General features: G+C 46.4%; 5 protein-coding genes and 1 long non-coding RNA gene across 11 annotated transcripts; 4 read left to right on the plus strand and 2 right to left on the minus strand.

The window, feature by feature from the left end:
• Positions 1–11240: 11240 nt before the first annotated feature.
• On the plus strand, positions 11241–96376 carry RIC3 (RIC3 acetylcholine receptor chaperone). Of its 2 annotated transcripts, none has more exons than XM_051824364.3 (6): positions 11241–11498; positions 65302–65525; positions 66588–66663; positions 70993–71086; positions 74936–75084; positions 92862–96376. In XM_051824364.3, the coding sequence occupies exons 1-6, from the start codon at positions 11375–11377 to the stop codon at positions 93281–93283; spliced, it is 1089 nt and encodes a 362-aa protein (XP_051680324.2). In that variant the 5' UTR covers positions 11241–11374; the 3' UTR covers positions 93284–96376. The 2 variants fall into 2 exon arrangements, with proteins under 2 accessions (XP_051680324.2, XP_008263872.2); XM_008265650.5 differs by having other exon boundaries at positions 74939–75084.
• On the minus strand, positions 96189–191040 carry TUB (TUB bipartite transcription factor). Of its 5 annotated transcripts, none has more exons than XM_089329368.1 (12): positions 190767–191040; positions 109255–109306; positions 108650–108812; positions 105425–105568; positions 104331–104528; positions 103371–103492; positions 102822–103019; positions 102453–102565; positions 101636–101753; positions 100429–100527; positions 100072–100243; positions 96189–99683 (listed from the first exon to the last, which is right to left on the minus strand). In XM_089329368.1, exons 1-12 carry the CDS (start codon positions 190820–190822, stop codon positions 99550–99552), a joined length of 1569 nt encoding a protein of 522 aa, XP_089185494.1. In that variant the 5' UTR covers positions 190823–191040; the 3' UTR covers positions 96189–99549. The 5 variants fall into 5 exon arrangements, with proteins under 5 accessions (XP_089185494.1, XP_089185486.1, XP_008263873.1 ...); XM_089329360.1 differs by having other exon boundaries at positions 104331–104498; positions 190767–190866; XM_008265651.5 differs by lacking the exon at positions 190767–191040 and adding an exon at positions 117678–117930.
• A 16771-nt stretch (positions 191041–207811) lies between these two features.
• On the plus strand, positions 207812–211792 carry LOC149128413 (uncharacterized). The gene is made up of 2 exons (XR_016231691.1): positions 207812–208801; positions 209175–211792. It is a non-coding gene; the product is annotated as an uncharacterized LOC149128413 (long non-coding RNA).
• A 2388-nt stretch (positions 211793–214180) lies between these two features.
• Positions 214181–223762, minus strand: EIF3F (eukaryotic translation initiation factor 3 subunit F). Its single transcript, XM_008265642.5, has 8 exons — positions 223362–223762; positions 218295–218365; positions 217966–218045; positions 217394–217531; positions 215711–215802; positions 215137–215273; positions 214903–215016; positions 214181–214407 (listed from the first exon to the last, which is right to left on the minus strand). The coding sequence occupies exons 1-8, from the start codon at positions 223744–223746 to the stop codon at positions 214330–214332; spliced, it is 1095 nt and encodes a 364-aa protein (XP_008263864.1). The 5' UTR covers positions 223747–223762; the 3' UTR covers positions 214181–214329.
• A 21370-nt stretch (positions 223763–245132) lies between these two features.
• On the plus strand, positions 245133–249001 carry NLRP10 (NLR family pyrin domain containing 10). Its single transcript, XM_051824175.3, has 2 exons — positions 245133–245452; positions 246933–249001. Exons 1-2 carry the CDS (start codon positions 245164–245166, stop codon positions 248690–248692), a joined length of 2049 nt encoding a protein of 682 aa, XP_051680135.3. The 5' UTR covers positions 245133–245163; the 3' UTR covers positions 248693–249001.
• An 11333-nt stretch (positions 249002–260334) lies between these two features.
• OR10A3 (olfactory receptor family 10 subfamily A member 3) lies at positions 260335–261315 on the plus strand. Its single transcript, XM_002708790.6, has one exon. It carries the CDS (start codon positions 260335–260337, stop codon positions 261313–261315), a length of 981 nt encoding a protein of 326 aa, XP_002708836.5.
• The last annotated feature ends 26449 nt before the right edge of the window (positions 261316–287764 follow it).

Below are 287764 nucleotides of genomic sequence, written 5' to 3' on the forward strand. Positions count from 1 at the left end.
AACGCCCCGTGTGAACCCATCGCAGGTCCAGGGGAGCAGAGGGCTGCTGTCTAGGAAGAGAGGCAGCTTCATCTGTTGGAATAGAAGAGATTCCCCTCATCCTTTCTTCCACCCTTCTCACTAACTGAAACCCATATTCACCACTTAAAGGCTGAGTCATAAGAAGGAGAAAGGTTGGCCTTGCTCTGCCCAGCACCCAGAGAACTGGTAGACCCAACTTGCCTGGTTCTTCAGTTTTCACCAACTTGATCCCTCTACAGAAAGAAAACAGTCATTATCAAAAAGCCAATTGTCCTTCTTCCTCTTTACAGAACTTTCCACTAAAGATAAAGCAAATTTTAATTAGATTAAGTATCCAATTACTGTAATTACATTTTTTAAAAATTCACATCATGAAGATGACCCTTTTTAAAAGGGTTACAGGAATAATTAGTGTATTCATATTAACCAAAATGTACTGGATAATATTTATACCCAGAAGACAAAGTACATTACACACATTTACCTTTGGGGAAAGCTTGCAAATGTTTTGGCAGTGGCATGAATATTTATAGGCAAAAATGTGCTTTAGCAAGATTATGTGAGGAAGCATTTAAATGCTTACCAATTTTTACCCAGGGGTAAAGTATACAGAAAATGTAGTGCAAAGATTATGGATATGCAAAATGTGACTTAAGCAGGGAATTTCTATCAGTTTGCTTAATTAATTGGCGCCAAAGACTATTTCTCCTTATTCAAAGCAAAAAGGCCCAAGGTATCCAACTGTGACTTCTCACTACTCTGTCCTCCAGGGGCAAAGGCCATGAGGAGGGTAGGTAGGAAAAGCAATAAGGACATTCTCACCTCGGCCACGAGGAAGCCACTTCCTCATGCCCCTCACCTTTATCCACCGTGCCCCAGTGCACAGAGCTTGGGGATGAAGAAGAAAGGCTTCCTTCAAACCAAAGCTTTTCCTCCAAAACTGTCTTCCCTTTTCTGATTCCAATTTTCCTTCCTTGAAACTGCCTTTGAGCCACAGCCTCTGCTGCACACACAATTGCCTTCCAGGCTCCATCACATTTGCTAGCTCAGTGGGAAGGAGGCAGCACACTCTCCATTTCACAGATGAGAACACTGGGGCTCCAGAGCTTGGAACAGGTCCCAGAACCACACCACAGAACTGGCCCCTCCACTGCCACTGAACTCAGGCCTGTGTGACCTCTGCTCTGCCTGTCAGGAAGCTACATGTGGTCACCAAATCCTACAGGAACACCTCACCTCTGCTGCCACCTACACCCATCTCAGGCTGCCCTGTCTTGGCTATGTCCTCTCATGGATAACTCCCAAACCATAGTCAACAGGGGTGTGTCTGCTTGGGGAAACATTTACATATGTGCACGTAAATGTAGCCAGCTCACGTATGTGAGGCCAGGAAATAGTGCTCGTTGGCCTCTACATTGAGAACGTGAGATTCCCAAAGTAATTAACATGGAATGGAGAAGGGGTGCTCAAAGGACATCCACAGCTATCTGATGCTCATCACGTTCCCCTTACTCTTGATGGAAATGCTACCCCTCTTCTTAGCCCAGGTCCATCTCCTGCTTTCCTTCTGTGTCCTCTTCATTTGGGGCTTTGGTGTTACAGGCCTTGCTTCCATCCAATTGCCTTCGGGGAACTCGGGTCTCATTTCCCTGCTAACCACCCCAGTTTCCTGCCCACACTAAAGGCTATGACTCTCCATAATGCGGTTACTGTCCTTCCTATGGACACATTTGAAAGTTGTTTTCAGAGTGCAAGGTAAATCCTTGTAATCGTCTCTGAGATGGAAAAGCCTCTGGCATAGGAGAAATTAAATTTTAGTTATAGGCAAGGTCACTGTATTAGTTCGGTCTCTCCAGAAGAACAGAACCAACAGGATGTGACAGACTGCTGTAGAATTCCCTCTTGCTTAAGGGAATGCCAGTTTTTTGTTATATTTAGGCCTTCAACTGGTTTGATGGGCCCACCCACATTATGGAGGGTAATCTGCTTTACTCAGATTCCACTGATTCACATGTTCATCTCACACAAAAACATGCAGAATAACATTTGACCACATATCTACGAAACACAGCCCAGCCAAGTCAACGCATACATTAACCATCATAAATCACTTCTGGGGTGGAATTGGCAAATAGGGTAGAGTTGCCAATGCTGGACAGAAGTGCCGTTTTGAAATGAGACTCTTGGGGGTGACTCTTTAAGGAAACTCTGAGTGTTGACGTCCAGAGAGATGCTGGAGCAGTGGCAGAGTGTGTGTTTGTGAAACCAGCTGCCTCGTGCTTTAATAGACAGCCGCTGTGAAGCAGATCTGAGCTCAGCTGAGCTAAGGGAGAAGACAGCTCTGTCCTCCCAGGGGGCCCATCCAGGCGAAAAGATCTGACAAAGCCACGAGAAACAAGCATCTGGTGAGAAGACAGTCTCCACGGGTTGCAGTCCAGGTGAGCTTCCTGTTCATCTGATCCCTATATTTTAGAGATCATCTGTAGAAGGGGACGAGGGAAGGAAACGAGCTCAATAAATGCTCCTCCTGAGGAGGAATCAAAGCTCATACTGGTCCAGAGAGGAGAGAATGACCTGGGGCAGGAGGGCGACTTATCCAGGTCCTAAGAAGGCAGGCTGCTGAAGTGGGACTGAATATGGCAGCCAGAAGGCGGCGGTCAGGGTCCAGCTGGATAGGACCTGGGAGCCCATGGGCAGGGAGGTTGTGAGCTGGCTACTGTCTCCTCTGCTTCCTTCCTCCGTGGCCTTCTCCCTTTCCTCTCTATTTTCTCCTCACCGCCTTCTCTTCTGTTTCATTTTTAATTTCTCATTTTGACTCAGTCTTCCAGAATGTGTCCCTTGGAGGCTTTCCAGTCCTAGGGGATGCTTTGGGAGATGTCCTGTCTGTCCCAGAATGTGCTGCTTGGACGATGCTGTTAGTCTGCAGGGAGAGAACAGGTTATCCCCAGCTGTTTTTTTTTTTTTTAATTTTTTGACAGGCAGAGTGGACAGTGAGAGAGAGAGACAGAGAGAAAGGTCTTCCTTTTGGCGTTGGTTCACCCTCCAATGGCCGCAGCGGCCAGTGCGCTGCGGCCGGTGCATCGCGCTGATCCGATGGCAGGAGCCAGGTACTTATCCTGGTCTCCCATGGGGTGCAGGGCCCAAGCACTTGGGCCATCCTCCACTGCACTCCCTGGCCACAGCAGAGAGCTGGCCTGGAAGAGGGGCAACCGGGACAGAATCCGGCACCCCGACCGGGACTAGAACCCAGTGTGCTGGCACCGCAAGGCGGAGGATTAGCCTAGTGAGCTGCGGCGCCGGCCCCCCAGCTGTTTTTAAGATATAAAGAAGCTAGAGCGATTTCTCATGTCTCTTCACATTTCTAAACCTCCACCACATTCAGAGTCCCCATTTGTTCTCAGATGATAGCCTATGCAATATTTTTATTTTTATTTTTTACTTATTTGACAGATAGAGTTAGACAGTGTGAGAGAGAGAGACAGAGAGAAAGGTCTTCCTTCTGTTGGTTCACCCCCCAAATGGCCACCACGGCCGGCGCTGTGCCGATTCAAAGCCAGGGGTCAGGTGCTTCCTCCTGGTCTCCCATGCGGGCGCAGGACCCAAGCACTTGGGCATCCTCCACTGCCTTCCTGGGCCACAGCAGAGAGCTGGACTGGAAGAGGAGCAGCCAGGACTAGAACCTGACACCCATATGGGATGCCAGCGCCGCAGGCGGAGGATTAGCCAAGTGAGCCACGGCACCAGCCCCAGCCTATGCAATTCTTTAGCAAGATTGAGGCTATGAGAAATGGATCCTTTTAGTTTGTTGTTGCTACACCTTTTAGGGTGCCCCTGAACTCATGCCAGCTTATTTGCACCAACCTCATCTCTGCTACTGAGTTCTTAAGGCTGGCCCGAGAGTCTGGGCTTTTCTCCAACACTGGTCTATCTCCCTTGTTTCTTCTTTCTTTCTTTCTTTCTTTCTTTCTTTCTTTCTTTCTTTCTTTCTTTCTTTCTTTCTTTCTTTCTTTCTTCTTTTTTTTTTTTTTGGACAGGCAGAGTGGACAGTGAGAGAGAGAGACAGAGAGAAAGGTCTTCCTTTTGCGTTGGTTCACCCCACAATGACTGCTGCAGCCGGTGCACCACGCTGATCAGAAGCCAGGAGCCAGGTACTTCCTCCTGGTCTCCCATGTGGGTGCAGGGCCCAAGGACTTGGGCCATACTCCACTGCACTCCTGGGCCACAGCAGAGAGCTGGACTGGAAGAGGAGCACCCGGGACAGAATCCGGCACCCTGACCGGGACTGGAACCCGGTGTGCCAGCGCCGCAGGCAGAGGATTAGCCTAGTGAGCCGCGGCGCTGGCCAATCTCCCTTGCTTCTATATTTTTCCATCTGCCATAGTCTGATGTTTCTCCCCTCCATGTATAACTCTATTCCCTTAGAAAAGTATAGTGTGGGGAGCAATCCGGACTAGACTGAGTTACTGGAATTAAGACTTATTCTATGCATCTGCTCTCCCACTGTGGGGAGCAAACCGGACTAGACTGAGTTACTGGAATTAAGACTTATTCTATGCATCTGCTCTCCCACAATATGGCGCTGGGAGAGAAGTAAACAGCTTCCGCACAGCTGCCTCCAGTTCAACCAATAAACTGTAGGACTTGCTACTGATTGGAGGAGAGCAGCGTACTCGGCGTGTGGGCAGCCGAGTTGGGATTGGCGGAGGAGGACTATAAAGGAGGAGAGAGACGGCATTCACCGGGAACATCTATGGGGAACATCTAGCTGAAGGAACACCCGTGCAGCCCCCGAGAGACCCGGCCGGCGGTGTGCCGCTCCCCTGCGGAAGTGGGGAATGCGGCCAGGGGGAACTGCCCTTCCACGGAGGTGGAAGGGATAGTAGCCAACCCGGGAAGAACCAGCAGCAAACCCGGGGAGGGCCGAGCAGACGAAAGAACAGCGCAGGGTTCAGTGTTGCTCCTCCACGAAGAGGGGGAGCGACATAATGGTGCCGTGACTCGGATATGAAGCCTAGGCAGGGTCTTGTGTCGTTCCTCCACGAAGAGGGGGAGCGACATAATGGTGCCGTGACTCGGATATGAAGCCTAGGCAGGGTTCAGTGTCGCTCCTCCACGAAGACGGGGAGCGACATAATGGTGCCGTGACTCGGATAGGAAACCTAGAACGGATAGAAAACTTAGGACGGATAGCAAACTTAGGAGGGAAGAAACGGGAAGAAGTAGGAAAATACCGGAGAGAGAGACTAGAAGAGCCTAGGGGAAAGCCGGACGAGAAAGGTGCCGGAAGAAGCTATTGAAAGCCTAGGCATAAACTCGGATATGGACTGTGGGAAAAAAGTTAGGATTGAAAGCGAAAGTGAAAGCTTTCATAGACTCGGATGCGGACTATGGCGGGGAAGCTAGGAGATTGAAGGCGAAAGTGAAACCTGGAGGAGGCTTGGACTCGGATACGGACTGTGGGGAGAAGCCAGGAGAAATGAGAGGAATATTGTTGGAAGAAAACTTAGGGAAACACACCGGGTAGAGAAAAATGTTAGGGAGGATGAAGCCGCGAGTGCAGGCCAAGCCATCTTGGAATTCTTCAAGTCACCCTGGGGAGCAAGAGGCGAAGATCTGGAACCAGAGGCAGAGACGTGGGCCGCCAGGATTCGCCAGGTTAGTCCGGGGAACTTGGACTGAATGCCGGTGGTGGCGGAAACATTCGCGGAAGCCGCCGCGTGCAGAGAGAGCACGGGGCGTTGGCGCGAGGCCGTGGTGCGGGCGCGAAGTGCGTGGAGACCGCGGAGCGTGCGCGCAGAGCCGGGAACCCGCCGGCGGGGCGAGGCGCCGGGAAGCCTCGCAGAGCCGTGAAGCTGCCGCGGGGCGAGGTGCCGAGAAGCAGCCTCGGGGCGAGTGCCGCCGGGAAGCCGCAGGGATAAGAGAAACAGAAGTTTAGAAGTAAAAGTGAGAGAAATAGGAATGCTGGAAGATAGAAGTAAAATGGGAGAAATAGGAATGCCCGGAGATAGAGAAATAGAGAAATAGAAAGGCCTCCCCTCAACATGGCAACGAGAAAGTTTGGATTCGGTCTGCCTGATTAAGTGAGGCGATGAGCACGATGAGCACCTGCGGAGGCTAGCAGCTTATGCGCCGCAGGTCACCGAAGACAGGCACGAATTAACATCAGTAAGGCTTCCCCACAATACCGCAATTAGAAGGCTTGGATTCGGTCTGCCTGATTAAGGCGGTAAGCGCCAGCAAGCAGCTCGACCAGAGTATGAGCTGCAGGTCACCGAAGATAGGCACGAACCAACACTAATAAGTCTCCCCCACAATACGGCAATGAGAAGGCTTGGATTCGGTTTGCCTGATTGTTAGGTTTTGTAAGTCCCCTGCAGGCAGAGCAGAGCATGCGCTGCAGGGCACCGAACACAGGCACGCATCAGCGCCTAAAAACCTCCTCACAACATGGCGAAGAGAGGACCCGGATTCGGTTTTCCTGATTGATAGGACTTGTAAGAGCCTGTGGCAACTCTAGCAAGTAGAGCAGAGTGTGTGCCGCGGGACACCGAAGACAGGCGCGTATCAACGCCAAAAATAAAAAGAAAGGGGGATCTGTGGGGAGCAATCCGGACTAGACTGAGTTACTGGAATTAAGACTTATTCTATGCATCTGCTCTCCCACTGTGGGGAGCAAACCGGACTAGACTGAGTTACTGGAATTAAGACTTATTCTATGCATCTGCTCTCCCACAATATGGCGCTGGGAGAGAAGTAAACAGCTTCCGCACAGCTGCCTCCAGTTCAACCAATAAACTGTAGGACTTGCTACTGATTGGAGGAGAGCAGCGTACTCGGCGTGTGGGCAGCCGAGTTGGGATTGGCGGAGGAGGACTATAAAGGAGGAGAGAGACGGCATTCACCGGGAACATCTATGGGGAACATCTAGCTGAAGGAACACCCGTGCAGCCCCCGAGAGACCCGGCCGGCGGTGTGCCGCTCCCCTGCGGAAGTGGGGAATGCGGCCAGGGGGAACTGCCCTTCCACGGAGGTGGAAGGGATAGTAGCCAACCCGGGAAGAACCAGCAGCAAACCCGGGGAGGGCCGAGCAGACGAAAGAACAGCGCAGGGTCCTGTGTCGTTCCTCCACGAAGAGGGGGAGCGACATATAGTCCTCTCTCAACCCTCAAGTTATCATTATCCCTTTAGTCTTTTTTTAATTTATTATTTATTTATATTTATTTATTTTAAAGGCAGAGTTACAGAGAAGCAGAGAGAGAGAGAGAATCTTCCATCTGCTGGTTCACTCCCCGGATAGCCACAACGGCCTGAGCTGTGCTGATCCAAAGGCAGGAGCTTCTTCTGGGTCTTCCATGTGGGTGCAAGGGCCCAAGGACTTGGGCCATTTTCCACTGCTTTCCCAGGCCATAGCAGAGAGCTGGGTCGGAAATGGAGCAGCCGGGACTTGAACCCATGCTCATATGGCCACAGCGTTGGCCCCCTGTTGACTCTTCTTTTCATTCTAGCTCCACACCTGGTGGGGATGGGGCTGCACTTGCCATGCTTCCTTCCTCTTGGTTTGCTCCTTCTTTAGCCTATAGCCATCAGACTTCCCATGTCAGTTCTCCACAGGAGATTTTATTGGGAAAACCAGGCCTCATTTCAAGGATGAGACTCGAGTTTTTTCAAGAAGTCTTGAATGTTAGGACACTCCGGCTCGGTCCCACCAGCCACTAGAGAGAACAGCAATCACAGATTCTACCCCAGCTCCATGAGCTGCCTTGCAGCTCTGTCCTGCTGAGGAAGTTCCTGCCTCTCCCAGGCCCACACACTACCTGGCTACAGATAAATAGTTTGTACTATACCTTTGTGTTTCCACCTGTCTCTAGGCCACTCCAGGATGAAAGTAATCATCATCTGTGCCCATTCATCTTGGCCTTGGCCAAGCCCCAAGATCACCCATTTTCATAGGGCCACTCACCTCCATACTGCTTGGCATGTATCTCACTCTGACTCCATCTTCCACCTCCCTCCAACTTCTCAAACCTTCCCCTCTCTGGACTCAAGTTCTCTCGTTAGAAAAAGTCCTACATCCTCTACTTATTTGTTGTTTCTCTTAACTTTCCTGTTCTAAAGGAAACTAGGCTATTGCCTCTACTCTGGTTCCCTTGTATCTCTCCCCAAGTAAGATAATTTTATTCTCACAACACAAGAAATCTGGGGATGGAGTAATGTCCAACCTTTCCCCCCTTGCTACATCCAATTCATTTCTTCCTTTAAATTAATTAATTTATAAAGGCAGAGGCAGAGAGAGAGAGAGAGAGAGAGAGCAAGAGAGAGAGCTAGAAATATCTCCCATTTGGGACTCCAAGGAACTGGGGCAATAAATATCTGAGAAGCTACTTATGAAGGAAGGAGGTTTATTCTGGCTCACACATTGGGGAGTCACTTGGTTTACTCCCCAAATTCCTGTAACAGATGGGGCTGGGCTAGGCCAAAGCCAGCAGCCAGGAATTCAATTCAGGTCTTCACGTAGGTGGCAGGGAGCCAACTACCTCAGTTATCACCTGCTGCCTTCCTTGCAGGAAGCTGGAATTGGGACTGGAGCCAAGGCTCAGACCTAGCACTCTGATATGAGATGTGGGTATCGCAAGTGATGTCTTATCTGCTTCACAAATGCCTGCCACTCTTCCCTGTCCCCCTCCACCTTCTTCATTTAAAAACACATCTTCTTAGAAGGGCATGTCCTCTGGGTATGCATTGCATCCTGTGCTCCTATCACCTTCCAACCGTCCAGTTAACTCCTCATCCTTGCATGATTTAATACTGGGATCCCTATCTTTACTTCCACCCCATTTCTGTCTTCTGATGTGGGGATTGAACATAATGTTGTAAACTAGGTTCTTACTGTAGCCTTTTATTACTTTACATGAACGCACTTTAATGTCATCTTATCTTAGACTTCATTTACTAGTAATAGACTGGTCACTTCCACATCTGTTTCTGAGCCTCACACCTACAAAGCCAGCTGAACCCACTTGGATGTTTCATGGAACTGAAAAAATTTACCCACTCAGAATCTGAACTCATCTTTATCATAGACTGATTCTTTTCCTGTTCTCAAAATCTTGTTATACAGTACTTTATACTTTGTGTGTCTGTGTGGGTGCAAACTGTTGAAATCTTTACTTAGTATATATTAAGTTGATCTTCTATATATAAAGATAATTAAAAATGAATCTTAATGAAGAATAGGACGGGAGAGTGAGTAGGAGATGGGATGGTTTTTGGGTAGGGAGGGTGGTTATAGGTGGAAAAAACTCTATAATCCAAAAGTTGTACTTTCAAAATTTATATTTATTAAATAAAAGTGTTTTTTTTTTGACAGGTAGAATTATAGACAGTGAGAGAGAGAGAGACAGAGAGAAAGGTCTTCCTTCTGTTGGTTCAATCCCCAAATGGTCGCTACAGCTGGCACTGCGCTGATCCGAAGCCTGGAGCCAGGTGCTTCTTCCTGGTCTCTCATGCGGGTGCAGGGGCCCAAGCACTTGGGCCATCATCCACTGCCCTCCCAGGCCAAAGCAGAGAGCTGGACTGAAAGAGGAGCAGCTGGGACTAGAATCCGGCGCCCATATGGGATGCCGGCACCGCAGGCGGAGGATTAACCAAATGAGCCATGGCACCAGCCCCTAAATAAAAGTTTTCTAAAAAAAATCTTGTTATATAGAGTCAATGTCTATCCAGCCTCCCAGGTCAGAATTCTGGGAGTCATTCCAGATTTCTATATACTCTTGGAGGCCACATTTCATCAGTGACTTCCTCCCTAAGCTGCACCCATTGTCCATGACTCTAAAGCTTCTGATTCATCCTCTCCAAAGAATAAAACAGAATTAAGAAGGCAACTTTAATAGTAAGCATGCTTGGATTCAAATCATCACTTCCAATATATACTGTGAAATTGTTAGCAAATTACTTAAGCTTTCTGTTCCTGTTTTTTCAACTGTAAAAGGGCATACAGTAAAACAGATAAATTGAGTAATGATGTGTGAGATGTCTAGAACATGGTAAGTATCTTTTAGTTATGTTGTGATATTAATGATAATGATGGCTGAGTGAAACCAGGAGGGGCAACCACTTTAACTACATTAATTAAGGAAAACGACTTGAAGGATATGAGTTGTTTCTTAACCAGATTTTCAACCACCCTTTATTCAGCCCCACTCTGTACCACTGCCTAAAGGAACCCTGCTGTGGTTTGAACAGGATTTGACTCTGGAACTCATGCAGATGTTTACATCCCAAAGTTAGGGGTTTGTGGTGCTAGGAAGTTGGAAGATAATCCAATCTCCTAATTATCTAGGAGATGGGCTGAGTGGGAAGTCACTAGGGGTGTGCATGGGAGGTTGGGTGTCTGGGCCTGAGTTGGGCCCAGCTGCCCTCTTTGCTGCTTGGCTCACCATCTGATCCTTCCTCTGCACATTGCCATCCTCTGGCTGAATCAGTGGGGTCTGCCTGATTTTGGAATGTGAACCCCCAACGTGAGCCAGAATAAACCTCCTTCCTTCATAAGTAGCTCCTCTCAGGTATTTATTGCCCCAGTTTCTAAGGCGCTGTATTGTCTTGTTTAGATAGCTACTTGTTGCCCTACAGGGGAACCCATCAGTCACCAGGAAGTTTTAAGAGGTGGAGATGGCATCAGCAATTTTCCAGGCAGTGGTAACAGGATGATCTCCTGAAGACAAGGTTTATGCTGGGGCAACAGCAAATCACCCAGTTTAGATGGAGTGCTGCAAAGACCAGAAGGCGCCGGGGCTCGAAGTCACAGAATGGAGTCGATTGTTCTGAAGATAACAAAGTTATAGAATGGGAGTTAGTGAAAGGTCTTAAGTTGTGGAGAGAAAATTGGTCTCGTGATTTAGTATTATCACTTGTGGCTGCCGACAGAGACCAGATTCGAGGGGGCAGGAGCGGAAGCTGGAAGAAGGCGAGGTCATTGCGATAAAGAAGGAAATGGGTGGGGTGGGTGGTGAGCAGAGGCGGTCAGTGCGGATGGAGAGAAGGGTGCAGCCACTGGAGTGAGGGGGAGCGGAATGTATGGGACTCGGTGGCGGGCGGCTGACGGGAGTGAGAGGCCAGGCGGAGCTTCTAGTTAGTGACAACGCGAGGGCGAGGGTTCCAGTTCCAACGATTCGTCACCCCGCCGGGGGAGCGGGTCAGCTCGCTCGGCGGAGGCAGAGGCGCGGGCGCCTCGCGCACCTTGTCCCTCGCGCGACTCCGTCCGCGCAGCCCGCGGTTTGGTCGCGAGCGGCCGCCGCGCTAAGGTTCCGGTTCCGGCTCCGGCTGGAGTCTGCACCGTCGGCGACGGTGAGCAGCCATGGCGTACTCCACAGTGCAGAGAGTGGCCCTGGCCTCGGGTCTCGTCTTGGCTCTGTCGCTGTTGCTGCCCAAGGCGTTCCTGTCCCGTGGCAAGCGGCAGGAGCCGCCGCCGGCTCCCGAAGGTAAGAGCGGGCCTGCAGCTCTCGCTGTAGACGGATACCGAGAACGCTGGTTGAGGGAGGGCAGACTCTGGGCGTCCCTGGTCCCCACCAAGGTACCCGGCAGACCGGCCGAGGCGGCGGCCGAGGCGGCGGGTGGGAGGACCCGAGCCCCACTGTTCTCTTGGCATCCGCGGGCGGCGGTCCAGCTCCTCCCGGGACGGGGTCGCTCCGGGGGTTCTGCAGCAGGAAGGGTCAGGAATGCACACCTGCCTGGGCACCCTCTAGGTAGTCGCGCGCCCGCCCACCCTGTAGGCTGGCAGCCCCGTTCTTCCTCCCCTCACTGGCGTCACTCATCTTGTCAACCGTCTGTTCACGTGCCTTGAGCCAGTAGACCTCCAGCTGGCTTTCCCTCGTTAAGGTTTGCCAGTGCTTTCTGTTAATTTGGAGAAATGACGTCATTTGGAAGTGATGGTGTTAACTCGTGTACTTTCAGCTGGGTGTGGGGCGCTCAATGCTTTAGGCTCTTTTTCATGCCTTTAGAAACATTACCTGAAGACTTTAATAAGCCAAGTTTCAGTGACTGAGCTGACAACGAACAAATTACTGCGTACCTCTTAATTAAGCAAGTATTTGTCTTGGAGGTTGACCACCTGTCAATCCTTTGTTACTGGTGTGGTGCTGTTTAAAAGCCCAGCCCCTTGTCTGCATTCCTGGGCTTTTACAGAATGAAGGTAGAGGTATGGGTGTTGAAGGCTGGGAGAAGGAGCAGAACTATTCTCTGTAGGTCGGAAGTTTTACTGGTAACTTTCTCTTCTGAGTTGTTCCATTAACATCCTTGAGTCACGATTTTATGGGCTCTGAACGCTTCCACCATTGCTGAACCTGTTGACTGCTGGACAGCTCCCTGTGGACTGTGTAATCCATTGCCCTCTGATCTCTGCTCTGTAGTTCCATCCTCCCGAGCATCCTAGATTACATACACTATAAACGTGGAGCACCAAGCTTTAGGAGTGGAGAGCAGACTGGACAAACAATTCTCGTTACAGAATTGCTTTGTAATCTTTATGCTTGTTAACACTATCCACCTGGAAGAGACTTTGAAAACATCTTTGCACATTTGTCATTTCTGTCTTATTGAAAAAATCTAAAGGCTTTCTTTTGTCTGCCTTGGAAGGAATAAATTCATGATGCTCTTGTACAGTGAAGATTCTTCTAAAACAGGTTTTTTTTTTTTTTTTTTTTTTTTTTTTTTTTTTTACTGAGTTGAATTCCCCTTATAGTGAATTATCTTAAACAAGCACTATTGAATGTGAGTGTGAGGTGCTCCTATCAGTGTTGAGGAGGGTATAGAGAGGAGAATAGATGTGGCTTCTCCCCTGAGAACTCAGATGCTGGTATTTAATGTTCTCAACTTTTAGGATCTTTGTCCTTTCTGATCTTTATTCCTGAAGTATTCTTACATTAGCTTCTTTCTTTCTATTCAAGTTTCAGCATAAGTGTAACCTATTCAGAGAGACTTTCCCTAATGACCCTAGCTAAAATAACTTTCCATTCTGTCACTCCCATTCCATCTTGTTTTCTTCACTGAATCCCTGTATAGTACAAAAGATCTTCAAAATCTCCATGGAAATGTGTATTGTGCAACCATCTTGTTTTATTTTCTTCATTGAATCACTGTGTAATACAGGATATCTTCAAAAATTCATGGAAAATGTGCATCATGCAAAAACTATGCACGAATTGCAATTTTTTTGCCTCAAAGTAAACTTATTTAATACCATTTTCCATGAGTTTTTGAGGTACTCTAGTGTGAAATCTTCTTTTTTTTGGTCTTCATCGTTAAGAATGCAAGCTGCATCAGGATAGGAACCTTTGTCTTTTTTTGTAACCAGTATTTTTTAGTGCCTGACATAATAATATATACTTTTACATGAATAAATTTAACTTATGAAGCTACAATATTGTGAATTCTCTTTCCATATTACAAATTACTGAAGTAGTATAATCTAGGCAAAATCTTTCTTTTTAATGTTTATTTGTTTTCATCTACTCGAAAGGCAAAGTGACACACAAACACAGAGGACTTCCATCTGCTAGTTCACTCTTCCAAAAGCTCACAAGTAGGGCTGGGCCAGGCAAAAGCCAAGAGCCTAGAAACCCATTTGGGTCTCCTGTGTGGGTGTCAGGAGCCTAAGTACTTGAGCCATCCTGTGCTGCATCTCAGAGTGTGCATTAGCAGGAAGCTGGATCTGAGGCACAGTATCTGGGACTCAAACCAGCACTCCTGTATGGAATGTGGGCATACCAGGTAGTGGCTTAAACCCCGCTGTGCTGCAATGCCTGTCCCCAAATCCCACCTGAATGATATATATCAGGAACCAAACTTTGCTAACATTTTAAAAGTAGTGAATTTTAGTAATTTTTGGGTTACATGCCCCTTTCCGAATCTGATGAAAGCTTTATATTTTTCTCTGTAGAAAAATGTACATGCTATTTGTACATACATCCAAAATTTGAATTTCAATTTGGAGAATTCACAGAACCTAGAAATTCTGCTTTAAAAAAGGGACAGCCTGATTATTTGAAAAATTCTTAAAATTTAATCACTATAGCATCCAGTTTTATCCACTGAGGTATGTGAAGTGAGCACAGTCCCCTTTCCACATGATAGCATTTAAAAATGTTTTTCAATTGTATGAGTTCATGAGATACAGCAAGATACTTCAGTAAACACATACGTTGTGTACAGATCAAACCAGGGTAATTAACATTTCCTTCTTGTCACTTTGGAGCCTTCAAGTTCCTCTGTCTGTTCATAAAAATGATCATAGGTTATTTTTTTATTTTATTTATTTATTTTGGACAGGCAGAGTTAGAGAGAGACAGAGAGAAAGACCTTCCGTTGGTTTACTCCCCAAATAGCCGCCATGGCTGGCATGCTGCGCTGATCCAAAGCCAGGAGCCAGGTGCTTCCTCCTGGTCTCCCATACAGGTGTAGGGCCCAACCACTTGGACCATCCTCCACTGCCCTCCTGGGCCACAGCAGAGAGCTGGACTGAAAGAGGAGCAACCGGGCAGAATCTGGCACCCCAACTGGGACTAGAACCCAGGGTGCCGGCGCCGCAGGTGGAGGATTAGCCTAGTGAGCCACGGCGCTGGCCTCATAGGTTATTTTGAACCATAGTTACCCCACTGTGCTGTAGAACACTAGAAATTATTCTGTCTTACTTTTTTTTTAAAAGATTTATTTATTTATTTGAAAGAGATACAGAGATGCAGAGGGAGAGAGGGAGGGAAGAAGAGAGGGAGAGAGGGGGAGAGGAGAGAGGGGGAGAGGGGGAGAGAGAGAAATATGTCAATCTACCATCTGCTGGTTCATTCCCCAGATGGCTGCAATGGCTAGAGCTGAGCCAGTCCGAAAACAGGAGCCAGGAGTTTCTTCCAGGTGTCCCATGTGGGTACAGGGGCCTAAGGACTGGGTCCATCTTCTGCTTTCCCAGGCCATAGCAGAGTGCTGTATTAAAAGCAGAGCAGCCGGGACTCAAACTGGCACCCATATGGGATGCTGGCACTGCAGGCGGAGGCTCTACCCGCTACACCACAGCACCAGCCCCTGTCTTACTCTTTTGGTACCTGTTACCCAATCTCCCTTTGCCTTTGTCCCTTCCCAACCTCTAGGAATCACTATTTTATATCCAGATTGACTTTTTTTTTTTAACTTTATCTATACTTTATTTTTAAGATTTTATTTATTTTATTTGAGAGAATTACAGACAGTGAGAGGGAGAGACAGAGAGAAAGGTCTTTGTTCTGTTGGTTCACTCTCCAAATGGCCGGAGCTGCACCGATCTGAAAACTGGAGCCAGGTGCTTCTTCCGGGTCTCCCACGAGGGTGCAGGGACCCAAGCACTTGGGTCATCTTCCACTGCTTTCCCAGGCCATAGCAGAGAGCTGGACTGGAAGTGGAGCAGCCAGGACTAGAACCGGCACCCATATGGGGTGCCAGCGCTGCAAGTGGAGGATTAACCTCCTGTATCACAGTGCCAGCCCCCAGATTGACTTTGTTTTAACCTCTATGTATGAGACAGAACATGTAATAATTGTTTGTTTTCTAAGTCTGACTTGCTTCACTTAACATAATGTACTCTAGTTCCATCTATTTTGTTGTGATACCTTTCTTTTTATGGGTTAATACTCTGTTATGCATATATATATATATATATACACCACATTTTTGTTATCCAGTCATTCGTTGATGGGCATCTATATTGATTTTGTAGCTTATAGTGGATAGTGTATCAGTAAACATGGGAGTGCAGGTTCCTGTTTGATATGCTGATTTCATTTCCTTTGAATATATACTCAGAAGGGGGATAGCTAGATCATGTGGTAGACCTATTTTTATTTTTTTGAGAAAATTTCATACTGTTTTCCATACTGGCTGTTATTAATTTGCATTCTACCAACAGTATATAAGAGTTCTCTCCTCTCCACACTTCAATTTCTTTCTTCAATGCTTTATAATTTTCTTTGTAGAGCTCTTATATATGCTTAGTTAAATTTATTCCTAGATATTTTATTACTCTTGGTAGCTGTGTGAATAGGGCAGATTTTGATTTTTTTTTTTTTTACTGAATTTGTTATTAATGTATACAAATGCTATGGAATTTTGTGTGTTGATTTTGTGTCCTACAACTTTACTGAACTTGTTTATCAGTTCTAGTAATCTTTTGGTGGAGACTTGAGATTTGTCTGCATATTGAATCTTCTACATTATGGGATAATTTGACTTCCTATTTTTTAAAAAAATGTATTTATTTGAAAGGCAGAGTTAGAGAGGGGGGGAGAGAGAGCAAGTGAGAGATCAATCCTCCACCTACTGGTTCATTCCACAATTGTCCTCAAAAGCCTGGGCTGGACCAGGCTGAAGCTAGGAGCCTGGAACTTCATCTGGATTTCCCACGTGGATGGCAGGAACCCAAATATTTTGGCCATCTTCTGCTTCTTTTCCCAGACACATTAGAAGGAAGCTGCATTGGAAATGGAGCAGCCAGAACTTATACTGGGGCCTGTATGGGATGCCAGCATTGCAAATGGACGCTTAACCTGCTGTACCAGAATTTCAGCCTTGATTTCCTCTTTTTTATTTATTTATTTATTTATTTAGTATTTATTTATTTATTTTGGACAGGCAGAATGGACAGTGAGAGAGAGAAAGAGAAAGGTCTTCCTTTTCCATTGGTTCACCCCCCAGTGGCTGCTGGGGCTGGCGTGCTGTAGCCGGTGCACCGCACTGATCCGAAGCCAGGAGCCAGGTGCTTCTCCTGGTCTGCCATGTGGGTGCAGGGCCTAAGCACTTGGGCCATCCTCCTCTGCACTCCCAGGCCACAGCAGAGAGCTGGACTGGAAGAGGAGCACCCGGGACAGAATCTGGCACCCCGACAGGGACTAGAACCTGGGGTGCCGGCGCCACAGGCGGAGGATTAACCTATTGAGCCGCGGCGCCGGTCGATTTCCTCTTTTTTTAAAAAAATATTTATTTATTCAAAAGGCAGAATGATAGAGAGTGGGGGAGAGAAAGATCTTCCATCTACTTGTTCTCTCCCCAAGTGATCATTACAGCTAGGCTAGGCCAGGCTAGGCTGAAGCCAAGAACTCCATCCATTCTCCCACATGAGTGGCATAGATCCAAGTACTTGGGCTGTCATCCTATTGCTTTTGGTGTAGCTGGGACTTGAACCAGTACTCTGGTATGGGATGCTGGATCACAAATGGCTAGATCACAAATGGCAGCTTAGTCCACTGTGCCACAATGCCAGCCCCTCCTCTTGCCTTTATCTGTGTGACTTTTATTTCTTTATCCTGTCTAATTGCTGTAGCTAAGACTTGCAGTATAAGGTTGAGAGGGAAGAGTAAGCGTACTAGCTCCAGCTCCTAGAGGAAATGCTTTCTGAATTTCCCCATTGAGAGTGATGTTTGCTGCAGGTTTATCATATGAAGCCTTTATTGTGTTGAAGCATTATGTTTCTTTTTTCTTTTTTTGCTTTCAAGCTTTTATTTAATGAATATAAATTTCCAAAGTACAGCTTATGGATTACAATGGCTTCCCCCCCATAACGCCCCTCTCACCCGCAACCCTCCCCTTTCCCACTCCCTCTCCCTTTCTATTCACATCAAGATTCATTTTCGATTCTCTTTATATACAGATGATCAGTTTAGCATACATTAAGTAAATATTTCAACAGTTTGCTCCCACACAGAAACATAAAGTGAAAAATACTGTTTGAGTACTAGTTATAGCATTAAATCTCAATGTACAGCACACTAAGGACAGAGATCCTACATGAGGAGTAAGTGCACAGTGACTCCTGTTGTTGACTTAACAAATTGACACTCTTGTTTATGGCCTCAGTAATCAACCTAGGCTCTTGTCATGAGCTGCCAAGGCTATGGAAGCCCCCTGAGTTCACTGACTCTGATCATATTTAGACAAGGCCATGGTCAAAGTGAAAGTTCTCTCCTCCCTTCAGAGAAAGGTACCTCCTTCTTTGATGACCCATTCTTTCCACTGGGATCTCACTCGCAGAGATCTTGCATTTAGGTGTTTTTTTTTTTTTCCCCCAGAGTGTCTTGGCTTTCCATGCCTGAAATAGTTTCATGGGCTTTTCAGCCATATCCAAATGCCTTAAGGGCTGCTTCTGAGGCCAGAGTGCTGTTTAGGACATCTGCCATTCTATGGGTCTGCTATGTATCTCACTTCCCATGTTGGATCATTCTCTCCCTTTTTGATTCTATCAGCTAGTATTTGCAGACACTATTTTTGTTTATGTGATCCCTTTGGTTCTTAGTCCTATCATTATGATCAATTGTGAACAGAAATTGATCACTGGGACTAGTGAGATGGCATTGATACATGCCACCTTGATGGGATTGAATTGGAATCCCCTGGTATGTTTCTAACTCTACCGTTTGAGGTAAGTCAGCTTGAGCATGTCCTGAATTGCACATCTCTTCCCTCTCTTATTCCCACTCATATTTAACAGTGATCACTTTTCAGTTAAGTTTCAGCACTTAAGAAGAATTGTGTATTGATTATAGTATTCAACCAAAGGTATTAAGTAGAACAAACAAAAAAAATACTAAGAGGGATAACATATTTTTTTTTTTGTTTTGTTTTTTTTTTTTTGACAGGCAGAGTGGACAGTGAGAGAGAGAGACAGAGAGAAAGGTCTTCCTTTGCCGTTGGTTCACCCTCCAATGGCCGCCGCGGCCGGCGCGCTGCGGCCGGCGCACCGCGCTGATCCGATGGCAGGAGCCAGGAGCCAGGTGCTTTTCCTGGTCTCCCATGGGGTGCAGGGCCCAAGCACCTGGGCCATCCTCCACTGCACTCCCGGGCCACAGCAGAGGGCTGGCCTGGAAGAGGGGCAACCGGGACAGAATCCGGTGCCCCGACCGGGACTAGAACCCGGTGTGCCGGCGCCGCTAGGCGGAGGATTAGCCTAGTGAGCCGCGGCGCCGGCTAAGAGGGATAACATATTAAGTTGCTCATCAACAGTCAGGGTGAGGGCTGATCAAGTCACCATTTCTCATAGTGTTCATTTCACTTTAACAGGTTTCCTTTTTGGTGCTCAGTTGTCACCTATCAAGGAGAACAAGTGGTATTTGTCCCTTTGGGATTGGCTTATTACACTCAGCATGATGTTTTCCAAATTCCTAACAGGGATCACTTTTCAGTTAAAATTTAAACACCTAAGAATAATTGTGTGTTAATTACAGAGTTCAACCAATGGTACTAGAACAAAAATTACTAAAATGGATAAAGTATTACATTGTACATCAACTGTCAGGACAAGAGCTGATCAAGTCACTGCATTATGTTTCTACACTTAGTTTGTTCAGAGTTTTAATCATGAGTAAATAGCGGATTTTATTGTGTGCTTTTTCTGAGTCTATTTAGATGATCATGTGATTTTTATCATTCATTTTGTTGACATGATATGTGTTTGTATTGCATATGTTGAACCATCTCTGCATTGCTGGGATAAATCCCGTAACTCACAGTGAATTAATTTTTGACATAATGTTGGGATTTGATTTATTAGTATTTTGTTGAATTTTTCCAATTGTGTTCATTATGGAGATTAGTTTGTAGGTTTCTGATGTTCTTTTTTGGTTTTGTTATCAGAGTGATAGTGATCTTCTAGAATGAGTTTGGAAGGATTCCTTCCTTTTCATTATTTTGAAATAGTTTGAGAAGAATTGGTGTGTGTTCTTTGTTAAAAGTTTAGTAGAGCTCATCTGTGAAGTCATCCAATCCTGGGGTTTTCTTTGTTGGGAAACTTTCTTACTTCTTAAGTCTCTTTCATCATTATTGGTTTATTCAGATTTTCTATGTCTTTATGGTTCAGCTTTGGTAGATCATATGTACCCATTTAATCTACATTTTCCAGTTTGTTGGCATATAGTTCATATTAGTCCAAGGATCCTTTGTATTTTGTGCTATCAGTTGTAATATCTGCATTTTCATCTCTGATTTTGAGTCTTTTCTTTCTTTTTTTTTAATTAGGCTAGCTAAGTCTTTCAGGTTTGTTATCCTTTCAAAAAATCAACTCATTTATTTCATTTTATTTATTTCTACTTTGATCTTTGTTATTTCTTCTGCTAATTTGAGGTTTTGTTTTTTTTTTTTTTTTTTTTTTTTGCTTTTCTAATTCCTTGAGATGTATCAGGTCCTTTGCCTATTTCTTGACTAGGTTATTTTATGGTTGTTCAGTTTCTTGAGTTCTTTATAGATCCTGAAAGTTAATCCTTTATCAGTTGCATAATTTGCTAATATTTTCTCCCATTCTGTCAGTTGCCTCTTCACTTTGCTGAGAGTGTTTCTTTTGCAGCATAGAAGTCTGTCAGTTTGATGTAATCCCACTTGTTAATTTTGGGTTTGAATATCTGTGCTTCTGGGGTCCTTTCCAAGAAGTCTTTCCCTTTGCTAATGTGTTGTAGGGTTTCCCCAATGTTCTCTGGTAATTTGATGGTATCACGTTGTAGAATTAGGTCTCTGATTCATTTTGAGCGGATTTCTATATAAGGTGTATGGTAGAGGTCTTGTAGATTTAGGTCTCTGATCCATTTTGAGTGGATTTCTATATAAGGTGTATGGTAGAGGTCATGTTTTATACTTCTGTATGTGGAGATCCGGTTTTCCCAGCAGCATTTGTTGAAGGGACTGTCTTGGCTCCAGGGGTCGATTTTTCCTCCTTTGCCAAAGATAAATTGGTGGTAGATGCCTGGATTAATTTCTGGGGTTTCTGTTCTGCTCCATTGATTTACATGTCTGTTTTTATGCCAGTACCAGTCTGTTTTGATTATAACTGCCTTGTAGTGTATCTTGAAATCTGGTATTGTGATGCCTTCAGCTTTGTTTTTATTAAGATTGCTTTAGCTATTCAGGATCTCTTGTGTTTCCATATGAATTGTAGCATCATTTTTTCTAATCTGAGAGAATGTTGTTGGAGTTTTGATTGGGATCACATTGACTATATAAATTGCTTTTGGTAGTGTGGACATTTTGATGATGTTGATTCTTCCAATCCATGAACATGGAAGATTTTTCCATTTTTTTAATGTCATCGTCTTTTTTTTTTTTTTTAATGTTTTGTAGTTCTCATTGTAGAGATCTTTGACATCCTTGGTTAAATTTATTTCAAGGTACTTGAAGTTTTTTGTAGCTATTGTGAATGGGATTGGTCTTAGAAGTTCTTTCTCAGCTATAGCATTGTCTGTGTATACAAAGGCTATTGATTTTTGTGTGTTGGTTTTATATCCTGCCACTTTACCAAATTTTTCTGTGAGTTCCAATAGTCTTTTGGTGGAGTCTTTTGGATCCCCTATATATAGAATTATGTCATCTGCAAATAGGGATAGTTGTACTTTTTCCTTCCCAATTTGTATCCCTTTGATTTCCTTTTTTTTTTTTTTAAACCTAATAGCTCTGGCTAAACCTTCAAGAACTAAATTGAATAGTAGTGATGAGAGTGGGCATCCTTGTCTAGTTCTGGATCTTAGTGAGAATGCCTCCAGTTTTTTCCCCATTCAGTAGGATGCTGACTGTGGGTTTGTCATAAATTGCTTTGATTATGTTGAGGAGGGTTCCTTCTATACCCAGTTTGCATAAGGTTTTCATCATAAGAGGGTGTTGAATTGTGTCAAATGCTTTCTCTGCATTGATTGAGATAACCATATGGTTTTTGGTCTTCAGTTTGTTAATGTGGTATATTTATTGATTTTCAAATGTTGAGTAATCCTTGCATACCGGTGATAAATCCCACTTGGTCCAGGTAAATTATCTTTCTAATGTTTTGTTGGATTCGGTTGGCTAGTATTTTGAGGATTTTTGCATCTATGGTTTTCATGATGTTGGCCTATAGTTCACTTTTTCTGTTGTATGTTTTTCTGGTTTAGGAATTAAGATGATGCAGGTTTTATAGGAGTTTGGGAGGATTCCTCCCTTTCAATTGTTTTGAATGGCTTGAGGAGAATTGGAATTAGTTCTTTAAATGTCTGGTAGAATTCAGCAGTGAAGCCATCAGGACCTGGGTTTTTCTTTGTTGGAAGGGTCTTTGTTACTAATTCAGTCTCCTTCTTGGTTATTGGTCTGTTTAGGTGTTCTATGTCTTTGTGACTCAATTTAGGATTATTGTATGTGTCCAGGAATCTATCCATTTCTTCTAGGTTTGCCAATTTATTTGCTTTTTTTGTTGTTGTAATTCCTGATGATTCTTTTTATGTCTGTGGTGTCTCTTGTTACATTTCCTTTTTCATCTCTGATTTTATTGATTTGGGTCTTCTCCCTGTTTTTCTTGGTTAGTTGGGACAATGGTATGTCAATTTGATTTTTTTTTCCAAAAAATCAGCTCTCATTTCATTGATTTTTTTTGTATATTTTTGGTTTCAATTTTGGTTTCTTCCTTAACTTTAATTATTTATTTCCTCCTACTAATTTGGGGTTTGGTTTGTTTTTGTTTTTTTTTTCCCTAGGTCCTTGAGATGCATTGATAGTTCATTTATTTGGTGACTTTCTAGTTTCTTGATGTAGGCACTAATTGCTATATACTTCCCACTTTTTTTTTTAAAGACTTATTTATTTGTTTGAGAGGCAGAGTTATAGACAGAGAGAAAGAGACAGAGAGATATTCCATATACTGGTTCACTCCCCAAATGGGCACAATGGCTGGAGCAGAGCTGGTCTGAAGCCAGGAGCTTCCTCTGGGTCTCCCACATGGGTGCAGGGCCCCAAGCACTTGGGCCATCTTCCACTGCTTTCCCAAGCCATGACAGAGAGCTGCATCAAAAAAGGAGCAGCTGGGACTCAAACTAGTGCCCAAAAGGTGGAGACTTAACCTACTACGCCACAGCGCCCGCCCCTAAACTTCCCTCTTAACTTTGCTTTTACTGTATCCTATAAGTTTTTTTTTAAAAGATTTATTTATTTATTTGAAAGAGTTACACAGAGAGGGGAGAGGGAAAAGGAGGGCAGAAGGTAGGGGGTTGGAGGGAGGTCTTCATCTGCTGGTTCACTCTGCAGTTGGCCACAGTGGCCGGAGCTGCACCGATCTGAAGCCAGGATCTCCCACGCAGGTGCAGGGGTCCATGGACTTGGGCCATCTTCTACTGCTTTTCTAGGCCATAGTGGAGCTGGACTGGAAGTGGAGCAGCTGGGACTTGAACTGGTGCCCACATGGTATGCTGGCACTATAGGTGGTGGCTTTACCTTCTGTGCCACAGCAGCAGCCCCCATTCCATAAGTTTTGATGTGGTGGATTGTCAACTTCATTTGATTCCAGAAAGTTTTTGTTTTCTCTTTTGATTTCTTCTATGACTCACTGTTCATTTAGGAGCATGTTGTTCAGTCTCCACGTGTTTGTGTATGTTCTTGAGATTCTTGAGTTGTTGGTTTCAAGCTTCATTCCATTGTGGTCAGAGAAGGTGCATGGTATGATCTTTATTTTTTTGAATTTGCTGAGACTTACTTTATGGCCTAGTGTATAGTCTATCTTAGAGAAGGTTCCGTGCGCTGCTTAGAAGAATGTGTATTCTGCGGCCGGCACCGCGGCTCACTAGGCTAATCCTCCGCCTAGCGGCGCTGGCACACCAGGTTCTAGTCCCAGTCAGGGCGCCGGATTCTGTCCCGGTTGCCCCTCTTCCAGGCCAGCCCTCTGCTGTGGCCAGGGAGTGCAGTGGAGGATGGCCCAGGTGCTGGGGCCCTGCACCCCATGGGAGACCAGGAAAAGCACCTGGCTCCTGGCTCCTGCCATCGGATCAGCGCAGTGTGCCGGCCGCGGCGGCCATTGGAGGGTGAACCAACGGCAAAGGAAGACCTTTCTCTCTGTCTCTCTCTCACTGTCCACTCTGCCTGTCAAAAAAAAAAAAATAAATAAAAAAGAAGTAGAATGTGTATTCTGCAACTGTGGGGTGAAAAGTTCTGTAAATATCAGTTAGGTACATTATGGACCATAATGTTGATTAGCTCTGTTGTTTCTTTGTTAATTTTCTGTCTGCTTGATCTATACATTGATGAATGTGGGGTGTTGAAGTCCCCCCTTACTCTTGAATTGTAATCTATGTCTCTCTTTAGATCCTTTAACATTTTTTAATAGCCAGGTACCCTGTAATTGGATGCATATGCATTTATTTTAGTCATGTCTTCCTGTTACATTGATCCCTTAATCATTACATAGTGCCCTTCTTTGTCTTTTTTATCAATTTTTGTGTTAGTCTATTTTGTCTGATATTAGGATGGCTACCACTTCCCTTTTTTCTTTCCATTAGTATGGAATAACTTTTCCCATCCTTTTACTTTCAGTCTGCATGTATCTTTGTTGGTGAAGTGTATTTCTTATAGGCAGCAAATACATGGGTCTTGTTTTTTTAATCCATTCTGCCAGTCTGTATCTTTTAACTGGAGAGTTTAAGCCATTTACATTTGAGGTAACTATTGGTAAATAACTACTTGGCCCTACCATTTTTCTATTAATATTCCTGTTGTTTATTTTGGGTTTCTTTTGTACTTTACTGGGGGATTTTCTGTCTTCACATTCTTTCATGATGATATCTGTCTTTTTGTGTTTCTGTGTGTATCACATCTTTCAGCATCTTTTGTAAGGCTGGATGAGTGGTGACAAATTCTTTCAATTTTTGTTATGGAAGGTCTTTATTTCACCTTCATTCATAAATGAGAGCTTTGCAGGGTACAGTATTCTTGGTTGACAGTTTTTTTTCTCTTAAGATTTGTATTATATCTTGCCATTATCTTCTAGCCTGTAGGTTTCTGAAGAGAAAGTCAGCTGTGAATCTAATTGGAGGTCCTCTGAAAGTAATCTGGTATTTCTCTCATACACATTTTAGAATATTTTCTTTATGTTTTACTGTGGAGAGTTTGACTTCAGTGTGTCACATGAAGATCTTTTCTGGTTGTGTCTATTGGGAGTTCTATGTACTTCCTGTACTTGGATGTTCCTTTCTTTCTCCAGTTTAGGGAAGTTTTCTGTAATTATTTCACTAAGTAGACCTTCTAGTCTCTTTTGTCTTGCCACAGCTTTTGACACTCCTAAGATCTGTATGTTGGGTCATTTGATAGTATCCCATAGATCTCCAACACTATTTTTAAGGTTTCTATTTTTTTTTTTTTTTTGGTCTGACTGTAAAATTTCCAGAGATTTTTCTTTTAGCTTGGGTGTTATTTATTCTGCCTCACCAACTCTGTTGTTAAGTGTGGGGAGCAATCCGGACTGGACTGAGTTACTGGAATTAAGACTTATTCTATGCATCTGCTCTCCCACAATATGGCGCTGGGAGAGAAGTAAACAGCTTCTACACAGCTGCCTCCAGTTCAGCTAATAAACTGTAGGACTTGCTCCTGATTGGAGGAGAGCAGCGTACTCGGCGTGTGGGCAGCCGAGTTAGGATTGGCAGAGGAGGACTATAAAGGAGGAGAGAGACGGCATGCACCAGGAACATCTAAGGGGAACATCTGAGGGAACACCTGTGCAGCCCCCGAGAAAGCCGGCCGGTGGTGTGCCGCTCCCCTGCGGAAGTGGGGAATGTGGCCAGGGGGAACTGCCCTTCCACGGAGGTGGAAGGGATAGTAGCCAACCCGGGAAGAACCAGCAGCAAACCCGGGGAGGGCCGAGCAGACAGAAAGAACAGCGCAGGGTCCTGTGTCGTTCCTCCACGAAGACGGGGAGCGACATTAAGGCTTTCCACTGCATTTTTTATTTGATCTGAATTATTCATTTCTAGTATTTTATTTTGATTTCTCTTTAAAATCTTAATTTAATGGGGAAAATCTTCATATCATATGGTTTTCTTTAATTCATGCATTTGCTTCTTATTACTTTTTAGTAATCTTATGATTAATTTTTTAAAAAGATTTATTTTATTTATTTGAAAGAGTTAGAGACAGAGAGAGGTCTTCCATCTGCTGGTTCACTTCCCAGATGGCTGCAGTGGCTAGGGCTGCGCTGATCCAAAGCCAGGAGCCAGGAGCTTCTTCCAGGTCTCCCACGTGGGTGCAGGGGCCCAAGAATTTGGGCCATCTTCTGCTGCCTTCCCATACCATAGCAGAGAGCTGGATCGGAAGAGGAGCAGCTGGGACTAGAACCGGTGCCCACATGGGATGCTGGCACTTCAGGCCAGGGCTTTAACCTGCTGTGCCACAGCGCCAGCTCCACGATTAATTTTTTGAATTCCATTTCCAGCGTTTCCTCAATCTCTTCCTCTTCACATTCTAATATTGAAATGCTGTGTTCCTTTGTTGGGGGGCGGTGTCATAATGTCTTCCTTATTTTTGTTTCTCGAATTTCTGTATTTATTTTTAGGCATTTGTGAATTTTTTTTTCCTCTGATGATTTTTATCTGTGAGATTTTCCTCTGTGGCTTAGTGGAATTCACCTTCAGTGAATACCAAGAGGTGTGTGGGGTATGTGGCCAGAGAGCTCCGGCAGTGCTCCAGCATGGGGCAAGTATCCAGGATAATACCCAAACTGGGCATGGTAGCTCTCCTCCAGTAACTGGATGGAGAGAAATGGTCATCTCTGTTGGTGTAACCACCCCTTCTCCTCCAACCTGAGGAATGCCAAGGCATTAGTCCCCAGTATGTTCACCCTCATCCATACCACCATATGAACCAGACATATGATTTGTGCAGTCCTTCTTGTGAGCACAGTTCCTTCTGCTGTGAGCTGCTCTAGGCAACCAAGGAGCTCAGTGGTTGCTCAAAACCCAGCTATACCCTGCCTCCTTTAATGCAGTCACAGTGTTATCTCAGTCTCAACTCCCAGGGCTCTGCAGGTCAAGGAGTGCAAGTGGGGCCACTCTGCCTCGCGAGCCCATACTGTCCGAAGGGAGACTGAGGTGTGTGTTCCATCCTGCTGAATCGAGTCTGGTTCTCCCAAACAGATTCAAAGTCTGTAGGGGAACAAGAGTTTTTTTCCTCTGGTAAGATCTCTGGATCACAGGCATGTACAGTACCCACCAGCCACAGCCCCGCTTGCTTCACAATTGTGTTGGGCATGTAGGAGAGTCCCGTGGGTGGCACTTCCCTTCTGCAAGGATGGCTCCCCCTCCCCACCCATTGCCAGATGGGTGCAGCTAGTGCAGTGGAGACTCTTGAACTGCTGCGGTTGCCCCTGCTGAGTGGGTGGAGGGTGGCCCCAGTAGTTGCTGGGTGTGTGCACAAGAGCTGGAGCAGCTGCTACCTGCTTCTGTCCAAAAATGGTGCCAGCCTTCCCACCACTGGCTGCAGGTCACTATTGTAGGGGGAAGAAGGAGAGAGAGAGTGAGAGATACACTACTTTTTTTCCCCCACTCTGGATGAGCAGTTGCGCAGCTGCCCTGAGAGGTCTGGGCCAGATTCAGAAATGGTACAGTTCACTAAGCTCTCCCTCCAGCTCTATCAACAGCAGCATGGGCCCATGCAGTCCTAGCTCAGCTGGTTTGCCACAGTGGGTGCTTTTTCTCCCTGGTTTCAAGCTGCTGGGTTCTTTGTTTTGTTGCTCCTTTCTGCATCTTCCATGTCCGGGCTGTTTGTGCTGCTTTCGCGGGACCTCCCACTGCAGTTTCCCATGCATCTTTACCCTGAGAGTGCACTTTCTCCACTTTTTTAAAAAAATTTTATTGTTTATTTAGCTTATTCTAAATCAGACCACCCTGTCGCTATTCCGTCATCTTGGAACCCCCGACTTGGATGTTTTTAAAATTTGTTGCAGCCTACTATGTGGTATATCCCCAAGGTTGTTCCATATGCTGATGAAAAAAATATGTATTTTGCAGCTATTGGATGAAATTCTCTGTAAATGTATGTTAAATCTAGTTTACATTATAGTTTAATTCTGAGGGTTATTTTTTAAAAAAATATTTATTTATTTGAAATGCAAAGTTACAGAGAGAGGAGATACAAATGGCTGCAGTGACCAGGGCTGGGCTAGGCTGAAGCCAGGAGACTCCTTTGGGTCTCCCGTGTGGGTGCAGGGACCCAAGCACTCAGGCCATCTTTCACTGCTTTCCCAGGTACATAAGCAGGGAGCTAGACCAGAAGAGGAGCGACTGGGACACAAGTCGGCACCCATATGGGTTGCTGGCATTGAGGGGATGGCTTCACCCTCTGCACCACAGTGCTGTCCCCCTGAGGTTTCTTTGTCAATTTTTTTGTTTAGAGCATGTGTCTGCTGATGAAAATGAGGTGTTCAAGTATACCACTGTTATGGCATTGGAGTCTATTTCTCCCTTTGGGTATAATTATTTTTTTTCCTACAAAATTGAATGTGTTCCAGCATATTAAGTGCAGATACATTTAAAAGCATTGTGTTGAATCAATCCGCTTGGTCATTATATAGTTACTTTTTAAACAGGTTTTGTTACTTTTTAAACAGGTTTTATCAGATTTTTTTAAAAAAATTTTAGCTTTTTTAAAGTTTTATGTATTTATTTGAGAGGTAGAGTTAAAGATAGAGAGAGGGAAAGACAGGGAGAGAGATCTTCCATCTGCTGATTGACTCACCAAATGACCACAATGACCAGGGCTAGGCCAGGCTGAAGCCCTGATTCAGGAGCTTCTTCCAGGTCTCCCTTGTGGATGCAGAGGCTCAAGTGCTTGGGCCATCTTCTACTGCTTTCTCAGGCCACAGCAGAGAGTGGGACAAGAACCGTTGCCCACATGGTATGCTGGCACCCCAGGCGGAGGCTTAACCTGTGCCACAGTGCCAGCCCCATAAAGTTTATTTTGTGTGATATAAATTTAGCTACTCTTGCTTGCTTGTGGTTTCCCGTTGTATAGAGTAACTTCTTCCATCATTTCATTTTTAATTTGTGTGATTTCACTTGTAAAGTGAATTTCTTATAGGCAGCGTTTTGGTTGGATCTTGTTTACTTTGATCCATTCAACTAGTTTATAAGATTCATTTTTTTTTCTCTGAAAAGCAGAGTTGCAGAGAGAGGTGGGAAGATAGAGAGGAGAGAGTTTTTGATCCACTGGTCCACTCCCTGAATGGCTGCAACAGCCAGGATTTGGCCAAGCTGAAGCCAGGAGTCAGGAGTTTCCTCCGAGTCTACCTTGGCTGCCATCTTCTGCCTTCCCAGGCACCCCAGCAGGGAGCCAGATCAGAAGTGGAGCATCTAGGACTTGACCTGGAGCCATAGGGGATGCCGGCATTTCAGGCAGTAGCTTAACCCATTACACCATAATGCCAGCTCCAAGTTTGTATCTTTTATAAATAGGAATCTAGTCTATTTATATTTAAGGTTATTATTGATAAGCAGTGAATTAATCCTATCATTTAGAATATTTCTGTTTATTTTGAATATTCTCTGTTTATCTGTTATTGTTCATTTTTGTGGTTTGGTAATTTATTTTAAAGGTTTATTTGTTTATTTGAAAGAGTTACAGAGAAAGAAGGAGCAACAGAGAGAGAGATCTTCCATGTGCTGGTTCACTCCCCAAATGCCCACAATGACTGGGGCTAAGCGAGGCTGAAGCCAGGAGCTTCTTCCAGATCTCCCATGTGGGTACAGGGGCTCAGGATCCTGGACCATCTTCCACTGCTTTCCCAGGTGTATTAGCAGGGAACTGGATCAGAAGTGGAGAAGCCTGGACTCAAACTGGTGCCCATATAGGATACTGGTGCTGTAGGCCAAGGCTTAACCCACTGTGCCACAGCTCTGGCCCCTTGGTAATTGATTGATAAGAGTTGATTCTTTTTTGTTTGCCTTTTGTATATCTGCTGTTGTAGTGGGCTCTATACTTTCATATGTTTTCATGATGATAGTTATTTTTCTTCCACTTTTGTATGTAGGAAACCCCTAAATATCTTTTGTAAGGCTGGTCAAGTAATTTGCTTGTGTTGGAACCTCTTTATTTCTCCCTCATTTATTAAGGCTGGCTTTGCTGGGAATAGTATTTTTGGTTGATGTTTCTTTTTCTCTCAGAACTTGGAATATTTCATTCTGTTCCCTATTGGCCTGTAAAGTTTCTATTGAAAAATTTCTGCTTGTCTATTGGGGTTTTTAATACATGTGAATTGGTGCTTTTCTCTTACAGATTTTGGAATTCTCTCTTTGGATTATACTTTTGAGAGTTTTTGTTACAGTAAAGCTCTTTTCTGGTCTTTTCTGTCTGGGATCCTGTAGACTTTTTGTATTTGGATGTATCTATCTTAAGATTGGGGAGTTTTCAGCTATTAATTTCAGTTACTAATTGATTAAGGTGTTTGTTTTTTTTTTTTTTTTTGACAGGCAGAGTGGACAGTGAGAGAGACAGAGAGAAAGGTCTTCCTTTGCCGTTGGTTCACCCTCCAATGGCCGCTGCGGCCGGCGCGCTGCGGCCGGCGCACCGCGCTGATCCGATGGCAGGAGCCAGGAGCCAGGTGCTTTTCCTGGTCTCCCATGGGGTGCAGGGCCCAAGCACTTGGGCCATCCTCCACTGCACTCCCTGGCCACAGCAGAGAGCTGGCCTGGAAGAGGGGCAACCGGGACAGAATCCGGCGCCCCAACCGGGACTAGAACCCGGTGTGCCGGCGCCGCTAGGTGGAGGATTAGCCTAGTGAGCCGCGGCGCCAGCCCTGATTAAGTTTTTTGTACTTTTTTAGGAATTATCAGAATTCTGATATTTGATCATTTAATGGTGTGTTACAGATCTTGGAAGCTGTCCTCTAATTTTTTATTTTCTTTCTTTCCTCTGCCTTTTCTTGGTGATTTGGATAGCTGATAAACTCTGTCTTCAAGTTCAGATGTTCTTTCTTCTTCATTTAGTCTGTTGGGGCTTTTTTGATATATTGAGTTCTTCATTTCCAAGATTATTTTTGTTTTTTTTTAATCTCTGCAGAATTTTTCATTCATTATGCGTTGTTTTCCTGAATTCATTAAACTATTCTCTTGTATCTTGAATATCTTTATAATCATTCTTTTGGATTCTTTAATAGGCATTTCCTGAATCTTTTTTTAAAAAGATCTTTATATTAATTGAAAGGCGGAGAGATATTGAAAGACTTTCCATCTGCTGGTTCACTCCCCAAGTGGCCACAACAGCCAGGGCTGGGCCAGGCCAAAGCCAGGAGCCAGGAGCTGTACCTGGGTCCCTCACATGGGTGCAGGAGCCCCAGCACTTGGACTGCTGCTTTCCCAGGCACATTAGCAGGGACTGTACCAGAAGTGAAGTAACCAGGACTTGGACCAGTGCCATATGGGATGCTGGCACTGCAGGTAGCAGCTTACGTGCTGCACCACAGTGCCGGCCCCCCTCAGTCTCTTTAATTGGTCTGTTACAAAAACATCATTGTGTTCATTTGGAGATGTCATATAACCTTGCTTTTACATATTTATTGTGTCCCTGCATTGATATTGGTACATCTGGTGGATTAGTTGTATTATTATTATTTTTTTTGACAGGCAGAGTGGACAGTGAGAGAGAGACAGAGAGAAAGGTCTTCCTTTGCCGTTGGTTCACCCTCCAATGGCCGCTGCGGCTGGCGCGCTGCGACCGGCGCACCGCGCTGATCCGATGGCAGGAGCCAGGAGCCAGGTGCTTTTCCTGGTCTCCCATGGGGTGCAGGGCCCAAGCACCTGGGCCATCCTCCACTGCACTCCCTGGCCACAGCAGAGGGCTGGCCTGGAAGAGGGGCAACCGGGACAGAATCCAGCGCCCCGACCGGGACTAGAACCCGGTGTGCCGGTGCCACTAGGTGGAGGATTAGCCTAGTGAGCCGCGGCGCCGGCCCTAGTTGTATTATTTTTAAAGGGTGGCTTTCATGGTGAAGACTTTTTCCTAAAGATGTGTCTTTGGGTGTTAGCTTGGTATCCTATTTTGGCTTTAGTTCCAGTTGGGTGCTGTAATTGATGGCAGTGATGATGGAGATCTGGGATGTTTTCAGTCTCAGAGGGGATGTGTGGATCTGGCAGTGGCTCCAAGGGCAGGGGTGCAGGAGCACTGGTCTGTAGTACTGGTACAGTACTAGGTGCAAACAGTGACCTGAAGTAGCAAGAGCAGAGTTGTGGGAGGTCCAGACCACGTACTGGCCGGTACTAGGTCCTGGAAGCAGCTTGAGGCTGCAGGGATGGATCTGTAACCCCTTCAGCAACCTAGTGACCTAGCCTAGGGTCACAAGAGTGCTGCTGGCAGGCATTTTGTGTGAAGGTTCCATGGTCTCAGTGGTGGCCCATGGCCAGAATTGCATGAGCAGTGGCACATGGTCCCAATGGGGGCGATGTGGGTCAGAGTAAAAGTCCATGGCAACAGGGGTTAGTGCTGGAGTTGTAGAAGCATGGTCAGGAGTCCTGGCAAGGTCCCACAGGGCCCACAGTGGTGGAGCCAGGGCCATAAGAGCTTTTGCCAGATGGAAAGCCAAGACACTGTGGCAAAAAATATCCTACATGAAGGATCTTGATGGGTGAGACCCCAGTGGAAAGAAGTGTTCATCAAAGAAGGAGGTATTTTTCTCTGAAGGGAAGAGAGAACTTCCACTTTGTTTATGACCTTATCTAAATACTGATGGAATTTGTGGCTTCAAAAGGTTTCCATAGCCTAGGCAGCTCATGTCAAGAGCCTTGGGTGGTCACTGACATCATACATAAGAGTGTTAATTATTAAATTAACAATAAGGGTCACTGTGCGCTAACTTCCCATGCAGGACCTCTGTCCTCAAAGAGTTGTATTATAATTATGTCTAAGTGCTCCCAAAAGATGTATCATTCTTGAGTGCTCCTTTCTGAGTTCAGTGTTCCCCCTTGGGAACTCATCTTGCAGTGCAGCTCTTTATTTGTGGTTTTGGTTATTTTATGTGTAAGAGTCAAACACTGGGCACCTCTATATGACCATCTTGTGTGACAGCTTTGAGATAGCGTTTTTTCCCCAGATGTTACTTATTTGAAAGGCCGAATTTTGTGTGAGTGAGTGAGTGAGAAAAAGCTTCAATCTTCTGTTTTATTCTCCAAATGGCTACAAAGTCCAGGGCTGGGCCTGGCATAAGTCAGGAGCCTAAAACTCCATCCGTGTCTTCCATGTGGATGGCAGGGGTCCAAACACTCGAAGTCTGCAGCCGCTTTCCCAGGTGCATTAGCAGGGAGCTGGATCCAATGAAGTGTATCTGAGACTTGAACTGATACTCATATGGAATGCTGGCGTTATAGGTAGCAGCTTAACACACTGAGCCATAATGCGAGCCCAGTGTCACAATTTTCTCGATCTAATTCACATCCCATAAAGTTTTCCCAATTATAGTGTATAATTCAGCAGTTTTTAATGTAGTTAGAGTTGTGCAACTGCCATCACAGTTTTAGTTATTTCATCACCCTTTAAAGAAATCCCTGTATCATTACTGCCTAAATTGCCCCCTCTAGCCCTAGGCAACAATGTACTTTGTGTTTCTTTAGATTTGCCTATTTCGGACATTTTATATAAATGGAGTCATACAGTATGTGATATTTTATGACCAACTTATTTCACTTACTATAATGTTTTTAAAGTTCATCTGAATTGTAATATGTATCAGTAGTTCATTCCTTTCTGTGGATGAATAATATTCCATTGTGTAGATATATATGCATTTTATTTATCCATTCATCAGTTGATGGGCATTTGGATAGTTTTATCTGTTAGCTACTATGAATAAGAATGCTATTAAATTTTGTATACAAATTATTGTGTGAACTTACGTTTTCATTTTTCTTGGGTGCGTATGCTTGGATAATGTGTATATTCCATTGGAACAATGTTAGAGTATCTGGATTGTGTGGTCACTCTGGGTTTATCCTTGTGTGGCACTGTCAGACTGTTTTTCAAAGCAGCTGTACCATTTTACATTCTCTTGGGCGATGCATGTAAACTCTAGTTTCTCCATGTCTATCCGACACTTATTATCTGTCTTCTTTTTAAAATATTTACTCATCATAATAGCAGAGAGAGAAATAGAGAGAGTAAGAGAGAATGAGAATGAATATCTTCCATCTGCTGGTTCACTCTCCAGATGCCTGCAGCAGTCAGAGCTAAGCCAGGCCAAAGCTAGCATCCAGGAACTCCATGCGGGTCTCCCTCTTACAGGACAGGAATCTAAGTACTTAGACCATGATTCCATGCCTCCCAGGCACATTAGCAGAAAACTGGACCTGAAGCATAAAGTAGCCAGAACTCAACCTGCACTGTGATGTGGGAAGAGAACAGCTTAACCTGCTGCTCCACAATACTCACACCCTTCTGAGATTTTACTTGCATTTCCTTGATGGCTAATAACATTGAGCATCCTTTCATGAGTTTCTGTGTTTTGAATGCTTCTTGGGAGAAATGTCTAATCAGGTCCTTTACCCAATTTTAATTTTTAAAAGTCCATTATCAGATTATGATATGCAAATACTTTGTTCTGTTCAGTGGGTTGTCATCATTTTCTTGATATCCTTTGAAGAAGGAAAGTTTTAAATTTTAATGAAGTTTAATTTTTCTTTTGTTTCTCCTTTTAATGTCATATCTCAGATAAACCATTGCCAAATCCAAGATCATGAAGCTATATGCCTATATTTTCAAGTTTACAGTTTTTGTTTCTGAAATTCTTTTATCCTTTTGCATTAATTTTTGCATATAATGTGAGGTAGGAATCGGTTTCATATGGATACACAGATGCCTCAGCATCGTTTGTTGAAAAGACTATTTTCCTGATGCGTTGTTTTGGTCCTCTTGACTATAAATGTAAGACTTTAATTCTGGGCTTTCATTTCTATTTCCTTGATCTACACACTTACACCAGAACCACACTGTCTTGATTACTGTAGCTTTGTAGTGAGCTTTGAAATCATCATGTATAAGTGTTCCCACTTTATTCTTGTTTTTTCAAAATTGTTTTGGCTGTTCTGGGTGCTGTGACCCAGCATTTCAAAATGAGTTTTAGGATCATCTTGTGAGTTGTTACAAAAACAATAACAAAACAGTCAACTGGGATTTTTGATAAGTTTTATGTTGAATCAGTCTGAGAAGTATTATCCTCTTATCAGTATTGCACCTTTTGAATCTATGAATTGAAGATTTCTTTTATGTCTTTACTTGCTTTTAAAGAAGTTTGTCATTTTTGGTATGCAAGTCTTACTTTGTCAAATATATTCTCTAAGTATTATATTCTTTTGATACTGTTTTAAATTGAATTATTTTCATGTTATTCCTTGCTAGTAAAAGTACAATTGATTTTTGTATATTTATATTGTATCTTGCCACCTTTCTGAACTTGTTTATTCATTCTGACACATGATTGTGTTGCCTGCAGACAGAGATAGTCTCACTTCTCTTTCTCTCTCTTTGAATCCACATGCCTTCTATTTGTAACTGCTCTGCTGGACCCTCCAGTACAATGTTGACTAGAAGTGGTTGTTGGAGACCGGTGCCGTGGCTCACTTGGTTAATCCTCTGCCTGTGGTGCCAGCATCCCATTGCTCCTCTTCCAGTCCAGCTCTCTGCTGTGGCCCAGGAGGGCAGTGGAGGATGGCCCAAGTGGTTGGGCCCTGCACCTGCGTGGGAGACCAGGAAGAAGCACCTGGCTCCTGGCTTCGAATCAGTGCAGCGCTGGCTGTAGCAGCCATTTGGGGAGTGAACCAACGGAAGGAAGACCTTTGTCTCTCTCTCTCTCTCACTGTCTATATCTCTTACCTGTCAAATAAAAAAAAAATTTCAGTTATAGAAGTGGTTCTTGATCTTAAAAGGAAAACTTTCTTTTTTTAAGGAAATAATTGAGATTTAAAGATTTATTTATTTATTTGAAAGGCAGAATTACAGGCAGAAAATGAGACAGGCAGACACAGACAGACAGACACACCCATTTTCTACCTGCTGGTTCAGATGATGGTAGTGGCAGGGTTGAGCCAGGCCAAAGCCAGAGGCTGGAACTCCATCTGGGTCTTTCACATAGGAGGCAGGGGCCCAAGTACTTGGGCCATCTTCCACTTCCTTCCCAGGTACATTAGCGGGGAGCTGCTCAGAAGTGGAGCAGCTGAGATTTGCCTGGGCACTCATATGGGATGCTGGCATTGCAGACAGTGGCTTAACCTTTACCACAATGCTAGCCCTGGAGGAGGACTTTCATACCATTAAGTATAATGTTATGGGAGGGTGGGGGTTATATCATTTATCAGACTGATTCCTTTCTTTTCACAGTTTGTTGAGTACTTGTTTTTTTATCATTAGGGGGTTTTGAATTTTGTCAGAAAGCTTTTCTGCATCTGTTGAGAAGTCATTGTGGTTTTTGTCTTTGATTCTATTGATATGTCATATTACATTAATTGATTTTTAGGTATTAAGCCAACTTTATATTCCTTGGCTAAATTGAAGAGGCAGGCAACTCTTAAGTGTTTTCCCCCTGAATTATCCGTATAAAGAAGGGCTTTCTAGATATGGGAAACACTGAACAACCAAAAAAAAAAAAAAAAAAAAAAAACCAAAACTCTAGAACCTTGAAATAGCCTTACAGTATTGAGAGATGAGACCAGAGAGGTTGTCAGCGGACAAATTGTAAAGACTTTCTTGGGCATAGTTATGAGTTAGATTTTATTCTCAAGGCAGAGGAGGCCATCATACTTTGCAAGTAAAAAATTCCAGTGCAATTTTAGAAAGGAAACCCTAGTGGCAGTGTAGACGGCTGCACTGTGCTTTATTTTTTATTTTCTTAAAATTTTTTTATTGAAGTAGAGTGAACATACTTCATATCTTTTGTATATATGATTTAGGAGCATAGTGATACTTCCCACCCACCCTTCCCTCCTGCCCATGCTCCCACCCTCACTCACTCCTTCCTTTCTTATTCTTTTTACAATGACATGCTTTCAGGTTATTTAACCCTCTACTAAGGAAAGAATTCAACAAATAGACAAAAATACTGCTCCTCAACAGTAGAGACAAGAGCCGTGAATGATAATAAATTTTCCAAATGTCAATTTTGCTCATATACATGACATTTTTTGTATTCCATTAGTTACCACAGATCAGAGAAAACATATGGTATTTGTCTTTTGGGGACTGGCTTATTTCACTAAATATAATGGTTTCCAATTGCATCCTTTTTTTTTTTTTGCAGAAGACAGGGTTTCTTCTTTTTTATGGCTGAGTAGTTGAGTAGTATTCCATAGTGTTTATCTACCACTTTAGTCATCAGTTGATGGATATCTGAGTTGGTTGTATATCTTAGCTATTGTTAATTGAGCTGAAATAAACATGGGTATACAGATATGGCTTTCATTTGCTGATTTCATTTCATTGGGATAAATTGCCAGGAGTGTGATGGCTGGGTCATATGCTAGATCTATTTTCAGACTTCTGAGGAATCTCCATACTGTCTTCCACAATGGCTGTATTAGTTTGTATTTCTACCAACAGTGGATTAGTGTACCTTTTCCCCACATCCTCACTGGCATTTGTTATTCTTTAATTTTTGTGTGATAGCCATTCTGAGTGAGGTGACACGTCATTATCATTTTTATTTGCATTTCCCTGATACCTAGTGATCCTGAACATTTCTTCATGTATCTGAGGGCGTTTGGATTTCTTCTTTTGAAATGCCTGTTCAGTTTCTTTGCTTATTTCTTTTTTTTTTATTTTTTATTTATTTATTTATTTATTTTGACAGGCAGAGTGGACAGTGAGAGAGAGAGACAGAGAGAAAGGTCTTCCTTTTGCTGTTGGTTCACCCTCCAATGGCCGCCGCGGCTGGCGCACTGCGGCCGGTGCACCACACTGATCTGATGGCAGGAGCCAGGTACTATCCTGGTCTCCCATGGGGTGCAGGGCCCAAGCACTTGGGCCATCCTCCACTGCACTCCCTGGCCACAGCAGAGAGCTGGCCTGGAAGAGGGGCAACTGGAACAGAATCCGGCGGCCTGACCGGGACTAGAACCCGGTGTGCTGGTGCCGCAAGGTGGAGGATTAGCCTAGTGAGCCACGGCGCTGGCCTTTGCTTATTTCTTAACTGGATTGTTTGTTGTTGTTGTTGTTGTTGTTGAGTTTCTTTAGCTCATTATAGACCCAGAATATTAATCCTTTGTCAGTTGCATAGGCTGCAGATATTTCCTCCCATTTTGTCAGTTGCCTCTTCACATTGTTGAAGAGGCATTTCAGTGCAGAAGCTTCTTAGATTGATGGAATCCCATTTGTCCATTATTGCTTTTGTTGCCTGTGCTTCTGGGGTCTTTTCCAAGAAGTCTTGGCCTATGCCACTGTCTTGCAGAGTTTCTCCAATGTTCTCCTGTAGTAATTTGATGGTATCAGGTCATAGATTTAGATCCTAGATCCATTTTGTGTTGATTTTTGTTTAAGGTGTAAGGTAGAGGTCTTATTTCATACTTGTGCATGCAGAGATCTGGTTTTCCCAGCACCATTTGTTAAAGAACTGTTTTCTCTAGAGATTGATTTTTTTTAGCTCCTTTGTCAATGATTGGTTGGTTGTAGATGCATGGAGTGATTTCTGGGGTTTCTGTTTTGCTCCGTTGACCTACATACCTACTTTTGTGCCAGTATCAGGCAGTTTGGATTTTAACTTCCCTGTATTATGTCTTGAAATCTGGTATTACTATGCCCCTGGGTTTGTTTTTGTTGTTTAAGATCACTTTAGCTATTTGAGGTCTCTTGTATTTCTGAAAGAATTTTAGCATCATTTCTTCTAGATCTCAGAAGAATGTCATTGGTATTTTGATTGGGATCACATTGAATCTATAAATTGTTTTCAGTAGTATGGACAGTTTGATAATATTAATTCTTATAATCCATGGACATGGAAGATTTTTCCATTTTTTTTGTGTCTTCTATTTCTTTAATGTTTTGTTATTTTCATTGTAGAGATCCTTCACCTCCTTGGTTAAATTTATTCCAGGGTATTTAAGATTTTTGCAGCTATTGTGAATGGGATTGATCTTAAAAGTTCCTTCTCAGCCATGGCGTTGTTATGTATAAAAAGGCTACTGATTTTTGTTTGTTGATTTTATATCCTATGACTTTACCAAGCTCTTCTATGAGTTCCAGTAGTCTTTTAGTGGAGTCTTTTGGTTCCCCTATATATAGACTCATGTCATCTACAAACAAGGATAATTTGACTTCCTCCTTGCCAATTTGTATTCCTTTGATTTCTTTTTCTTGCCTAATGGCTCTGGCTAAAACTTCCAGGACTATATTGAATAGAAATGGTGAAAGTGGGCATCCTTGTCTGGTTCCGGATCTTAGTGGAAATGCTCCCAACTTTTCCCCATTCAATATGTTACTGGCTATGGGTTTGCCATATATTGGCTTGATTGTGTTGAGGAATGTTCCTTGTATACCCAATTTGCTTAATGTTTTTATCGTAAAAGGATGTTGTATTTTATCAGATGCTTTCTCTGCATCTATTGAGATAATCATATAGTTTTTATTCAGTTTGTTAATGTGATGTATCACATTTATTGATTTGCATATGTTGAACCGTCCCTGCAAACCAGGGATAAATCTCACTTGGTCCTGGTGAATGATCTTTCTGATGTGTTGTTGGATTCAATTAGCTAGTATTTTGTTGAGGATTTTTGTGTCTGTGTTCATCAGGGATATTGGTCTATAGTTCTTTCTGGTTTTGGAGTTAAGGTGATACTGGCCTCATAGAGTGTGGGAGTCTTCTCTCTCTCTATCAGTTGTTTTGAATAGTTTGAGAATACCCACCTGCCTATCCTCCATCTTGGTGTTTTCACTCAAGTGACATCTCCTGATACCTTCTCTGGTCATTCCACTAAAATCTTAACTCTTCCCCAACATACCCTATACTCTTTCCCTGCTTTATCCTTTCTCCTTAGTATTTATCACTATCTTGTTTATTTTTTCTTTTCCCTCTTAGAAATGAGGCCTTTTGAGGGCAGGGAATTATTTGCTTTGTTCAGAGTTGTATGTCTAGTTTTAGACCAAGCATGTAAATAGTAGACAGTAACAGTTTATTGAGGGGTTGGCTGGCTTTATGACAGAGTGGGTAAAGCCACTGTGTGTGAGTTCCAGCTGCTCCAATTCCGATCCCGTTCCCTGCTAATGCAGTGAGTAAAGGAGCAGAAGATGGCCTAAGTGCTTGGGCCCCTGCTTGCACATGGGAGACATGGAAGAAGCTCCTGGCTTGGATCTGTCCTGTCCTGGCCATTGCAGCCATTTGAGGAGGGAACCAGTGGATGGAAGATTCTTTCTTTCTCTGTCTTTCCTTCTCACTATATAACTATTCCTTTCAAATAAATAAAATAAATCTTTTTGAAAAAGTTTTTTGAACAAATGAATAAGTGAAATAATAAATACTGGATTACTGGATTCTAAGAATCATGGCTTTCTCCGTTGGCATATATATAGGCCACTACATCATCATCATCACATTCCTTGAGATTTTATAAATTATTACACATCCAAGTGGTAAACTATTTTGAGTTCAGTAAATTATATTCATGAAAAGTTTTGTGATAAATAGTGTGTGACACAGTGAAATATAAAGATATATATTCACTAGAAAGAAATGAGTCAATATTATAACAGTGATTATTTCTGGATCATGGTGGTTATTTAAATTTTTCTGTCCTTTCTCAGCTTTCCATGGGTATACTTTTTTTTTACAATAAAAAAAAAATTCTTTTTTCTCTCCTACATTCACTCTAAAAAAAAAAAAATTTTTAGTATCTACCCCGAGAGTTTCAACATATTTTGTAGTATGTAGAGTCTACCATCCACTGTGTACTTGCTGCAAACTGGAACAGCAGTTGTATCTACAATATTTCACAACTTTTCTTTTTACTAATATAACTAGAAAAGTTTTTCTTTAGTTACTTTACTTGAATGTTTTCCCAATCCTCTTGGTAGAAATTATTTAGTGAACAGACTTGTTCTCCTTGGGAATTTTTTTTTTCTTAAAATTGTGAATTCTTCATCCAACCCCAAATTCATCCCCCTTTGATGTACAGTGTAGAAACAAAGTAGAGGCTGAGAAGTTCTGTTTTCTCAGAATTGTGTTTTATCATCAGGCAAATTGCCTTTTTGCTGCAAACATCTCTTTGCTAGTCTTTTTGCAAATCTTAATTTATCTTTGACCTTGACCTCAGGTAGCTCTTTCATGTCTTGCCACTATTTTTTACTGACTGTATTTTTCATCATCATTTCTGTCCTTTTAGTAGTGCTACCTGTACTCCCCCCTACCCCTTTTCCTACCCGCTGCAGTATTTTTCAAATGCCCAAGCAGAAATATATTTTCAGAGCTTTAGGAATGGATTTTGACACTGCAGTTCCGGTTGCGTTTTGGGACACTCACATCACACTTCAGAGTGCCTTGGTGTCAGTCTGCTTTCCTCTGTTTCCCCTCTAGCTTCCTGCTAATGTGCAGACAATGACTGAAGTACTTGGATACCTGCATCCCAAGTCAGAGACCTGGATTGAGTTATGGGCTCCTGGCTTCAACCTCGCCCAATCCTGGCTGCTACAGGCTTTTGGAGAGTGAACCAGTAGATGTCTCTCAAAAAAAAAAGGGGGGGGGGGCAAAAAACAAAAAACTTCCCTCTTAGAGTCTCATGCCATGAAATTGTATGTCTTGGTTTTTAAAACTTCACCTTCCTGGGCCCTATGCCACACAACTCCTACTTCGTTGCCGCAAACACTAAGATGGCATGGTGTCCTTCTAAAGTTTTCCTTTTATTTCACCAATTAGTTCTTTTGTTCATGTTTGGTACCTGTGGAACATAAAAATGTCAATACCTTAGGGGCCAGCACTGTGGCGAAGTAGGCCCATATGAGCACCAGTTTGTGTCCTGGCTGCTCCTATTCCAATCTGGTTCTCTGCTATGGCCTGGGAAAGCAACATAAGATGGCCCAAGTGCTGGACCCCTGCACTGCATGAGAGACATGGAAAAAGCTCCTGGCTCCTGGCTCTGGCTTTGGATTGGCCCAACTCTGGCTGTTGCAGACATTTGGGGAATGAACCAATGGATGGAAGACTTCTCTCTCTGTCTCTCCCTCTCTCTGTCTGTAACTCTGCCTCTCAAATAAATAAGTAAAATCTTAAAAGTCGGCACTTTAGATAAAAAAAAAACTTATGATCTGTTCCAGCATTAGTTTAATAACTTAAAAAAAATTTGGAGGGTCAGCATTGTGGCATAGCAGGCTAAACCACTGCCTGTAACACTGGCATCCCATCTGAGCGTCTGCTCAAGACACAGCTGCTCTACTTCCAATCTAGCTTCCTACTAATGTGCCTGGGAAAGCAGTGGAAGATGGTTCAAGTCGTTGGGCCCCTCCATTCACGTGGGAGATTGGGAGGAAGCTCCTGAATCCTGGCTTTTTTCTGGCCTAGCCCTGGCCATTGCAGCCATTTGGGGAGTGAACCAGTGGGTGGAAGATCTCTCTCTATCTCTTCCTCTTTCTGTGTAACTCTGACTTTCAAATAAATAAATAAATATTTTAAAAACTGGTAGAGATCTTTTTCAAAAAAATAATTTTCATGTTATTTGAAAAAGAGGAGAAAGAATGAGACTCTTCCATCTGTTGGTTTACTCCCCAAATGCCCACAACAAGAAACCAAGAGCTAGAAACTAAATTTGGGTCTCCCAAAAGCTGTCAGGGACCCAAATATTTAAGCTATAATCTGCTACCTCCCAGGGTGCACATTAGCAGGAAGCCAGAATTGGAAATGGAGCTGGGACTGGAACCTAAGCACTCAGATTTAGGATGTGTGTCCCACATGGTGTCTCAACTGCTGTACCAAATGCTTGGCCCTGAATGTGACTCTCAATAGGTTCTGGGGTCGTCGAGGTCCTCCAAGACAATAGTGTGCTGCTCTGTGCAGGAATTGGCATCAGGAGAGTCCTGTGAACCACCTCTACTTGGCTGGGAACCCTTGATGCTCCCATAGTAATAATATAATCAGACATCTCTCCTAATGACCCTACCTACCAATGTTTTTCAGTGAACATCTCACTTTTTTTTTTTTTTTTAGCATGTCACTTTTGAATACTTATAAATAGGATTCCTTGCTAGCCTCTTCCTAATGGCCTCATGCCTCTGGAGTAGCTCAGACTGTTGTCACCATGGGCTCTCCAAAGGAGTCTTGTCCCAGTGCAGCTCAGTTTCTCTGAGGAATGAAGATACATGTGCATCGACATAAGACACATGCATATATAATTATCCTTTGTTATCTTAAATTAACTTCTTATATATGTTTGTATTAAGTACTCGAGTACAGTTGCATTGTTTTAGTTTCTTACCATTTCTTGTAAAAAATCAGATATTTATTCTGAAGGTTTGTTCAAATGAGAGGGAGATTAGCAGATTATTTTGATTTTAAAGATTCATTTTCCTGTTCAGATATTATGGAAATAAGCAGAAAATAATAGGGATTGACAGTTTAAGAGCCTATACATTAGGTAGTTTTTCAAGTTCAGGAACTTGTTGATGTGTGGCTCAGTCTTCCTGATTGCCATTTCCCATTTTAACCTTGCTGGTGACTGTGCTGGTCTTCAGATTCCAACGAAGGCTAACAGAATGTAATCCATCCAGACTGGATGATCAAAGAGAACAGCATGCAAGACCAGAACATGCCCTGTAGGGGATTCAAACAAATAAAGCACCAGGCCTTTATTCAAAAAGTTCTTAGTTTGTCGTCCAGCCCAAGACTACCAGACACAGCATACGTAGTTGAACAAATTGGATTTATTATTCATTGCAGCAAGAGAGTGTATACCATGGGGAACCTTGGGGCATTTTAGTAAGCCAGTGGTTTAAAAAAAATACCTTAAAGGTTTTGGGTCATTTGGTGATTTTGAGGGCGTTTTTAGGTTGTGCGGTTTTGCTCTAGATTGGATGCTGTCAAGAAGTGGAGCAAATTCTGACTGTGTCTCTCAATAGAGTTTACATAAAGTGAGGGCAGACTAGAGAAAGGCTCAGGCTGTAGTTGATGAGAAAACAGCAGTTACTTATGTTAATCCAGCACTGGGGGATATCTGGTGTTTTGTGGCTTGGACAGGGTTCATGTTTATCTGTGTTAGGACAGATTAAAAAGTGGTCTTGTTTTTGTCTTCATGCATAATGTTCATGGAATGGGTTAACCGGTGTTGGTGTTCTGGTGTTGCTTATGCTTCTGCAGGAGAACATCCAGATTGGACTGTCAGTGCCAAGTCACTTCACAGCAGGATCAGTGCCTAGCTGATGGTGGTTTTCCTTGTTCTTAGATATAATTTATAAGTTTTAGCACCAAATAAAACTGAGCAGTGGAAGATGTTACCTGTTTTGTTTTCCTGTCTGTTCAAGTAGAGGCTGTAAGATCTATAAATACCACTCTAAGGCCATGTATGGTAAGTGTACCTAAAGAGAATCAAGCAGTATGTTTTAAGGACTTGGAGGTGGTATGAGAAAATACTGAGAGAGGTCAGGGCACTGTTGGCCTGGGCTTTGAAGAGGATGGGCTGATTAGATATGTGGAGCTGGAAAGAAAAGCAAAACCACTGGGATATAAGCACAGGCCTAGAGGCAAGAAGGCACAAGGCAGGTTCAGAACATGGAGAGAGGCCTACTTTGGCTGTCAGTGGTATATGGTGGAAATGTATGAGAAGAGATACTTTCAGTTTAGATTATGTCATTCACTTGTTTAGTGATTCAGTTTGAATAGAGGGAATATCAGAATTTGTTAAACATCTGCTTTATGTGCTGGGTTCTGTGTATATTTAATCTTATCTAATATGTAATTCTTGTTACAACTCTAAGAAGTAGATATCATTATACCCATTTTACAGATGATAAAAATGCACGCTAGAAGTGTTAATTTAATAGTTGGAGGCACAGCAAGAATCTTAATTACAAATGGACTGAAAACATGATTCTCTGGGGCCGGTGCTGTGCTGTAGCTGGTTAAGCTGCAGCCTGCAGTGCCAGCATCCCATATGAGTGCCAGTTTGAGTCCTGGCTGCTCTGCTTCTGATCTAGCTCCCTGCTAATGTGCGTGGGAAATCAACAGAGGATGGCCCAAGTGCTTGCACCCCTGCACCCATGTGGGAGATGGGATGAAGCTCCTGGTTTTGGCCTGGCCCAGCCCTGGCTATTGGGTCCATTTATGGAGTAAACCAACAGATGGAAGACTCATTCTTTTTCTAGCGCATGCGCTCTCTCTCTCTCCCTCCTGCCTTTCAAATAAATAAAAAACAAATCTTAAAAAAATGATTTGCATTCTGTTTCACTCTGCTGCCTCCATTCTGTTATAACATAGCCTCCTGTCATCAGTGAGAAGCTTTTGACCAGAAAAATAACAACACCATTTAGAATTGTTCTTTAGGAAGATTACTCTGATAACAGTAGGCCACAAAGTGGATTTGGGAAGATGGGGCTCTTGGAGAAGGCTGGTACAGGAAAGGCAGAGCTGTTATGTGGGCTTCCACCTTCAGTAATGCTGAAGTAAATATGACCTCTTCAGAGTGCTCAGTGCATAGGGAGAAGCTTACACACTCGAATCTCAAGGAACTGGCCCTTTAAGGCCTTTCCTGAACTGCAGTAATCAGAAATACAAACACATCCAGTTCTTTATTGATTTACTTGCCCCATTAAGACCTTTCTTGAACTGAAGTAGTAAGAAATAAACACATGCAGTTCTTTGCTGATTTATTTGCCTGAAGAATGAAATGCTGGGGATAGTTCAATGTTGCTTTCAGAAAGCTCTTTTGGGGGTTGGCACTGTGCTTTATTGGATAAAGCCACTGCCTGCAGCTCCAGCATCCCATATGGGCATTGGTTCAAATTCTGGCTGCTGCACTTCTAATCCAGCTCCCTGCTGTGCCTGGGAAAGCAGCGGAGGATGGCTGCACCCACGTGGGAGATCAGATAAAGCTCCTGGGTCTGGCCTGGCTCAGCCCTGGCCGTTGTGGCCATTTGGGGAGTGACCCAGCATATGGAAGATTAGTCTGTCTGTCTGTCTCTCTCTCTTTCTGCCTTTTAAAAACACAAAAATTAAAAAAAGAAAGCTCTTGATAACAGTGCTAGAGTTTTTGTTTTAGCAGTAAGGATGATTAACCAGGGAAAGTAGCACTTAATGGTAGAATTCCTTCAGTTTTTAGTCAAGCTCAAACAGTATGCTAAGTGGAATTTTAATAGTTAACTAAGCATAAATATGGTGAAAGCTTTCATCAAACAATTAGGATTAGTCAAGTTCCATTTTATAGCATGCTTAAGTTCCTAGAGAGAGTCACACAGTTTTCTACATTGGAAAACCTACCGTGTTAATATTCTGATATCTTGATTCTGACCTTTATAGGTCCTGTTTATAATGCCGCTCTCAGGAAAAACCTTTGTGATAATGAAAAACTAACTGTAATCTAAATGTTAATCATTTGAAGAATGTGTGAGGAAATTTGATATGTCATGCAGCCAGATGTGATCTAAATGTTTGAGTAAACTAGAGCTGCACATAATAATGTGGATACATTTCTGGGCCAAAGTACTGATCCTTACCCCAAGACAAGGCAAAAAAGCGACATTGAAGAAGCATGCATACTGTATGCTACCATAATACACAGTTTTTTTTTTTTTAAATTGTGGTAACATAACAAAATTTACTTCTTAAACCATTTTTAGGTATGCAATTCAGTGGCATTAAGTACATTTACATGGTTATGCACTTATCACCACCATTCATTCATAATAAAAAGTTCTAAAACATTCAAGATCCCTGTATGTGCCGGCACTGAGGCTCAATAGGCTAATCCTCCACCTGCGGCGCTGGCACACCAGGTTCTAGTCCCGGTTGGGGTGCCGGATTTTGTCCTGGTCGCTCCTCTTCCTGTCCAGCTCTCTGCTGTGGCCCAGGAAGGCAGTGGAGGATGGCCCAAGTCTTTGGGCCCTGCACTTGCATGGGAGACCAGGAGAAGCACCTGGCTCCTGGCTTCGGGTCAGCGCGGTGTGCCGGCCGCAGCACGCCAGCCTCAGCGGCCATTAGGGGGTGAACCAATGGAAAAGGAAGACCTTTCTCTCTGTCTCTCTCTCTCTCTCACTGTCCACTCTGCCTGTCAAAAAAAAAAAAATCCCTGTATGTTGTTTATTTATGCATACTTATGCAGTAAAGTGTAAATGCATACATTCTAATAACAAATTAAGAGTTGTATCTATCTCAGGGTAGGAAGAGGGAAGAGTACAGAAAGAGCTTTGGTTATATCTGGGTGGTAGGTTTACAAATTTTCATGTATTATCTGTATTTTTGTATACATGGCATACTTCATAACTTAAAAATTTTCTGTTAACAATCATTTTAACTATAATTTTCCAAACACCTTATAGTCATTGACTTTTAAATTTAACTTTAATTTATTTTAATTTTCTTTGAAAGATATAGACACACACACAGAGATTTTCCATATGTTTGTTTACTTCCCAAATGACTGCAGTGGCAAGGGCTGGGCCAAGCTGAAGCCAGGAGCCTGGTCCTCCATTCAGTTCTTCATGGGAGGAAAGCACCCAAGCACTTGAGCCATCACCTGCTGCCTCCCAGCACTTGCACATTAGCATGAAGCTGGATCTGAAGCAGAGTAGACAGAACTCAAGCCAGACATTCTGGTATGGGATGTGGGCCAGCAGAGACCCAACCAGTGTGCCAGACGCACACTCTAATCATTGACTATTTAAGCGTTCTGGGGTATTCAGTTATGAGAAGTACCGTAGTATCAAAACCTAAGAGATGAGGTTGCTCCCTGTTGAAGACAGTTAATGTTATTAAGAAAAAATTCCCTTCTGAATTTAGCATTTTGACCCCAGCCTACCATCTCAACTGTGTACTTGGTCACAGATGGCAGAAGTTGTAGATCTGAAGCATAAAGTTGTGAGAGAATGAATGTACAAGGAAAAGAAATATAGAAGAAGATCAACTTTTAAAATGTGAAAATTTCATTTTAGGTTTCAAGTAATAAACATATAAAAAGGCATATATACTAATGGGATTTGGATATAAGAGACAAAATCTCGGGTGAAAAGTCAAAGCTGGAGCTATACACTTTGAAAATGGTAATAAATTCTTTGAGAATGAATGAGTATATCAAAAGAAAAAGGATAAAGAACAAGGGGTTGTGGGAGGAGTTTCAAGATGGCGGAATAGGGAGGGAGCACACCGATGGTCTGGGAAGGGAAGGTTCAAAGAGGGGTGAGAATTTGTAGTTTCAGGGAAAGGGAAGCTCTTCCGAAACGGGGGAGACAGGGTGGACCTGCGAGGAGGACGCGGACGCCTGAGGAGCAGGACACTACCAGGAGTGTGTACGCACCAGCGCTGGAAGCTGAGGTGAGACAGGGCGCTTGCCCAGCACCACTGTAGCAGCCGCCACTGCCTCTCCCCCAACCCACCCTGGATGGACACTGAGACATGCATAACTGAGTTGGGGAGGAAATAGAAAATGGAACAGAGTGAGTAGCACCTGCGGAAAGAGTGAGCGATTCAGGGGGTCTGATTGAGGGACTGAACAATCCAGGATCCCTCCCCCAAGTTGGAGCTGCAGCGGGTGGGAAGCAGCCATCTTGTTTGTTTACATTTGGGCTTAAAGGAGAACTGCCTCTGCCTCCGCACTAACCTTCAGAGGCGGAGCCCAAAGGTGGAGTGGAGCGACACGACACTCCTTGTGCAGGGGCGGGCGGCGAGGGAGGGCAGCTCAAAGCCCTGACACCAGTCTACTCAAGTTACCAGAAAAAAAAAATTGAATAGCGCCCGCAGGAAGAGGGCAGGATCCAGGGGGATGAACTGAGGGATCATTAACGCCAGGATCCTTAGGACCGCCCAACCCACAATCAGAGCTGCAGCGGGCAGAGTGCAGCCATCTTGTTTGTTTACATTCTGGCAGGAGGTGCAGTGAAAGAGAGTGGCTGACCAATGAACCCCAGGCACAGACACGTAAGGGTGAACATAGGAACAAGGAAACCGGCCCCCCAAGGGGCGGAGACTGGCACCTCAAAGCCCTGACACCAGCCCACTCAAGTTACAAAAACTAAGTAAATAAATAAATAAATAAATAAACTCTAGAAGGCAGAGCAGCCTGCTTACACTGGATATTGGTACAGACTCACAGCAGCCCATAGCAGAGGGAAATCAACCTGAAAAACCACCCAGATGGAATGCCAAAAAACAAAACAAAAACCCACAATAATATAGAAGAACATATAAACTCGCCAATGGAGCAGGCTAAACCAACCATAACAGAGGCTGAAGAAGAAGAATTTGAAACTATGCCAGAAAAAGAATTCAGAAAATTAATAATCAGAATACTTAGAAATAATGAGAAACAGTGTTGCGAGCTGAATGAAAAACAAGTCCAAGGAGTAGAGATCCTAAAGAGAAGCCAGAATGAAATACTGGAAATGAAAAACTCAATTGACCATATAAAAACCACTGTGGAATCCCTCGGAAATCGAACAGATGAAATAGAAGACTGAATATCAGAATTCGAAGACAAACTTCCAGAAATAATAGTCAGTTCAAACGCAGGAAGAAAAAATTAAAAAATTAAAAAATATGGTCGGAGACCTACAAGATTCAATCAAACGGTGTAATGTTCGGATAATAGGAGTCCCTGAGGGGGTGGAAAGAGAGAATGGATTGGAAGGTGTTTTCAATGAAATAATATCAGAAAACTTCAAACAAAGGCAGCTGGATAACAACAGGCAAATTCAGCAGATAGCCAGGACTCCCGAACAGGGTAGACCAGAAGAGAAATTCACTGCGACACATTGTGGCAACACTCAGCTCAGTGACACACAAAGAACAAATCCTAAAATGTGCCAGAGAAAAACGACAAATCACATTCAGGGTTAAGTTAATCAGACTCACCCCAGACTTCTCATCGCAAACACTACAGGCAAGGAGACAATGGCATGATATATTTCAAGTTTTAAAAGACAAACAATGACAACCTAGAAAAGCTATCATTTATGAATGAAGGGGAAATAAAGAACTTCCACGACAAACAGAAACTGAAAGAATTTGTATCCACGTGTCCAACCCTACAACACTTGCTCAAAGACGTGCTGCACACAGAAATACAAAAACAAGAACTTCACTGCAAAAAAAAAAGCAAATGTAGAGTAACCTACAAAGTTCAAAATACATAAACAGCTCATTTCAGGAAACATGAATGGGAAAAGACAGTACTTAACAGTAATCACACTGAATGTGAATGGTCTTAATTCTACTACCAAAAGACATAGACTAGCTGATTGGATCAAGAAAGAGAATCCATCTATATGTTGCCTTCAGGAGACACACCTTATCAGCAAAGATGCACGCAGACTGAAAGTGAAATGATGGAAAAAGATACTCCAAGCTAACAGAAATCAAAAAAGAGCTGGTATCAGACAAAATAGACTGATACCAGACAAAATAGACTTTAACATAAAAACTATTAAAAGAGACAGAGAAGGGCACTATATAATGATTAAAGGATCTGTCCAACAGGAAGACATTACTATTATAAATGTATACGCACCTAATTACAGGGCGCCTGGCTACCTGAAAGAATTACTAAAGGATTTAAAGGGAGATATAGATTCAAATACAATAGTAACATGGGACTTCAACACCCCACTCTCACCAATGGACAGATCAACCAGTCAGAAATTCAACAAGGAAACAACAGAGTTAATTGACGCTGTAGACCAAATAGACCTAATAGATATCTTCAGAACCTTCCACCCCACAGCCAGAGAGTTCACGTATTTCTCCCCTGTACATGGAATGTTCTCTAGGATTGACCATATGCTAGGCCATAAAGGGAGCCTCAACAAATTCAAAAAAAATTGAAACTATACCATGCATCTTCTCAGACCATCGCACAGTGAGACTTGAAATCATCAACCCAAGAATCTCTACACCATATGAAAATATATGGAGAATGGACAACATGATCCTAAACGAACAGTGGGTCATCGAAGAAATTAAAAGAGAAATCAAAAGATTTCTAGAAACAAATGAAAATGATAACACAACCTATCAAAACCTGTGGGACACAGCAAAAGCAGTGCTAAGAGGAAAGTTTATAGCAATTGGTGCCTACATCAAGAAGCTGGAAAGGAACCAAACAAATGAACTCTCCATGCACCTCAAGGATTTAGAAAAACAGCAGCAAATCAAGCCCAAATCCAGAAGGAGGAAAGAAATACTAAAGATCAGAGAAGAAATGAACAGAATTGAAACCAAAAAAACAATACAAAAGATCAACAGAACCAGGAGCTGGTTCTTTGAAAAAATAAACAAAATTGACACACCATTGGCCCAACTAACCAAAAAAAGGAGAGAGAAGACCCAAATCTGTAAAATCAAAGATAGTAATGGAAATGTAATAACAGACACAACAGAAATAAAAAGAATCATCAGAAACCACTACAAAGAGATGTATGCTAACAAATTGGGGAACCTGGAAGAAATGGATAGATTCCTGGACACATACAACCTTCCTAAACTGAGCCGGGAAGATATAGAAAATCTAAACAGACCCATAACCATGGAAGAAATTGAATCAGTAATAAACGTACTACCGAAAAAGAAGAGCCCAGGACTGGATGGCTTCACCGCCGAATTTTACCAGACATTTAGAGAACAACTAACCCCCGTTCTTCTCAAGTTATTCAAAACATTTGGAAGGGAGGAATCCTCCCAATTCTTTCTATGAAGCCAATATCACCTTAATTCCTAAGCCCGGAGAAGACACAACAGAGAAAGAAAACAACAGACCTATCTCCCTGATGAACATAGATGCAAAAATACTCAACAAAATTCTGGCAAACCGAATCCAACAGCACATCAGAAAGATATTCACCCAGACGAAGTGGGATTTATCCCTGGTATGCAGGGATGGTTCAATATTCGAAAGTCAATCTGTGTAATACATCACATTAATAAATTGAGAAACAAAAATCATATGATTATCTCAATAGATGCAGAGAAAGCATGTGACAAAATACAACACCCTTTCATGATGAAAACCCTAAGCAAATTGGGGTTAGAAGGAACATTCCTCAACACAATTAAGGCAGTCTATGATAAACCAATGGCCAGCATCATATTGAATGGGGAAAAGTTGGAGGCATTTCCATTGAAAACTGGCACCAGACAGGGATGCCCACTCTCACCATTGCTATTAAATATAGTCCTAGAAGTGTTAGCCAGGACCATCAGGCAAGAAAAAGAAATTAAAGGGATACAAATGGGAAAGGAGGAAGTTAAACTATCCCTATTTGCAGATGACATGATACTATATATAGGGGACCCGATAAACTCCTATAAGAGACTATTGGAACTCATAGAAGAGTTTGGTAAAGTAGCAGGATACAAAATCAATGCTCAGAAATCAACAGCCTTTGTATACACAGATAATGCCAGGGCCAAGAAAGAACTTCTAAGATCAATTCCATTCACGATAGCCACAAAAACAATAAAGTACCTTGGAATAAATTTAACCAAGGAGGTCAAAGACCTCTATGATGAAAATTACAAAACACTAAAGAAAGAAATAGAAGACGACACAAAAAAATGGAAAAACCTGCCATGCTCATGGAATGGAAGAATCAATATTATCAAAATGTCCATTCTCCCAAAAGCAATTTACAAGTTCAATGCAATACCAATCAAAATACCAAAGTCATTCTTCAAAGACCTAGAAAAAACGATGCTGAAATTCATATGGAAAAACAGGAGACCGAGAATAGCTAAAGCAATCCTTTACCATAAAAACAAGGCCGGAGGCATCACAATTCCAGACTTCAAGACATACTACAGGGCAGTTATAATCAAAACAGCCTGGTACTGGTACAAAAACAGATGGATAGACCAATGGAACAGAGTAGAAACACCGGAGATCAATCCAAACATCTATAACCAACTCATATTCGACAAAGGACCTAAAACCAACCCCTGGAACAAGGACAGCCTCTTCAACAAATGGTGCTGGAAAAACTGGATGTCCACATGTCGAAGTATGAAGCAAGACCCCTACCTTACTCCTTATACAAAAATCCACTCAACATGGATCAAAGAACTAGAGATGTGCCACGACACCATGGAACTAATTGACAGCATAGGGGAAACCCTTCAAGATATTGGAACAGGTGAAGAATTCCTGAAGACCCCAGAGGCATGAGTAATCAAAGATAAAATAAACAAATGGGATTACCTCAAATTGAAGAGTTTCTTTACAGCAAAGGAAACAGGAAAGTGAAGAGGCAACCAACAGAATGGGAGACGTTATTCGCAAACTACACAACAGATAAAGGATTAACTAGAATCTATAAAATGATCAAAAAACACCACAAAATCAAAACAAACAACCCAATAAAAAAATGGGCCAAGGACCTTAACAGACATTTTTCAAAAGAGGAAATCCAAATGGCCAACAGACACATGAAAAAATGCTCAGGATCCCTAGCCATCAGGGAAATGCGGATCAAAACCACAATGAGGTTTCACCTCAGTCCGGTTAGATTGGCTTACATACAGAAATCAACCAACAACAGATGCTGGCGAGGATGTGGGGAAAAAGGGACACTAATCCACTGTTGGTGGGAATGCAAACTGGTAAAGCCACTATGGAAGACAGTTTGGAGAGTCCTCAGAAACCTGAATATAGCACTACCACAGGATCCAGCCATCCCACTCCTTGGAATATACCCAAATGGAATTAAAGGGGAGAAAAAAAGAGCCATTTGAACCTCAATATTTGTTGCAGCTCAATTCACAATAGCTAAGACATAGAATCAACCTAAATGTCCATCAACGGATGACTGGATAAAGAAACTATGGGATATGTACTCTATGGAACACTATACAGCAGTAAAAATGAAATCCGGGCATTTACAACAAAATGGAGGAAGCTGGAAAACATCATGCTGAGTGAAATAAGCCAGTCCAAAAGGGACAAATATCACATGTTCTCCCTGATCAATGGCAACTAAACGAGCACCTAAAATGATACCCATTGAAGTCAAATGGACACTATGAGAGACCATGACATGAGCAGCCCTTGTCTAGACTGTTGAGGAACAACTTACTATTTTATTCCTTTTAGTATTTTTTTGTTGTTGTTGTTGTTGCTCTGTTTGTTCTACATAAGACCACTGGTTGAACTCTGTAATCAATGCATAATCATTCTTAGGCGTTTAAAATTAACAGAAAAGTGATCTCTGTTAAACATAGGAGTGGGAATAAGAGAGGGAGGAGATATATAGGTTGGAACATGCTCACTCGGACTTACCTCCAATGGTGGAACTAGAAATGTGCCAGGGGATTTCAACTCAGTCTTACCAAGGAGGCAGGTACCAATGTCAGCGCACTTGGTAAAGTGATAAGTATAAATATACAACTGATCAAAAAGATAGGGTATGTGTTGATGAGATTTCACAAATAAGACCAGTGTAAGCAACTAATGAAGGATAGAATTAAAAGGGAGAAAATGATCCTGCGGGGGAAACAGGACACACAGCAGACTCATAGAATGGCAGCACTCCTGCCTCAGAATCAACCCTTGGGACATTTGGATCTGGCTAAAAGGTCCATGAGAGTCTCACAGGCATGGAAAGCCATGACACGGTGGCAAAAAAACAATCTAAATGAAAGATCCTGGTGAACAAGACCCCAGCAGAAGGAACAGGCCATCAAGGAGAGAGGCGCCTTTCTCGGAAGGGAGGAAGGAACCTCCACTGTGATATGGCCTTGATGAAACAAGTTCAGAGTCGGTGAACTCAAGGGGCTTCCATAGCCTAGACAGCTCATAGCAAGAGTCTCGGGTGATTGCTGACATCATAAATAAGAGTGCCAATTGTTAAATCAACAACGGGAGTCACTGGGTACATGCTCCCCATGTAGGATCTCTGTCCTTAATGTGTTCTACTATGATACTTAAAAACAACACTACTAGTCGAACAATACCCTATATCTTGTGCGGTTGTGTGAGTGCAGCCTGTTGAAATCCTTGCTTAATATATACTAAGTTGATCTTCAGTATATGAAGGTAATTGAAAATGAAACTCGATGAAGGGCGGGATGGGAGAGGGAGAGGGAGTGGGAGAGGGGAGGGCCACAGGAGGGAGGGAGGTTGTGGGGGGAAGCCACAACAATACAAAAGTTGCACTTTGTAAATTCACATTTATTAAATAAAAATAACTATATAACAAACAAACAAACAAAAAAGAACTTAATACTTTACCCTTTTAGTATTTTTTATGTTCTACTTAACACTATTGGTTGAACTCTAATTAATACACAATTACTCTTAGGTGTTTAATTAATGCTATAACTAGTACTCAAATAGTATTTTACACTTTGTGTTTCTGTGTGGGTGCAAACTGTTGAAATCTTTACTTAATATATGCTAAATTGATCTTTTGTATATAAAGATAATTGAAAATTAATCTTGATGTGAATGGAAGGGGAGAGGGAGTGGGAGACGGGAGTGTTGTGGGTGGGAGGGAAGTTATGGGGGGGAAGCTATTGTAATCCATAAGCTGTACTTTGGAAATTTATGTTCATTATATAAAATAAAATATAAATATAAAAAAACAAGGGGTTGAGATAAAATCTTGGGGAAAGGAATTAAAGAAGAACCAAGGAAGAGACTGTTGAATGCTGAGTCAGTAGAAAAAAGAGCTCAGGAGAATGATGTGCCAGAGAGACCAGGGCTGGCAAGTCTGACAAGGATTTATTCAGATTAATCCAGTATTTATTGAAGGACCAGTATGTGTTAATCACTTTCTTGTGTTGCAAAGAAGAGTGAAGAGTGATAAGAGAAAAGGTTTTGATGGTCAAAGTGGGGTTACCATGTTGTAGTAACAGCACTCTTGTCTGTTACTCTTTAAAGAGGATTTTGTTTTATTTTTTATTGTAATCTCAGTGTCTTACATAGTACCTGGCATGTTTTTTTATTAAGCATTCATTAGTAATTAGGTAAAATATTATACTATATATAAAATGCTAAGACTCATCCTAGGATATAAAACATTTTTACCATCTATCCTATATATTCCATTTTTTTTTACAAATCCCCCCTATCTTTGAAAATGGTATTTCCTGCCTTGTTAATACCTCTTTGATTTTATGGCACCTGTATGATTTTATAAAACATTTAACCCTTTTAGGCTTCTGGGCCTTCTTCATTAAGATAATAATCATGTCTGGTAACAAAAGATCATTAGACTTTTTAGCTTTTGGACATTCGTATCAGTCACATTTTACATTATCATAACAAAATTTAGCACTGCTTCACATCTTGACAGTATAATCCAAATAGCTTTATTAGTTGATATCTCTACAAGATGAGAGATAAATATCCTTTGATATTTTCAGGGACCCAATTGGAACTATCAAAGTCTACGAATTTGCAACTCTTTGATTTTTCTTTTTTTTTTTTTTTTTTGGACAGGGCACTCACTTGACTTGCATCCTCTTAAAGGTTTCCTCTGGTCTGTTTTAACGAAAACCAGGGGGAAGAGGAAGCTAGGTGGCAGAAGTGATGTAAAGGTAGCTGGCAGGCCAATTGATGGCTGCTTTACACAGTTATCTGCCATCAAAGAGACCCAACAGGCCAGTCCACTGCATTGGTTTTCGATGTGGAAAGCCAGGGCTTCAGCAGAATTCAGCTTATGAAGGGCCCTGGCAGCCATACCAGCCAAGAGTTGGGTCACTGAAATGGACCTGCCCTGGAGTTGAAGGGCTCCAGGTCAGAGCCACAGACCTTGTTCACTCTAAGCTGAAAAGCCCTTCACTTGGCCCAGCTTCCAAAGTGATCACTGCTGTCAAGGGGATGGCCAAGTAGGGTCAGCAGCATTGCAGGCAGAATGTATATTAACTAAAAATGTTTTCCTTTTAAAAATGCCCCTATGTTCTCTTCAAGCCAGCTCTCCTTCCCAGGCCAGCTAGGTAATGGAAGCCAACAGTGTATCTCCCTTGTGATGTACCCCATGTAAAGAGATTGATAGGTCTGAGTCTCGTAACGGGCAAGGCCTTAAAGCCCATCTGATTATTTTAAAGCCCCTTGTGTCAGTTTATGTTTGCCTCTCAATGAGAAAACTTGCTATTGGTTTAATAATGACTGTGTCCTTGGTTTTGTTACCGGAGAAGCAAAGGGTCCTTGTCTTCCCACAAGAAAGAATTCAGGTGTGAGACAGAGAGCAGTGGAAAGCAGATTAGCAAGGTTTATTAGGGTAGGGACATCCGTAAGAACGGATGGGCACCTCTTCAGACAGAATCAGAGAGAGTGCATGGTTCAAATTTAGGCTGGGGCTTTTAAGGGGATGGGTCTTGCCTTCCCGCCTTTTCTCTCCCCCTCTTGTTCTTCTCCTCCCTCTCATTATTCTCCTCCTGAACAAAGGACTTGTTGGGTATAAATACAAAAAATTCCTCTCTGAGTTTTTCCTACTGAAGTTATTAGACAACAAAAGCCTGGCTGGCCCGCCTTAGAGGAAGGATATTTATCAGGCCTGGTAGAAGGGTCAGGACTCCCTGGAAGGTCATCAGGATCTGGGTGGGACTTTGAAGTGCAGATGCTAGGCTGCACCTGGAAGGTTATCAGGATGACTTTGAGATGCAGATGCTGGACCCCTGTAGATGTCAATTCCTTAGGCCCCTGTCACACATACACAAGCTCATTTCTGACTTCCTACCTAACAGTTTTAGATTTTGTGAGTTTAAACTGCTTGTTAGATTTGTTTTTCTCCAGACTTGAAAAAGTAAAATTCTAAGTAGCCATGCATGTGACACCTCCAATGGAAGCAGTTTCTATAAGCTGGCACTGCATCCTCCTGGAGAAGCCACCTCCTGCTGGAACCCTGTCTTGACCCCCTTCCCAAAGTCACCCCTTTTCAGCATGAAGCAGCCAGAGTGATCATCATCCAGTCCTCCACTAACAGATGCTAGGGTACATTCTTTTTAAGATGGGTTAATAGGTAGGGTGGTCCCAGTGGGATTCTGGATGTAGAATATTTGCTCCCCCCTTACCCCCAAAAGATTATCTTTGGCAAAAAAAAAAAAAAAAAAAAAGGAACAGGCTGTCCTTCTTCCTTGGAATCTCCAAATTTACTAGCAAGGGAGTGGTGGTCACAGTTTACCTATCCCACTGAGCAAGCCAGATAGGATAAAGGATTGTAAATCAGGTCTTTTGAAAGGTTTTGTCCCCACCTGGTAACTGAATGCCAATCTGATTGTCAAGTTTATCTGGGGGGGGGGGCCCTTTGGATTTTTCCTCTCTTGGAAGCCCCCCTCCATGCCGCTCTGGCTGGAGGTCTTTGACTCTAAAGAATCTTTTCAAATCTCAAAAAAAAAAAGAAAAAGAAAATAGGGTTACATTGCAAGAATTCCAGCTCACCTAACCAGCTGCCTTGCTATACTGTATCAATACCAGTGGGAAGAAATCCAGGATCAAATGGTTACTCTGGGCTTAATCTTCTAAGGATCTGCAAGCTGTTTTCCCAAAGTGACTGCGCCTTTTTTTTTTTTTTTTTTTTTTACATCCTACCAGCAGTATGTGAGAATTCATGTGCTTATTGAACATCTGTAAGTCTTCCTGAGAAAAATGTCTATTCAGATTCTTTGCTCATTTTTAATTGTCTAATATCGAATGTAAAAATTATTTTGGATACTAACCTTTATCAAGAATATGATTTAAAAATATTTTCTTTGATTCAGTGGGTTGTAGTCACTTTTTAAAAAAATCCATTTATTTGAAAGTCAAAGTCAAAGATCTTCCATCAGCAGGTTCACTCCCAAGTTGGCTGCAATGGCCAGGCTGAAGCCAAGAGCTCCATTTGGGTCTCCCATGTGGGTAGCAGGGACCCAAATGCTTGAGCCATTTCTGTTACTTTTACCAGGCCATTGGCAGGAAGCAGAATCAGTAGAGAAGAAGCTAAAACATGAACTAGCACCCAGAAGGGATGCCAGCATTGCAGGCAATGGCCTCAATCACTGCACCACAGTATTGGCCTCACTTTCCTTTTTTCCAAGATTTATTTTATTTGTTTGAAAAGCAGAGTTAGATAGAGGGAGACTTGAGAGAGAGAGCTTCCATCTGTTGGTTCACTTCCCAAATGGCCACAAAGGCCAAGGCTGGACCATACCTAGCTCGGCAGTCTAGAACTCCATACAGGTCTCTTATGTGAGTGACAGGGGCCCAAGCACTCAGGCCGTCTTCTGCCTTCCCATGTGTACCATTAGGGAGTTGGATAAGAAGTGGAGCAGTTAGGACTAAAACTGGCACTCATTTGGGATGCAGGTGGCTTAACTTGCTGTGGCATAATGCCAGACCCTCTGTTTACTTTCTTGGTGGTGCCTTTTGCAGCAAAAACAATTGTTGAATTTTGATAATATCAAATTTACCTACTTTTTGTTAGTGTTTTTGGTGTTATATGTAAGAAATTACCCAATCCAAGGTTATAAAGATTTATATCTGTATTTCTCATAAGATTTTAAAGTTTAGCCCTTTACATTTAGGCCTTTACTCATTTTAAGTTGATTTTTGTATACGGTGTGAGATAGAAGTCCAGTTTCATTTTTCTTCACCTGAGTATCTAGTTGTCCCCACACCATTTGTTGAAAGACGATGACTTTTAAAGCTTCTTTTAACTCTGAAGTTACTACTTTGTAGTACAATGCCCCCTATCCATAAGGGACACATTTCAAGACCCCAATGAATACCTGAAATTGTGGATAGTACTGACCTGTAATCTATTAACTTCTCCTATACATACATAGCTATGATAACATTTATTTTTTAAAGTACCACAGCAAAAAATTAACTACTATAACTGATAACAACACAGAACAATTTTAACAACATACTGTTATAAAATTGCCAGCATCACTATTCTTGTGTTTTAGGGCCATTGCTAAGGAAATAATGCTTATTTGGACCAAGCATTGTGATTTTGCCAGAATTAATCAGTTAACTGAGAGGCTTAGGTGACTAGTGGACTGGTAGTTTTTGTTGTGCGGATACTTTGGGCCACAGTGAGGGTAGGTGAGTGGGAGATCTCATCATGATGCTTAGAATTATGTGTAATTTAAAACTTTGGTGGCTGGCGCTGTGGCTCACTAGGCTAATCCTCTGCCTGTGGCGCCGGCACCCCGGATTCTAGTCCCAGTCAGGACGCTGGATTCTGTCCCGGTTGCTCCTCTTCCAGTCCAGCTCTCTGCTGTGGCCCAGGAAGGCAGTGGAGGATGGCCCAAGTGTTTGGGCCCTGTACCCGCATGGGAGACCAGGAGGGAGCACCTGGCTCCTGGCATAGGATCAGCGCAGTGCGCCGGCCGTAGCAGCCATTTGGGGGGGTGAACCAACGGCAAAGGAAGACTTTTCTCTCTGTCTCTCTCTCTCTAACTCTGCCTGTCAAAAAAAAAAAAAAAAAAAAAGAAAAAAGAAAAAAAAAGAAAAACTTTTGTACTATTTCTGGAATTTTCCATTTAATATATTTGGACTGCAGTCCAAATATAGGTAATGGAAATCACAGAAATACTATAGATAAGGAAGGGCTACAGTATGTTGGTTTTTGTTGTTGTCTAAACAAGTAGACATTCAGAATTTTTCTTGACAGCCCTCTATTGAGAGTATTTGTGTCTAAACAGGGAATGCCATCGCTCAGTTGCTTTAAATTCTTCCTCCTCTGACTTTTATGATACTGGCTTACTTCTGGTTGACTTTAGCCAACTCATTTTTCTTTTCTTCCTCTTTTTGCACTGAAGTACATTTATTCATCCAGCTTTTTTGGTATTGGAAATAATTCACTCAACTTTATTTTGTCTCTTAGGTAGCTTAGAGTTTGTTTTCTTCCCAACCCTAACTGCAGCATGATAAAAATTTTCTCTGTCTTCTACCCATAGAGTATTAAGAGAAATAGAATACAGTGTGCGGATACTGTGACCTCTGTCTTCTCTTACTCTAAGCTCTTCCAGTTCATTCATCATATCTGTTAGTACTTCTAATACTTCCTCTTAGAATTTCCTGACTGCTCCCCCATCAGCTCTATATTCTGTCATCTATTAAATGCTGCTGCCAATTACATGGTAACAACCCTTGAACTTACCCTTTTTTTATAGCTATAGCTATCACCCCTTGCATTTCAAAGCTCAATTACTGTTTAGTCTTTTGGCTGGTTCTCCAGGCCCAGTTTCTCTGTCTACTAGGTACTATACTCAAATGCTAGATTAATTCCCCTCAAGCATTCTTCTCTTAAAATATCCCTCTGATCCAAGCTTTACAATATCAAGTATGTATACCACACAAGTGAACATTAAACTCCTCCCCATTTCTGCTTCCCCCTCCTATGTCTTGTTACTTCCCTAAATGAAGCCAAACTAATTTTGTAGTCACCCTGTTTAATGGTTTTTTGTTCTCCATCTGTTGAGTGCATGTGTTCATCTTTTTTCCTGGTACCACTTTGCCTCTCTGCTCTTCTGGGTCTCTTATTCCCCTCAATGACTGACCCTATTTGACTCCTGTCTTGTCTCTCTCTCTCTCTCTCTCTCTTTTTTTTTCACCCTTCAGTATGTAAACTTTATTTTGTCAAGTAATCAAATCCCTGATACCCTGCTGTTATTTGTCTTTGTTTTGATGTATTTCCTTTTAAAAGCATTGTGCCATGTGGGAACTACTGTGTCTTCTTCATTTATGGTTCCTTTCTCACCTATGGCACAGACTTGAACGTAATAGGTATCCAGTAAGTCTTCCAGGCTGATATGCACATAAATTATGGAGAGAGATGTACAGTGTTTAACTTCATCATTTTTCAGTTTTAGAAATGAAAAATGAAGCATTTTATGTCATCTGGTTTTCTTTTTCCGTTTTGTTTAATGCCAGGTTTTGAAGACAGTATTCTCAGCTTAGTATATAATTCAGCTTATTACTCCAAATATTAAATCTTATTACTCCACAATTGAATTAGTTTACTGAATGTACACTAGTCACTGAATATATCAGATCTCTCAGGAGAGAGGTTAGCTTCATAGAGGGTGGCTATACAATTGTTTTTGAAGGTGCATAATAGCCTTAAGGCCACAGTTAACATTTGGTATGCTAAGATCCTTGTTGATTTAAAAAAGACACCCAGAAAAAGCATCATGTGACTTACATCTTCCCTGTCTGACTTTCCAAAGTCTGTTTCTATTGCTGACCCACTCTTTGTTCACTTAATTTCCATGTCATCCAAAGTCAGTATTGGGAAGGAAATGAGGATTGTTGGAGTGGAGCTTGGCTGAGAAAGGATACAAGGTAGAAGGCAGCTTCCCAGCCCAGCAGCTCGCTGTTTGCTTGCCTGTCCTGTCTGCCCACCCTCTGCCTGCCTTTTTACCCCCGGAGCAGAGTTGACGGAAAGACAGTCCTTAATTCATAACACCATTAACTTTGTCAGTGAAAGGTTTCTTTGTTTTGTTGTTTCTTTCATGTTTAGTATTTTCCCCTCAATCCACCTGCTCACTCTCTTCCCTGCTCATGGGTACCCATTCCTTTTTTTTTTTAAATGTCTATATGCCTACATATTTGCTTGAAAGGTATGTAATGTAGTTATATGTATGTCTTCAACTTACATAATGGTATCTGCTTATGATTTACTCAATGCTGTGTTTTTAAATGTGTATGCATGTTGCTCTAGGGACATATAAAGTGTGGGTTAATGCTATGTAAAATTCCATGTTTGTATCCCACCATTTTGATTTACCATTCTTTCATTATAGAAATCAAAGTTACAGCAAGCTGTCAGCTACAACATGATTACAATGAACATTCTTATTAGTGAATACCCCAAAAATGGTTGCAGGAGTTGCTGTAGAACCCCCAGACTAGGCCTGCTCACCCACACAGCAAGCCAATCACTGACACTGGGGTGGTAGAAAAAGTTGGTATTCATTGCTAAGCAAAGAGTAAGGAGTCAGGTAGCTATTGTTCAGTTCCCAGACTCCCTGAAGGATTAAAGGTATTGAATTAAAGTTGGGGATGAGCAGTGTGTGAGCCTGTGGTTGGTTTGCAGTAAATGTGGCCTGCCTTTGGTCAGTGGTGGGGCCATCATGTTTCCTTTGGACTGGCAAATATGAGCTCCAATATGTATAGGTCTAATGGTAGCTAGGGTATTACTTTGATCAGGGCTCATGATTTCTTGCAAAGCTTTCACAGTAGAGGCCGAAACTGAAATGTTAACTATAGGGCCAATGAGAGTCTTCATAATTCAGGTTTTAGGTTTTGGCTTTAATTCTTGCAGAGGAACTGCAAGTTAAGGAACAAAATAAAGGTATTAGGGATGAAGGCTTGGTGTCATTATCACACAAGACTGTAAAGTGTGTGTGTGGGGTGGGGGTGGGGGATCATCAGATCACAGGGCCTGTTCATAACATAATGTCACTAGATACAGGCAGATCGCTTAGCAGAATGGCTGTATCATTTTGCATGCTTACCTCTGGTGCATGAAAAGTCTATCTCCCCCATATCATTGCCAGCCCGTACCATTATTTTTGCCTTTCTGATGGGAATAATGTGCTGTCTTGTGATTTTCATTTGTATTTTGCTCATTGGTTTTACTTGAATTTTAATAATCTCTTTATATAGTTTGCCGTTTAGATTTCTCTTTCTCCAAGTTCCCTACTCATTCACCCATTTTCTGATGGATTCTCTAGGATGCTTATACTGAATTATAGACTCCCCTTCTACGTTACAGATACTTAATCCCTTGTCACTTTCAGATATTGCAAATATTTCCCTTACCTGTCATCTCTCTTAATTCTCTTCTTGGTATTTATTGAACATAAATCCCTGATTTTGCTAAAGTCTAGCAATGATGTACTTTATAGTTTATCCTTTTAGTATCTTTTTTCAAAGACTTATTCATTTATTTATTTGAAAGAAGGAGTTAGAGAAGGAGAGGCAGAAAGAGATCTTCCATCTGCTGGTTTATCCCCCAAATCAGCCGGAGCAGGGCTGATCCATAGCCAGGAGCTAGGAGCCTTTTCTGGGTCTCCCAAATGGGTGCATGGGCCCAAACACTTGGTCCATCTTCCGCTGCTCTCCCAGGCACACTAGCAGGAAGCTGGATCGGATGTGGAGCAGCTTGGACTAGACCTGGTGCCCACATGAAATGCTAGTGACTATGGTGGCAGCTTTACCCGCTATACCACAGCACCACAGTGATGGTCTACCTTTTAGTGTCTTATGACGTCTTTCTATTCTTTATACTGTTATCTCTGAGTGAGTTTTCCCCACAAGCCTATTGACATGACCTTTGAAAGAGATATTTTTCCTTTCTGTCTCACTTTGGCCCTCAGGAGGCTTGAGGTGTTAATTTTCAGCTCCTCTTAATGGAGGGAAAACAATCCAAGAAAATGAATTTTTCTCTAAGCCCTGCCCTTTTGCTTAAAAGCTTGGGTCCTTTGACCCTGTTTTCTTTATGTAGCCACTCTGCTCAGCTGTAGCTGATTGGAAAGGGACGAATACTTACCAACACTAAATACTCAGTCTTCCTCTAAGGAATTTGGAATAAAGACCTGTCTCAGCTTACAAATTAGGAGCTTTGGGAGTGACCATCTTCTGTGTGCACAAAGAAGCTAGAGAAACGATCCACAGAGGAGAATGAAGAAGACGTGCACAGAGGAACAAAGGAAAAAGTCTTATGGCCCCATGGAGAGAGATTGAGCTAGGATGTGAAACTCGCAGTCCTGGGTCTTCATGGCTTTCCAGTTTCTGGTTCTCTTCTCTCCTGAGACCACATTGCATTTCCTTATCTGTACTAGTTAGGGGTGGCTAACTGCTTTAGCAGATAGACTCTGATGTGTATAATGGCCCTACCACAATGGAAGTTTATTTCTCATTCATAGAAACAGGTCCAGATGGCTCTGAGTCAGTGGGTGGCAGCAGTGGAGGGCTCTGTGCCGCATGGTTATCCAGGAACTCAGGTTCACAGAGGCTCTGCCATTTTCCACACGTTGCCTCCAAGGTCTCCCTGGATATCAGCATTCGTCCTGCAGAAAGGTAGTAACCGTGGACTGAACACATGGGAGATTTTATAGGCCAGACCTTGAACTAGCACAGTCATTCACATTGCTTTGGCTGGAATTCAGTCATATGACCAAGTTTAACTCTGTGAGGGACTGAAAAATGTGATTTAGCTGTGGACCCAGAAGGAAGAGGAAATGGGTTTGGTGAGTAGCTAGTTACCACATTATATTTAGTAAATGTGTGATACTTCTGTACCTTTTTAATGAAATACCCGTTTTTTCTTAAACCTGTTTGAGTTGGCTTCTGTTGTTTGTACTCCAAAGCATGAGCTGTTTTCATGATAAGATAATGGAAGAGATAAAGACAGAATCATTTATTTTCTCAGGAAAGTTGGGCCGATTTCCTCCTATGATGCATCATCACCAGGCACCTTCAGATGGCCAAACCCCTGGGGCTCGTTTCCAGAGGTCTCACCTTGCGGAGGCATTTGCAAAGGCCAAAGGATCCGGAGGCACTGGAGGAGGAGGTAGTGGAAGAGGCCTCATGGGGCAGATTATTCCAATCTATGGTTTTGGAATTTTTTTATATATACTGTACATTCTGTTTAAGGTAAGTGGAATCATTTTAATCATATTATATCAGTGGAAATCTAAAATGATCACAATAAAAATCATTGTCTACATTAAAACCCTTTACAGTTCATAAAGCACTTTTTAATCTGTCACCTCTTTAAAGCTTGGCTCCTCTTTGTGAGGCATTTAGGATAGCCATTATTTTCAGTTTTACAAATGAGAAATCTGGGCTCAGAATTTAAGTGATTTGCACCAGAATTCACAACTGAAAAGGCAGAACCTGGACTTGAACCTGGATTTTCCAGTTCCTATAAGAAATGTAATTCAAAGTTAAAAAAAAAATTTTTTTTAACAGAGTATCCTTGCAAGCTGAAAAGCATAAAGATGGCCTAAGAAGAAGTTTATTATTAGGATTTACACAGTGACTTCTAAGTAGCCACTCTGAGTCCATATACCAATGCCCTTACCAACACTGCTTCATCCTTTATTCCCCGTAGGAATATGAGATGCTGTCTTTAATATCTCCATTAATTCTCCTGAGACAGAACTGTCTGAAACTAAGCCTGTTGTTTCCTAGCTCTAGGGAGATGTGTTGGGGTCCTTTCAAAGCAGACTCCCAGTTAAGTTCCATCACCATGAGATCAGTTGTAGGCTGTGGGCCTATGCGCTATAAAGTAGAGGCAGAAACGTCACTTTGCACTCCTGACTTGTGTAAGGTTAGGTAAGATGTTCCTTCTTGCCTGGGAATTCTGCAGCCTACAAAAATACTATACATCCCTTTTGGATGAGCATGGACAAGGCAGATGATCCAAGGGAGATATTTTATTCCTTGTACCTTGATATATATATGTATATATATATGCATGTATATGTATATGTATGTATATATGTATATGTGTATATATATACTTTTTAACTTGGAAGACTTCTCATCTTTCAGTGGCTTTGTTTATTTTTTGAGACATTTCTCTGATGTTGCTATTTGCTTTGGTTTCTGACTTAATTGTCTCCCAGCTTTTTCCCCCCATTTAATATGAGGGTTCCATGACTTTGAGGTTCTGAGCTGCTGTTGATGTGCTGTACCTCCTTCAATTCTCAGCTATCTAAGGGAAAAACTACTGCAGAGGATCGTAAATGTTCTCCTGCCTCAGCTGGAAACAGCCACAGGAAAATTAGTAAGTGTCCCTTCTCACTGCTTTCACAAGTGTTACTGAGTCAGATAGTTGTAATACAGCCAGAGGTTCCATCTCTTGGTATATCCCAAGAGCATTGCTCAAAAGTTGCTATAGACTAATCTGATGGCATTATTAACCTTAGCTCTGGGATTCTCAAAAGTTCCCAGATTATCTTGAACTTTTAAGGGAACAATAGCTACACAAAGGGTAAAATAGCTACAAAAAGTAGTTCACTTTTGGAATGAGCCCCATTTCTAGACTCTAAAATGTAGCAAGTATCTTTGTTTGACAGAGAGGAAAACTGAGGGAGAGGTATCTGTCTATTGCCAAGTCAGTTATTAGATCTAGTACAAAAATTTAATACTTTGGGCTCTTCTTTTTCTTTTTTTTTTAAACTTTTATTTTGTAAATATAATTTTCCAAAGTACAGTTTATGGATTATAATGGCTATTCCCCCCCATAACTTCCCTCCTACCCCCACCCCTCCCATCTCCCGCTCCCTCTCCCATTCCATTCACATCAAGATTCATTTTCAATTATCTTTATATACAGAAGATCTGTTTAGTATTTATTAAGATTTTATCAGTTTGCACCCACACAGAACATAAAGTGTAAAATACTATTTGAGTACTAGTTATAGCATTAATTCACATTGGACAACACATTAAGGACAGAGATCCCACATGAGGAGTAAGTACACAGTGACTCCTGTTGTTGACTTAACAATTTGACACTCTTGGTTATGGCGTCAGAAATCTCCCTAGGCTCTAGTCATGAGTTGCCAAGGCTATGGAAGCCTCTTGAGTTCGCTGACTTTGATCTTATTTAGACAAGGTCATAGTCAAAGTGGAAGTTCTCTCCTCCCTTCAGAGAAAGGTACCTCCTCCTCTGATGGCCCATTCTTTCTGCTGGGATCTCACTCATAGAAATCTTTCATTTAGGGTTTTTTTTTTTTTTTTTGTTGTTGTTGTTGTTTTTTTTTTTTTTTTGCCAGAGTGTCTTGGCTTTCCATGCCTAAAATACTCTCATGGGCTCTTCAGCCAGATCCGAATGCCTTCAGGGCTGATTCTGAGGCCAGAGTGCTGTTTAGGACATCTGCCATTCTATGAGTCTGCTGTGTATCCCACTTCCCATGTTGGATCGTTCTCTCCCTTTTTGATTCTATCAGTTAGTATTAGCAGACACTAGTCTTGTTTGTGTGATCCCTTTGACTCTTAGATCTATCAGTGAGATCAATTGTGAACTGAAATTGATCACTTGGACTAGTGAGATGGCATTGGTACATGCAATCTTGATGGGATTGAGCTCATCTTAAGATTTTTTATATATTTATTTGAGAGGCAGAGTTACAGAGAGAGGCAGAGGCAGTCTTCCATCCACTGGTTCACTCCCCAGAGGGCCTCAATGGCCACAGCTGAGCTGATCCAAAGCCAGGAGCAAGGTGCTTCTTCCTGGTCTCCCATGTGGGTGCAGGGGCCCAAGGACTTGGGCCATCTTCCACTGCTTTTGCAGGCCACAGCAGAGAGCTGGAAAAGAAGTGGAGCAGCCGGGACATGAACTGGTACCACCATATGGGATTCTAGCACCGCAGGTGGAGGCTTAACCCACTACACCACAGAGCTGGCCTTTTTTTTTTTTTTTTTTTAAGATTTATTTATTTTTATTTGAAAGAGTCATGGAGAGACTAAGAGAGAAGGATCTTCCATTCACTGGTTCACTCCCTAGATGTCTGCAACAGCCAGGGCTGGGCCCAGCCGAAGCCAGGAGCCAAGAATCTCCTCTGGGTTTCCCATGTGAGTGGCAGGGACCCAAGCACATGGGACATCCTCTGCCACTTTACCCACTTTTCTTAAAACATGATCATCAAATATTTATTGCCCAACTAGAATGTTCCGTGCTCTCTGGGGAAATGAAATACAGTATGACTTTTTTTTCCCCTCTAAGAATATGTAGACTAGAATGGATGTCAGGAAAAAGAACTGAAAAGTCGATTGCCTAGAAAGAAGGATTATGCAAAAGAATTATGGGAAATCACATCTGTCTGCGTGGCCATGGAGGAAGGCCTAGAAGATAGGACAGCTGTGGAAAGTGGAATTCACAAATAAGTTCATTTTGGTTCAAAATTTTTGAAAGATATGCCTACAAGGAGTCTTCAAAAATTTCATAGAAATGCACATCATGAAAAAACTAGGCATGAATTTCAAAGGTTTATATCAAAATAAACTCATATTTTAATTCCATTTTCCATGAGGTAGCTTGAATAAGACACGGACAAGCAAGAGGTCTTGAGCTTGTGGAGGTCTTAGGGTGTTCATTTAGAGCAGCTGTGGGAAAGAAGGGACGGATAGGTTAAGGCTGGATTGCTGCTTTGTGTTGCGGATAATGAAGCCTAACCAGAGGATGTTAAAGGGAAGTGAGGCCGAGCTACCAAAGTGTCTGCCCCAGGCCATAGCTGCTTTTTTGGATTTACTCCTGGATTCTCTATGGAAATAAATATCCTAGTCATGTTCTGCGTCCTTTCTGGGAATCTTAAATATTCAAGAAATCTTCTAAGAAAGTGATGGGAAGTGTATCAGTAAAATAATTTTTAAAAATTTTATTGACTCTTTAAAGAACAGCAAATTCTCTTATGTAATGTGTTTGAAACAGAAGAAGTAAATAAAATTTTGAGAGCAGCTGTTTCATAGTAATGGTAAGAACAATTTTATCAGCCTCTTCTTCAGTCTTAACGCGTGTGGAAGATAAAAATAACCTAACACTTATGTAGCACAATCCCCCAGACACTTTACAGATGTCAACTGCATGTGTGAGAGTTTGTCCTAGAAGTACTGAAAGGCATTTGAAATATTACATTTTATGGTGACCCTCTAACTGTATCATCTGAGTGGAAGAGTACTTGGGTACGAAATAGAAAAACTTCATTGTCTACATAATGGACAGCAGTTTATTTCCTACTATCCTAAAACTCGTGTCATTTATTGATTTTTTTTTCTGTTCTACTTTTAGAGTTTTAGTATCATTTTAATAGATCTGTGTCATCTCTAGTGACCCCAGTTGAGGAACCCTCTGGGAGACAGATTCTGACATGGCCTCCTCTTTAAACTCAGACAGTCAAGGTAGAAAACTTTTGGCAGGGAGCTCCCAGCCCCAGTGCAAGACTTCCTCTATTGAAGAAGTTTTTTAGAAAGATTTTTATTTATTTATTTGAGAGGTAGAGTTACAGACAGAGAGAGGGAGAGACAGAGAGAAAGGTCTTCAATTGCTGGCTCACTCTCCAAGTGACCACAATGGCCAGAGCTGAGCCAGTCTGAATCCAGGGACAAGGGAGCTTCTTCTGGGTCTCTTATGTAGGTACAGGGGCCCAAGAAGTTGGGCCACCTTCCACTGCTTTCCCAGGCCATAAACAGGAAGCTAGATTGGAAGAGGAGCAGTCGGGACATGAACTGGAGCCCATTTGGGATGCTGGCATCACTGGTGAAGGCTTAGCCATTACGCCACAGTGCCAGCCTCACAGTATAACTTTTTTTTTTTTAAAGATTTATATTTATTTGAAAGGCAGAGTAATAGAGAGGAGAGGCAGAGAGAGAGAGAGAGAGAGAGAGAGAGAGAGATCAGTCTTCCGTCCACTGGTTCAATCCCCAATTGACCGCAATGGCTAGAGCTGCACCGATCTGAAGCCAGGGGCCAGAAGCTTCTTCCGGGTCTCCCATACAGGTGTAGGGGCCCAAGGACTTGGGCCACCTTCTACTGCTTTCCCAGGCCATAGCAGAGAGCTGGATTGGAAGTGGAGCAGTCGGGACTCGAACCAGCGCCCATATGGGATGCTAGCATTGCAGGCGGCGGCTTTACCCGCTACGCCACAGCACCGGCCACAGTATAACTTTCAAGCTTTTAACTTGCAGATGCGTTTGCAAACCTTAGGTGCAGATAAAATATTGCTTATTTCAGGGTCTTAACTTCTGTTATAAACAGTACCTTATAGATTTGATGTTTTACTCTGAAGTGTAATTTTGGTTTACCCTCTGCATGTCTTCTTGGGTGGCTGTGCAGGGGTATGTTTTCACTCCTGTTTTCCTTAGTTTGTCCTGCTGTATTTCTGTATGTAAAAGGGGCTGATTTATGTGTCAGTCATTATCCTGTAGATACTGGTGCCCAGATTCTGTACTCTTTTTGTCCCAGCTGGGTAAACCGGAGAGATTCATTCTTTTCCCTTGAGTCTCAGGCCCAGTCTGGATTATTTTAGAGTCCTAGCCAGATCTGTTTCATTAAAGGGACTAGGAGTTGTGTATAATGGTTTCTTACAGTGATGCTTTGTATTTTTTTTTCCAGCCAATTTTGAGCTTGTTCAACTGCAAGAAAAACTGAAGGAGACAGAGGAAGCCATGGAAAAATTAATCAATAGGGTGGGACCTAATGGTGAGAGGTAGGTTTCTTCTAACCAAAATCAAGACTGTTTCTCATTTAGAGAATTAATTCAAAATGTTATTTTTCTTTGATGCATACACTACTTATTTTAATTTTATATAATTGTCTACTTGTCATTTACATGTTTTTTTCTCATTTAACATTTTTTTAAAAAGATTTATTTCTTTGAAAGACAGAGTTAGAGAGGGAGAGACAGAGAAATCTTCCATCTGCTGGTTCATTCCCCAAATGGCTGCAACGGCCAGAGCTGGGCTGTTCTGAAGCCAGGACCAGGAGCTTCTTCTAGGTCTCTCACATGTGTGCAGGGATCCATCTTCTGCTGCTTTCCCAGGCACAGTAGGAATTAGCTGGATCAAAAGTGGAGCAGCTGGGACTCCAAAGAATGCCCAGATGGAATGTGGCACTGCAGGTAATGGCTTTACCCACTATGCCACAGTGCTGGCCCCTCACATATTTTCAATCTATCCAACAACCTGAATATTCAAGAATTTAGTGTGGTACAAATTATTGTGAGGGAGTAAATCAATGAGTAAACCATCAGAGTGAAGTAACTGATGGTTTTAAACCATCAGAGTGAAGTAATTGGATTTTAAGGAAGATAATTTCCTATCTATCTAAAAGGCCTGTTTTAAATTGTTTTGCCTTTAATTGACACATATTAATTGTATATATTTAGGGGATATAATATGGTATTCAGTACATGTATACTCATGTAATAATCATGTCAGGAAAATTGTCATGTCTAGTACCTCAAATATTTATTATTTCTTTGTGTTGGGAGCATCCAAAATTTTTCTCTGCCAGCTGTTTTGAACTAATCAATTAATTGTTATTAACCATAGTTACCCTACTGTGCTACATGAGTCACGAGAGGTTATTCCTCCTGTCCAGCTGTGCCCTTGTACCTGTTTATTCTCTCTCCCTCCTCCCTTCATCTCTTCCCAGCCTCTGGTAACCATGACTCTCCCTACTTTTGAGAGAGAAACTTTTTTAGCTTCTACATTATAAGTGAGAACATGCAATCTTTGTCTTTCTGTGCCTGCCTTCACTTATCTTCCAGGTTTATCCATGTTGCTACAAATGACAAGATTTTCTTCTTGGTTTTTGGGGTGTGTGTGTGTGTGTGTGTGTGTATCACATTTCTCTTTATCCACTCATGTTTGAACATTTAGGTTAATTTCATATCTTGGTTATTCTGAATAGTGCTGAGTAAAACATGGAAATACAAAATATCTTTGTCATCCTGATTTGCTTTGGATATATACCCAGTAATGTGGTTGCCGGATCACATGGCTACTCTTTTTAAAGATTTACTTAATTTATTTGGAAGTCTGAATGACACAGACAGGGACAGAGACAGACACATTGAGATCTTCCCACCCACTAGTTCACTCTCCAAATAGCCGTGATGACCAGAGCTGGTCCAGGCTGAAGTCAGGAGCCAGGAACTCCTTCTAGATCTCATCCATGTGGGTGGCAGGGCTCCAAGTACTTGGTCCATCGTCTCTCCCAGGCATATTAGCAGGAAGCTGAATTGGAAGTGGGCAGCCAGGAGTCAAATTGGCACTCTAACATTACAGGCATTAACCTACTGTGCCACAATGCCGGAAACCTCCATACTGTTTTTCATAATAGCTGTGCTAATTTGTATTCCCAGCAATGGTGTAAAATATGTGGAATTTTTCCTGGGTTCTCTGTTATGTCTTATTGGTCTGTGTGTCAGTTCTTATGCTGGTACCATACTGTTTTGATTACTTTAACTTTGTAGTACGTTTTGAAGTCAGATATTTTAAGTTCCAGCTTTTTTATTTTTGCTCAGGATAACTTTGGCTATCCTAGTTATTTCGTGGTTCTGTATGAACCTTAGGAATATTTTTATATTTCTGTGATGAATGTCACTGTTTTTTGGATAGGAGTTATTTTGAATCTGTGGATCACTTTGGATAGTAGGAGTATTTTAATAGTATTAATTCTTCTAATCTGTGAACACAGAATTTCTTTGCATTTTTCTGTGTGTGTTCCCTTCAGTTTCTTTCATCAGTATTTTATAATTTTCATTATAGGCTTCTCTTACCTTGTTGGTTAAATTTACTCCTTGATTTTTTTTGTAGCTGTTTTAAATGGGATGACTTTCTTGATTTCTTTTTCAGTTTGTTGCTATTGCAGAGAAATGCTACTGCTTTATCTATGTTGATCTGTGTCCTATAGTTTTATTGTAGCTGTTGATCAGTTTAACAGTTTTCTTTGTGGAATCTTCAGATTTTTCTATATATTAGACCATGTCATGTGCAGACATGAATGGTTTGGCTTCCATTTGCTTGCCCTTTATTTCCCTCTCTTGTCTGATTCTCTGGCTAGGACTTCCACAACTTTTTGAATAAGAGTGGTAAAAGTAGGCACCTTCATTTTGTTCCAGATCTTAGAGGAAATGCTTTCAGCTTTTCTCCATTCAGTATATTAACCATGGTTTTATCATTTATGGCTTTAATTTCTCTGCTTAATTTACTATTTAAAAAATATATATATATATTTGAAAAGAGACAGATATCAGTTGATCTTTCATCTGCTGGTTCACTCCTCAAATGGGCACAACAACTAGGGCTGGACCATGCTGAAGTCAGAAGCCAGAAACTCCATTCTGGTCTCCCACATGGGTGGCCCAGGCTCAAGTACTTGAGCTGCCTGTGTCTTCCCACGTACATTAGCAGAAAGCTTTAACCCACTGTGCCACAACACCGGCCCCTCAAGATGCCATCTTAAGGTTGGGAAGGGAAATACTTTTTTTCTTTCTCCCTGTTAGTGATTAAGGATAACATTTGTTAAGCTGAGTACAAAAAGTAATGCAGGTGCAGAAGTGGCCAATTACAAAAATAGAAGGCGCTTCCGTGAGGGTGGTTTTCCTTCAGGAATGTTAAGCTTATATCAACCAGAACACTCTGGGTATTGCGAAGAAACTAAGTAGCTCCTAGATAAAAACTTGTTTCAAAGCAGATAGTTCAGTCTTCTAAGTAGGGTCTTGTCTATCATGTGGTGCATTGCTTCCCTCTCACAGAAACTTTACATACTACTTGAGCCTCATGTTGTTATTTTTTTTGCAGGCATTTTCCCAGAGCAACATAGTTAAGTTGGGACTCATAGCAGGTTTTGTAAACTGTGAAACTTGAGCTCTGTGCTTCAAGAGTAGCACAGAATGCTATCAGAAGTCAGGGACCTTAGCTTTGGTAATAGTGCTGCCAGTAATGATAACATGAATGCATTTGTAATTTCTCTTCTGTGAACTTCAGTTTTCCCAGTTTCCCTGGTATAGGTGATGGAACTTGAATAATTATCTAGCCCTGAAATTTTAGAACATATCCTCATTCCTGAGTGGTAGATTCACCATGGTGATTCTAGTAACTTATCTTTCTGTGGTTGAGGATAATGGCCCAGAACATTTTCCTTTGAGGATCTGGTTTCAGAGAAAAGTGGTTTGTAGTAAAATGGAATGACGAGAGTAATGAGAGTGAAATTGCTCGGAGATAAGAGAATCATGGCAGAGAAGGATACTAAAAGACACTGAACTGAAAGCTGAGAAATGTAGGATCTGATCCCAGTATTGATAGGAAGTCATTGTGGGACATTGGGCAATCACTTGATCTATTCTGGGTCTCAGTTTTCTCATATGTAAAATCAAAACATCAAACTAGCATGTCCAGTTCCAAGTGTGTAGAGCCAGGATTGATTTCTAGAATAAGTATCTGCTGGTATTGGACTGCTATTCTAGGATCCAGACAGATCATAGGGATGTTTCTGCCTATAGCCTAGGAGTAGTTACTGCTAAATAGCTGGACTGTCTGATATTTCTAAGCAGAGCACAGACTGTGACTTCTGACCAAGAGAAACGATTGCTACATCAGCTCCGAGAAATCACCAGGGTCATGAAAGAAGGAAAATTCATTGACAGACCCACTCCAGAAAAAGAAGCAGAGGAGGCCCCATACATGGAGGACTGGGAAGGTAAAGAATGTCTTTTCATTTCTGTAGTAGCTGTAGTTCCAGAAAAGAAAAGTCAGCTTTATTACTGAGGCAAAATGTGTAATATTCACCAATTTTAAAGGTATAGTTGGATGACTGTTGACACATCTATGTGGTTGTGTAATCACACTACCATCTTGATAAAGAATATTTCTACTGCTCCAGAAGGTTTTTCTTCTCTGTAGTTAATCGCACCTCCCACCCCAGACAGCAGCTAAATTGCTGTATTGTCCCTGTGGTATTTCTGTGTACTGTATATGCTGTGTAGTTTCTGGCTTCTTTTATTTGGCATAATGCTTTTAAGATTTGTGTGTGTTGTTGAATGTATCACTATTCTTTTTTTATTATTATTATTGATGAGTAAGTACTATATGGACATACCGTGATTTGTTTATTCATTCACCAGTTGAGGAATACTTGGATTATTTCTAGTTTTGAGCCATTATGAATCAAGCTGCTATGAACTTTGGCATACAGGTCTTTGTTTGGATAATGTTTCTTTTAGGGATATACCCGTAAGAGAGATTTCTGGGTTTTATAGTAAGTGTATATTAACCTTTATTAGAAAATGATGTATATGTCTACACTTATACCAGTACTACATAGTCTTTATTACTGTGTCTTTCTAATATATCTGGAAGTCAGGTAGTGCATATTCTTTTAAAACTTTTTTATTTTTATTTATTTAAGAGATCTCCCATCTGCAGACACTTGGGGAATGAATGAGCAATATCCAGGCTGGAGCTGGCCAAAGCCAGGAGCCCAGAACTCAATCTGGGTTTCTCACTTGGGTGGCAGGGACCTAAATCCTTGAACCATTGCCTCCTGCCTCTCAGGGTGTGCATTAGCATGAAGCTGAAATGGAGTGCAGAGCTAGGACTTGAACTTAAGCACTCTGATATGGGACATGACCATCCTAAGGGACAGCTTAACCACTGTGCCAAATGCCTACCCCTCATATATGTTTCTTTTTCTTTTTTAAAAGATTTTATTTATTTATTTGACAGAGTTACAGACTGTAAGAGAGAGAGATAGAGAGAGAGACAGAGAGAAAGGTCTTCCTTCCGTTGGTTCACTCCCCAAATGGCCACAACGGCTGGAGCTATGCTGATCCAAAGCCAGGAGCCAGGTTCTTCTTCCTGGTCTCCCATACAGGTGCAGGGGCCCAAGCACTTGGGCCATCCTTCACTGCCTTCCCAGGCCACAGCAGAGAGCTGAACTGGAAGAGGAGCAACCGGGACTAGAACTGGCACCCATATGGGATGCCGGCACTGCAAGTGGAGGATTAACTTAGTGCGCTGTGGCGCCAGCCCCTCATATGTGTTTTTAATGAATGTGTCAGTTTTTATACTGTAAACCTTTATGGAAGTTTGATTACTATTTATCACATTGATTCTTTAGATCAATACAGAAGAACTAAATTGTAACAGTATTGGAACTTCTAATCCATGGACATGTTAACTCTATTTAGATCTGTTACAATTTCTCAGCAGTGTTTTGTAGTTTTTGGTTTGTGGGTCTTGCTCATGTTTTCGTTTTATTTATTTATTTATTTATTTTTTAATTATTATTATTTTTTTTTTTACTTTTTTTGACAGGCAGAGTGGACAGTGAGAGAGAGAGACAGAGAGAAAGGTCTTCCTTTGCCGTTGGTTCACCCTCCAATGGCGGCCGTGGCCGGCGTGCTGCGGCTGGCACACCGCGCTGATCCGATGGCAGGAGCCAGGTACTTCTCCTGGTCTCCCATGGGGTGCAGGGCCCAAGCACTTGGGCCATCCTCCACTGCACTCCCGGGCCACAGCAGAGAGCTGGCCTGGAAGAGGGGCAACCGGGACAGAATCCGGTGCCCCGACCAGGACTAGAACCCTGTGTGCTGGCACCACAAGGTGGAGAATTAGCCTACTGAGCTGTGGTGCCGGCCCACTCATGTTTTCTAAATTTATTTCTGAGTTCATATTTTTATGATATCAAGAGTTATTTAAAAATTTTTAATTGTTGCTACTATGTAGAAATATTTATTTTTTTGTACTGTGACCTTGTATCCCAAGATGTGAAAAACACTTAGTTCTAGGCATTTTTTTTTTCAAGATTTAGTTTTTATTTGAAAGGCATAGTTAGAGAGCTAGACAGAAAGAGATCTTCCACCCACTCGTTCACTCCCCAATGGCCGCAACTGCTAGAGATGGGCTGATCCGAAGCCACGAGTTTCTTCCAGGTTTCCCACACAGGTGCAGGGGCCCAAGAACTTGGGCCATCTTCTGTTTTCCCAGGCTATAGCAAAGAGCTGGATCGGAAGTGGAGCAGGTAGAAGAACTAGTGCCCATATGTAATGCTGGCACTGCAGGCAGTGGCTTTACCCGCTATGCCACAGTTGCTTCCCCTGTATCCTATTTTTCTATGTACCTTTAGGTTTTGTTGAAATTGTATGCAATTTTAATTATAGGTGATACTATTTCAATATACTAGCCTTTTCTGTTTTAAGTATCGTTTAACAAAGGCATTAAGTTTCTAGTCACATTATCAACAACAGTCTTATGATCAGTCTTATGGATTTAATTGTTCACCCGTTTCTTGTGTACACCTTCATATTTCTTGAATTAAATTTTTTTAAAAAATTTATTTGACAAGTAGAGTTATAGACAGTGAAAGAGACAGAGAGAAAGGTCTTCCTTCCGTTGGTTCACTCCCCTAATGGCCATTAGGGCTGGCGTTGCACTGATCTGAAGCCAGGAGCCAGGTGATTCTTCCTGGTCTCCCATGCAGGTACAGGGGTCCAAGCACTTGGGCCATCTTTCACTGCCCTCCTGGGCCACAGCAGAGAGCTGGACTGGAAGAGGAGCAGCCGGGACTAGAACCCAGCACCCATATGGGATGCTGGTGCTGCAGGTGGAGGATTAAATCCAAATGAGCTATGGCGCCGGCCCTGAATTTAAATTTTTAAAAATTTTGGTATTTGTTGAGATTATTTTCTTAATTACATTTTCCACCTTCATACAGTGGTATACTTTCTGAATACATATATATCTACAAGTTTTTTACCTTTAATACAAGTAATTGCCTGGATATAAAATTAGTCATGCCATTTTCTCTGTAGGAGTCTGAAAATACTTCTTTTCTCTTTCATTTACTGTTGAAAACAAGAAATCTTACTTCTCTGATACCAGTTTTTAATTAGTTAACTCTGTATTGTATATGGAATAGTTTTTTACCTAAAAATCTGAATTAAGATCATCAGCATATGTGTCTGAGTGAATATCATTGTGTGCATTTTTTTATATTTTTGCTTAAAAATTAGGGAGGCCTTTCCATCTCAGTACTCCAGGCTTTCTTCAGCTAAAGGATCCCTATCATTTCCTTGCTCATTGCTTGACTTACCATATGTTGTTCTCTCATCCAAAAATTCAGTAATTCTGAGTTTGGGTATCCTAGATAAGTCATCCATGCAGCTCATCTTTTTTTTCCTTATAGTTTCTTCTGTCCAAGCTCTTTGAATAATGCCATGGTGAACATGGAAGTACAGACACAATTTTGACATAGTAACCTTGTATCCTCTGGATATATACTTAGTAATAGGAATACTGGATGGTATAGTAGTTCTATTTTTGATCTGTTGAGGAGCCTCTATACTCTTTTCAGTAATGGCTGTATTAATTTACATTCTCACCAACAGTGCATAAGGGTTCCCTTTCTTTCCATGTCTTTGCCAGCACTCATTAACCTTTCATCTTTTTTATTTAAATTTTTTTTAAAATTTTCTTTATGGCTCAAGTACTTTATTTTTCCATCCAAAAAAATCTTTTATTTAAGGAATACAAACTTTATAAATTTCATAATTTCAACTTTAGGAACATGGTGATTCTTCCCACTGTTCCTACCCTCCCACCCACTCTTCCATCACTCTTCCTCCTCCCTCTCCTATTCCCATTCTTATTTTTTTACTAAGATCTATTTTCAATTAACTTGGTTCACATAAGATTAACTGTGAAGTAAAGTGTTCAACAAATAGCATGAAAAAAACCTGTTCCTCAACAGTCGAGACAAGGGTTGTTCAAAGTCATTGCTTCTCAAAGTATCAATTACACTTCTATAGATTGCCTTTTTTTTAATATAGTTTTTAAGAAAGCTTTTATTTAATAAATATAAATTTCATAGGTACATCTTTTAGAATATAGTGGTTCTTCCCCCCCATACCTGCCCTTCCACGCCCACTCCCATCCCACCTCCTACTCCCTTTCCCATCACATTCTTCATTAAGATTCATTTTAAATATCTTTATATATAGATCAACTCTATACTAAGTAAATATTCAACAGTTTGCACCCACACAACACACAAAGCATAAAGTACTGTTTGAAGACAAGTTTTACCATTAATTCTAATAGTACAACTCATTGAGGACAGAGGTCCTACATGGGGAGCAAGTGCACAGTGACTCCTGTTGTTGATTTAACAATTGACACTCTTATTCATGATGTCAGTGATCACCCAAGGCTCTTGTCATGAGCTGCCATGGCTATGGAAGCCTTTTGAGTCCACAAACTCTGACAGTATTTAGACAGGGCCACAATCAAAGTGGAAGTTCTCTCCTCCCTTCAGAGAAAGGTACCTCCTTCTTTGATGGCCCGTTCTTTCCATGGGGATTTCACTCACAGAGATCTTTCATGTAGGCCAATTTTTGCCACAGTATATAGACTGCCTTTTAGGTGCTCTATTAGTTAACACAGGTCAGGGAGAACATGGTATTTCTCTTTTGGGGATTGGCTTATTTCACTAAATATGATGTTTTCCAGTTTCATCCATTTTGTTGCAAATGATTGGATTTCATTTTTTTTTACTGCTATGTAGTATTCTGTCATTTACATATCCCATAATTTCTGTTTTTCCCATAAATAGAATAGCTGTTTAATATGTTCATATAGGTATTCAGATTTCTGAGGTATCTCCACACTGTGTTCCACAGTGGAGAATGGAACTGGGGATGGGAGACAGAGGAAGAAAAGGGGTGGGAGGGTATGTGGGATGTGGGTATGGTGGAAGAATAGCTACATTCCTAACGTTGTACTTATGAAAGCATGAAGTTTGTACTCCTTAAATAAAAGGTTTCTTTCGGGGAAAAATAAATAAAAATATAAAAAGAAAAAGAAACACATTGAGGAGAAGCAGCATGCTTTTGGGTGGAAGGGAAATGAATTTATATGCGGATACATTGCATGTGGATACAGAGTGTTCTGGAATACCTATGTGAACATATTAAACTTCCAAGACTATACTGAAAAGCAATGGTGAGAGTGGGCATCCTTGTCTAATTCTGTATCTCAGTGAGAATGCTTGAACTTTTCCCCATTCTTTAGGATGCTGGCTGTGGGTTTGTCATAAATGTCTTGATTGTGTTGACAGATTTTCCTTCTATACCCAATCTGCTTAGAGTTTTGAACATGAAAGGGTGTTGTATTTTATCACATGCCTTCTCTACATCTATTTAGATAATCATATGGTTTTGTTCTTCAATTTGTTAATGTGATGTATCACACTGATTGATTTGTGGATGTTGAACCATCACTGCATACCAGGAATAAATCCCACTTGGTCCAGGCAAATGATCTTTAAAAAAAAAATTATTTTATTTATTTGAAAGAGTTACTGAGAGAGGTAGAGCCAGAGAAAGGTCTTCCATTCCGCTGGTTCACTCCCCAAATGACTGCAATGATCAGAGCTGAGCTGATCTGAAGCCAGGAGCCAGGAGCTTCTTCCAGGTCTCCCACATGGGTTCAGAGGTCCAAGGACTTGGGCCATCTTCTGCTGCTTTCTCAGGCCATAGCAGAGAGCTATATCAGAAGTGGAGCAGCCAGGACATGAACCAGCGCCCATATGAGATGCTGGCATACAGGCTGGGGCTTTAACCCACTGTGCCACAGCCGCCCCCCCCCCCCAGGCAAATGATTTTTTTGATGTGTTGTTAGATTCAATTATCTAGTATTTTGTTAAGGATTTTTGCATCTGTGTTTATTAGGGAAATTGTTCTGTGGTTTTCAGGTGCATCTTTTCCAGGTTTAGGAATTAAAGTGATGCTGGCTTCATAGAAAGCATTTTGGAGGATTCCCTCGCTTTCAGTTGTTTTGAATAGCTTGAGAAGAATTGGAGTAGTTCTTTAAATGTCTGGTAGAATTCCGCAGTGAAGCCATCAGGTCTCGGGCTTTTCTTTGTTGGGAGGGTCTTTATTACTGTCTTGGTTATTGGTCTTGGTTTAGGTTTTCTGTATCTTCATGGATCAATTTATGTGTGTTGTATGTGTCCAGGAATCTATCCATTTCTTTTAGGTTTTCTAGTTTCTTGGCATACAGCATTTTGTAGTAATTTCTGATGATTATTTTTATTTCTGTGGTTTCTATTGTTACATTTCCTCTTTCATCTCTAATTTTATTGATATGCGTCTTCTCCCTCCTTTTGTTGGTTAGTTGGGCCAATGGTGTGTCAGTTTTGGTTTTTCAAAAAACCAGCTCTTCATTTTGTTGATCTTTTGTATTTTTTGATTCAATTTTGTTTATTCTCTAATTTTAATTATTTCTTTACTTTTGGATTTGGTTTGCTGTTTTTCTAAGTCCTCAAGATGCATTGATAGCTCTTTCATTTGGTGGTTTTCCAATTTCTTGGTGTAGGCACCAATTGCTATGAACTTTCCTCTGAACATTGCTTTTGTTGTGTCCCATAAGTTTTGATATGTTGTATTGTCATGTTCATTTATTTCCAGAAATCTTTTTATTTCTTCACTGACCCACTGATCATTCAGGAGCATGTTGTTCAGTCTCCATGTATTTGCATATGTTTTAGAGATTCCTGAGTTGTTGATTTCCAGCTTCATTCCATTGTGGTCAGAGAAGATGCATAGTATGAGTTCAGTTTTTTTTTTTTTTTTTTAATTTGCTGAGACTTGCTTTATGACTTAGCATGTGGTCAATCCTAGTGAAAGTTCCATGTACTGGTGAGAATAATGTGTATTCTGTGACTGTAGGATAGAAAGTTCTGTAGATATGTTAGGTCCATTTGGTGTATAGTATCAATTAACTCTGCTGATTCCTTGCTGATTTTCTGTGTGGTTTATCTGTCCATTGCCGAAAGTGGGCTATTGAAGTCCCCCATTACTACTGTATTGGCGTCTTTGGTCTTTGTCTCCCTTTAGATCCCTTAACATTTCTTTTAAATAGCCAGGTGCCCTGTAATTAGGTGCATATACATTTATAATAGTCACATCTTCCTGTTGATCTGATCCCTTAATCATTACATAGTGCCCTTCTTTGTTTCTTTTAACAGTTTCTGTGTTAAAGTCTATTTTGTCTGATATTAGGATAGCTACTCCAGCTCTTTTTTGGTTTCTGTTAACATGGAATATCTTTTTCCATCCTTTCACTTTCAGTCTGCATGTATCTTTGTTGGTGAGATGTGTTTCTTGTAGGCAGCAAATAGACAGGTTTTGTTTTTCAATACACTCTGCCAGTCTGTATCTTTAAACTGAAGAGTTGAGGCCATTTACATTCAAGGTGACTATTGATACATTATGACTTGGTCTTGCCATTTTTCCTATTGTATACTTTGGATTTCCTTTGTAGTGTTACTGGGAGATTTTCTGCTTTCATCTTTTGTAGTGATGACCATGTTTCTGTGTGTAGGACATCCTTAAGCATCTTTTGTAAGGCTGGATGGGTGGTGATAAATTCAATTTCTGTTTGTTATGGAAGTTCTTTATATTTCACCTTTATTCATAAATGTGATCTTTGCAGGGTACAGTATTCTGGGTTGACAGTTTTTTTTCTCTTAAATCTTAGACTATGTCTCACCATTCTCTCCTAGCCTGTAGGGTTTCTGATGAGAAATCAGCTGTGAGTCTAATCAGATTTTCTGAAAGTAATCTGGTGATTCTGTTGTGCTCGTTTTGGAATCTTTTCTTTATGTTTTACTGTGAGAGTTTGACTACAATGTGTCGTGGTGAAGATCTTTTCTGGTCATGTCTTTTAGGATTTCTTTGTGCTTCCTGTACTTGGACATCCCTTTCTTTCTCCAAATTAGGGAGGTTTTCTGTAATCACGTCATTAAAAAGGACTTCTAATCCATTCTCTCTTTTCATGCCTTCAGGAACTCCTAGGACCTGTATGTTGGGTCATTTGATAGTATCCCATAGATTTCTGTCACTCTTTTTGTTTTTTAGCTTTCTAATTTCTTCTTCCTCTTTTTTTTTTTTGTTTTTGTTTTTGTTTTTGTTTTTGTTTTTTGGCCTGACTAAAGTTTCTAGCTATTTGTCTTTTTTTTAAGATTAATTTATTCACTTGAAAGTCAGGGTTACAGAGAGAGAGGAGAGGCAGAGAGAGAGAAAAGAGAGAGAGAGAAAGAGATCACTCCCCAATTAGCAGCAATGGCTGGAGCTGCACCAATCCAAAGCCAGGAGCTTCTTCTGGGTCTCCCATGTGGGTGCAGGGGCCCAAGGACTTGGTCCATCTTCTGTTTTCCCAGGCCACAGCAGAGAGCTGGATTGGAAGTGGAACAGCTGGGTCTCGAACTGGTGCCCATATGGGATGCCGGCACTTCAGGCCAGGGCATTAACCTGCTGTGACACAGTGCCGGCCCCACTATTTGTCTTTTAAGTCAGATATTCTTTCTTCTGCTTCACTGAGTATGTTGTTAAGGCTTTCCACTGCATTTTTTATTTGTTCTATTAAATTCTTCATTTCCAGAATTTCATCTTGATTTCTAAGATCTCAATTTCATGGGAGAAATTTTCTTTCATGTCATGTACAGATTTCATTAGTTTGTGGATTTGCTTCTGATTACTTCTAAGTAATCCTACAATCAATTTTGAATTCCATTTCTGGCATTTCTTCAGTCTCTTCATCTTCACATTCTAGTATTGAAGTGTTGTGTTCTTTTGGAGGCATCATGTTGGCTTCCTTATTCTTGTTTCTTGAATTGCTGCCTTTATTATTTGGCATTTGGGGAGATACTTGTTGGTGTTTTGTTTTGTTTTGTTTTGTTTTGTTTTGTTTTGCCATCCCCCAACCCCATGATGGTTTTTATCTTTGAACTGTTCCTCTGTGGCTTAGTGGAGTATCTGCTTTTCCAGTTTATACACAGTGGTGTGCAGTGGGTGTGGCCAGGGAGCTCTGTTCAGTGCTCCAGATTGAAGGGAATGTCCAAGGTGACCCAGGTTGGGCACCAACCTGGTGGTAAATCTTTTTTTTTTTTTTCATTCAGAGGGGTGGTTTTTTCTATTGGTGTAGTCTCATACTCACCTCCTCTCCTCAAAGGAGACAAGTGCCTGGGCACTAGCCCCAGTGAGTACAACATTTGTGTGCTGCCACAAGAACCATACAAAGGATCTGTGCAGTCCTTGGTGTAAGCATGGATCCCACAGCACTGACCCTCACCAGGGAATCAAGGAGCTCCAAGCCCACAGAGACTGCCCAAAGTCCTAGCCACACCCTGCACCCTCCTATGCAGCTACAGTGTTTTCACAGTCCCAGTACACAAGCCTGCCACAGTCATGAGTACCCAACTCTGTGTCAGTTCTTCCAGCCAGACTCAGGTGTCTCTGCTTGGCTGATTGCTGGGCACGTGGATGTGAGCTGGCACAGCTGTTAAGTATGTCCAAAATGGCACCTGCCCTCTCTCGGCTAGTTATAGGATGCTGGCGCACGGTGGTTGGGGAGAGAAATGTGCTCTTTTTCTCTCCTCTAGTTTGGCAGGTACACTGTCCCCCACAGGGCTTCAAGCCAAACTTGCACCTGACTCTTCCTGCAACTTTATCTCCAGTGGCTTGGGCTGCTGCAGCCTGGTTTCACCTCACTCTCCAGAGCTGGTGCTGTGGCTCTCAGCTGCTGGGGTCCTCAGCTGTGTGTGTCTACACCCTCCACATAGGCCCACAGTATCCCTCTAATTTGTGTGGAGTTTCCTCTGCTGTTTTCTCCCTAACTCCTTCCTGAGACTGCACTCTCTCGACTTTTTTTAAACTATCTTCCCCTAGACTAGAGTAGTAAGCTCTCTCCTTATTCTGCCACCTTAGGTGCTGGTCCTTCATCTTTTTAAAAGAAAAACATTCTGGGGCTAGTGCTGTGGTGCAGCGGGTTAATGCCCTGGCCTGAAGCGCCAGCATCCCATATGGGTGCCAGTTCAAGACCTGGCTGCTCCACTTCCAATCTTAGCTCTCTACTATGGACTGGGAAAGCAGTGGAAGATGGCCCAAGTTCTTGGGCCCCTGTACCTGCGTGGGAGACCCGAAGAAGCTCCTGGCTCCTGATCGGCGCAGCTCCAGCCATTGCGGCCATCTGAGGAGTGGACCAGTGGATGGAAAACATCCTCTCCTCCTCTCTCTGTGTAACTCTGACTTTAAAATAAAGAAATAAATCTTTTAAAAAAATAAAAATAGACATTGTAACAGGTATGAAGTAATAGCTCACTGTGGTTTTAATTGTAGTTCTGTTGAGAAATATCCAGATCATTTGCCTATTTTTAATTTCTTTTTTAAGATTTATTTTACTTATTTGAAAGGCAGAGTTACACAGAGAGAGGGAGAGAGAGAATTTCTATCTGCTGGTTTACTTTCCAAGTGTCCATAAAGGCCTGGAGCAGGACCAGGCCAAAGTCAGGAGCCAGGAACTCCATCTAGGTTTCCCAAGTGAGTGCAGAGGCCTAAGTACGTGGGCCTTCCTTTGCTGTTTTCCCAGGTTTGTTAGCAGGCAGCTGGATCAGAAGTGGAGCAGCTGGGACTTGAACTAGGGCCCATATGGATGCTGGCACTGCAGGTGGTAGCTTAGCCTGCTATGCCACAGCTCTGGCCCCTAATTTTTTTAAAAAAGTTTTTAATTTATTTATTATTTATTTAAAAGTCAGGTGGCCAGCTACATAACAGTGCCAGTCACTTTAATTTTTAAAAAAGTAATTTATGTATTTGAAAGATAGAGTTAGAGAGGGAGATAACAGAGAGAGACCTTCCGTCCTCTGATTCACTTCCCAAATGGTCATAATTGGCAATGGGCCCATAATGGGCAAGGCCAAAGCCAGGAGCCTGGAATCCCATCCATCTGGGTCTCTCACATGGGTAGCAGTGGCTCAGGTACTTGGACCACCTTCTGGTGCTTTCCCCAGGCACATTAACGGGGAGCTGAATCAGAAGCAGAGCAGCCGGGACAGGAATCAGTGTTTGAGTATGGGATACTGGTGTCACATGTGGCTTAAGCCCCATTACTGCCTCCCTGGGTACACTTTAGCAGGAATCTGTAATCAGGAACTAGAGTCAGGAATCAAACCCAGGTATTCCAATAAGGCATGCTGGCATCCTGATTGGCATCTTAACCACTGCCCATCCAGGCCCATGCCCATGCCCATGTTATAATTGGATTGTTTGTTTTCTTGCTGTTGAGTTGTATGTTCTGATATATTTTGGATATTAATCCTTTATCACATGTATGGTTTACCCCCTTGGTGGTTTCCTTCGCTCTGCAGAAGTTTTTCAGTAAGAGGTAATCACATTTGTCTGTTTTTTGTTTCCTGGGCTTTTGTGGTCATATCCAAAAAAAAATCATTGCCTTGACCAGTGTCATGGAGCTGTTTCCCTGTCTTTTCAAGTTGTTCTATAGTTTCAGGCCTTATATTTAAGTCTTTGATTATTTTTTGAGTTTTTTTTTAAAGATTTATTTATTTGAAAGGCAGAGTGAATGAGAGAGGAGGGATCTTCCATTTGCAGGTTTACTCCCCAATTGCCTGCAACTGGGACTAGGCCAAAGTGAGGAACCAGAAACTCCCATCTAGGTGTCCCACATGGGTGGCAGGGACCAAGCACTTAAGCCATCCTTTGCTGTCTTTCCAGGAACATTAGCAGGGAACTAAGTCAGAAGCAGAGTAACCAGGACTTGAACTGGCACTCCAGCACAGGATGCCAGCACCAAAAGTGGTGGCTTAACCTACTGTGCCAAATGCTGGCCCAAGCTGATTTTTGTATATGGTATGAGGTGAGGGCCTAATTTCATTCTTTTGCATGTAGATATCCACTTTCCCCTGCATCATTTTTTTTTTTTTTTTTAGAGGAAAGGATTATTGTCAGGTGGGGGAAGCCTGACAGGTGGGTGTTGTGGGGTGGGTAGAGGGTGAGAGAGTAAGAGAGCACATGTTCAGCAATAGGTCCTGTTAAACTTTTCCTGGGGGGTGGGCAGGGAAGTAGGAGCCGCGAATCCCATTAGGGTGGAGGTGAAGCTGACCAGTGATTGGGGCATGGGGCTTAAAACTGAAGCCTACTATGCATGGTGGCACAGGGGCCAGGGCCAAAGATGGTGTCTGGGGCATAGATGGCGCCACAGATTAGACTGTGCCATTTTACTAACATTCCCCACTTTTGTTTTTTATAAAGCAAGGGTTGTATGGAATTACATCAGCCCCAAAGTCCGGGAGGGGTGGAGGGACAATGATCTGTCTTTAGAGCTACTTCCTGCTTCCCTCACATCATTAATTAAAGAGTCCCCACTGTGTGTTCTTAGCATGTTTCTTAAAAATCAATTGACCAGGCCGGCGCCGCGGCTCACTAGGCTAATCCTCCACGTTGCGGCGCTGGCACACCAGGTTCTAGTCCCGGCTGGGGCGCCGGATTCTGTCCCGGTTGCCCCTCTTCCAGGCCAGCTCTCTGCTGTGGCCCGGGAGTGCAGTGGAGGATGGCCCAAGTCCTTGGGCCCTGCACCCCATGGGAGACCAGAAGAAGTACCTGGCTCCTGGCTTCGGATCAGTGCGATACGCCGGCCACAGCACGCTGGCCGCGGCGGCCACTGGAGTGTGAACCAATGGCAAAAGGAAGACCTTTCTCTCTGTCTCTCTCTCTCACTGTCCACTCTGCCTGTCAAAAAAAAAAAAAAAAAAAAATCAATTGACCATACACGTATACAGACTTTATTTCTGGACTTTGTATTCAGTTCATTGGTGCATGTATCTGTTTTTATGCCAGTACCTTTCTATTTTGCTTGCTATAGCTTTGGAGATTTTGAAATGCACTATGAACTTTATGTCTGACATTGGTGTCAGGTCTGGCCTTATAAATGAATTTGAAATGAAAGTTTTCCCTCCACTTGAGTTTTCTAGAAGAGTTTGAAAATGATCCATATTAATTCTTCTTTAAATGTATGGTAGAATTTAGCCATTAATCCATACTGTTTTGGGCTCTTCTTTGTTGGGAGACTTTATTACTGGTTCAATTTCCATATTCATTGTTGATGTATTTGGATCGTCTCTCTCTTCATGGCTCAGTCTTGGTTTTTGTCTATTTCTGGGAATTTCTCTGTTAATAACTACTGTCCTCTTGATGAACTGATCTCTTTACCATAATATGATTATCTTCTTCATCTAGTTTTTTATTTAACATCTATTTTATTTAAATACAGCTGCCTTGATCTCTTGTTCCATTTGCATGGATTATCTTTTTCTGTCCTTTCATTTCAATCCCTTTGTGTTCTTAATGTGATGTGAATGTCTTACAGGTAGCATATAGTCTTGTTTTTAAAGAAACTCTGCTGCTGCTGTGTCTTCCAAATGGGGAATTTAATGTATTTACATTTCAGTGTAAGTGTTGAAGGTAAAGACTGCTGCCATTTTGTTATTTTGTAGATCTTCTGTTCTTTTCTCTTCCTGCCTTCCTTTGTGACTAGATGATTTTCTCTAACGTTCTGCTTTGATGCCTCACTTTTTTAGTTTGTGTACGTGCATGTGTGTACATACTGTGGGACTTACATAGTTAGAACAGATTTTATAAGCTGATAACAACTTAATCTGGATTGCAGAAGATAACTTTTATTCCATCTCTTCCCAACATTTTGTGTTTCTGATGTTGTGATTTGCATCTTCTCTTGTTGTATATCCTTTAATAAATTATTACAGTTACTGTTTTTAATAATTCTTTTAACCGTCACACTAAAGATAGAAATGATTTACTGAAGTATTCTGATTTGATTATGTATTGACTTTAATTAATCATACACTTCTGCTTTTTTTTTTTTTTTTTTTGATTTATTTATGTATTTGAAAGGCAGAGCCAGAGGAGAGACAGCAACAATGCTGTGCTGGGCCAGGCCAAAGATGGATGGATCTCTCCCTGTCTCTCCTTTTCTCTAGCTATGCCTTTCAAAGAAATCTTAAAATAAATAAATATTTGGATCTTTTCCCATCTCTAGGTTTTCTGTTATTTCTTTAAGCTTTCTACTCCTTTACTGCTCTTCTTACTTGAAATTCTATAATTCAAATATGTGCTCTTTTGATGTCCTATACATTCTGTAAGAATTTCTTTATTCCTTTTCATCTGACTGTATATATGTGATATATTACATATTATATATATAAAGAATTATTTATTTAGAAGAGAGTTACAAAGAGAGAGGAGAGAGAGAGATCTTCCATCTGGTGGTTCTCTCTCTAAATGGCATCAACAGTGGAGGCTAAGCCAGGCCAAAACCAGGAGCCAGGAGCTTCATCCAGGTCTCTCATGTGGGTGCAGGGGCCTGAGGACTTGGGCCATCTTCCACTGCTTTCCCAGGTAAATCAGCAGGGAGCTGGATTGGAAGTGGAGCACTCAGAGGGGCTCCAACATAGGATGCCAGCATTGCAGGCAGTGGCTTAACCTGCAGCATCACAACACTGACCCCACCATCCAGGTTTTTATAAGTATGATGTTTGCACAGCAAAATTGCCAAATGAAACATTTCAGACCATGCATCCATTTTTAAGCAATGAATTACTTTATTTTGCATTCTTTTCCAAGCACCTTTTGTGTCTCCCTTTCTTTAGGGTCTGTTCCTGGTGCTTACTTTGTTCTTTAGTAATCCATGTTCTCCGGATTATTCTTGATCCTCATGGCTGTGCACATTTGAAGAAGCCGGGACTTCATCTAGTGTTTGTAGACTGGCTTTGTCTCAGCCATTCACCAGTAAGCCCATCTGTACATTCTAAGCAGGTCATTTGGCATGGCCCCCAAGTGGACTTGGCTGCTGTAACCCTCAGGCAGATTGTCCTGGGGCCATGTATCTGTTGGGGCTGAATCCACAGGGGCTGTTTTGGGACTGGGGCAGGCCTGGAGTACGATTCTGCAGAGATGGACCTGGGGACTGGATCCTGGCACTAAGGGGCTAGCTGGGTGCTGGAGTCTCCTGGGGTGGGCCTGGAACCTGCCTCTGCTGGAGCAGATCTGAGCCCTGAGTCTTTTGGGTTGTAGCAATGCAGGGGTATCCTCAAGGTTGGGGCAACAGGCACCATCCCGGCAGTGGACAGGCCTGGAGGTTCTGTCTGTAGGTACTGTGCTCCTGTTGCATACCTGAAGCTTAGGGCTGGGTGAGCCAACATGGCTCTGGGCTGGTCTGGAAACGAGCTGGGCCTGGCACCATAGGGCCTGCTGGCCTGTGGCCACAAAACAAGGCATGAGCCAGAGTCTGACCCTCCCCCTTAAACCAAAGCAAACATAGAACTCCACGGGTAAGCTTTGCTGTTGGTGTGGGGAGAAGGCCGAGACAGGCCGCCATTCAGTGGCTGGGACCTAACTACAAGCAGGCTTCCATATCCAAGGAAGCTGTGAAGGCTGTGGGTAGCTGTGTCAGACCATTTTCTGTTGGTTCTCTTGTCAAGAAAAGGTTTATTTAGCTCAGGGTTTTAGGGATTCCAAGAACATGGTGTCAGTGACATGGCAGGGACATCAAATGATGAGACAGAGAAAGCTTGCTTGCTTGGGTTTTTCTTCCTCTTATTTGAGACATAGTTCTCTCCTATCCACTGGTTCACTCCCCAGATGCCTGCAATAGGACTGAGCTGGGCTGAAGCCAGATGCCAGGAGCTCATTCCAGATCTCCCAACATGGTTGCCAGGAACCTAAGCACTTGAGTCATCACTACTGAGCCCCGTGGAATCAGGAACTGGTGCTAGGGATTGAACTGAAGCACTCTCATATGGGACATGGGTATTCGAAGCAGTGTCTTGACCACTAGACCAAACACTAGCCCCTGTCCTCTTTTTTTCATAAAACTATGAATGCAGTCATGGGGGTACCAACGGCATGACCTCATCAAATCCTAATTACCTCCCAAAGGCCCCACCTCCATCTGCCTTCAGGGATCCTGCTTCCGTTTTAGAGGGGCAAACAACCAGGCCATAGCAATAGCTAAACTCTATTTTCCCTAGTGTTCGCTGCATGGTAAGTGATGCCTGGGAATAGAGTTCACGGGCAAGATTCTTTATCCACCTTCCCCAGCACTGCCAGTAGTGTGTTCAGTGCTGGGGAAGGTGTGATAATGTGGAGAGTTCTATACTGGTAAGGCTGATATTTGGTACTCTTTTCAAAGGTCAGCTGGCACAATATAAAAAGGGCTTTTAAAATGTCCATTCCCCTTGGTCTAGTTTTTATAGTTATAGAAATTTCTTCTATTCAGCTATATTAACTGCCATATTACTTATGAATGAGCCTGTCTTTACAGAAGAGGAAGGCAAAGCAGGTCCATTAAATAGCTGTGTGCTGGGATATTTTGTAGCCTATTTTCAAATGCCTAATGACATGGAAAAATGCTCATGATATAATGGTGAATGATACAAGCCATGATAAAACATTTTATATACAACAGGAATTCTTTAGAAAGAGGGAAAAAGGAAGCGTGGAGAAAAAAGCCAGAAGTAAATACAACGAATTATCATCAGTGTTAGCATTCTGAGTAATGTGTTTTCTGCTTTAAACTTGTCTGTTTGACTTTATACTTCAAAAGAAACAGTAAATATAAAAATCTCTACACCCTATACTGCAGCAGAAACGACCGCTATTTTTCATAATTTATAGGCGAAAAGTGGTTTACGGCAGGATTGAGCCGGCCAGTTACCATCATGTATGAATGGATTTGAATTCTCCAGCTTTCACACTGTTCCGTGCATGGCTGCCACAGCCAGCACTGGCATATGAGCTCCAGCCCAGCCCATCTGTTGCTCAGGCCTGCTGGGCTGACACAGATTCATTTCATTTCATTCCTTAATTTGGCAACATTTTCCCTTTTCTCATTATCATTGCTGGAATTCAGTGCCAGTGTTACTCACTTTGTTTACCAGTTTGTTATTTTCTTTTGTTCCATTTTGTGAAGACCAAGAAGCCAACAATGGGAATTCTGTCTTCTGAAGATGGAGTGCTTGTCCTTTGGGACCTTGGGCACCTCTTGCTACAGTGCCGTCTGTTTCTGACGCTTAGAAACGATTGCAGTTGTTTTGATAAGTAGAAGGCTTCTTGGTATAATCTGGTGTGATTGTAAAAGAGCTTTGTTGGTTTCCTGCTCCCCCCCACCACCAGCAGCCCCTCCTCCTCCCATGAAGACCTGGAAAGGGTTTCAAATAGAAATTACAAACATTAGCCTTGAGCTGAGCTCTCTCCAGCTGGTATTTGGTGGATATTTTTTTTTTTTTTGTAAACTGAGGACTCCTGTTTAATCTTCATCAGTATTGCAGAAGCACGTGGTGTGAGACTTAACTCTGCTCCAAGCACTCTATACTTAAGGAGGGATTTTCATCTGAATTGGTTTGTATTTCACAGAGCACTGGGATAGTCAGCCAGATTGCTAAGAATTTGCTCAAGTGAAACTTTACAACTATTAGAATCATCCAAGAGGTTTCTGGAATGGATTTGTTAGCAGAGGATGACTGCAGTCTGAGAATCTTTTTTGAGCCAATACTTTTTTTTGAAGAGACATTTTCTGTGTAAGACTCTGTGCTGCTTTCCTCTCTAGGTTACCCTGAAGAGACCTACCCGGTTTATGACCTCTCACATTCTATCAAGCGTAGGCAAGAAACTATCCTGGTGGATTACCCTGACCCACAAGAGCCCTCTGCTGAAGAAATAGCTGAAGGAATGGGAGGATCAGATCACTCGGGCTGGGAAAGCGTGCCTGCCGACCTCCGAGCCCAGGAAGGTAATTCTGCTGCCTCGTGTGACCCACAGCCAGAACCCTGCTCCTGCCATTTTCATGAAGAGGATCCTGCTGTCTTGGCAGAGAATGCTGGATTCAACACAGATGGCTACAGTGAGCAAGAGGAAGCCCCCAAGGAAGAGTGGCCCCCGAACTTCAGAGCCGAGTGGTTGGCTGTTGGTGCTGACAGAGCGTATGCAGGTGGCATGTTGAGGAAGCGTAGCCCCCAGGGTTTTGAGTGACACTTGTCTGTGAGGTAGCTATTCCCCTAGTCCCACAGTGACCTTTCTCTCTTCTCTGGTCGCATCCTTGGCCCCGTCCCCTTCTTTCTGTGCACTCAACTGTCATAGCTATCAGATCTTCCATGGATATCATGTGTCCTTCCTGGTGCTCACACATGTCGCCTTGTGCAGACATTAGTGTGGACACAGGGACAGCTTTTTCACTCCTCTTCCTGCCTTTCCCAGTCAGAGAAGTTGAACCACTGAGTGACTCTATTTGGTCTGTCGTGATTACAGATGGGACCTGTCGGGGCAAAGGCCTGACTCTTCCTCTAGGGGTAGCAGATGGTTTACCCATGAACAAACATCAGCTTAGATGATGGTGACTTAAGTCTGCAAGAATGAAGATGTCAGACTCCAAGCTGCCTTGAGCAGGTTAGTGGTCCCCTGGGGAGATGAGAATATTTTGTTGGTGGGAATGCTTACCCAGAGCAGGGTAAGCCCCTGCTGTCTGAGCTGAAGTCCCTCCCTGCAGCCCTAATCCCTCATCTGACCACCCCCCCCCCACTTGTTTCCAGAGTGGCAGGAGCCACCCACTGACTTGACCGACAGTGAGCCTAAAGCCTGTTTGGCTAGGCTATTGCCTGGATCTCTAGCTCCCTTTGCCCTTGGTCTGCTTAACAGAACTGCTAACCCCAAAAGCACCTTTACACCTCGTTACACCAAGGGAAGCTTTAGATTATGTCAGTCCCTGCCCTGTGGAGCTGAGATTTGATGCTGCACGGAGGACCCATGCTTGGCAATGCCAAGGAGCCAGCCACAGGGGTGAGAACTCGAGTACCTGTGGACAGTCCTTGCCTAGAAACTGCTTCTGATGTTGTGTTCTTTGGGAGACCGAATTTAAAGAGAAGTGAGGCCTGAGCTCGTCCTCAAGCGCCACCTACCAGGAAAGCTGTGCCGTGTGCTGCAGAGCGCCTGTGGAGCAGCGCCCCAGGAGGCGGCTTTTGTGAAGCTGGGCAGAGTGGAAGTAGATTGAGAGCTGAGATGAGAAGATCCTGGCCAAGCTGAAGGCATGTTCCCAAGGACGTCTCAGTTGGGGGATGTGCAGGACTCGAATAGGTGCAAATTTTGCAAAGGTAGATAAGCTTTTAGAGCTCCACTGTGCCTGGCAGAAGATGCCAGGAAAACAGATCACACACACAAGCACACAGAGTGGTGTCCGAGGTACTCTGTCCGCTCGCTTGGCAGTCCTGACCCACAGAGAAAAACCCCTGAAGCCCACTGCACCGCGTTCCTGGGTAGAACGCTGGACTTGTGTTGAAGAGTGCTGTTTAACACGCACCGAGGATGTATGCGAGGGAACACCCAAGGTAACAAATCATCTAGGTGCTCTTCACTGTCTGAGTTACGCAGGCAGACAAAAATGGCTCATGATCTATTTGCCCTTCTACTTACAGAATCTTGGGTCAGCTCCTGCAGCTTGCTGAGCTTTGGCTTCCTCAGCTATCAAGGAGAGTAAGTCTAGGTCTTAGAGAGTAAATGAAGTCATCAGTAGACATAAACCAGCACCGGTTCCAGCTGCAGCTCCTACATGATAAGCACTCATTATGTGCGAGCATAAACCATTGTACTATGAATATAGCTGTCCCTGTGATACAGACCCAAAGCCAAGAAATAATTTTTGCCAAAGTACTTCCAAGACACCTGACAGAGGTGGTGGGCAAGGAAGAGAAAGGACATTTTGGGTAGAAACGGTGTTGGAGGAAACATGTGTGGATAGTTGTGACTTGTGATGTGGCTGGAAAGTGAAATGCTGCATAACCAACCCTATTTTGAATGTCAGTCTTTGGGGAAAATTAATTGGCCTATGGAAAAGGTTTGTGCTGAAGTACTGCGCCCTGCATGGGAGCACTCTTTCCGGCCGGTTATGTTATTTTGATTTACCCTTCAGAAAGTCTTTTTCAGAATCACTTTGTCCTTTAGGGATGACAGAGACGTGGATGTTCATTCTACACTGAGCAAAACCACGTGATGGGTTTCTGTTGCAGGGAGTGTGAGCGTGTTCAGTCTCAGAGGGGTGATGCAGCCAGGAGAGCTAGGTTCCTGGTCAGAGCAGGAACACAAGGTTAGCCTCGTGAGCGCCTGCAGCTGAGGTGTGTTTGGTCATTGAAGCCACAGCAGGTGCACAGATGCCAAATAACTTACAGTGCAAAATGGATAAAGAATACTTCGCCAAGACAATAGGGGTAAACCAGGACTACCCTGGATGTGAGGTCACTCTATCTATGACCGTTTTTCTTCAACCTGATTCCTAAATAAACAAAAAAACTTCTTTCCTTTTTAGACCATCCTGGATATGCTATTTCTCTGCAGAGTCCACAGGAGGTAGGCCCTGGTTCAGATAGGAAATGTTCTTGGTCACATCAAAGCTACTTATTCACTATCCTCTTGAATTCCTGTATACCAGAGCAAAATGTGGCCCTACCGCTGAAGAAGAGTAAGAAATACTATGAATGGCATGATCTTGCCTTGACCATTAACCTTTCTAAAGTATCACTGGCTTGGGCCCTGTATATAGGCACTGCACAAAGTTCACCAAACAATGAAATTAAAGGTAAATTTTAGAGCCCGAAGTTTTATTTCATGAATAGTTTTTCCATAAAAAGTACATGTAAAATGTATATCCTGAAAAAAGCTGATTTCAAACTTTCTTTGGTACCAAAACAAACTTACCATTTATCTCGTATCTTCAGGCCCCTTCTAGCTCTATGGGCTCCCAGGGGAGATGTAGGAAGCACCAGCCCTTCCTAGCCTGGGTGTGATCCTTAAACTTGAAAGACACAGCCAGAGTGGGGACAGGGTTTACTCACATGCCATTGGTTCTAAATGGGCTTTTCTCCTTTTATGAGAAGAGAAACCAGCAGAGTTGAAACAATTCAAGTTTAATTTGTTGATATGTCTGTACTTAGACAAACACTAACTTCAACAACATACATAATGTCAACGTGGGAAAATACCAAGTTTGTCATTGCACATACCAATAAGTACATTTGTTCCAGATTACCAAAGAGTTTATTCAAAAAGTCACTTAATAAAAGCACAGTTTTGCAAGTTTGTCTAAAACTCCAGATAATTTTGAACAAAAATAAAATGTCTGACCACTCCAAAATAGGAAAAGACGATCTTGTGCAAATAGACATACATGTTCTAGGCATTATGAAAACTGGCTAAATGTGTTCCCAGCAAGAGCTATGTCACCTATCCTGACCACGTCCCCTCTGTCACCAAATGCAGGACTAAAAGAGACCAGAGTTGGGCTTCCCTTTCTAGGTCCTCTGACACAGCCCTCCAGGAAGCTGGGTCTCAGCCTCATCTCCAGCTCCACCTGGACCTTGACTGGGGGGAGAAGGAAGGAAGGGTCGTGTGATGTCCATTCTTAGGAAAGAAAAAGGCACAGTGATGAGCTAGAAAAGGTAGCAACAAAAGCGAGAATTAACTTTGATCCAGCCTGAATCCCCAGTCCAGCAGCTTCCATTATGCAGTTAAAGAATTAAGACCTAGAGTGAGAGAACTCTGTAGTGGTGCCTCCCTCTCCCCTTGGAGATTTTTAAAACCTGCATACTGGACGTCCTGAAGGAACTCCATCAGGATGCAGCCATAGAAGCATACCTGCCACACACGGGAGCTAGAGGGAAGGCCAGTGTTAGTGCCCTCAGGGAGAACCAGCACATCCCGCAAGGGGCTGGTTTGTGCTTGCCTAACAGCGCCCAGAGGAGGAGGGACCTTTTCCTGTGAAAAGCACCCCTGCTGCTTGTTAGAACTACCTCTAAAGAGATGCAAAGTGTAGTTAAATGAAAACAACTTCTGCTTTTAGCTTGTTGCCCTACTTGTCAGGGAAGGGAACAGGCTCCAAGGTTCTCTTCCAGTGTCTGACTCCCATGACCTGGCCTCCCACACCTGTACACCTGTCCTTACCTGTTTCCGCTGCACTAGTGTTGTGATTGTTAAGGCACACTCACTAGCGTTCTGTTTAAATTCACCCAAGAGCTTGCATGCGACACTCAGACTGGAAAGCTGACCACTCCCCAGGAGAAGAGCTGCTTATTTCCACGGTATACTCGCTGCTGGAGCATGAAATGAATGGGGAAAGCCCACCGGTGACCATGACTACTACTTCCTGTCCTGCTCGTCCTTAGGAACATGCTCCTAGTAAGAACTTCAGTTGATGGTTACAGATTGCCCTTTTCCCTAGACAGACACACGCAGACGGACACACACACGGACACAGAGCACCTTGGAGCCAAAAGGAAAGAAAAGCTAGACTTAGAGAACAGGTGAGGAAGAGAACGTCACCGCTCTGCAGGGGAACTTTTTGGGGCAGAGGGTGTAAAGTTTTGGGGTGTGGTCCTAGGGACTCGCATCCCTTCCTCCACTCCAGGACTCTGTGAAGGGGAAGGAACTCTCACCACGGTCTGAGAGGCTGAAGCCAGGTGGGCTCTAGGGCCAGTGATCAAGGAAAGGCAGCATCACCAGGGGTGGAGGCTGATGAGCAGGGCAGGGGCTCAACTGCGCTTGCTTGGCCCTCAGCGCCCAAGGCTCTTCTACTCTTCCATGTGCTAACGGAGAAAAGAAAGGCCAAGAACTTTCCATTGTGCTTCGGATTTTTCTATCTGCCGTCAGGACCTCCTCTCACTACAGTCAGCCTGTTCTGCCTTACAACTGTAGCTGCAGAAAACAGTGGGAGAAGACACTGCGATCAGCTCACATGTAGGCAAGTCCCTGGTACCACAGTGCTGCGTTAGAAAATGACCAGCCCCAGCCCAGAAAAGCGTTAGTTCCAACAGAGGCTAGCTCCTTCGAGGGACCTGGCAGAGAAACACGCGTGGCTGAGGTGTAAACAGGCATGCCTTGCTTGAAGCCTTCAACATAGGAAAATCTAGATTACAAAGACTAATCACCTGTAGAGCCTGAATATTTTCAGTGTCACCAAAAATATGAATTTCTCCTTATCCTTTTTACACATATCTACTCCAAAGTATAACCCCTGCTTGCTTCCTGTCTCTGCCAGGGAAGATGTCAGGTGAGCAAGCGTTTAGAGGGTAGTGCCATCCAAGGAGAAGGGAGCAGCCCAGGACGCTCGTTTATCTGTCACACTTAGGGCCATCTGACTGACAGGGCCCTGCTGTGCGGCGTTCCTCTACTCTGACATTGCTAAGACTCTGGAATCAGGGTTAAGGGCATGCAGAAAGGACCCCAGGAGGCCAGAGAGCTGGAGATCAGCAGTTTCTTAGGGCATGGTGGGAACACAGAAGGGAACTCTACCAGAGTACCCAGCTCGGCGACCCAGGGCCCGGCTGTGTTCTCAGTGATTCAGCTAGAGGCAACGTGAGTGTACCAGTTGATCCCCGCGGGCCTGCCACTTCTGATCTCTTGTAGTTCCAGTAATTCCCTACTCCCCCCACCTCCCGAGAGGAACCACACCCTGAAGCCCTCTCCTAGCATGACTTAGCTGGGTGTCTGAAGACAGAGATGCTGCCCGGAGCACACCAGGGCTTGGCAGTGGTGCTCTGCCCTCAGGAGCCCTAGGCAGGCCCACAGTGGGACTGGGCCTCCAGGGGCTGTACCGCAGAGCCTGTTCATTCACCTCCTGCATCTGGGCCTTGAGAGCCGACTTCTCACTGCCTCTAAGCACAGAGCCAACCTGGAGAAATCACAACAGCTCTACCAACTGCAGCCTACCAACTGCAGGTAGCCAGGTAGCCAGGTCCCTGTAATCTTGGCAAGAGACTGCCAACTCCCTATCCCCACCACCCCTCAGGCCTGCCTGGGGCCTTATGAGGTGGGACGGCTTTCTGCAGACCAGGCCTCTTTGCCAAGTAAGGCTGCTATGCCCTCCATCTACACATACGCACTCAGGTGTGCCCTACCTTGCTGTAGGCTGTCTCCAGGCTGAGCAGATGGCTGGGCCCTGCATTGTGCTTCCTCTCCCTCTACACCTCCTCGGGCCTTCCCAGATGAAGAGGTTGCCCAGCTTGGCAAACATGACTGCAGCAGGATACTAACCCGAGAATAAGGGTGTGTGTTGATCCTGGGGCGCAGAATTACCCTCGTCTCAACACTCCCTACTGCTCCACTGCCTTGGTCACAGAGGCAGAGGGGCTGGCTCCCGGCTGGCCAGGTCAGGACGCCCACTGTGGGCCACAGCTTCATCTGGCAGAAGGCCTATGTACAGAAGATAGGCAGGCTGCACTCCAGGCTGGGCAACCCCAAGGAGCTTGAGGCAGCCTCTACTCGCAGGCCAGCTTGCTGTCAAAGCTGGACAGGGCAATGGCAAAGGCCTGCAGTGCACACAGCGGGTAGTTGTAATCCATGGTGAACACATCCTCTGCTACCCGGCCAAACTGCATCACGATGTAGTCCGCTGAGGCCAGGCACAAGCATGGACAGAGAGAGAGAAAGGAGAGACGGGTGTGATGGAGGGACAGGGAAGGCCAGACACCCAACCCCAAGCAGGAAGGAAAAGGTAGAAGCCAGGATGCCCAGAGGAGAAAGAGGCACACAAACACCAGGACACAGGAGAGGAGAAATAGCCCATTTAAAAAGTGTTCCCCGTCCCCACCCCAAGACTGCTGATTACACAGAACCTAGGACCAGGGCTCCACAGGTTCTCCCAGGGCCTCCCAGTTCATTATACAAAGTTCTTTACATCTCATCTCAGCTGTGTAGCCCACACCGTTACAATGTGGGCTGTATGACCAGGACTGGGTGAGCCGAGATCTGGATATCTTAGGGCCAGCAGGAGTACTCACGGTCATTGCCATGGATGATCTGGAAGTTCTTCACAGAGGCCTGGGTGACACGCCCGTGGAAGTTGAGTACGTAGGACTGGGTGTCGTCGTTCCAGACAGGGGTCTTGTTTTGCAGCTCGATGATACTCTCCGTGTTCTTATTCTGCCAGCGTGCTAGCAGGGTCTCGTGCTCCTAGGACAGTAGCCTCACCAGAGCCAGTCCAGGCCTTGAGACTGTGACCACCCCCCAAGCGGGATCCATCCCAAGAACGGGGGCTCTTAGATTTTCCTGCCCCCCCCCCCACGCACACACACCAGCTGCATCCTGCCCCACTGGCCAGTAGGCTGGGGAAGAGGGAGGGTGGGACAGAAACTCACATTCCGGGGGCGAATAGAGACTCGTTCGTGAACCATATTCATGCCAGGGACAATCACGCTCATCTTCCGAGGTCCCTTAAAGCCCAAGACGTTTGTCTCCTGGGAGACAGGGAGAGAGAACTCAGCAGCGGCCACCTGACGCAGGGACTTACCTACCGGAGTGCAGGGTGGGAAGACAGGAGCAGCTGTTTCAACGCCTGCACACGGCAGTCTCAGACCAGTCTGCCAGAACGAGCTCCTCGAAAGCACCCCTGCTTCTCGGTGTCGACACCCCACTTCTCACCCAATAGCGAGTTCTTCCAGTAATACGTGAACTCCCCTGCTTTTCACACCATCATCTCACCCCAGCTGTTAACTGGACTCTCTGGTTCTGCCCCTCCTCCTCCGTTCTCAGCAGCAATGAAGACACCCCGCGTTCCCGAGCTCGCTCCGGGCAGAGGCTGGCTTCCCTGGCAAGGCACTACAGCCCAGCATTCAGGACTGTACCGTCACTGTCCCCCAGACACACACATGGCTGCCTCCCACCTCCTTGTGAGCCCTCAGTGAGGCCCTGCAGCCACCCTTGACACCTCATACCCTGTTTTTCCTTCTTAAGCAGGGGTCAGGAACTTATTCCACTTGAACTCTTGTTTTACACCTTGCTTCCCCACCACTTGGTTTTCAGTTCTGTAAGATATAAATTTATCTACCTTCTCTGTTGCATTCTCAGTGCCTCAAATAATAGGAACATAGTTGGGGGCTCAGTACTTCTTGAAGATTCAGGCTGCCTTCCCACAAGTGGCCAGCAGGTGGCACCACGGCACCGTACAAGAATTGTATCCTACTACCTGTGCTCCAGGAATGGGTGTCCCTTCAGCCTTCTAAAACTGAAGCAAAGGGGGTTCAGAGAAGTAGAAATCCCTGGTATTTATATCCCAGTTTGTTCATTTATGAGCTTGGTGACGTCAACAATAAACCTCTAAGCTTAAGTTTCCTCATTTAAAAAAGACAAAACAAAAACTACCCCTCATGGCAAGCATGCAGGGCACGGACAAGCACCCAGGCCTCCTGCTGCTGCTTGGCCATACAAAGCCCAGGCAGTCAACTGTGACGGGAGCCCTGAGCAGGACAAGGAAAGAGCCCCTTCCCCAGGCAAGAATTGGCCCCTGGGTCAGGTAACAAGTGCTGGACTTCATGGCTAACTTGCAGACTAGGAGCTAGGACTCACGTAGCACACAGCTGCCAGCTCCTGCCGCAAGGCTCCGCTTTCCAAAGTAGAGGATGATGCCTTCTGAGGGTTGACCCCATTGTCATAAACGGTGAACTTGGTGCCCATCAGGTTGGACCTGAAGGAAAGGAACAGTAAAGGGGCATGTGCCTCTGCCCAAGACAGGAACAGCTCATTCAGTGTCCTAGGAGAAGCCTGCAAAGCATTTTGGGCTGGGCCAGGGCCAACCCAGGAGCCCCAGTACTCACTGAACCCACACCACTGAAGGCACTGGAGCACAGAAGGCCCGAAAGTGCTCTGAACAGACCCAGAGGGCACTCAGCAAGGAGGTACATCGTGCAGTTTCCTTGGAGGAACGGGTGTTGCCCTCAGGGGAGAGGTAGCCCAGATGGCCTCTGGTGAGACTGCAGAGGGGACTTGGCACCCTGTGGACTGAACAATAGGCCTGCGCAGGTCCTGGTCCAGCTCCAGCCACCTACCTCCCATCTCTGCATTCCCCAGATCTGGTACTCTGTGCCCAGTAAACCCTATGTCCCCTTGAGAACCAGTTCAGAGCCTTCCTGCCTCCTCCCAAGGGTTCTCTTAGTCCTGGGCCTTGGCATGGCCCCTGAGGGCCTGTGTCAGGGACACCCTGGGTTTGAGCCCTCTCTCTTGGGCCTGCACCCACCTGCCTGGAAGCAGCTTAGTCCAAATACGGCTCCAGGCTGTGCAGGGAGCTGGGCCTGGAGTGGACCCAACCCTGGCGGAGACAGGAGGGCTGGTGGATGCCCCGCCCCACCCTCCCTCCCTGGCCTGCTTCCTGGGGGAGCGCTGGTACCGCAGTTTCCCGATGTAGCTGTCCCCTCCTCGAGACAAGTCTGTTGGGTCCACAGAGATGAGGTAATTGGAAGTTTTACTCTTCTTCCTCTTCCTTCCCGCCAGGAGGAACACCTTGGGGAGGAGCAATGCCATGTTCCAGGCCCAGCCTGTGGTCTGTACACAGTCACGGGCACCAGACACATACACGCATGCAAGGGACTCCCTTGCTTCAGCACTGGCACTCAGAGAGCTCTGCACTGGCCAGGCACGGAGGCTTTTGTTTCTCTGGGGAACTGAGAGTCAGTGTTGGATTTGAAGCTTTCCATCACATTGCAGTCCCGAGGCCCACGGTCCCTCCTGTTGACCATGCCGGCCAGGGCAGCCTCACCTTCTTCCCATCCTCGCGGTCCAGGTGCAGGAAGTAGGTGGGGTACATGCCCCGATCCATCCCCTTCTTATCCCGTGTGATGCGGCATTTGATGGTGATGCCCTGTGGGGCTGGTCTCAGAGCAAACTCCTCTAGATCCTGGACCTCAACATCCACAGGTGGCTCTGGGGCTGTTGGGCTGGGGGCTGAGGCTGCCTCCTAGGGAGAGAGGGAGTAGGAGCCTGGGCCCCAGGGGCCCTAAGGAGCCACAGCTGGTGGTCTTGGGCCCAAGCCTGCCTCTTGATGCGGTAGTAGTGGGAGATGGGACAGGATACCTGAGGTCACGAGCCAGTTTCTCAGGCCTACCCTCCTCCAGCCCCTGGCAGTGGAGAAGTCGGGGGCAGGTGCTGAGGCCATCCTGTCCTGCTCACTGCACCCTGCAGCCCAGGCCTCGCTGAAGACATCAGGAGGCAAGGTGGAAGGACACAAGAGCCCCGCCGGATCCCACCCAGACGAGCCATCCTCAGAGCTGCCACCTGGCCTCTGCAGTGGCCAGCACACCTCACTCACCCTGACAGACTTCCTGCTCGTCGCAGAGCTGGGGCGGGTGTTGCTGTTGAGCTGGGAGGAACTGGAGCTGTTCTCATCCTCATCTTCCTCTTCCTCATCAAAGCTCATGCTGCTGGAGATGCCTGGGCCCAGCAGAGGAACCAAAAGGGATGAGCGAGGAGTTGTGCACCCCTGGCACGTCTGTGGTCACATGGACTCGGGACACACATGTGCCCACAGACACAGGGACACTCAATTCTGGTGCACACATGAGCTGGGCTGGTCTCGATTCTCAGGTCACGCCCTTGCCACCAGCTCAGTCCCTGCATCGGGCATGCTCTCTCAACAGTCACAATGCCCTGTGTCTCAGGTTTCAAGGCCCGCACTGAGCTGACCCTGCACCAGGCACCTTTATTGCTGACCTTGGACTTACTAGAGGCCTCGGGCAGAGAAGCAGCTGCCAGGGCCTGCTGACTCCCCCCTCCCCTCAGCAGGGAGCACCAGCCCCACACTCAGCAGTGTCGGTGGCCCTTTCTGCAGGAGGCTACCCTTCATCGTCGTCCTCCACACATCCTCCCACAGGCAACACTGCCAGGCTGCACTCCTGTGTACTGACTCCAAGGACTCCCTAGGGCAGGGCTACGTTAGGGCAACAGGTTTGCAGGGAGATTCAGCCCTGCTCTCCTCCCCCAGCTCAGCAGAGGGGTCACCTACACAGAAGCAGCTTTCTCTAAGGAACACAAGAAAAGAAACTGACCCCCAACCTGGGCCTTCCCTGGGGCAGGCGTTGGGAATGGGAGAGACGGGCACGGGCTGGGGCCGGTTAGCCTGGGCCAGGGTTCCTTCCCTTAACCTGGCCTATCTTCGGGAGGGAGTTCCTGCCCTGAAGTTTCTTGTTCGTCTCCAAGGATGTCCAGGGAGGGGCTGGACAAGGGGCACCTGAGAACCCCAGGCTGAGCTTTGGGCCCGCAGTGGGCTCACCCTTCCTCTGCATCGTGGCGCGGAGGTCCTGCCCGCTGGGCCGAGTGCCCCCACCAGCTGCCGTCTCCCCTGTGTCCTGGGCGTGGTCTGACTGGCCCACAGTCAGGATCTGCACAGGGCCTTGGGCCTCCGACTTGTCTTCTGCCAGTGCTGCTGGCCCGCTGGTGCCTGCAGGCCACGGACACTCCTGAGTCACATCTGAGAGGGAGAGGGGCTCCTGGACTCTCCAGCGTCGGTGACAGGGGTGAGGGATGAGTGAGGACACTCTGCAAAACTGACGCGTGAAAAACTAGCAACTGGCAAGCAAGCTCGGAAGGGATGTGGACTTCCTTTCTTCCAGATCTCCACCCCCGCCCATTACTTGTTGAGGGCTGGTTTGAAACTCCCCACGTCCTTAAGGCAGACAGCAGCCACCTACAGCACCAACCACACGGTGGGAGAAGAGATGGGGAACAAGGATCGATGCGGACCACTCCCGGGCACGGCCAGCTCTAGGCTGTCAGTGCTGGTATTCTCTCTCTCACCCACACAGAGGAACTCACACATCATTACAAACACCCCTTGAGAGAGACGGTGCCTGACATTCTCTGGCCGTCCCAAGGGGGCCTCTGGTCCCACCCGTGCCCTTCTGGCTGAGCTGCCACAGCTTCAGGAGGGGGCGCGCGGCCCAGCCTGCCCAGGTGGCAGGCGCTGCATGGCCGAGTTATGCCCGGAGGACTGCAGCTGGCTCCTGAAGCCCACCGGCCTGGACACTCCACCGCCGGACCGCCACGTGGCAGACTGCAAGGCACGGCCCATGAACCATGGTTGAGGAAATGCTCACGGCATCAGCATGTGCAGGCCTAGGCTGGGTGAGATGCTTGAGGGACAGGGCTGGAGGGAGCTCACGCCGAGATGGGGACAGTGGTCCTGGGCCACTGCTCTACAGACTCCACTTCCTGGCTGCGGGGAGCGCCTGCCCCACCCACAGGCCGCTCGGGTACCTCCTGAGGTACAAGAGGTCTGGGAGCCAGCTGAGGGCCAGTGTGTGCTCATTTCCTCCCCCCGCCCCGTGGCGGCTAGACGAGCAGCCGGCTGGGGTTGGGCGAGCTAACCTTTGTGCTTTCCCTTCTTCTCCTTCTTGGCGGCCCCACCCTGTGTCCCGGCCATGGCGGCTGCCTTGGTTCTCTTGGCTGAGGCTGGTGCTGGTGGGCGGGTGGCTCCCAGCTGCACACTGGCAAGGGAGTCGGCCTCTTGCACTGCTCAGGAGAGAACCAGAGAGACAGAAAGGGGTGCTGAGTGAGAGCAGGGCTCCCACTCAGACACTCCCCACTCTCCCACCAGGCCCCAGGCAGGCCCTGCCAGAAGGAGACAGCACCAAGCCCAGTGTGGTCAAGAACAGCAGGGCCAGAAGCCCCATGAGCCACGAAGCAGAGGCTGGGCAGGCAGTGCCTGTGCGAGCGTAGGTCAGGAAGATGGTGGCAGGAGACAGCACAGGCTCCATCATCAGGGAGACAACCAGGGCCAGCACCCCAGGGGGCTCTCACAGGGAGAACCATTCAGGAGGGGGGAGCCCCACCAGCAGCGAGTGCTCAGGGTTCCCCCACAGCACACAGCCTGACTCACCACCCTGAGGGAGTTTGATTGTTCAGGAGACGGAGGCCAACGTCCAGCACACTGGGCTCCTCCGCCCTCCTTGCCCTGTCCCCACGGGAGCACCTGCACTTCCGGCCACACTAGGCTCTCCAGAGCCTGGCACTACTCCTGCAGCCCCTCCTGCCACAGGGCCCTTGCTGTGGCTGTTCCCATGGGCTGAGGAATGCTCGTCTCCTCAGGGACGCCTCCCAGCCTGGTCAGGGCAGGTGCCGTCTCCCACTCCTGGAACACTGTGGGGACCACCTGTCTCCCCCTCCCCATCTTGACCGTGAGGTCCATAAAGGCAGAGGCAGAGCCTGACACACAGCAGGCCCTGATCAACACTTGGGGGAGGAGCCAACACGCACAGGCACAGCCCACAGGTCCAAAGCCTCAGCCAGGCAGGACCGACCACCAGTTCTGCATGTCTTGCCTTTGCATCATTGTGGACTGTGTTCCCTGTACCTAACACCAAGAGCCACCAGAGGGCAGAGCAGGAGACAGCGAACGCTGATGAGGAAGCCATCTTGGAAACCCCAGTCCCCAGGCTGCCAACCAGGTGTGCAGCAGCCTCCTCTGGGGCTGGACAAAGTGTGGCCCCAGGCAGCAGGACTCTCAGACCCCAAATGTCACCTGTAGGGACCTGGTCTGGAATGTCATCAGGGAACCACAATCAATCGGTTGATTACGGACTCTGGCATATACCCAGACTGAGGCTCCTTCCACTTGCAAAGCCCTGAGACAGAGGTTTGCTCCATTCATAGTGGCAGGTGTTTGCCAGAGAGGGTGACCGAGTTGCCTACAGTCCCAGGTGAGCAGGAACCTGGACGGGCGGGACCAGGAACGCTGTCCTTGGCCTCCAGTTGTGCACTCCACCCAGAAGTCCTGCCACTCTCACTGTGCACGCTCCGCAGGCCTGGTTTCTCCAAGCACTCAGCTGGTGCTCATGAAACACCTGCCCAAATGGCTGCCCGTCAGTGATGTCTCAAGATGTTGGCCTCTGGTGCAAGGCGGCAGGGCCCCGAGTCCTGGGGGCACAGACTTATTGCACAGGCAGCCTTGACTGCTCAGGTCCCAGAGCTGGCACGGCCGGGGCTCGCACCCACACGGCAGCAGAATGGTGGCTGCCTTCCTTGCAGGGCACTGCTGTTACCCCAGGAACTGGGTGGACGAGGCAGCCACCAGGAAAGGGCGGGACCAGTACAAACTCTGAGAGGCCCAGCTGGGGCTGCTGCTCCAAGACGGTGGGGCAGAGGCCTTTGGCCGGGCTCCTGCAGGCCTCTCATGGGGACGTTCTAGTATGGCCCAGGGTACAGGTCACCCCAAGGGAACTTCTCAGCAGGGACGCAGCCTAATTGGGTAGGGGAAGGAGAGCGTTCAGTGTGACAGGCCTGGGTTTGAAGCCCAGCCCCATGCCCACCAACAGCATGACCACGAGCAAGTGGTCCAACTCCCCTGAGGCCAGGTCCTCCCCAGTCGTGTGGGGATAATGAATTCCATAGGATCAGTGAGATGACGCGGGCGAAGCCCCTCAGCAGTGTGCCGGCCCCGGCACCGCCCACAGGCACATGTGAGTGCTGCACAGGGAGTGGGCTTCCTCGAAGGTTCTGGGTGCACACTGGCACCAGGCAGGAAAGACAGCTGCTGCCCTCTGAGGCACGGGCAAGGGGGCCCCACAAGCTGAAGGCTGGGCCAGCAGAACACAGAGAAAACCTGGCACCCTTGGGGCACAGGGTGGGGCCAGTGGTCAGCTGCAAAAGGTTGGCCCTGGGGTGAGGCCACAACCAGCCATGATGTAGTCAAGGCTCCAGGTGGTCATGAAGCCACAGGAGGGGAACAGGACGATGCCTGGGGGTCTTCCTAACTGCCTAGATCACTGCCTCCAGCAGGGGGCAGTGGTGACGGAGGCCAAGTCTCTGACGCTCCAAGACTAACCCTGGGTCTAGGTGACCTGGGTTACTCAAAGCAGGAGGGAAGACACTCAGCTCAGGGATGCGACAAAGCTATGGATGAGCTGAGAAGAATCGTCCTCACTCCCCCTTCCCTGAGTAGGGCTGTGCTGAGATCTGGCTGTACAAGGATGGCAGCTGCCCATCGCCACAGCTCAGAGGGGGTTAAGCCTTCACCTGCAATGCTAGCATCCCTTAAGGACACTGGTTCAAGTCCCAGCTGCTCCACTTGCAATCCAGCTCCCTGCTAATGGCCTGGGAAAGTGGCAGAAGATGTCCTAAGTGCTTGGGCCCTTGCACCCATGGGGGAGATCCAGAAGAAGCTCCTGGCTCCTGGCTTTGGTCTGCCCCAAGTCCAGCCATTTGGGGAGAGAACCAGTGGATGGTTGATCTTACTCTAACTCTTTCAAATAACCAAATAAATCTTAAAAAAAAAAAAAAAAAGGCAACGGAAGGGGCCCTCATGGCAGAAGCGGGGCAGACCACAGGTAGAAGGGGAAGTCTGTCCCAGGCAACACTACTAGTGTGGGGCAGGGGCTGAGAGGCGGCTTCCCCTCCTGCGCTCGGGGAAGTGCTCCCAAGGAGAAAGCAGCCCTCTCAACTCCTGTACCCAGGGGTTTTGGCTTCTTGGACCCAGGACCTGACCCAGGAGGCGACAGCCAGAGCACACAGTCCTGCTGACCCTGGACGCCCCTGGCAGGATAAGCCCCTCCCCACCTGGGCCAGCAGCAAGTCCCTGGGGGGCTGCAGGAGTACCTTGGTAGCTGGTGCTGCCGCTGCTGCTGAGGTAGGACTCCACCAGGGGGGCTTGCTCCTCCGACTGCCGGGCCCGCCGGCTCCGGGGCCTCCCATCCGCGTTGGCCTGCACCATCAGGGGCTCCTGGCGCTTCTTCTTCTGTTTCTGCTCCAGCAGGGCCCTCTACAGAGGCAGGGACAGGCACGGGGTGGGCTTGCCCACCACCTCTGCCAGGAGGGATGGGTGCCCAGAGCAGGGCCTGGGAGCCTTACAGGCTGGGCGCTCGAGATCATGCCAGGACCCACAGCCCACCCTAAGCCAAGGCCCCACCGTCCTAGGTGCTCTGAGACTAAGGGTCCAAGAAGGGCAAAAAAACAAAAAAAACACAGCCCAGGCCGCTGCCTTGGTGGGCTCACAGCACAGACGTCCAGCCTCCCAGCAGTAGTCACCCCGGGCACCTGCCCGGCAGAAGCCCCTGTACTAGGGCAGGGTTAATGCCGAGCAAAGGAGATGGTGCGCCCTCTTCTTCTGGTGTGACAACATTCCCGTCAGGCAGGACTCTTAGGGGACAGGGACAGCACCCCAGCACAGACCCCGTGCTGCACCCGGCCGCAGCCTCACTCACCTGCCGCTCGAGCTTCTGCTGCCGCAGGTTGCTGCCCTCATCATCTAAGACACTGTGGAGGGAGAGCGGGGCGCTCAGGGCTGGCCTGTGTGGTGCCAGGATGGGGCCCAGGGCCCGCCCCCAGCACTTGGGGGTCCTGTAAACCCCACCCCCGCATGGCTCCTGGGACTCTGTGGGCCCACAAGGTAGAGGGAGGAAGGGTGGAGGCTGCCAGCTGAGACCCAGCTTCAGCAGAAGGGTGTGATCCCCGTTTCTGCCACTTGGGGATCCCGTTAGGATCCCTGGAGCCCAATAGCCTCCCAGCCGTCCTGGCCCCCGTAAGAACAAAACGAGACCCTCCCTCAGGTACCTGAGCAGGTCCAGGCTTTTCAGAGATCCAAGAGAAACCATCCAGCTGCACCAGCCAGAAGCCAGGCCAAGGATGGCTTCCTCCAGCTCCCACAGGGATGGCACCAGCTTTGCCCGCCTTCCCACTAGAGACAGGCAGACCATCTCCTGTCCCTTCAGAGCAAACTCGCGGCACTGCAAGTGGGCAGCACGTGTGAGTTCTACCAGATGCTCACCCTTACACTGGGCAGGGGTGGGAAAGTGAGGCGAAGAAAGCAACCAATCCCCTGGGCAGGGCCAAGGCAGAGTGGATAACACACTGATGCACAGCTCAGCAACAGCCACTAGGCTCTTCCCTGCCCACAGACATGGCACAGGCAGCAGTGGGAACATCAAACCCTTGAGCCCCGCAAGTCTCAGGACAGGTGGCCTCATCTCACCCAGACCAGCCCCACCTCCCAGGAAGGCAGAGCACGAGTAGGGAGCTGGCAATTCAAACCACTCAGCTTTCCTGCTAAAGACAGGTGCTGTGGCATAGCTGGTAAAGTAGCTGTCTGCAATGCCTGCATATCATAAGGGTGCTGGTTCGAGGCCCAGCTGCTCCAATCCAGCTCCCTGCTAATATGCCTGGGAAAGCAGCAGAGAATGGCCCAAGTTCTTGGACCCCTGTACCCATCTGCAAGACCCAGAAGAAGCTCCTGGCTTTGCTTTGGCCCAGCTTAGGCCATTGTGGTCATTTGGGAAGTGAACCAGTGGATGAAGATCTCTCTACCTCTGCCTTTCAAATAAAATAAAATCTGGAGGAAAAAAAAAAAAAAAAAAAAAAAAAAAAAAAAAAAAAAACACCAGAAAGCTATGTTCATGAGACTTGCCCCCAGTTCTAGAAAAGCCAAGGTCAGGACAGCTGCGTGGGGTGAAGACAGAGCTGAGCATCTAAGCGTGGACAGCCCCAGTAGCCCAGCACCATTTCACTGAGCCTGCCATGGACCAGACCTGTGTGGGCACCCACAGGCTTGCCCAAGTGCAGGAGGGCAGGGAGGGGCTGTGAGGAAGCCAGTGTGCCTGAGCATGGGGGCAAACATGGAGACGTGTGTGAAAGGCGGCTGTGCCTTGGGAAGGCGAGAACGCCCAGTGTGAAGGTGGGAAAGATGACAGCCCTCCAGGGACAGGGGTGGGTCGGCAGCTCCCAGCTGGAAGGATCACTGACTCATGTGTCCCGTCAACCATGTGCACATCCGAGGGAGCCGGCCGAGGTGTGGGAGGAAGTATACATCTGCGGACTGCCCACCCCCGGCTCGGCGTCACCTACCCCCCTCCCTGGCCACACCTATTTTTAGCTGACAGCTGTCTAACCTACTTGACCTCTGAGAAGGCCTCTCCTAGAGCCGGGGGGTGCTCTGCGATCTGGAGCGGCTGTGTGCAGGACAGTGGTGCTTACCAAACCTCAGCTGCCAGGAAACGGGAAAACACTGCTCAATAGATGCGTGCCCCGGCCCAGTTTCGCCACAGCTGCCCACCACCTGGGAGAGCATCCTAAGAGCACTGCCAGGCCCAGTTCTCTGAAAATTCGAGCTGGCCGAGATGGAAGCAGGCAGCTTATCCTCACAGGGGCACACTGGGGTGGGACTTCTGGGAAGACTGTGCCAGTATCCGGGTCAGCAAGATGCCGGGAGCCTGGCAGGATCTGCGAGACTGTGGTCTGCGCCGCCTCTATGGCCTCCAGGGACCAGGCAGACACTGCATGCAGTCATCTGTGTGAGCAGGGCACGCGCCTTCGCCAAACCCAGTCAGCTCTCTACAACGGCTCTGGACCCGGGTGCCCAGAAACCCCAGTCGGGTGCTAGCGGCCTGGCCCCAGGATTCCCAGTGTGATCACGACACAGTGCTGGCTTCCCCTGCGCCAGTGGGAAAGGCCATTGCACAGCCTCCCAGGATGTCACAAGCCACTTACGTTTTCAAGATGGCAACGCCAGGAGCCAGGGCAGACCTCCATTGTCCCTGGCAATGGGCTTTGGCTGAGCAGAATGATGGTGGCTATGGGGCTGATGCTAACACATAGAGGCATCTGGAAAGGGGGACCCGTGGCTGAGAGGTGAGGCTTTCTTCAGAAAAGCACCTCCCTGAGCGCAAGGTCACAGGGCCTCACCGCCCAGTGCCCCGGGGTCTATGCTGGGGGGAGGAACGGGGGTCAGCTTTCCATGAAAACACAGCTTCCTCTCTCTGGGCTCTGCCTGTATTCCTTGGTGTGAGGGAGAAGGAGCAGCACTGACAACCAGGTGAGACTACAGGCGACAAGGACTTAACCACCAGTCTCCAGAGCAAGATGATGACAGCAAAGTAATTCCAGAGACCTCTCGTGCCAGACAGGCCTAGAGAGCTGCCCACTCCTCATTCACCAGCACGTCTGAGAGCCCCAAAGAAGCGTGCATGGGAGGGGCGGCAGCAGGGCAGGAGCCACGTGTGCCCGTTGATTAACAGCGTGCCTGGCCCGGTTAGGCCCACCGAGCGGGCCTCCAGTCCACTCCCTGGGACAAGGAGGCTCCGTGCTCACTCTGGCAGCACATATACTGAAATAAGGAGGCTCCGAGGAGGGGCACGCCTGCGGGGTGAGCCACAGTCCTGGGACAGTGTGGTCTTCCCGGGAACAGAGCAGAGCACAGCCCCCAGCAGCACCCAGGCTGTACAGGGACGGTGCACGCAAGCACAGTCCCTGGTGAGTACCGAAGCAGCCCCAGCAGACGGAAGCTCACATGGAGAACGACGACAGCAACGGCATCTCCAGGGAGAGCAGAACCTGAGCTCCTCTCACTCCCTGGGCAGCCACTGCCTCTCCACCCCTCCCAGATGGCCCCGCCTCCTGACCTGCAGGCAGCCCCTCCTCTCTCACCAACACTGCCCAGCCTGCCTCTTTCTGACGGGCACTGGTCTAGGATGCACTAAACGACAACCATGCAAGGAGACAGTAATGGCTTTTTAATGACTTCGGACCCAATTATGGAATCAGTGCCAAGTCTGGTCTGCCAGCTGCAGTCCCGCCAGGAGACGCGGATGGGAGACAGGTCACTGATGGATGGGTCTCCCAGCTGACCCCGGCGGCTCCTCATTACAGTTGCCTTCTGCTGGGGACCGGACCAGGAAGGCCCAGGATGCTACCAGCCACTGGCTCCTAAGGATCAGTCACCCATCCACCCACTCTACCCAGGGCCACCAGCGTGGCAGCACCACCCCTCGGAAGCCAGTCTAAGCATCCGCTTGCTTTCTCCAAGGCACCTGACAGGTACCTGGGGGAGTGAATCATGATGGTCAAATGATGCTTCTCTCGGGGCTGGAAAGGCCAGGCACAGCCAGCATATCCAGAGAGGCCGTTCCCTCCCTCTCTCCTTCCACTCCACCTTAGCTCCGACTAATCCACCACAGCCACCCTGAGGCCCGGGGACTAGGAGGGGCAGACACAATCACTGGATGTTCTTCCTGCCCTGTTCTTTCTCCTCAGTCACACAGGAGGCTTCCCCTGTGCAACCCAGGGAATCAGAGGAGGGTGCTCTCAGGAGAGGCAAGGCCACCCAGGCTGTCTGACTGCAACCCTGTGCCCAAAGCCAGGCCCACAGCGAGTCCAGAGCTATAGCTTCCCTTACCCAGCACTGCTTACAACACAGGGTTGGGGTGGGGGAGGCAGCAAGAGCATGCTGCCCACAGGGGTTCCAGCCTCCCAGGATGGGACATCCCTGATCCAGTGGTCCCCCTAACCTAGCAGCTGTGTTGAAGCTGCCAGGGGCAGCAAGCCCTTACGTGGGTGATTCAGAACTGCTGGAAGCCTGGCCCAGAATCACACCTGCCTCTTTTTTCATCTAGGTTTCCATGGTGCAGGGGCCCAACTCAGGCCACCCTCTGCTGCTTTCCCAGGTGCATTAGCAGGGAGCTGGATCAGAAGTGAAGTAGCTGGGACTTGAACCAGCGCCCACATGGGATGCTGGTTCTGCAGCCAGTGGCTTTACCCGCCAAAGAGCCAGCCCCCTGGCTCTTTCTTTTTTAAACCAAGTGCCATCAATGGTTCTAATGCTCAGTCACAGAGACTAGACCATAGGCCACAAAGAGTAAGGAAGCTGGGGTGCTGCTAGAGGTGCAGGGGGCACCCAGGTACCTCTCCGGCTAGACCCAGCAACAGACTTGAATGGGAAGGGACCCTTGTTCCATTGGTGGTCAATGGTACCCAAAACATCAAGTGCAGAAGTGGTGGGAGGAGCCAAACAAGGGCCAAGAGGAGGGGGAACCCAGAGACATGCTTAGACTCAACCCACGGAAGAACTTTCTGATAATCACAGCCATCTAACAGAAGGTGCTGGCCTGGGCTGCTACCAGCAGTGCTCACACAGGGAACTGGATGGCCTATGAGGGTGTGGTCAGCCTGAAATCCTCTCTGTTCTCGATTAAGCCATGCCTCACTGTGAGAGAGGCCCCCACAGTGGACTAGGAACACCCAGATGAGGCCAGGAAAGCGGAGGAAGCCCTAAAGGCTACTCAGGGATACCACTCCGATTCAAACAAGTGGACGTCTGCCCATGCCAGGTCATGTTGAGAACACAGCCTGGAACCAGAACAGGACCCTGTTCTCAAGGAGTTCGTGACAGGTCAAGGGCATGCAGATGAGGGGACTGAGGAGGCCAGCGCCATGGTGTGGCGGGTTAAGCGGGCATCCCACACAGGAGCGCCCATTCAAGTCCTGGCCACTCTCCTTCTGATCTGGCTGCTTGCTGATGTTCCTGGGAGGCAGCAGATCATGGCCCAAAACTTGGGCCACTGGCTCCTGGCTTCAGCCTAGTCCCACCCAGGGCTGCTGCAGGAATTTGAGTAGTGAAGAAGCAGATGGGAAACCTCTCTTTGTCTCTGTTACTCTGCTTTTCAAGTATGTAAACATTAAAACAGAAAAGACCACCGAAGACAGGGCTGGCCAGCACGGTCCTCCCACCCTGCCTGTGAGTTGGGATCCTCTGACTCTCCCTGGTCCACATACACCTCCAACTACAGCTATAAGGTTGTAATACCATGCAGTAAGAGCACATGAGGCTCTTCAAGAATCTAGAAGAACTAGCAGAAATGGAAATTAATAGTAGTAATAGGAAAAAAATTAGCAAAAAAGACTTGAATTGTTAAGCTCTATAAACTAAATGGTTCTTTTTTAAGTCAGAATGTGATGTTAATCCCTGATTATTATAAATGGAACCAAAATTACCCATAAAAAGATTATCACCAACTATCACTTCTTTGAAGAAAATTATCCCAGGGGCCGGTGCTGTGGCATAGTGGGTTAAGTTGCCACCTGCAGTGCTGGCATCCCATATGGGCACTGGTTTAAGTCCCGACTGCTCCTCTTCTGACCCAGTTCTCTGCTATGGCCTGGGAAAGCAGTAGAAAATGACAACAGTCCTTGGGCCCCTGCACCTGCGTGGGAGACCCAGAAGGAGCTCCTGCCTCCTGGCACAGCTCCGGACATTGTGGTCAACTGATGAGTGAACCATCGGATGGAAGACCTCTCTCTCTCTCTGCTTCTACCTCTCTGTAACTCTGCCTCTCAAATAAATCTTTAAAAAAAAATTATCCAGGCCCAGGGAATGCAAGCTGCAACCATCACATATGGAGTGAAATTCCACCGGCATGGCTCCCAGTAAGTCAGCTGAGCCCTTAGCCCCCAAACCAAACACCATCCTCTCTGGTTCCAACATACTGCGACATTAGGGAAGCCTCATCCCAGTCAGAGCACGTGCACACGTGCTGCCACTGCCCCCCCCCCCCAACAACACCTGCTAGTAAAATGCATCTTCTGTCTTCTGCCCCAGTTTTCTCTGTGATCAGACAGGAATGTGGCTTTGCCTGCAATCAGCAGCCCAATTAACACAAGAGGCAGTTTGACTATCCTTGTCTCAGTCCATGCCCCTTATTTTAGAAGCCTACACCCCAAGTCCAGAGTCCAAGATCAGTGTGTTCCCAGAAAGGCACCAGTGTCAGGGCAGGGGGGATCCTGGCAACTGCTCTCTACAGCCCGCCCTCTGCCAGACACCTACCCTCCCAACCACAGCGAGGAAGACAGGGAGGCCGAAGGAATGAGGGGAGCAGGCAGGGCCAGTCCACAGGGGCCACACTGTTTCTCAGGTAGCTGGATTCCGTACTCCAGGCTGTGTGTGGGCAGGGTGAGTAGCTTGGGCCTGGGCTGTAGCAAATGCCAAATAATTCTCTGCCGGATCTGAGTGCCCCGAGCCCTTGAACGACAGAGTCATTACCCAGAAACAAACCCACCTTCCTGAAGCAAGAGGCTTATCCTCCCCAGTCTGAGGCCTGTTTTCTCTCAAGACCCATACACTCACTCCTCAAGTTGCCTTGGTCCTTGGTTCCCTGGGAGAGGCTTTCCTGAACCATAAGCTGGCCTGGCCAAGCCTCCAGTTTGCCATCATCTCCACAGCCATTAGTGTTACCCATTCCACAGTCTGAGCTACCACCTTGACACTGGGACCCTACACAGGCGCTTCCACGGCACCAGAGTCTACCAGTCCATGGGCACAGTCAAGTAACTCTGCTGGGCCACTAGGCAAGGCTGATGATCCTGCAGTCTTCCGGAAGACCCTCAGCCCACAAAGGCCAGGATGTTCCAGAAACTACCTGTGCCCCCACCCTGGGTGTCTGTCTTCTGAGTCGGCACAGCCCTGTTCCCTGTTGGGGATGTCGTTCTGATCCATGTGACTGCACTGGCCTACAGGAGGACCTATGGAGACCTGTGTGGGCACATGTGTGCACTGAGGGCAAGGAACACAAAACAACCTGGGAAGACTGGAAGCCTCATTAGGAGCCACAATGAGAGGGAACAACAACGCTCAAGAGAAATCCTGAATTCTCAGGTCAGGGACAGGTGCCTGTTCGCAGAAGGATCTGTCTTTAACAAGCCTCGGGTGGTTTCAGCTGGCTTCTATTTGGGATGCTGTTTGGACACTCCTGGAAAAGCTCTGTCAGTGACTGGGATCAGACAGCTCCCTAAGAGAGGGCTGCATTATAAGGTGGTTCCAAGGGCCTGGCCCTGCCACTCATGAGCATGTAACTTGGTGGGCCTTAGTAGTCCAGCACCCTTCTCAGTCTCTCAGAGAGGTCTAAAGGCAGCCTGTAGCCCATGGCAACCAAGGAGCCAATGAATGGCCCAGAATCTGGTGCTGCCATGGCAATGAGCTCCTTCCCCTGGTAATAGAATGGAGTAGAGGGGACGGGAACAGGCCTGCATTTGTGTGAGCACCCCCTCCAAGGGCGTGGGGGACCCCAGCCACACTTGGGACAGATCACAGCATCTGAGAACAGAGCTGGTGGGCTTCCCTGAGTGTGCCAGGGTTCTTTGGGGCTTTGTGAGGGCAGCTTTATGTACTGTGAGCTGGTGTGTATTCACTACTACTCTAACAAGTAGATCAGCAAGTCCCTTACACTAGAGAGCATTTGTGAGCGGGCAGATGTCAGGTCTCCTCCAGGAATAGGATTTTGTGTGCACACACAGGCAGTATGCCTACAGGAAACCAAGAATTCCTGTGTGGCAAAGGCTGGGAGGGCACCTGTGTCTCTGAACAGCTTTGGGCTCTTGGTTCAGACTTACTGTTTCCAAGGATTTAAGCTTCGAGGACATGAACTGACCAGCAAGGGCCGTCCTGATGCGCAGACGCCTGTGGGTGCATGCGTGCGAGTGCACAGGTTTGGGTGTGTGCGGCTTGCCAGGCCTAGGAGGGGGCTCGAGGCATGGCGTGCTCCCTCCCCAGGCAGCCCCGAGCTGCTTCCAGACCCAACAAGGCCCACATAGGCCCCTCTAGCAACCCTAGCAAAGCAGGTAGGGCATGTGGAGCAGGGTAAGTGGGTTTGGGAGCCCCGGAAGTTGGGGTAAGAAGACCAGTGCTTCCAACCTGCGTCCCCAACATTAAGACAGATGCGGAGGGCATAGGCGGCCCTCGCTGGCCCTATGTCCGGAGTCCGGCGCCCTGGACTCTGCCTCACGCCCGAAGTAACAGAAGGTGGCAGGCTGGACGCATGCCCACCCCCCATGAGGTAGGGGGAAGGTGGGGCCCACGCCCGCGTACCTGTAGGGAATCCAGTCGGAATGCGGCTTGGAAGTCATGTCTCCCGGGGGCGGGGCGACAGCAGCTGCGGCTCTGGAGGCCCGAGCCCCTGGGGGCCGGCGCGGGGGCCCTGCTCAGCTCCTGGGCCACCCCGGGCCGCATCCTCCTGGGCTGGGGCGTTGGGCCCCGCTGAGGCCCGTGCTGCACGCCAGGGCCCCGGCCACGGGCTCGGCGAACGGCTGCTTGCGCGGCTCGGCACGATGGACGTAGCGGCGGGAATGCGCGGGGCCGCCACCGGCGGGTGAGCAGACGGGCGCGCGCGTGGGGGCGGGAGAAGCCTGCCCGCACTGCCTGGCGTCCCCCTCTGCGCCGGGAGCAAGAGCTCTGAGCTGCCCGCGCTCCTCCCTCGCCCCGCCCCGGCCGGCCGAGACCCCGCCCCCAAGCTCTCCAGAGCCTCCTCCGCACCCCCACCCCTTCCCCAAAATCACTGGAGCTACACGCAGCACTTGCGAGGGAGCCGGCGCCCACCTTCGCCTAATTGCGGCGTGGCAGGAGCTGATGGTGGCTTGCCAGACCTCCACACCTCAGTTTCTTTTTCTGTGAAACGGGGACAATTCTAACACCTGCCGACCTACCTGGCTGCCCTCGCTCCGCTGAGGGCTGGGAACCACTGCACAGCCAGGCGGTGGCAGGGAGCCTAAGTCCACCCGAGTGTCTGTGGTTTCAGTAAAGGAAGCCTTGTGGCTGATTCCTGCCTGCGCAGATAGCAGTCCAGGGGCACCTCTGCTGCCTATGGCACACCCAGACTTTAAAGAATTTATGATATTGGGACCAGCGCTGTGGCACAGGTTAATCCTCCGCCTGTGGCTCCCGCATCCCAAAGAGGCTCCAGTTCTAGTCCCAGCTGCTCCTCTTCCGTTCCAGAAGAGAGATCGGCCTGAGCGGGCAATGGAAGATGGCCCAAGCGTTTGGGCCCCTGCACCTGTGTGGGAGACAGGAGGAGGCTCAAGGCTCCTGGCTTCGGATCAGCTCAGCTCTGGCCATTGCGGCCATTTGGGGGAGTGAACCAGCGGATGGAAGACCTTTCTCTCCCTCTCACTGTAATTCAACCTCTTACATAAATAAAATCTTTACAAAAAGAAAAAAGTTATGTATTTATCCCCCAGAATAGTACTGAGAGGTCAATATTCCTGTTTCCCAGAGAATAAAGTCTCTGAACACTCAGATGGCTACGGCCTTAAAGCTAGGAAGCAATGCAGCCGAAACTGGGCCAGTGCCTCTTTGTCCTCCAAGTCTCTTTGTAGAAGCTGCAGTTAATGGGAGGCAAAACCCTCTGCATGCCCAGCCGGTGGGCTGTGGGGAGGCCCACCTACAGCAGGTTGAGGGGAGGGTGGAGGGTGGAGACAGGAAGGGGAGGCCAGGCTGCCAGCTGTGCAGCAGGCAGAGGGGTCAGCCAGCGACCGATGAGGATGCAGCAGGGTGTCAGGGCGGGCCCTGCTCATCTGCTCCCTGGATTCAGCAGCGCAGACCAGGCCCCAAGTTGGGATCCTCTGGTGCTAAACAGGCTGTTAAGATGGGGAGTCTGGGCAGAGTGTGTGTGGGAACAGCCAGATGGGCTGAGAGGGCTGCAACCTGCTGCCCTGGGGGCCAGCCAGGACCCCATCCCAGAATCTTAGCTTTTCAGCCTCTTCTTTCCCCTCCACTATGAAGCACTCACTGAGGGCCAGGAGCTGTGTCAGGAGCTACCTGAATGTCATCACACCTTTAACCCACGTAACTACCCTAGGAGGTAGGTGCTCTTACCACGCCTGTTTTATAGCAGAGGAAACAGCAGCACGGAGAGGGCAAGGATCTTGCCCAGTCGCACAGTGGGTCAGCAGGAAAGCTGCCATTCCCATGCCAGCAGCTGGGTCTGCAACACTCAGGCTCAGTCTGCTTCCTGCCGACTAGAGGCATGGGCCCGTGTACGTGTACACATACACACACACACCCAGCCTCACTTTCCGGACTCGTGGAGCGCAGGACAGGTCACATCCATCTCTATCTGTGATCTCTGATTATTTATCAGCCTCCAAGACTATCACTGCCCCTGGGGTCAGAAACAGACAAAACCAATCCCCTGCAAGTAGTGGGCAGGGTATAGGCTGTCTCCTGCCTGCTGGGATGCTCAGCCTGGGCCTGTTTCTCCCATCAGCCTCCCAGGAAGGACAACAGAAAAGGGGCTGCCCCTGCCTGGGAGGCCATGACAGTGCATCAAATCACCTCCCCAGAGGCCTTGGCCCTGCAGGGCAGATTCCCACCTGGAAGTCAAAGACCAGGCATTCTGGCCTGGGAAGCCTGCCTTCCAGACCACCCCTCTCTATACTGCAATTAGTAGCTGCTGCTTCAGAGACAACCACAGCCTGGAAGACTTTCCCTTCAAGAATTTGAGGCTGTTTTCCTCCTTTATTCCCAAATTATCTGACACCTTATAGCAATCAGAATTAAGCTGGAAGGTCTCGGGAGCCTGCAGTAATTGAATCTATTAAACAGACACTTTAGACTCCGTCCTTAGGGAACAAAATCTGAAGGTACAGTGAGGTGCAGAAACAAAGAAGCTCTGCTCGCCTCTTCCTGCAGGGGCTGTGTATGTGCACATGGGCTGTGGGAAGCCAGGCGAGCTGTATGCCAGTGGACACGAGTGTGTGTGTGTGTGTGCATGTGATTATGTTGGGGAGCCAGGGAGGCTGTGTGCCTCTGTATACATGAGGGCGTGGACATGGACAAGTACATGAGTTCATGCACAGACAGGATGTGAAGGACCCAGTGGGGTTGTGTGTTATGTGTGTTTACGCATGTGTGCAATGGGATGGAAGGGAGCTGGTGGGACTGTATTATGCATGAATGTATGAGTGTGCGCACATGGGATACAGGACTGTGTGTACCTGTGGGAGGAGGCCCTGAGGTCTGAACAGGTCTGCCTAAGAACTGTGTTGATGTGGCTGCAAGGGGAGGAAGCATGTACTTCTGAGGGGTGCATGAGTGTTCACATCCAACTCAAAAACTTGCGATAGGTTTTCCCACTTGAGTGCTATCTTTGATATTTTAAATTTATGCCCTAGGCTCCCATCACAAAGGCACTCTTGAAAGTCCTATGAAGAGTATCACAGTAGGCCACAGTTAAAAGTTGCACATTCACAACTGTGCTACATAGTGACCCTTAAGGAAGGGCCTAAGCCTTCCCAAGTTAGCCCCAAGAGCAAGGCTCTCTCCAGCAAAGCACTGACAACATGGCAGTCCCAACGCACTTTCCTCACCTGCCCAAATCCTGCAAGGCTAAGATACCAGCTGTGAATTTAAATTCTCCTCAAAGTGTTTCAGGCATTTTTCAACAAGGTGATGATTTGTGAGGGGCAGTAAAGGAATGCATGTGGATGGAAACATACCCCCCAGACCCTCATATCTGTCACTGAAATATGAGGACCCCAGTATCAGCCCCCTTAGCAAGAGCAGTTTAGTGGGGAAAGGGGGTTTGCATTTTGGCACCTTGCCATTTCCATGCACAATCTCATGTTTTCTATACTTCATGTAGTAATTCTACTGAGTGTGGGCCACCTCTAGCCAATTTTGGCACCAAAGGGATACGAGTGATAAACGATTGTCTTTTCAGATTGGACCCAGCCTAGTGGATTAGCATTGTGACCCTGTAGTCTGAGGATGGTAATTCAAAACTAACAGTGACCTGACCCTACTGGGCCCCAAGGCAGGACCGCAGTGACTCCAGCAGGTGTCAGATCCAGGGCTGCTCTCAGGGAGCATTCAGTAATACAGTAATGACCATACCCGGCACTGAGGTGTGGGTGTTACGATACAGGTGCAAAAATGCTAGGGTCAGGGGATGCAGAGGAGGGACAGTCAGTGGTAATGGAATGAAGGAGGTCAGGCTGGGACAAGCCCTTCCTGACCAATAGAAAAGGAGGACAGTGGGGGCTTGGCCTTGAATAATAAGCAGGATCTTGGTAGACTGATAGAAAAAGAAGGGGGGACCTTAGTAGCTACTGACACTCTGTGATTCGCCAGCCACTGAGCTCACTGCAGAAAGGATGACAGGAGCAAAGTCATGGAGACATGACAGCATGCGGCCAATGCATCTAAAAACCAAGGCAAACCAGCCTGGTGGTAAGCACTGAGCAGTTCAGTGTGCCAGGAAATGAGCCCAGAAAGTTTAAGTATGGACATAACAAGGGCACTTCGCAAAACAGAAATGCATGTTATGAAAAAAAATGCAGATTTTGAAAATTTTTGTACCAAAAGTAAACTGTCATCCTGAACACCAGTAATACAGCAAATGGGGAATGACCAAAGGGCTCAGAGCCTAGAATAACCTGCCCAGATGTAACCATTAAAAGATATAATTGGTAGCAAAATGCAGACTGGAGAAAGACAAGGCCATCAGTAGTCAGAGCTGCTGGGTCACTGAGGAAGTCCAGGACAGAGGAGCAGGTCATGCCCTGCCAAAGCTGTCAGACAAACACCACAGCAAGATGGTAACCGAAGCGTGAGGTGCTGAATGGCACCTTCTGTAGCTCCCTTTCAAACAGCTGTAGAATACACAGGCCACTGTGCCATCATCCACAATTAAAGTGGGATGAATATGTTTATACACATCTTAGAAGAAATACTTGGTAACCACTAGCAGAATTACAAATAATATGTCCATTTTTTAAATCACTGCTAAATAGCAAATAATCTACACACACACACACACAAGCATGGTCCACAGGAAACACAAAACTCCTAAGACATACAACAAAGTCACAAGAATAAATCCGGCTATAATGATCACAAAGTGAATGCACGTATCATCTGTGGGGGGCATACTCAGACCTGAGCAAGCCGGTGACGGGATGGAAATCATCCTGTCTAGGTTCCCAGCTGAGGCTCCCAGTGAGGAGACTTCACATACGGGACACTCAAAGTGCAGTGGAAGCCACTTCTTGGCAAAGCCCGGTGAGGCCCGAGGCTGTGCCCGGAGCCAGCACACAGTCGGAGTGCACAGGAATCATGAGAGGCTGAGGAGGGTTACTGGAAGTTTTAGAGAAGGCTCTCAGAGTCCACTTGGCTCAAATAAGTGGGCAGGGGGGCAAGGGTGCTACTGCCCACACCTCCAGTCTTTAGAGTGGAACCTACAGAGGCCTCCTGGAGAACTTAATACAGGGCCCGAATGGCCAGTGGATGGGTGGGGTGGCAGATGGCATCCCAACGGCAGGGAGGGTGCCAAGGATGCACCTGCACTTCCCGTGGACTCCAGTGGGTCTGCGCATGAGCCAGATGTGACCACTAAGAGAGGGCAACAGAAAAGGTCAGGTTCCCTGGGGCCTGAGAACGGAACCACAGGATGAGCTTCGGGGAGAGAGCAAGCTCCCACATCAAGGGACCCCAGCGATGGGGTGGTGGCCCCAAACCCACAAAAGCATCCCCCCTGGGAGAAGGGGCCAGCAGAATGCACGGCAGCTCACTGGAGTCCGTCGCTGAAGAGCTTGGCCCCGCCCGCCACACCAGGACCCTGGCACGTCCAAGCTGGGCCTTCTCCCACAGGTGCCGGCCTGCAGCACTGTACTGGGCAAGAGCGGCTGGGGAACTCTGAAGTTTAGTACACAGGACCTACTAACTGCTGCCAGAACCACCTCTGGTTCCTTGAAAACGGCCAGAGAGGTCACGGGACTTACTCTGAGCTTCATCTTATCGTCAGAGGGAAATCTAGCCCCTCAAAAGAAACTTTAAAAGACCATGGAAGACGGAAATAACATCTGCTTCCTGATTACATCTCTGGAGCTGCACCTGTTCAACTGCATGACACGTGCGTTCCCTTCCTTCATCCTCACCACAACACTGTGAAGTATGCATTATTATCACCCCATTTTACAGAGGGAGAAACTAAGGTTCCAAGTCACATGGATAATAAGCAAGAGGGTTCATCTTCAAACTTGGGCAGCCAGGAGCTCGAGTCCACGGGCTTAACCATCATCCTCCAGATAAAACCAGACAATAACAGCCTTAGCACTACAACTTAACTCCTGTTTCAAAAACCCAAATGTGCAATGACATCGAACGTCTGTGCCCAAAGATATTCACTGAAGTTTCATTTCTTTTTCAAAGATTTTATTTATTTGAGACAAAGAGTCAGAGCAAGCTCCCATTCACTGGTTCACTCCCCAAGTGCTTGCAATGCCTGAAAAAGGTAAAGCCGGGAGCCAGGAATGCAGTCCAGCCTGGGTCTCCCACATAGGCGGCAGGGATCCAAGTACCTGAGGCACCACCTGCCTCCAAGCATCTGTGTTAGCAGGAAGCTGAAATCAGAGCAGGAGCTAAGGTACGAAACCCAGACACTCCCTTGAAGAGCACAGGCATCCAAAGGGGTGCCTTAATCGCTAGGCCAAATACCCATCCCCAAGTTTTATTTCTAACAGGAAACTAGCTGAGGTGGGGACAAAATGTCTATCATTTGGGACTTGGTGAAGTAAATAATTTTATGGTCAAAGGACGGATCCCTCTGGGGAATTTTTAATGAGCAACAGACAGGTTTCTGAGATGGGACAGGATATTCTAAGGGAGCCTCGTGTCCTATGACAAAGCCCCAGTAGCCAGCGCCTGCAAACATTCTCCTAAGTTTCTCAGGGTTGAGGCTGGAGTAGCATCTTCAGCTATGCTCGGGTCAAGGACACATCCTCCATTCCGGGCAGTTCTTCCTCCCAGGCGCTCCAGTCTCCTCTTAACTCCAGCTTTTGACACCCAAGACCACCTAGGTGACCCCTGAACACCACAGATGAACCTGCCCCCCATCCTATGGTTAGACAGACCATAAACACAGTTGGTGCACAGTGAATGTGGTAAATCAATCAGATTGAAAGTCACATAGATGGAAATATCTTTAGTCAGCTGGTACACAGGACTTGTTGCTTCATGACACCCAGGTGGCCATGTGCTCACACAACAGGCACAAAGAACGTTTACAAGTCTTAGGCTTGTATCTTGTATGTTCTGTATCTTGGAGAGGCGCTGGGTGGGGGGTTCAGAATGCTAATCCCTGCTCTTTGCCCCGTTTATCCTGCTCTATTTTGAGACATTTTCTGGGAGTCTCCTGGAGATGGTGATGCTGGGACCCTGACCTGGGGAGGCTCTGTTCCTCTCTAGGTTTCTGCCCACACCCTCCCTCCCCTAAATGGCATGGAGGCCCAGCTCTCCCAGGAACAGAAGCCCAGGGTATAAATAGAAGAGGACTCTGGAGCTCAGCTTCCAGGAGGGGGTTGTTATGCCGGCGTTATTGGATTTGCAGATAAGCAACACGAAGTTTAGCATGGGGAAGACAGGGAGAGCTCTCATTTGTTGCTAATGCAAGATTTATCTAGCAGAGCCCTCACTGTTGTCAAACAGACAGCCATTTCCTGTATATCCTCCAGCAAAGGACATTTCATTTTGTGACCTTTCAGAAAAGCCTGGGAGTTTGCTTTTGACCTGTTTTACCCTCTAGCTAAGAAAACCACTGTTATTTCAAACGTGAAATGCATTAGAGGAATCAGTCCCTGGATGCGATTTAAACTATCTGCAAAGTTTATCACTGCAGCAGGCCATCTCTGTGCTCCAAGGCCCCTTCCTATGCTGTTGCTGATTCATAAACACCAGGCTGAAAGCCCCCAGGGAGCCTCCAGGGCACTCACTGAAGATGCACGGTCCCTAAAGAAGTCCGAGGGGACTCAGATCAAGCCAAGTCACTTCTCTGAAGTGGGGGATGAAAGTTCTAAGACCAACAGAGGCTGTGGATAGGGAAGAAAGACCACCGCCATATTCTAGTCCTGTCTCCGCCCCTAATGTGCCATGTGACCTTGAGTGTGGTGCCCCCTCTACGTCTCATGAAAACCAGTGAGTGGGCCATTTCGAAGGCTCCTTCCTTTCCACACTTTCTCTGGTAATTTAATTCATTACAGCAGGGCTCAGCTCTGAAATAAAGGCAGAATTATCATTTAGTGCAGACGCAGCACACAGTGATGCACACAGGCAAGCCTCAGCCAACAGGGCCATGTCCACGTCCTCTCTGTACTGCTGACCTGCTGGGTGACCAGGGACCACCTCTCGGGGCTCGCCTCAGCTTCCTCATCTGTTAAGTGGAGACAATATGTGCGGGCTGAGGAGGAGACGCAGAGAAGGCACGTGAGTCTGAGACACGTGTTGACATGCCGAGAGCCAGGCAGAGGCGATGGCACTTGATCCGCTCGGCGGCCCTCACGCTGGGCCCACATGGTGCTAAGTGCTCACTTGCATTATCTCACTGATTGCTCCCAGCAGCCCTGAGGGGCTGTTACACACAAGGAAGCATGAGCCATGGTGGTCACAGCACAAGGATTCATTCAGCCTCTGCTCATCATAGATGTACAGGAAAACAGGTGCCTTTAGCAGAGCAAGGGAGGGGGCTGCTTCTCCCAGAGCATCGCCAAGCTGGGGTACCAGGAGGCAGCGATGTGCACCCACCTCTGGACCACCTCAGGTGAGATTACTCCCTGGGCCGAGGGAGCACAGCCCACCTCTGCCCTGCCCATCTCCATGCTACCTCTAGGTCTGCCTCCCTCCCTCCCGGTCCTCACCTTGCCCAGCTGCTCTGTGTCTACTCTGCAGTCACCCCCTCTGTGCTGCTGCAGACCTTGCCACCCTGAAGGGACAGGATTCAGCTCAGCAGACTGAGGCTTTGGAGTCTCACCTGACCGCCTGACCTGATCATGTGGTGGGCCCTTTCTCAGCCCTCACACTCGTGACTTCTGGGGCCTGCCCTCAGAATATATGTTAGAGCTTTCTGTCCCCCAGCAGGAGCTAGGCACCCAAGCATTGCCCAGTGTTCCTCTGGACTGGGTCACCCCCATTCTACTCCAGTCACTTCCCAGGTGTTGAGCTGTGTCCCAGCTCCCCATAGTTGCATCTCAGCCTGAGCTCTGTAAGTACCACAATCCACGCTCCTGGCTCTGACGGACTAAACTCCAAGTCTTTCTTTGGCAAGTGACCTTGCAAGTGACCATACATTCACTGATGTACTTGGCCAATATCATCACATGATCTACATATGCTGATAGGGTCATGGACACTGGGAAGCCCAAGTTCTAGATCTAAGCCTTTGGCCTACTACAGGACCACAGACACATCCATTCTCTGTTTGCCTGGCTTCAGCGTATCAATCTATATGATGAGTGCATTGGCTCAGACCATGTCTCACTGGTAGTCTATTATCAAGGGCCCTATCTGATAAGTTACATCAAAAGGACATGCATTTCTCACCTCCCACTCCAACTGCCTTGGCAGAGTGAGCAAAGACTAGATTCTCAGACAAGGCTGAGAGCCCTAAAAGAAAAAAGCAGGATGGACCGGCGCCGTGGCTCACTAGGCTAATCCTCCGCCTGTGGCTCCGGCACCCCAGGTTCTAGTCCCGGTTGGGGTGCTGGATTCTGTCACGGTTACTCCTCTTCCAGTCCAGCTCTCTGCTGTGGTCCGGCAGTGCAGTGGAGGATGGCCCAAGTGCTTGGGCCCTGCACCCGCATGGGAGACCAGGAAGAAGCACCTGGCTCCTGGCTTTGGATCGGCGCAGCACCAGCCGTCGCGGCCATTTTGGGGGTGAACCAACAGAAGGAAGACCTTTTCTCTGTCTCTCTCTAACTCTGCCTGTAAAAAAAAAAAAAAAGAAAGAAAGAAAGAAAAGAAAAGAAAGAAAGAAAGAGCAGGATGAGCAGAGACCCATCCCTCACCCAGAAGACAATTGGGAGGTACAGGATGCACCCAGCAACTATGTCTCCAGTCCTTATTCATGAAAAAGAGTAGAGGTGCTAAGTGCTGAAGTATGCAGGGGCTGGCGCTGTGGCGTAGCGAGTAAAGCCGACGCCTGCAGTACCGGCATCCCATATGGGTGCTGGTTCTAGTCCCGGCTGCTCCACTTCCAATCCAGCTCTCTGCTATGGCCTGGGGAAGCAGCAGAGGATGGCCTAGTCCTTGGGCCCCTGCACCTACATGGGAGACCCGGAGGAAGCTCCTGGCTCCTGGCTTTGAATCAGCACAGCTCTGGTCGTTGTGGCTAACTGGGGAGTGAATCAGCGGATGCAAGACCTCTCTCTCTCTGCCTTTCCTTCTCTGTGTAACTGTGATTTTCAAGTAAAATAAATAAATCTTTAAAAAAAAAAAAAAGAAGTATGCAATGGAAAACTGAAGAGAAGTACTAGAAGAACTCCAAATGGCCAAGAGATATGTGGAAAATTACTGTCTCTCCTCCCCTACCAGTCAATCCATCATGGGGGCCTGTTAAATTTAAATGTTAAATTTTCCTCAGTTGGTCCCCTGCTCACCAATGCCAGCATCCTTGCCATACTCCCTTCATCCATGATAACCTGTGCTGCTTCAGGGTGGGCTCTGAAACCACATCTGCCCAGTGCTCCCTGTGTGCCTGGATGTGTCCTGGGGACTCCACGGTTAATCCGTGTAAACCACTTGGCACAGGCTGTATGAGCTGGCTGTTGTTACATAATGATCTGCACCCTTTCACTTGGCCCCTTGCAGTCTCACGTGGCAGTGAGAATGATCTTTCCAGAATGCAAATCTACCCTGGCTCCTGCTGCTTAAAATCCTTCACCAACTTCCCTTGCTCACACGCCGAAATTTTAAAAAGTGCCTACAAAGGCTATCAGGTCTGTTCTCCAGAAACAGTGGTCTCCTTTCAGAGAAGCCAAATGCCGGCTCTCTCCGCCCTTGCCAATGCCCCCACCCTGAGTCCGAAGTCCAACTCCCATCAATACCCAAGGCCCAGGTTCTAAAGCTGAACCTGAAGTTACGCTCAGCATGGGTGGAAGAGACCCAACTACTTGTTTTTCTTTAACATTCCCAAAGAGGGCACTGATGAACAGCCACTGGTCTGCTGTATCAGGAAGGGGACCCAAGGCTTGTACTACTGTAGGTGATATGTAGATCTGACTCCATTCGTGACAGGTCACATCTCAACAAACCCTCATAAGTTGAAAGCGTAAACAAGTGGAAAATGTATTTAACCACCCACCTAGCCAAGCAGCCTGGCTAAGCAACACAGCACACAGCAGAGTATGTGTTGTTGACCCTTTGGAGGAGGGGCTGCTTGGGGGCTGCTGATGTCCAGCCCTGCGAGAGGTCCTACCACTCGTCACTCACCTGGACAAAGACCTCAACTCAAATTTCTAAGTCTGGTTCCTACTGAGTGTGTATGGCTTTCACATCGACATCTGTACTGCACTGGGACCCAAGAAAACTCAAGGGCATCAACAAAACCACGAGAATCAGAAAATTCAGTAAAGTCACCAGATGGAAGCTAAAAGAGAAAAATCAGCAATGATATTTCTCTGCAAAATAACCACCTACACGATGAAAAGGTGCCTCATGTGTAAGATCACATGTGATCTTATTCAAGCGAATACGAATAAGACTTATTTGTGGTCCATGTGAAGAAAATTCTAAAATCTAACAGATTTATAGCAAGAACTCAAACCGATTCCTAACATGTTCCTTCACAAGGAGACAAATTTAAAGATAGCAATTCCTTCTCAGTAAGACTTTTTTTTTTTTTTTAAAGATTTATTTACTTATTTGAAAGCCAGAGTTACAGAGAAAGATATTGAGATCTTCCATCCTTGGTTCACTCCCCCAGATCACCACAATAGCTGGGGCTGGGCCAGGCTGAAGCCAGGAGCCTGGAACTCCAGCAGGGTCTCTCAGGAGACAGAGGATTTGGGTCATCTCCCACTGCTTTCCCAGGCACATTAGCAGGGAGCTGGATCAGAAGTGGAGCAGTCGGGATTCCAACTCCAACTCCAAACATGGGCAGTGGCTTAACCCCCTGCACCACAACAATGGCCCAAATAAGACTGAATGTTTCATTAACTTGACATAGAAAAATTTCTTAAACTCCCTTTGGTGATGCTGGAATGGAAAGAAGAGAGGCACCAAGATGGTTTGTGAACATAAGCACCAAAACAAAAAGCTGGGGTTGGCACTGTGGCATAGTAGGTTAAGCTGCCCCCTGTGATGCCAGCTTCCCATATGGCTGCCGGTTCGAGTTCCAGCTCCACTTCCAATCCAGCTCCCTGCTAATATGCCTGTGAAAGCAACAGAGGACAGCCTGAGTCCTTGGGCCCCTGCACCCATGTGGAAAACCCTGAAGAAGTTCATGGCTCCTGGCTTTGGATCAGCTCAGCTCAGGCCATTGAGGCCGTTTGGGGAGTGAACCAGTGATGGAAGACCTCTCTCTCCCTCCCCCCTTCTCCCCTTCACCCCCCCCCCTTTGTGTCTCTGTAACTCTTTCAAATAAATAAATCTTTTTTAAAAAGAAAAAAAAGCCGTAGCAGCCATGTCCACCTACTGGCTAATGTTGGTCACTACCAGCAGCTGTGTCCATTTTGTTGGAGCATGCAGATGCTGTTTGGTGCCTAAATTTTGTCTCACAAAGCAGCTGGGTCAGTGCTACAATTAGGTGTCTACTCTGCACCTCAAGTGAATGCTTTTAGAGTAAATAAGGTACTAAGAGGTAAGGTGTTGCTTTCGGAGAGTGGCAGACCCCTGCAGCAAAGCAGAAGAGCCAAGGGCAGAAACAGACTCTACAGCAAACCTGGCCCCTTGCCCAGGAGATGGTTGTGCCACAGGGAAGGCAGTGTTTGCTTGGAATACATATGTGCCCAGACTTGCTTCCCTGATTTCCCTTCCTAAATGGGAACCTGATGAGTGCTCCAGTCTCAGGCAAAGTCACAGTCTCCAAGTGATTGCCATCATGGGATCTATATACTGCAGGACCATGCCTACATGGTCTAAGCATCCCAGGAAGGCAGAGAGGCAAGCAGCAGCCAGGGAGGGGGCAGCCAGGCAGCTGGTGACACTACTTCCTTTTTGGCCCATTTCATTCAGACCCAATTGGTGGGCCTCTTTTCCAAATTCTGAACCACAAGTTAAGAGTGCCAAGACCAGAGTATATATTGTGGTGTAGTGAATTAAGCCACTGCTTGGGACAGCCCCATCCCATACTGCAGTGTGGGTTCAAGTCCTGGCTATTTTGCTTCCAATCCAGCTCCCTGCCAACATGCCTGGGAAGCAGCAGAGGATGGCTCAAGTACTTGAGTCCCTGGCACCTATGTGGGAGACCCAGATGGAGTTCCTGGCTCCTGGCTAAAGCCTGTCCCAGCCCCAGCTGTTGCCAACATATGGAGAAAAAAAACAGTGAATGGAAGCTATCTCTCTGTGTCACTCTGCCTTTCAACTAATAAATGCAAAAAAAAAAAAAAAAAAAAAAAAAAAAAAAAGTACCAAAATTAGCTGACATGTGTGGATGCCCAGGATTCAAAACCTCACTGGAAGAAAATCAGCATCCTGGCAACACTCTCCTCCTCCTCAGCACTCGCTTTCTCTATAATTTAAATGTAATTTACCTTCCGCTCCCCTCCAGAGAACACGCAGTAAGAAAACGAGAGTGAAAAATTATGACAAAGGTAGAAGACAAGGTGTCACGTGGTTATCTGAAAGGGGACCAGAAAAGGTTCCGGAGCTCGGAGGCTGCAGGCTGACTTCCGAGGTAAGTAACTGCCATTACTGTAGTCGGCTGTTTATGCAGAGGAAGAGCAAGGAAAAGACAGACCAGCTCAGCAAAGCAGAAAACACTGCAGGCTCGAAGCCAGGGATCTGAGTTCTAGCTGTACTTTTCTCCTGCTGCGGGATCTTAGGCCTTCCCCCTTTCTGGGCCTTAGTCCAACTCGTCAAAGATAAAAGACTGACATGGATGACCTCTGGGGCTCTTTAGCTCAGTCCTGTGAGACCTGGCTACTCAGGAATCCTTCCCAGTTCTAGCTGGGAGCACAGAAAGAGGCTTTGACCCTTCCTGCCCATATTGTGATGTCGCAGGCCACCTGTCACTTCAGTATGGAGGCTTGCACTGCAACCAGCCCTGATATCGCCAGAACCCAGAGATGAGTGAGACATGGTGCTGGCCTGGGAGCAGCACAGGTTAGCAGAGGACACGGATGGACGCAGACACAACAAACAATAACCCCAGGCGGCATGAGGTCAGCCCAGCCAGAGGTAAATGGACAGAATCGTGGTAGTGCAAGGGAAGAACAAAGAAGTCTGTCTGGTCAAGGGGACCAGGGCTTTGCAGCAGAGGTGGCATTCGAAGCTGGGGACCCAAGGACACAGCATTCAGTAAAGGTAGGTAGGCAAGGGAGCCACAGGAGGCTGGAACCTACTGAGAAAGGGGGAAGAAGAGTCTGGCAAAGTTGGTTTGGGGCCAGGCTGAGTAGCTGAGTCTTGGATTGCTTAACAGTGGGAAATTGCAGGGGCTTGATGACACTGGGGAAACGGCATGGTCCTACCTCAGGAGGGAATGGTCATGATGAAGGAGGTGGGTTCTTCCAGCCCAGGACAGAGGGGCCTGGAAGTGACAGAGAAGGGCCTGGGCTGAAGGGAACGGCTGAGGGAGCCCACAGGAGCTGAGGCTGGAGAGTGGCTTCTGAGGCCAGGGGCCTCCACCCCGATCCTGCCACAGGCCAGCTGTGGGACCTCAGCCATTTCCATCTCCGCTTTCTCACCTGCAAAGAACTGAACTGCTAGAGGGGCATCACCGTGGTGCAGGATTTAATACACGGAAGTCTTCCGGACAGTGCCTGGAACGGAAGCACTGTAATGAGGGGCTGACAGTGCTGCTGGCAGAGGAGCTGCAAGTCTGACTTGTGGAGGAGTGGGCTGCACGTTGTGAGTTCCAGCTGGGACGTACCAGGTGCTGGGGACTAAATGTTCACATACCCCCAAAATTTGTGGGCTGAAATGCTAATTCCTACGGTGATGGGAGGGGAAATGGGGCCTCAGGAGGTGATCAGGTCATGATAGTGGAGCCCTTCGAGACCCCAGAGAGTTCTCCTGCCCTCCTTCCACCATGTGAAGACTCAGTGAGAAGCAGGCCCTCACCAGAACCCTTCAGTGCTGGTGCGCTGAGCTCAGACCTGCAGCCTCCAGAAGTAGACGTGAGTGTGTGTGGTTTCTTAACGACCCAGCCATTGGTACTTTGACATAGCAGCCTCAGTGGGCCCAGATATGGGATACCACATGCCAGCTGAGTGGCAAAGTACATCTGAATCCCAATGCAAGGAGACAGGAAGCCAGGGCTCACCCAGCTGGAAGGAGTAGCGTATATGGCAGCTGGTGGGAGACGAGGGCTGGTGGCTGTGCAGCCCAGGAGACTAACTTCCCTGAGGTCAGAGGGAATCACTGTTTTGCTCCCTGTTATATTCCCAGTGTCTAGCACAGTGCCTGGGACAAAGTAGAAGCTTAGTGCTGGGTAAATACCTAAGGATTATTCTTCCTGTTGTTTACTCCAAATATTTTCTTAGACACAAAATAACAGCAGCAGCAAATATCTATTCAGTGTTCCCTAGGAGCCAGCATGATGCCAATAGCTGCACACACGTGGCCTCATTTCACCTTCATGGCAGCTCTGCAGAGAAGGTACCACTATCATTCCCATTTTACAGATCAGGAAATAGGTACAACAACTTGCCAAGTTCATACGGCTAGTAAGAGGCAGGGCCAGGGTCCAAACACAGGGCCATGGGCCTCCCTGCAGGTGCAGTCTTTGACACTGGTGCACAGAAACACACCCTGGATAACAGCTGGGCCACCATTCTCAACTTAACAAGGAGTGACTGTGGTTACCCGAAGTGTGAGCTGCAGATGCTGGACCTAGTTGGTGTCAAGACTTGTGAGGCAAGGCCAGGTGCTGGAAGAAGTAGGGAGTGGAGCCCGCTGCAGAGAGAGCGAGAGGATGGAGACTCATGTGCACATGCTGAGGGCTATACAAGCACACATATGTAGGGGTAGGTAGGGGGCTGCACAGGTTGCAAGATCCAGGCAGGTTCAGACAGATCCAAGGGTCACTCCAGGGGGATATGAACTAGAAGCCATTTCCGAAATCTACGAGTCGCACAGCTAGCAGGGGCTGAGCATGTGCCAGGGGCTTCACATCCTTCACAGTGCATTTACAGCCCCCAAATGGATACTAGCAGCTATTAATGCCTCTCCCAGTTCTGCCCTCTGCATGCTGCATCCCCAGCACCAGCACAGTGTCCAACACAAGAGAGCATTTTGCAGGAAAGGCACAAAAAGTCAGATATGCTGGGCTCACCCCAGGTCTCCAGCTTGCAGGGCAAACTGGGATTCAGAGCCCTGGACTCCTCTGGCTGCAGAGCAGTGGCACACCAAGCAGGGTGGCACCAGGGGAGGCCTGAAGCAGCTTCAGCTTGTGTCTCCCCAGGCTGGCTGGAGCCACTGCAGGGCCCTCTTGCCCCCAGAGAAAAACAAGGTCCAACATCTGGTCCCTGCACAGAAACTTACCTGGGATCAGGGCCAAGGCACAGGCAGCTGACCTGTCCAGGGACTGAACTCAAGGCCAGCTCCCTCTGGACCACATGGAGTTGTTAAAACCCCCTTCCCCAGTCCTGACTCATCCTGACTCCCTTCATCTCCATGGGGCCTGCCTCTGGTCACGCTGCAGCAGAAGGGCTGTCCTGCTGCGTGCCCAGTGCCTCAGCAGATTCTCTCAGAGCACTCTGGGCTCAAAAAGAGGACTACTGAGTGCCCACACTATCCTGGGTAGGACCCCTGGAGATCCCACAGTCCCAGCGTCCCTCAGGGCAGCATCCCCCCGGGCTCCCTTCTCCCCAGCCAACCATAGGATGGTGTGATTAGCCACATTCTAGCCAGCTTGAGCACTGACCACCATGCACAAGCCCTGCGGCCTTGTCTGTCAAACCCAAGGCTGCACCCTGGGGTCCCAGAGAGAAGCCCTTTATGGTGATGGGATTCTAGGGCAACCACAGAAACTACCCTGTCACAAATGGCTGGACCTCCTACTATGTGCATGAGCAGTGCTGGGGCTTTCCCTGCATCACTAGTCCACACACAACTTTACAAGAGAGGTGTTAATATACCCACTTTTCAGAGAAGGAACTCGATGCTTAGGCTCTTTCCAGGCTTTACCCCATCCACTTGCTGCTTCCCATGCTATACCTCCACATGGCTACATTTACCATCATCCCCAAGGTCAGATTTCTCATAAGCTGAGGTTCTACTGCAGCTCTGCTCCAGGCTTACCAGAGAACAGGTTGCCCTCGACCACACACTTCCCCATGCCCTGGTGCAAGGCCATTTTGGGCTCCTGTAACATAGAGGAGGTACACTCAACCCTGCTCTAGGCACAAGCAGCAGCAAAAGGATGCACATCTGCTGAGCAACGACTACCTGTGCTGGGCACCTTTATGAATTCTTCCCCAATCCCCAAGCTCAGACCTCAACAAACACAGCTGGCCCCTCTGGCCACTCTCAGAACCCTGGTTTGACAGGCACTAACCCAACTCACGGTGCCATTCCCTGGTAGTTCTGAGGATCAACAGACAAGTATGATATGAGCCTCATGCTGGTTTATCCCCATTACCACAGCCACAAGCCACAGCACAGAAAGATATGCACCCAGGAAACCATGGCTAGGGCAGGGGGCTGTGCATTCTGCCAGTGAAGCCCCAGCCTAGTCCATCAAGCTGGGGACAAGACTGGGACCATGGGATTTCCCTTGCCCCTTCATCTTGGTCCTTTACCAGGGACAAGTGATGCTGTTTTAACACCAACCTCATGCCGGCGCTGCGGCTCAATAGGTTAATCCTCTGCCTGCCGTGCCGGCACACCGGGTTCTAGTCCCGGTTGCCCCTCTTCCAGGCCAGCTCTCTGCTGTGGTCCGGGAAGGCAGTGGAGGATGGCCCAAATGCTTGTGCCCTGCACCCGCATGGGAGACCAGGAGGAAGCACCTGGCTCCTGGCTTCAGATCAGCGCAGCGCGCCAGCTGCAGCACGCCGGCCAAAGCGGCCATTGGAGGGTGAACCAACGGTAAAGGAAGACCTTTCTCTCAGTCTCTCTCTCTCTCACTGTCCACTCTGCCTGTAAAAAAAAAAAAAAAAAAAAACAACCAACCTCATGACTCAGCCCCCAAGGGTTTGCAACTAGGGCATATGGATGCATGTCTGTCTGTGGGCTTGGAGCCTGAGAATTGAGCCAGTCTGGAATCACAGAGCTGTTGCTTTCCCAGTCCTGCTCAGCAACTTGATTCGGGACCAATCCCACCATCATTTCTAAGGAACAAATGATGCCCACCAGCTTCTCCAGATCCCTCAGGAAGTGTCCAACTTCACCCATTATTACAGCAACAACACTGCAGACAACCAGACAGCACTGCTGCTGACCAGTGCAACACAATGGGGAAACAGCAGCTACCAACTAATAAAAACCATGAACCTTAATATTGGAGGGCTGTGGGGACAGCCACACGTAATTGGTGTCACAGTAAATGGGTTCAGTATTTCCAGAGAACTATCTAGTAATATGTGAGAAGAGCTATAAAATTGTCCATGCCCTTTAACCTGGTAATTCCACTTGGGGAAGGCTTCCCAGTAACATACTAGGAAAGCAATTTGTATGGATATTCATAGCCGCGATATTTATAATACCAAGAAATTGGAAAGCATCCAAAAGTTTGGCACGTGGGGACTGGCTGAGCAAAGTGGGTCGAGTGAGCACTTCGGGTGCTCTTGGGGCAGGAGGGTAGAAATGTGCATGCTGAGGTGAAACGAGGGTACATGCCAAGAGTGCACATGCCCAGGACTGTGAGACAGCCATAAACCCACTCCTGCAACAGCCCCAGGGGTATGTAGCCAGGGGCTCCATGCTGCTTCCACCTAACTCAGGTAACCTCAGTAACCTTCGTGTCAGTTAGGAGCATGCTAAAGATCATCCATCTCATTTATCTTTTTCTAAAGGTTATTTTGAATTAGCTGATTTTTTTTTTTTTTGAGAGACATTTAAAAAACCAAGAAGAGCAACTCTCTCCAGAAGATGTCATCTCATCTTGCAAAGGCTTTAGTTCTAGTATCTGATTTTGTGACTGTGAGAACAGCGCGGCTCACCCACATGGCCAGGCAGTGGCAGAGCGGGAGAGTGGGGCTGGTGTGGACTGGGGCCCCCAACCTCATGTCACAGCAGTCCCTTGCACACAGTGCTCTGTCTCTCCTCTCTGTCTTCCTCCCTCAGCGTCCCACCCCAGGTACCATTCTTTCTTCCCTGAGCCTCAGGAAGAAGTTCCCCAATAGCTGGTTGGGTCTCCTCCACCAGAATACTTCCCAGGACCACAGTACAGCACTGCAGGCAGAGTCTGGGCTTGCACAGGCCCACAGCAAGACCGGCCTGGGGCCTGTAGCACACTACAGTCACCTGGGGAGCCCCAGGTAGGGTAGGGTTGGGGAATCTGTGGATTTGAAAGTAGTTCTCAGGATGCAAACTCCTGTCACAGAGCCCTGATGCTTAAGAGGTCCCATGAGCCCACCCTTCTGACTCCAGAGTCCAGTGGGGCTTACTTTGGGCCCAAAGCTAGCTTGCAGCCAACAGCACACACCCCACACCCTTCCACTGAGACAGGGCCCCGGCCTCTGGCCGGAAACACAGTGGAGCACGGGAGCCTGCCTGTGCCTCAGCCTGGCTCTCTGGGATGCCCCCCTGCCCACCGTAGGGTCTCCTGCTGCAGGTACTACATGGTCCACCACAGGGTCTCCTGCTGAAGGTGCCTCATGGTCCACACCCGCCATCCCACGTCGGGCAGTGGGGGCCTGTGGCCCCACTCACCCAGGCCATACTTACGGAGTCATCTTATAAAGCTGCGTCCTCCGCTCAAACAGCGACCCTCCCCAGGCCCAGGGCCACACCCCAGCCATGGGCATGGCCTGGGTAGACTCCGTCTCACTGCCCCCTGTCTCCAGGACTCTTGTCAGCTTCACATTGGCGCTTGAGTCCCCCGGCCTGTTGTCAGGAAACACCGACAGTCGTCACCTGGCACCCATCCGACCACCCCGCCAAGGAAGAACTGGTGGAAGCCTGTGGTCCTGGGGAGGGGAGAGGGCAGAGCGAGGAGGAACACGGAGGAACCCTGGGAATGGGATCTCTTCCCAGGGGCACTGAAGCTCCCTCCTGGGCCTCATCTGGGATGGCGAGGAGACCAGAGCAAGGAGGCCACTTCCGCCAAGATCTCCTTCCAACTTCCTCAGATGGCAGGAGAACTAGGGGACCCTGAGACTCCCCGAAACACTCTTCAAGCTTGGGATCCTGGGCCTGGTGTGGCCTGATTTGTGGGAGCTGGACCCCTTAGGGGGTAGGTGCCGGAGCAGGACAACCTTCCTGGTGACAGGAGTGTCCAGTCCATGCCGGGGCACAGGGTAAACCAGCCAGACTCTGCCTTGAGCCAGCTGCCTTCATCCTTTATTCATCCACCGCGGGATCCCAGAGCAAGGGGTGTGGCCAGCTGCCCGGCCCAAGGTAGGGGAGCCAGGCGGGAACGGGCTGCTCCTACCCTGGGGCTTCCTCTCATCCTCCCTGCCCACAACACCTCCATATACTGACAGCACCTAGCTGCTAGGAGGGGGTGTTTAGGGAAGCTCTGAGATACAGCTGGGTGTCGCTGGGGCTCCACGTGTCATCCAAAAATCACTGGTGTGGTCCAACCTTGTTTTTAGATGAATCTGAGGCTCAGGGGTAGTGGGCAGTCATTTGCCCAAGGTCACACAGCAAGTTGAAAGCAGAGCCAGGACTGGAGCTAGAACTGAGGCCCATGACTCCCAACCACCGTAGCCTGTAGCTTCCAGCCCATGGCAGCGTGCAACCCTGCCCATGGTGCTGAGCATGTCCCACCTTCTCCCACCCTCTCCCTGGCTCTCCTGTGTGGAAGGACCTGATGTCAGGGCTGCCCCCTGCACACAGGAGGCCAAGACAGGCACCTGAGTTGGATGCTCATTCTGTTTCTTCTGGGGTAACCTCCTTCCTGTGGCTCTCCCATCTGCCCACGGGGGCTCCCAGATTTACTTCCAAGGCTCCCCTGTGCTCCACAGGTCTATAGGGCCCTCCTGGGGCATCCCTAGCTCTCCAGGTCCATAACTGGACCTCTCTCACCCCAGACCTCCTCTTCCTGTTTTCAGGCAACATGAACAGCTGCACCCCCTACTCCACCATCACCCCATAAACCTAAATGCCACCCAACCCCCTTCTTAATGCACCTCTGTGTTTTAACCCGTGAAGTCCTTATCAATCCCCTCCCCTCCAGCCCCAGTGCTACTCCCTGGGTTGAGGCCTCACCTGTCTCCAGCCTCCTTCTAGTCTGTACCCTACCTGCAGTTCTGCCTGCTCCAGGAACATCTCTGACCTTGACCATTCAACCTGAGCACATCACTTATCTGCTTTTACTATATACTTCTTCCACAGGATGTCATTTACATCCCTCTACCAAGACGGCAGGGTTGCAGATCTGCCCCATCTCCTGCCTCCCACCTTCCTCCCCCTGCACAAGAGACTTGCCTGCCTTCGCTGTGCTGCAGCTGCCCCTCAACTCTCCTTGGAGATCTTCACACACAACCTGATCTTTGTCACATCCCCAGATCGGTGATTCCCCAAGGGCACCCTGATTGCCTTGCTTCACCTCCACAGAGCACAGACTCCTAGACACTGCCTACCCGGAAGCTTGGAAGGAGACTGACGGCCTTTCCAACGCATCCCAGCACTGCTCCATCAGGCCAGCATCTCTCATCCCTGTCTGCCTACTGCCTCAGCGGCACCAGTGCCTCCTTCTGCCCCCACATTCTCCAGGGCATAACATCACTGCTGTCTCCTCTGCTAGACTGTGTACTCCACACAGGGCATGTCTATGCCTTCCCCTACCTGTAAACCCCGGGTGCCTGGCACAGAGAAGGAGGTGAATGAATGGGACACCCAGCTGAGTCCCAGTGCTCACTCCAGGAGGTGGTCACAGCTGACCCAACCCAGTGCGGAGCCACAGCTTGTTTGGAAATGAAAGAAGCTGCCCCTAGTGCTCCTGTGGAGGCAGCAGGGGTTCCCTTCAATTCACCCCTGTTCAATAAGCAGACTCAACACGGCTGTGGGCAACGCAGGCTTATGGTAACGTGTCATAACCAGCTCTCCAAAAACGTACATAAGTTATAAATTTTATCAACACAAAGGAAATAAAGCAATCTGATAAAACATTCCACAGTCTTCACCACAAACTCCATATAGCCAAATGACTCAGAAATCATTGTGTTCATCAATTTCTGCCTAATTATTTATCTGTAGCCAACTTATTGTTGCAATGACAAACGTAGTTCCAACTCAAATGTCGAACTGCTAACAAGCAACACGAAAGTGAAAAGAAGCACAGGTGGGGACTTCAGAATGGGTTCAGTTTTTGAATATGGGGAGGAAATTTCTTCTGTGTTTAGCCTTAGTCACAGTGTAGCAATAAACTGTTAACTTTAATCTGTGTTAGTAACAAGGTTTCCCATGACTCTTTGAAGTCGAGATAATCAACCAGACCATAAAAACAGCCTTACTTTGTAGCACTTGCTGACTTCCAGCCATAAACATTCTTTCCATGGTCAACTTTGGGACAGCCTGAGCACAAAGCTGGCAAGGGAGGCTTAGCAAAGCATCACAATGCAGATACAACAGACATAATCTCAGGAACACAGATGCTGCAAAATGGAATGGAATCATTGGGAATTGCTGAGTTTTGAGTATTTATTACCTTTGCTTTAAACATAATTTACTGACTGTTTATGCAGCTTAATTCTAGTAATGACTATGCTTAACTGCCTTATAGCAGTAGTCCTGTACCGTGCAATGGATGCCCCCAATCCCAGGCACACCAGCTCTGGCAGACACCGGAACTGAGCGCGGCCCGCCATGACCCATCTAGTCAGAGTCTAGAGAAGGCTGTGAGCTGCCAGAGATGGATCCTGGGAGTCAAACAGACCCTTCTGATGGTCCAAGTAACTTGTTTCACTCAAGGGAGCTCTGAGATCCTCAACTTTGAGAGGAAAATACTGCCACCAACTCATGAGGTGTTGAAAGAATGACACCTACATATCCCTTCTGCTCATACACCCTGCCATGTTCATGCTCCAGTTCACTGTTGTCACTGCCTCACCACCCAACACGTACGTGTGCATGCGTGCACACACACACACCCCATGAATATATTTTTGGCACAGGCACACTCCTCACCCTCTCAAGTCACAGCACACACAGTAATGTGTCACCCTCATATACCACACATAGACAAGGTGACCTAGACAGCTGCCTCCCACTGTCACTGCCGACCTCCACCTCTACCTCACACATGTACCTGAAGCCCCTTCCCATATTTCATACTCCGTACCCCCCAACAATCTAGACACACCAAACACACTTCCTTCCTACAAGCACACACACCCCTCACACACACATGTAGACTTCAAAAATTCAGGGGAAACTGAATTCAAGTATTAGCTTACTGTCCTAAAACATTTTGAAATCCATGCATAATTTTTCATAATATACATTTTCCATGGATATTTTGAGAACCTCTCCTCATGTGCCATCGTCTTCCAACATTTCTGTCCACACTCACCACATTATGGGCACTCTCTATGCCACTCATATCCAGAGCTTACACACTCGAAGCATCCCCCCCTCCTTCCAAGACAGAAGCCCCCAGCCTGGATCAAGGGGCAGCGAGGGGGATTCTGGAGTACCCTCTGGGGTGACAGCTTGTTTCCTGCAGGCAGGTGTGTAGAGGGCCAGAAAGGGACGCTTCAGACTTGCTCCAACAGCCCCCTCCATCCTCTTCTCCCTAGCACCCCGCCACCACCAAACCAGCATGGCCCCCTTTCTGGCAGCTCCTCCCAAGCCTGATGGAGCAGGGGTAGCCTCTGTTGGGGCACAAGGGCTTTCCTCAAGCTGCAGTGAGTGCAGGGCTCAGCTCCCTGAGGCTCAAAGGACCAGCGCTCAGAGGGTAAGAGGCAAAGAACCCTGCAGGAAGGTGGGCAGGAGGTCAGAGCCCCTGTTACTAACCCCACAGATGTACTCAGGACTCCAGGGCAGAGTCCCTTCCTATGTCTTGCCAGGCTGAGGCCCAGCCTGTGCTTGACTGTCCCAATCCTCAGTTCTGGCCCTGTTGCTCACCATGACCATCGTCCTGTGTTCTTACTCTGTCCTTCATCCCCTCTCCATCCCTGCCATCCCCTGGTGCATCAACAGCAGAGACGAGTCCAGGGTCAGGGTTCTGCCCCTCTCCCATCACCCCAGTGACTGTAAGACATCATGAGGCTTCCCTCCTGGGCCACCTCATCAATGGGACAAGGAAGAGCCTTGTGCGGCAGATGTGAGCTAGGCTCTGGGACCATGATGGCAAACACAGCAGGCCTGCCTAGCTGTTCCCAGCCCACTCTAAGAGCAGCCTCGGGCTGGGTCCTCAAGGACACAGGGAAACCGTCTTAAGGGCACATCTCCCCCTCCTAAGTCCCACCAGCAATAATTCAAGGCCTTACAGCAGGGATGGGGAAACTTTCTCCTGCTAAGGGCCATCTGGATATTTAGAATATCATTCACAGGCCATACAAAATTACCAACTGAAAAATTTGGCTGCTATAGATTTATTAAATTTCAAGTCCTGTCTGTAGTTGCCTTGGCAGGACCAGAACAAATGATTCCATGGATTATATGGCTCATAGGCCAGACGTTCCCCACCCTGCTAAAGTGTGCATCTCCCTCTTCAGAAAAATCAGTGTGTGTGTGTGTGTGTGTGCGCGCGCGTGCTCACACGCACACTCTTTCTTTCACACACACAGCAAAGGACAGGCCACTCCAGACTGCCCCCACCCAGTGCAGCCTGTTCACTCAGGGACTCCCCATTCTGCTCCTCCCAAAAGATGCTGTCTTCTGGTTTCCATGGCAACAGTGGCCTGCTTCCCTGAATGACGAGTTACCAGGAGCCCTGCTCCTCTCAGGCTAGCATGGGGCTTTCCAGAGAATTCAGGCTGGGTGTCTCAGGTCTGAGGTCCAGACTTGGGCTGGTCATGATTCATTCTTTAGCCCAGAGCAAGTCTCATGCCTCTGGCCTCAGTTTCCCTGTGAGCCGTGCAAAAATGAGGCAACACCCGTACCCTGCAGTTCTGACACACTGACTCTAGGCCAGGCCAGCCTCTCCCCAGAGTATTCCCAAAACAGAACAAGGATCAGCAGGAGAACTGGCCCCCCACACTCCACCTGCCCCCTCTTCACCAGGCCCTTGGACAGCTTGTTTAAAATGACAGAATGAACCACGTAAGTACTAAGGCTCTACTGAATAACTCACTACCCCCTTAGTTAGATGTGTGCAAGGCATGTTTCCCAGTGGCATTTACAAAGGCACATGAGCATGGGTACACACAGAATGGGACCATGCACAGAACACACACACATATGCCATGACACATATACACAAGTTATACACAAGACATGCCACAGCACACAAGCTGGCACACATGAACATGGCATGCAGGTGAGGATGTATCTATAGGTTCACACACATGCATCACAATTTATGGGGCTGGATGTGGAGACTACTCCCACCACTACTCCCTATCCACCCCCATACACTCAAGCCCACACACACACACACACACACACACGAGCCCTTGCCTCCACTCAGGCCAAGAATGGCAAGTGGAAAGGCAGATAGTGATGATTTCATAAGGAAGGGGCTGGAACCAGACACAGGAGAAACTATGCAACTGATTACTATATTTATATACTAATACAAAAAAATCAACAAAATCGACTTTATGAAAATATAAATCTTTCAAACATTTTCAAAAGCAGAAAAGTTGATAAGATAATAACCATAGGAGAAACTGACAATGTTGTCAAACAGCTCTGGATAGGAAAAGTGCCAGACAGAGATAAATTTTGGGGTCAGTTCTAACTTTTTTTTACTGTCACGTATTTTTTTTTTAACTTTTATTTAATGAATACAAATTTCCAAAGTACAGCTTATGGATTACAATGGCTCCCCCCCCATATCTTCCCTCCCACCCACAACCCTCCCCTTTCCCACTCCCTCTCCCCTTCCATTCACATCAAGATTCATTTTCAATTCTCTTTATATACAGAAGATCAGTTTGGCATACATTAAGTAAAGATTTCAACAGTTCACACCCACACAGAAACACAAAGTGAAAAATACTGTTTGAGTACTAGTTATAGCATTAAATCACAATGTACAGCACACTAAGGACAGAGATCCTACATGAGGAGTAAGTGCACAGTGACTCCTGTTGTTGACTTAACAACTTGACACTCTTGTTTATGGCGTCAGTAATCACCCTAGGCTCTTGTCATGAGTTGCCAAGGCTATGGAAGCCTTTTGAGTTCACTGACTGATCATATTTAGACAAGGTCATAGTCAAAGTGGAAGTTCTCTCCTCCCTTCAGAGAAAGGTACCTCCTTCTTTGATGACCTGTTCTTTCCACTGGGATATCACTCGCAGAGATCTTTCATTTAGGTTCCTACCCCCCCCCCCCAGAGTGTCTTGGCTTTCCATGCCTGAAATACTCTCATGGGCTTTTCAGCTGGATCCGCATGACTTAAGGGCTGATTCTGAGGAGAGTGCTGTTTAGGACATCTGCCATTCTATGGGTCTGCTGTGTATCTCACTTCCCATGTTGGATCATTCTCTCCCTTTTTGATTCTATCAGCTAGTTTTTGCAGACACTAGTCTTATTTATGTGATCCCTTTGGCTCCTAGTCCTATCATTATGATCAATTGTGAACAGAAATTGATCACTGGGACTAGTGAGATGGCATTGGTACATGCCACCTTGATGGTACTGAATTGGAATCTCCTGGTATGTTTCTAACTCTGCCATTTGAGGTATGTCAGCTTGAGCATGTCCCGAATTGCACATCTCTTCCCTCTCTTATTCCCACTCTTATATTTAACAGCAATCACTTTTCAGTTAAGTTTCAACACTTAAGAATAACCGTGTATTGATTACAGTATTCAACCAAAAGTCTTAAGTAGAACAAACAAAAAATACTAAGAGGGATAACGTATTAAGTTGTTCATCAACAGTCAGGGCAAGGGCTGATCAAGTCACCATTTCTCATAGTGTTCATTTCACTTTAACAAGTTTCCCTTTTGGTGCTCAGTTGTCACCGATCAGGGAGAACATATGATATTTGTCCCTTTGGGACTGGCTTATTTCACTCAGCATAATGTTTTCCAAATTCCTAACAGGGATCACTTTTCAGTTAAAATTTAAACACCTAAGAATAATTGTGTGTTAATTACAGAGTTCAACCAATAGTACTAGAACAAAAAAAATACTAAAATGGATAAAGTATTACATTGTACATCAACAGGACAAGAGCTGATCAAGTCACTGTTTCTCATAGTGTCCATTTCACTTCAACAAGTTTCCCCTTTGGTGCTCAGTTGTCGCCAATCAGGGAGAACATATATTTGTCCCTTTGAGACTGGCTTAATTCACTCAGCATGATGTTTTCCAAATTCCTCCATCTTGTTGCAAATGACCAGGTTTCACTGTTTTTGACCGCTGTATAGTATTCTATAGAGTACATGTCCCATAATTTCTTTATCCAGTCTACTGTTGATGGGCAATTGTTGAGTTAGAGGAAACACTAACACACAGAGATGACAGGATGCAGCCAACAGATTCTACAAGGGTTAACAAAACCCTGATACAAAAAACTGACTCCCTCAAAGCCTAGCACTCCTCAGCAGCCTCACTTATTAATATTTTATTGAAGATTTAAAATATATTTTTAACAAATCAAATCTGGAATTGAAGAAAAATGACATGAATCATACAGGGCTTATTACAAAAATGGAACAATGGTTTGATATCAGTAACTATGCATATAACATACTGATGTTTAATGATAACTGCCATACGTTTAACAAACGTCAAAAGTTAGCACCCACCTCTGATTTTTAAAATTTCTTAGTAAACTAGGAACAAAATGTATTGACTTGATAAAGGCCAGCCCATATATAAACAAGTCTATAAGCCCTAGCCAATGTTATAAATCACTTTCATCTAATTAGAAAGGAGAAGACAAACTGGCCATTATTTGCATGTCATGACTTTCCACCTGGGAAATTTAAGAAAATTAAGGCCAGCGCCGCGGCTCACTTTGCTAGTCCTCCACCTGCGGTGCTGGCACCCCGGGTTCTAGTCCCAGTTGGGGCGCCGGATTCTGTCCTGGTTGCTCCTCTTCCAGTCCAGCTCTCTGCTGTGGCCCGGGAAGGCAGTGGAGAATGGCCCAAGTGCTTGGGCCCTGCACCCGCATGGGAGACCAGGAGAAAGCACCTGGCTCCTGGCTTTGGATCAGCGCAGCGCGCCGGCTGCAGCAGCCATTTGGGGGGTGAACCAATGGAAGGAAGACCTTTCTAACTCTGCCTGTCAAAAAAAAAAAAAAAATTAAGTGAAAACCTACTAGAACTAATAAAAAGGCCAATGTAGTTGATAAGTACAGAATGACCATAAATAAGTGATTTTCCTATATATCAGAAACACTGAGTTAAAAAGAAAATATGACACTAAAACCAACAGGCAAAATACTGTCCAATGTCCTGAACTTATGAAAATGAACGAAAATGCTAATAAACTACATATATAAACATCCTTTGTAAGACACTGTGGCAAAAAATGACCTACATGAAAGATCTCTGTGAGTGAGATCCCAGAAGAAAGAAGGGGCCATCAAATAAGGAGGTACCTTTCTGAAGGGAGGACAGAACTTCCACTTTGATTATGGCCCTGACTAAATAATGTCAGAGTTTGTGCACTAAAGAGGCTTCCATAGCCTTGGTAGCTCATGACAAGAGCCTCAGGTGATCACTGACATAAATAAGTGTGTCAATTGTTAAATCAACAACAGGAGTCACTGTGCACTTGCTTCCCATGTAGGACCTCTGTCCTCAATGAGTTGTACTGTGAAAATTACAGTAAAACTTATATTTAAACAGTACTTTATACTTTGTGTGGGTGCAGTCTGTTGAAATCTTTACTTAGTATAAGTTGATCTTCTGTATAAAAAGATAATTAAAAATCAATTTTAAGAATGGGATGAGAGAGGGAGTAAGAAGTGGGACTGCAGTGAGGTTTAGAGAGCAGATATGGGAGGAATAATCACTATATTCCAAAAGCTATACCTATTAAAATTTATTAAATAAAAGCTTTCTTAAAAAATCCTCTATTTCTGTATGGATGGTACTGTAATTCTGTCAAATAAATTTGTAGATTTTGCGCTATTCTAATCATAAGTGCAGGTATTTTTTTCAACTAAATGAATTTATTCCAAAATTCATCTGGAAAAAAAGTCAATTTTCTAAAACAGCCAAGAAAATCTCTTTAAAGAAAAAGAACAGAATGGTATCTGCCACACCAGCTTTCAAACTGTACTATGGACCAAAGAAAATTAAAAAAAAAAAATTGTACTATGGACCCACAGTCATTCTCAATGTATACCAAGAGTCTTATCAAAAACATTGGATCGACATGAGAATGACCAAAGGGGCTTATCCAAACAACAGAACCCCCCATATTCAAAGCAAATTAGTTTATGATAAGGAGAAAGTTACACCCCTATTTTGTATCATATGCAAAAACTAGTAACAGATGGTTACAGATTTATTGTCAAAAACAAGAAAACTATTCTTCTAACCATGTGTAGGGACAGGGGAGCTCTCCTAAGCACGTTCCTAAATCTAGAAGCCATGAAGATTCCATAGTCTTCTACATGGCAAAATAAATTGTAATTAGAGGGATAGCAACGCTGGCAAATACACAGGGAAGGAGGCTTATCACCTTCAAGGCTACTTCAAAAAGTGTGTGTAAAGTCAATTAAATGGGTTTTCTTTTACTAAAAAATTCAAATCCATAGTTCTCATAAAATGCACATTCCAAGAACTTTCAAAAGACCTCTTGTATGTACATATTAAGATTTCTTCACCAAAATAAACTTAGCTTTTATTTCCATTTTCTGAGGAGAAAGTCCACTGGTAATCTTTCCAGAAGGAAATGTGACAATACAAACATATCAAAGAACTTTAAAGAGCTTCATTTTCTGAGCCATTAATTTTACTTCTCTGAAGCTTTTCTAAGAACATAATCATAAGAGCATGAAGACTTATGTGTAACGATGTTCCTCAATGAGAATTTAGAAATTATGAAGATAACGAAATAAGCAGTTACATAAATTTCAATAAATCCATAGATAACTATATAGAGCCATTAAAGGCAATATTTGTCCCAAGTATTTAATATGGGAAAATATGTCACATGAAAAATTAAATGACCAAACAGCTTATACAACTTAGGATATATCCACAAACATGCAATAATGACCACTTATAAACTACTCATACTGCATTTTTTTCAGATAACAGCCAAGTAGATTTTTAATAATACCACCTATGGAGAATTTAAATCCATTTTTTTCCCCAATGAACTACTTTCTACAGTAACAAAGACCACCACAAAACAAACAAAAAACAACCCTTATTTTTGAAATCCACTTTCCAATGCTCTCCCACTGGGCTCTCGGGCAGCCCTCCCAACAGCTCCCAGGGGAGCCACACAGCTGGTCCTAGGCATTAGCTCCCCAAGGCTTCCTTCCACACCTTGAGTTTGAGCTTTGCCTTTGTCACACAGCCTTTCTTTGGAGAATATCTGTGCAGTGTGTCATAAAATTGCATCCCCAGAAAGATACGGATGCTGTTGGTGAACAAGTTAGAACTCAGAGGTTGGGAAAGCACAGGAAGGAGGTGCTGAGACCACCACAGCAGAACAAGCTTTCTTCAGGGTCTCCCAGCGGGACACTCATTTTCAAAACAGCCTTCACCGGGAGAAATCAAATAGTAGTTCAATCAGGATGTTTTGCTTTATGGTAAAAGCTTTCTGGCCCTTTTTCCCTTCAATGAACTAAGGTTTACCCAGAGTGGGCAAAAAGGAAAAGATTTAAAGGAAGTGAATAGGGGTGGGCATTTGGTGCAGCAGTTATGACATGGTGCATCTCAAATTGGAATGCCCAATTCAAGTCCTGGCTCCTCCACTGCTGACCCGGCTTCCTGACAATGCTCACCCTGGAAGGCAGCAAGTGATGACTCAAGTACTCGAATCTCTGCCACCCATACGGCGAACGGGGATTGAGTTCCAGGCTTCAGCCTGAACCAGTTCCAAGCCACTTTAGGTCTTTAGGGAGTTAATCAGTGGATGGGAGATCTCTGTCTCTCTGCCACTCAAATAAAAAGAAAACAAATTTTTAAAAAGAAATGCATAAATGAAAAGATACTTAATTATTTGTCAGGGAAATGCAAAGTAAAACCACAATACCACACATCACAGACCACCAGAATGGATAAGATAAAAAGACAAGACCAAGTTTTGATGGGGATGTGGAGCAACCAGGATCCACGCACTGCTGGCAAACCTGTGAAGCCATTCTGGAAAGCTGTCTGGCAGTATCCACTAGAGATGAGCCTAAGACTCAGCAACTACATGTCAAGGTACCCCTCCCCCCCGAATTGCACACATGCATGCACCAGAAGACACATTATACAATGTTCACAGCAGCACTGTTCACAGTTGCTAAAGATTTTAAACTTTCCAAATGCCCACCAACAGGAGATTGGAGACAGCAATTATGCAAGTCCCATAACTGAATACTACACAATAACAATAAATGAACTACTGTATAATCACATGCCTAGGATAAGGCTCACCAATGCCAAATGAAATAAGTCAGATCCAAAGAGCAATGAATTATTCTGCTTAGATAAATATCAAACACGGGCAGATTAACCTGTGGTGTTAGGAGTCAGAATTACTGCTTTGGGAGGTCACAGTTATCAGAAGGGGGCTTCTGGGGTGTAGATGATGCTCTGTTTCCTGGTTTCAGTGGTGTTAACATGACCACTCAGCTGCAAAGTTCATTATAAGTTGTGCAATTATAATTTGTACATTTTTGTGTATATATTTTGGTAGGAAGTTAAAGATGGAAATTCATCAAACTATAAACAAGAATTATCTCTGGGTATTGGGATTATAATAAGCACTCTTATTTTTCTTGTTTATATTGTTTTATTTATTCCAAAATTACAACAAACAAACTTTTAAAAAATTTTAGTGTTAGACACACACACACACTCTTACACAAACACCACAGTTCTAAGGTGTTGAGAGCTTGGCCTGGGCCAGTGGCAAATTTTTCTGGACATCAGAATAAACTGGAGAGCTATTTAGAAATGCAGAGTCTACCAGTATTAGATCTGGAAATGACCCACAGTTACAGTGAACTCCCTAACATGTGATAAGAGTTTAGCACTGCATGTGACTGAGGACATCCATCTAGGCAGGCTTTCAAATACTAAGGAATGACCAGCATTTCACCTGGTGAACACAAAGTACTCTCTATGGCAGCAGCCATGGGTGAAGCCCAGAACTGGAATTTGGGGGTGTGGTGCACGCAGTAGTAGAAACAGGAAAAAGAGAAGGGATACAAAGCACAGGAGCAAGAAAGTGAACAGCCTCGCGTCTCCACTAGGAATGTTGGGGGTCCATGCTAGGGCTTTGAGAGCAGCTACAGATGAATATTAAGAAGTAACTAGGGGGCCAGCACTGTGGAGTAGCTGGTAAAGCCACTGCCTACAGTGCCAGCATCCCATATGGGCACTGGTTCGAGTCCCAGCTGCTCCACTTCGAATCCAGCTCTCTGCTATGGCCTGGGAAAGCAGTAGAAGATGGCCCAAGTCCTTGGGCCCCCACAACCGCATGGGAGACCAGGAAGAAGCTCTTGGTTTCGGATCAGTGTAGCTCTGGCCGTTGTGGCCATCTGGGGAGTGAACCAGTGGATGGAAGGCCTCTCTCTCTCTGCCTCTTCTCTGTATAACTCTTTCAAATAAATAAATAAACCTTAAAAAAAATTAAAGAAGTAACTATTATGGTTCCATCTGTGCTTTGGAAAAATGGTTTCAGCATGGCTAATAGATTGGAATAAGACAAGAATGGAGGCAAAGAGGCAGCCTAAATAACTTTGATGGAAAATGGTGAGGGCCTAAATTGATTTGATGTCCGAAGAGATACAAAGAGATGCACAGAAGAGGGAGGGGGAGGGAAGGGGGAGGGTGTACAGATTTGAGAATAACCAAGAAAATGAAACTGAATGGATTTAAGGGACAGGCAGAGAAGAGGTGGGGGTGGCCTCAGTGTGACCCTAGGAAATAGGAAATTACGAGGAGGTTGGGCTGGCAAGTGGAGATGATGCTGGTTTGCACTCGCCGTGTTTTTCAGCTTCTGTGTAGCATGCAAGTGGGGATGCAAGGTAGGCAGTTAAATTTGTGAGCCTAGCATGAAACAGAGTTCTGCTTGCAGCTACAGTGGAGTCACTGTAAGACCACACTTTCCTGCATTAAAATTTAAATACCAGGAGACACACAGTAAACGACAGTTTTCAGACACTGGACAAGAGGCAGCGCACAACAACGATCCACAAGGGAAAGGAGCAAATAAGGTGAACCGCATGACTCCACTACTGCCTGCAGAGTTTCCAGGTCACAGCCCACAGAGCCAGACCAAGCAGAGCCTGGCGGTCTCACTAAGTGGAAGAAGTAGAGTTTAGGTTCAAACTGCTAGACTCTGATGGTGAAAATACTGGGGGAAGGAAGCTAGCTGCATAGTGAGAACAAGAGCACACAAGCGGGCTGCTGAGACTCATGGACGGCTCCCTGTCTTCGGCTGGGTTTTGATGTGCACATGTGTGTGACAAAATCACCTAGAGAAGAGCAGGCACACTAACCTGGAAACTCACAGAAGGTTAGTACCACTGCAGGTCAGAGTGGAAGCCCTCCTACCACACAGGACATCAGGGAGAGGCCTTGGAAGGGCACTGATTCAACAGTGAGGCCAAGTCAGCCCTGGGCTAATGGCAGCTCCGGTCCTGCCCTAATAAATCTTAAAACAAAGCCTCAGGGGCCGGCGCCGTGGCGCACTAAGTTAATCCTTTGCCTGCGGCGCCAGCATCTCATGTGGGTGCCGGTTCTAGTCCTGGTTGTTCCTCTTCCAGTCCAGCTCTCTGCTGTGGCCTGGGTTAGCAGAAGTGCTTGGGCCCCTGCACCTGCATGGGAGACCAGGAAGAAGCACCTGGCTCCGGATTGGTGCAACTCTGGCCATTGTGGCCATTTGGGGAATATACCAACGGAAGGAAGACCTTTCTCTGTCTTTCCCTCTCACTGTCTGTAACTCTGCCAAATAAATAAATACAAATCTTAAAAAAAAGAAAAAAGAAAAAAGAAAACCTCAGAAAGATCCAAGTAATTCCAAGCAACTGAATTATATCAGAATAAAGCCCATCACTAAAGCAAGAAAACTAAGTGCAGAGTCCAGCACTGAAACATTCACACTATCATCTAGCTGAAAACGGTCGAGCGGTTAGGAGTTCCACAGTGCAGCAGGGCAAACATAGTTGACAGCAGTACGCTGTGTAAAACAGTTGGACGGGAGGATTTTGACTATGCTCACCATAAAAAAAAAAAGAAGGATAAACGTTTAAGGTAGCATTATGCTGACTTGATTGTTACACAATGTGCACACGAATCAAAACATGTTATACCTCCTAATAGTACAAATGTGTCAACCAAAAAAATAACTTAAAACTTACCCAGCATGCAAAAAAGGAGAGGACCTACAACCAGAAGAAAAACCAATCACCTGTGTGACACAAGTAGTAGTATGTGTTAGTTTTTATCCAGGTTCCTGACACAAAGCTTCTGAAACCTTTGGAATTTGCTGAGAGACAGGAACATCACCAGCCACTTTCAAGCATGGCTGGATTGGTGCTAGAGAAGTGACTCTGGGTGGGCCCTCGACAGCTCAGGATGGGGGCTGGTTACCAGAGGAACCAATCATGTGATTAGAAACACCTTTCAGCCTCACCCCAGACCACGACGCAGAGGACAGGGGCTCAAGACTGAGCTTGATCACAAATAGCTATGATCCCACCCATCACACCTATGTAACAGGGCCTCCGTAAAGCCCCACTGGACAGGGTTAGGAGAGCTTCCAGGCTGGTGAACATCGAGGCAGTGGGAGGGCGACACAGCTCGAGGAGGCATGAAAGCCCAATCCCCCTCTGTACCGGGCTCCACACATCTCTTTAGCAAGTAAACCTCTTCCTTAAGTTCTAAGAGCCTTTCTAGCAATTTTCTACACCCGAGGAAGGGATTGAAGTCAATGTCCACTTTCTAACTGGTCAGTTAAAAGTGCAGGAGGCAACGTGGGCCACGCAACTGGTGTTTGCAACAAGGACACTGTGTAGTCTGCCCTAATTCCAGGTAGTTAGTGTCAGAAATGAACTGAACGTAGGCCAATAAACTGGCTTCCAGAAAATTCCTGAATTGGGTGTTCATATTGGAAAAAAAATTAGTATTTGAAATACTGTGAATAAAAATAGTTTTAGTAGGAACATATCTAGAAAGGACTCAAATGACAGGATTAGCAAAGGATGTTAAATGAGCTGTTATAAAAGTATTCCAGGTAAAGAAGGTAGAGGGAAATGTACCCATGATCAAGATAGAAATAGAGGATATAACTCAGGCCCAAATCAAATTTTCAGAGTTGAAAAACACAACACCTGGCCGGCGCCGTGGCTCACTAGGCTGGTCCTCCACCTTGCGGCGCCAGCACACCAGGTTCTAGTCCCGGTCGGGGCACCGGATTCTGTCCCGGTTGCCCCTCTTCCAGGCCAGCTCTCTGCTGTAGCCAGGGAGTGCAGTGGAGGATGGCCCAGGTCCTTGGGCCCTACACCCCATGGGAGACCAGGGTAAGTACCTGGCTCCTGCCATCAATCAGCGCGGTGCGCCGGCCGCAGTGCGCCGGCCGCGGCGGCCATTGGAGGGTGAACCGGCGGCAAAGGAGGACCTTTCTCTCTGTCTCTCTCTCTCTCACTGTCCACTCTGCCTGTCAAATAAAAAAAAAAAAAAAAAAAAAAGAAAAAAAAAAAAGAAAAAAAAAAAAAAAGAAAAACAACACCTAACACACACACAAAAAAATATACTCCAAGGAATTAGGCACCACAATGAAAAAAAATCCCTGAACTCAAAGACAGAGACGGAAATGTTCCAAAATAAAACAGGCATGGGAAAACATACCAGGAAAAGCACAACCTGAAACGTCAGTGAGCCATGAAACAAAACCAGGCCATCCACATATACAGAGCTCCAGAAAGAACGTCTGAATAATGCCCCCAAGTTTTTCAAATGTGATGAAAACTATAAACTCACAGACCCAAGAATCTCAAAAGACCCAAGCAAAGAAAATTGTACATGATATGCTATAGCCAAATTGCTGAAAACCAGTAATGAACAGAAAATCTTGAAGGAAGTCAAAAAGGGGTTGGGAGAGGCATGGCAGACATGGCAAAGAGGAACACTTCTGACCAGAAACAGGGCCAACCACATCTAAGCGCAACCCATAAAAATGTACAGTTATTAATTAAAAATTTAAAAAAGCAAACCAGAAGACAGGAGAAACATCTTTAACACAGTGAAACAAACAAGAATCATGTCAGTTTAAATTGTTTCTGGCAAGTGCATCTTTCAAAAGTGAAGGTAAAATAAAAGCCTCTTCAGACAAACAAAACCTAGAAGACTTAATCATCAGTAGGTCAGAACTATAAAAGGTGCTTCCTCTTCTGCTGGCATCTTTGGTGTGTGAAAGTGGTTCGCTATTCACTTGACCCAGAAAACCCACACCCTCATGCAAATCAAAAAGTTCAAATCTTTGTGCTCATTTCAAGACACCTTAGAAACTGCTCAGGCCATTAAGGGTAAGCAAATTGGAAAAGTCACCAAGTAACTGAAAGATGTCACTTTCTAGAAGCAATGTGTACCACTCTGTCATCTGAGGGTGGCGCCATGGAGTAGCAGGTAAAGCAGCCACCTGCAGCGCTGGCATCCCATATGGGCATGGGTTCATGTTGCAGATGTTCCACTTCTGATCCAGCTCCCTGCTAACAGCCTGGGAGCAGCAGCACAAGATGACCTAAGCATTTGGGCCCATGCTACCCATGTACAAAACCCAGATGAAGCTCTTGACTCCTGGCTTTGGCCTGGCCCAGCACTGCCATTGCAGACATCTGGTGAGTGAATCAGCAGATGGAAGATCTCTAAATATTTCAGAATAAACAAATAAATCTTTTTTAAAAAGAAAAAAAGAGGTGTGCCCAGGCCAGTATGTGGTCCAAAAAGAGTGCTGAATTTGTGTTACACCAGCTTAGCAACACAGAGAGTGATGCTGAATGGAAGGGTTTGAGTGTAGTCTCTGGTCACTGAATACATACAGGTGAACAGAGCACCCAAGATGTGCCCGCAGTACCTACAGAGCTCATGGTCAGATTAACCCCTTAGGAGTTCTCTGTGCCACGTCGAGATGATTCTCTCTCAAAGGAATAAACTGTTCCTAAACCAGAGGAGCAGGTGACACAGAAGGAAAAGAATCTAGAAGTCGAAGAAACAAAAACTTATGATATGGGAATGAACTCAGATAAAATAAATGCAAATAAAAGTTAAAAAAAAAAAAAAAAAGGAAAACAAGAACTGTAAGAAATGTGCCAGGTCCGAACTCAAAAGGCCTCCATAGCCTTGGCAACTCATGACAAGAGCCTAGGGTGATTACTGACGCCATAAACAAGAGTGTCAATTTGTTAAGTCAACAACAGGAGTCACTGTGCACTTACTCCTCATGTAGGATCTCTGTCCTTAATGTGCTGTACATCGTGATTTAATGCTATAACTAGTACTCAGACAGTACTTTACACTTTGTGTTTCTGTGTGGGTGTGACTGTTGAAAGCTTTACTTAATGTATGCTAAATTGATCTTCTGTATATAAAGAGAATTGAAAATGAATCTTGATGTGAATGGAAGGGGAGAGGGAGCGGGAGAGGGGAGGGTTGTGGGTGGGAGGGAAGTTATGGAGGGGAAAAAGCCATTGTAATCCATAAGCTGTACTTTGGAAATTCATATTCATTAAATAAAAGTTAAAAAAAAAGCAATGTGCCAGGTCAAAAGAAAATGATATATGACAACTTGAATATATATCTGAAGAACATTAGAAATGGTAAATATGGGCTGGCGCCGCGGCTCACTTTGCTAGTCCTCCACCTGCAGCGCCGGCATCCCGGGTTCTAGTCCCAGTTGGGATACCAGATTCTGTCCCTGTTGCTCCTCTTCTAGTCCAGCTCTCTGCTATGGCCTGGGAAGGCAGTGGAGGATGGCCCAAGTGCTTGGGCCCTGCACCTGCATGGGAGACCAGGAGGAAGCACCTGGCTTCGGATTGGTACAGTGTGCCAGCCGTGGCAACCATTTGGGGTGTGAACCAATGGAAAGGAAGACCTTTCTCTGTTTCTAATTCTGCCTGTGAAAGAAAGAAAAGAAAGAAAAGAAAGAAAAGAAAGAAAAGAAAGAAAAGAAAGAAAAGAAAGAAAAGAAAGAAAAGAAAGAAAAGAAAGAAAAGAAAGAAAAGAAAAGAAAGGAAGGAAGGAAGAAATGAAGAAATGGTAAATATGTATGTAAGTGCACACTAATTTTTCTTCATTAAAAAAAAAAACTAAGGGGGCTGGCACTATGGCATAGTAGGCTAAGCTTCTGCCTGCAGCTTCAGCATCCCATATACATGCTGGTTCGAGTCGGATCAGCCCAGCTCTGGTCATCGTGGCCGTTTGGGGAGTGAACCAGCAGATGGAAGACCTTTCTCTCTCTCTCTGTAACTCTACCCCTCAAATAAATAAATAAAATATTAAACAGAAACAAAACCTAAGGGCTGGTGTTTTAGCACAGCAGGTTAAGCCACCACTTGAGATGCTGGCATCCTATATCTGTGCAGGTTCAAGTTCCAGCTGCTTTACTTCTGATCCAGCTCCTGGGAAAGAAGTGGAGGTGGCCCAAGTATTTGGGCCACCTGCACCCATGTGGGAGACCCAGATGAGGCTCCTGGCTGCTGCCTATCCCAGCCCTGGCTGTTGTGGCCATTTGGGGAGTGAACGAGTAGATAGAAGATCTGTCTCTCCCTAATTCTTTCAAATAAATAAATAAATCCTTTAAAAAATCTAGTAGATTGAACCCAGCAATATTAAGATTGTACACTTTGTCCAAGTGGGACTTACACAGGAATATAGAGATAGCTTATCATCCAAAAGCACAAAAACCACATAATCAATAAATGTAAAAAAAGAATTTAACAAAATTCAACACCTTTTCACTATAAGAACACTCAATGAAGTAGGAATAAAAGAGCATTTCCTCAAACTGATATGGAGAATCTATGAAAAAAAAATCATAACGAAAGGTGAAAGAATGCATTTCCACCTCAGAGCAAGACAAATCTATTCAACATTGTACTGGAGGCTCCAGCCAAGAAAATTAGGCAAGAAAATGAAATAAAAGGTATACAGATTGGGAACAAAAATAGATTATCTCTATTCATTGATGACATGATATTGTATGGGGAAAATCTAAGGAATCCACGCACACACACACAAAAAACTATTAGAACTGATAAATGAGCTTGGCAAGTTTGTAGGATTCAAAATCACTATACAAAATCAGCTATGTTTCTAGACACTGGCAATGAACAAGCTAATAATGAAGTTAAGAGAACAATTCAGTTTACAAAAGCATCAAAAGAAGAATAAAGTTCTGGGGCTAACCCTGTAGAGCATTGTCAACCTGCCAATTGCAAGGCTGGCATCCCATACTGCAGTTTGAGTTTGAATCCTGGCTACTCCACTTCTGATCCAGCTTCCTGCTAATGTGCCTGGAAAGGCAGTGGAAGATGACTCAAGTACTTGAGCCCTCGCTACCCATGTGGGAGACCAGCTGGAGTTCCTTCCTCCCGATGTTGGCCTGGCCCAGATATGACTGTTGTGGCCATTTGGAGGAATGAACCAGCAGATGCAAGATCTCTGTCCCCTCTCACTCAGTCTTTCAAATAAATAAATCTTTAAAAAAAGAATTGTAAAAAAATAATAAATTTGTAAAGGAAGTACCAGACTATACTGACAAGTATACACTTCTTTAAAAGAAATCAAAGTCTTAGAGACATCCTGAATACAGATGACTAAATTGTTAAAATGGCAATACTCCCCAATTGATCTGCAGATCCGAGACAACCTCTATTAGAATACCAGATGGCTTCTTTGCAGAAATTGACAAGCTGATCCTAAAATTTATAAAGAAAAATCAAGAGACAGAAAGGCCATAGCAATCTTTACAAATAGCAAAGTTGGAGAACTCACATTTCTTCATTTTAAAACTTACAAAAATTATAAAGCTACAGTGATTAAGACAATGTGGTGTTATAGAAAGTGCAGAAGAAATGAGTCCAGAAATACACACACTTATAGTCAACTAATTTTCAACAAGGTGCCCCATTATTTAATGGGGAAATTAAAGTAGTGCTGGGGCAATGGAATATCCTTTATACACACACACACTACCAATACAATTAACTCAAAATTATTCAAAGGCCTAAACATAACAGTTAAAACTACAAAACTCTTAGAAGAAAAGCATAAATGATTTCCTTCCTATGATGCTAAAAGTATAAGCAACAAAAGAAAAACCAGCTAACTTAAAGTTCATAAAATTTAAAACTCTTGTGTTGCAAAGGACTCAGAGGGAGTCCCCAAGATGGCTGAACAGCACTGGCCTCCTCCACAGAGAGGAAAGAAAATAGCAAATCATGGCCGGCACCGCGGCTCACTAGGCTAATCCTCCGCCTTGCGGCGCCGGCACACTGGGTTCTAGTCCTGGTCAGGGCACCGGATTCTGTCCCGGTTGCTCCTCTTCCAGGCCAGCTCTCTGCTGTGGCCAGGGAGTGCAGTGGAGGATGGCCCAAGTGCTTGGGCCCTGCACCCCATGGGAGACCAGGAGAAGTACCTGGCTCCTGCCATCGGATCAGCGCGGTGTGCCGGCCACAGCGCGCCAGCCATTGGAGGGTGAACCAACGGCAAAGGAAGGCCTTTCTGTCTCTCTCACTGTCCACTCTGCCTGTCAAAAAAAAAAAAAAAAAAAAAAAAGCAAATGATAACTGCATTCTGAGGTGAGGGTCTGAGGTTGGACACTGGAAGGCCACAGGGCACCGTGGGCGTCCCATCACAGATCTGAGCGGCAGCAGAAATACAGGCACAAGCGTGTGCTGGCAACTGTGACCTCAGCCCCACCGAAGGGGAAAGGGTCAACAGGAAAGCCCCAGCCTGCAGGCATGCGGGACCTCAGCCGTCTCAGCTACAGGAGGGATCTACAGCATCACATGCCGGGAGCCCAGCTAGGGGAGCTGTCTAGAACACACAAGGTGGCTTTGCTTCTGAGAAGGAACTCACACTGCCCTGGAACCCCCAGAGCACGGGCTGTAGCAGTCTAATGCCGTCTTAGGAAAAGACTCAGACTCACTGTGCGTATCTCCACCTCTAGAGCCCCACCCCCACAGATATCCCCACCACTCTAGCAAAGAGGACTGCATCCGCACAAACCCAATCCAGGCCCAGCAGCAACAGCGACCCCGGCACCTCAGCACAAGCAGTGTCCTGTACTACAAGGGACCAGTGCTTCAACACAGCCAGGCAGGTTTCAGCTCCCTTGGAAGCAGGCTGCTTGTCTCTGCAGACTTGTGATCTATCCCCCACATCCCCTCTCTCCCTTCTGTGCAGCCCTGCCCCATCCCATGTTTTTATTGATGTGGGCAGAATGCACACACCTGGGAGTCCATCCCAAAGAGGCTCCATTGCCACCCCCACCACCATTGTGGTGGGCAAGGAAAGACACACATGCCCACCTGACCTGACCGAAAACTGCCAGGTGGCTGGAGCCCAACCACCATCACCAAGGCTCACAAAACCTTGCTGGGACCACATGGAGCCCCTATTACCTGTGTCCCGTTGCTGCTGACTCAAGTGGGAAGCGATAAACCAAGACTATACTTCAGTGTCCAAGTGGACCTAAAGTCAAAATAGTTGACCAATATCTGAAGACACAGCTTCAGGAAAAAGCCTTTGACTAATGAAGAGCACCCTTCAAAAGCAATACAGGGGCTGGTGCTGCGGCACAGCAGGTTAACGCCCTGGCCTGATGCACCAGCATCCCATATGGGTGCCGGTTAGAGACCCGGCTGCTCCAAGTCCGATCCAGCTCTCTGCTGTGGCCTGGGAAAGCAGTAGAAGATGGTTCAAGTCCTTGGGCCCCTGCACCCATGTGGGAGACCCAAAGAAGCTCCTGGCTCCTGGCTTTGGAGCAGTACAGCTCTGGCCGTTGCAGCCAATTGGGGCGTGAACCATCAGATGGAAGACCTCCCCACCCCCGCCTTTCTCTCCCTGTGCAACTCTTTCAAATAAATAAATCTTTTTTTTTTTTTAAAGCAACACAAACTGGTCCATCAGATGCAAAAATCTCAATATAGAGACACAAGCAATATCAAAAATTAAGGCGGGGCCAGCACTGTGGGGTACTAGGTTCAACCTCCGCCTGTGGTGCCTGCATCCTTTGTGGGAGGCTACGTCCCAGCTGCTCCTCTTCTGATCCAGCTCTCTGCTTATGGCCTGGGAGAGCAGTGGAAGACAGCCCAAGTACTTGGGCCCCTGAATCCATGTGGGAGACCAGGAAGAAGCTCCTGGTTTCAGATCAGCTCTGGCCTTTGCAGCCATTTGGGGAGTGAACCAGCAGATGGAAAACCTCTCTCTCTCGCTTCTGTAACTCTGCCTCACAAATAGTTTTCAAAAAATAAATCATTAAAAAAAAAAAAACACCCAAAAGTTCAACAACTGATGAATGGATAAACAAAATGTGGTATATTCATATTATTGGGGAATATTCAGAAACAGACAAACCTTGAAAACCTTTTTAAAAGATTTGTTCACTTGAAAGGCAGAGTGATGGGGGGGGCGGAGAGAAAGAGAAAGAGAAAAAGAGAGAGATCTTCCAATTGCTGGTTCATTTCCTCAAAAGCCTACAACATCCAGGGTTGTGTCAGGATAAACCCAGGAGCCAGGAACTCCATCCTGGTCTCCTACATAGATCATAGGAGCCCAGGTCCATGGGCCATCTTCTGCTGCTTTCCTAGGTGCACTGGCAGGAAGCTGGATTGGAAGTGGTACAGCTGGGACTCAACCAGCACTCTGATGCGGGATGCTGGCATGGCAGGCAGAGGCTTAACCCACTACTCCACAAGGCTGGCTTGGAACCTTCAAGACCTGCTAAGGAAAGAAACCAGTCACCAAAGACCACATGATGTGATTCTGTTTATATGAAACACCCAGAATAGGCTAACGTATATTAGTGGTTCTCCAGAGTTGAGGGTTCGGTGCGGGGAGACTATCAATGGGCATAGGTTTTGGGCGGGGGCAGAAGGTAATGAAAATGTTTGAAAATGACTGGAGTTCATAGAACTTAAAACTATTATACATGTTAAAGATTTACTTACTTATTTGTAAGTCAGAGTTACAGAGAGGCAGCGGCAGAGGGAGAAGTTTTCCAACTGCTGGTTCACTCCCCAGAGGCAGCAATGGTCGGAGCTGCGCTGATCTGAAGCCAGGAGCCAGGAGCTTCCTCCAGGTGTCCCATGCCGGTGCAGGGGCCCAACAATTTGGGCCATCCTCAACTGCTTTCCCAGGCGGTAGTAGAGAACTGGATCGGAAGTGGAGCAGCCAGTTCTCAAACTGGCACCCATATGGGATGCTGGCACTGCAGGTGGCAGCTTTGCCCATTACACCACAGCGCCAGCCCACTATTATACACTTTAAATAAGTAACCTCTATGGTATATGAATTATATATCCCAACAAAACTGTTATTTCTTTCAAGCAGTATAACCTTGGGGCTGGCACTGTGGCGTAGCAGGTTAAGCAGTCTGCAGTGCCAGCATTCTATATGGATGTTGGACTGAGTTCCCACTGCTTCACTTCTGCTTCAGCTCCCTGCTAATGGCCTAGGAAAGCAGCAGAGGATGACTCAAGGCCTTAGGTCCCTGAACCCATGTAGGAGACCCAGAAGAAGCCACTGGCTTTGGCCTGGCCCAGCCCTGGTCATTGCGGCCATTTGGGGAGTGAACCAGCAAACGAATGATCTTTCTCTCCTCCCCTTCTCACTTTCTCTTACAAATGCCTTTCAAATAAAATAAAAAATCTTTAAGAAAAAAGCATAACTGTTTAATAGAAAAACAGTAATGTATTATTGAATTTATACTATAAATAGAAGTAAAATTCATAGAGAATAGAATTACACTGTTGTGAGATTCTTATGATAGTATCTGAAGGAAGATTGTGGGGAGCTGATGATATTGCTGTGAATTGTAGAAGAACCACTAAAAACAAACCGAAACCTAAACAAAAACAAAAACAAAATATAATCATTACAAAATACCCAGACCCAAAGAAATCAAGAGGGGAGAGAAGGAATGACAAACAGATGTAGCAAATAAAATGCTAACAGCTTTGGGCCGGCACCATGGCTCACTTGGTTAATCCTCCACCTGCGGCGCCAGCATCCCATATGGGCGCCAGGTTCTAGTCTTGGTTGCTCCTCTTCCAGTCCAACTCTCTGCTGGGAAGGCAGTGGAGGAAGGCCCAAGTGCTTGGGCCCCGCATCCACATGGGAGACCAGGAGGAAGCACCTGGCTCCTGACTTCGGATCAGCGTAGCTCCGGCCATGGCGGCCATTTGGGGGGGGTGAACCAACGGAAGGAAGACCTTTCTCTGTCTCTCTCTCACTGTGTAACTCTATCTGTCAAAAAATAAATAAAAAAAATGCTAACAGCAATTACACAGATTTAAACCTAACCGTACAGATAACAGCGTCAACTCTAAGGGGGTCTTAGTCTGGGGCCAGCATTGTGGTGTAGTGAGTTAGGTTGCAGCTTGTGACACTGGATTTCCACATAGGAGTGACAGTTCCAGTTCTGGCTGCTCTACTTCTGATCCAGCTCCCTGCCAATGTGCCCAAGAAAGCAGAAAATGGCTTAAGTACTTGGGCCTCTGCCACAGGTGTTGAAGATTAGGATCAATTTCCAGGCTCCTGCTCTGCCCCTGGCCACTGCAGCCATCTGGGGAGTGAACTTGTGGATAGAGGACCTCTGTCTCTCTGCTTTTCAAACAAATATTTTAAAATGATAATTGTTTAAGCAAAAATAATAAAAGATGAGTGTACGTTAAAAGCAGTTAAGTTTGTCAGATCAGATGAAAATGACACAATTAAATGTTGCCTAAAAGAAAACCACCTCATGAACCAGCAGATGGGAGATCTTTCAAGTCAATACATATGTTTATTTAAAAAAAAAAAAAAACAACTTCATACTGGTGTGGTGGCATAGTGGGTTAAGCCACCACCTGTGGTGCTGGCATCCCATATGGGTGCCAGTTTGAGTTCTGGCTGCCCTACTTTTAATCCAGCTCCCTGCTAATGTGCCTGGGACAGCAGCAGAAGATGGCCCAAATCCCTGGGCCCCTGTACCCACTGGGAGCCCCAGATGAAGCTCCTGGCTCCTGGTTTCAGACTGCCCCAGCTCCAGCCATTGCAGCCATTTGGGTAGCACTTGCACTCTTACTCTCTTTGTAACTCTGCCTTTCAAATAAATAAATAAATCTTTAAAAAAAAGAAAACTACTTCAATGGGTTTAAGATTGAGGTTAAAAGTATAAGATTAGAAAAAGACACATCATGTCAACACTAATCAACAGAAAGCTAGAGATACCATAGTGATATCAGCCAAACTTCAAACCAAGAAAGTCAGCAAGGGCTTAAGAACATTTCCTACGGAAGGAGTCAACTCCTTGAGGGGACACAGCAATCCTGAATATGCATGACTCTAAGAACAAGACAGCATACAAACAAAGCAAGAGTTGACAGAACTGAAAAATAAAGAAACTAAGGAGACAGGTACGGGGAGAAGCCCCAGTCCACATCGTCATTGGAACTGGAAGCCATGGTAACCAAAGATACCAGAAAATGAAGGAAGAGAGAAAAGAGGACAGAAGAAATCCTCACAAAGATGATGCAGAAGCCATCATCAGAGAGAGGGAAGGCAAACAAGGAGGCTGTGGGTCCATGGGATGTGAGGCCAAAGTGTTCCAACAGGCAGAGCCTACTCAGGTCATGCTGAATGCTGGAGAGGGAGAGTGGGAACCAAGAGCTTTCAGCTGGATCTACAGTAAGAACAAATGGCACAAGAAGGCGGGTGGTGAAATGGGGGCAGAAGCCAGGTTAAGGTGGATTGATGACTCAACAGGAGATGATACACAGCAACTCTGTCTTCAATAGGCTGGAGAGGGGGAGAGCAGAGACGGGGGCTGTCAAGTCTAGGCATCTCCTTTGGGTAGCTAGGTTACAGTGGAAGAAGCCAGGAGAGCTGGAGCATGAAGATACAAAGGACAGAGGGACTAAGCACCAGAGTGAGGTACCTGGAAGGTGGGGGAGAGGAGAAGGGTTCCATCAGATCTGATGGAAGGGTGAACTGGATTGGTCTGAACACGATGGGGGCCAGAGGCATAGATGGGTAAGCACGTGGGAAGCCCACGGCAGAGGTGAAAGAAATTTCCTCCCGAGCAGCTTTCATTTCTCTTGGCAAAGACAGAGTGTAGGGCAACTGCTGGGAATAACTGGAGAGCTATGATGTAGCGAAGTAGAGGGTTATGCAAGAGCTTTGAAATAGCTGTAGGGCAATAGGAGTAGGCCTAGGCAGAAGGACTGCTGGGCACTATAGGGTGCAGTTGAGGCTGTGGAACATGAAACTGGACTAGTGTCAATGCATGAAAGGATTCCCAACCACCCCACCCTACCCCACTCCCCTTTAAGCTGGGACTACAGAAGGCCGGCAGTTTCCATGTTTTCCAGTGTAGGTGAGAACCTATAGGGCCAGGTTGGGGTCAGCACCGTGGCTCACTTGGTTAATCCTCCGCCTGCAGCACCAGCATCCCATATGGGCACAGGTTGCTCTTCTTCCAGTCCAGCTCTCTGCTGTGGCCCGGGAAAGCAGTGGAGGATGGCCCAAGTGCTTGGGCCCTGCACCCACACAGGAGACCAGGAAGAAGCACCTGGCTCCTGGCTTCGGATTGGCGTAGCTCCGGCCATAGCAGCCATTTGGGGAGGTGAACCAACAGAAGGAAGACCTTTCTGTCTCTAACTCTATCTGTAAAAAGAAAAAAAAAAAGAAAAGAAAAAGAAAAAAGAAACATTTTAAAGGGCCAGGTTGTAAATGCTGAGTAACAAACTAAAAGACAGGATGAGAAATGATTCAGTGACGAGAAAAACCAGGAGTCAGGAGCCTGCAGGTCGCTGTGAGCAGACATAGTGGTGGTGAGGGAGACAGACACATAGGAGATACAAAGAGACGAGTATTTCAGAGCTGGGGGGCCAGTGCTATGGTACAGCAGGTGAAGCTGCTGCCTTCGGTGCCGGCATCCCATATGGGCACCAGTTCAAGCCCTGGCTGCTCCACTTCCAATCCAGCTCTCTGCTATGGCCTGGGAAAGCAGAAGATAGCCCAAGTGCTTGGGACCCTGCAGCCACGTGGGAGACCTGGAAGAAGCTCCTGGCTCCTTGCTTTGGATCGGCCCAGTTTTAACTGTTGCAGTCATTTGAGGAGTGAACCAGTGGATGGAAGACCTCTCTCTCTCTCTGCCTCTCTGTAACTCTGATTTCAAATAAATAAATCAATCTTTGGAAAAAAGAAAAGATGTCAGAGCTAGAATAGATGCTAGTAATGGCTGGATGAAACAGAGGTGATGTTCAACACACTGAAGGTAAGAAGCAACTCAAAGATTAGAGTAAAAGACACTACCCTCAAGGGCACAGAAGCTCCCAGGATGCTGGTAAAACCTAAGAGGAAAACTCTGAGCAGGACAAGTGCCAAGATTCTCTTGCCTTCCTGTATCCCTAAGTGGCAGGATCATCTAACCCTGCCACTAACATGACTACTTCCAACCTGCCAAGTTATGTCCCTCCGACTCAGCTCTTGACTCTCGGGCTGCCTGGTTCATCACCTCCCATTGTCCATCTGTTCTCAGCCTTGTGTGCCTATACAGGACTGGTCACCATGGCTGAAATGTCACACTTGCTGGTAGCATCATGAATTGTACAGTTTTGCTGACATGAAGGGAAGCTTCAGAGTCTTTCAACATGGAAGAGCCAGAGTTGTGTTGGGAGCCTTAAATGAGATACAAATTCCCAAAATGAACCAGTGCAGAAGCCCAGGATAGTCAGGAGTCCCTACCAGCCAGCCGTCAGCTGTACATACATGGTGCACACTCTGCTCAGGGCCTCCATTCAGATAAGGTGAAGTCATAGCCAAAGGACCACTGACTCTCAGTAAGCCCCTTGACTTCTACACACAAAGGCTGCACCCCCTTCCTGCAGGGCAGAGAGCCCTGAGCAGGGGGCCTGGGTTTTAGTGCCGACTCTACCATGAACTTGCGGTGTGACCTTACCCTGAGGCCTCGGCTTTTCCTGTTAAACAAGGGGTTGGATGTGAGAACTCAGAGACTCCTGAGGCTTTGACAGTCCATGGACAGTGGGTGCAGGAAGGAGACTCAACAGCTCACATCACTCAAATGCACCAGCTGCAGGAGACAAATGAGCTGAAGTCTTCAAGTCTCATCACAGGCACCCCAGCAGAGAGGCTCCCCCCTCCACAAGAGCCTCTCAAGTAGGTTTGGATGACACACCCCACTCTGTATGTCATCCACTTCAGGAGGTTTTCTTTTGGATAAAAAGTTAACCTGGTTTGAGGCTGAGTAGAAAAAGGAGAGGGACAGGAGGCCCGTGGACCTCCACACAGGTTTCCTCTCAGGGAGCCATTGCCACAGACCCAGTCTGCGTCCCAGGACCAACATCCACGATGGGGCAACCTGGTACCTTATTCTGCTGGCCTGGTCCCACTGAGGAGCAGGTGGACTTCCCAGTGCTTGGTGTCCTCTGCAGCTGGGAGGGGATGCCACCACCTTGCCTCATCTACACGCAGGGCCAAGCCCCCTCCTTTACAAGACAGCTATTTCTGACAATTTCTTTGGGCCAAGATATGCATCCTAGGGACCCCAACATCTACAAACTATAAATGAGGTCCTGATCAAGAGACTTGGGCAAGACCCAGCTCCTGCATCAGACAACAGGTCTGGGGATGCCAGCCTGGGGCCAGCAGTATCCAGAGCTGGGTTATTTAGACAGGGATTAGGCAGAAGGGCTCAAGGCTCTAACACGGTGATTCCCTCAGTGGCCCTGGGCCCTGACTTGACCACCTGTAGAGGGAGGCCTCCTCTCTTGGAACTCCTGGCTGTGAGTCAGGGAAAACAGATGATAGGAGAATCCAAGAGGAGCAACCCAAGGCCATAAGAGCTGCAGAAAGTGCAGGCTTTGTCTAATGGCCATATCCTCCCTTGAACACCATCTTACACACACAACCCCTACAGCTTAGGAGATTCATGGCCAATGAGCCACCCATGATGCACCCCACCTCCCTGCACAGTCTCCTGTGCGTGGCCCTTTCCCAGTTTCAACACTCCCTCCTCCCCTACCAGCTCACCGAGCGATCTCCCTTCCTTCCTTCCAGTACTTCCTCCTGGTTGTTCTCCTGAGGAGGAAAAGAAGCGGTGACTCTCTACACCCTTTCTGCCTCACCACATCCTCCCTGCCCATGTCTGGCCAGACCGTGGTCACTGGAGGCCTCTTTCAGTGCCCCAGTAGGTAAGTTAAATGACAGCAGGAGGCAGTCCCTAGTGAGGGCGTAATGATCTGAGCCATGGAAATGAACCTGGGATGGGTGGGCTAGGGTGGACAAAAGTTGGGAGGAGGAGCCCTCCCTCAAGATGAAGTGGAGAGCAGGGGTGCAGAGCACCCAGAGATCTGGGGAGAAGCCTCAAGCCTAGTTCCCTCAGAGGTCCCAGATCCCTCAGAGGTCCCAGATAGATCTGGGGGTAAGGAGGCTTCCCTGCACACGTCTGGAGCCCAACAGGTTGTGGGGATAGGCCTGGACTCCATGTGGAGGAGACTGGAGCAGCATCTGGGGAAGGCCAAGACCTTGCAACTACAAAGGGGTAAGGCCAACGGAGATGGGTGGAGTTGATGCAGGGGCAGGGCCCATGGGCTAAAGAAGCGGGTGTTGGGTGCTTACCGATTTCTTCGGGAGCCCCATTTCAGGACCCCAGGTTTCCTGTGCTGCTTTGAATGCTGAGATCCCATGGGCCGGGGGTTGCCTCCTGGGAACAAAATCCCTGTCTTGGCAAAAGGGTACAAATCCAGGAAGAAGGCAAGGGTGTTCCTGCCCCATGGCAGCCAGAGGATGGAGTGAGTTGGGAGATGGTCCTGCTGCATGCTGCATCTAAGACCTGGAGCCTATTGAATTTCCTGTATCCAGCCCAGGATTGAACCCAGCACAAGCCCACTGTGTGATTGTGTGTGTAGGGGGGTGGCTCCCTTCATCACCAGGCAACAGTCAGACTAACCACCACCATCACTGATTAATTAGGATATGGAAACCCTTATGCTGGCCACAGTCTCCCTCCTAAATCCTTTGGGACCAGATGGAATCCTCAAGGTCTCATTAACCATGTCACTCAGGGACATCCAATTGCTGGTTTTCACGGCAACACAGAGACCATGTATCCTTGCATCTGCAGGGTTACTATAGCAACCTGGCAGAGCCAAGCGCACTGAGGACAAAGGCCCTTTCTGGAGGAGCCACAGCCACAGGATGCATTCGCAGCTGCCCTCTCTGTGGCCAGCCCTGTGCTAGGGCCAAGCTCTCGCTGGGGAGTACACATGCTATGTACTGTAGGTGCCAACTGAAGACTGAGAATTTGCTGGCCTCTCTCCCTTGGCTCTACTTCAAGTGCACCTGGGTGATCTTGCCCCTCACCTGCAACATCCAAGCCTGCATCATGGGACCAACTCTCTTCCAAATTCTGAACCTTCTAACTTCCTGCTCTCTGGACACAGTCAGTAATGCCCTCATGTCCATGGCACCTCACACAGAGGTATGCAGTTTGGACTTTCAGAGTCTGACCATTCATTCTACACTCAGCACAAGGCACCACTGTGGCATCCTGCTTTGCCCTGTCCTCCTCCCTCAGCCAAGTCAGACTATCACCACGCACTTCTGATGCCATCCGCTAGGTGTCTTCCACCTCCACCACCTCCTTCCCTAGATCTACTCCCAGTTAGGGCCTCCCTGTCTGCCAGGATGTTGAAATCAGGATGGTGTCTGCCTCCAACTGGCACCAGTGTGAACTTTCTAAATGCAAATCTGATCACGCCCCTACCTGGCATAAACCTTCCGAAGCTCTGCTCTGCCTTAGGACACACTGAGATGCTCTAGTCTCCCTGAGGTTCCCGCCTAACTCTTCAGCCCCATCTGCTGCTGCACCCTCACTCTAAATCCCCTGATGTCACTTCCTGTCTCTCCCTCCCCTACTTCCTACTTCCCCTTTCTGGGTCACACTCAGCCATGCTCTTGTGGAAACTACACCCAATCAGTGAGTTCGGAGCAGTAGTTAGGATCTTCAGGATCCAATTTCTAATTTCTGTGGGGAAAATGCTACCCACATACAAAGCTCGACATTCCTCAGCCCTCCCTGATGGGACTCAGCAGACCAAGGGCCTGGATCTCCAAAGCAGACACTAAGTCTGTGGAAAGACTGTTGAAGTGGCCAGGGGACGAGGGCACAGAAGTGAGCCCTTGCCATCAGCTCTCATGGCCTCCAGAGCACAGAATCACAGACCATCTGCTCAGAAGAGAATCTTACCCCCTCCTTCCTTAACATTACAGATGAGAGACCCTGGCTCAAAGGGAGCAAGAGTCCAAGAAGACCCCATCCCTCTGTCTCTCATCAACTCTTTCTGGAAATCTGTGTTCTGCCACAAGCAGCACGGAGCCTGCCAGTCAGAGGCAATGGGTTCCTTAGGGCCAGTGCTCAGTCTGGCACTTTTCCAATCACTATCTTCTCATTGGCCCCTCTCGCCCAAGTGCTCAGGTTTATACACTGATCTCCAGGGTTAAACCCGGACAAGGCGGGGCTGACACTGTGATGTAGCAGGTAAAGCTGCTGCCTGCAATGCCAGCCATCCCATATGGGTGGTGGTTCATGGCCTAGAAATTGCACTTCCCATCCAGTTCCCTGCTAATGCACCTGGGAAAGCAGTGGAAGTGCCACCTACAATAGGTGACCTGCAGAGGACCCAAGTGTTTGGGCCCCTGCCACCCATGTGGGAGACCCAGACTGAATTCTAGGCTCCTGGCTTTGGCCCAGCCCAGCCCCAGCCATTTTGGCCATTTAGGGAATGAACCAACAGTTGGAAGAGCTGCCTGTCCTTCTATAACTCTTTCAAATAGTTGAATCTTTTTTTTTTTTTTTTAATAAAATAGGGCAAGAGGACTGTGTAAACCAGTGAGTTTATCAACCCTAGGTGAAGCTACTTTCTTCCTCCAAGGAGCCCGTGATGTCCTGGGAGAGGACGGGGCAGGGATGGGGGGCACATGGAGGGAGGGAGAAGACAAGCCAAAAGAACAGTAAGCTGCATCCCTCCAGGGTCACACGCCCTGGGGCGGGCAGCCCTTCTGAAGCTAAGCTGATTGACAGGTAAGCATGAAACCTCTTCCAGCATCAGTGTGCTCCTCTTCCCAGAGTGGTCTCTCCAGCTCTGCAGTTGGTAATTTCTTCTTCGCTTCAAGCCCAAACCTTTCGTTCTAGTTCTTTCCTCCAGGGCCCTACAGAACACGACTCTTCAGACTATCACAGAATTTTGCACAGGCTCCTTTAATGGGGGAACAGGGGCATAACCCTCTAAGGAAAGCGCTACCACTGATGTTTCACGAAGAGGAAACAGCTCGGAGAGGGGATGTCACCAGCCCAGCAAGCGGCAAGGTGGGCAGGAGGAATAGGCAATGAGCTGGTCCTGTCCATGTGGAATAAGATGACCTACCCACACCTGGTGGGATGCCTGGGGGCCCCATGGAGCAAGTCACCCGACACCCTCCGGTCCCCCACTGCGACAGGCACCTGGTCACTGATGGCCCAGTGACCCAGGATGGACTGCCACATGACATTGCCTCAAGTACTGCACAGAATTTGGCATGGCAGGTGCACCTTCCACAATCTTTCTGGAATGTGTAAGCCCAACACAAGCTGAGGGAGGGGGCGTTCCCTGGTGACAGGTGTGACCCACTGGCTGCCCTGCTCAGCACCACAGAAGCCCTTCGGTGCGGGAGACCTACCCTCTGCCGGAGGCGGGTCAGCAAGGATCCATGTCTGCTGCAACGTGTCACCTCCCTTTCACACACGGGTCACCACGGGCTTCCTTCAGCCATGCTGTCTGCACCCTGGGAGGAATTCAGGGAATGTCATTTTCCTCACCTCCATATACACCCAGGACCACTAAGCTTCCTTTAGTGTGTCAGTGATTCTGAAGGCACAAAAACCAAGTCAGCCCTGGCTGGACGTGGTTCCAGGAGTGGAGCGAGGCCGCACATTTTCTGTCCTTTCAGCACCACAGCATTTACCATGGCAACTGCAGGCCCCCTTTGAGGTGTCTGAAGGCTGAGCTAGGGTCCAGAGGGACAGAATGCAGGATGAGCACGGAAGGGACTCCTGGGTCCCCACACGGAGAGATGCTGAGCCTCAGGCAGCAGACAGTGTGAGCTAAAGGGGGCAGGGGATTGGGGCCCCACAGCAGAGCGAGGGCAGCAGGGCGAGGACTGGGGTGAGCAGAAGGAGGCACACACCTGGATGCAGATTTTGAGGATATGCCAAAAAACATCAGTGGGCAAGAGATAAAATGAATGCCCAGACATCCATGATAAACACAGTCTCAAAGTTTTAATGAGACAGGGCTGGGATCAGGGTGAGGCCAAGTGTTACATGCCCATGTTGCTCCAGTCCTTATTGAAACCGTACTTCTATCCTTTGGGGATGTTTTTGCATTCATTTTGAATTGTAGAAAACCCTGAATCAAAACCCAGCTCCCTTCTAATGTACCTGGGAAAGCAGTGGAAGATAGTTCAAGTGTTTGGGCCCCTGCCACCTACATAGTTGACCTTGATGAAGCTCCTGGCTTTAGCCTGGCCCAGCACTGACCGTTATAGCCATCTGGGGAGTGAAACAGTGGACAGAAGTGCTCTCTGTCTCCCCTCTGACTTTCAAATATTTTTTAAAAAGCATATTATTGGGCAGCACTGTGGCATAGGTTAAGCCTCCTCCTGCAGTGCTGGCATCCCATATGGGCGCCGATTCGAGTCCTGGCTGCTCCACTTCCAATCCAGCTCCTTGCTAATGTGCCTGGGAAAGCAGTGGAAGATGGCCCAAGTGCTTGGGCCCCTGCACTTGTGTAGGAAACTCAGAAGAAGCTCTTGGCTCTTGGCTTTGGATCGGCCAAGCTACAGCCATTACAGACATCTGGGGAGTGAACCAGCAGACAGAAGATATTTCTCTCTCTGCCCTCAAATAAATAAATCTTTACCCCCAAAAGCACATTATTTACCTTCACTGCTGAACTTTTTAGAGGTCATTTAAATTTTGCTCTTGAGGTAAATGCCTCTCTTGTCTCACCCTAGTCTCAGCCCTGGAGGCAAGGGACAGGCTGCTTCAGGGCAGCCATGCTGCTGCAGGGGAACAAACATGTGACAGGAAGCCAGCAGAAGTGGATTCACGTCTGGTACCCGAGCTATGTCGTAGTGGGTATAGCTGCCGTCTGTAGTGCCAGCATCCCATATGGGCACTGGTTCGAGTCCCAGCTGCTCCATTTCCGATCCAGCTCTCTGCTATGGCCTGAGAAAGCAGTAGAAGATGGCCCAAGTCCTTGGGCCCTTGCACCCATATGGGAGATCAGAGGAAGCTCCTGGCTTCAGAGCAGTGCAGCTCTGACCGTTGTGGCCAACTGGGGAGTGAACCAGTGGATCGAAGACCTCTCTCTTTCTCTGCCTCTCCTTCTCTCTGTAACTCTTTCAAATAAATAAATAAATCTTAAAAAATAAAAAAAGAAGTGAGTTCATGTCTGCTGACTGTTGGGATGGCTCTCAGTTCTCAGAATCAGACTGCACAGGACTGTGCACCACGGGAATTGCTGTTGGGGAACACAGGTGCCTACTGTGTATGGCAGCCCTGCACATCCCAGGGCAACCACGATTCAGAAGGTGGCTCCCATCTCTGCCCCACCTCAGCTGGCTGCGGAGGGGAGAAGAGGAGAGAGGGGCATGGTGGAGGCGGCCAGGGAAGAGGCTGGCAGTTTTGCACGACTAGGAGCAGGAATGGCAGATTAGCTGTAATTGCCTGAGCTGAGAGAGGCTGTTGATAAATGTTACTAATAATCAACCCTCAGATCTGACACCCTGCTCAGTCTGGGATTACTGTTTTGAATGGAAATCGAACCCAAACCAGTAATTACCCTGGTGAGAATGCCAGTCTTCCTCAGGAGCCTGCTCTAGGCAGGGGAATGGCACCTGCATGTCAGTACCCATCCCTCGGGGAGGATTCTGCAGAGGACTCCTTCTTGAGGTCATGAACTGGCCTGACCTTTTCCAATGCAACAAGATACAGTAGATAGGAACAGCTACACTTTTTCATAGAAGCTGCTGTGGAAAAGGAAACCCCACCCAGGCCAGCACTGTGGCACAGCAGATTAAGCAGTTGCCTGTGCTGTTGGATCCACTATCAGGGTGCTGGTTCAAGTCCTGCTGCTCTGCTCCCCATCCAGCTCCTTGCTAGTGCTCCTGGGAGGACAGTAGAAAATGGCCCAAGTACATGGGATACCCCGATGGAGATCCTGGCTCCTGGCTTTGACCAGGTCCAGCCCCAACCATCATGGCTACCTAGGCAGTGCCCTAGTGAGTGTAGGATCTAATTCTGCTTTTCAAGTAAGTTTAAAAATTTTATTAAAAAAAAAAAAAAAAAAAGGAACTCCAACTCAACCTCAGCAGTCTCCAAGCAGAGTCCAGGCCCCAGACTTCACTGTCTTCCCCTGCCTCATGGGTTGGGTGGGGGTGACATAATTCCTAGTTCTCAGAAGCAGCTGCTTTGGCAGACGGATTGCAGTCCCTCTCCCACCAACACAGGCAGAGCTTTCTGAGCCTAAACACGGGGTTCCTGAATAGCCCCAAGGTTCCATTAGCCTGTAGCCTCCTGGAACCTGCTGGGGCCAGGAAAGATGGACAAGGTCACAGCAGGCCCTACAGCCTGTCCCAGCTCGTCTCTGGTTCCTGCTTGTGCTGGTGCCAGACAAGGGCCAAGTGGTCCTGAAAACTCTAGCTGGAAACAAGAGCATTCTTCAGCCCTCTGTCTCCTCGGTGCCTCCCATTCTATCTGGAGGACCCCTAGGACCAGGACAGAGGAGGCAAGGCTGCTCCTTACTCTGAACCAACCCCTCCCCAGGGTACACTCATGCTGGGGTCCTTCTGCCTTGTTTCCTGCCAAGGTAGCTGGACACTGAAAACATATTCACTGGACAAAGGACAGGGCAGTGGTAAGAACAGTGATGACCACAGTCTCTCCTGTTTACACATCCACCACCACCAAACAATTTTGCCCTGAATGCGATGCCAGACCCTGTGCTGGGCAAGCAGTCCAGGGGACACAACTCTTGCCCTCAGGAGCACCTGCAGGGAAGAAGTGGAAGCAGGCAGGTAATTACCAACTCAGGAGTCCCTTCTGGTCCCTTCCAATTGGATTAAAATGTGCTCAACCACAGTCCTGAGGTGTCCAGGAGTTGCCTTGGGGGCACACAGACCTCGTCAGGCTTAGTGGGGAACACATTAGGAAACCACAGCTTTCCAGGCTTCAATCAGACCTGTGAAAAGTGTCAGCGACACCAGCATTGACACCTCAAGACTGCCACCTAGTGACAGCACAGGAGGAACGCAGCTCTATTTTCAGGCCCAAGAGTTTCTTTATGCTCCTGTTTCTTTATGTTCCCCAGGAGTTTCTTAACGCTCTGAATGGATGCCTGAACTCAGGAAATGCAAAGGGGAACCAAGGTAAAGAGATTGTTTACAAATGCTTGGAGCTCAGAGGAAAGGGGGGCGCAGTGGCCACAGGGTTTGGAAGCTGCTGGGAAGTGGGCAGGGGAGGGGCCATACCTCTGCAGCTCAGACTGCAGACTGGGCACACTGGGGCCTCCAATCACTCCCTCACCCTGCAGAGTCTCTTCTGGGACTTGGGCCATGTCACCCGCTCCTGGCCTAGCCCACTGGGGCCGTGACAGGAAGCCCATCCCATAATGAGCCTGCTTAACCTCTCTGCTGTCAAGATAGTTTCGGGGGTCCCAGGAAAACTGTGTTCACCATCAGCAAACTCATTTTGCTTCACAACTCATGGGCAGGCAGGAGTCCTCCCTCAGCCCTCTTACTGGATTCTGGAAGTCTTGTTGCCCTAATCATTTTTCCTCTTGCCAGAGAGTGCTCACCAGGTGGGAGGTGAGCAGCCCCTAACATAACATTCCTCGAGCTGCGGGGAGCACTCAGCCTGGGGTGAGCCCAACACAGAGGATGCACAGGGAGGAGGAGGAGCAGGTGTGCGGGAGAAGTAGAGAATGAAGTTGTGCGGGGCAAAGGGGAGCACACACTGTGGAGTATCTTAGAGGCGGCCATCTGTTTCTTAGAGAGCTGGAGAGGCTAGTGAGCCACACTTGATGCTCAGTGTACTAGGCCTTCCTAGGCAGCCACCGACAATGCTTAACAGGGCTGCCTGTGGCTTACAAGCTACTGAAAAAAAACAGGTACCACCCCCTGGCACTAGCTCACCCAGCTGATCCAAATGCACTGCCCAGCAGACCAGCGGGGCTATCCACCGCCCACCACTGCCCAGGAATGACCTCATCATCAAGACCAAGTGCTCAGGCTACCAGCCCCCTACACTGCTGCCTCTTTGGTGTCACCAGGAATGGGGGTCGGGAGCAGGGTAAGAAGGACAGAGTGGCCAGAAGCGTGGGTAGTCTGGACCCCTGGCTTCAGCCCTGCACTGTCACCTTCCTCTGCAAGCACTCAGGTCACAGCACACTCACCTGCACACCTGCAGCGGGAGGCTCCAGGAAGTCACTGCTGTTCCCCTTCCTTCCCCAGGGGGTCACCGTTGGTCCAGCTGCCGCCCCTCCAGCCCCTTCCAGAGCAGGAAACCCCCGGAGTTGGGTAGAGGGATGGGGCTGCACTACCCCCAAGGTTGAGCCTCCAGACAGATGACACCCAGGGAATGTGAAGTGGCCAAAGGGGGAGGAACCCAGGGCCTGAGGAGAAACCAGACCAAAACGACCCCTGCTTCATGCGAGGCTGGCCTAGCCGGCCCCTGCCCGTCCCGGGACACACTAGGGCCTGCGCAGCCTGTCCTGTCCCCCTGTGGGTGGCCCTGCTGCGAGATCCTGAGTGGCCGGCTCGGCCGGTGCCTGGGCTCTCCGGTTACACTAAAAGTGAGACGGAAGGAGATTGTATCGAGGTTGCATGGGGCAGCACAGGCTCATCCAACATTGATGCGGCCTGGGCTGCCCCAGAGCCCCTCACAGCAGACAAGGGGTCTCTGCTCTCAGATGCCCTGGGATGGTCCCCACAACCTATGGAGACCATGCAGCCCAACCACCTAAGCAGATCCCTCTGGCACTGGGACCCTGCTTAGTGCCATGGAGAAACTACCAGGCAAAGGCAGCTGTCCAAGCAGGCCAAGGGTCCTCATCACTCCTGGTCTGGGGACCCGAACTCCCACTTCAGTCCTACTCCCCCTCACCACCAAATGCAGGGACTAAACATGAGCAGCAGGCCAGTTCTGTTGCTCTCTCAGTTCTCCCTTGCATGTACCTCCCCAGAGGAACTGCACACCTTACTCCTCCCAAGGTGCACAAATCCATCCATACACAGTGCACACACACCCCAATACACTCTTACTGATGAACACACTCACAGAAGCCCTCTCCTGCAAAAGCCTGATCCATCACGGCTCCCACTCTCCGGCATCTGGTGTTAGAGAGGAAGGGATGCTACAGACAATGACCAGGTGCTGGGCCAGGGAGCAGTTACTTCCTGGTTCACTGTGCCAGTCCTAGTGTGTGCTCAGTTGGCCTGCAGGGGCAGAGGGGGCCTTGAGGCAGAGCCAGGTTGGGAGTCTCTGCTGAAGAATAGGATCTTGTAAACAGACGGTCCTGGGTGACCATTACCCTTGTGTTGGCCCCCCTGATTCCATGGGCTCCCCAGATGCGGGGATTTGGCCCTCTGGGGCTGAACCCTGTGCCTGTCATTCTGATATGAGGTTCCTGGCTGCTGACACAGTTCTCTAGCTTTGTAGAAACCTGCCTCCGTGGTGCAAGCGCAGGCTCTCATCCAAAGCCTGCTGCCTTCTGCACAAAGCTCAATTCACTCTCTCATACACATACTCTCTCTCTCTCTCACACACACACACCACCCACTCTAGGGTTTTCTCTGTTCATCTTTAGATTAGAAGACCAGAACACCTGCAGAAGGAGGGAGGCTGAATGGGAGCACACACCTGAGCCCAGAGATCTGACCCTGCACCCACAGGCCACCCACGCTGCTCCGGATGAAGAGAAGTGTGCTCTCTCCCATCCCCATGCTGGGCTGAATCCCTCAGCTGGGACCCAGAATCGACTGGTGTGCACCTGCCACAAAGGCCTAGGGTCTTCCAGAGCGAAGGTATCAGCTATCAGTGCTGCTATGAGCCCTGCTTGGCAACTGTCCTCAGACTGTGGGCAGGCCTGGCCCTTCTGTCCAGCTCTGGCCACAGGTGTGTGTCATGCCTCAGCATCTTTGTGCTTTTGCTTCAGTGTGCCCAGCAACTTCACCGAGAAACCACAATGCCTGCCGACTTCAAACCCGGGTGTGGGCAAGTCCCAAAGGATCCGAGAAATCCCTGCCTCACCTCCCTAACTGACTCCTCTCCCAACCCTAGTCACCCTGAACTCCAGTCACACCAGCCACCTGGGAGCCAGACCACCCCAGACTCACAGATGTAGAGCCACTCCTCACTGACCTCCACACCTGCACTCCAGTCACCTCACCCAGCCCAGTTGGGCCTGTTCTGCTAAAAAGAAAAAAAAATCCCTCAAAAAAGGCAGCTGACCTCTAAAAGCCCTGCGGCAAAGCAGGGCCTCCACCCACCTGCCCCTGGTGGCCACCTATCTCCCTGCCCAGCTGGTGCCACCCTGGCCAAGACATGCAATCCCAGTCTGCCCTGTTCTCATCCTCCTATCCCAAACCTGGCCTTCCTGATCTCAGAACACACACAAAAGGCCGTGCTCACACAACCCCAGAACTAGAATCTGTCAACCAGTCCAGCCCCTTCAACTTCAGGGGAGATAGGCCCAGACAGCCAACTACTTCCCCAGAGCCAAGATCAAACCTGGACTCCCGACCCTTCCCAGTGCTCTGTCCAAGACACATTTTGCTTCTGAAGGCACAGACAGCAACAGTGGGTTCTTTATCTCAGGAAAAGCTGCCTGTGCGCCTAAGTGCCACCAGCATCCAGCCTGGCTGCCCCAGACCTTCCAGCTGCCCAATGATCTGGACCCACCGGCAGTGAGTCTGGAATAAGCTGGGCTTGTTTGTAAGGGTCCCTCTGTGGTGGTCTCTCAACAGCTATGGCACAGGTCCAAGTTCTAAGGATGGGGTCGTGTCAGGGTCCTGACGTACTTGTAAATCCTCCCAGCCCCTCAGGAGGGAGCTGGACATTGTCACCCATGCCCCATCTGACCTTGCATCTCATGCCTGGCCTGGAACTGTGCCCTGCTCAGCCAAATGGTCCCAAGTGGTGCCCACTGGGCCTCCATCAGCCACACATCTTGAAGCCCCAGAGTGCCCAGATGTGGCCCTGACACCCTGGCTTCCTCCTCTTCCTGCTCACTGGCCTCACACAGCTCCTGAGAATCTTGGGGCAGGGCCCACCTGGCTCACCACACTCACCCTCATATATAGGCGCAACTGCACTTTCAGACTCAATTGCAGAAGTCCTGCTCGGGGACTCACTTTGCTATGGGCCGTGTAACGACAACACTTACTGAACGGCGCTGCCCCAGGCACGATGCAGGTAAGCCCAACATACACTGTGTCACCCAATCCTCCCGACAACCCTGGGAGATGGGTCCTCTTATTCCCATTTTTTGAAGATTTTTATAAATGCAGAGTTCCAGAGAAAGACGGGGGTGGGGGGGGCAGAGAGATCGTCCATCCGCTGGTTCACTCCCCAAATGGCTGCAACGGCCAGGGCAGGACCAGGCCAAAGCCAGGAGCTTCCTCCGGGTCACCCATGTGGGCGCAGGGCCCAGGGGTTTTGGCTATCTTCCACTGCTTTCCCAGGAGCTGGATCATAAATGCAGCAGCCAGGACTCGAACCAGCACCCACGTGAGATGCATTGCAGGCAGTGGCTTAAACTGCTATGCCACAATGCCATCCTCCAAGAAGGCTACTTTTATGGAAAGAATTTGGCTACTTCCTCAACTTGAAAGAAACCCGTGTATGCTGGGAGTATCTCCTGCACCTACTTGCCCTGTTTGGGAACCAAGGAGCCAGGAGAAAGCCACAACAAGATATGCTGCAGGGAGGCCAGTGTGGCTGCCCTGTTGGCAATGAGCTCCAGGCCACTTCAATCACAAACATCACCTAATCCCACTGGATGAATCAGTGGTAGGACCTGCTCTCTGTATCCAAATTCACAGATTACCTGAAAAATTACCCACAGTCTCTCCATGGCCCTTCACTATAAGTAGAATCTTCATCTCCATTTTATGGATAATCTTCTTCAGCCTCAGTTTTTTTTTTTTTTTTTTTTTTTTAAGATTTACTTCTTAGCCACAACAGCTGGGCTGGGCTAGCCTGAGTCCAGGAGTCTGAACTCCATCCAGGTCTCCCACAGGGATGCAGGGGCCCAAGCACTTGGGCCATCTTCCACTGCCTTCCCAGGCATAATAGCAAGGAGCTGGATCAAAAGCATAGTAGCTGTCATTCTGATATAGGATGTCACCATTGCAAGTAGCAGCTTGATCTGCTGTCACAATGCTGTCCCCTACTTGATATATTTCTGAACTGTTTGATCTTTTCCTTTGTATGAGTGGAAAATATGATTAATTTCTTTTCAAAAATTAATTCAAGAGACACAGAGAGAGCTCCCATAAACTGACTCACTCCCCAGGTATCTACAATGGCCAATGGCCAGAGACAAGAGCAGGGACTCAGCCACCTGAGCTGCCTCCCAGAGTCTGCATTGGCAGGAAGCTGGAATCAAGATCCAGAGCTGGGAATCAAACCCAGGCACTTTGATATGGGATGCAGATATCTTGACCTGCATCTTAGTCACTAAGCCAAATATGATTTTTACAATAAAGCAGTAAGACTTTCCTCTTACTGTGCCCTTTCACCAAGTTAGTAAGAGGCAGAGCCAAGGTCTGAATCCAGATCTGTCTTGAGTAGCAAGCTTTGTGCCTCAATCTCTTGGGAGTTCCAGCCTTCGCTAGACATGTGCTTAGTCCAAGCAATATCATGCTCCCTTGCTCTTCTTATTCAAAAATTACTACACAGCCACAGCCATTAAAACAGTGAAGCATCGGCATGAGGACAGACACACAGACCAATGTAACAGAAATCAAAGTCCAAAAATAAACTCATCTACCCACGGACAACTGATTTCTGATAGGATCCCATGTACATTAAGTGTGAGAAGGAACAGTCTCTAACAAACGGTGTTGTGATTTTCACATGCAAAAGAAATGAAGCTAGACCCCTGCCTCATACTATATATAAAAGTTAATTCAAAATGCATCAGTGACCTACATATAAGCTCCAAAACCCAAAAATGCCTAGAAGAAAACAGGTAAACCTTTATGACCTTGGATTTGGCAGTGGATTCTTAGATATGACACCCATAAGCATAAGCAACAACAAAAAATAAATTGGATTTTGTCTCAGAAACTGTTGTATTTCAAAAAAATCTTATCAAGAAAGAAGACAACCTATAGAAATGGAAAACAATATTTGCAAATCATACATCTGATAAGAGTTTAATGTGTAGACTATATAAAGTATTCCTACAGCATAAAAACAAAAAGGCAACTTGATTTATAAACAAGCAAAGGACTTGGGTAGATACTTCTTCAAGACATACAAATGACCAATAAATATATGAAGAGATACTCAACATCATTTGTCAATAGGGATATGTAAATCAAAACCACATCATGGGGCCAACCCTGTGGCATAGTGGGTAAAAGATTCCACCTGTGATACTGACATCTCACACAGGTGCCAGTTTGCGTCCCAGCTGCTGCACTTTCTATCCAGCTCCCTAATGTGACTGGGAAAGCAGAGGAAAATGGCTCAAGTACTTGGCCCCCTGCCACCCATGTGGGAGACCCAGATGAAGCTCCTGGCTCCTGGTTTTGGCCAGGCTCAGCCCCAGTCATTATGGTCACTTGGGGAGTGAACCATCAGATAGATCTGTGTCCTCCTCCCTGTAACTTTTTCAAATAAATAAATTTAAAAAGATACCACATCACACATACTAGGATACAATATTCTTATTGTAGGATACAATAAGAAAAATTAAACCCTGGAAATTAGTACTGGTGAACATGTAGAGAAATGGGAACTCTTGTACACTGCTGACAGCATACAAAATGGTGGCAGCTGGTGCAGGAAAGTTTTATAGTTTATTACAAAACCAAACCTAGCATCATGTGACCCAGCAATTCCACTTCTAGATATATACCCAGAAAAAGTGAGGACAAGAACCCCAACAGGGATTTGCAAACCAGTTTTCACAACAGCATTCTCAACAGCTTAAACAACTCACATGTCCACCATTCAGTGAATGGAGAAGCATAACGTGGTCTATGCACACAAGGGAATGGCATTCAGTGAAAAAAGAATGAAGTTCTTATCTCATATATACACCATGGATGAACCTTGAAAATATTATGCTAAGTGAAATAAACCACACACAGAAGAAAAATACTGCATGATTCCACTTATGTGAGATGTGTAGAACAGGTAAATTCACACAGAAAGTAGATTAGAATTTACCAGGACACAGAAAGACAAGTGAAATCATTATTAAAAGGTACAGTGTTTCTATGCAGAGTGACAAAAAGGTTTTGGAAATAGGAATGGCTGCATAACACAGAATGTAACTAATGCTACTGAATTCTAAGTAGAAATCACTGAAATGGCCGATTTCATGTTATATCCATTTTCTCACAATTAAACTCAACTGTATATATTATATGCTAGTAATGAACACCAGAGTAAGTTTTTTTTTTTTTTCATAATACAAGGGAACTTTAAAAAGTTCATGGAGGGTCCAGCGCTGTGGCACAGAGGGTTAACGCCCTGGCCTGAAGCACCAGGATCCCATATGGGCTCTGGTTCGAGACCTGGCTGCTCCACTTCAGATCCAGCTCTCTGCTATGGCCTGGAAAAGCAGAAGATGGCCCAAGTCCTTGGGCCCCTGCCTGCAGCACCGGCATCCCACATGGGCACCGGGTTCTAGACCCAGTTGCTCCTCTTCCAGTCCAGCTCTCTGCTGTGGCCCAGGAGGGCAGTAGAGGATGGCCCAAGTGCTTGGGCCCCTACACCCACATGGGAGACCAGGAAGAAGCATCTGGCTCCTGGCTCCGGATCGGTGTAGCGCCAGCCATGGCGGCCATTTGGGGAGTAAACTATCGGAAGGAAGACCTTTCTCTCTGTCTCTTACAGTCTATAACTCTACCTGTCAAAAAAAAAAAAAAAAAAAAAAAGAGGTGGGGCCTAGTGCAAGGTAGTTAGGTCAGGGGCTCCCCTTGGAAGGGATTAACGCTGGTCTTTCACAGTGAGCTGGTTGTCCAGACAGAGCTGTTAGAAAGCAAGGCCGTCCCACACACTTGGCCACTTCATGTGGCTGGTTTCCTTTCCGCTTCTGCTAGTGCTGTAATGCATCGAGGAGCCCTTGTTGGCATGCAGTGCCATCCAGCCACCAGGCTGACCAGCAAAACAAACCTTTTTATTTTAAAAAGTATCAGCCTCAGGTATTTTGTTACAGCAAGAGAAAACCAACTAATACAATAATCTAAACAGAGATACACCATGTTCATGGGGTGGAAGGTGCAGTATTAAGATGTTAACTCACCCCAAATCAATATACAGATTCATATAATCTCAATCAAAATCCAAGCAGGTTTTTTTTAAAAATCTATTGGTAGAACTTGAAAAACTCATTAATTTAATGTGAAACTGAACAGGACCTAGAACAGTGAAAACAACTTACAGAGAAGAACAAAGTTGATTCTAAATTACCCAATTTCACAACATATTATATAGCTACGGTAACTCAGACAGTGTGCTACTAGTATCAAGAAAGACTGGAGCCGGCGCTGTGGCATGGCTGGTAAAGCCGCCGCCTGCAGTGCCGGCATCCCATATGGGCACCAATTCGAGTCCTGGATGCTCCACTTCCAATCCAGCTCTCTGCTATGGTCTGGAAAAGCAGTGGAAGATGGCCCAAGTCCTTGGGCTCCTGCACCCACATGGGAGATTCTGACTTCAGATTAGCACAGCTCCAGCCATTGCGGCCAACTGGGGAGTGAACCAGTGGATGGAAGACTTTCTCTCTCTCTTTTTTTAATTTATTTGACAGGTAGAGTTATAGACAGAGAGAGAGAGAGACAGAGACAAAGGTCTTCCTTCCATTGGTTTACTCCCCAAATGGCCGCTAAGGTCGGCACTGTGCCAATCCAAAGCCAGGAGCCAGGTGCTTCTTCCTGGTCTCCTCATGGAAGAGGAGCAACCGGAACTAGACCGGTACCCATATGGGATGCCGGCACCACAGGCAGAGGATTAACCAAGTGAGCCACGGCGCCGGCCTTCTCTGCCTTTTTTTCTGTGTAACTAACTTTTGAGTAAATAAATCTTAAAAAGATAAACAGACTAATGGAACTGAATAGAGACCAGAGACAAACTTACAGACAGCATACTTTTTTTTATGAAAATGCAAAAGCAATTCATTGGGAAAAGGAATGTTTTCAATGAATGCTTCTAGAACAATTGGAGATCCATTTTAAAAAATGAACTTACTAAATATAAAAAGTTAATTCAAATGTAGAACAAACCTAAATTTAAAATGTAAAATTAGAAAACTCTTTAGGAGAAAACCTTTATCACCTTGAGTTAGGCAATGACTTCTTAGATATGACACCAATTTGTAAGAGAATAAATTGATAAATTGGATTTCATCAAAAGTAAAAACTCCCTGAAAATACCTCCTTGGGGGGAAAAAAGATAACAGGAAAAAATACTCCAAGTTATATACCTGATAAAGGACATGTATCCAGATTACACATATACAAAAAACTCTCAAAACCTCAGTAATAAGGAAACAACCCAATTTAAAAAATGAGATTTTAACAGATACTTCCCCAAAGATATATGAATGGTAAATAAACATAAAAAGATGTTCAATATCACTAGTCACTAGGGAAATGTAAAATAAAAACCACAATGATGTACTATTACATACCTATTAGAATAACTAACGTTGAAAAGATTGTACCAACTTGTCACAGAGTGTGAAGGAACTGTCCTAATGCTCAAAGTAACATAAAATAGTTAACTACTTCAGAAAACCTAGGCAGTTTCTCAAAGAGTTAAATAGACACCTAACATATCCAGCCACCGCACTAAGTATTTGCCCAACAGAAACATGTCCATATAATGACATGTATATGAATATTTCTAATACCCCAAACCTGGAAACAGCCCAAACTTTTAACAATAGGCAAACGAATCAGTAAGTTATGGTCCATTCATATAAAGAAACGAAAGTCAGCAATCAAAAGATAGGATCTACTGATTCACGTGACAACATGGAAGATTATCAACATAATGATGTCGTGTGGATAAAGCCAGGCCAAAAGACAGGTGCATACTCAAGTACTGCGTTTATATAAAGTCTAGAAAACACACAAGTCAGATCAGGGGTGATCTGAGGCTGGGTGAAGGGATTAGGGGAAAAGCAGGATGGAAGTATTACAAAGAGATCTAAGGACACTGGCCTCCTCACTGTTCTCCAACACACAAGACACACTCCCACCTAGGGACTTTTGCTCTCACTGCTTCCCTCCCGTGGAACATTTTTCCCTATGAGCCACAATTTCTTCGTCTCTCCCCATTGTCATGACTCTTCGGAAATTTCACCTATCAGAGTTTCCCAGCCCACACTAAATGACCCAAATATTCACACTCCTACTACCCCCATGCAGTCAGACTCTATCCTCTGAAGTCTTTTTCTTTTTTGTATTTATCATTTAAGTCACTTAGCATTGACATTATACATATACACATACACATAACGTATACACACACAGCTGTACCTGTCTGTGTCTATCTCCCTCCACTGGACAGTAAGAACTATGCAACCAAGAACTGTCTTATTCACTGCTCTGTCCCCAGCACCCAAAATATGCCCGATATTTAGGAAGTGCTAAAAAAACTACATAACTGTTAAGAGGCAGGTACCACTGTTCTTTTTGTGATGGGGCTAAGCCCTTTGTCTGAAATACCATAACCAATAACTTAAAGAGCTAGGCTTCAAAGCCAAGTGACTTATCCCAAGTGCTGAGCAGTTACGCCACATTGTCTCAGTCTGAGAATCTGAACTTGCAACAGTTATCAAACAATGTAATTCTAGCCTCTGTTTAGGGAAACAGAAATCAATTCACTTCTCTCCAAGACAACCTGACAATAGCCAAAAACTGAACTAACAACCTTATTCAGGAGTTTGTTGTAATCAGACATTAAGAAAAATGTTACATACCCAAGGATGTTAACCACAGAATTGCTTCTAAGAGCAAAGAACTGGAAACTACAAGAAAGTGCCTGGGAGGGAGTGACTGAAGCAGATTGGAAGTGATGTGGATCAGGAAGAGACAGAAGACCTAACCCCACCCAGTCTGTTTTTCTCAAAGGGGTGGGAGGCGAGGTCATTTGTTAGAGTGTAGAGTGTGGACAAGGGTCTAGGAGAGTGAGGGAGATATGGGGTGGGGGCGGGGGCGGAGGTTTCAGGGAATGGGAGTGGAGCTAACCGAGACTGACAGATGGTGTAGGTGGCCCAGATGAAGATGAAGATTGTGGAAGTACCAACACTCTGGATGCTGTGTCAATTGTGTATGTGTTCTGGTGACATAAGGGGATGGAGATTCTGACACCACTCCATGCAGGAGCATGGCCTCATCCAGGCAGGGACGGAGTTGGGCTGAGCATGTGTGAGGGCACAGAACGTGCTGGAGTGGAGGCCGGCGCTGTGGCCATCCCAAGGGCATCAGTTCCATCCTGAGTCCTTGCTGCTCCACTTCTGATCCAGCTCCCTGCTCCTGTGCCTGGGAAAGCAGCACAAGTATTTGGGTCCCTGCACCCACACAGGAGACCTGGATGAAGATCCCGGCTTCTGCCTGGCCCTGCCCTGGCTGTTGCAGGCATTTGGGGAGTGAACCAGTATATAGAATATATAGATCTCTCTCTCTCCAACTCTGTTTCCAAACAAATTAAAATTAAAAAGAAGTGCTGGAGTGAAATCATCTAGCATGCGCTCAGGCTGGAAAGGGAAAGGAAGGAGCGAGCCCAGGAAAAGGCAGGCAGAAAGGTGCAGAGGTGAAGGCCAGCTGCATGGTGTGGCAGGAGCGTTGCCTAAGGACAACAGTGTGTATAAAATCAAACGTGAAGCAATTCCAAGTGTCAACGCCTAGGAATTTATCCTGTGAATAACTGAAGAGAACTCTCTAGAATGAGAAGGCCTACACACGATGAGTGCAGAGTGTTAAGGTGGTCATTGACACAGTGCACCAAAGTCTTTCAGGAACATGCCTGGAGACTGTGTTGTTGAAAACCCTCAGACTGGATGATACCTATTTGGTGCCTGTCATTTTACATACATCACCTCATTTTACTGCTGCAACGATTGGTAGTGCAGATAACAGGCAGACAAAATGACTAGACATGCAAAGCTCAAGCTCAATGTCGGGGCCAGCACTGTGGTAGTGGCTTAAGCTGCCATCTGCAATGCAGGCATCTCATTTGGGTGCTGAATCGTGTCCTGGCTGCTCCACTTCCAATCCAGCTCCCTGCTACTGTGCCTGGGAAAGCAGTGGAAGAAGGCCTAAGTATTTGGGTCTGCACCCATGTGGGAGATCCAGATGAAGCTCCTGGCTCCTGGCACAGCCCTGGCTGTTGCGACCATTTGGGGAGTGAACTAGTGGGTGGAAGACTTCTCTGCCTCTTCCTCTCCCTCTTTGTAACTCCATCTTTCAAATCAATAAATAAATCTTAAAAGAAAATCTGTCAATATGCTGCGGTTTCACTTGAATGGAAGGATAAATAGCCAAATCAAATCACCAGAGAAAGGTCTGATTTTTTCTTTTTTTAAAGATTTGAGAAGCTGCATCACAGATGGGGGGGGGGGGACCTTCATCTGCTGGCTCACTTTCCAGATGGCCTCAACGGCTGAAGCTGGGCATATTCGAAGCCAGGAGCTTCTTCCTGGTCTCCCATGTGGGTGCAGGGGCCCAAGCACCTGGGCCAATCACCGCTGCTTTCCCAGGCCATCAGCAGGGAGCTGGATCAGAAGTGGAGCAGCCGAGACTCAAACTGGTGCCCATGTGAGATGCTGGCACTGCAGGCAGAGGCTTAACCTGCTATGCCACAGCACCTGCCCCAGAGGTCCGATTTTGAACAGGTCAGTTAGGAGTGTTGGTGATTATATCTGCATGGAGAAGTCCACAGGCATCTAGAGCTGGCGGGCTAAGGCTCAGCACAAGGGCCTGGGTTACAGACTGGGATTTTGGTATTACAAGCACTGAGTCGATAACTGAGGTCACAGCATAGCCTGAGAACAGAATGGAGTGGGAGAGAGCAGGGCTTGGGCACGTGCTGCTCACATTTTGACAGTGGGGACCACGAAGCACAGGACTCCCACAAAATGAAGGCCACGTGCAGTGGCAGACTGCAGAAGGGGCCACACACTTTGCAGCTGAAGTAAGGCTTGCTTCCTCACCTCTTGAATGCAGGCTGGCATTCTGACTTCCTCTGGGCAATAAACTTGGCCAAACTGAGTTCCAAACCAAGGCCTCCAGAGGCTTCTCAGCTTGTGATCTCACACCAGAAACCTTTCCACCACATGAACAAAACCAGGTGATGCTGCTACAGATGACGGCAGGCAGAGAGAGGCCTGGGCGGAGGCACTATGGAGAACAGACCACACCCACAGCCCCAGAAGCAAAGCTGCAATGAATATACCGCATACAGGTCAACTTGGGGAAAGGGGTCTCCCAAGTTCAGGGATGTGGTGGGGCAGAAGCCAAACAGGGTTGGAAAGTGAAGGTTAACTATGAATAGTGGTTACCTGGGTGAGGAAGAGGGATGGGAGCACAAAAATAAATAAATAAGTCACATTTTATCACCTGTGTACCCTACACATGTGCTGCTTTAAAACAGCTTTATTGAGAACTGGGTACTGTTCAAACAGCATTTATATTTTAAAACACAAATACAGATTGGAAAATGGAGGTGGGTGGTGTGCACCACTGAGTGGTCTCAGGGACAGCCAAACCAGCTATACTACAACCACTTGGGAAGTCACACACAACCACTGAGTGCAGGGTTCTGCTCCTGATACTTTTATTACATTAGCTGGAGCAAGGCGTTTTCTTCCCTAGGTGTTGAGTGTGTCAGGGTGAGAAGAGTTCTGAAGACAGAACTCCAGGAAATGCTTTTTTATTAAAAATAAAAAAAAATTTATTTGAAAGGCGAAGTTACACAGGCAGAGGCAGAGAGAGACAGAGGTCTTCCATCCGCTGGTTCACTCCCCAATTGGCCACAACAGCCAGAGCTGGGCTGATCCAAAGCCAGGAGCTTCTTCTGGGTCTCCCACATGGGTGCAGGGGCCCAAGGACTTGGGCCATCTTCCACTGCTTTCCCAGACCATAGCAGGGAGCTGGATCAGAAGTGGAGTATCCAGGACTCAAACTGGTGCCCAGGGCCAGCGCTGTGGTGCAGCGGGTTAAAGCCTTGGCCTAAAGTGCCAGCATCCTATGGGATGCCAGTTCTAGTCCTGGCTGCTCCTCTTCAGATCCAGCTCCCTGCTATGGTCTGGAAAAGCAGTGGAAGATGGCCCAAGTCCTTGGGCCCCTGCACTCACGTGGGAGACCCAGAAGATGCTCCTGGCTCCTGGCTTCGGAATGGCGTAGCTCCGGCTGTTGCGGCCATTTAGGGAGTGAACCAGTGCATGGAAGACCTCTCTGTCTCTACCTCTCTTTGTAACTGTCTTTCAAATAAAATAAATCTTAAACAACAACAACAACAACAACAAACTGGTGCCCATATGGGATGCTGGCTCTGCAGGCGGCAGCCTCACCTGCTACACCACAGCACCAGCCCCAGGAAAGGCTTTCATTTGGTGATCTAAACAGAACAATTTTTCAAATCAAGCTTTTGTAGAGAACTAGAAACATTCATGATATTTACATTTATAAAATTAACCCAATAGTGATAGGAACGACTTCTGACTATGTCCCAGGCAGTACACTAAGCCTTTATTAACTTCATTTGACATTTATCAGTTCCTCAAGTTAGAGATGAAGAAACTGAGACCTAGAGAGGGGAATTCGTCCTGTTAGCTAGGTGGAGTCAATATCAGGTTGTCTAACTCCAGAGTCTGTTTTTGATTCTCCCACAAAAAAAAAAAAAAAAAAAGTATGTAGAATTAGCTCCATGCTCAGTCTGTCTCCCATATATGTCCTAAACCTTTTACACAGGTCATGCTTATTTCTTCTAGAATCTAGGCTGTGAGCTCATCAGGGGGAAGGGATTATGCCTTATCTTCTTATCTCATGGCCCAACACAGTTTGCACTCAATACACATTTATTGAATAGGTATATGGACGCATGATTTATGACCTGGACACACACAACCTTATACCTTTTGTCATATTAATATTTCGGAAATTTTAGAGCTCTCCTGCACAGACAGCACTTTGCTTTTTAAAAGGGCACGTCCACTGGAACTGGGAGGCAAACAGCAGGTTGCCGGGGCTGCTGAGGACAGAGGATGCAACAATTCATACCGGATTGGTATTTCTCCCCCACAAAGGCAATGGAAGCAAACAGGTGGGCCAGCTGCACCTATCTTGAGGAGAGAAGACAGGCCGAACTTGGGATAGGTTTACAGGCTGAGCTCAGCAGTAGTAGGGAGAGGAAGAGGAGGATGGAGGCGACAGGTGGGATGGATGAGGGCGAGGTCCCAGGGGAACTAGGCTCCGGCAAGAGGCACACCTGTTCATCTGAATCTAGAAAAAACTATGGGCGCCTAAACGCCGCGTGAAGAGGAGAGCAGCAGGACTTGGCGCAGGTGAAGGCGGCCCAGCCCACGAAGTTTTTCTGTCAGCCCTCACCAATTAGAGACGACTCAGAAAAATTAACTCCAGGATTCTGGAGATTGATACGGGGTTGCGAACTTTAAGAACAATTACTCTCTACTAGCCATCATGGTTTCATCTGGAACAAGAGTGGCGCCTAACACACCCAGAAAGGCAGAGCGAACATAATCTCAGGATAAATCCACGCGGTTTACGGTCACCTCACTCCGCTGTCCGTACGCGCCCATCTCGCCCGGGAGGGTGATGCCCTCCTCCTCCTCCTCCAGTCCAAGAAGCGCCGGGAGCGCGGCTCCCAACCGCCCACGCCGGGGCCGCTCCCCGTCTTCGCCCGGCTCCTCGCCCCGACGCCGGCCGCGGCCCTCCGGCCCCGCGGGCTGCTCCACGCGCGCCAGCCAGGCGCGGCCTGGAGCCGAGGGGCGCCCCCCGCACCTCAGCCCCTCCACGCCCTTCGCGCCACTCCAGGGAGGACCGACCCTAGCCCGGGCTGGGGGCGGGGTGGCAGCTCGCGGGTCGCCAGGTCGCAGTGGCCGCGTGCCCTCCGCCGGAGGTGCGAGGATGCTCTGGCTCGGGCTCCGCCGAGGCTCTGGGACCCATTCCCGAATGCCCGCGTCCACCGCAGGGGTCTAGGCGCTCGCACTCGCACTCGCCCTCACCCCGAGGCCCGCTCCTCCGGCGGAGTGCGGGCGCCCACGCAGCCCCCCTGGAGGGGCCACCAAGCCCCCTGGCCGGGCGCGTGCCCTACCTGTCGTAGCTCCAGCGGCTGTAGGACAGACTCCGGTGGCTGCTGACACCCTCCATCGCCGCCTCGGACTCGGCTCCGGGCTCGGCGGGCGGCGGCGGCGGCTGCGCGGGGCTCGGCGCGCGCTCGCGGGCTTGGAGCCGACCGGGGCGCGGGCGGAGGACTGTACCATTCGCCCCCGGGGGGGTGACCCCCCGGCTCCGCCAGTGCCAGGACGCGCGGGCTGCAGGGACCCGGACCCGCGGGACTGCCTCCCCGGCGCGGGCGTCCCGCGGGGGCGCGGCTACTGCAGCCCTGGCGGCTTATTTATTTATTTCCGTAGTGCGCGGCGCGTCGCCATGGCAACCGCTTCATCTCCTCCAGCGTCACCCGGGCCCGGCTGCTTTCAAACCTTCCCGGGAGAGGGAGCGCGAAGAGGCTGTAGCTGGTGCTAGCGTGGGCGTCCCGGACACGCTCCCACGCTTCAGAAGCCTCGGGTAGAACGGCCCTCGTGGGAGCCCACATCCCTTCGCCCCCTTCCCGGGAATGGGAATGTCCACGCCCACGCCCCCCATTTCCTGGATTCGCGCTTCTTCCCGCCCCTTTCCCCCAGCGCGGAAGTCCCTCTTGAGCCTTCTCCCCTCCTCTCTTCAAATTGCCTCCCCCTACCCTGGAGGCAACTCCAATCTTCCTTCAGAGCCCCCCACCCCCGGTTCTCTGGGCTCCTCGGTCTAGCATGGCCCTTTAAAGACGCATTTCTAGGCCATCTCGTTCTGTGTCCCTTTGTGCTTTCTCCTCATTACTACGAAAAACCCACTGGAAAAAATCTAGCAGTCTTGGCCCAGCAGGGGCAGAATGTCTTTTTCTGTACCTGGCTGACCCCAAGGGAAGGCTACGAGAGAGGGGAGAGAGGGGACAACTTGGCGCCTTTCCATCTCCTGGCCGCTTTCCCTTCCCTTCCCCCAGTCTGTCCCTGGGGGATTTAGGGCTCTAATCCTCCTGCAGAGGTCACAGGAGCCTAAGAAGGGCCTTTCCCTGCAGCTGCTGAGGGGAGGCTGCGCTAATTTCCCGCTCAGGTCAGGTCTAGGTCGGGTGGCAGAGCCAAGTTCCTTGGAGGCAGAGTGCAGGGAGGCAGGTTGGAGCTGCACGAATCCCCGGCTCCCGCCGGCTCCCGTGAAAGTGGAGTTATTTAGCCCTCTGGATTACAGAGGTTGCAACTGACAGTGCACCTGTTGCAGCCAGCCCACCAGTGGGTTGTTTGGCCGGCACAGGGCTTTTTCATTGAGTAAACTGAACACTGAACAAGGAGAGATTTACCACATCTAGCTCTCTATCTTATCTGGAAAACTCAGCACAGCAGACATGTAAGGGTACTTCCAAAAGTTTATGGGAAATGGCATATTATGAAAAAAAAAAAAAAAAAAAACGGGCCCACGCTGTGTTGTAAAGATTAAGTAGCAGCCTGCAGCCCCGGCATCCCTATGGGCCCATGATGTGGCTGCTCCACTTCCGATCCAGTTCCCTGCTAATGCGCCTGGGAAAGCAGCAGCAGATGGCCCGAGTGCTTGGGCCCCTGAACCCATGTGGGAGATCTGGAGGAAGTTCCTGGCTCCTGGCTTCCATGTGGCCCAGCCCTGGCTGTTGCAGCCATCCGAGTGAACCAGCTGGATCTCTCTCTCTCTCTCTCTCTCCCTCTCAAATAAACAAATCTTTAAAACAAACCAAAACAAAACAGGCCGGCGCCGCAGCTCACTAGGCTAATCCTCCGCCTTGCGGCGCCGGCACACCGGGTTCTAGTCCCGGTAGGGGCACCGGATTCTGTCCCAGTTGCCCCTCTTCCAGGCCAGCTCTTTGCTGTGGCCAGGGAGTGCAGTGGAGGATGGCCCAAGTGCTTGGGCCCTGCACCCCATGGGAGACCAGGATAAGTACCTGGCTCCTGCCATCGGATCAGCGCGGTGCGCCGGCCGCGGCGGCCACTGGAGGGTGAACCAATGGCAAAAGGAAAACCTTTCTCTCTGTCTCTCTCACTGTCCACTCTGCCTGTCAAAAAATAAAAATAAATATACTTATAAAACAAAGCAAAAACTGCACATAGACTTAAACTCTTTGCATCAAAATAAGCATCTTTTAATTCCACTTCCATGAATTTCTTGACGTCCCTAGTGGAGCAGAGAAGTGGGTGTTCTCACTACGGGAAGCAGGAACTGTGCTGTTCTCCTGTAGGCCCTGGACCCCAGCCAGCCATATATTTCACTTCCATAACTTGCCTGGTCCCTTCAGCTTTTGAATTAGCCCTCTGCCCAGTGCAACCCAGTCATCTCTGTAACCACTGAGGTTTGCCTTCTGGCCCTCAGAGCTGCCCAAATGTATTCACCGAGGGCCAGGTACTTAGTAAAATGCTGTATAGATCAAGCACACACACTCTTAATGCCCCTGGGGAGCTTGCAGACAGATATGCGAGAGCTGACTCCCAAACACAACTACTGCTTCTCAGCCACAGCTTGATGGTGAGCACCGTGGCCTCAGGAGTAGAGGACTGGGACCCTAGATTCAGCTTGTTGTGGCTGTGTGAAGCCTTATTTCATTGTCTGGGGAGGGGTGAGTTTTCCCAAACAAACTGCAGAACAGGAAGCCACTGATCCTGACCCATTATGATACAAGCTCCAAGCATGTTCTTTCTGTAAGGGACCAATGGAAAGATAATAAGGCATGAGATGGACTCCTGCAAGAAGAGAGGTCCTGCTCCATCCAGCAACATCACTCCAACCCAGGTTACCTCAAAGGCCTCCAAAGACTGACATAGGACACTGCTGTCATGTGCCTGCTTTACTGCCAACGGAGAGGGCAGTGATAAACAGATTCTGGGGCTGGTGCTGTGGCATAGCAGGTAAAGCTGCCACCTGTAACACTGCCATCCTACATGGGTGCTGGTTTGAATCCCAGCTGCTCCACTTCTGATCCAGCTCCCTGCTAATGGCCTGGGACAAGCAGCAGGTGCTTGGGCCCATGCACTCATGTGGAAGACCTGGATAAAGCTCCTGGCTTCAGGCTGGCCCAGCTCTAGCCATTGCAGCCATCTGGGGAGTGAACCAGTGAATGGAAGCACTCTCTTGTACTCTCTTGCTCTCTCTTTCTCTTTCTCTCTATCTCTCCCTTTCTCTGTAGCTCTTTCAAATAAGTAAATCTTTAAAAACAACAATGGGGCCAGCATTATTGTGTATAGGGTAAAGCTGCCACCTGCTGTGCCAGCATTCCATATGTGAGCCTGTTCGAGTCCTGGCCGCTCCACTTCTGATCCAGCTCTCTGCTAATGCACCTGGGAAAGCAGCAAAGGATGACCCAAGTGCTTGGGCTGTGCACCTATGTGGGAGACCCAGAAGATCTTGGTTCTTGGCTTTGGCCTGGCCCAGCCCTGGCCATTGCAGCCATTTGGGGAGTGAACCAACTGATGGAAGACCTCCCTCTCTGTCTGTCTCTCTAACTCTGCCTTTCAACAACAACAACAACAACAAAAAACAAAAACAAAAAAACAAAAAACAAACAAACAACAACAAAACCTAGATTCTACCTCCTCAGGAAGAAAACTCTTGCAGGCAAGAGTTATGCAGCCATCATACCCCTGCCTCCTAAACCTGATCCCCACAGAAGTGCAAACAAGAAGCCCAAGGCCAGGTGTCCTGAACCAAGGCTGAACACTGTAGGGAAGCTCTACCCTAGCCATTGCTAGAGCAAATCTAGGCTAGGCAGATGGAAGAGCCTAACAAAACCCCAGAGAGGGGACTCTCGAACCAAAGCTAGGAGCTGTGTGTCAGCATTTTGGGCAAGGGCTGATGTGTGGAAGTTCTGAAGCATGGTTGCAAAATTCTGGACATTCCTCGAGACGTATGTTTCTGGGAAAGCCAACATGCAATGAGGAAAACCCAACATCAAGTCCTGGGACCAAGGATTCATCATGGAAATGAGAGACAGAGATCTGGGGGTCTACGTCCAGAGAACAAAACCTGGGAGGGGAAAAAAACATTTCGGTGCAGCAGAGATGAAGAGCTATAAATCACTCCCTATGCTAAAACTAGGTCCATATTCTCCAGAGGAAAACTGGAAAAAAAGCACTGTTGCCTAGAACCAACTGCAGTGTGCACGGTGCCCCCATGGTCCACATCCTCCCTTTAGTTTCTGTTCCCACTGCCACCCCTATTTTAACTCTATAGGAGGCAACATATCCCCCTTTAACACCCTAGTCCTGGTAGACACAATCCCATGTTTCCCCAGTACAACTAGGCAGGGCTGGATCTTAAACACTTCATTCATGTTAGAGGAAAGACAATACGAAATAGGAAACAGGAAAATAAACAGAGCCATCAAGGAAAAAGCATCAGTGCCCAGCTCACAACCCTGCACCTTCCCTCTGGCCATCTGCAGATGGCTGTACTGATTTCAAAAGATGAAGTCTCCTACAGGATTTCCTCCCTAGAAATCCTGACACCAGCACACCCAAGCTCAAGAGGTGAAGATGGTTATTACTGTTCTGAGATGTTTCATGTCCAGATGACTGGCACTTTGACCTTACCAGTCGGTGAGCCAATCCTATGCCCAGCCACCAGGCCCAGTTGAGTACCTGCCTTAAGGTGTCATCCATGAAATCTTGCTGTGGACTGAATGTTTGTGTCTCCCCAAATTTCCTATGTTGAAACCCAGTTCCCAAGGCAATGGTATTGGGGAGCTATTGGATCATGAATGGGATCAGTACCCTTATAAAAAAGGCCTGAGAAAGTTTCCTAACCCTTCCCCCTAGTGAGGGAGAAGACAGACTTCTGTTAACTAGGAAGCATGTCCTGGCCAACACCAAGTCTGCTGGTGCCCTAAACCTGACCTTGGCCACCCCACCCTCCAGACTATAGGCAGTGCAATGCTGTTGTTTACAAACTACCCAACTGTCGTTCCCCGTCTTCGTGGAGGAACGACACTAAACCCTGCCTAGGCTTCATATCCGAGTCACGGCACCATTATGTCGCTCCCCGTCTTCGTGGAGGAGCAACACAGGACCCTGCGCTGTTCTTTCGTCTGCTCGGCCCTCCCCGGGTTTGCTGCTGGTTCTTCCCGGGTTGGCTACTGTCCCTTCCACCTCCGTGGAAGGGCAGTTCCCCCTGGCCACATTCCCCACTTCCGCAGGGGAGCGGCACACCGCCAGCTGGCTCTCTCGGGGGCTGCACAGGTGTTCCCCTTAGGTGTTCCCCTTAGATGTTCCTGGTGCATGCCGTCTCTCTCCTCCTTTATAGTCCTCCTCTGCCAATCCTAACTCGGCTGCCCACACACCAAGCACGCTGCTCTCCTCCAATCAGGAGCAGGTCCTGCTGTTTATTGGCTGAACTGGAGGCAGCTGTGTAGAAGCTGTTTTCTTCTCTCCCAACGCCATATTGTGGGAGAGCAGATGCATAGAATAAGTCTTAATTCCAGTAACTTAGTCTAGTCCGAATTGCTCCCCACAGATCCCCCTTTCTTTTTATTTTTTGGCATTGATACGCGCCTGTCTTCGGTGTCCCACGGCACACACTCTGCTCTACTTGCTAGAGTTGCCACAGGTTCTTACAAGTCCTATCAATCAGGCAAACCGAATCCGGGTCCTCTCTTCGCCATGTTGTGAGGAGGTTTTTAGGCGCTGATGCGTGCCTGTCTTTGGTGACCTGCGGCTCATACTCTGGTCGAGCCGCCTGCTGGTGCTTACCGCCTTAATCAGGCAGACCGAATCCAAGCTCTCTCATTGCCATGTTGTGGGGTGACTTATTGGTGTTGATTCGTGCCTATCTTCGGTGACCTGCAGCTCATACTCTGGTCGAGCTGCCCGCTGGTGCTTACCACCTTACTAATCAGGCAGACCGAATCCAAGCTCTCTCATTGGTGTGTTGTGGGGAGGCCTTATTGATGTTAATTCGTGCCTGTCTTCGGTGACCTGCGGCGCATAAGCTGCTAGCCGCCCGCAGGTGCTCATCGCTTCATTAATCAGGCAGACCAAATCCAAGCCTTCTCATTGCAGTATTGTGGGGAGGCCTTTCTATTTCTCTACTTCTCTATCTCCGGGCATTCCTATTTCTCCCATTTTACTTCTGTCTGCCAACATTCCTATTTCTCTCATTTTACTTCTAAACTTCTGTTTCTCTTATCCCCGCGGCTTCCCGGCGCCCGCCCCGAGGCTGCTTCTCGGCGGCTTTCCGGCTCTGAGCTGCTTCAGCCCGCGCCTCTCTCATCTGCGTGGCTTCGCTTTAGCCCAGCGTTCCCTATCTACTTGAGCCCCACACGCTCTGTCTGCGCGCGGCAGCCTCCGCGAGTCACACAGCGTAGCTTACGTCTCCGCCATTAGCATTCAATCTAAGTTCCCCGGGCTAACCTGGCGAATTCAACCCAGCTGACGTCTCCGCCCCACGATTTGGCTTCCCGTCCTTTGCTCCCCGGGCTAATCAGACGGATCCCAATCTGGCTTATGTTTCCGCTTCTGGTTTCAACTTTTCGCCCCCCATTCCCGGGCTAACTTGAGAATCCCAAAGTGGCTTTCGTCTCCGCCTTGGCCTGCCCCCGCAGCTTCAATTTCCCTAACATTTTTCTCTACCCGGTATGTTTCCCCAAGCTTTCCTCCAACAATACTCCTCCCTCATTTCTCCTGGCTTCTCCCCACAGTCCGTATCCGAGTCTGTTTGTTCTAGCTTTCACTTTCGCTTTCGACCTTAGAGATTTCTCCCAGCTTCCCCCCGTAGTCCGTATCCGAGTCTATGCCTAGGCTTTCAATAGCTTCTTCCGGCACCTTTTTCGTCCGGCTTTTCCCTAGGCTGTTTGCTAGTCTCTCTCTCCGATATTTTCCTGCTTCTTCCCGTTTCTTCCCTCCTAAGTTTCCTATCCGAGTCACGGCACCATTATGTCGTTCCCCGTCTTCATGGAGGAACAACACTAAACCCTGCCTAGGCTTCATATCCGAGTCACGGCACCATTATGTCGCTCCCCGTCTTCGTGGAGGAGCAACACAGGACCCTGCGCTGTTCTTTCGTCTGCTCGGCCCTCCCCGGGTTTGCTGCTGGTTCTTCCCGGGTTGGCTACTGTCCCTTCCACCTCCGTGGAAGGGCAGTTCCCCCTGGCCACATTCCCCACTTCCGCAGGGGAGCGGCACACCGCCGGCCGGCTCTCTCGGGGGCTGCACAGGTGTTCCCCTTAGGTGTTCCCCTTAGATGTTCCTGGTGCATGCCGTCTCTCTCCTCCTTTATAGTCCTCCTCTGCCAATCCTAACTCGGCTGCCCACACACCGAGCACGCTGCTCTCCTCCAATCAGGAGCAGGTCCTGCTGTTTATTGGCTGAACTGGAGGCAGCTGTGTAGAAGCTGTTTTCTTCTCTCCCAACGCCATATTGTGGGAGAGCAGATGCATAGAATAAGTCTTAATTCCAGTAACTTAGTCTAGTCCGAATTGCTCCCCACACCCAACTTCTGGTATTTTTGTTAAAGCAGCCCAAACAGACCAAGCCCACCCTCATTCCACTCACTCTCGCCCTACTATGTGTCTCTTCCCACAGAGCACCCTCTCAGTCCTCCCCGGAGTCCTCAGGTCTTCCTGCAAGTGAAAGAGACAGGGACTTGACGTGTCCACAGAAATGGACAGGTCATTTTTCTTAGCATCCCTAACTGCTGCTGAGGTGGGAGTGAGCTTTCCATTTCCCCCCAGGTAAACAGTGCATTCTCGACAGCTCTTGTTCTCAGTGAGTGGAGAGCAGCCTGCTGTGGGCTGTTTGGAAGCCCAAGTAAGGGGCCAGGCAGAGTTGGCAGCTGAATTGGCAAAGATAGGAGTCAAAGTCAAAGCTCAACCATCAGTTCCCAGGGTGTGTGTGTTGGGGGAGGAGGGAGAGGAAAAACTCTTAAAACTCACAATACAGACAGCAAATTTGAAAGCCATGGATGTTAAGAGCCATTGCAAGAGCAAGGGCTGTGTGTGTAGTGAAAAGTTTACTGAGTACCGGGAACTAAGGTTTGGGCATTGAAAAAAAAAAAAAAAGATTTGGGGAAAATGTTTGCCTGTATGCTTTTTCTGATGTTAGTATTATATTTTCAGGGCCGGCACTGTGGCACAGTGGGTAAAGCCATCGCCTGCAGTGCCAGCATTCCATATATTGCATTTTCTTTCACTAAGAGAGCAGAGATGGATACTATCTACAAACCATAGTTTGGCTTCAGCTTTGTTGGAAGTCCTGGTCACTAAATGCCATTTCCAGTATGCCTGAACTCGTGAATGGCCAATGATCATGTGGTCATGTACATAGCCATCATCTCTAAGCTGCAGGTAACAGCCAAAGCATGAGTAAGGCATGCTGTTTGGATTTAGTAATATTTGATTTTTCACCTTCAAATACAGGCATGCACCTGGTAGAACTTGGAGGGAAAAATCACCTCATGTGCTTTCTAGGTTGCAATTCCACCACATGTTTTTATAACTGCAGGGTTATATGTTGCAATATTTACAATGATGGTGAGAGCTCTTAATTTGATGTACCAAAAAATAAGAATTTTTAAGTTCAATCTGAAAAGAGATGGGCAATTAATTCAAGTATTTAAACAGAGAGCTACCTAGAGAACTTTAGAAAGACTATTATGTTCATTCTGAGCCACAAATATTGCTAATGGTGTAAATAACAAAACATAGAGTTAACAGGAAGAGCTGAGACAGAAGCAACCCCAAGGAAGCCAGCATGGTGTAGGAGGTAGAAGTAACAAAAGCTAGCAGTCCCGAAGGCAGGATACTCACAGAGTTTCATGTCCTTAGATGGGTGTTGGTAAATGCCATGGAAAGTTCTGCGCTCCTCACAAGGGAGATGAAAGGGCCCAGAAGACTGGTAGATCCAGGTGGGCTTCAGTGTTTGGTGAGGAGGGTGCAAAGGACGTGGGCCAGGTGAGCAGAGGTCAGGATGGGAGGGCAACAGGGCAGAGGTGAGAGAGCATGAGGACAAGGACCAGTTGAGGTAGGTCAGTTCTCACGGAGTGGCATCATGGCTCAGATGTGTCCCTTTCCCTTGGTTACAGGAAGATATGGAAATCCAAGCTGACAGATATGGGAAGTGTAGGGGGCCCCCAGGCCACCCCTGCAGGGTAGGATGACTCAGAGAGCTCAGCATTTGATTTATTACAGGGAAAGGGTTCCAAGACCAACTTCAAGCTCCATGATTCACTAGGATTTGTAGGACTCAGAAAACACCGTTTTACTCAGTTATGGCTTGTAACAGTGAAGAAACAAAAATAGCAGTTTGTGAAGGCAAAGGCTGTAGAGTGAAGCCAGCAAAAACCCCACGGAGCTCCCAGGGGCCCCTCCCAGGGGTGTTGCATGAGCACTCAATTCTCCCAGCAACAACGTGTGACAAACACACGGGCAGGGTTGCCATCAGGGAACGCTCCCTCAAGCTGTGCTGTCCTGGTCTTATTTATTTTTAAACTTTACTTATTTTGTTATTTGAAATGCAGAGAGACAGAGACAGACATAGAGAGAAGCTAGACATACAGAGAGTCCTCCACTGGTTCACTTCCAAATGCCCGTAACAGCCAGGGTTGGGCCAGGCTAAACTCAATCCAGGTCTCCTTCTTAGGTGGCAGGGACCAAGTACTTGAGCCATCATCTGCTGCCTCCCAGAGTACACAGTAGCACAAAGCTGGAACAGACAGCAGAGCTGGGACTTGACCCAGGCCATCCAATATGGGAGATGGTCAGCTCAAGTGGCAGCTGAACTGCTGCACACAACGCCCATCCTGGTGTCCAGTTTCCAGTGAGGGTCAGTCTTGTGGACATGCAGTTCCTCTAGGACGACCTCAGCTTTCTATCTCCCCACTGTGATCCAGAGCAAAAACAAGAGTTTGGGGTAAGTCATTTTGCTAGGATAAGCTTATCTAGTCAAACTGGTAAAGCAAACACACAACAACTAGCACTTGTACCTCTTCTCCAAAGGACTGACTGCTGGAGCCACTTTGCTCACCTCCACAAAGAGCCACGGGTACCCAGGAAATTACTTTCACCCTGGGATGGCCCTTGCCTAATCCTGGACAGGTGTGGGAGCAATACAGTGTGGCATCTTTATTCTCTGTGTGGACACAGAGATCTAGCTTGCACTCGAGAAGTTTCCAGCAGGATCATGCTGACTCTAACCTCTATGGGACTTTGCCTGAGTTCATTCTCATGTTTGACTTCTGCCTCTTTCTGCTCTCTCCAGCCACATTTCAGCAGTATGCTGGAGCTGGCCAGTACCAGGGGCCTATTGTAGCAGCTCTTCCCAATTCCATGTCCAGAGATGCCATGCTGATAGCTTTAAACTGGTCATGGTGGGAGTATTCACTATGGAATGTTCATAGAAACTGGCAATCGCTGTAATTCCAGGCTTATTTATTTTCATCTCAGAAAGCCTGGTGTTAATCATTTCCACCACACCACTGGAGCACTTCTTAAAAAATCACTTGTGTCTGCTTCCACAGTACTCAACCTAAGATGGGAACCAGCCTGGTCAGGGGGCTCAGGAGCCTCAGGGAGGTAGGCTGGAACACATTTCTCATATGAGATCAGAGAACACACTTCCTAATTTGTAAATGTGAACCAAAGCATTAAAGGCATTGTCAGCAGGCTCAAGCTGAGCGCCAGCTGTCCAACCCGTGGGCTCTATGACCCGGCAGTCCGAGAGCAACAGAGGTCTCCACGGTAGTAAGAACACTGTGTGGTCTCTGGAAGGCTGTGTGGAGCTGTCATCTCTGGAGTTTGGCCCCACTTTCTACACCAGAGAAGTACTCATAATTGGAAAAGGGGTTCATGGTGTGCTCCTGGGGCCCAACAGAGCTTGAAGACCTGACAGTGGGACATCACACTCTATACTGGAGCTGCCCTCTGTGGTCTGGGACAGCAGCTCTGACCTAGCAGTGCACTGTATGGTAACAGGGACACACCTAGGATTGGATCTCAGTGCGGAGGGCACAGGAAACTACAGGAAGAGGCGATTCAGACTCCCTGCCATGAGGCCCTGCGGCACCTGCTGCTCCCTCTGCTCACGGGTTCATGGATGTGAGGGTATTCCTCACTATCAGCGCTATAGAAGGGAAGAGATCGGAGTCTGGAGTATGGACAGGTAGGCTGGCTTCAGTGGCAAGAATGGAAAATGAAAGGCTGCAGTACTTGAGAGGTCGAGTGAGTGGGAAAGGCCTTGGGCAGGACACTTGGCCAGCAACTTTGCATGCAGGGACATACAGCACGAGCTATAGATGCTCACAGGCTTTGGGGTGGTGGAGAGGAAGGTGAGAGGTTGGTCAGAGGCCTGGGAGAAAGAGGACTGGAACACGGGAGAAGGAAGTGTGGAGAAAAGGCCTAGTGGGGTGGAGCCATATTGTGTAGCTGTGTGTGTCTCAGGTCAGTGCCCTACAGGAAGCATCTGTGTGGACCAGGTATACAGAGTGACCTGCCTGTGGGCCATCTGTTTCTTTTATATTTTCTTTTTTTTTTTTTAAGATTTTATTTATTTATTTGAGAGAGAGAGTTATAGAGAGAGGGAGAGAGAGGTCTTCCATCCACGGGTTCACTCTCCAAATAGCTGCAATGGCCAGAGCTGCGCTGATCCAGAGCCAGGAGCTTCTTCAGGTCTCCCACGCAAATACAGGGGCCCAAGGACTTGGGCCATCTTCTACTGCTCTCCCAGGCCATAGCAGAGAGCTGGATTGGAAGAGGAGAAGCTGGGACTAGAACTGGCGCCCATACAGGATGCTGGTGCTTCAGGCCAGGGCTTTAACCCTCTTCACCACAATGCTGGCCTCTAGGCCATCTGTTTTATCCTTGACTAAGCACTGGGACTCTTGGGTGGGGTGGGAATGTGGCAGAGAGGAAGGCACTGCACAAGCCCAGCAACACAGACACCCTCTCCCTGAGGCTGACTTAGACACTGCTGCAACTGAACACTCAACCTGCACTGGCACAGATTGGCTCCTCACCAAGTGTCACCCCTGGAGACGATAGGGCCAGCCCTTGGTCACATCAGGCTCCTTCCACCCCAAAGAGGGCAGCGGTTTGTCCTTTGTGGCATAAACACCTTTTCCGATTATGGGCTACCTCTCATGCCACAGTGCTTTGTGTGGCCTAGAGAGTGCCTAACGCACCAACCTGGGATCCTGCTTGGTGAGGCCTCAGCTCAAGGGTCCATGTTATGGGAAAGGATGTGACAAGTCTTCTAGCCCAAGGGGTCTTCCCATCTGCAGCAAACCTGGAAGCAGAGGGTAGGAAGTGGAAACGGCCCGAGGAGCCAGCTTTGGGATGACACTGTGTGGACATGGCCACTGTCCCCCAGCCTGCAGCATGTGATTAAGCTATTAGATGATACATGGGGTGCTTTAAAAGGTGTGGGAAAATGGAAGTAAAAAGATAAATTGACTTTGGTGTAAAACATTTTGAAATCCATGCAGCTTTTCAGAACAGGCATTTCCCAAGAACTTTTGGAAGACCTCATATATACTGTGTCCCTAGTAGTAAGAATACTTAGGGCTGGGGCCGGTACCGTGGTATAGTAGGTTAAGCTTCCACCTGCCATGCTGGTATCCCACATGGGCGCTGGTTCGAGTCTGGCTGCTCTACTTCTGGTCCAGCTCCCTGCTAATGGTCTGGGAAAGCAGTGGAGGACGGCCCATGTGCTTGGACCCCTGTACTCACATGGTAGACCCAGAAGCTCCTGGCTCCTGGCTTTGGGTCAGCCCAGCTCCAGTCGTTGCGGCCATTTGGGTAGTGAACCAGTGGATGGAAGACCTCTCTCTCTGTCTTTTCCTTTCTCTGTAACTCTGCTCTCTTCCTCTGTCTGTAGCTCTGCTTCTTAAATAAACAAAATAAATCTTTTAAAAAAAGGGCCGAAGTAACCAAGGGGTGGAAGCAGGATTGGTCCTTCACCCACCAGCCGGCTCTGTGCAAACTGTGCTCCCATTCCTGCAATTGGCTCTGTTGGACTCAATGTCCTAAGACTCAGGGGGAGTCTTCCACTGGTTCACATGGGAAGCTTGCCACTAAATCTATTGCTGGGGCCCTGTGGGCTCCTCCTGTCGGTGGACAATCAGGCAAAGAGAAGTCAGCATAGTGGAGTGGGCAATAAACCCCTGTTGTCCGTAGCAGCTCCGGTCACTGATGCGGAATGTGGTCAGGCAGGATTCATCTGGAACTTGGGTGTGGGAATGTCTCTTGGTGCTTTTAGGCTTGGTGATAACAGCGAGCAGGCAATCACGGCCAACAAAGCACGAGGATGGTGAACTATCCAGGGCTCAGACCTGCAGGATGAGCAACCCTGTGGCAGCGACAATGTTGACTAGGGGTGAGACATATCCACAGTGGGTGGTGAGGGAGGGAGGGAGATGAAGAATACGGTATTAACTGGTTGAGGACCAGCTGCTGCAGGGGAATTCATTCATCCCCCTAACCCCTCTGTGAAAGCCCTTGCAGCTGACTGCCTCCTTAAAGAGTCAGAGTCAGGGCGGACTCCCTGGAGGGGGCACGAGCAGATCCGAGCAGGCCGAGGCGTGCACCTCTGCACACACTTGCCACTGCGCCCGGCCTGACTTCAGCCCAGCAGTGGCAATGATTTCTATGCCCGCTGCATGCATCCCCCCTTCACGCCCTCCTAATCAGCTAAGGGCCCAGTCCACTTGCCCATGCAGGCGCTAAGTGTGAGGAAGTTAACCCCCTGAGGGTTCTTCAGCCGGTGGGGAAATCGGCTAGGTGCCTGGCTCTCCAGTGTCTCAGTGAGAGATTCACAGTTCCTCGGAGGGAGGCTCCTCGGTGGGACTGAGTCCCCACTGTCACAGACATAACCAGTGTAATACTTCAGGTTGTATTAGGTTCGCTCTGTGCTTGTCCCCACTGACTTTTGTCTTTGGCGCGTGTTGTGGGCTGGTTGTGCTCCCCCAAAGGACATGTGGAAGTCCTAAGCCTTGAAGGTGACCTTATTTGAAAATTCAGGTCTTTGCACATGTGATCAAATTAATATGGGCTCATTAGGGTGGGCCCTAACCCAAAGTGACTGGTGACCCTCTAAGAAGAGGGAAGTCTGCACACAGACACACGAGAATGCCATGTGACAACTGAGTTGGGAACTGAAGTGTTGTCACCTGCAAGCCAAGGGATGCCTGGGGCTACTGCAAGCTAGAAGGGCAGAGGATCCTCTCCTCCAGGCTCCGGCGGGAGCAGGGCTCCACAAATACTGATTTTGTTCTGGTAGCTTCCAGAACTGTGTGAACTTTTGTTGTTTTCAATCACCAAGTTTGTGGTATCTCAGACCACCCTAAGGCCCTGAAACAGACCATCTTGCACATAAACCACAACCCCCAGTCCTGGTGACTCTTGCAGGGGAACTAAACCCTCTGCAAGAGGGTTCCCTCTGCAGCTGAAGTTTCAGATCTAGATTTGAGGCTTCTATTCTCAGCTAACGGTTACTTCAATCTATTCTTCCAGTCCCAGTCAGCTAGGCAACTTTACTTGGACTGCTGGGTGTTATCCTACCTCGAACCTCTCACTTCTCCAATCTCCTGAATTTGGCAAGAGCACCCACTTAGCTGCTAGCACCCGTAGTACTAATGGAAAGGCCAGGTTGCCTTATAAGGGCACTTCAAAAAGGTTAAGTGTCGCTCCCCCTCTTCGCGGAGGAACGACACAGGACCCTGCGCTGTTCTTTTGTCTGCTCGGCCCTCCCCGGGTTTGCTGCTGGTTCTTCCCGGGTTGGCTGCCGTCCCTCCACCTCTGTGGAGGGGCGGGCCCCCCCTGCCACTTTCCCCACTTCCGCGGGGGAGCGGCACACCGCCCGCCGGCTCTCTCGGGGGGGCTGCTCAGATGTTCCTTCAGATAGATGTTCCTGGTGCATGTTGTCTCTCTCCTCCTTTATAGTCCTCTTCCACCAATCCCAACTCTGCTACCCACACGCCGAGTACGCTGCTCTCCTCCAATCAGGAGCGGGATCAGCTCCTGCAGGTTACTGGTTGAACTGGAGGCAGCTGTGTAAAAGTTGTTTTTACTCCTCTCCCAGTGCCATATTGTGGGAGAGCAGATGCATAGAATAAGTCTTAATTCCAGTAACTTAGTCTAGTCCGAGTTGCTCCCCACAGTTAAGTTCAATTTGGGGCAAAAATGGAAACCCATGCACAGGTTTTTCACATGCACATCCATGAACTTTTTGAAACCATTGTATAAGGGTGTCATCACTCTGTGGCTCCAAAGATGGCCAAGAAAAGCATCTCCAGAAGCTGTGGTCTCCTGTTTTGCGGCCATTCCAAAGCTTAAGCAGCTTTCTCTGGGCAGGCTCAGTCAACAGCTCCAGACTATGGGCAACCAGTGGTCTTTTAAGTGGTGCAAAGGTGCCCTCTAGTGGCTATAACTTAGAAAGCTCAGGCATAGAACAACTGCTTTAATGACTGAAGTTGGTTATGAACAGGACTGACTGACGCTGTGGGACAAGGGACCACCACAAAATTGACAACATGGGACAGAAGCATAAGCACAGGGTTAGAAGTCCCCAGTCAGACAAAGTATCATCACCAGACTGACTAATCAAGGTGGACAATCCAACATGGGACCAACAGGATCTGATTCACAGCCTAGATTATCACCACAGGGAAAAGGGATTGGCTGGATATGTTAACACTGATGATCTTCGAGGGGCAAATCAGAATTGTTTTCTAATCCTTGAAAATATGCACGTCACTCTTACAACTAAAAATGTCACTGTCCATGAAAGGAGACCAAGATTTTCAGATGGTTTGCTCTCTTTCTCCAGCTGTTAGCCTTAACAGCTGGAGAGGGCTAACAGCTGGAGAAAGTCGCTGTAAGGTCACAAGGATCCTTTGTCTTTTGCAGAGGTAACAAGAGTATCAGCCTCTCCAGTTCCCTAAAAGATCCCCAATGAAGCCCTCCTCATGCAGTGGCACAACTGTGCACTCCCACCAGCAGGCAGGGGAGCCTCCTGCCCTACTATCTGTGGAGAGCAAAGGTAACAGTCCCACTGCATGTACATCAGCTGACCCAGACAGATGCAGACCCAGGACCTTCCTGAGATGCTAAGAGCAAAGGGGCCTTGGCCCCCCACCTGCAAACCATAGACACCCTCCACAACTGCCTGGGGTGTCCCTTTTTCTCTACCTTCCAGTTTTCAGAGTGCATATTCCACCCAGGCTAGCACAGTATTTAGCAAATAGCAGCTCACAGAATGCTAAGTGAACACACAAATGATGTTCATATACATGGGGTCACCATTCATGGCGTCAAGCTGTCAATGTGATGCTTTTAGGGACTCTGCTACTTGAGGTCAATTTGCTCACTGGGTCTGCTAGGCCAGAGCCAGCGTTCTTGCAGGGTTAGTATTGCTGGAGGTGATAAGTTCCCTCTGTCAGTGCAATTAAGATGCTCATGAGTGTGGCTTCCATGGGACCAGTGTGTCCATGCATCTTGTGTAGACTGTGCATCAGATGAGGACTCCCCTAAGGTGAAAGTGCTCCTGACCTCAGTGTAACCAGGACCCCACCGGGGAAGGTGCAGGAACATACCACTTAGGCCTAGGAAGCTAACGTTCTTCATCAAAGCAACCATCAGAATGAAGTTCACGGACACTGGGAGACTGCTGCCAGATTCTGCGGGTGAGAGAGAGTAGGAGAGAAATCAAGGGCTGTTGGCCCATGGCCTGGTCAGGCTGGGTGGCCGGCATGGCTGTGGGACTGGGGACAAGGACCACAATTTAGGTGGCTTGGATCAGTAGAATGATGGGATATCATTTTGGAATAAAGTGGATTAGTAATTTGGGGGTTTTAGTCTGAGCAATGATTGGCAGGGGAGTTCTTTGGTAAGCTGTTTCAACGGCTGCTTAGGGAGTTAAGAGTGGCCAATACGGAAATTATTGTGATAGGGTGGACATGGCGGGGTGGGGGTGGGGGGTAGACAGCAATACCTTGATTACAGGTGTTGTAGTCTTGTCTTGTTTCTCAGCCTGGAAATCCCACTGCAGCTGTAACCTGCTGGTCAGAGGCCACTTCCCACTCAGCTTGGCAGGAGAGCCAGTCTCGGGCTTGCTGGGCCATTGTTTGTTTCTGCCTCACCGCCTGGGCCTTTTACTCCCGAGTTCATGACTGTTGACTACTCATCTACTCTTCAGGTGACCAATGGTGTGATCATTCTGAAAGGCACCCTGTCCCTCTCTGGAAGTATTCTGAGGTCTCCTTAAGCTACTGTGGTGTTGGCATGCCTCATAAATGGTTCTCTCACACACCCTACCACCAGCATCTTAACTATGCCCAGGACACAGCCTGCCTCTGCCTCATCTCACTTCCAGGCAGACCTCCCGGCCGTCGTTCAAGTTCTATGTCAGGGGGGTCTACTTTCACTTCCTCAGAGGCCATCTTCCCCAGTGGATCCCATAGCGTTTTACAGTCTCAAGTCCAGAGAAGTGGTCCTGCTTCAGGTGCTCTTGGCTTGAACCAGTGAGGCTTCCTCTGCCCTACACTTTGCAGAAGCGGGTCCCAGCCTTCCAGGCTGAGCAGCCTCTAGGCAGAGGGAGTTGGACTTTGCCCTCTAGAAGAGAAGAGGCTGGATAGAGACGTGGCATGGCCGGGGCAAGGCTCAGGTGAGCCCCAGGAGGGAGCATGGAGCACTTTGGAAACAGATGTGGTGGGTGTTGCTTAGTTCATTCCAAGCCACTTCATGTACAAAAAGAAACCATGTTTCTAATTTTCTGGGCACCTGATAAACCAGTACCTAGATCTTTCTAAGATGAAGGTCAACACTCTAACTTTTTAATGAAATAGTATATGCTTACAGAAAATTGTGGAAAATAACCAAGTACCTAGATTCCCAGTACTTGGCTTTGTAAACTCAACACTGTGTCAGCCATATCTCCTATGTTCTCAGCTGAAATCATTCTTCCATCCTTTGCCAACACCATCCCCTCCTTGTCCTCCTTCTCTCCCTGAATTTGTACCATTCTTTTGCCGTTTCTTATTTTCCATTGTAGACATAAAAACGTAAGGTATTGTTTCGTCACATTTTATTTTTTTGAAAAGGTGTCACATAGAGCCGGCGCCGTGGCTCAATAGGCTAATCCTCCACCTTGCGGCGCCGGCACACCGGGTTCTAGTCCCGGTTGGGGCGCCGGATTCTGTCCCGGTTGCCCCTCTTCCAGGCCAGCTCTCTGCTATGGCCAGGGAGTGCAGTGGAGGATGGCCCAGGTGCTTGGGCCCTGCACCCCATGGGAGACCAGGAAAAGCACCTGGCTCCTGGCTCCTGCCAGGATCAGCGCGGTGCGCCGGCTGCAGCGGCGGCCATTGGAGGGTGAACCAACGGCAAAAGGAAGACCTTTCTCTCTCTGTCTCTCTCTCTCACTGTCCACTCTGCCTGTCAAAAAAATAAAAAAAAAAAAAAAAAAAAAAAGAAAAGGTGTCACATAAAGATCCTAAAGTTAGAATTCGCAGCGAAAGGACAATCCTGCCTTCCTTGTGGTTCACGGGGCACCTTCCCCCACGACGAGCACTGACAGCAGCTACTCGCATGCAGTCACATTTACTCCCATGCTGTCTGCCACACAGTGACAGTACACTTAAGATATCATATTCTACTGCCTTCTGCTTGGGGACCATATTAACATGTAGAGGATGAGTTCATCCTTCTTAATAGTATTCGGTTCTAGGGACACATCCTTTGTTGAGATCTGTCTTCTGATAATTTGTGTTGATTCAAATACTTATGTGATTATCTCTGAAAATGGCAGCAACTATCTAGGAATTCCATTATGTCATAATCAAGCCAGTTATCTGCAGGGTGTCTAAGGAGTAGAATTTCTAGGTGAAGCATATGTACATTTTAATTTTGGTAAATCCAAATCAGAAACTATAAACCTAATAGCAATGTACGCCTGTCATGTTTTCCATGGCTTGTAGTGCTATCAATATTTTCAATTTGTTAATCTGATAAATAGCAATGGCACTGGATTTCAGTTTTAATTTATATTTGTATCAGTGAGACGAAGCATCTTTTCGTTTAAGTGTGTTTGTGTATGTAGACTATCTGTTCATATCATCACCATACACATCCTTTCAAAAACCAGGAATTCTCTGATAGAGTATTAGCCATTTGTTTGGTATGAACTACAAATATTTTCCCAGCTTTGTATTTGCACTAACTATTGTGTTTTTATCTTACTATTCATATTTTTTTTAAAAAAATGTAGCTGGGGCAGGCATTTGGTACAATGGTTAAGATGCCAGTTGAGGTACCCACATTCCCTATCAGAATGCCGGATTCAAGCCCCTGCTCTGCCCCCAATTCCAGCTTCCTAATGACGTGCATTCCAGGAGGCAGCAGATGATAGCTTAAGTAGTTGATCCCTGCCACTCAGGGAGACCTGAATTGAGTCTGATTTCCAGCTTTGGTTCGGCCCAGTCTTAGCTGCTGAAGGCACTTGTAGGATTGAACCAATGAATGGGAGCTCTCTCTGCCTTTACAATGAATAAATCAACAGACAGATATTCACCGATAGCTTCTTTAGATTAAAAAAAAAAAAAAAAAAGAACTCCTGGATTCTAGTTCTTAGAAAGCTATTATGAATAATGTTGCAATGAACATGGGAGGGCAGATATCTCTTCAACACACTGATTTCATTCCTTTGTCTCTGCAACCAATGGTGGAATTGCTGGATAACATGGTGATCCTATTTGCAATTTTTGAGGAACCTCTACTCTCTTTTCCATAATGACTATACTAACCTGTATTCTCAGTAACAGTATTCAGGCATTCCATTTTCTCTATATTTTCACTAACAGATGTCATTTATATGCACTTTCAATCTACCTGAGTTACTATTCAGTTTTTTTTTTTTTTTTTGACAGGCAGAGTTAGAGAGAGAGAGACAGAGAGAAAGGTCTTCCTTTCGTTGGTTCACTCCCCAAATGGCTGCTACGGCCAGTGCTGCACCAATCTGAAGCCAGGAGCCAGGTGCTTCCTCCTGGTCTCCCATGCGGGTACAGGGCCCAAGCACTTGGGCCATGCTCCACTGCCTTCCTGGGCCACAGCAGAGAGCTGGACTGGAAGAGGAGCAACCAGGACAGAACCGGCACCCCAAACAGGACTAGAACCTGGAGTACCGGTGCCACAGGCGGAGGATTAGCCTAGTGAGCTGCGGTGCTGGCCACTATTCAGTTTTACTAGCTTTTTATAAATCAATACCATATTGCTTTAACTAGGATCAGTTTCTTTCTCCTGGAGATATTGTCTCATTAGAATTTTAAAGTTTCTATTGGGTAACACCAATAAAAGATATTATCTTCCTTTCTATCTCATTTTCACCATCTCTATTTTTTCCATTTACATACAATGGCTTCTAAGTCTAGAACAAAACTAAGTAAATGGTAAATAATGCCACAGGTCATCTTCCATTCATGTGTGGCTCTTTATTTATAACATTATACATGAACCCACTAGCGTACCTAAACTAGATCATTGCCAGTAACTTAAACCCACTTATTTTAAGTCACTTGCCTCTCCCACCTCCAAGGTAAACACTACTATGAATTTATAGTCTACTGTTCTTTTCTCATTATTCACAAATTCCACATTTGTGGATTCACCTCTTGCCAAAACTGATTTCTAACTCCAGCATCAACACACGCTGTGCTGCTTTTGCAGCTGTTCGTAGATATGCACAGCACGGTAAACAGTTTCAAACCCCTGCCACGCATGTTCCTGACGGAAGTGGAACAAGGCTTTCTTGTTTTCAGCTCTAGTTTCCTGTGCACAGTGTTTTTAGTACCTGAGTGTTACTGCCTGAAATGGCCTGCCAGCATGGTGCTATAGTGACTGGCATTCCTGAGTCCAAGGCTGTGATGGACCTCATGGAGAAGGCACGTGTGTGAGACGTGCCCGTGTTAGAGCACAGTTGGCAGTCAGTTCATGTTAATGAACCAACTAGGTACACAAGGTGCCTTTAAAGAGAAACACGCATGAAACAAGGATACGTACTCATTGCTGTCACGAGCCCCAGCCAATAACTGCAACCCAACCCATACTTCCCCCTAGGAATGAAGGTTCAGTATGCACTAAGTCAGTGGCGGTGGTGACTGTGCCACATGCTGCAGATGACGAGAATATACATACATACAAGTCTATCTGTCAAAACCACAGTCCTGTTTCACTCGTTTTTGAGTTTATGAGTATCATCAGTGGTTCTGTCTTTGAAGGCCAGCTTTGTTCACTCAGTATCCTTAGCAAGACCACTCGCACTGCTACAACTGCACGACCTTCTGCACTGTTTTAGATGTGTCACCTGCAAACCGCACATGCCTAGGCTTTCATTCTGCTTTTAAAAAAAAAAATTTTTTTTTTTGGGACAGGCAGAGTGGATAGTGAGAGAGACAGAGAGAAGGTCTTCCTTTTGCCATTGGTTCACCCTCCAATGGCTGCCACAGCCGGCGTGCTGCGGCCGATGCACTGCACTGATCCGATGGCAGGAGCCAGGTACTCATCCTGGTCTCCCATGGGGTGCAGGGCCCAAGCACCTGGGCCATCCTCCACTGCACTCCCTGGCCACAGCAGAGAGCTGGCCTGGAAGAGGGGCAACCGGGACAGAATCCGGTGCCCCGACTGCGACTAGAACCCAGTGTGCCGGCGCCGCAAGGCGGAGGATTAGCCTAGTGAGCCGCGGCGCCGGCCCTCATTCTGCTTTAATATCATGTTTTCTCTTCTCCAAGGAAAGGTCGGTGAAACCCTTTACAGTTTTTACATTTATTGTGATTTCTGGATGTATTTGAACTCATTTTTGGCACTTTGTTTTACCATCCCTATGTTCATTTCCCAAATTTGAAAATACTTGTTTTAAAAGATTTATTTATTTCTTTGAAAGGAAAAGATAGAGAGAATCGACTGATTGATCAATGGTGGCCTCCTCTTAGCTTTCTCTTATTCCAGTATCTTTCATCACTATTTATTTAGAGACTATTTATCCAGTAGTTAACCTTGGAGTTATCTTTAGTCTTTTTAAGACTAAAGCTGACATTAACTCCCATCCTAAAAAATATAACACTGAAACATTTGAGCTGGCTGATCAATCCTCCTTCCACTGAGCATTCTATTTCTAACCTCACAATTCGGCATAATCAGTATCATTCTGTAGATAGCAGGTGTTCATTTTCCTACAAAAGAAGTATCCCTACCCACATTGTATGACACCCCCCCCCCAGCAAGGGCCCTTCCTAAGATTACATATCTCAGAACCAGATCTGAGATCCACGCTGGTGCTCGCCGTGTTGGTTATAAGAACTCCTGTTATTTATGCTATGGGTCAGGCAGGATTCTCTGCCAAGTTGGCCTGGCATTTATAATTCACTGTATCTGTACAACACCCTTCATGGGCTATGTATTATTATGATCCACATCATAACACTGCTAGAATTTGTCCTTCCTAAGTTACACATCTCAAGACCAGGATTAGGAACAGGCCTCTTTGATTCCATCGGCTTCATTAACCTTTTCATTGCAGTATGTAGCAAACCCTCGAGTCCCTGAATCACTGTTTCCTTCTCAATCCAAGCTATCTCACAGTGCCCAGGCACAACTCCAGGATATCAGAGGAGGGATGTCTGAGCTGACCTAGGCAAACACTTCATCTCTGAGAAATGGCATCCAGTGGCTTCGATTCAGCCATTGGCAGCGCCAAGAAAATCCAAGGCGGCTCTCAAGCTACAGACAACTCCTGAGAATTTCCTGTAGTTTTTGGGAAATCTTTTAAAACTTGAACCTCTGAATCCTCATTCTGCTTCCCTGAACCATGGCGCACAGGTCCATCCTATCCTGAGGCAATGACCACTCTACTTTTAGCCCAGAGCAGGCACTCAATTCTCTCAGCTACTTCTTCTCCATGGATTCTCATTTTTCATTTCCCATGGAAACCACACAATTCACCAAGAATGACTCAGGGTATGTCAGCGGACACCTTTTAAGACTGAAAACCGAAAGAACAATTTGGTAAAGCAGTTAATCCTCACCACGGAGAGGGCGTCTTTCTACCAGCATGGGCCCAGCCCGAGATCTGTGTCCATCCTCTCTTCCTCTCCTCCCACTCTCTGGCACATCTGCAGGTACTTCCAGCACTGGCAGAAGGCAACCCTTTGTGCTGCCATCCACGCAAGATGCTACGGAGCAGAAGTGACAAAAGTTAACTTTCTCAGAGGCTCTGATCATAGGCAAGAGAGGCACAGAGTACCCTTAGAAAATAGCGTGAAGGCGGCCATCTGGTGGGCTTAGAAGCAGCAAACGTGGCTGGGGCTGTGGATGCCAACTACCGCCGCTGAGTCACACTGAACACTGTCACCACGCTCTGCCTCCTGGTACCTGTGTGAGCTCTAGAACCGTTTTCTTCCTTGCAGCGGGCAATAAACTCACAGAAGATGGACTTCATTTACAAAAGGTAGGCTATGTTTATTTAGTCACAAGCAGTGGACTGACTCAGGTGACTCAATACCACAAGACACTGCTTCTCCTCCACTTCATTCTGAGTCCCAGGGCTGACACCAGACTGGCAGGAGTGCTGCTTGAGGCCTGTTCACAGGTTTACAAGTTTCTCATTGAGGGCGATCTGTGACTGTGTGAGATTGGCCAGGTACGTCACCATCAGCAAGTCCTGGAAGGAAAGAATACACAGTGGGTTGGTTGAGTTCTTGGCCCATCCCATGGTGGACATCAGTGTGAGGAAAGTCCTGGGTAAATGACAACAAGGAGGGATTCAGTCAGGGTTGAAGGTAGAAGACAGGGAGGAAACGCTGGAGAAGTTTCTTCTCTGTTAGACTTACATGTGAGACCCATGTTAGCGGAGGTTCACAAGAGGACTACAGGGGGTGTGTAAACACAGGTGGAGCAAATAAGAAATTACACTTTCGTTAACCTGTGAATTTTAGTTTCTTATGGATTCAGGTAACAAGAGGCAATGGAATGAAGAGAAGACAAGAAGGGGCTCTCTAATCACGTGAGCCACTGCCTCCTTCTTTCCTCTCTGGTCTGCGAGGGGCCAGGGGTGAAGCCCCTTCCAGGCATCCCACCCAGCTCCCTCTACATCTGTGTGCACAGGCTGGGGGTAGGGACCAGACCAGGCGCCCAGAGGACTGGGCACGGCACTCACATTGATGTTGCTGTTGAGCATGGTCTCGAAGTCGTCGGGAACTATTTTGGGCACTTGGTTAACCAGGCTCATCAAGAAGCGGCCCACAGTGTTGTCAGCTGACACCTTTCCAGACTGCGCACCGAAACAAAGAGTCAACGAGGCACAGTTAGTTCCCACCACCGGGCACTGCCCATCACCAGCAGACCCCTCCGTGATGTGCAGTGGATCGCTTTTCCCCTTTCCCCGTCTCACCAGCACATCCTCTGCGTACTGCAACACCGTGCTCAGGGCATCTTGGATGCGAGCGGAGGCCCCTCCTACTTGCTGCAAGTCACTCGAGAGTCCAATCACCCGGTTGGGGCTAAAACAGGTCTTCATGATCAGGTCAACTGTGGGAGTGGGTGGCAGAGGGGTGGTGGCAATGGTGATGTGTGTTAGACACAGAGAATTCAGTCATGCCACCTGGAAAGAGGTGGTCCCTAACCTCCCTGCTCACTCTGCCTTCACCTTCCTCTGGCCTCGGTCAGCTTCCCCAGACTCCCTGCTCTGCCCTATGAACTTTCCCCCCTGCTGAGAGAGGGCACCCCTTCACCCAGCACACTAATGGCTGCTTTGTGTCTCATGAGGCTATAACTTCCCACCTCCAACAATTTCTCACATAACTCCTGAATGCTGTTAACACAGGAGGATGACTGTGACTTCCAGTCATCCTAATCCTTAGGTCAGTGGTTTTTCTTTAAACCACCGAGGCCTTCATCCTGTTAGAGCAGTAACCCCTCCCCTTAAAATGCCCAGATCTCTAAGCAGCGTTTGGGAAACCACTCACCTCCAATGCGTTCAGTGTCATAATAGGCATATTTCACTGTCAGAGGTGTGAACATCACTCCCATGGTCCGCCCTGGGACACCCATTGAAGTGCTGGGGAAGAGACGTGAAAATAAACAGATGGCCCGTGAGAGGGTTTCCAGGTCTCAGCAGGAGTGCAGCTCCAAAGGCTCTAAGACCACATGAACCCCAGAGGTCTCACGTGCGCAAAAGTCACTCTCTACCCTTAGTTCATTCCACACACCAATTCCATGGTGTCCAAGAGGGAACTCAGACTGTGGAAGGGCCTGGTCCCCTTAGAGGATCTCTCCACACACTGCATGTCAGTGCTGAGGACAGGACGTGGGACTTCCTGTAAAGCTGGCTACCCAGGCACCGATGCACTCAAAGAAGAGACAGACGGAGATGGAGCTTTCTTGGGACTGAGCTCTTCACCAACACTGAAGAAATAAACCGACTTCTGCCGGCCAAGACTAGACTGGGTGCTGTATGTACTCTCCAAAGGGGTTGCCTTTACCATGTGAACTCCACGCTTTCCACTGGACCTTGAGGAGACTGGAATATCTGGAAAGCTAATCAGGCAATGGCTAGAGCCGAATGGAATGCCCACTCAGCTCAGCTGTCTGTCAATTGGCATGTAAGGACTTGGCAACCACCATCTTTGTCCTACTGCATAATGGTATACTGGCTGCATCAGTGTAAGACACAGAAACAGCAAAAAGTTAAATAGTGGAGAGGCTGGCGCTGTGGTGCAGGTTAATTCTCTGCCTGCGGCACCAGCATCTCATATGGGCACTGGTTCTAGTCCCAGCTGCTCCTCTTCCAATACAGCTCCCTGTTTATTGCCTGGGAAAGCAGAAGATAGCCCAAGCACCTGGGTCCCTGCACTCGAGAGGGAGACTCAGAAGAAGCTCCTGGCTCCTGGCTTTGGATCAGCCCAGTTCGGGCTATTGTGGCCATTTGGGGAGTGAACCAGTGGATGGAAGACCTTTCTCTGTCTCTCCGTCTGTCTGTAAATCTACTTCTCAAATAAACAAGTAAAATTAAAAAAAAGTTAAACAGTGTAAGAGGCGCCTTTCCTCTAACGAGGGGACTTAATTCTTCCACCTCCCGCAGCAGCTTCTTCAGCATGGCCCTAGGGCCTTTCAATAGCTGGCATTTTAAGTGCCTGTGAGCCCAACATGCTAAGACTGTATTATTACTGTCACCAAAATTGCATTCAATCCTGAGTTTACAGGTGTGTTAAAAATAAAGATAGCCATCTTCTACTCTGTGCCACCTTGAATGCTGTGCTGAGTTCTAGGGATAAAGAAGAACTAAAAAGCATCTCAGAAGAGTAGTGGACGTGGGGAAGGATCGTGAGAAGGAAACCACGTGAGGCCATGGGAAGTGTGGACAGTGAGGCTCTGGAGAAGACGACAGGAAACATGACAGCTTGCTCAAATACCGAACCGCTTCCATCTGAAACCGGCCAAGAGCAAACCTGGAGTAGGCAGGGTCAGTGAATGGAGGTTATGGTGGCAGATCTAGTTTCAGAGCAAAACCTTTCCAATGCTAAGTGCTGAGAGTGCAATAAGCCAGATACTGAAGGAATTAAACCTGCTTGGTGCTGGTGGTGGTGGGGCGGTCACCTAGGCACAGCAGGAACCAGAGAGCATTTTACGCCCTGAGATTCTGCGCTCACCTGACGTAGGCCTTGATGCTCATGCGGCCATTCTGAAGACTCGTATCCACAGTGAGGTGAATGGGGTTAGGGGCCTCCCGGCTGTAGTACTCGTGGATCAGCACGGAGTGCTCCGTGATGTCATGGCCTGTAGCGTACCTGCAGAAAGGAACAGACGTATGGACTCATGTCTGCATGTGACACCAATACCAAATCTAAGGGTGGCATGGGTGTCTCTAAGGAGATACCCCCATCATAGTGACACCTAGTGATACCAAATGCCAAAGACAATATATACACGACTGTCAAATCCAACCCAAGGCTGACTTAGTGCTTTTGAAAAACTGCAAGTTACCTGCAAGGCAAAACAACAACATCAAAATAAAACTTGCACAGTAAAAGCTACAATCCAAGATAGATATTCTTGGCCTCACAAGATCAGAACTGCCAGCAAAACAAACTTAATTCATAGCTCCTTGAAAAAACACACTTTCAATACTCTGACTCCAAAAAGGGAGGGCAGGATCTAGTCTGGTGGTAAAGACCGTGGCTATCACTGAGAGACTCCCCACCTACCCCCATCCCCAACTTACCAGCCCAGGATGAGTTCATTTGGAGAGACTTTTTTGTGCAATTCATACATGTTCTTAGCAAATTCCATGTCAACAGCCACCTAAGAGAGAAGGCAGAAAAGCAAGCTAAGAAGCCAGAACTCCAAAGAAAAAACAAAACAAAACAAAACTTGGGTAAAAGTACAGAGGTCACCCCAAAACGAGAGACCCTAGAAATACATGTGAATGGCAGAGACCCCTTGGCTGTAGGAGCTCCAGTTATGAGCACAACAGGCTGTATGGGAGGGGCATCGAGGGAGGCCTCGCCAGTGAACAGCCACGCACTGCAGGACAGATCAAACCCCACTCACTTCATCTTCTGACTCGTTGTGCGGCACTGAGAAACAATTGGTGACCTCCACTGAGTGCTTGTCAACAGTTCCTGTGAGAGAGAGAACGAGACAGGGGTTATAATCCTGGACTCCCAACAGCCTCCGACTCCTCAGATGCTTTTGGAAGTATCCTCTAAGTCACCGAACACCAAACTGAACTCAGCAGCTCCAAGTTCAGCGTCATTGGGCCCAGGATTCTCCAGAGAACTGAGATTCTGCAATGACCTCCAATTCTTCAGGCTGACCATCACCAAATAAGGCTCATCCTTCCTTCCCAAGGTTTCTTCTTGCCTCTTACTTTCCGCTACCAGCCCTATGCAGACCTCTATGCACTCTAGACCATCTCCATGAAATGGAATCTGCAGAAGTACCAACAAGGTCTCTAAAGCCTGTATGGATTTACTTTCATTCCATTTCTTTTTTTTTTTTTTTTTTTTTTTTTTTACAGGCAGAGTGGACAGTGAGAGAGAGAGAGACAGAGAGAAAGGTCTTCCTTTTGCCGTTGGTTCACCCTCCAATGGCCGCCGCGGCCGGCGCGCTGCGGCCGGCGCACCGCGCTGATCCGATGGCAGGAGCCAGGATCCAGGTGCTTTTCCTGGTCTCCCATGGGGTGCAGGGCCCAAGCACCTGGGCCATCCTCCACTGCACTCCCTGGCCACAGCAGAGGGCTGGCTTGGAAGAGGGGCAACCAGGACAGAATCCGGCGCCCCGACCGGGACTAGAACCCGGTGTGCCGGCGCCGCTAGGCGGAGGATTAGCCTAGTGAGCCGCAGCGCCGGCCCTTTCATTCCATTTCAAAGTCAGGAGCTTGGAACTCAATCTGGGTTTTTCACATAGGTGATAGGGACCCAAGTACTTGAGCCATTATCTGTTGCTTCCTGGGGTGTGCATTAGCAGGAAGCTGGATCCAGACATGGGAGGGGCGAGTACCAGGCACTCTGATAACAGGATGTACATCTTAACCACTACAACAAATGCCTACCCCCAGGAAAACTTTAGTCAATGCAGTCTACTGAGACAGTGCCTAGTCTGAGCAGTTTTAGGGAGCTTGATTTGTACATTCCTTTTTTTAAGACCTTATTTATTTGAGAGGTAGAGTTACAGACAGTGAGAGGGAGAGACAGAGAGAACGGTATTCTATCTGCCGGTTCACTCCCCAAATGGCTGCAACGGTCAGAGCTAAGCCGATCTGAAGCCAGGAACCAGGAGCTTCCTCCAGGTCTCCCACGCCGGTGCAGGGGCCCAAGGATTTGGACCGTCTTCCACTGCTTTCTCAGGCCATCACAGAGAGCTGTTTTGGAAGAGGAGGAGCCAGGACTTGAACCAGCACCCATATAGGATGCCAGCGCTGCAGGTGGAAGATTAACCTACTACACCACACTGATTTGTACATTCTTTTAGCCATGTGGTCCGTGGTCATAGCCTCAAGCCTACCATCTCCAGAAATTCTCTACTTGTCAGTCTCTCACCACAAACTTCTGTTCTTTTAGTTCTGAAGTTCTGACACTTTTACTCCCATTATATCCCTTCCTCCCTCTCTCCCTTCTTTCTTTTTAAAGATTTATTTATTTGAGAGACCCTCGCTTCTCAAATGGCCTGAACTGCCAGGGCTGGGCCAGGCCACAGCCAGGAGCCAGGAACTCCATCCTGCTCTTGCACATAGGTGGCAAGGACCTAGTACTTGGCTCATGTTCAGTGGTCTTCCCAGGTGAATTGGCTGGGAGCTGGTCTGGAAGCAGAGTAGCTGGGCCTTGAACCAGCACTACAATATGGGATGCTGGTGTCATAAGTGGTGGCTTAACCTGCTGCACAATGCTGGCCCTGCCATCTCTTAATCTACCAGCATCACCCAGCTCTGGCTTCAAGTGCTTTCGGCTCTACCACAGATCATAATGTTGCCTGTATCCACTAAAGTCTGTCCAATTCCAATTATTTAGTTTTTTTTTTCCCTTAGCTTAAACTTTGTCCCTAAACTCACTGGATTTAAATCTTTTATCTATTTGACTTCTCATCAGCATTCAAAAGACTTGACTACTTCCTCTATTTTAAAACTTTCTTTTCTATGGGTTTCCACATCACCAGTCTTCTCTGACCTAGATATGTTTTTATGAATAAAAGATTACATGTATGGGGCTGGTGCTGTGGTGTAGTGGGTAAAGCCGCTGCCTGCAGTGTCAGCATCCCACATGGGCGCCGGTTCAAGTCCTGGCTGCTCCACTTCCAATCCAGCTCCCTGCTATGGCCTGGGAAAGCAGTAGAAGATGGCCCAACATGGGAGACCAGGAAGAAGTTCCTGGTTTTGGATTGGCGCAGCTCCAGCCATTGTGGCCATTTGGGGAATGAACCTTTCTCTCTCTCTGCCTCTGTCTCTCTGTAACTCTGCCTTTCAAATAAAATAAATAAATCTTTACAAAAAAAATTTCACAAGTGTGTTTACTTAAGTATCATGCACAACTGTTTTCTCGCTATAAAGGCAAAGTTGAGTAGCTGTGACAACTACACACAAAGCCAAAAATATTTACTGGCTGGCCCATTACACAGTCTGCCAGTTCCTGCTTTAGCTGATCTCACTGGTTTTCATGGTGCCCATGACAACTCTGTAACCCAATGACATTAATTCCTTAGCTGACATCCTGTCCACACATCCTGCACTCCAGACCATAATACTAAAATTACCTACCTCACACTCCACTGGAATGCTCAGGGGGTATCGCAAAAGAAATACATGCCAAACTGAAAGCAATCTCTACATTGTTTCTTCTTCCACATCTAATCAAAGATCGAGGAGTCATCTTTGACGCTTCCTCTAATTCTTCACTTCTGGTTACACCAAGTCCTAATTCCTGTCTCTCAACTATCCCACACCTTTCTGCCTGCTCTACCCGTGTTTCCCTAATACCAGCACAACCTCTATCACCTGGTGTCCATGCACAGCAAAGCCTGTCTCTTACGCACGCTCTACCCAGCAGCCAGAATAATCTTTAATTCTCAGTCTTACCTGAAATGCCTAGTGCTCAAGACATTCCCCCAAGAAGCCCCCACCTTCTCACAGCTCCCTGCGACCCTTCACAGCAGTTAGACCCCTGCAGTTATTTAATACCTCTGATGGCTCCTCAATGTGCTAGTTTCATTTCTCGTCACAAATCCTCTCTCTCCTTCATTTTCCTCACACTGAATCCTTCAGACAGGGGTCTTACCAGGCTCTCACACATCACAGATGCTTTAATGCCCAGCTCAAGTGTCCTATTTTCTGTGATGGTTTTCCCAACTTTCTGAAACACTTATGTCTTCAGCATTTCCACACTATAACAAGTTTCTATTAGAGCACTTACACACTGTATTCATGTGTGTTTCTATCTTCAGCTTAAGGTTACAGTAGATTACATTTCATGTTCCAATGTCTGAGAAAACTGTTAAGTTCCCACTGAAAAAAATCTATGCTTCATGACAGGCAGAGTTAGACAGTGAGAGAGAGACAGAAAGGTCTTCCTTCCGTTGGTTCACCCCCCAAATGGCTGCTAAGACCGGCATGCTGCGCTGATCCGAAGCCAGGAGCCAGGTGCTTCTCCTGGTCTCCCATGGGGTGCAGGGCCCAAGCACTTGGGCCATCCTCCACTGCACTCCCGGGCCACAGCAGAGAGCTGGACTGGAAGAGGAGCAACCAGGACAGAATCTGGAGCCCCAGCAGGGACTAGAACCCAGAACCCAGGGTGCCAGCGCTGCAGGCGAAGGATTAGCCAAGTGAGCCGTGGCACTGGCTGCTTCATTCTTCTAAGCGCTGCCTCTATCACATGGGGAGCCCTGGACCCTGAGCCCAGTCTGCTGAGGATCTGAGGATCGAGATTACAGCCAGTCTGAAGGTGGTTACTCTAACATGTGGGCCACTAAACATAAGCCTTGGGTAGAGAATCATTTCCTTAAATAACTTAAGAAATGGCCATGTTTAGAAGATAATGAATGAATCAATTTAGGTTTCTGTAAAACGCTATACCATCAAAGATACATTCAGAATGTGTGTTTTAGGGGCGGTGTGGAACCGACATAGTGGATGCAAACGGCTGTGTGTAATGGTGTGCCAGCAAAGTTAGATAATTTAGAATAATTTGGTTCTTCAAAAAGGAATTAAATTAGGTAATTTTCTCCAAGGCACATGGGTAATATTTGGTAGAGTTTGCCTACAAATCTTATCCTCTTTGTAATACATCAACTGTATTGTACAGTGTGAGGAGCATTACATGGTGAAGGGTAAGAATAAGAAATGATGCACGTGGAGTAAATTCACAGCAGTGTAGCAAACCCATTACAGAGTGGAAATGAACTGGATGGGACCAGTGGCCCCTGGGGAAAGACATTTATTATCAACAATCCCTTGTTAAGGCTTTTCCGTCTTACAAACTCACTTTAACAAAAAATACCTACTCCTCCAATTGGGAATACAGGCAGGGAATGACTACTTAAATGCAAAATTAGAGACAGCACTGAGGAATAAGATTTCTCAAACTAGGAACCTGTCTTCTGGGAGACTGAAGGCCAGAGTATCACGCTCAGGAAAGCAAAATCTTATTCCTAAGTGGGCTCCAGCAAAAGTAGTTTACTTGTTGGAAGAGAAATATTTTCACAGAACTCCTATTCCTTTAACAAACGGTTAGAAAACTCGTTGCAAACTCCTGAAAAACAAAGACATCTGGCCCGTGGTTAGGAGACAAATACGGGGCCATCCGGTTAGGGAGTCAAGGGTTCTCGATCTCATACCCGGCACCGAGCTCATTTTTAGGCGGAGTGGGGAGAATGACACCTGATGCGTTAAGGTTAAAAATGATGTCTATGCAATACACGGCAACTACTGTATTTCACATGTCGTTCCAAGCGGGTACCACCGGCAAGAGGGGGAGGAGGCGGTCAAGCCCCCTGGGGGGCGGAGAAGCAGTGAGGGGTCGACGGTGACGGGAGCAGAGGGAAGAGGGACGCCAGACCGAAGGGAGGCGATCCGGGAGCGACAGACACGAGAGGTGACGGGGACAGGAACGATTTCCTCTGAGCACTCACCCAGCAGGGTCCCGATCACTCGGGCAGCGCCTTCGTTGCGTCTCTCGTAACTGTCTACGATGGAGGCCAAAATGACCGGGTGCAGCCTGACCACGCGGCCGCCGGGGAAGGGCCCTGGCAGCGCGGGACCAGGCAGCGAGGGCGCCGAGGTCTGCGCGGGGGCTTGTGCGGAGGCCGGGGTCTGGCCCGTACCCGCAGCCGCCGCCGCCGCCGCAGGGTCTGCGGCTGCGGCCGGAGCCGCTCCCGCGGCAGGAGCTGCAGCCGGCGCTGGAGCCGGCGTTGGCGCTGGCGCCGCGGCCGGGGCGGAGGCTGGAGCGGCAGCTGCAGCCGGGGTTGCGGCTGGAGTGGCAGGAGGCGCACTCGCGGAGACTGCTGGGGTGGCCATCTTGTCGAGAAAGAAGGAGCATGAGCGCTAGGGAAAGAGTTGTTGAGTACTAGCCGTTCCATAGGCTGAATATACATCACGTGAACTACTCCTTGGTGCCTATTGGTTATTGATGACACTTTTCGGGACGCTAATAGGTGCTGGTGCTTGTAATTTCTTCCGGAGTTTGTGCTCTTTGCTTCCGGTTCGGCGCGCACTGAGTGAGACCCGGGGTAAATAGTTCCGAATCATTCTGAGTCGGCGTTCGGAGAGAAATTAAATGCAACCTTCGGCGTTGCCGCCAGGTGGAGCTAGTGAGCAGCGCAAAGGCCGCAATTTGTGTTTAGACACGGGATGGTGGTTGGCCAAAGTACATTTTAACAGGTTTTTGGAGAAGGCGTTTGGTCAGACAGACAAGACATCGCTTCTCATAGCTTACAGCCCACAGCCCACATAGGGGAACGGGTCCGAGTCTCGCTCCCTTCTTGCTTCCTCTGAAGGTGGCAGATGTAGTAGTTCTAGGTCCTTGCTACCCACGTGGGAGATCAGGATGAAGTTTTGTGCTCCTGGCTTCTGCCGAGCTGAGGCCTGACTGTTGTGAGAATTTTGGAGTGAACCAGAGGGTGGAAGTTCTGTCTTCGTATGCCTTTCAAATACAATAAAAATGAATGAAAAATTTAAAAGGACTTTGGTTTTGACAGTGTCTTAAAGTGCCAGTAAGTTAATTAATTCAATAAGCCGATTGCCTGATTGCAGTACATTGAGCTCCATAGAGAACAGCACGATGGCAAGTGAGAGCAGGACTGGCACTGAGGGACTCTGTGACTCGCTGAGGAAAAATAAATAAATAGGGGCAGAGGAGATGCTAAGAAGCCTCGAGGTAAAATGTCATCACATGTTATAAGTGCTCAGGGAAATGGAAGACCATGTCTCCTTAAAGAGAAGGGAAACTAAAAAAAAAAAGGGGGGGGGGCTGCGCTGTAGCACGGTGGGTTAACGCCCTGGCCTGAAGCACCTGGCTGCTCCACTTCCAAACCAGCTCTCTGCTATGGCCTGGGAAAGCAGTGGGGGATGGCCCAAGTCCTTGGGCCCCTGCACCCACGTGGGAGGCCTGGAGGAAGCTCCTGGTTCCTGGCTTCAGATCGGCGCAGCTCCGGCTGTTGCGGCCAACTGGGGAGTGAAGCAGTGGATGGAAGACCTCTCTCTCTCTCTCTCTCTCTGCCTCTTCTCTCTCTGTGTAACTCTGACTTTCAAATAAATAAATAAATCATGGCAAAGGTGGACAAGGCTTGGGGCCTGTGCTGTGGCAAAGTGAGTAAAATCCGCTGCCTGAGGTGCCAACATCCCGTATGGCTACCACCTCCAGTTCTGGCTGCTCCACTTTGGATCCAGCTCTCTGCTAACGAGCTTGGGAAAGCGGCAGAGGATGGCCCAAGCCGTTGGGCCCCTGCGCCCATGAAGGAAACCCAGAAGAAGCTCCTGTCCTGGCTTTGGACTGGCCCAGCTCCAGCAGTTGCAGCTGTGAGGAGTCAGATGGGCCAATAGGCAGTCAATGGAAATTGGGGTGCAGAGTGCTAGCTTTCCCCTAAGGGGTGTCCTTTTGTAAGGTCAAAAGTGCCTGCCTGCCCATTCCTTGGGAGCTTTCAATCTTCTGAGAATAGCAAGGGAGTCGTAATTCCACCCTTCCGAGTTCCCAGTTTACTATAAAACAGATTAGGTATCCCACCCTTGTGATGGCTCTTTTGTTTTACCATGAGTAAGACAGACTAGGTAAAAATATTGCAAATCAGTTCTTTTGAAGAGTTTTGTCCCTGCCTTGTAACTGAATGTCAATATGATTCTCTAGTTTTTTTTTTTTTCCTCCAAAGTTGTGCTTAAAAACCCCACTACCACTAGGTAAAAATATTGCAAATCAGTTCTTTTGATGAGTTTTGTCCCTGCCTTGTAACTGAATGTCAATATGATTCTCTAGTTTTTTTTTTTTTTCCCTCCAAAGTTGTGCTTAAAAACCCCACTACCACCAGCCCCTTTGGGATTTTTCCTCTGTTGGAAGTCCCCCTACATGTCACTCTGGCTGGAGGTCTCCGACGCTAATAAATCTTGCTTTTAAACCTGCTTGTCCACTTGCAAATTCTCCTTCCATGTGAGACAAAGAACTGAGGTAATAATATTTTTGCTGCTGTTTCACCCATAATACAAGCCATTTGGAGAGTGAACCAGTAGGTATAACATCTTTCACTCCCTCTTTCTCTCTTTCTAATTCTGTCTTTCAAATAAATAAATCTTAAAAAATAGAGTGGACACAACTTGTTATGATAAGAGAAATGAAAACTGAATCCCTTTTAAGGGGAAATAAAGTAGTTCAGGATCTCCATGTCCTAGTAAAATAGCGTGGTCTTATCTGTGGCAACATTTTAAGCCCCAAGCACCAGCTGAAACTCTGCCCCCTGAAGCTATCCTGCATAGTAAGTGTTGGTTGTTCTAAGCCCAGACTGACTGACCAGATGTCAGGTGACAAAATGGCCCAAGCACAAGTGTCAGCTCCACCCCACCCTAGTGGGATTCGCTGCTCCCTCTTCCCTACCCCCTGCAAGAGTATAACAGGACCTGCCTCCTGCACAGTGCGCTCTCTCACTCTTGCTCTCTCTCTCAACTCCTTTTCCCTTCTCACCCTCTCTTGCCCTCTCCCTCCTGCCTGTCAGGTCTCTCCCACCTGACAATAAACATTTCCTTTAACTCTAGTGTTTGGTGTGTTTTGTGGTGGCCTTATACCATGCACCCAAGAGGCCTCCTTTGACCTGTTTCTTGTTCTGTTCTGAGTATCATCCAAAATCAAAGGAGAACCTCCTGCCCTATCCATTGGCGACATTGCAAAGAAACTGGGAGAGATGTGGAATAAAACTGCTGCCGATAAGCAGCCTGGTGAAAGGAATGCTGCAAAGCTGAAGGAAAATATGAAAAGGACACTTCTGAATACTGAGCCAAAGGAAAACCTGATGCAGCAAAAAAGGGGGTTGTCAAGGTTGAGAAAAGCAAGGAAAAATGAAGAAGAGGAAGATGAAGAGAAGGAGGAAGAAGATGAAGATAAACATGGCTGTCGCTCCCCCTCTTCATGGAGGAACGACACTAAACCCTGCCTAGGCTTCATATCCGAGTCACGGCACCATTATGTCGCTCCCCCTCTTCGTGGAGGAACGACACAGGACCCTGCGCTGTTCTTTCGTCTGCTCGGCCCTCCCCGGGTTTGCTGCTGGTTCTTCCCGGGTTGGCTACTATCCCTTCCACCTCCGTGGAAGGGCGGTTCCCCCTGGCCGCTTTCCCCACTTCCGCAGGGGAGCGGCACACCACCGGCCGGCTCTCTCGGGGGCTGCACAGGTGTTCCCCTTAGGTGTTCCCCTTAGATGTTCCTGGTGCATGCCGTCTCTCTCCTCCTTTATAGTCCTCCTCTGCCAATCCCAACTCGGCTGCCCACACGCCGAGTACGCTGCTCTCCTCCAATCAGGAGCAGGTCCTGCTGTTTATTGGCTGAACTGGAGGCAGCTGTGTAGAAGCTGTTTTCTTCTCTCCCAGCGCCATATTGTGGGAGAGCAGATGCATAGAATAAGTCTTAATTCCAGTAACTTAGTCTAGTCCGAGCTGCTCCCCACACATGGCTAAGTTGGTTCTAGTGCAGTTTATTTTTATTTATTTATTTAAATGGTTTATTTATTTGAGGGGCCGGTGCCGTGTCTCGCTTGGTTAATCCACTGCCTGCGGCGCCGGCATCCCATATGGGTGCCTGGTTCTAGTCCCAGTTGCTCCTCTTCCAGTCCAGCTCTCTGCTGTGGCCGGGGAGTGCAGTGGAGGATGGCCCAAGTGCTTGGGCCTTGCACCCGCATGGGAGACCAGGTGGAGGCACCTGGCTCCTGGCTTCAGATCGGCGTAGTGCCAGCCGTAGTGGCCATTTGAGGGGTGAACCAATGGAAGGAAGACCTTTCTCTCTGTCTCTCTCTCTCTCACTATCTAACTCTACTGGTCAAATAAAAAAAAAGATTTATTTATTTATTTGAGAAGCTGAGTTACAAACACATACACACAGAGAGAAAAAGAGAGAGGGAGAGCACTTCATCTCCAGGTTCACTCCCCAAATGACTAAAATGGCGGGAGCTTTCCCCAGGTCTCCCATGCAGGTACAGGGGCCCAAGCATTTGGGTCATCTTCCACTGCTTTCCCAGGCCATTAGCAGGGAGCTGGATCAGAAGTGGACAGCTGGAACTTGAACCGGTGCCCAAATGGGATGCCAGCACTGCAGGTGGAGGCTTAACCTACTATGCCACAGTGTCAGCCCCATGAATATAAATTTTTAAATGAAAAAACAACAACAATCTCTTTGCCTAATTTGTGCCTGAACCTTGAGGTGCTTGAGGTATATACATGAATAAGACGGACAAAAGTCCTTTTCCTTAAAAAGTTTACATTCCAGCTAAGAGAGAAAAAATACGTAAGTTATATAATACGTAGAAGATGCTTTGATATACAGTGATTTATTATTGGGTTGTGCTACAAAAAGGGGAAATTTAGTGGCAGCTAAGGGAGAATCAGGAGTTATGAAGGGTCAAGGTCGGTAGCAGTGAGAATGTGAAGTCTGAACAAAGACTTGAGTGGGGTGAGAGAGGTAGCCATTGTTTGGCAATTCGGAGGGTGGAGGGATAGACTTTCAGGTAGTGGGAACAGCGAGGGTAAAGGCCTTAGAGCAGAAGCACAGCTGGTGTGCTGAGGGGGCCATCTGGAGGCTGGGAGAGAGTGGCAGGTGATGGCCCCTATGCAGGGATTGGGAAGCAGATCGAGTACCTCCTGGTCACAGTGAGGACTCTGGCTGTGGGGAGATGGGGGGCCACAGTAGGGTTCTGAGTAAGGGCAGGTCATGAGCTGTCTCAGTTTTAAAAGGATCACTTTGGTTTCGTTGAGAACAACAGACTGGGAGTTGGGTTTGGTGGGGAGAGGGAGGTAAGAGAGGAAGGGCAGGGAGGCTCCCAAGTAATCCAGGTGACAGCTGATGGAGGCCAAGACTAGGCTGGATGCAGAAGTGGGGATGCCGGCCGAATTTTGAGCACAGAGACAGTAGTAGTTACTGAGAAACTCTACGTGAGGCATGAGATGGAGTCCAGGATGACTCCAAAGCTCTGTGCTGAGTGACTAGCAGGGAGGAGGCAGCATCAACTCAGATAGTGAAAGGCAGAGGTGGGTCGGTGCCATGGCTCACTAGGCTAATCCTCCGCCTGTGGTGCTGGCACACCTAGTTCTAGTCCCGGTCGGGGCACCAGATTCTGTCCTGGTTGCCCCTCTTCCAGGCCAGCTCTCTGCTGTGGCCCAGGAGTGCAGTGGAGGATGGCTCAAGTGCTTGGGCCCTGCACCCGCATGGGAGACCAGGAGAAGCACCTGGATCCTGGCTTCGGATCAGTGCAGTGCGCTGGCCGCAGTGCGCCTGTCGCAGGGGCCACTGGGGGGTGAACCAACGGAAAAGGAAGACCTTTCTCTCTGTCTCTCTGTTCACTCTGCCTATCAAAAAAAAAAAAAAAAAAAAAGAGGCAGAGGTGAAGCGGCTTTTGGGAAAGGATCTTGATTTTATTTCTTGCTGTGTTACCTTTGAGATGCCCACTAGACAGAAAGTGAATTGCAGTCAGTCATATGTACTATCTGTACTTTGGGAGAGCATTAAATGAGGCAATGCTTTGTCAAGCTCTTAGCACATGCCTGATACACACTAGTTAGTAGCAGGTATTATGGAAAAAGCTCTGATCCTGACTCAGTGTGTTCCTTGGGGGCAATAAACAATTTTTTTCTAAGCCTTAATTTCTTTTTTGGTAAAATGGGGATAACATGGTGCTTACAAGGAAACCTTCTGATTCTCCTAATTATGTTATATCCCAGCATCCAGCTTAACCTTGACTCTTTTTTTTTTTTTTTTTAAGATTTATTTGAAAGGCAGAGTTACAGAGAGAGAGCGAGGGAGAGACAGAGAGAGTGAGGTTTTCTATCCGCAGATTCACTCCCCAGGTGGCTGCAACAACCAGGGCTGGGCCAGGCCAAAGCCAGGTGCCAAGAGCTTCTTCCAGGCCTCCCACATGAGTGCAGGGGCCCAGGGACTTGGGCTATCTTCTACTGCTTTCTCAGATGCATTAGCAGAGAGCTGGGTCAGAAGTGGAGCAGCCAGGACTTGAACTGGTGTCTATATGGGACGCTGGCGCTGCAGGCAGCAGCTTAACCTGCTGTGCCATAATGCTAGACCCATTAACCCTGACTCTTATGACCAAGAATTAATTTATTCATATAGCTACTTCCAATATCCTCAATGTCTTGCTCCTGATGAGTGCTCTGGTTAGACACACATTCTTTCTTTTAATTCTCCCAAACAGGTGAATAACCCTTCAGAGGAGGATGGAAAGTGACTTTTGGATGGATGTCCCAGAGCCTTTAGCAAGCATAGGTGAGCAGTGTCAGTGGAATTTAGGGTGGGGTAGGCATGGAAACTAGGAATTGTGAGAAAATGGTCAGTTTGAGCTGAAGGCAGTGAATGCTGGCTTCTCTCTCATGGAGTTGTCTTGGAAGGAAGGGAGACATTTAAGGCAGTAGCCAGGACAGCAGCAGAATTGAGAGGCAGACAATTTAGGACGGAAGAGTTTCAAGTATATTTTAAACTGAGGACAAGGATATAGAGGAGAAAGAAAGACTGAATTGAATGTGCAAGTGATAGTCCGAGGAAATACCTAATGAAACAGGGCAGGAAGGAGGATGTGTATTGAGAAGTCTGGGTGAAGCCACGGTCTTACACAGGATGAGGGAGGTGGCATCCTTTACGGGTGCTTAGTGGAGGTATTCCTGAGGCAGAGCCAGTCCCCTGAGATCATCCCGTGGGAGGAAGGCCAGAAAAGAGAACGCAGATGAAGAGGTGCTGCTGCCCAAAGTGACCATGCATGCCCTTGGGCCCACTTAGCCATGTGTTGACCTGAGTGGGTGTGGAGACTTCATTTTGAAGAACTTTGCCTTTATGTCAGTGCTAAAGACCTTTCTCTCTGGGCAGAAAGGAGAAGGGGATGGATAAAGACTCAGAGACATTTTTACTGGGGAGAGAAGGGAAGCTGTAGGTTCTATTAACTGCTTCCCCACATAAATTTGAGGTGAAGCGATCTGAGAATGGCAATACCAGGGTTGAGTCCAGCCTTGGAGGAGTGGACAGTGTTTGGAAGAGTGGGTGAGAGTGAGCCTCAAAGGTTCTGATCAATTAAGAGGGGGCTCTAATGGACCTGGGAGCTCAACGACCTGGCCAGCTTTGTTTTCTTTCTCTAGTCACATAGCCCAGGGGCAAGAAGAAAAGAGATCACTGTCATGGTCAGAGGATGAAGTACGTGGATACCCAGGATTCTGAATTTATATTATATATAATTATAAATATATTCTATATTATAAATGAGTATACATTATATATTATAAATAAATAAATAAATATGTAAGTAAATAAATAAATCCTGATTTATTCATTTATTTGAAAGAGTTAGAGAGAGAGAGACATCTTTCATCTTCTGGTTCACTCCTCAAATGGTTCCAACAGTTAAGGCTGGTCCAGGCCCAAGTCAGGAGCCAGCAGCTTCATCTGGGTCTCCTACCTGGATTGTGGGGACATAAACACTTGGGCCATCTTCTACTATTTTTCCCAGGCCAATAGTAGGAAGTTGGACTGGAAGTAGAGCAGCTGGGACATGAACTGGCACCCATATGGGATGCCAGTGTTCCAGGTTATGGCTTTACCCTCTATACCACAATGCCAGCCCCAGGATCCTGAATTTTTAGTAGCTGTCTGAGGGATCTCTGGGGACCCAGAATCATCAAGGAAAAGGTAGAAGCTATGGGGAAGAGAGAAAATAGGTTCCCTTGGCATGTGGGGATGTACTGTGCACAAGGTGTGTTAGTCAGGATTCCCCACAGAAACAGAACAGGATATATATCTGTATGTATATATATGCATATTTATATTGTAAAGAATTAGCTTTTGTGATTATAGAGGCTGGAAAGTCTCCAGATCTGCAAGTGACAAGCTGGAGATCCAGGAGAGCTGATGATTTCAATTCCAGTCTGAAAAACCAGCTGTCCTCAGACCCAGAAGAGGCATTATTTCAGCTTGATACCAAAAGCCAGAGGACACAGGCTGAAGGAGGGCCCTCTCCTTCCCAGGAGACTCAGCCCTTCTGTTTGATTCAGGGCTTGAATTGACTGGGTTAGGGTTACCCACATTAGGCAAGGCAACCTGCTTTATTCAGTTTACGGATTCAAATGTCAGTCTCATCCCAAACACCCTCACAGTCACTCTTTTTTTTTTTTTCTTTAAAAGGGGAGAGGCCGGCACTGTGGTGCAGAAGGTTAATCTTCCACCTGTGGCGCTGGTATCCCATGTGGGCACCAGTCCTAGTCCCGGCTGCTCCACTTCCTATTTTTTTTTTTTTGACAGGCAGAGTGGACAGTGAGAGAGAGAGAGACAGAGAGAAAGGTCTTCCTTTTTGCTGTTGGTTCACCCTCCAATGGCCGCCACGACCAGTGTGCTGCGGCCGGTGCATCGCGCTGATCTGAAGCCAGGAGCCAGGTGCTTCTCCTGGTCTCCCATGCAGGTGCAGGGCCCCAAGCACTTGGGCCATCCTCCACTGCACTCCCGGGCCACAGCAGAGAGCTGGCCTGGAAGAGGGGCAACTGGGACAGAATCCGGCGCCCCGACGGGGACTAGAACCTGGTGTGCCGGCGCCGCAAGGCAGAGGATTAGCCTAGTGAGCCATGGCGCCAGCCCCACAGTCACTCTTAGAATAGTGTTTGATCAAATGTCTGGACATGGTGTGGCCTAGTCAAGTGGACACACAAAATTAACCATCTCCCAGGGTTTTCTGGTTGTCCAAAGGAACACACTGGAGAAGTTCTGCTTTTAAAACCAGGGTCACACCTGCCAGGGTCAAATTAAATGTCAGCTATGTTGGCTGCTGAGTCCATTTGACCTCCTTAGTAACTGGCTGAAGAGGCAGCCTCACTGGCAGACCATGCTACAGGAGGTCCACAAGAGGAAGCTCAGACTATCTCAACTCTTCAGTGAGCGGAGCCTGGCTTCCTGGCCAACCCCCTTACCGTCCTTCATTGGGCAGAGCTGAGCATGAACTACACCTTAGTGGTCAACCACCCCATCCATTTACTGAGCTGATTTGCCTTGGCCACTGCCAGCAGTTCCCAGGAAACTGGGCACCTGCACAGATCCCTCCAGTCTCGCTGTCTCCTACACTGAAATCCAGCACAATTAAGGTCCTTCTACCTGGAGGCTCTTTAAGACCAGGGAGGTGAGAAGCGACTGCCACACAGCTTAAAAACAACAGCATCAGAGCTGGTGTTGCGGAGGAATAGGTTAAGCCACCACCTGGCTTCTCCACTTCTGATCTAATTCCATGCTAATGTGCCTGGGAAAGCAACAGAAAATGGCCCAAGTGCTTGGGCCCCGGCACCCATATGGGAGACTGGGAGGAAGCTCCTGGCTTGTGGCTTTGGCCCGGCCCAGCCCCAGCTATTGTGGTCATCTCTCTCTTAAATAAAAAAAATATATATAAAAAAAATTAAACCAATTAAGAAAGTACCATCACAGAGCTCTAGCCTCAGGCCTGCTTTCTGCATGGGGAATGTTTTAAAGAGAACCTCGCCCCGCCAACCAGTAACCATCCTCCCAAAGCCCCTTCTGAAGGAGCCAGCCTGCCCAGGAGGCCTGTCACATGTCACACGTCTCTTTCTCCAGGGCTCTCCAAGACCTCCTTGGCCTGGGACTCCCTTTTTTCGGTTCTCTGGTTTTCTGATCTCCACATCTCAGTTGTGCCCCTGCCCCAGGCCTTCCCTTGCTCCCCCTTGTTTGGGGGGTCTCTGGCTTGCTAACTTTAGTCCGTGTCTAACTAAAGCCTCTTCAAGTTCCTTAGATTCTAGAAGCAGGACCACAAATAAATGTTTGAGGAGACAGGTGTGTTTTCTGTGATCGGACATTATCACATCGTCCCCTGGTACCCAATAAATATGTACAATGTTAAAGAAAAAGATTCTAGCAGCAGGACGCCTGGCCAACGCCCTCAAATTCAGGCTGTGATGGGGCACACAACAACACAGAGTTGCCTCTGCTGCCCCTCTCACTGAGTTATCTTTAGGGCTGGATCCAGCATGGCCCAAGAACAATGACCACTTGGTTGGTGCTCATAGCAGCAGGAAAAGGGACTTCTAGGGTGGCCCCAGGTCTTTCTGTGAAAGTTACAGGAACCATAGCATCCACTTTACCTGGGCCTACAGCCTGACCTTTGAGACGTTTTCTCAGTGAGGGGATCCAGAAGAATCACTGTTGAGGGGTTGGGTGGGCCCATCCTCTCATTCCTGGAATTGGTGTGTCACTCTCAGAGAGTGGGATGGTGCTGGAGCTCTTAGTCTGGACAGTCGATTGTCTTCTGCACCAACACTCTGCCATATTTATTGCCATACCCCTAGTTTTAGGATAAGTCTTGAAGTCTGGTAGAGCAGATACGGTATTACATTGTCTTACTACTTTAGAAAATATCTCGAGGCTAGGAGGCCAGGTTCTCCTCCTGTCTGTCATCCTTTGCTTTGAGTGCCTTGGCTCTTCTTGGTCCTTTGCTCATTTTAGAAGTGTTTAAAATCAGATAGATTTCACAGACTCTAACGATCTATTTGGGTAAACTGACAACTCTGATATTTGGTTTTCCTATTTGCAGATGGGGTATGTTACATTTTTCCTAATATTTTCATTTTTAACATTTATTAATCTGAGAGGCAGAGAAACAGACATAGGGAAGGATGGAGAGAGAGTTCACTTCCCCTGGTTCACCCCCAAATGTCTGCCACAACCATGGGCCAGGCTACGGCTGGGAGCTGGGAGTTCAGGGCTTCCCCATGGGTGGCAGGAGCCCAGCTCCTTGCGCCATCATCTGTTGCTTCCCAGAGTGTACATTAGCGGGCAGCTGAAATTGGGAGTGGGGCTCGGAGCACTCCAGTATGGGATGCAGGCATTTAAACCACTAGATCAAATGCCTGTCCCTTGATCTTCTTGTTGATAACTCCCAATTTAATTTTTATTTTTGTTAGAGAATATGTCTCTATAATATCTATTCTTTGAAATGTATCAAATCTTATTTTTATAGTCATTTATTATAGAATTTATAAATGTTCTAGGTATGCAGAACATTTATCATTCAAATGTGAGACACAGAAGTCAATATATGTTCATAATGTAAAGCTTTATAATTCTGCTTTTTAAATCTATACAAAAATGATTTTCATTTGTGTGACTTCAGAATAATTGAGAGAAGAAAGTTAATGTCTTCCCAGTGTGATGATGTCAGCTTCTCTTGTAGCTCTGTCAATTTTTTTTTGAATTTTTATTTTTATTTTTATTTTTTTGACAGGCAGAGTGGACAGTGAGAGAGAGAGACAGAGAGAAAGGTCTTCCTTTGCCGTTGTTTCACCCTCCAATGGCCGCCGCGGCCGGCGCACCGCGCTGATCCGATGGCAGGAGCCAGGAGCCAGGTGCTTTTCCTGGTCTCCCATGGGGTGCAGGGCCCAAGCACCTGGGCCATCCTCCACTGCACTCCCTGGCCACAGCAGAGAGCTGGCCTGGAAGAGGGGCAACCAGGACAGAATCCGGCGCCCCAACCGGGACTAGAACCCGGTGTGCCGGCGCCGCTAGGCGGAGGATTAGCCTAGTGAGCCGCGGCGCCGGCCAGCTCTGTCAATTTTTAAAAATAGATGTATGTAGATATTTGAAAGGCAGAGTGACACAGACACACACAGAGGAGGAAAAATGGGAGGGGTAGTGAAGGGGGAGGGAGGGAGGGAGAGAGGGAGAGAGAGATCTTTCATCCACTGTTTCATTCCCCACATGGCCACAATGGCCAGGGTTAGACCAGGCTGAAGCCAGAACCCAGAACTCCAGTTGTGTCTTCCAGGCAGGTGGCAGGGTCCCAAGACTTGGGCCATCTTCCACTGCATTCCCAGGGATATTAGCAGGGAGCTGGAATGGAAGCAGAGCAGCCAGGACTTGATCAGGCACTCCATCATGGGATGCTGATGTCGCCAGCAGCCGCTTAAAGTGCTGCTCTGCAACGCTGGCCCGTCTGTCAATTTTTGCTGCATATACTGTGGATTTGTTTAATCAGATACTCATATGCTTAGAATTGTTAAAATTTTCTGGTGAATCAGACCTTTACTACCACGTGTTGCCCATCTCTAACAATACTTTTTCTTTCAAGTCTATTTTGTTGACATTAATGTGGCTACATCACATTTCTGTTGATAAGCGTTTTCTCACTTATCATTCCTCAATTCTTTGGATTTAACCATACTACATATTCTTCTTCTTCATCTTTTTTTTTTAAAGATTTTATTTAGAGTTACAGACAGTGAGAGGGAAAGACAGAGAGAGGGGCCGGTGCTGTGGCGTAGTGGGTAAAGCTGCTCCCTGCAGCGCCGGCATCCCATATGAGTGCCGGTTGGAGTCTCAGCTGCTTCACTTCCCATCCAGCTCTCTGCTGTGGCCTGGGAAAGCAGCAGCAGATGTCCCAAGTGCTTGGGCCCCTGCACCCGCATGGGAGCTCCTTGCTCCTGGCTTTGGATCCGTGCAACTCCGGCCATTGTGGCCATCTGGGGAGTGAACCAGCAGATGAAGACTTCTCTCTCCTCTCTCTCTCTCTCTCTCTCTCTCTCTCTCTCTGCCTCTGCTTCTCTGTTACTGCCTTTCAAATAAATAAGTAAATCTTTAAAATTGCTTTAGCTTTGGTATCTCCCATTCTTTCTTATGTATTATTGTTTATCATTCCCTGATGGAGAAAAGACTCCCATGATTTAAACATTATTATTAAAAATAAGGATAACATATGGTTTGGTTTGCTTGCCATTTTCTCTGTATGATATTTCTTCTTGTCTCTAAGACTTTCTTCTGAAATCTTTTCCCTTCTTTGAAGCATACATCCCTTAATATTCCCTTGATAGTTTACATCTTCAATTAAAAACAAACACTATAACCAAGCTATAGTTATAGTTTTGCTTTCATTCTTGAAAGACAGTTTTCCTGGATAGAAAATTCTAACTTGTAAGTCAGGAACTTCTTCCAGGTCTCTCATGCGGGTGCAGGGGCCTAAGTGCTTTGGCTATCTTTTACTGCTTTCCCAGTCCATAGCAGCTGAATCAGAAGAGGAATTGGAAGAGGAGCAGCTGGGACAGAAACCAGCACCCACAAAGGATGCCAGCACTGCAGGCTAAGGCTTAACTTACCAAGTCACAGTGCTGGCCCCTGATGGCTTTTTTTTTTTTTTTTGGACAGGCAGAGAGGACAGTGAGAGAGAGAGAGACAGTGAAAAAGGTCTTCCTTCCATTGGTTCACCCCCCAAATGGCTGCTATGGCCGGCACACTGCGCTGATCCGAAACCAGGAGCCAGGTGCTTCTCCTGGTCTCCCATGGGGTGCAGGGCCCAAGGACCTGGACCATCCTCCACTGCCCTCCCGGGCCACAGCAGAGAGCTGGACTGGAAGAGGGGCAACAGGGACAGAATCCGGCACCCTGACCGGGACTAGAACCCGGTGTGTCGGCGCCACAGGCAGAGGATTAACCTATTGAGCCGTGGGCCGGCCGCTGATGGCTTCTTATAAATACTCACTGTGTCCTAACCATTCCATTACTAGGTATCTGTCCAAGAAAAATGAAACATGTCTACACAGAGATATGCATTAATTGTTCATAGAAGCTTTATTCATAGTTGCCAAAAAGTGTTAATCAATCAAGATTCCATCAACAGATGAATGGCTAAACACATAATGACACATCCGTACAATGTAATATTACTCAGTAATAAAAAAGAATGAGAGGGGCCAGTGCCATGGCATAGAAGGTTAAGCATTTGTCTGTAGCCCTGGCATCCAGTATGGGCACTGATTGGAGTCCCAGCTGCTCCACTTCTGATCCAGCTCCCTGCTGATGGCCTTGGAAATCAGTAAAAGATGACCCAAGTGCTTTTTTGGCTCCTGCACCTTTGTGGGAGACTTAGAAACTCCTGGCTCCTGGCTTTGGATCAGCGCAGCTCCGGCTGTTGTGGCTATCTGGGGAGTGAACCAGCAGATGGAAGACCTTTCTCTGTCTCTCTCTCTGTAATTCGACCTCTCAAAAGAACAAATAAAATCTTAAAAAAAAAAAAAAGAAACTTTCAAACTGGTTTGTAACACTTTACATTCTCAGTAATAGTAAATGAGAGTTCCATTCAAACTCATTCTTGAGGTTGAAAGGAATCAGAACATGACACTGCACAACACACTGCGTTGGTACACTCATGATTTTGAGCTGACGACAACTGAAAACCAGCAGATGAACTCTCTGCTCTCACCCTTTCTGTAGGGCATAAATTCCGTGGGAAATGAACTGTACTAGTTCCCGGAAAAACAGAACATTCTCATCGCTGGGGATGGGGGCTTGACACTGAGATGAATCTACACAAACCCTACTAAAATAGCCTTTCTCTTCCATTGGTTTCTGTGTAAATTCAACTCAGGCCCCTATGATTTACCACCCTAGAAGTCCACACAAATTTGTAACTCTCTGTAAAAATGGTAACCAGCTCCCAAGCTTAACCCCTTGTTTTGAGTTTTCTCTTCTTATTTATGCCATGTAAAAATGCAAACATCAGATGAGATTTATACGTGTTTCTTTCATTAATCCGTTTTTGTTTTTAGACTCTAACAAGGCACAGGGAAGATTTTTTGTCCCCTGCAGGGTAAGGTAAACAATTAGGGGACAATGGCATTTGTTATGACTGTCACAGTTGGAATTCTGGGCCACAGAGGTGACTGTCTAGAAACACACTGCTCTGCTGTATGGTGCTCCTTTCTCTCTCTCCCCCACTGGGCCTACCTCCATGACTGAATTAATATGAGGTTTCTCACTCAGGTGTACTGCCCACTTATAGCCTTCCATCACAATGTGGCTGTGTCAAATCCTGACCAACTCTTCCTGATCTTTGCTTTCTATGTTCCATGGAAACTGACTTCTCTCCTTCCCACTTTACACCTGTTCTGGTTTATAGATGTTGTCCTGCATGTTAGAAGCTGGCTCTGACTGCCAGCTACTCTCTCTTGTAAAGATTTATTTATTTATTTGAAAAGCAGAGATAAGGAGAGAGAGAGAGAGACAGACAGACAGACAGACACACCAATCTTCCATTTGCTGGTTCCCCAAATGGCCAAAACAGCCAAAAATGAACCAGACTGAAGCCAGGAGCCAGAAGCTTCTTTTGGGTCTCCCACGTGGTGCAGGGCCCCAGGTACTTGTGCTATCTTTTGCTGCTTTGCCAGGCACAATAGCAGGGAGCTGGATGGGAAGTGAAGCAGCCAGGACTCAAGCCGATGCCCACATGGGATACTGGCCCGGCTGGCTGAGGCTTAACCTTCTATGCCACAGCGCTGGCCGCCCGCTACTCTCCTTGACTCTATGAAGATTTCATACTCTTCCTACTGGTGATTCTGTATTGGCTTCCTTGAGTAACTCCTCCCAGGTTTTCTCTCTCCACAGATCTTTTGCCTCAGTGCAGGTTGCACTGTCAAGTTGACCTCAGTCTTGTGAGCAAACTCCAGAAAAGCAACCCTGAGAGGGCCACAGCACCACCCACTGCCAGAACAGAGATGTATTTGAGGGGTCAGATTTATCCTTCACACAGGACCCAGCAACATGGTGTAGATGGATTACTGCTGCTATCTTATCATGGGAAGCCTCTGTTCTGATGGTCATCTTGGTATAGGCAGGCAGATAGGATTAAATCAATTAGATTTGTGAGCTGGAAGACCACATCTTCACCCCGCCCCTTTCACGATCTCAAGTCCCTACCTGACCTCACCTGTACACCCACCTGCCAATCCCCTTTGAGAGTGAATAAAAGGCTTGGAGCCTACATTAGGGCTGACCAAGGAATAAAGAATATGGTGACCATATTTGGGGCCTAGGGAAATCATTCCAAAGGGCCTGTTGCATAGGAGGTGATAGACTGGGGTTGGGGACCCTGTCTGTGTTAGGCAGAAGGAGTCCTGGAAACATGAGTGTAACGATGTATACTCTCTTGGGGCTGGCGCTGTGGCACACTAGGTTAATCCTCTGCCTGTAGCGCTGGCATCCCATATGGGCACTGGTTCTAGTCCCGGCTGCTCCTCTTCCAATCCAGCTCTCTGCTGTGGCCTGGGACAGCAGAAAATGGCCCAAATGCTTGGGCCCCTGCACCTGCATGGGAGACCAGGAAGAAGCACCTGGCTCCTGGCTCCTGGCTCCTGGCTTTGGATTGGCACAGTTCCAGCTGTTGTGGTCATTTGGGGAGTGAACCAACGGAAGGGAGACCTTTCTCTCTGCCTCTCCCTCTCACTGTCTGTAACTCTCTCTCTCAAATAAATAAAACCTAAAAAAAAAAAAAAGATGCATACTCTCTGCATGGGTAGGAACAGATAATAATAAAGGCAGGGAACTCCAGCAGTTTGGCTTAGAAACTTCAGTTCATTCACATATACTCTGGTGTTCATTGGTTTTTGAGTTAGATGTCAAGAAATACCCTGTGTGTGTGTGTGTGAGAGAGAGAGAGCGAGCGAGGGAGCGCCATAGCTACCAGCTAGCATCATCTCTGTTTTAACTGCTCATTTCTCTCTTTTATGTCTCTCTGTGTCTGTTCTGTGGCTTTTGGAAAATCTCTGTTTTTGGCCTTGGTCCTTATTTGTCTCTATTTCCTCTCTTTATGGGCAGTTGTTCCTGTTGTCAGCTCTGCCTCCAACCAGGCCCTCCCCCAAGAAGGGAGGCCTTATCTCATCTTTCGCTTCCACCCTCCAATTACAATTGGTTCCTCTGCATGTTATTTCTACTTCTTCCTTAGGTGTGACAAGCAGCATCACTGCCCCAGTGATCTCCAGGCGGGAACCTTCACAGTAAGTGGCTTCTGTGCTGTTACCCCTTTTATGTGAGTATATCTCACTATTTTTCCCATTTTGGTCTCTTGGGCTCGCTTCTTGGCTGTCTTTTTGTCTTTGTCTTTAGGTCTCTAGCTTCAGCTTGGTGAAGGTTCTGGAAGAGAGCAGTTTCTATTCCTACCTGTCCCCTGAGCTCTGGAGTAGCTGCCAAGAAATGGGCACCAGGCCATGGAGGAGGAAAGAAGGCACACAGGAGGGAAGGCTCTTGGCCGCCACCCCTCACTCTGCCCTCTCCGGGGATGCTGTTATTCATGCTTAACAGAGAATACAGGGCACAGCAGACATGCACAGGCTCGTATTCTGACCACAGAACCCACATACCTGCCTTTCCCTGCCAAACAGCCACTTCACTTTTCTTAGGGAAGGGAGGGAGATATTGCCTTCATCCTGCTGCCAAAGGCCAATCTTTTGCCTTTGCTTTGGAACCTATCCCAACCTCCACTCTCAGTTACTTCCTCTGGTACTCCCTCACTTCCAATTTTAACCTATTGCCTCTACCGGATACTTTACATTGGCGTTCAAATAGATTTCACCTTCTCCCATGGGGGAAAAAAAACCCCAACCTTTGATGCCATATTTTCCACATTTCCCCAGGATCTTTTAAATTTCTTTTGTTGCTAAGCTTGTTTGAAATGTCTGCGTAGGTGAACTCCACGTCTTTACTTCCTATGCTTTCTTCCCTAAATTAGTTCTTATTTTATCAAAGTAGTATATGGCCATGATTTAAAAAGCCAATTAGGCTGAAAAAGCATGTGCCTCAAAACAGTCGTTCATTCCTCCCATTACCCCCAATTCTTTTTTTAAATTTTTAAAAATTTTTATTATTATTTTTTTTTGACAGGCAGAGTGGACAGTGAGAGAGAGAGAGACAGAGAGAAAGGTCTTCCTTTACCGTTGGTTCACCATCCAATGGCCGCTGTGGCTGGTGCACTGTGGCCGGTGCACCGCGCTGATCTGAAGCCAGGAGCCAGGTGTTTCTCCTGGTCTCCCATGGGGTGCAGGGTCCAAGGACTTGGGCCATCCTCCACTGCACTCCCGGGCCATAGTAGAGAGCTGGACTGGAAGAGGGGCAACCGGGACAGAATCCGGCGCCCCGACCGGGACTAGAACCTGGTGTGCCAGTGCCGCAAGGCGGAGGATTAGCCTACTGAGCCATGGCGCCGGCCATCCCCAATTCTTCCCCAAGGCAGCAACTTTACATTTTACCTGTTTCTTTTTTCCTTGCATCTCAGCACTCCTAAATAGTTTGTGTAAAGTATTACCTTCTGATTGCTCAATTTTAGGCATTATCTATTGGCTTCTGTTCAAGTAACATTCCATCACCATTCTTTCAATATGGTTACATTAAAAATTTCAGTCAGCTCAATATTCAGTAGTTACATTATTATCTCTGGGCAAGCATTATTCATCCCTGACTATATGTAGTTTAGTACTGAGCTTCCTGTCTTCTGTTTTACTTTCCCTTCAGCTACTAATTTTCTTGTTTGGCTTTCATTTATCTGGCTTTCTTAGAACTGACTGCTGGTTTCCCCCATGTGCTGGTAGCTTCCCAGGCTCCTTCAGAAGGCCGATAGCCATCAGTTTTCCCCTCCAATCTTCTCTTCTTGGAGATTTTCTTTTTGGAGAAACCCGTTCTGCTTCTGTGAGGGTTTTGGGGATTCACGTCCCTTCTTGGCCAGCTGACTGGCTGCCTTGTAGGAATGTTTTTGTCTTTGCATTCTTATTTCATGGAGCTCCTGTCTTCTTCCCTTTATACCTTGGAGGAGCACAAACTCCGGTGGTGGTGACCATCTTTGTTCGGTTCCTAATTCTTTATTCAAACTGCCCCAGCTTGATGAGGTCAAGGCAGAGAAGAGGGTTAAGGGTTTTGGTCAGGGACATCGAGGGTCTGCTGGGCTCTTTTCCCCTTGCTGATAGAATCGCAAGAATGCCTTCAGTCTCTCCCCTCTCTCCACACCAAAGAATGAAGGATTGAGGTGAAATCCCTCCCTGGGGAACAGCTGTTCTTTCTACCGACAGATCCAACGTGTGGGCGTCTCTGCTTCCAGAGGCATAGGTGGGGTTCTTGATTGGTTTCAGCCTGATATGTAGGCATCTGGTTGATCGTATCTACAGTTTTCATAGCAGCACCACCAAACAGGAGTGAACTAGTAGGTTTGGGCTGAGAGGAATCAGGCTTGGCCTGCAGAGCTGTGTGAACAGAAACCGAGATCTGTTTCACCTCAGCCCCCAGCACCTGGCTTGTTTGGGTTCCCACATCAGAGAGCTAAGCCATCCTTGCCTCATCCTCAGCTCCCTAAATCTGAACAGGAGGAAACAACCCAGACTGGAATCTTCTTGGCAGGTCCTGGGGTTGTTCTCTCTTCTTCCTTGAATTAGCTTTTCCAATATCAGAGATTTATAGAAGAGCCCTGAGTCTTCTCATGCAACCTGAAGCTTTGGGGCAAATTGATCCTTTTTTTTTTTTTTAAGATTTATTTATTTATTTGAAAGTCAGAGTTACACAGAGAGAGGAGAGGCAGAGAGAGAGAGAGAGAGAGAGAGAGAGGTCTTCCATTTGCTGGTTCACTAAGTAATTGACCACAATGGACAGAGATGCACCGTTCTGAAGCCAGGAGCCAGGAGCTTCTTCCAGGTCTCCCACGTGGGTGCAGGGGCCCAAGGACTTGGGCCATCTTCTACTGCTTTCCCAGGCCATAGCAGAGAGCTGGATCAGAAGTGGAGCAGCCGGGTCTTGAACCGGCGCCCATATGGGATGCCAGTGCTTCAGGTCAGGGCATTAACCCACTGCACCACAGTGCTGGCCCACCCTCCCCCCCTTTTAAAAAGATTTATTTATTTATTTGAAAGTCAGACTTACATGCACACAGCAGATGGAAGACCTCTCTCTGCCTCTCCTTCTCTGTGTAACTCTGACTTTCAAATAAGTAAATAAATAAATAAAAAAACCAAAGTGTAGAATATGCAAATCACATGGTACAAAGTAAGCCCTCCAAAGCAACTTTTTCTCTTGTTGCGGGTATTTGAACTTGTTTTCTTCTCTGAAATAGAAGACTTACAGCTTGGAAATCCCATGAGTGGCTATCTGTGAGGCAGATGAGTGCAGATGTTTTAATTTCTTACCTTCTCCCAGAAGTCCCTGTAATCATGCTCTGTGTAGGTTCACACAGTCTGGGTCAGGCTCACTTCAACTGAAAAAACATTTTTTCTTTAAAGATTTTATTTATTTATTTGACAAGTAGAATTACAGACAGTGAAAGAGAGAGACAGAGAAAAAGGTCTTCCTTCTGTTGGTTCACTCCCCAAATGGCCACAACGGCCGGCACTGCACCGATCCGAAGCCAGGAGCCAGGAGCTTCTTCCCTGTCTCCCATGCGGGTGCAGGGGCCTAAGCACTTGGGCCATCCTCCACTGCCTTCCTGGGCCACAGCAGAGAGCTGGACTAGAAGAGGAGCAACTAGGACTAGAACCCGGGGCCCATATGGGATGCCGGCACCACAGGCAGAGGATTAATTTAGTGCGCCACAGCGCCGGCCCCTCAACTGAACATTTTAACTTAAAAATAATTTTTTTCCTAGCTCATCTGTTTATGGAGGCATACAGCTTGAACAAGAATATGTATGGGAGTGAAGGAAAAATAGAGGGAGGTGGGAAAATGAGACAAATATGGGGCTGGGGGCAAGACAGAGACAGGGACAGAGACAGGGTGGGGAGAAAATCTGTACACCCACACACCTTCCTATCCATTTGCTGCTGCAGTCACACCTGCCACCTGACAAAGAGGCAGCAGGGAATGACCAGGCAATTTCCTCTGCTTTCTTTTCTACCCATCTTTCTGGACTTTTGTAGTTATCTGTATCTTGTCTCCCATTTCTCCCTGGCCTCCACACTACAAGTTGCCAAGTGCCAACTCACATCAGGCTACTCTTTTTTTTTTTTTTTTTAAGATTTATTTATTTATTTGAAAGTCAGAGTTACAGAGAGGCAGAGTGGAGGGAGGGAAGGAGGGAGAGAGAGAGAGAGTGAGAGAGAGAGAGAGAGAGAGAGAGAGAGAGGTCTTCCATTGACTGGTTCACTCCTCAAATGGCTACAAAGGCCAAAGTTGTACCTATCTAAAGCCAGGAGCCAGGAGCTTCTTTCAGGTCTCCCACATGGGTGCAGGGGCCCAAGGACTTGGACAATCTTCTGCTGCTTTCCCAAGCACATTAGCAGAGAGCTGGATCAGAAGTGGAGTAGCCGGGACTCAAACCAGTGCCCATTTGGGATACTTGCACTGCAGGTGGCAGCTTTACCAGCTATGCCACAGCACCAGCCCCAGGTTACTCTTCCTTCACCAGTGGTCTTCTCCTCTTGTCTTCTTTTTCAGGTCACTGGTCTGAATTCAACCTTTACCCCTTGATTGTCATGGCCATGGCGAGAGCCTGCAATCCCCAGAAAGCATTGCTCGGAGCCTTGAGTGATCTTGAAGAGAATAGTTTCAAGATATTGAAGTTCCACTTACGGGATATGACCATGGTTGAGGGCCATCGCCAGTTGACCCGAGGGCAGCTGGAGGGCCTGAGTCGGGTAGACCTGGCATCTCGACTGATTTTAATGTATGGAGCACAGGAGGCTGTGAAAGTGGTGCTCAGTGCTTTGAAGGTCATGAACTTGATGGAACTTGTGGACCAGCTCAGCCTCGTTTGTTTGGATGGTGAGTATGGTGGAGAAAGGGGAGGTCAGGATGGCACTAGAACCCACCCCATGATAGCTCCACAGATTCCAATAGCCTGTAATATATGCCTTTTCTCACCTTGCCCTCTGCCCTTTGTTGGGAGTTCTCAGTGCCCCATAGTCCTAGGTGGTCTCCAACTGAGGGTTCCAGCAGAAGTTGGTTGGAAAGGCCTGAGCAGAGGGTAGAGATTTGTTCATAGAAAGAATATACTGGGGCCAGTATATTCTTTGACCCACTTTGGCTCAGCAGGTTAAAGCCCTGACCTGCAACATCAGCATCCCATATAGGTGCTGGTTTGAGTCCTGGATGCTTCACTTTTGATCCAGTTTCCTGCTAATGTTCCTGGGAAAGCAGTGGGGGATGGCCCAAGTCCTTGGGCCCATGCACTCATGTGAGAGACCCAGAAAGAGCTCCTGGCTCCTGGCTTTGGATCATCTAGCTGTGGCCATTGTGGCCATTTGTGGTGTAACCAGTAAATGGAAGCCCTCTCTCTGTCTCCAACTCTCTCTGTAACTCTTTCAAATAAATAAAATAAATCTTTCTTATTTTTAAAAAAGAAAGACTATACTGTTTTATGGGCATCACATTCCTCTGCCTACCTCTAGTTGCAGTGCTGTAGAACAGGAAAGTGTGAAAAAAGGGCTTGGAGATCAGGGATGATATTGGTGAAGGGCTTTCCACTAACTGGAAGAACTGGTATCAGGTGTGATGTTTAGGATTGTTCCTGGCTGCTTCCTGGCATATGGCTCAGGCCACTTCCCACAGAGAGCCTTCCATGTCTCTCCTCCCTCAAGGAGCCAGCCTAGAGTGGGGTGGGCATAGAGCCCAAATAGCCTCATATTCCTTCTTGTGGGATGCTGGAAAAGAGCGAGGGATCTGCTGGTGCCTGTGCTCCCTGCTGTAGGCTTCTTTGCTAGACAGAAATGGGAAGGGTCTGTGGACTCAAAGCCATGGCTCCTATTCAGAAGCTGGTTGATCTTTAGAAGTGGACCAGTCCTTTCCCGAGAACAGGCTGAACAGGCTCCTGTCACTAACTGCCTCCAGCTTCCCTCTTCTTTCTCCTTTTTCTATCCTCACCTCTTCACATGGGGGCATTTCACACGAACACTCACAGACTTGTGCACAAACACTACTTGCTGATGCACACTCACACCCCTTCCCTGCACAACAAAGCCCAAGTTTCCTTAAGCACATTCCCTGTGCATACATTCACTCACAACCCACCCCCCCCACAACCAAATACCCTCACTTACTGATAGATGTGCACATGCACACACTCTTATGCACATACAGGGTCCTTCTTCATGATACCAGAACTATAATCTTCAGGGAGATACAAGTTAGACAGCCCAGAAGAAGAGACTAGAGAGCAGAGTCAGCGTTTGGGTCCATGTCGGCTTTTATTTGTTTATTTATTTACTTCCATTTTACCACCTAATGCCTCATCTGTCTGGCTCAGATTACCGAGAAATATACCGGGAGCATGTGCGCTGCCTGGAAGAGAGGCAAGAAGCGGGAGTCAACAGCAGCTACAGGCAGCTGCTCCTTGTGGCCAAGCCCAGCCCCGAGAGCCCAGGATCACCTGGCTGTCCCATCTCAGAGCAGGAGCTGGACTCTGTCATGGTGGAGGCTCTATTTGCTCCAGGGGAAAAGCCCTATGCAGCCCCATCCGTAGTGGTGCTCCAAGGGTCGGCTGGCACTGGAAAGACAACTCTGGCCAGAAAAATGCTGCTGGACTGGGCCACTGGTACCCTGTACCCAGGCCGGTTTGATTATGTCTTTTATGTGAGCTGCAGGGAAGTGGTTCTACTTCCAGGAAGAAAACTGGCCCAGCTCCTCTTCTGGTGCTGTGGAGACAATGAGGCCCCGGCCGCCGAGATTCTGAAGCAGCCAGAGCGGCTCCTGTTCATCCTGGATGGCTTTGATGAGCTGCAGAGGCCCCTGGGAGATCAGCTGAAGAGCAGAAGGTCAAGTCCTGCGGAGAACATGCTGCACCTTCTCATTAGGAGAAAGGTCCTTCCCACGTGCTCCCTCCTCATCACCACTCGGCCCTCGGCTTTGCGGAATCTGGAACCCTTGCTGGATCAACCGTGCCATGTCCATGTCCTAGGCTTCTCTGAGGGGGAGAGGATAAAGTATTTTAGCTCCTATTTCATGGATGAGAAGCAAGCCAGAAAGGCCTTTGACTTTGTGCAAGGAAATGACATTCTCTACAAAGCGTGTCAGGTTCCAGGCATTTGCTGGATGGTCTGCTCCTGGCTGAAGAAGAAGATGGAGAGAGGCCAGGCAGTCTCAGAGACACCCAGTAACAGTACCGACATCTTCACTGCCTATGTCTCCACCTTCCTGCCAGCCGATGACAAGGGGGGCTGCTCTGAGCTTACTCGGCACAGGGTCCTAACGGGTCTTTGCTCCTTGGCATCGGAGGGGATCCGCTGTCAGAAGCTCCTATTTGAAGAAGCTGACCTCCAGAGGTATAATTTAGATGGACCCAGGCTTGCTGATTTCCTGAGCAGCAATGACTACCAAGAAGGCCGTGACAGCAAGAAGTTCTATAGCTTCCTGCACATTAGCTTCCAAGAATATTTTCATGCCATGTCTTATCTGATGAAAGAGGACCACAGCCAGCTGGGCAAGGAGTCCTGCAGAGAAGTGGAGAAGCTGCTGGAGGCAGAGGACCAGGAAATGACCCTTAGTATGCAGTTTTTATTGGACATATCAAAAAACCAGAGCTTCTCAAACTTGGAGCTAAAGTTGTGCTTCAAAATTTCTCCCTTTGTAACACAGGAGCTGAAGTACTTTAGAGAACAAATGGAGTCTATAAAGTGTAATAGGAGCTGGGACTTGGAATTTGCCCTTTATGGGTCTAGAATAAAGAAGCTGGCAAAAAGTGTTCATATGAGTGATATATCATTCAAGCTGAAACATTCCAATAAAACAAAACCCCATGGTGATACGTCATTTTCTGTCAAAACCAGCTTGAATCATGGAGACATAGAGAAGCAGAAATGTCCTGCTGTAAGACAAGATAATATGGCAGAGACACAAAAGGAGATTTCCAATGGAAAAGGCAGAGACACAGAGGAACTAGATAAGGAAGTTGGGGGCAGTAGGATGGGCAGCAGAAAAAAGATGGCAAAAGAATTGAAGGGTCAGAAGGTTGTTAGATTGGAGAGACAGGAGGAAGAGGAAGACAGAGTAAAAAGGATGGAGAGATGAGAGATCAGACTAAAGGGTACTAGAAAAATGAAATACAGAGGAAGAAATGGAAAAGAGAATTAATAACAAAGGATTAAAAGACTTGGACCACTGTATCTGGGGGAAGACCACGTGGAGTGAGTCCTTGAGAACAATCATATTTACCATCAGTGCCTCAAATTCAGTAGTTAGCATCCTTCTCCCAGGGGCTTTTATAACTTCCTATAGTGTGGAGCCCAATTTCAGTAGCTCCTCTTATGTGTTGCTGTCCATGACCAAGCCTTTGATCCCTGACTCTTTTCTGTACAATAAACTTGTTGATATAATAAAGTGTGGATTGTGAGTATTCTGTGAGATATGGGTAAATGTGGAGCACATAAATGTCAGCATTTAAAGGAAATATTAGGGGCCAGTGTTGTGGTGCAATAGGTTTAGCCACTACTTGCTATGCAGGCATCCCGTACTGGAACACTGATTCAAGTCCTGGCTACTCTTCTTCCAGTCCAGCTCCCTGCTAATGTGCCCCTGCCCCCACTCCCATGTGGAAAACCTGGATGGAGTTCCTGGCTCCTGGCTGCCACCTGGCCCAGCCCCAGCTGTGCAGACCATTAGAGGAGTGAACCAGCAGACGGATGATTTCTCTCTCTCTCTCTTTGTCTTTCTGTTTTTCTCTGACACTCTGCCTTTCAAATAAATAAATAGGAAATATACTGCTGCATAACGGAATGTTTTCTTGAGTCTGTAGTAGTGATCAATTGCTGCTTAAATAAACAGTAATTTCTCATTCTTTCCAGAAACTCCTAAAATGTTCATTACAAACAAAAATTTCAGTCTTGAAAGCTCTACTATGACTTAGCTCTATAGTAATAACACATCATTGTTACTCCCAACTGTGCCATTTATTCACTTAAAAAAAAGTCTAGTCAATTCAGAGCACTAACTCATAATCTCTTTTTCTGCTTTGGGCCCTTCTGTATAGAAAAGAAGAGTAAGAATTAGAATAAAAAAAGAATTCTAGTTGCAGGTTCAGTCAGTTCCCAATCCTCATTTCATAGACGAGGAAACTGAGGTTCCCTCAGGAGTGCCATTGAATTCTGGGACTCCTGAGAGAGACCTCTTGGCTCCCACACCTCAGCTCATAGAGTAAGGGTCCACAGAGACCCTGTGCAGATCTCAAACCTATCCCAACCCAGGGGTTGTCATTGGCTACAATGCAGCTGAGAGTGGGACACCCAGCACCCTACAGAAAGGCTACACATGGCCAGCGCCGTGGCTCACCAGGCTAATCCTCCGCCTTGCGGTGCCAGCACACCGGGTTCTAGTTCTGGTCGGGGCGCCGGATTCTGTCCTGGTTGCCTCTCTTCCAGGCCAGTCTCTGCTATGGCCAGGGAGTGCAGTGGAGGATGGCCCAAGTGCTTGGGCCCTGCACCCCATGGGAGACCAGGAGAAGCACCTGGCTCCTAGCTTCGGATCAGCGCGATGCGCTGGCCACAGCGCACTGGCTGCAGCGGCCATTGGAGGGTGAACCAACGGCAAAAGGAAGACCTTTCTCTGTCTCTCTCTCTCTTTCACTGTCCACTCTGCCTGTCAAAAAAAAAAAAAAAAAGGCTACACACTCCTCTTTTAGCTTTTCAAACACTTTTATTGCTGTCATGACTCCCCACAAGTTGATTCTATGTGTGCCACTCCAGCAATCTGTCACATATGCCCAGACATCTGGATCCAGGGGAACTCAGCCTTGAGTAGTCAACTTGGAACCTCATGCCACTAATTATTATTAACTATTCTTCACACAGGAAAGTTGGTGGCTTGACATTTGATAATTATATACATAACATATTTGATACCTAGTCTGTGTACATAAGAAGAATTTGTGTAAGAAGATGTATGCGTGTGCATATACTTATTTTCAGAGCAATTTGTACTGGATTACTGAAGAGGCTGGTTGGCACCCAGTGAGCTAGGAGCTTGTGTTGTCTCCTAATGGGCTCGATGTTCTCAGCAGACCAACTCCTGAATTTTTGAATAACAAAGCAGGTATCTAGCCACATCATGCACTTTCATAGAAAACATGAATCTAATATTCAATTGAGGTTTAGATGTGTTATTTCTTTTTTTTTAAAGATTTATTTATTTATTTGAAAGTCAGAGTTACACAGAGAGAGGAAAGGCAGAGAGAGAGAGAGAGAGAGAGAGAGAGAGGTCTTCCATCCAATGGTTCGCTCAACATCCAAACAGCCGCAACAGCCAAAGCTGTGTAGATTTGAAGCCAGGAGCCAGGAGCTTCTTCAGGGTCTCCTACATGGGTGCAGGGGCCCAAGGACTTGGGCCATCTTCTACTGCTTTCCCAGGCGACATCAGAGATCTGGACCGGAAGTGGAGTAGCCAGGTCTTGAACCGGCACCCATATGGGATGCCGGCACTTCAGGCCAGGGTGTTAACCTGCTGTACCACAGTGCCGACCCCAGATGTGTTATTTCAATTAGGAGTCACATTGAATTCAACACAGCTTAAGCAAAAAAGTAAATGACCCAATGTACTCACTAAAACAAAGCCAAAAACCTGATTGTTAGTTTTATGTACTGCTGGCCCCTTCTAACAACGTCACAGGGTTTCACTCTCTCTCCTTTGCTCCTTTCATAGTTGCCTTTTGCTCTTATTACAGAGAGCCACCTTTTTGTGTCAGAATATGGCCATAAGCATAGCTTAAGTCGTACTTACGGTCAGCAATCCCAAAGAAAGTAATAGCTTTAGCAGGGAATTTGGGGGAGGATTCTGACCTGCCGCTGGGTATGTGCCAAGCATTAAACGGTCAGTGGGGTCTGGAGATGAACTTCTCTGATGGGCTAGGCCTGGATCATGTGGCCTAGGTCATATTACCATACACACCAGAGCATATGGGCATACTCCCAGGGCTGGCTGGGTGAGACAGCATGGCTTCCCAAAGGAAGGGGTTTGGTAATATGGCACACAGGTACAAGTGTCTGATGGATGGGGGTTCCCTGAAGTGGTTCAGTGACAGAGAGAATGAGACAGAGAGCAAGAGAGTGAGAGAGCTGGGCATTCAAGTCTGGAAAATAGGCCAAACCAGGCTACTGAGCCTGATGGCTTAGAGGAAGCAGTTATTCCAAGTACAGAGAGTGTTTGTTCCCACCTGTTCCTTAGGGGCATATTCTAGGGGGTGAGGAGCATGCCCCACGGGAAACAACAGGCTGTCGCCAAAAGGAAGGCACTCTGTTCCTCGCAAAGAGCTGTGGGAACCCTTCCTAAAGAATGGGGTCTGCAGGGCTGGCACTGTGGCATAGCGGATAAAGCTGCCCGCCTGCAGCACCAGCATCCTGTATGGGAACAGGTTTGAGTCTCAGCTGCTCCACTTCCGATCCAGCTCTCTTCTATGGCCTGGGAAAGCAGTAGAAGATGGCCCAAGTACTTGGGCCCCTGCACCCGCGTGGGACACTCAGAAGCTCCTGGCTCCTGGCCTTGAATCGGAACAGCTCCAGCCATTGCAGCCAATTAGGAAGTGAAGCAGCGGATGGAAGACTTTCTCTCTCTCTCTCTCTCTCTCCCTCTCCCTCTCCCTCTCCCTCTCCCTCTCCTTCTCTCTTTGTGTAACTCTTTCAAATAAATAAATAAATCTTAAAAAAAAGAATGGGTTCTGCAAGTGGCAGGAAGAGGAAGGCCATCAGACAAAACACAAATGCCAGGTGAATCTGAATTTCAGAGAAACAAAGAAAACATTTTTTTGCATGAAACATACTAAAAATCATGCATTATTATCCCAAATTCACATGTAACTGGTGTCCTTATTTTTATGTGCTCAGTATGGCAACCTTGAGTGGAGGAGGCTTGTGGTAGAGGAGGCAGCAGTCACAAGCCACAGGGAGCAAGACATCAGCTGTGTGGCTCTAATTATTTCTGGAATCTTTCCCCCCTTTCCTACTATCTAGTATTTTAAAAATGAAAATGGAGACAGGCACGTAGCCTCGTGATTAAGATGCCTGCATCCTGGAGAGCTTGGGTTTGATGCTCACCGCAGCTCCTGACTCCAGCTTCCTCCTAATGAAGATCCTGGCAGGCAGCAGCAATGGCTTATGTGATGGGACTCCTGTCACATATGTGGAGGCCTGGATTGAGTTCTGGGCATGACTCAGCCCTGGATGTTTCAAGAATTTGGGGGAGTAATCAGAAGGTTGGGTTCTCTCTCTCAAATAAATAATAACAACAACTACTGTTACTGATATATTTTGAAGGGAAAATGGCCTCTTGTAGAACTCACAAACTGGCAGAATCCTGTAACATTCAGTTTAAAAATATGAACATTTCTGAGTATTCTTGGGAATATGCAGGGGAGAGTTGCCAGAAAAAGACTCAACTTCAGATAGTAGAGTTGAGAGGGCTTCAAAAAGTTCTTGGAAAATGGAATTGAAAGATAAGTTTACTCTGGTGCAAAATCCTTGCAATTCATACTTTTTTTTTCACATAATATACATTTTCTATTAAGTTGTGAAGACCCCTTTTTATGTGGCAATAAAGTTGGCCCTGTGTCCTAGCAGGTAAAGCTGCTGCCTTCAGTGCTAGCATCCCTTATGGGCGCTGGTTTGAGCGCTGGCTGCCTCACTTCCAATCCAATTCCCTGCTGATGCACCCGAGAAAGAAGCAGAGGATGGTCCAAATGCTTGGGCTCCTGTACCCACATGGGAGACCTGGAAGAAGCTCCTGGGTCCTGGTTTCCGCCTGGTCCAGTCCTGGCCATTGCAGCCATTTGGGAGTGAACCGGCAGGTGGAAGACCACCCCCCACCCCTCTTTCTCTTTGCCTCTGCCTCTCCCTCTCTGTAACTCTTTCAAATAAAATAAATACATCCTATTAAAAATACCACAGTAGGGTAAAGATAGAAAGGCATGACATAGAGAAGTGTTCAGGAAAGCTTTGAGTACATGAATGTCTATCTGAAATACAGACATAGGGAGTCCCCTGTTACCAATAAAGGACACATCCTGAGACCCACATTGTGTGACTAGCCATAGTAATGCCATCTTGTGTCTCATCCCTCCATTTTGTTATTTCTCTGTGACGCTGACCACCTGTTAGTCTGGTTGGTACTGCTCCAAGTCATAAAGGTTAAATGCTATCTCTAGCAGGACATCTGAGGGGCTAGCTCCCAAAGCATATCTAAAGGAATAAGTTTCTATTGCATATCCCTATTGATACTAATGAGTAAAATCTTTTCCCTTTTACTGTCTCGCACAGAAAAAAAACCTTGCAACAGCTTAGGACACAATTGCCTTCCCATCCCAGTCTGAAATACCATATGTAAGTTGCCCTAATAAACTCTCTTATTCTTATATTGAGTTTCCTTCTTCACTCTTTGGTCTTAGGGCTCTTTCTTAGAGGACACTGCACATTTCAACTCTCGGACACCCAGTGCATGCCTGAAACCACAGATGGTACTAAGCTCATGTATATTTTTCCTATGTCTACACTTATCACTTTTAATTTATAAATTAAGCATAGAAAGCAATTAACAACAATAACTAAAAGATAATAAGTAAAATGATATGCTATAATGAAAGTTATGTAAATGTATCTCAAAATATCTTACTGTACTCACCCTCCTTGTGATGATCTGAGATGATAAAATGGCTACATGATGAGATAAGGTGAGGAGAATGATGTAAGCACTGTACATAGTGTTAGGTCACCACCTGAGGATTACTTGAACACCAGCATTGTGATACTTTGATAGCTGATCTGATAGTTGAGTTGGCTACTAAGTGACTACTGCATAGGTTTGTGCAGACAGCATGGATGCCATAGACAAAGGGATGATTTGTGCTCCATGTGGAACACAGCAGAAAGACCTAAGATTTCATGATATAACTTCCAACAGTGCCCTACTTAAAACTTACGAGTTGTTTACTTCTGGAATTTTGTATTTAATATTTTTGGACTATAGTTGACCACAGGTAACTGAAACTGCAGAAAACAAAGCTATAAATAAGGGAGAACTACTGCAAACTTCTATATTTAAAGATATTTGGTACACAGATACTGGGAATTATGAGAGGGACAGTGTAAATTTGGAATTACATACACAGTCTCCACCAGACAGAAATTATATGTAGGTATGAATTTCACCTGCAACAAAAGCAAATAGAAAATAACTTATATTATTGTTATAAGTATCTCAAATTCATACGAGAAATAATAGAACACTTTTTGATGGGCCAGAAATGGTAATACAAATCACACTCATTATTGGTAGTTGAAATATGCACAAAACATCATCTGTGTGAGGATTGGTGTGATTTATTAGAAAGATCAGTGACATTTGGTGAGAGTTGAAATACCTGGTTCTGGGGCTGGCACTGTGGCATAGCGGGTAAAGCTGCCGCCTGCAGTGCCAGCATCTGATATGGGTGCCAGTTTGAGTCCCAGCTGCTCCACTTCCAATCCAGCTCTCTGATATGGCCTAGGAAACCAGAAGATGGCCCAAGTTCTTGGGCACCTGCACCCATGTGGGAGACCCAGAAGAAGCTCCTGGCTCCTGGCTTCAGATTGGCTCAGCTCCAGCCATTGCAGCCATTTGGGGTGTAAGCCAGTGGATGAAAGATTCTCTCTCTCTCTCTCTCTCTCTCTCTCTCTCTCTCTCTCTCTCCCTCTCCGCCTCTGCCTCTCTGTAACTCTATCTTTCAAATAAATAAATCTTAAAAAAAAAATACCTGGTTCCAAATACTAGAGCTGTCACTTTCTAGCTTTATTCCTCAATCAAATTAGTTACCATTTCCAACCAATTTGGAAATTTTTACCATTTCCAAAAAATTTATAAAATGAGAATAGCCACATTTATAATGTAGGGAAATAATGAAACTAAGAATTATTGCTGCTGCTGCTGCTGCTACTGCTACTATTAGTATTATTACTAGAGTTGCCAAACTACTGCTACTACTTGTAACCAAAGCAATGACAATAAAAACTAACACATTTTAGAGTTCATTTTGTGTGTTAGGCTTGTGAAAGCATTTAGATACATATATAATTTAGCTTCATCCATTTTTAAAATAGACATAAATGTTTTGCTATGTCTTAGCTTCTTTCTCTTAGCATCCAGTTTTTATATATCACAAATAATGTTGGAATGATAATTTTTATTTTTTTATGCATATAAACACTCATCTGTGTTGGATACATCTAGAACTGGCATTTCTGGGTCACACAGTAGGCACAGCTTCAACTTTATATGATAAAGATGAACAATTTTCAAGGTGGTTATAAAAATCTACTCTGTACAGTGTTCATATTATTCCAAATCCTTTCCAACACTTGGGATTGTCAATCTTTTTCACTTTAGCTGTTCTGGTTTGTGTATAGTGTGTTATCTAATTATGACTTTAATTTACATTTTTTCCATGAGTAATGATGAACATTTAACATAACCTTTCTTGTGAATTAACTATTCATGGTTTTTATCGTTTTAAACAATGTTGGGTAAATTGAGTCCAACAATGTTTAAAAAGAAGTATACATCACAAACAAGTGAGATTTATTTCAGGTATACAAAGCTAGCTCAATATTTGAAAATAAAGTACTGTAATACACCACATCAACTAGTTAAAGAAAAAAAATCATACAGTTATATTAATAGATGCAGAAAAAAGCATTTGATAAAATCTAACATCCACTCATGATAAAAACACAGCAACATAGGAAAAAAAGGGAAATTTGCTCAGTTTTATAAAGAACATCTATAAACGTCCTAAAATCATACATTATTGTGAGAAACTAGCTGCTTACTCCATAAGGTCAAGAACAAGGCAAGAACCACCATGTTGGAAATCCTAGCAATGCAATATTCCAAGAAAAGGAAATAAAAAGTATACTGTTTCTGAGAGAAGAATAAAACTACCTTTGTTCATGGATGACATGATTGTCTTTGTAGAAAATCCTGAAGAAACAATAAAAAAAAAATCTATGTTGTTCATATTGCCTTTGTTCACAACCATTTCTCTTCCTTCTTCAATGCGCTCATTACTAACATTCACTCAGTCTCTGCTCTCATTACCTTAGTGGGAGAAGCCACGGTGGAATTGAGCCTCTGGTGTGAAGAGGGGCCTATTCCCTGTAGAAACCTGGAGTGCTGTTCCACTTTGCACAGTTGAGCTTTCTTATCTCCACAGAGGAAAGTCGGTGTAAATGGAACATAAGTTCTCCAGAGGAGATTACTCCCAGGGCATGCAATTCAGTGCCATGTAATGTTATAAGATCAATGTATCAGATCACTGGATTGCATTTATAGGACTGCTTTTTAACTGAAGAGGTGAACAACCGATTAAATGAGATGAAAATCATGGGTAGCAAATAGTACAGAACTAAAGATTCTGCCTGAGTACCAGTTAGGGTATTTATCATTTATAGATTTTTCTCACTGATAACTGGAGGTAATTTTAAAGTTGTAACTCAAAAATCAGGTAAGAAAGTCAATTGCTCTGCCTTTTATATTCACATAAACATTTGAGAAATGATTAGAGATATAGGTGGTTTGCTTGCAGGAATAATTAGTTCATAAATGTACACAGATAAGATGGGGTTAGGGTGGTCAGAAATGAGGCCAATCATATAGGAAAGTGAAACTAAAGGAGGGAGGTGTTTGCCTAAGGTCAGAGAGAAAGTTACTACCATAGCCAGTAGAACATGTCAGTAGATTAGTAAAATTTAGCTTATTTCATATTAAAAGGAAAGGATGTAGTATTCAGGTTCAGTTTAATCACTGAAGGCAGTAATTTACGTTTTTCCCATAACTTTCTTTTATCAGTTCTATATTTTTCATAAGATACTCTAAATTTTATTTTACAGATTTAGTTTTATACATGTGAAGCTGAATATATAGTTTTGTTTATTAGACATGATACTTTAATTTTTTTCCCTACAGGATCTATTGTATTTGTTTTAGGAGATTCTTTGACATACATATATACATAAAGATTTATTTTATTTATTTGGAAGGCAGAGTGACAGAGGGAGAGATGGACAGAAAAAGAAAGCTCTTCCATCCGTTGGTTCACTACTCAGATGGTCAAAATGGCCAGGGCTGGGTCAGGCCAAAACCAAGAGCCAGGAAGTGCATCCTGGTTTCCTTGAATGAGTGGCAGGGGTCCAAGTTCTTGGGTGATCTTCTGCTACCTTCCTAGGCACAGCAGCAGGGAACTGGATTGGAATCAGAGCAGCTGGGACTCAAACAAACGCTCTGATATAGGATGCTGGGGTTGTGATGCTATGCCACAATGCCAGTTCGTAAAATATTTTATAATTAAAATAGATATTTGGTTTTAATATATCACTGTGGTCATATGCAGTACATCAACTTCCTTTTACTCTTTGCTAATGGCCTAATGATCTAAACTCAAATATTACATGTCTTCAGGTTGCTATTTTCTTATGTCCTTTGGCTTCTATGCACCACACTGAAATTCTGCTTGTTTACAAAACATCACACAAAGGCCAGTAGGCCTCCATTCCAGTACTAAGGTGTCAGTGAATACCTTTGATCTGGGCAAGTTAGTCTTCCACTTGAGACTTTTCTCCTTTGCCTTATGGCTCTTCCAACCCATCCCATTCTGAGGCCGTGGCTATTCACCCTCTCTTTCCATTCATAAGTAACTTCCCCCATTTAAACTTCTAATGTAGTTACTACTCTGGTTTCCCTTAAATGCCAGCTTGAAAAAGGGGACTTTTATTCTACTGGTAAGTGGAGACCCCTAAGATTCTGGGAGGGAAGATAAGATTATTTTGACAAAAGTAAGAGGTACAGATTGGAGCAGGTACAAAATATGGGAAGCCAAGTCAGGATTCCACTTAATGGTGGGGGGAAGTGGAGAAGGAAGAAATGAGGCAGTGGACTGGTGCGACATCAGTGGGGATGGAGTTGCTGAGAGGGTTCCTGATTGTAGAGACCTGTGGGCTCTGGCAGTGAACAGAATGCTGGGGACAGGGAGAATTGATTTGGGTGATGGTATGGAGAGCAGAGTGCTTTGTCCCAAGAGGTGCTCTGAAGAATAGCTGATGGGGAGGAAAACTCTCAGCTCTGCTTAGGACTGCCTGGCACAAAGAGACTTGGGCAGCATGTGTGCCCCTAAGTGTTCACTACCACCATGCCACCTTCCCTTCAGCCCGCTTTCCAACTGCATGGAGCACAGGCACGACAGCCTGAAGTTTTCTTTCAACAAATCAGAACCAAAATGGACTTCCAGGGTTATTTTGCTGCTTCTAACCATACAGATGGGAATATGAGTACACAGAGAGGCAGAGACCCATCTTGGAGAGGGTGGCAGTCAGGACTGGCTCCCAATCCAGTGGTAGTTCCAACCCCATGGAGCCTCAAATGTCTACAAAAGCCAGGGATTAAGCATGACCCCTCTCTATTCTCTTGTCTTTGATTTATTTTTCCTTCAGACACAATATTCCTTAATAGTAGAGTCCAGGATTTCCTAATTCTAGTATTTATTACCCCATCAATCCTATAAATATAAATATTGGTTTGTAATCTTTGATATCTATTATCTGTTCTAGTCACTGAGTGCAGCAAAGAATAGAACAAAGTCCTTGTCTTCTTCAAGTTTACATTCTAGAAGGGAAGGCTAGATAATAAGCATACACCTTAAATCAATACATGTTATTTTAGTTGGTGACGAATGTTTTAGAAAAAAAAAACAAAAACAAAAACAAAACCAGGAAGGTTAGTGTCAGAGAGTGCTAGGGTAGTGGGTAGGGGCTGATTCTGTAAGCTGTGTGGTCAGGTACAACCTCCCTATAGAGTTTATGGCTCACATTTATCTGTAAATGATACAGGGCTCCCATGTGGTAGATGTCCAATCAGTGTTTCAGAGTGAGTAATGATTTAATGAAATTCTTGATATTGGTATGTGTGTGTGGAGAAAGAGAGAGAGAAAGAGGGAGAGAGAGATATTAAACCACAAGATCAGAAAGACTCTAAATAGTAGTTTCTATAGTTCTGATTTTATTGTCACAAGCATAAACCGACCACTCTATTTTCCTATGGAGGCAAATTTCAATATAATTAGGTAGGATCAGCCTGACCAAAAATCAAAATGCTTGAAGCCAATTTATGTATGCTCACTTAAGATAAGTGCAACAAACATTTAATTCCATTTGAATGCTTCTATTTCCATTTGGATGTGTTATTTTTATTGTCCATGTTAAAGTAATATGAATACATTTTGAATTTTGATATTTATCATAAATATTCATCAAAGTATGTTTGCTTTCTGAATTATTACTAGTTCTATATTTTCTCTATATTTCTTCTAGCTGTATAAACTCCTTATTTAAATTTATATATAAATATCTAATATTATAAACTCAGATATGTATGCCTTAAAATGGACAACAGATTCCAAATGACATGTTTTTGTATGTTTTAATTTTCTACATAGCAAAAAAAGTAGCAAAAGAATGCTTGCTGTTATTTTGTGCTTTTAAAACAGGTTTTCTGATTTAAAATTCCTCACTTCTTCATTTACATTTTAAAGAATCACTATTACAAGCTGTTGGCCATTCTTCTGTCAAGAATATGTCGTTACATCACCTGTCAAGAATTCCAAACTCGGATTCTTAGTTCCTGGACTGTGACTTCATGCTTTATATGCTATGACCATAAAAATAATATTGGGCTCCCCTATGGCAATGAAACGACAGAATCAAAGCTCTGTGGTTGACTTCATCCTCTTGGGGTTTTTCAACTTCCCTGAATTCCAAGAGCAGGCCTTTGGGCTTTTCTTGATTATTTATCTGGTGACTCTGGTAGGAAATGTCATCATTATAGTCGTCATCTCCCTGGACCAGAGCCTCCACGTCCCCATGTACCTGTTCCTCCAGAACTTGTCTGTGGTGGAGGTGAGTTTCAGTGCAGTCATTGTGCCTGAAATGCTGGTGGTCCTCTCTGCTGAGAAGGCCACGATTTCTTTGGCGGGCTGCTTTGCACAGATGTACTTCATTCTTCTTTTTGGTGGAACTGAGTGTTTCCTCCTAGGAGTCATGGCTTATGACCGATTTGCTGCAATCTGCCATCCTCTGAGCTACCCAATGATTATGAACAGATGCGTTTTTAGGAAACTGGTCGTGTTCTCATGGGTCTCAGGAATTCTGGTGGCCACTGTGCAGACCACATGGGTATTTAGTTTCCCCTTTTGTGGCCCCAATGAAATTAACCATCTCTTTTGTGAAACTCCCCCAGTTTTAGAGCTCACATGTGCAGATACCTTCCTGTTTGAAATCTATGCCTTCACAGGTACTATTTTGATCGTTACAGTTCCTTTCTTACTGATTCTCTTGTCTTACATTCGAATTCTCTCTGCCATCCTGAAGATGCCATCAAGTACTGGGAGACAAAAGGCCTTTTCTACCTGTGCTTCTCATCTCACATCTGTCACCCTCTTCTATGGCACGGCCAATATGACTTACATACAACCCAAATCCAGCTACTCACCAGAAACCAAGAAGCTGATGTCACTGGCTTACTCACTGCTCACACCTCTGCTGAATCCACTCATCTACAGCTTGCGAAACAGTGAGCTGAAAAGGGCTTTGAAGAAATTATGGCAAAGAAAAGTGATTTTACAAACTGTCTGACTTGGTGAGAAGACATTTGATATTTGATCACTGTGCAACTGAACTTTATTTAGATTTGCTAAATGGTGAATTTTGCATTTCCTGGTATGCATATGCTTAATTTGTTGACTTCTTCATCTTTATCGTATATCAGGAGCATTTTTATGTGTTAAAGTCTCCATTCCTCATACAGATGCATAATATTCCTTAAATTGGGGATAATAGTTGCTCAACAATTTATTAAGTGGCTTTACTTGTGCCTTTTTTGGTGACAACAGACTGTACTGAAATAACTTTTTATTTTATTTTATTTTAATTAATTAATTAATTTATTTTTTGACAGGTAGAGTGGACAGTGAGAGAGAGAGACAGAGAGAAAGGTCTTCCTTTGCCGTTGGTTCACCCTCCAATGGCCGCCGTGGCCAGCGCGCTGCAGCCGGCGCACTGCGCTGATCCGATGGCAGGAGCCAGGTACTTCTCCTGGTCTCCCATGGGGTGCAGGGCCCAAGCACTTGGGCCATTCTCCACTGCACTCCTTGGCCACAGCAGAGAGCTGGCCTGGAAGAGGGGCAACCGGGACAGAATCTGGCACCCCGACCGGGACTAGAACCCGGTGTGCCAGTGCCGCAAGGCGGAGGATTAGCCCAGTGAACCGTGGTACCGGCCCTGAAATAACTATTTTATCATATATTCATAACTTCTGGTGCTTTTAATCTCTAGAACAGACTTCACAAAGTGGGTTTGATAGATCAAAGCAAATGATTTTGTAAATTTTTATAGATGATTGTGGATTACTTTTCTAAATAACTGAAACTACATCACACTGACCTATATACTGCTCATGTTTAACTCAATGAGTTGAACTCCAAGAAATGTACAAATACAGGGAACGGAAAAATCTGTTCCATGAACGCTGGAAGGGCAGCTCACACTTATTGATCTGGCTCCATTCTGAAACACAGAGATGCTGTGACATGGAGTTCAATTTCTTCTGGTTATCTTAGAATATATTCATCTAGAGAATATCATGTGAACTTTTTTGAAGGTCATTTATAGTATTATACTCCTTTTTACCTATCAACCATTACTTTTTAGAAATCTAGTCACATTTCTTATATTGGGCAAAAATTTCCACCATATTGGTCACACGTGTAATTTTTTTTTCTTCTGGAACAAAAATATGAGGACACTTCAAAATTAAAAGTTGGGTACAAATTTTTTAATGTACATACTTTTTCATAATACACATTTTTTTCATGAACTTTTTGAAGGCCCTTTGCTGTATTGAGTTATGCCTATATTCTATGTGCATCTTTCTCAGAATAAATAGACATTTTGTAACACTGAAATGTAACATTTCACTCTTGCTTCCTGTTTAACAGTCCATTCATTGCCTCTACATCAAAGTACTACCCTTCATTCCTGCTCTGAGGGAGGTAGTAAAGAGATTAGGTCACCTTCTCTCTATGAAGCAGTCATTCATATCATGGAAAAACCCTTTTTCCTTCACATGCATCCCTGCCAAAAATAGGTGTGGAAGTGCACATCTAATAAGAGTTTCGAAAACAATAAAGGAGAAACATTATGTGCAGAGGGCTGAAATCTCTGAGTCATATCTGAATGTTGCATGATACTGTTTTCAGCGGAGCACCAAACAAGCATGGGCCAAATCCTTTCAGTCGATGTCCTGAAACTTCCTGTCACGTCTTAAAAACGCCCATTAAGTAATGCCTATCTGAAACAAATAAGTGAACAAAATAATCCAAATGCAGAACTTTCTAAAATCATTCTTTAGTTCATTTGTTCGTTCATTTATTACATAAAGCACTTTTTTAAAAGAAAAATTCTCTAATAAATTGAGATCCAAATCTCAATGAAATAGTTCTTGCTCTTGAGGATTTACAGTTTATTGGGTAGTCATTAGACTTTTTTTCTAATCTTTGTTTTCTTTTTTTAATTTATTGGAACAACTTATTTATTTGAAAGGCTGAGTTACAATAGGGAGAAGCAGAGGCAGAGAGAGATCTTCTATCCACTGGTTCTCTTCCCAGATGGCCACAACAACTAGGGCTGGGCCAGGCTGAAGCCAGGAGCTTCATCATGGTCTCCTACATGAGTGCAGGGGCCCAAGCACTTGGGCCATCTTCCACTGCTTTGCCAGGCATGTTAGCAGGGAGTTAGATTGGAAGTGGAGCAGCTAGGATATGAACTGGTGCGCCTATGGGATGTTGGTGCTGCATGCAGCAGCTTAAACAATGTGCCACAGTGCCAGTCCCAGGAATTAGACTTTGAAAGATCCTTAGTTTCATATACTCTCCTACATCACTGTGCTTTGACAAATAAAAGCTTGAGTTGGCAAGATGTTTACAAGAATTACAGTAAGAAATCAGGCTGCATTAAGTCCTAATGTATGCCTGTGTGTGTATTCAAAGCATGAGTGGGCTGCAAAAGTTCATTTTTTAAAATGGAATTTAATGATAATGTGAATTTTCTATAATTTTTAATAGAAGTATAATAACTCATGAGTTATTAATGCTCTTCCTCCTAAAAACATTATTTAAGGCTGGTGCCGTGGCTCACTAGGCTAACCCTCCGCCTGTGGTGCTGGCACCCCGGGTTCTAGTCAGGGCGCCGGATTCTGTCCCGGTTGCCTCTCTTCCAGGCCAGCTCTCTGCTATGGCCTGGAGTACAGTGGAGAACGGCCCAAGTGCTTGGGCCCTGCACCTGCATGGGAGACCAGGAGGAAGCACCTGGCTCCTGGCTTTGGATCATCACAGTGTGCCGGCTGTGGCGGCCATTTAGGGGATGAACAAATGGAAGGAAGACCTTTCTCTCTGTCTCTCTCTCTCACTGTCTAACTCTGCCTATCCAAAAAAAACAAAAACAAAAACAAAACAAAACATTATTTGAGAGAGAGATAGAAGAGGGGGGAGAGAGGGAGAGAGAGAAAGAAAATGAGACACACACACACACACACACACATTCACACACAGAGTACATTCCAATCCATTGCTTCACCCCACAAGTGCCTGCAACTGTTGTGGTTGGGCCAGGCCAAAGCTAGGATCTGGAAACTCAATCTAGGTCTCCCACATAGGTAGTAGGGACAAATTAGTACTTGAATCATCACCTTCTGCTTTTCAGGGTACCCATTAGTAGGAGGCTAGAATCAGGAATGGGGCTGGGAATTGAACCAGGATACTCTGATAGAGGATGTGGGCATCTCAACTGCTAGGTCAAACTCTATTCTTTGGGGGAGTTTTGGAAGTTCCCTCCTATGTGCTGGGAATTCACACCTTGTGGTATTATTGGAGAAGAAAGAAATGATCTCTAGTAAATTTGGCCACAATTTAAAATTCTTATGTCATTTAGATGAACAGAAATACATTTTTCATCAGAAAGTTATATTTCTAAAAGATAATATATAGAAAAGATGTATATACCTCAAAATCTACCATGAAATGTTGTTGTGTACCATTAACATTTTATTGAGTTCCTTCCCAGATATTTTTTCCTTGCAAGTATTTGTTTATATAACTCAGATAACGGGATTATTCAAGTATGCATTTTATTTGCTTCATTTAATTTTTTGTACATTGTTTATGATATAAAATTTTTTCATGAGCATAATCTTTATCATAACATAGAAAATAATTTATTTGCCCATCCCCTATTTTTAGACACTTACACTGTTTTGAATTTTGGTATATATAGAGAGTGCTGCTAATTACACACACAGTACTTATGAGTCTAAAAGGAAAAATTATAAAGAAACAATATAGAGAGAGCTTTGCAAGATGGAGTTGGGAAGCCCTTAGGAACCAGGACTCACGTATGTCCCTAGTTGTATGGAAGATGAACTGTGGTCACCATTACCATTTTTTTTTTTTTTTACAGACACAGTGGACAGTGAGAGAGAGAGAGACAGAGAGAAAGGTCTTCCTTTTTGCCGTTGGTTCACCCTCCAATGGCCGCTGCAGCCGGTGCATCGCGCTGATCCGAAGGCAGGAGCCAGGTGCTTCTCCTGGTCTCCCATGGGGTGCAGGGCCCAAGCACTTGGGCCATCCTCCACTGCACTCCCGGGCCATAGCAGATAGCTGGCCTGGAAGAGGGGCAACCGGGACAGAATCCGGCGCCCGACCGGGACTAGAACCTATTGATTGTGCACACCAGCTGCAGTGGCCATTGGCAGGTGAACCAACGAAAAGGAAGACCTTTCTCTCTGTCTCTCTCTCTCACTGTTCACTCTGCCTGCCAAAAATAAATAAATAAAAAAATACATAGTTTGAAAATATTCCAGCCTGAATTGGAATCTTATAATAGACTGCCCCTGCAGGAAAGGATCTATGAAAACAATTTCTTCCATGCAATTATAGCGTTATTTTCATGAGGGATAACAGTTAACAAATGATTTGTCTTTACCCTTCAAATAAATTTCATCACAAACATAAAGATATGCTAGTTACATTCTTGAGTGTTCACTGTCTTAAGATTTTAAGCAGGTACAGTTTGGAGAAGTAGCACTTCCCTTGAGGATTCTTGCTATGAATTGGGATATGGGTCAGTTCAAGTCCTTGTAGTCCTGTTGAAGAGTCTACAATTCCATTTACTTAAATTTATCACCAATCTTGAGTTTGTAATTTTAGTGTTTGACTAGAGTGATTATTTTCAATCAGTAGGTGGAATATTCTTACAAGTAGTTGCACAACGGAGAATGTATTTCTGTTGCCTTCACATATAAATGACAATTTGTCTTGAAACAATGGCTTTGGCTTAATTTTTCTGAAAAGCCTGAACAATTTTGTGTCATTTTGTTATGACTGAGTCTAGCCTCATTATCATTAATTTATTTGTGTAATAGATATTTCTTTAGAGTCTAAAGGAATTTGACCCTATCACTCAAACATAAATATTTTTATTTGGGGATTTCTTTCCTCCCAATTCTCAATTAAAATGCTTGGGTGCTCATGATTTACACTCATCAATCATTGTGATTGGCTCAAAGGTATAACATGGTACAGCCAGAACCATGGGAATGTGATTTTTCTTCCCTTGGAATTTCTAGAAAAATCTTATACTTCACTGATGGACTCTAAAGAATCTAAAGTGGAATGTTGCAGGAGCCATTTTGTAATCCCAAGTGCAAAGTATGCAGAACACATGTATCAAGGCTGGTAATTATCATAAACTGAGAGACAAAGAGATGTGCAATGATCACATCATATAGGACAATAAAACTCTGACTACAACCAATGCAGCTATTAGCCTAAAACAGCTAGAACTTGGTCAATGACTGCTACTCACCATTCACTCCTTTAAATCTCTATCCCTTTCCAACTCCAACAAGAGAAAGCCAAGTATGTTCCCCAAATGAATCACATGAGATGCACGCTTCTAGTTAACAACTTCCAGTTTCCCTATGCCCTCGATATTCAAACAGAACATACTTGAAGTCTTCGCTTAAAAAAAAAATAAACTTTTCCTGCTCTCTGCCAAACTGAACAAACAGCCATGTTTATTTTTATTTGGGTGGCTTTAGTTTATTTCTACAAAATCAAGGTCTGGTTTGAACCCTTGCATTGTTCTGTACCTGGAACTGATAACACCTTTGAGCTTTTCATGTATATGATTTTATATAATTTTGGCATTAAGTCAAAGTATGTGAATTCTCTGGGACTTTCAATGAAAGAATACAATAGAAGATACAGTTTTGAGTTAAAAAAAAGTGCTCACACTTATGAGACCATAGGACACTTTGCATTTATTCACATGGTTTCCTCTGAGCAAATGTCAACATGTTGATCTCTTTATACTGTATTTGTCTGGAATGTGCACCTTTTCAACTTGAAAATTCAGACTTTTGTTTGGTAGAGAGGCAGAGAGATGGAGACAGAAACAAAGAGAGGAGAGAAAGAGGTAGGGAGGAAGGAATAGAGGAGGAGGAGGAAGAGAGAGAGAGATTTAGACAGAGAGAGGGAGATTAGATTAGAGAGAGGGAGAGATTTAGACAGAGAACAAAAGCACTCTTTGCTGCTAGTTCATTCGACAAATATTTATATTGGCTGGGCCTGTGTCAGGTGGAGGGAGGGAGCTGGGAACTCAATCCAGATCTCCTATGTGGACAGTAGAGACCTAATTACTTGATCTTTCACAGCCTATGTCTGCATTGGCAGGAGATTGGAATCAGGAGCCAGAGGTGGGTATTCAGTCCAGGCACCTGAAATGGAATGCAGTAAGCTAAATGGCATCTTAATCACTAGACCCAATCCCTTGCCCCAGATCTACTGCATGAACAGTTTCCTTAAATGTATTTGTCATTATTTCTGTCCCAATTATTCTGATATGATAGAAAGCCTACAATTCTCAAGAGGCAGCCTCACTGCTGCTCTATGATGACATAATTCCCTATTCACTAATATTCTTTCTTTGGGAGAAGCCTGAATAAAAACATGAGTATAGCAATCAGATTCTTGGCAGTAAGAACACCCACAAACTCTTATCTCTAATGTTCCTTCTCTAGATTTCCCTACTTTCTAATCACTACTAACTTATTGGGGTTAACAGGTTAAGCAGGGTGTGCTTGTCCCTAGGAATGGAAGATATCAAATGGATGTCAGGGTAATCCTGTCCTCATCAGCCAGAGACCATACTCCCAATATTTACCATGGACTTTTATATTTTCTTAGGATCAACTCTTAAGAACAAGAGTTTCTGGAACAGATCAAAATTAATTAAGTGAAGGCACTATTTAAGACTTTCTTTATTGGGCTGCAAATGTACACTTACTTCCCAAGTCAAATGACATACAACCATACTATCTACAGAAGTCCACTAAATGTTTGTGACAAGGACAGTAGCATGATATAGTCTAAACAATGCAGTGGAGAAACAGAAAAATGCCTTTAAGTTAAATAACACAAATGCTTTGACCATCAACTTAAATAAACTTCAAACAGGTGTCCTTCTGACTATAGGTCCTTGACTTCCCTTATGTTAAAGTGCTTATTTTAGTGTACTTATAAAGTGCAAATTCTTCCTCTGCCTCATTTGAAATGTATATACAAAGGTACTTCAAAAAGTCTGTGGAAAAACTTAATTGAAAGATCAGTTTATTTTAATTCACAAATGTCTTAAATCCATGTAAAAAGTGTCTTTTTCATAACACGCATTTTCCACAAAACCCCTAAATATCCTTAGAAGGCTCTCTTGTCAGTTTTGCAACCCAGAACAACACAAGAACCCAGGAACCAACTCTTTGGAATACAGAGATAACTCCCCACCTTTGAGTTTTTAATGAGAGCAGAGGAGCTTAACTTCAGTGAACATCTGACTCTGAGTGACAAACTACCTCATGACATAAAGATGTGATAGAGTTAACTTTGGGTAGGGTTGTCAGCCAAAATGGGTGTCTTAGAATGCCCTCCATTCCAGCTCTCCGTTTCAACTAAGTTCAATGTCTCTCTCATGCTGTAGTAGTCTTGAATAAAGCCTCTCTCGTGTAACTAAGTCTAGTACAGTTTTTACTTTGACAGCCATTAAAATATTAATTTTTTAGAAGAATGAGAACTGAAAAAAATTGCTAACCCTTTGTGCAGCTTATGGTCTTTATGCACATATTTTTACTATTTTAGGATTTTTGTCTGCAAAACTTCACCATTCCAAAAGACTCCTGGGTTTGGGCGTTTGGCACAGTGGTTTAGATTCCACTTGGATGCCAATCCCATATTGGAGTGTCTAGGTTCAAGGCCTGCATCTGCTCCTTCTTCTTCTTCTATTTTAAAATATTTATTTATTTATTTGAAAGTCAGAGTTACAGAGAGAGAAGGAAAGACAGAGAGAGATCTTCCATCTGCTGATTCACTCCCCAGAGGGCTGCAAAGGCCAGGGTTGGGCCAGGCCAAAACCAGGAGCCAGGAGCTTCTTCCAGGTCTCCCACGTGGGTGGCAAGGGCCCAGACACTTGAGCCATCTTCTGATGCTTTTCTCAGTCTGTTAGCAGGATTGGGAATGGAGCAACTGGGACAGGAACCTGCACTTGTATGGGATGCTAGCATGGCAAGCGGTGGCTTTACCCACTACACCAGCCACTGCACCACAACATCCGTCCCCTCGCTCCACTTCTGATACTTCTTCCTGCTAATGCACGTCTTGACAGGCAGCATGTGACGACTCAAGTATGGGTCCCTATTAACCGTGTGAAAGACCCAGATTCACTTCTGGTTTCCTGGCTTCAGCTTGGCCCAGCCCTCTTGTGGGCATTTGGGGAGTTAACCAGTGGATGGAAAATCTCTCTCTCTCTGTCTCTATGCTTTTCAATCAAATGAAAAATAAAAAAAAGAAAAAGAAAGATAAGAAAAAAGAACAGACAGACTGTCCAGGCCCCAGGCAATTAACTTGCTAGGAGGAAGTAGTAAATCTTTTTAAATTTTATTTTTAAAAATTTATTTATTTATTTGAAAGAGTTACAGAAGGGACGGGGCAGGGAGGGAGAGAGAGGAGATCTTCCATCCTCTAGTTCACTCCCCAGATGGTTCCAACAGCTGAAGCCCTGAGCCTGGAACTCTATCTGGGTCTCCCATGTGGGCACAGGGGCCACAAGGCTTGGGTCATCTTCTGCTGCTTCCCCAGGAGCATCAGCAGGGAGCTGATTGGAATTGGAAGTGGTGCAGCTGGGATTAAAACTGGCACCCTCTTGGGATGCTGGTATTGTAGGTGGTGGCTTAACTCACTGCACCACAACTCTGGGCCCCATAGTAAGTCTTTAGCAGGGAGCATCAACAGACAATTTATGCCCAAAGAGTTTTCAACTCCTCCTATCAAGACCGAGACACCCCAGAGTGAAGGTCTGAAGGGTCTGGGAGCTGCCTGTCTCTCAAAGCCTGATCAATGCACTTGTGCGTTTCAGCTACAGGGCACTGTGATGCTCAAGCAGGAAGAGAACTCTTGTTAAAGCTGTCTCCGAGGCTTTCATAAAGGGTCTCACAACTGTTCCTTGGCCTTGATCTTTGCCTTGAAACCATTTCTTTCTCTTGAAGTCATTTTCTTGGAGAAACTGGGATTGAGAGACAGATTTATTTTTGAATCTAGTAAGTCCAAGCTCCTTTATATTTGGTCTACATTCTGGTGAAAACTTAATAATTTGGTCTTCAGTTAACTTTTCTCTCCAGGTATACATACAGTGACATTCTGCTTGGAAATTTCCTTAGTCTTCCTACTTTATTGGTATGTTTCTTTTTTCCTTTTTTTTTAAAGATTTTATTTATTTATTTATTTATTTGAGAGGCAGAGTTAGAGAGAGAGAGGGAGAGAGAGAGGGAGGGGGCAGAGGGAGAGAGAGAGGTCTTCCATGCGCTGGTTCACTCCCCAAATGGCTGCAATGGCTAGAGCTGAGTGATTCAAAGCTGAGAGCCAGAAGCTTCTTCAGGGTCTCCCATGTGGGTGCAGGGGCCCAAGGACCTGGGTCATCTCCCACAGCTTTCCCAGGCTATCAGCAGGGATGCTGGATGGGAAGTGAAGCAGCCAGGATAAAAACCGGTGCCCATATGGTATGCCGATGCCACAAGTGGAGAGGTTTAGCTTACTACACCACAGCGTCGCCCTGGTATGTTTATTTTTCTACATTGCTGCAAGTGATAGCTTTAAGTATTCTGCCAGCACAGCATTTGGTTGCCCTTTTTTTCCTGCATTCAATCACATTTTCCTCACCATCTGCAGTTCCTCCATTAACAATCTCCTTGAAGCCCTAAGAACTTTCATCCCCTTTCCTAAAGCCAGGGCTAATTTCTAGTCTTTTGTTATAGTTTCATTGATGCTGTGATATTTGAAAAGAGAACTAAAGTACGCACATTATGTGTAGAGTGGCAACAGGTGTTAGGCCGTCATAAAACATACCAAACACTGGAGTAAGGGAAAGGGTTTATTGGGGGAAAACCCAGCAGACTGGAGGGAAGGGGCTAGGAAAGAAAAAGAGAGAGAAGGAGAGTGAAAGAGAGACAGAGAGGAGAGGAGCTAGCAAGGAGAGGAGAGAGAGAGAGCAGAAAGAAGAGAGAGCAAGCAGGAGACAGAAGAGAGAAGAGAAAGGAGACCAGAGGAGGAGGCTAGAGAGAGCCACGTGTTCAGGAGCAGGTCCTTTTAAAACTTTGTGGGAGGGTGGGCAGGGAAGCAGGAGCAGCGAATCCCACTAGGATGGGGGTTGAGCTTGTTGCTCCCCCACTCGCAGAGGAACAACACCGGACCCTGTGCTGTTCTCTTTCCCCGGCCCTTCCCGGGTTTGCTGTCGCTCCCCCGCCTCCGCAGAGGGGCTGCACCCCCGCTGCTCCCCCGCTTTCGCAGAGGAGCGGCACTGCGAGCTCTCCGACCTACTCTCTCAGGGGGGTGCCGCCGTGCATGCTGTCTCTCCCCCTTTTAAGGGGTTGGGTCAGGAATCAGCTAATTAACGAAGCAGCTGTGTAAGATTTGTTTACTCTCTCTCAGCGCCATATGATGGGAGATCAGGTGCATCAAGTTAGTCTCAATCATCTCAGTGGTCTAGTCCAGTCTCAGTAGTTTCAGTACTTATTTGTCCATAGTCTCAGTACTTATTTTTCTCCCGTGCACCCCGCCACGTTGCGGGAGATGGGCCCTGCTCCCCACAGATCCCCCTTTCTTTTTATTCTTTAAGGTGTTGATACGCGCCTGTCTTCAGTGCCCTGCAGCGCATACTCTGCTCAGCTAGAGTTGCCCGCAGGTGCTTATCACCCTAGGCAGTCCGAATCCAAGTCCTTTCATCATCATGTTGTGGGGAGGCTTTCTTATTTCTCTCTATCTTTCTCTCTATTCTGTCTCTCTCTCCCGCTGCTTTTCTGAATCACGGCCTAGCTTACGTTTCCGCTATGGTCTAGCCTTTGTCCAACTACAGTCTAGCTTCCGTCTCCACTACAGCCTAGCTTCTTTGCTCCCCCGGGCTAATCTGAATCACGGCCTCGCTTTCGTCTCCACTACGGCTAAGTATTCGTCCCCTGGGCTACTCCGAATCACGGCCTAGCTTACGTTTCCGCTACAGCTTAGCTTTTGTCCGGCTATAGTTTGGCTTCCGTCTCCGCTACGGCCTAGCTTCCCCGCGGCTTTACTTTTGTCTCCTCTCTCTCTCCCCGCGGCTTTTCCGAATCACGGCCTAGCTTTCGTCTCCGCTACGGCCTAGCTTCCCCGTGGCTTTTCGTCTTTCTCTCCCTTGTCCTTCCCGGCTTCCTCCCAGCAGTCCGTATCGGAGTCACGACACCACTCTGTTGCTCCCCCACTCGCGGAGGAACGACACCGGACCCTGCGCTGTTCTCTTTCCCTGGTCCTTCCCGAGTTTGCTGCTGCTCCCCCACCTCCGCGGAAGGGGGGCACCCCCGCCACTCCCCTGCTTTCGCGGAGGAACGGCACCATGAGCTCTCCAACCTACTCTCTCAGGGGGGCGTGGCCGTGCATGCTATTTCTCCCCCTTTTAAAGGGTTGGGTCAGGAATCAGCTAATTAACGAAGCAGCTGTGTAAGATTTGTTTACTCTCTCTCAGCGCCATATGATGGGAGATCAGGCGCATCAAGTTAGTCTCAATCATCTCAGTGGTCTAGTCCAGTCTCAGTAGTTTCAGTACTTATTTGTCCGTAGTCTCAGTACTTATTTGTCTCCCAGGTGCCCCGCCATGTTGCGGGAGATGGGCCCTGCTCCCCACAGAGCTGACAACAGTGGTTGGGCCATTTGGCCAGGGCTAGAGCCTAGGATGGTGTCAGGGTATAGATTGTGCCATAGATATAACTGCGCCATTTTCCTAACAATGTGTGTGTGTGTGTGTGTGTGCGCGCGCTGAGCTGTGACTTGTTAGCAGTTGATGCAGACACTGGGAGGCAGAATTGCCAGTTTGAGGACAGAGAAGGAACATTGTTCGACAATGTTTTCTGAATGACAAATGTTTCAGGTTGTGTGTCAGATACTGGAAACAGAAAGATAAGCAAGACAGTCTAGTAAGAAACAATGCTTAGGGGCTGGCGTGCTGTGGTGCAGTGGGTTAACAGCCTGACCTGAAGTGTCGGCATCCCATATGCGCTCCCTGTTCTAGTCCCGGCTGCTCCACTTCACATCCAGCTCTATGCTATGGCCTGGGAAAGCAGTAGAAGATGGCCCAAGTCCTTGGACCCTTGTACCCAGGTGGGAGACCCAGAAGAAGCTCCTGGCTCCTGGCTTCGGATTGGTGCAGCTCCGGCCATTGTGGCCAACTGGAGAGTGAACCATTGGAAGGAAGACCTCTCTCTATCTCTCTCTCCCTCTCCCTCTCCTCTCTGTGTAACTCTGACTTTCAAATAAATAAATAAATCTTTAAAAAAAAACCCTGAAACAAACACAAGATAAATACACATTTACAATCAGTATAGCTATTATTCAAGAAAAGGACAAGATGCTTTGGGATTACAACAGAAAGACCTTAATTAACCTGGAAGATGGTGGGCAGAGGAGTGGCCCTGGGAAGGACAGGGAAACCTGAGAAAATGGCATAGAAATGGGGCCTTAAAGGCCCATAGGAGTTACCCAGGTCCACTTATGGAGGGCAGAACAGTTCAGCTGGCAGGAACAAAGTGTGGGAAGATCTGATTGTGAGGAACCTGCTATCATTCCAGAGAAGGGAAAGGCCTGGAAAGGAGAAGATGCAAGGTGAACAGATAAGCAGAAGCCAGACCATACAAAGCCATGTAGGTAAAAGTGGCTTCTGAATTTCACGTATGAGGAATAAGAGGCCAACAGAAGGTTTAATGGAAAGTAGTGCCATGGTAATATTTATACTTTAAAAGTATCCTGAGTAGGTAACTGATGACAAGAAAGAGTGAAGACATAAAGCAGATAAAAAAGAGGCATTTATAAAGGTCCAGGTGAGAGTGAGGTGGCTAGGAATAAGATGGTGCAGATGGAAATGAAATAACGTGATTTTCTGCCAATATTTAAGAAATCATGTTGACAGTGTATGGTAATGGATTGTATGTGTGGAGGAGACAGGAAAGAGGAAAGAATCTGGAAAAGGAAAGAGACTGAATTACTGTGGCATAGGCCCTGTGCTGATCAGGTTTCTGTCTGAGGATGATATAGGCTGAAATGAATGAAAGTGGTACATAATTAGCAGAGAGAATAGAGACCTATGACATTAAAGGATTTTCAGGGAGCAAGAAGTTCAAAATGGGAGACCGGAAGATAGCATACTGAAGACCAAAGGAGGTGGATCTAGAAGGAAGCCTCGGGACGGAGCTTCCAGGCACCAGTCTGTCTAATGAAAGCTCAGGAGAGACTTGGCCCCTGTCAAAAGTGGACTAATTCTCACTGCCACCTAGTGGTTCACACTGTAATCACTATAATCTCACTGCTCAAATCTAGGGAGGGAAACTTGTCCTTGACCCACCAACATTGATGAATTTATAAAAAGTAATAGAAGAAGTCACATAAGTTATGGGCACAATTTGGGCAAGCAGCAAATTTCATGTCCCTAAAAGTGTATGTTTATCTTTTGTTAGGCTTAGGAGAAAGGTAAAGGTGCATTCTTAGTTCTTCTCCCCTCTTCCTTCTTTCACCATTAGCACCATCACCACCATCATCATCACTTCCATGTCCACTGCCACTATAATCCCCACCACCATCACTTACACCCTCACCATTTTCACTACCCCATCCCCACAAGCCACGGTCACTTTCACCATCACTACCACTGCTTCCATCATCGTCTCTATCACCATCACCAGCACTGCCATCACCATCACCATTATCACCACAGACACTACCACCCCATCACCACCACCACCACCATCACCACCAGCAGTGTTATCATCACACCAACTCCACTCATACTACCATTATCACCATCACCGTCATCACTGCCACCACCACCACCCCACCACATCATCATCATATCACATCATCATCATCATCATCATATCATCACCATCATCACTCTATATCCCATGTCTTATACATTCACAATAATTGATCATACTTCTTATTTCATTTGAGTATGTGGTCATAAATTTAAAACCACTTATTTTTTTTTTTTTTTTTGACAGGCAGAGTGGACAGTGAGAGAGAGAGACAGAGAGAAAGGTCTTCCTTTGCCGTTGGTTCACCCTCCAATGGCCGCCGCGGCCAGCGCGATGCGGCCGGCGCACCGCGCTGATCCGATGGCAGGAGCCAGGAGCCAGGTGCTTTTCCTGGTCTCCCATGGGGTGCAGGGCCCAAGCACCTGGGCCATCCTCCACTGCACTCCCTGGCCACAGCAGAGGGCTGGCCTGGAAGAGGGGCAACCGGGACAGAATCCGGCGCCCCGACCGGGACTAGAACCCGGTGTGCCGGCGCCGCTAGGCGGAGGATTAGCCTAGTGAGCCGCGGCGCCGGCCTGAAACCACTTATTGATACCTATTATGTGCTAGGTGCTGTGCTTGAAGCTGGCACAAATATCAGGCACAGTCACTCATTTCCAGGAACTTACAATTAATGACTAATGCAATAAGTAAACTATTACAATACAATATGCTCAGTGTATAATTGCTGTTAACACTTGAGCTGTGAAACTTTATAAATAGGTCACTTAAGGGATCATGGTAGAGGTGATTGCTGTCATAGTTGGGAAGAACAAAAATAGTTATATGGAAAAACAAGAAAGAAGATTCTGCATATAGGATGAAGCTAGACTTTGAAAAGAATGAGGGATGTTAGGGTTTCTAAGTAGAACAGAGTACAGTATTCGGAAGGTGGTAGAAAATGAGGCTATATCATTAAAGATGTTATGATCCAAGAAAAGGAGCTTGAACTCAATTTTGAAAGGTATGTGGAGTCACTGAAAGATGTTACACAGGGGGAGAAACAATCCAATTAATATTTTAATAATAGTAATTATTATGGAAGGGGAGAGGGAGTGGGAAAGGGGAGGGTTGCGGGTGGGAGGGACATTATGGGGGGGAAGCCATTGTAATCCATAAGCTGTACTTTGGAAATTTATATTCATTAAATAAAAGTTAAAAAAATAATAGTAATTATTAAACACTTACTAAGTATCCTGCTAAGTCCTTTACTTGGATGAGCTCATTTTAATCTTCACAACAATACCATCTAATACAGAAGCTGAGAGACACTAAAAACCCTGTCCTAGAATTCAAAATTATTTTGTAGTTGAATAGGATTATGACACAGGTTTCTTGGACTTCAGAGTTTATGCTTTTGGCTCTTCTGCCTCTCATGTGATACAAGAACAGGAACCAGAAATGACAGACTTATGTGCCCCTAGCATGCTCCAATGGCTGTGCACTGAGACGTTGTCTCCAATATTCAAACCATGCTAAAGCATTCTCCTGAAGTGGCCACACTGGGTAGAACTGAATGCCCAGAGATTGTGGCAGGGCTGTTCAGGCCAATACTGACTATTACTGCAGACATGTCACACAACTTGAGACCATCGTGTGTCCCGTGCAGCTCTGCTGATATCAAGTGGATCCCATCAAGGTGTGAAATTTGGTCATAAGTTATAGTTGCTTCCAGGAAGTAAACAAGGGTAGTTCTTTTTAGAAAGTTCGTTTCCCCTACCCTTTGACTTCTCAGTAGGCTTTTTTTTTTTTTTTTGACAGGCAGAGTGGACAGTGAGAGAGAGAGAGACAGAGAGAAAGGTCTTCCTTTTGCCGTTGGTTCACCCTCCAATGGCGGCCGTGGCCGGTGCACTGTGCACCGGCCGGCGCGCTGCGGCTGGCGCACCGCGCTGATCCAAAGGCAGGAGCCAGGTGCTTCTCCTGGTCTCCCATGGGGTGCAGGGCCCAAGCACTTGGGCCATCCTCCACTGCACTCCTGGGCCACAGCAGAGAGCTGGAAGAGGGGCAACAGGGACAGAATCCGGCGCCCCGAGTGGGATTAGAACCTGGTGTGCCAGCGCCGCTAGGCAGAGGATTAGCCTATTGAGCTGCGGCGCCAGTTCAGTAGGCTTTTAAGTAGGAGAATACCAGGCATTCAATGCAAATGAAAATTCTTTCAATCACTGTTATAACTATTTCTAAGAATCACCTAACTTTTTCTAACATTATAACCTTTATTAATAAAGTCTGTGGACTTTTAATATTTGTCAGTTTACAAAATTTCAAGTCACTCTTTCAAAACAAAATACCTGTTTTTGGTGTTAGGGTTTCTAGATGGACTGTTTCTATGTTTTTCTTTTTATCATTAAGAAACAGGACAGACCTGTCCCAGATGTCATTATGAGGATGGCTCAGCAGGATACTAGGACTTGCTGTAGGTTAGGATGGCCTATAGCAGTGGAAATATCAAGAGCAGAGAACAGACACCCATCTTAATAATTGCAAACCTGTCTCTTGGTCTGTCACTTTGTTCTATTTCATTCAGATGGTTATTCAATAGTCATTTTTTATTACTGTTTATTATTTGGAGTACTGGTTCTCAAAGTTGGTTTGGGGACATCTAGGAGACTGGAATATTCATAGGTTTTGTTAGGTTGAAATAATTTTCTTAATAATATTAAAATTCTATTTTCCTTTTATCTTTCATTCTCTGAGGAACATAGAGTTGTCCAGAAGCTATGCGATGCATTATATCACAACAGATTAAATATGGAAGAGATATGAGACTTCAACTGTGTTTTAAGTCAGCTGTTAAAGAGACTTGCAAAAATGTAAAACACTCTTCTAAATATTTTAAAAATATAATTATTTTCCATAAAAATTGTTCTGTCAACACATTGTTGGGTAATTATTATTTTAACTGAGTCAACTTTTAAATATTCAAACATTTTAAAAGTCTTTAATTTCTAGTATAATAAATGTAAATTGCTATAATCTGTATAAACAAAAGCTCTTTTGAAGTTCTCCACAAATTCTAAGAGTGTAAAAGGGCCCTGGGCCTAACAAGTTTGAGAGTTTTGGTTTAGAGAACTTTTTTTATTTTTTTATTTTTTTTTTTTATTTTATTTTTTTTATTTTTTTTATTTTTATTTTTTTTTTTTGACAGGCAGAGTGGACAGTGAGAGAGAGAGACAGAGAGAAAGGTCTTCCTTTTGCCGTTGGTTCACCCTCCAATGGCCGCCGTGGCCGGCGCGCTGCGGCCGGCGCACCGCGCTGATCCGATGGCAGGAGCCAGGAGCCAGGTGCTTTTCCTGGTCTCCCATGGGGTGCAGGGCCCAAGCACCTGGGCCATCCTCCACTGCACTCCTGGGCCACAGCAGAGGGCTGGCCTGGAAGAGGGGCAACCGGGACAGAATCCGGCGCCCCGACCGGGACTAGAACCCGGTGTGCCGGCGCCGCTAGGCGGAGGATTAGCCTAGTGAGCCGCGGCGCCGGCTTGAGAACTTATGGTACCAATTTCTCCATGAGTTTTAGAGAAAGGATTTGCTTTTGCCCCCCGCAAAAAAGGAAAATAAGAGGTAGCAGAAAAACATGTGCTTCCTGGCCCCGGTTGCCTAGTGTCATACATTCCTCTCTGTACAGTTCAGCTGTTTCCTTGGTAACTAAACTGTAGCTGCCACCTGTGGCCTGTTAACAATCTCCCTTGGTTGGTAGGATTCCACTGGGCAATGACAGGGAATAATTAAGGAACTTGGTGAAGAAGTTTCCTTAAGCAAGAAATTGGTTCCTCTGGAACTTGTTAAGAATGAACTCCACAGGGAAGATCATGAACACACTTACTGAAATTAGAAATAGTGTTCAGGCCTTCTGGGAGAGTTACCAAGGGCAAACAGTGTCAGGAATCAGGGACTATGAGTTTATTCTTAAAGGTTTAAGTGTCGGCTTTAAGTTATGATGAGGGAACAATTAAGTTAAAATGACTCCTGAGTTTCTAATGAAGCCACTTTTGAGCCTCTCCCTGCGGTCAAATACTGCTCTAGAATAGGGGTGTGAATGTAACTGAAGTCTACTTTAAATCCAGATGTTTCCTTCACCTGGCCCTTTTGCCACCTCCAATGTCAGTAATAGTTACAAAGACTGTCCAAACCTGGAGAGGTGGGCTAGACCTAAGATAGTGTAAGCCAATCATGAATTTCTGACAAGTTGATCAGTCTAAACTAAGTTAAAAAAAAGTAGAGTTTTCCCTGGATAACACTTTGAGGCTTTGTTGTTCAATATAAGGGTATGAAACTAAAGCAAAAACAAAACAAACAATTTTATAAGCAAAACACAACTATATTTTCCCTCATGAAAAAAATGCAGAGGACCCAATAGAGTGAGAGAGGAGACAGTGCCCAGAGGTCTCTCTCTCAGTAATACAGCCTACACCCTAGAGTAGATTCCCTGGTCTGGGCCACAGCCTGTGGACCCCCAGTTTTGCACCAGGCTAACCCATGTACCTTGCAAAGAATGGCACATTTAACAGTGTCAGTGCTGTGACCACCTCCTCCCGAGTACCATTCAAAGGCTTACCGATGGGTTGAAATGGAAAAGTTTCAGTTCTACCTAAAGGAGAACACATTATATTCAGAAGAGAGTGAGCAGATGGGAAGAGCATTTCAAGATGAAAATTTTGTAACAAAAAACAAAAGAAGAAAAATATAGAAGTATGAAAATAAGTAAGTCTGAGTGCCTGCTATGAAGTGAGCACTTCGTGCTTTAATTTAATGCTCTTATTAATCCTACAGTGTGGCACTAATATTGCCTTCATTTTACTCATAGGAAATCTAGCTTGGAAAGCATAAATTGTCCAAGGCTAAGTGGCCAACACAGAAATAGAATATATTCTCTAATTCCCAGTTCCAAGTTTTTGACCATAACCTACGTTCATCACATCCCGTTAACATCTTTATTCAACTAACAAATATTCGACAGTTACTCTATGTTAGATCCTAAAATAAGGAGCCAAAACATGGCTCCTGTCCACATGGGGCTTATGGTAAATAGCAAAAGACATATGTAAACTAATTATATAAATCAGCATATCACCACAAACCAACGTAAGAGTTTAAAGGAATACACAATGCAAATCAATGTGTCTATTCATCCATCCATCTTGACATAGGCTGGAGAGGTCAAGAAAGACATCTTCAAGAAATTGATGTTTACATTAAAATCTGAAGTCTGGATAGAAATTAACCAGGAGGTACTGGAGAGCAAGTGGTAGAGAGTGTCAAGAGGAGAAACAACAAAGGCTCCGTGGTGGAAACATTCCAGGCAAGGAACCCAGAGAGAAGTGCAGTGTGTTAGACTAGACGGTTAGATCCCAATACTTCATTAAGGAAGCTATTTAAAAGGCTCTGTGGCTATATTTGTTTCTGTTTGTTTTGAAATTGTGGAGATTCTTGTGTGAGAAGTATTTAATGGATAGAGCACAGAGAATAATGTAAAGACAATTCATGTAATCACTACCAGCTTAAATAAAGCATTATAAGCAAAGAGTACTTTTGAGTAATGCAACTTCAACTCAACTGAAGTCCTTTGTATACTCCTAAAGACTTCAAAAAGTTGTAAGCCAAGGGCAGATATAAATAGATTTTCATTTTTCAAAGAACTCTGGGAAGCTGCAGAGTAGACAATGAAACAAGGAAGCTCAGATGGATATGATTCTAGTTAGCTGACCACAGAGGCTGTCCAGGTGAGAGGTGTTGTAGGCTGGACTGAGGAGGTGACAGAGAACATGAAGAGGACACACAGCCCGAAGAGGTGGTCAGGTGAGACTGACATGACTGTGACTGATGGATTGGTTAAGGGGAGTAAGATGAAGGCATTGGGACTGAAATAATCTTTTATGAAGTGCAGGAATATTTTTAGGAGGAAAACAATCTATCCTTAATTAATAATTCTGTCAAGAATTAAATACAACCTCATTAAAATTGAAACATAAATAAGGTCATTTTTAGGAACAGCACAGCTAGATTATATATATCTTCAACTTTTCTAGATAATACTAATAAACCACTCTAAACTAGTTGTACCAATTTACATATCAATGTAAACTGACAAATTAAATTTTTTCATTGAGTTAAATTCTTAAAAATTTTAATTCATAATTTAGACTGATTTATAAAATTCATTTATATCTCCACTCACTATATCTTTTGCCCCAGTAAGACTAAAACTTTAGTATATACTTATTTCCTTTTCCTCAAATCCACTGCTTGTCCCTGCATTATCTCTCATGTTGAGATTGTTCAGAATTTCTTGCCAAATTCTTATATTTTTACAACATGTATCGGCTGGCACCGTGGCTTACTTGGCTAATCCTTCGCCTGTGGCACTGGTACCTCAGGTTCTAGTCCCGGTTACTCCTCTTCCAATCCATCTCTGTGGCCCGGGAAGGCAGTGGAGGATGGCCCAAGTGTTTGGGCCCTGCACCCGCATGGGAGACCAGGAGGAAGCACCTGGCTCCTGGCTTTGGATCGGCGCAGCGCCAGCCATAGTGGCCATCTGGGGGATGAACCAATGGAAGGAAGACCTTTCTCTCTGTCTTTCTGTCTCTCTCACTGTCTAATTCTGCCTGTCAATAAATAAATAAATACAACATGTATCAATAATTATTTGGCTTAATTATGTGATTTACTTTTTACTCCATCAGCATGTGTATATATATATTGTGTGCTTGCGTGTGAGATCTGTCTTTAACTTGAAAAATTTTTTTTTGCTTATTTGGGTGTATCTTGAGTAGTTTTTTAAGAGAGAGAACAGTATAATTTCTGAGATCTTAGGTGTTTGAAAATGCTTTGTTCTCTACTGTTACTGCTTTTTTAAATGGCCATAGTTTAGGCTCAAAATCAACTTTTCTCAGAATTTTGAGGGTACAACTCCTACATTTACTGAAAGGTATTGCTTTAAAAAGTGTGGATAAGTCTTTTTTATTTCTTTTGAACCAAATTGTGTTTCCTCTCAATTATCCTTTATTCTTGGTGTACTGAAATTTACCATTAGATTTAGATTTGGACCTTCAGTACATTTACCATGCTTATCATTCAATGGAACTTTTAAATAGGAAGAGTTTTCTGTTTCTTCAGGTGTGAAATTTTCTTAAATTTACCTTTGTCTATTTCCTCTTTACTATTCTCTTTGTTCCTCTTGGAACTCCTCTTAAATAGGGGCTGGGTTTCTGTATGTATCTTTCACATATTAACTTTAAGATTTTCCAAATCTTTTCTCTCCGTATTACTTTTAGGGGAAAATAACTCAGTTTAACTTTCTAGCTCAGCAACCCCTTCTCCAACCACGTCCTTTCTGTTATTCAACCCAATTTTTCATCTAATAACTAAGAGAATTTTAATCACAGTATTTCTTTAATGGAAGCATCACTGCAATTATTATATTCATTGAAGTAATTTTAAGATCTTTTTGTTATATGTTTTATTAGGCATTCTCTCTCTAAGATTTATTTATTTATTTGAAAGGCAGAGTTACACAGAGACAGAGACACACAGAGAGAGGGAGAGATCTTCCATCCACTGGTTCACTCCCCAAATGGCTACCAAGGCCAGAGCTCGGCTGATCTGAAGTCAGGAGACAGGAGTTTCTTGGGTCTCTCTTGTGGGTGCAGGGGCCCAGGTCCATTAGCAGGGAGCTGGACTGGAAGTGGAGCAGCTGGGACTCAAACCGGCACCCATAGGTGATGCTGGCACTGGAGGCGGCGGCTTAACCCAATATGCCACAGGGCTAACCCCTATTTTCTCTTCTGTTTATGTAATTGGGTTTCTCACTCTTAAGGCACAGATTTTCCTCAAGTGCTTGGTGGTTCTTGATTGCTGTCCAGGTTTGGGGTGAGAATCTCTCCTTATTTATCTATAGGGGTGGTTTCAGTTTTTCCTCTCTTTGTTGTTTGGAGAAACAGACATGCCATTGGAGTGTGTCAGTAGATTTCCATTTTTCTTTTTGGATTGGTGGTGTAATCCACCCATCTTGGTTTCTGTACCCTACCTGGAAAACTATCCTGAGTGTCTGCTGCAAGTATTCACAGTAACTAGTGTAGTCTCACAGGAAATGAGACTGTACCCCACTGCTCAACATGGGTAGAGAAGATACTGGATAAGTAATTACTTAATTATTTTGATAACTACTTTTTTTTTAAAGATTTTATTTATTTATTTGACAGGTAGAGTTACAGACATTTAGAGAGAGAGACAGAGAGAAAGGTCTTCCTTCTGTTGGTTCACTCCCCAAATGGCCGCAATGGCCGGAGCTGCACTGATCTGAAGCCAGGAGCCAGGTGCTTCTTCCATGTGGTCTCCCATGCGGGTGCAGGGGCCCAAGCGCTTGGGCCATCTTCTACTGCTTTCCCAGGCCATAGCAGAGAGCTGGACTGGAAGAGGGGCAACTGGGACTAGAACCGGCACCCATATGGGATTCCGGCGCCGCAGGCGGAGGATTAACCTAGTGCAGCACGGCTCCAGCCCTGATAACTACTTCTAACACCACTGTTTTTTGCTGCTTGTATCCAGTAATTCATAACTTAGAGTTCCTCTCAAACACTCTTAACTCTTCTGTTTATGGTTTTATCTTGGAGTTCTCCCCATTTTTCTCCATCAACTTAGTTAGATGATATCTGCAAAACATGGCAATTTTCTTTCTTTCTTTTTTCTTTTCTTTTTTAGCATTTTTCTTCTTCCTTGTCCCCGCCTCTCCCCAGCTCCTGCCTTGGTGATGGAAATCATCCTGCATTGACTGGATATTCCAGAAGACAACTCCCAACCAGACTTCTCTAGATGAGTTATAGATAGGCTAAGATGGCTAGGGTTTTGATGTCTCCAGGCACAAGTAAATTTTCCTTTCATACCATTGTGTTATACAAATATCATTTTTTCAAGTATGCTATGATATGAAAAAGATTAGGAAGTGTGGCTGTAGAACTGTGAAAAATAACCCCCTTCATTTAGATTTTTCAAATCATTCCTTACAAAATGTTCATAGTATCTTATTGAACCTGGCAAATTGCTTTCTTTATCTATGGATGCCTATCCTTTTCTTCTAATTCTATTTTTTGTATGTGTCTTTTCCTCTCTTGTACATCTCCTTTCTTTTATCTCTTGGGCACACTTTTCCAGGAAGTATAATTTATTTCTCATTTCAAATATGTACATGCATATTTATATATGTGTATATGTATATATATATTTTTCTCTTTAAATCAAGTATATTGGCTTTCTATAATTCATATAATTCATGACTATAGTTTGTAATTTATCTCTACCACTTTTGCTTTATTATCATTACAGGTTGCACATCCTTAATTCAAACATCTGAAATTCAAAGTACTTTTTGAGTGTCAACATAATGCCCAAAATGGAAAATTTCACACGTCACTGTAATGGATCACAGTTAAAATGAGTGCAAACTAAAAAAAAGTGTACAAAATTACCTTCAGGTTCTGAGTATAAGGTGTATATGAAACATAAAGGAATTACAGGTTTAGACCTGGGTCTCACCCCTAAGATATCTCATTATATATATACACAAAATTCCAAAAAAAAAAAAATTCAAAATCTCAAATTTCTGGTCCTAAACATTTTGGAAAAGGGATACTCAAACTTTGGTACTTTTCTAGACCCTTTGATTAAATGTTTTATTTCATAAATTATTACTGTTTTTCTTTTTAAAAAGACTTATTTACTTAAAAGACAGAGTAAAAAGAATGTAGAGACATCTACTGGTTCCCTCTCTGAATGGCTGCAACAAGTAGGTCTGGGCTAGGTTGAAGCCAGGAGTTAGGAGTTCCATCCTGGTTTCCCATGTGGGTGCTGGGGCCCAAGCACTAGGGCCATCATCTGCTGCATCCCCAAGCACATTAGTAGGAAGTAGATTGGAAGAGGAGCAGCCAGAACTCAAACCCACACTCCAATATGGGATGCTGGCATAATAAGCAGTTGCTTAACCTGCTGCAAACAATACTGGCCTCTTATTTCCCAGTAAATAATGTTGAGGCTACAAATTTTCTTCAGTTTGCCACTTTGGACAAAATAGTCATATACAATGCTTCTATTGATAACAGTGAAAGCGGGATTGTATTAAAACACTCAAGACACTTATAAGACAAGTATTTACTTCCAAGTGCTTAGTATCTTGTTTTTCTATTTTCTGTTTCAGTTTTCAGTTTCAATTTATTTTGGTGAAAATTATATTCTGTGTGACTTCTTTCTTTTAAAATTTACTGAGATCTTCTTTGGAGCCTAACATAGGTCAGTTTACATATGTGTGACATAGGCATTTGAAAAGTGTATGTGTTCCTTTGGGATGTAAAGTTAATGCACACACACATACCCAGGCATTCACACATACCTCTAGTATGTTCTCCTTCATTACATCCAAGAATCAATCACGTTTGCTTGCTGCCACCTGCTGGCCCAACAGGAGCTCAGATGCCTCTGTCCTGTGTTGAGCTCCAGAGAGCCCACTTGCTCATTCTGGCTGATTTCAGGGCCTCATTGCTGGTTGTTGCCACTGCAGATCAGGTTTTGGTTGCTGCTGGAACATGGATAGTCTGGGAATTTCAAAACAAAAATTGGGTCAGGTAGAGTGACTCAAGAAATGTTATACAGAATTGCCAATCATTACTATTTGAGAGGTCAAGGGGCATTAGGAAGAGAGAAGAATCAAGAATAATACAGTTGCCCACCAATATTCATCGGAGACTAGTTGCAAGACACCCCTGCAGATACCAAATCCATGAAAGTTCAAATCTTTTATAGAAGATGGTATAGAATTTGATTTGCTTATAGTCAATGCATATCCTCCTGTATACTTTAAAAGATCTCTAATAATACCTAATACAATGCAGATGCTATGTAAATATTTGTTATACTGTATAACTTAGGGAATAAAGACAAGTAAAAGAGTTGTTACCTGTTCAATATAGATGCAAATAAAAAAATTTTTTTTATTTACTTGAAAGGCAGTGAGAGACAGAGACAGAGAGAGAGAGAGAGAGAAAGAAATATCTTCCATTTACTGGTTCACTTCTCAAATGGCCACAGGAGCCACCACTGTTTCAGGCCAAAACCAGGAATCCAAATCTCTACCCCAAATCTCTACCCCAGCCCAAGTATTTAGTCCATCCTCCATTGCCTTCACAGGTGCATTATGAGCGAGCTGGATCAGAAGCAGAGCAGGTGGGATTCAAGCCAGTGTACTGATATGGGATGCCCATTTTATAGGCAGCGGCCTAACTCTCTGTGCCACATCACCAGCCCTTCTAATAGCTTTTTTTAAAAAGTTTTCTTTGGCTTCATAAGTACGCTCAGCAAATAACGATAATTTAGCCTGTTCCCTTTCACTATTTATGGTCTCATAAGTGTGATGATGGTTAAAATTTAAGACTTTCTTGGTTCCAAGGAGTAAGAGACACATGAGATCTGGATTATGAAAATAGTCCCCCACTGACTCCTAGTGCTTCCAGCATGTTGGAATCACGGAGACCCATAACAGTTTAGAGTCATCCAGATAGATCCAAAGCTCAGTGACTTACTTCCTTTGAGCTCACCAAAAGAATATGTAATGAGGGGGGTATGTTATTTCTAATGAGTATCATTCTGATCGGGTAGAATTCCTCAGAGCAAATTATAGTCCCTGTACCTTGACCTTGTGTCCATCCATGCTCTTAGAGACTGCAGGAAATAGTGGGCACATTTGTAGAGATTTTGGAAAGAATTTAATGAAGGGGCTGTTCACCAAGATGTGTGCAGGGTTAAGGCAACTCATCAGCGATGTTGAGACACTCAGACACTAGTAACAACATTAACTAAAAATAAATCCCTAACACTTGTGAGTCTGCAATGGTAAAAAGTAATGAGTGGTGCAGCATGGCAGTGAAGCTGGGTTGGAGGTGGCCTGACAGGAATACTGCTCATAGAGAGATCAGACCCTGCCAGAACCACAGTGCAAGGTGAGAGAGGGAGTCAGAGAATACATACCATATACATACCTTGTGTGTGTGTGTGTGTGTGTGTGTGTGTGTACGGCCCATTAGGGCACATAGTACAATGGATTAGAGAAGGGCTAGAATAGCTTGCTGTGAGGTCGGGTCATATGCTAGTCTTTGTTCCAATCATTTGGGACCAGGCTGGAAAGCTGTTTTAGAATCAAGTACCTGAAGCAGAAGAATCCACTTGAGACTGTTGCTATGTGATGGGGATTGTGGATGTGAATGTCATTAGTCAATAGAGAGATGATCATAACTTTCTTTGTTTTTTAAAGATTTCTTTATTTTTTTAACTTTTATTTAATGAATATAATTTCCAAAGTACAGCTTATGGATTACAATGGCTTCCCCCCCATAACTTCCCTCCCACCCACAACCCTCCCATCTCCCGTGCCCTTTCCCCTTCCATTCACATCAAGATTCATTTTCAATTCTCTTTATATACAGAAGATCAGTTTAGTATATATTAAGTAAAGATTTCAATAGTTTGCACCCACACAGAAACACAAAGTGAAAAATATTGTTTGAGTACTAGTTATAGCATTAAATCACAATGTACAGCACATTAAGGACAGAGATCCTACATGAGCAGTAAGTGCACAGTG

Source organism: Oryctolagus cuniculus, chromosome 1 (genome assembly GCF_051225735.1).
Source record: "Oryctolagus cuniculus isolate XC-2025 breed Fujian yellow rabbit chromosome 1, ASM5122573v1, whole genome shotgun sequence".
Lineage (NCBI taxonomy): Eukaryota > Metazoa > Chordata > Mammalia > Lagomorpha > Leporidae > Oryctolagus > Oryctolagus cuniculus.

Excerpts from the sequence above, each read along its gene's own strand:
- RIC3 (XM_051824364.3), top strand. The coding sequence starts at position 11,375 with ATGGCGTACTCCACAGTGCAGAGAGTGGCCCTGGCCTCGGGTCTCGTC. Across the intron at positions 11,499-65,301 it reads GCCGCCGCCGGCTCCCGAAG|GAAAGTTGGGCCGATTTCCT; the intron begins GTAAGAGCGGGC and ends TTATTTTCTCAG. Across the intron at positions 71,087-74,935 it reads GTGGGACCTAATGGTGAGAG|CAGAGCACAGACTGTGACTT; the intron begins GTAGGTTTCTTC and ends GATATTTCTAAG.
- TUB (XM_089329368.1), bottom strand. The coding sequence starts at position 190,822 with ATGGAGGGTGTCAGCAGCCACCGGAGTCTGTCCTACAGCCGCTGGAGC. Across the intron at positions 105,569-108,649 it reads CGGCAGCACCAGCTACCAAG|TGCAAGAGGCCGACTCCCTT; the intron begins GTACTCCTGCAG and ends TCTCCTGAGCAG. Across the intron at positions 99,684-100,071 it reads GATCATCCATGGCAATGACC|CGGACTACATCGTGATGCAG; the intron begins GTGAGTACTCCT and ends GCCTGGCCTCAG.
- EIF3F (XM_008265642.5), bottom strand. The coding sequence starts at position 223,746 with ATGGCCACCCCAGCAGTCTCCGCGAGTGCGCCTCCTGCCACTCCAGCC. Across the intron at positions 218,366-223,361 it reads AGTGATCGGGACCCTGCTGG|GAACTGTTGACAAGCACTCA; the intron begins GTGAGTGCTCAG and ends TCTCTCTCACAG. Across the intron at positions 215,017-215,136 it reads AGTACGCAGAGGATGTGCTG|TCTGGAAAGGTGTCAGCTGA; the intron begins GTGAGACGGGGA and ends TTCGGTGCGCAG.
- NLRP10 (XM_051824175.3), top strand. The coding sequence starts at position 245,164 with ATGGCCATGGCGAGAGCCTGCAATCCCCAGAAAGCATTGCTCGGAGCC. Across the intron at positions 245,453-246,932 it reads CAGCCTCGTTTGTTTGGATG|ATTACCGAGAAATATACCGG; the intron begins GTGAGTATGGTG and ends TGTCTGGCTCAG.
- OR10A3 (XM_002708790.6), top strand. The coding sequence starts at position 260,335 with ATGACCATAAAAATAATATTGGGCTCCCCTATGGCAATGAAACGACAG.